Below are 250,058 nucleotides of genomic sequence, written 5' to 3'. Positions count from 1 at the left end.
TTTTCCTTCCAAAAACCATGATGCTCCACAGCTAAAGAGCAAAAGGCAGCCAGACCCTCTGTCCCAGCCTTCAGGGCCCTCTGAAATCCTGAGGGTGTCCCCCTAACCTTATTTTAGGCCTCTGAGCATCCTGTCTCCGGACTGTGATGCCCTCCCGGGGGCCAGCCTTTGGCCCCAGTGTGTTAGTTCAGCCTGTGACAGAAATGTCTTTCTCAGACTCCTGGAGTTTGAAGTCAAAGCGAGACTTGGCTTTATTCTTCTCCTGGCTTGTGGGTGGTGCCTCTCACTGCCCCCCACCCCAGGGCCTCACCTCTAATGTCAGCACAAAAGGTTCAGGGCTATGCATGTTCTGTAGTGCGCCCCCCACCTCCACCTCTGTCCCCTGTCTCCCAGCTGGGCTCACTGAATCTTTGGTGGTCCACGGTGGGCTCTGTGCTTGGTGTCAGTCTCCAGAAACCATTCTGGGGCCACATGTGGGCCTGCTGGGGGCAGGTCAGAGCTCGCAGCCTCATCAGGAGTGTAGCAGGCCTGTTGACAGCCCCAGATCTTCCAGGAAAAGGATGAAGGGACGCCAGGAATGCCCCACCTCACCGCTTCTACTGTCTGCAGAGAACAGAAAGACTCACCTCTCGCTCTTCAACAAAGGACAGAAGCGTCCTCGCAGCAGCAAGTAATGGTCTGATTTGTGCAGAAATTATCAGTAATTTGGGCCATTGAGACTGAGCGGCGACTGGTTTTAGGAACACAGGATAAAGGCGCCCTGGCTGCTGTCACATCAGGGTTTTTGCTTTGGTTCTTCCTATACATCGTTGCTGAGATGTGAACCCCTTTCCCTGCCACAGCCCAAGCTCTTCTTTTTGACTCTGGGAATTCAGAGGCAGGGCTGGTGGTCTTGATGAAGAGCAAGACCCTGACATTGACCTGGACAGGACCCCAGAGCCTGGGCAAAGGGACAGGACCCCAGAGCCTGGGCAAAGGGACAGGACCCCAGAGCGGGCAAAGGGACAGGACCCCAGAGCCTGGGCAAAGGGACAGGACCCCAGAGTGGGCAAAGGGACAGGACCCCAGAGCCTGGGCAAAGGGACAGGACCCCAGAGCCTGGGCAAAGGGACAGGACCCCAGAGCCTGGGCAGAGGGACAGGACCCCAGAGCGGGCAAAGGGACAGGACCCCAGAGCCTGGGCAGAGGGACAGGACCCCAGAGCCTGGGCAAAGGGACAGGACCCCAGAGCCTGGGCAAAGGGACAGGACCCCAGAGCCTGGGCAAAGGGACAGGACCCCAGAGCCTGGGCAAAGGGACAGGACCCCAGAGCCTGGGCAAAGGGACAGGACCCCAGAGCCTGGGCAAAGGGACAGGACCCCAGAGCGGGCAAAGGGACAGGACCCCAGAGCCTGGGCAAAGGGACAGGACCCCAGAGCCTGGGCAAAGGGACAGGACCCCAGAGTGGGCAAAGGGACAGGACCCCAGAGCCTGGGCAAAGGGACAGGACCCCAGAGCCTGGGCAAAGGGACAGGACCCCAGAGCCTGGGCAAGGCTGTGCTCCTTCATTTGCATCTTTATGTCTTTATTTGCCTCTCCATGGATAATTTCAATAACTGAAAGTGTTCCAGGCAAGTGGATATTTATATTTAAATTATCATTGGCGTCACCTAACAAGATTTGAGCCTCACTTGAAACTATTAGAAACACATTTCAAGACCATTTGGCAGAATTATAAACTGGAGCTGAGAAAATTCCAGAGAATTAGGCCATCTGAGAGACATCCAGATGCCGTGGGAAGTGGCAAAGCCCATGGCTCAGCCCTGATTCCAAAGTCACACATCCCAGACAGCTGGCCCTCTCCTGGATCCAGCCTTCCCCTAGGGAGGGTTCTCACAGCAGCACGCCTTGTTCCCGGGCTAGAGGGCTTGGGGCGGGTCTTCTGATGAGTCCTAGAGGATGCAGAAGACGTTCAGCCTGTTGGAGCGGCCTTTTCAGGAGTCCTAACAAATAGTGTCTGGGTCCAGCTGTGGCCTCACCCCTGCAGCCTAACCCAGTCCTTCAACTTGTTGCCTCTAGATTCCTTTTTTCCTCCCAAGACAAGGTTTCTCTGTGTAGCCTTGACTGTCCTGGACTTGCTTTGTAGACCAGGCTGGCCTCAAACTCACAGCGATCCACCTGCCTCTGCCTCCTGAGTGCTGGGATTAAAGGCGTGCGCCACCATGCCAAGCCGTTGGCTCTAGACTTGGCAGCCCTTGTGCTAGGCCACTATGAAGCCTGAAGAAGACAGTAGGGGTCCTGGGTGCGTGAGGCTGAGCCCACAAACTGGGCAGTCTAAGGGGGACCTGGAGGTGTGGTCACACCATGTGTGACGAGAGCATGGTGTGGCTGTTTTTCAGTGTAGCCAGGTGCAGATTGCCCCTCACTTCAGCAAGGCCGCCCCACAAGCCATGCTGGGGACTGCAGCCTTTTGTTGGGTCTGGTTAGGGAGCCGAGAAACCTGGGTTTGTAGGTTTGTCTCCTGTGGCTGCTGTGGCAACACAGTGGACAGTGTGATGTAAGGCAGCAGACATTGGCTCTCTCAGACGTCCCAAATGCTAGGGTGGTAGGTGTGGCCTCACTCGAAGCTGGGCTGGAGGGCTTGTCCTGCCTCTCCCAGCCTCTGTGGTGACACCTGGCTCATGGCTACTTTCTAATCCCTGACTGTCCTTCCTGAGTCTTTACCTCTGTCCTCCCACTGGTACTTTCTTCCAGGGTAGGGTTCCAGCCGTTATAATAGGACACCCTAACCACTCCAGCCAGTCTTGACTCACCACAGCTGCAAAGACCCCGTTTCCATAGCAGGACACTGAGGTGGTTAATTTTGGCTTTCAGTTTGATTTGATTTAGGGTCAGTTAGGCGACAGCTCTGGGCAAGGCTGTGAGTGCATTTCCAGAAAGACTTAACCAATGAGGGAGACCCACCACCCTAGATGTGGGTAGCACCATCCCACAGGTTGGGGTCCTGGATTGAATAAAAATCAGAAAAGGAGCTGATCTGCAGTGTTCATCTCTGCCTCTGACTATGGCTGCACTATGGCCAGCTGCACCAAACTCCTGTTGCAGTGCCTCCCCTTCCAGGACAGACTGTGCCCTCAAACTGTGAGCCAAGTTAATCAAAGGCGGGTTTTGTCGTGAGAAAAGCAGCGAACACCATCCTGGTTATTGGAATTGAAGTTGGTATCTGACAGATAGCTCCCATCTTAAACTGTCACCTTGCTGTATTGTGGATTGGCATGGTGGATGCAGGGGTCAGCACCATGGATGCAGGGGTCAGCACTGTGGATGCAGAGATCTGCACTGTGGACTCAGAAATCGGCACCATAGATGCAGTGGTTGGCACCATGGACTCAGAGGTTGGCACTGTGAACTCAGAGGTGGGCACTGTACACAGGGGTTGGCATGGTAGCTACAGGGGTCAGCACTGTGGACTCAGAGATCGGCACTGTGGACTCAGAGGTTGGCACTGTGGACTCAGAGGTGAGCACTCTGGACTGAGGTCAGCGCTGTGGAGATGCAGTAACTGCTAAATCAGGGATGTGAGTGGCTATGCTCCTCCAGGAGGCCTGGGCCAATCGGCTCCATGCATGTTCAGGAGCCTGCTGAATTCAGTTCCACCATATGGTAGTACTTGAATCTGTCTTTGGGGGGAACTGCCATTGAGCCCCCAACCATGAGGTTTGGTGTAAGTTTAAGGTTACTTTTGGGTGTGGTTTCCAGTTGGCTGTCCCCAAACAGAAAGAAACCTGCCCAGAACATGACACCGATGCCCTGGCTTGCCACACGGTGGGAGCTGCAGGTGGCATGGTGTCCTGTAGCCTCCAACAGAAGAGAAGTGAGCTATGGAGCTGCACGCTAGCGATGGCTGTCTCCCAAGATCAGCTGGTGAGAGGCTGTGTGCCTCAGTACAGAAGCGGAAACTCACTTCTCTTTTCCTTCTGCTGCTGCTGCTGCTGGTGGTGGTGGCTGCAGTGGATTATAACATGTTTTATTTTGATCCAAAGAGTGGGATGGGGAACACACTTGTGAGAGATCAGGTGATGTTTATCCACTAGAAGACGAACCACCTGGCGTGGGGGCTGGGTTTTTGCCAGCTGAAACACATCTTAGTCCAGGCTCTGAGAGGAGGCATATATATGAGCCCAAAACGGGAGGCGGGGCCTTCTTGGGTCTTGGTATTGTTTGGCTGTTCATCGATCCACTTTGAGGCACTCCTAGAGAGAACTGCACCAGGGAACACTTTGGGGCTCCGGGTTCCGGCTGCAGTTCCAGTTCCAGTGGCAACTTTGGTTGAATTGCTGGTCTGCTGAAATCCTGCCGACCGCGCCAGTGGAATCACTCCCAGGAACTGAGTCCAAAAAGGTCTATTTCTCCTGTTCCTATTAACCTCTTTTCTCTCCTGTCTAGGGCAGTTGGGTTGGAAGGGAGGTATAAGCATTAAAGAACCTCAAATAAAGTAGGTGGTGGTGGTGGTGGTGGTGGTGTGTGTGTGTGTGTTAGTTACCTGTTCCTGTAGGTGTGCACAAACGTGCATGTGAATGTGCCTTAGGTTGACACTGTGCATTGGGTGTGTTTTCCTTGAGAGTTCCATCTTTATTTTTTATTTTTATTTTTATTATTTGGGGGGGGGTGTTTCGAGACAGGGTTTCTCTGTGTAGCCTTGGATATCCTGGACCTGCTTTGTAGACCAGGCTGGCCTTGAACTCACAGGGATCACCTGCCTCTGCCTCCTGAGCACTGGGATTAAAGGTGTGCGCCACCACACCTGGCCCATCTTTATTTTTTCATCTCACAGGACCTGAGCGCATCGAAAGCTTAGCAACTCCCTAGAATGTCGGGCAGTGAGCTCTAGGGATGCTCCCGTCTCCTCGCCCTGCTCATGCTAGGATTACATCCCCAGCTTCCCCCCACAAGCTCTGGGGATCCAAACTAAGGCCTCTGTGCTTGTGCTACCTGCACCTGACCAGGCAAGCCTCCAACCCCTTTTGTGGGTCTAGGGGTTGAACCAGGGATTTCACACCAGCTAAGCAAATACTTTATTACTACTGAGCTATGTCACCAGCCCCTTAGAATAAGAAATTCTGCTGGGTGCTGTGGCACTTGCCTTTAATCCCAGCATTTGGGAGGCAGAGGCAGGTGGATTCCTGTGAGTTCGAGGCCAGCCTGGTCTACAAAGTGAGTCCAGGACAGTCAATGCTGCTACACAGAGAAATGCTGTCTCGAAAAACAAACAAAAACAAAACAAAACAAACAAACAAAAGAATAAGAAATTCTTTCCTTCTAGGGACCTGCTCACCAACACGGTACCCACCCTGCCAAACTCACCTCTCTTCTTCCGATGGGGGCTGAACACTGTGTGCAGGGCCATCCCTACAGCTGCGGCACCCTTCCGTGAGTGCTTATGGGAGAACAGGGCAGATTTCCCTAAAACTGCCCACAGTGTCACCAGCCCCCAGAGTCTCTGGGTCATCCAGCTTTATATCAGTTGTGTGAGATGGAGGCTGTCGTGTCCCCCTTCTGTCCTATTTAAAGAATGAGTCAGGAGCTGGCTGTCACAGGAGAGGCGAACAGGTGGGCACTGTGGGAAGCAGGGTAAAGCCTGTGCAGAGGACGGTGACTGCTGCCTTGGGGCTGCCTACACTTTGTGCACAGGGGTCTCTGGCCCTTGCTTTGCCTTTGCCGTGGCTCCTTCCATCAGAAGTTTCACTTCTGGTCACTGCATGTGTTTCCCCCAGCTTATAGGACCTTCCTAGCCTCCATGACCTGCCCCAGTGGCATGTCCTGCCCCCAACATTAGACAACCCCCCCCCAAAATCCCAAAAAACCAAAAGGCTGGGTGTGGTGGTGCACACCTTTAATCCCAGCAGAGGCAGGTGGATTTCTGAGAGTTCCAGGCTAGCCTGGTCTACAAAGAGAGTTCCAAGTTAGCCTGGTCTACAAAGAGAGTTCCAGGACAGCCAGAGCTACACAGAGAAACCGTGTCTCAAAAAACAAAAAACCAGGGGCTGGAGAGATGGCTCAGTGGTTAAAAGCACAGACTGCTCTTCGAGAGGTCATGAATTCAATTCCCAGCAACCACACGGTGGCTCACAACCATCTATAATGTGATCTGATGCACTGTATACATAATAATAAATAAAATTTTAAAAAAGGAAATACTTAAAAAAACAAAAAACAAAACAAAAAAGTCGTCAGGCAAATTGCTGCATGTTCTGGTCCCAGGACTTGGCTGTGGACATGTGACATGAAGCTAAAGGGTGTGCCACACAGCCCTGCCTCAGCCTCTCACATCACCCAAGGCTAAGATGTCTCAGGGGGTATCGGTGGCTCCCCATCCCGTGCCTGCCTCATAGCCACCACTGTCTCTCTAGGCAACACTTGCTGCTTGGAGGGAGCGGAGGCTGCCAGGCCAGCTGCTGTGCTCTGCTCTGGGGAAAATGCATTTTAGGTCAGGACAGAGGGCACAACTGAGAGGGACCCAGGCTCCTGAGAGAGTCCGTGGCTGTGCTTCCCAGCTTTTGGGATGCTGGCCCAACAGCGCATGCCCTCATCTTGGCACAGCGTGGTCACCAGCACCAGCCAGCCCCTCCCCTTGGGTTTGGAACAGTCTGGTTTTTTTTTTTTTTTTTGGTTTTTGTTTTTTGTTTTTTAAACAGCTTCTTTGAGACCCGTCTACCAGACAAGAATGCTGCAAGAACAAAGCAAGTTGTCTGGGGACTCCTTGTCCCCAGAAAGAACAATGACAGGGGACTGTGAGACACTAGTCTGATAAAATGTGTCTGGGCCTTAATGCCATTACAAGGTGACTACAGTGAAGAGGCCGTTTGTCCCCAGAACTTCCTTCTCTGCCAGCGGCCTATTCAGGCCCTGAAGCGACTTTGTGCCTTGGTCTAGCCAGGCAGGGGACCCAGGCTGTCAGGAATGGCATGCAGCTGGTACAGTATGGGCAGCACTTCTTCAAAGATGCAAGGTCCTTAATTCCCCAAACTGATGTCAGACTGCCATTTGTCCCTGTGGGCTCTGTAACTGTCTTCAGACTTTGCTGGAGCAGGCTTTGGCCAGGCCAGGGCTCTAGATTGCCCAGCACGTGGGGCAGGAGGAGCTGGGGTCTCATCATGAGGCGAGGCTTCTGACACTTCGGTATACCCTCCTAGGCAGCATGGTAGCTACAGGGTAGCCATACTACATGCAGAGATGGCCAATGCCCTCTGCTGTCCTGGCGTTCTGGAGAGGCCTGGGCCAGGAGGGAGCAGGCGGGAGAGGATGGCCGGGGGAGGGCACCAGCCCCTAGGGTTAGGCTGTTGCTCTTAGAAGTTACTTAAAAGTCCATCTGATGAAAACATGCTTTTCATCTCAACTCAGATGTCTGTCTCCACCACAATGACAAGATTACCTGTGGCTTTCTGTCTAATGGCATATGACAGAGAGAGAGAGAGAGAGAGAGAGAGAGAGGAAAGCAACACTGTCCCCTGTAACCCCAGGGGCATCTCTCAAACTCTCTCTGTAGCCAATGATGACCGGTCCTCCTGCCTCCTTCTCCTGAGTGCTAGGTCACTATACCTGGCTTCTAAGGTACTGAGGAGTAAATCCAGGGCTTTGCATGTGTGAGGCAGGAGCTCCATCAGCCTGTTTGGTTGTGACAGGGATTCTGTAGTACACTGGTCCTGAACCTGCTAAGTAGCTGAGGCTGGCGTTGTACTCCCAATCCACCTGCTTCTACCTCCCAAACACTGAGGTTGCAGGTGTGTGCCACCACGCTCCAATGGCTACTGCCTTTGAGCGAGGTTGTCAGCATGTTTGAACCCTGCATCAGGAAAGCAGACAGAGCACGGGAGACTCTTCGTCTTTCTGCTTGTGTGTTGAGGATGTCACCTCCACCCACTGAGCATCCACCTTTGTAGCATAGTCACTGAGGTCCTCAGACCCAGGGAGAGGATGCAACTGCAGTTTGAAGGGTGGTGTGTTTAAGGTGTATGAAGTGAGGCCACCCCTCAGAAGAGATTTGCCAGCAAAAAATGAATCCAGGTGACAAGGCCAGCATCCAGATCTTCCAGGACCCTAGTAGGCTATAGTGGGTTGCAGGTGTCACTGGACTGAACTGAGCATTAAGATGTAGAACTTCGTGACAGGAGCCAGGATGTCACAGGGGGCCCAGAGTGCAACATGCAGCTGTCCCACAGGGCCCCCAGGCTGCAGCACGGGTGGTAGGGGGCTCAGGTGGAGCCTCAGTTGGAGCCTGGAGGGAGGCAGGGCTGTCACTGGAGGCCACCCCCTCCCTGGAGCAATCTGAAGAAAAGCGCAAATGCATCTGTGAGGTTCTCTTAATGGGCTTAATGCTGCTGGAGCGCTAAGGCCAGTCATTTTGCCTCCCACGCATAGCTTTGAGGAAGAAGAGAAAAAAGGATGAACAATGGCTCTCGTCCTCTTCAGCAGAGGAAATAAAATAGTAGAAAAATAACAGAAATTATTATCGTGCAACTTTGCTCACCTTTATTTTTTAGCTGTCTGCTTTCACGAGTCCCAACAATGCGCCAGGGTCCTGATTAATTTCCGGATGGCGGAACCTTTCTGTGGCCGCTCTAACAAGCTGCTGAGTAATTAGCGTAATGCTGTCCTCTGCTCAAATTGCTCCGCTAATGAGCCTGACTGACAGCAGCAGCATTAGCGTTAGTCACGGTAGGCCTCTGAAGGCCCCAGGCTCCTCTAGGTTCCTGGGGGAAGGGTGTCACGTCTGTTTGCAGCTCTGGTTACTCTCGGGACAGGGACCCCTGGGCTTAGTAGTCAGGGTCTCTTCACAGACAGTGGAGACCATGCCCTGTGTGTCTAATTTGCTTTCTGTGGCAGTGGTAAAACTCGGGCAAAAGCTATTTGGGGAGGAAAGGGTTTGTTTGACTAGGCAGCTCCGTCATCCAGGACTCAGGGAAGCCAAGGCAGAGACCTGAAGGCAGGACTGAATCAGACACAGTGGAGAAATGCTGCTTACTGACTTGCTCCCTACTTTTTGTTTTTTTTTTTTTTTTTAGTTGCAGGGTCTCACTATGTAGTCCTGGCCTAGAACTCAGAGATCACTCTGCCTCCCCTGCTGGGATTAAAGATGTGTGCAACCTGCTCTACTCAGCTACCTTTCTTTTATGTTTGTTTGTTTTTTCGAGACAGGGTCTCTCTGTGTAGCCTTGGTTGTCCTGGACTCCTTTTGTAGACCAGGCTGGCCTCAAACTCACAGCGATCCGCCTGCCTCTGCCTCCCGAGTGCTGGGATTAAAGGCATGTGCCACCACGCCTGGCTCACTATGCATTTTGAGCAGGAACAAGATGAAACATCTGTGTGTTTCACATTCGTGAAGATAGGAAACTGCAGCTGTGGCCCAGCATGAACGAAGTCCTGCTCCAATCCCCAGCTCTGCATAAACTGGATGTGGCAACCCTCAAAAGATAGAGACAAAAGAATCAGAATTCAGACTCATCCTAGGCTACAAGGTGAGTGTGAGGCCAGCCTGGGCTATTCTCTCTCAGTAGAGTACATGAATTACATCTCAAAAACAATAATGCAAATCTGTGAGAATACGGCCATGAGCGCCTGCATAGGGGAGGGGCGGGTTCTCCATAGCTCGCCTCATCTGAGTACAGAACACTGTCAAATCGAAGCTGCCTGATCTGTCCTTTGCAATCTGCAAGAGCTTCTTCAGGTGGGAAGTCAGGTCCTGCCTTCTTCCAGGGTGGGCCCTGCTGTCCAGTCTTCAAGCAGGAAGTCAGATCCTGCCTGTCTTCCAGGGTGGGCGCTGCAGTCCAGTCTTCAGGCAGGAAGTCAGGTCCTGCCTGTCTTCTAGGGTGGGCGCTGCAGTCCAGGAACTTGCAGACAGCTGGGAGGTCCTAGGGCAAGGACTGCCTACCCTCTGAAGTTTGTTTGTTTTATACAGTATTCTGCCTGTGTGTGTGCCTACATGCCGGATGAGAGTACCAAATCTCACTGCAAGCCACCGTGTAGTTGCTGGGAATTGAACTCAGGACCTTTGGAAGAGCTGTCAGTGCTCTTAACCTCTGAGCCCCCTGTTTTGTTCTGTTTTAATAGTTTTGTTTGCTTTTTTTGTTTGTTTGTTTTTTGTTTTATAAAGAGAGCATCATTTAGCCCAGGCTGATCTCAAACTCACTATGTAGCCAAGGCTAGCCTTTGTCTTTCAAGCACTGAGGTCACTGGCTTTCACCACCACCCAGGACTGCTTTCCTCTGAATGAAAACAGCAAGGAGAGGGCAGGACAGGCATATTGGAGAGCGGGGGTACTTCCTTGCTTAGATGGCCCTGTCTGTCCTGGACAGAGTTGACCTGTGCTTTCCAGCCACCATGGTGCCCGTTGCCTCCTGCTCAGTCTACTTTACCAGCCCGGGCACTGTGGACAGTGGCTGCTGATCCCCTCCCACTGCCCCTCTGTGAATGCTGAAGGAAGGTGTGTGGGACAGCAGGGTTTATGTGTACAGATGACCCCATGCAAATCTGCAGTGGTGCATGAGGATTCTAGAGTTGGCAGTAGATGCCTAGATCTGTGCGCTCAGACTCTTGCTTTTTTGAGATGGGCTCTCATGCCCAAGCTGGTCTTGATCTCTGTATGAAGCTGAGGGTGACTGATTCTTAGATGTTACGGTGGCTTATGCAGTGCTGAGAATCAAACCTGGAGCTTTGTGCAAGCTGTTTTACAAGCTGAGCTACAGCCTCAGACCGTGCTCCTCTCTCCTCTGCCTCCTCAGCATTCGCCTGCCAGCGTGTGCCCCCATGTTTTTAATTAATTTTTTTTTCAAGACAGGATTTTTCTGTGTAGCCTTGGCTGTCCTAGATTCACATTGTAGACCAGGCTGACCTCAAACTCACAGCCATCCGCCTGCCTCTGCCTCCTCAGTGCTGGGATTAAAGGCGTGTGCTACCACGCCCTGCTAATTAATTAATTTATTAATTTAATATGTACACACTGTTGTGTTCATGTGGACACCTGCATGCCAGAAAAGGGCACCAGTTCTCATTATAGGGTTTGAGGCACCATGTAGTTGCTGGGAATTGAACCCAGGACCTTGGGAAGAGCAGACAGTGCTTTTAACCTCTGAATCATCTCCCCAGCCCTGCTTGTTTTTTGTTTGTTTGGTTTTTTTGAGACAGGAGTTCTTTGTGTCCCCGTGGCTGTTCTGGACTTTGTAGACCAGCCTGGCCTTGAACTCACAGAGATCTGCCTCTGCCTCCCAAGTGCTGGCATTAAAGGTGTGCACCACCACACGTGGTTTTGTGTTTTTTTGTTTTTTTTTTTTGTTTTTTTGACAAGATTTGGAAATGGATCCAGACTGGGCTGGAATTCTGGATTCTCCTGCCTTATCTCCCAAGTGCTGGGACTTAAGGCGTGTGCCACCATGCCAAGCAATAGGGGGTTATGTCTTCCACATTGGCACTTTGTGTCTGCCCTGAGGAGTCTGAGAATGTTCTAGATGCAATCAGCAAGCTTGGGACATGGTGCCTGGGTTAGGACCTGCCCCAGCATCTCTGCAGATGACAGCAGAGGTCAGTGCCCCTTTATCTCATAAGCTAGTAAGCATACCCGCCCATCCCAGATCTGCCCCGCTCCCCCTCCTGCAGCTTTGTCTGTCCAGCCCCCAGCCCCCACCCCCAGGCGCTGCCCTTGCCTCTGCTGAGACCCTGGCCCTCCTGCTGTCTCTCAAGGGTTCAGGGTGTTCTTCCTACAGAGTTGGAGTGACTGTCCCCTCATCTGTCTGTACTGCAGCCCGATCCCCCAGACAGTGTCTAATGGGCTGAGTTTATCTTGTCTGTTGAGGTGGTGGCCACGTGTGACTGTCCCACAAGACAGACACTCAAATTATTCTCTTTAAAAGCTGCATAAAACTCAGTGGCATCCAAGGCTCCCTTGATGATGTCGTTTTATTTCATGCTTGGTTCCATAGGGAGCTGAGCTCTGTGCTGTCAGCTCTCAAGTTGCAGACCGACAGAGCTCTGTTGCTTTTAAAGTCAACCTGTCACTGAGGAAAAACAGCTCCCTTTGAGAGTCCTTAGTCCCATAAAGATGCAAAATGAGCTTAGAGGAGAACTCAGGGGCCTGTGAGAGCATCTGGGAGGGAGATGGCTGCGAGGGCAAGCTGAAGCTCCACAGCCATGCGCTGGACAGAGCTGGAGAGGAAGAGACAATGCCATGCCACGCTTTATGAATTAGAAGACAGTTGGCAGGTCCAGCTCTGGAAAGCAAAACTGTGCTTGGCACAGGGCCAGGGTAGCGGATGGGAAGAGAGGGAGGAGAGAGGGGCGGACTGGCTAAGCCCCCAGGATCTTTAAGCAGTGCGGTGAGGGAAGGGTGCCTGGGTATGTGAGTACATGTCTCAATGAAGGGATGACTCTGCCCCCAAGCAAATGAGCATGAGCATGCGCGGAACAAGCTTCAGGTTGCCCCAGATATCATATTCCAACATGGCCATAGTGGTGACAGCAACAAGGTCATAGATCAATACTTTTTGTTTGTTTATTTGTTTTTTGAGACAGGGTTACTCTGTGTAGCCTTGGCTGTCCTAGACTCCCTTTGTAGACCAGGCTGGCCTCAAACTCATAACAATCCACCTGCCTCTGCCTCCCGAGTGCTGGGATTAAAGGCGTGTGCCACCACCGCCTGGCAGATCAATACTTTTTAAATACACGGATATCAACTAGTTCTACCAAAACGGGTGAATCACAGCTGTGGGCCAAAACACTGCCACCGCTCTTAGCCTTCGCCTTGGCACAAGTGAGGGGATTCCAAAGGGGCTTCCTGCTTGTCCCAGGTGTTAGGTCACATATAGACGTGGGCACTAGATGGCTACTGAGGAGGGTATGGTGGCTAGGTTTCATTGTCAACTTGCCACACTCTAGAGTCACCTAGGGAGACAGTCTCAATGAAGGACTGTCTAGATCAGGTTGGCCTGAGGGAGATGGTCTTGATTGTGTTGATTGATGTAGGCAACTGTGGGTGACTCCAGCCCCTACATAGGGGATCTCCCTTGTTCCCGGGGTTGTTGGCCACAGGTCCTCAGAGACAAGGGGACAGAAGCGACAAACTGGAGATTCAGTGGCTGGTGAGCATGAGCAGAAATGATGACTTCTGGGACCAGTTTCGGGGAGGCAGATCGATTTTATTTGGGGTGAACAAGGGTTATATAGAACTTTGGGAGCCAGGCGTGGTGGTGCATACCTTTAATCCCAGCACTCGGTAGGCAGAGACAGTTAGATTGATGTGAGTTCGAGGCCAGCCTGTTCTACAAAGCGAGTCCAGGACAGCCAGGACTGTTACACAGAGAAACCCTGTCTCAAAAAACAAAACAAAACAAAACAAACTTTAGGGAGAAGGTAGGGATTTTCAGTGTGGGTAAAGATCACTGGCTGAAGGGCTAAGGCACTGAGATGCCTCCAGGAACCCCAGGTACTTGCTGGGTGGCTTCTATGGGGAGAGGGGAATTGGACCTGTGACTTCCCTAGGAGTTACACCCTAAGGTAGAGGGTGTGGGGATTCAGGTGCCCTGGGCAGAAAAGAGAAAGCTTCCATTTTCCACTGAGCTCAGGGCTTCCTGGTCGTGGTGGACTGCGACCTTAGGGGCAGGGCTTCCCCGCGGGAGAGGGGCTGAGTGCTGGCTCGCAAGCATCTCTGTTCTTGAAGGTGGATGTGACTGGCTGCTTCAAGTTTCTGCCTCTGCCTTTCTCACGTGGTGGACTATGTGACCTGGAATTGCAGAGCTGAGCAAACAGACACAGGGTGATGCAAAGTCTTGCTGCAGGGAGAAAAGGTGGAGCAGGAAAAAAAAAAAAAACCCAAACCACTTACCTCATCAAAAAGTCAGGGAGGGAAAGAAGCCTGCATTATTTCTCCACAAGCCGACTGAGACTTCCAAAACAACCACCAACCTGGATCCTTTACTCTCTTCCACCACAGTGCAAGAAACAATCTGAGATGCTTGTAACACGGCCTGGCTTCTGGGCCAGTGCTTTCTACCCAGCCCCTGACATCTGTAAAAAGCTTCAGACCCCACGTTCTCAGCCACTGGACACAAAGGGTAACAAAAGGACAGGAGGGGAAGCTCAGGCCAGCGGTATGTACAAGGTCCTAGACTCAATTTCCAGTAACAAGTCTGATTTAGAAAGTTCTGCATGTATGTATGTATGTATGCGTGCCTGGCATTTGTGTAGGTTAGAAAAATGGTGCTGAATTCCCTGGAACTGGACTTAGGGCTGTGAGCTGGATACTAGGAATTGGACCTGGGTCTTCTGCAAGAGCAGCAAGTACCCTTGACTGCTGAGCCAACTCTTATCATTTGTTTGCGTGTTGTCATTGGTGCCCTGATACTCTGCTGAATTCATCTATTACTTGTAGTAGCTTTGTGTGGACTCTTATGGTTTCTGTACAGAAACAATAATACCTGTAAATAGATAATTTGTGTGTGGAGTGGGGGTGGTGTTTCAAGACAGGGTTTCTCTATGTAACTTTGGCTGTCCTGGGACTCACTTTGTAGATCAGGCTGGCTTGGAACTGCCTGTCTCTGCCTCTGGAGTGCTAGGATTAAAGGCATGCACTACCGCACTCAGCTGTAAATAGCTGGTTTAATAGGCTGACTGTCCTAATAGGACATCCCAGCTGTTTTCTCCCAGATGTATTGAGTGCTTAAATAGATTGTTTTTATTTTCTTTCTATTCTTTTACTTTGGCTTGTTATATACTTACTAAAGACTTACTCAAAGCCAAAAGCATGGCTCTTTTAGGTTATTCTCCAGGCAGTATAGAACAAGTGTATGTGGTATGCATGTGTTTGCCTGTGTAGAGACAGATGTGTGTGGAGATACGTGGGCACATGTGTACATAGGAGGTCTGAGGTTCAACCACTCTTCCACCTTACCCATTAGGCAGGGTCTCAATTAAATGCAGAATTTACTGATCAGCCCTTTTGGCTAGCCAGCTTGTTCTGACTTCCAAGGCTGGGATTTCAAGCAAGCTGTCACACTTGTGGCATTTATGTGGCTTATGAGGATCTGAACTCTGGTCCTCTTGCTTGTGTGACAAATGCTTTATCCACTAAGGTCTCCTGAGACCCATTTCTTCCTTTGAAGCTTGATGCTTTTTGCTTATTTTGTCTAACTGCTCTGACTAGACTGTTCAGGAATGTGTATAATATATACAAGTCCTTGCCATGTTTCAGACATGGAGGACAAGCTTTGAGGTTTTCACCATTGAGAATGATGTGGGTTAAAGTCTCACTGTGTACCCAGGCTAGACTTGGACTTGAGAGCCTCCTGGCTAGGGCTCCTTTTGTTCCACCACAGGTGTTAGGCAGATGCTCTGAAGTGCTTCAGGCAGCTTTTGTATGGTTAGCATTTGACAGCAAAGAACAGCAGGCTGCAGGACAGCAGCGGTGTGTGGCGCCTCCTAGTGTTACAGCCTTTCCGCAGGTCCAGGGAAACCGATTCTTTGCTCATTGGCACTGCAGCTTTGGAGCAAAACTAGACATCATAATTGCTCAGCCCTCGACAGCTCTAACGGCTTCAATAGTCCTCCAGCAACGAGAGCCTGCAGTTTTCCTTCTGTGGGCTTTCCGGCTTCCTATCCTTTGGCCCCGACTCTCCGGCTTTTCTCTACTCCGCCTCTCCTCTTGTTCTTGTCCCGACGTCTCTTCAGCTCTTTCACCACTTCTTCAGCGGCCATCCAGCTGGCCTCCTTGCTGCTTTTGAAGTTGGCCTTGTCAACCGCTGTGGCTGCCACTGCTCCATTGTGCCAGCAGCCAAGCCCTTCCTTATTACTAAAAGGAGACAAGAGCACTTGAGAGAGAAGCCTGTGTTTGGGGTGGGGGTGGGGGGAGGAGGAGGAGGAGGGTCTTCCTGGGGTGGGTCCTCCCAGCTCACTAAGGGAGTGAGGCACCTGCTACACAGCACAGAAGGGACATCTGTACTAACCATAGCTCTGTCTCTTTAGCAACAGACATGGCAGTCCTCTTGCTAGGCCCCCAGAGGAAGTGTAGACTCTGCCTCAGGCAGAAATGGTCACAGGGCCACCTAGAGATCACCAATGCTTTTGGTGACAAAGTCTAACATAGTTCCGACATGCAAAACGGCCTCACTTGGTCCCCATGCCCCTTTATCGCCAACTCTCCTTCTGTGGCTTGAGCAGGGCAAGGCCCCTCCAAAATTCACTTTTAAGTTGAATCCCCACTGAGGGTGACATGGAGGGGCTTGGTTGGACTCCTGGTGTCTAGAGATGAGGCCTTGGTGAGAGAGATTAGGATCTGATAAGGTGACCAGGGCGCAAATTAGACGAGGAGCCCAGAAAGCACACACACGCTCTTGCCTCGCCCCACGAGACATCTAGGGCTGCCAGGGTTCGGCTAGCAGTTCACAACCTGGAAACCACAGCCAAGGCAAACCTCGGTGTACCTTACGGTCTGCAGCACTGCTACTGACAGCAGAAAATCAAACAAGTATCTCCTTCTTGAGGGGTAAGTTTTTTATAGTGCCATCACATTGTCTGCTGCACTGCACGCCCACCTGTCTAGGTGAACCTGTACATGTGAGGTCTCCACTCACATGACTACAGCACTCGTACTGGTGCCGGGGGGCAGAAATCCAGCATGTGGCTGCACTGTCACGTGCCTGGTTTTTTTTGGGGGGGGGAGGGAGCCTGGTTTTTTTTTGGGGGGGGGGAGCACTGGACAGTTATCAGTAAAGCGACAAATTTCTCTTGGTGTTTTTATGTGAACATCTAAATTGTGGAATTATAAGGCAGTTTGCATAAGAAACCATCCTCCACAAAAGCCAAAACAAAACAAACGCTCAGCAACTTCCCAAATGGGCATAGTACATCATTTGCAGTTAACAGCAGCAGCACTGGATGTTTTTAAAGGTTTTTTCATTATGTGTATTATATATCCTGGCCTGACATACACCTGCATCCAGAAGAGGGCATCAGATCACATTATAGATGGTTGTGAGCCACCACGTAGCTGAGAATTGAACGCATGACCTTTATAAGAGCAGTGAGTGCTCTTAACCTCTGAGCAGTCTCTCTAGCCCTTGGTTGTTTTTTTTGTTTGTTTGTTTTTGTTTTTTAAAGACAAGGGATTTCTGTGTAGCTTTGGCTGTCTTGGAACTTACTCTGTAGACCAGGCTAGACTCAAACTCAGAGATCTGCCTGCCTCTGCTGGGATCACAGGCATGCACCACCACACCTGACTGCCTGTATCTGTTGCCGTGTGCGCCTGAGCTGCTTCTTGCCAGGTAGTTACAGCAAGTATGACTAACGCAGGACGGCACGCTGGACCTCTTGTGTTGACTGGCCATCCTAAGTCTTTGTGAATGTTAGATTTGCTCACTGCTGAGCTGAGTTTCCCACCTTACTCTCGGAACACTAGTTTCTTTATTCCAAATGAGTCCTTTATTGGGGCATGGATCAAGCCTAACCTGCTTCACTGTTTTGAGAGCTTCGATTCTGGCTGTACTTTGACGGTTTGTGTTGTCTGAAGAACTCTGTGCTTGGAAGACTCCTACTTTTGAAGCTTCACTGTTTTTAGACCTGGTATCTCTCAGAGTAATTTCTGTGTTAGGTGGCAAGCAGTGCTCTCTCCACACAAATATTGTCATGTGCACCAGTGTCTTACCTGCATTTGTGTACCGTGTGTGTGTGTGTATGTGTGTGTGTGTGTGTGTGCAGAAGTCAAAAGAGGGTATTGACGTCTCTGGAACTAGAGTTACACACAGGTGGCTGGGAGCAGCCTGAGGTGGAAATTGGACCTGGGTCGTCTTTAAGATCAAGCATTGCTCAGCCTCATCCAGTTTTACTTGAGAGTTCAAGTGGTGTACCAAGCTTGGCACACGGGCTGCAGCAGACCCCAACACAGGAATATTAAACCGCAGTTATGGGTGAATGTACCTAAAGGCCACTAGGAGGTGCTGTTGCACTAGCATAGCCCCATTATCAGGCACCACCTTGCCAGAATTTGAGCCTACTTTTCACTCCAACCAAAGAGCCAAGCTGTCCTTGCTACACTTATCAGCTGGGATCCACCTGCCTCTACCTCCCAAGTTTCCCTCTTAGCAAAACTGAATTGAGCATCTATGTGAGGCACTGGTAGCTGCTGGTGTGTGCAAGTCACAGCAGCGGCTAAGAGTGTTTCTCCAGTATGAGCTGGCATGCCCAGGAGCCAAGGACAGATGAAAGCTGAAGAGGAATCTAAGCCCCGCCCCTTCCCCCCAAAAATAGGCTCAAGAGGAGCTCTCTAGAAACAAAGCATCAGGCTTTATTTTTGTTATTACTTTTAATACAGGTATTGTACTGTAGACATCTGTTAGTCTTGTAGCTCATTCGGCCAATACACAAATATGAAAGGAGCAGGAACTCATCGCAGGACCTGGCTGGCACCCTCCAGCCCCACACACACCTTGTCCCGTTTACCCTCACAGCCTCTCCCCCCAAGACAAGCAAACCAAAGTCCTTCCCCAAACAACACCCCAGTGCTCCTTTCCCAATGGACGGTGGGATGGAAAAGCCAGCCCAGTCCACAGCAAGGAGACAGCGTGGGTTGACAAGGGGCCAAACCCTGGCCATGGGCAGCAAGGCTCGTCACCAGGTGAGACAGGAGCATGCCATCTGCCAGCAATGTGAGGTCCTGGGCCTCGCAGGTCAACCATCCCTGAGACGAGCAGAAGGAGCCCTGTCCTCTGGTGGCACCAGGTTCCAGAGGAGAATGCAGTTTCTTCTGAAGGAGCTATGACTAAAGGGTCCTGAGCGGGCACGCACAGGCCACCGAGCCCCTCACCACCAGTCCCAGGACCTCCTCCTGCCCACTGAGCCTGGTAACCAGGCCTGCCTCGGACACCTGAGGCGGTCCCTGCACTGTGTACAGTGAGAAGCGAGTAAGGAGTAAGGCATTGGACATGTGACTCTATCTCCGTATGTGATGTCATGTAGGCACACTGCTTGGGATGCTGGTTCTAAAAAACTTGTTGGCCATTTTTCAGAATATCCTTTTGGTTTTAAATACTGGTCAGGAAAAAAATGATGTAAAAATACGTGAATATTTTCTATTACAGAAATGAAAAACTGATCTGCATCTAAAAGTGCAAGAGGTGAGGTGACAGAGCCCTTTCCCCAGATGCCACGGCAGTGCACAAGCCATTGCTTCAGCTGTTGGAGGAGGCTGGGATGTGTTTATGCTGACATAGAAAATTATAAATTACACTGAATTAGTATCCATAATCACTATATACACACAAACCAGTTCTAAAACCCACTGGTTTACAAGTGAAAACCTCACAAGGTACAGTAAAACAAGAAACATGCTTGGATGCCAGGTTGTGATTCGGTTACAGCCAGCCCGCTTGATGGACGCACTCTACCCGGCAGCACGAGCATTTCCAGACTCCACTTAGAGCAGTGTGGGTGCAGGCTGCTCAGAAATGGCCATCAGTGATGCTTACCGACGAGGGACATTTTGGTGAATGGGTTCAAAGGTGGATGAACTACCAAACAAAACAAACACCCCCCCACCCCCAAAACCCACCACAGCCATGTACACTCCAACACTCTAGTGTTTCATCTGCAGAAAGAAACGCTCTGAGCAAACAAGACCTTAACAGAACATATGGCTTTACAAGAACAGCAATTTATCAACTAAGTTGTAGCAATAAATACTTAATCTCCACCAAGACTCACGCATTTGATCCGCCTGAAACAATACAGAAAACAGTTACCAATCGAAAGCGGGTTATAAAAACAAGTATTTCTTATTCAAAATCACTTTGTAAGTCAGAACAACCAAAATAACACGCAGAGGGCTTTTCCAGCAACAGCTCTGTGCCAACCTGGAAGAAAAATGAATTCAGAATTTTGTACAAGGTGGAAAATGTATGAAAACTGCCTAATACTTTGGTCACACTAATAATTGTCAAATAGTTATGTTTTGAATACAATAGATCTGTGTAGTCACTTTATAAAACTATTCTTACAACCATCTGAACTATGTATCACTACTATTATTACACGGGTGGCGAGATCTGATGTCACAGGCTACCCATTATTTAGATCAATACAATATAAACATACGCAAAAATTCTTGGTATTTGTCAATGTGCAATATTTTTACACTTCTGAATTTCTCTGTACAACGTCTTAGAATCTAAAATATAAAGGTTGCTGGTCCTGATCCCTTGCAGAGTGCAGCAGTGGTGGCTTGGCAGCTCTGGGTAAGCCCTCCAGAGCCCCTGGGTGGTGGTGGCCTGCAGTCCTCAGTCAGCAGCAGATGTCACTCATCATACAGGGCCATTAACTGATGTGTCACTTGGCATGCTTGGTTGGTCAGTCCTACAGAGGAGACAGACACCTGAGGCACTTCAAGTTGAGCAGGATGGAAATCAGCTCTGCCCTCCCCTCCACACAGGGCATATGGCTGCCAATGGTGGTGGAACAGCAGGTGTGTGGAAGCTCCTGACCCAGCTTCTCAAAACTACTCGAAGGTGTGTTCAGATCACACAACAGTTCAGCTTTCACACTGCTGCTCCCCGCATGTGCTTCGGAAGTTCTGCTCTGTCCTACGGGGGTACAAACCCACTCCCACCTGGAAAGCAGAGCTCTGCTACTAGAAAATGGGAAGGAAAAAGGTGTGTGAAGATGACTGTTGAGAACAAAGGGGCAGATGATGCTGGCTCCCACAGAGTAGAGACAGCATAGACAAGGTGGTTGAAGAGAGCAGCAACGGGTCTTTTGCCAAAACACAACCTGCGGCATTTGAACAGGGTTATCCAGACACACACAGATGCTTTTTAACTGAGCTGCTTTCCCTGGAGGTCTGCCAACTACACAGCAACTGTGAGGTGCCCCTCAATATTGTGCTCTAACTACACATGATGGTGCCTCATGCATGAGGCACAGGGACTGAGGATGCTAGAGCCAGACAGAGCTGTGTGTGACTGCATCTGCAGTTCACAAGCTGTGTGCCGTTAAACACATTTCTTAACTGCTCAGTCCTGCTTTCTCCTCAGCAGAAAGGGGACAATAACGCCCATTCCAAGGCTTTTAAGTTATGATGTGTGCAAACAATAGCTGTACAGACAGAACATGTGGGCTATGGTAGCAGTGCAAATCCCTCAGGCTGAAGTAGAGAATGGTCCAGCAAGCCTGGGACTCAGAGCAGTCCAAGAAGCACTGGGGAAGGCTGCCATCTGCACTCTTCCCCAGACTGCTTCCAGGAGTGCTGGCAGCACACAGAGCTCCCCGGGCACCAGCTCAGTGCCTCTGCTTAGAGGCTAGCCCTGTACCCCCACCTTCCCACATGCAAACGTACCGTCTCCCCTTGAGCATGTTCTTCAGGCTGAGATACCCGCCTACTGTGGCTTCACTAGTAACTCCTGTTTTAACCAGGGCTGACCGAAAAAGCACGGATGGTCAGTGTAGCCTAAAGTACCTGATTTTCTACTAGCTTACCCTAACTTTTGCAGCTCCTCCTGCAGACTGAAGGGCAGCGCCTTTCATGCTATATAAACAGCTAGAGAGGACCTAAGTCAGTCAAGAGCCAAGAAGCAATCCACAGCCTCTTCAATGACTTCTGTCAGACCTATCAAGAAAACACTCCCCAATCCATGCTCCAAAGACAGCTTAGCTGTCCTGCCTGTTCAACAGGCAGAAATTAGGAGCTGACATAACCATGTCAAGGTACCCTGCAGACCCCAGGGAAAGGGGAACTTCCCGAATAGCTAGAAGCCTAGTCAGTGCCTTCACTCCCCAAGTCTTTCTGTAGGCAGAAAGATTAAAAAAAAACAAAACAAAACAAAAAAACCCCCACAAATCTACACCTCATGAGGTTTAGAATTTCTATGAGAACACAAACAGAGCAGAGGGTTGCCACGAATAGGGGCTTCCTGACCAGGAGTAGTGAGTGGCCTTGCTGGTTCCTGTCCACTGGTTCTGCAGGGTGCGGCCCACTGGGCAGTCTGGCCAGGGGAAAGTACACTTTTGCAACTGCTGTAAAGGTAACTGTAGTCCTTTTTCTATCTTTTATCAGGAGTAAGCTCTGAAAGCTGCTAAACAAAGCTTCTTGCTGTCCAGGGCACATCCTCATTCATCTTCTGACGTAGGCTCCTGTGAATCCAGGGCCACCTGGCTTTACCTGCGAGGCTGGGTGTATGGGCGTGGGCCCTCTGCAGCTGAGGCTCTAGCTTGGCCTATCCCTTCAGACCACTGGCTCAGTCTAAGCAAAAGGTGACTAGAAAGAAAACACCACAATCAAATGGCTCTGGTAGTGGGGCTGTCCACTAAGGCATGCACACCACAGGCATCAATCCTTCAGAGACTGATCCCATGAGGGCTCCCCTTCTAGGGCTGAATTACTCAGCAGTAAATGGCAAAGGGCCCCAGACAAGCCCCCTGGGATCACAGGTGTGGCTGGGAAATGAGGCCGTCAGGTCTGTTCCCTCACAAGACCACTGAGGACTCCACTCCTGGAGGGCTCACCACCATTCACAGTACAGCCTCAGGAGAAGAACTCAGTTTGGCCTGAGCAATCACTTGTCGCCATGACCTTCCTGCAGAGCTAGTGCATCGATCATCCAGGCTTGAGGCAAGGATTCTGGCTGCCGGCTGCAGAGGTAAGTTTTGTTTCTCACAGCCTGGCTGGGGCACGCACCTTGAGACTCGAGAAATGCCACTGTGCCTAGCACACTGCTAAAGGAGTATGTGCAGCTACAAAGCCCTTTCAAGCCCCGACCTTGTGTCAACTCCCCTCCACCTTCCAGGAGATGGCAAGCAGAGGCAGGGTGGAGCCCGTACAGGCAGGAAGAGTGGTTTACCTTTGCTCGGGACTACAGCTGGGAGTCCGGGGAGCTGTGCACTTGGCCTCTGCTGGCTCGGGGGTCTCTTCCGCATCTTTGCAACTAGCATCTTGAGAGGTAGACAATTTCTCTTCCTCACTACAAGAGAGAGGAAGACAGAGGTATCACATACAAGGCATGATGTCCAGGGCCAGAGGATGAGGTCACATGCAAATGGCTCTGAAGTCATGACTGCCATGGAGGCAAGCCCTGGGGCTAGCATGCTCAGGGTGGAAGGACCACAGAAATGCAGACAGTGACTGGGGAACCACGAGAGGAAAGGGCCGATACAGGTGGGAACGGAGAGGGACAATGTAATGTGGCTGTTGTCTGAGGAAGAGCGGTCCGTGTCACCGTACATACCGGTAGGACTTCAACACTCTGAGGCCAAGTGTGCAAAACAGAAAAAGAAACGTACAAGAGTTTCAGAACACTCCTAGAAATGAGGAATTGGGGAAACATGTCCACGACTGCACATGGCACCCCGAAGAGTCGGTGGAGGTGTGAAGAGAACCTGTTTGAAGGAACAGGAGCCTTTAGTCCCGCCGTGCACTCAAGGCCAGGCCCACCACTTGTATGTGCTCCTGGCTTGCAGCCTTGCCTCCGGCCAGAGGTGAGCCACCGCTAGGCCAGGTGGAAAGCCGCCTGCTGTCCTCCAGCAGCGCGTGCCAAGAGCAGACACCAGGAAGGAACAAGAAACCAAGAGCAGGAGCAGCAGTGAATGGGAGCCGGAAGTGCCTGTGGGCAGCTCTTGGTGGAGAGACAGCAGGCACATTGCTGACTCTTGAACTGGAAGCTCAGCTGTGTTCTGTTCCACCTGAACTCACACTTTCGCCAATTCAAAGAGATTCCGAAAGCTTTCATGTCCTCAGATCCAAGCTTGGCCAGGGAACTACTCACAACCTACATATCCGCTGCAGGACTGACCCCAGGCTTTCCACAGTGCTGGACCACCAAGCTCTACCCCACACCCCTTCTTTGTCAGCTCACTTTTGTCACCCCTCTTTCTACTCCTTTCCCTCCAAAGCAACTACTCTAACACACTTACCCATCACTACTTGTTTACTCCAAGCCATGAGCCTGGACCCAGATCCAAAGCCTATTTCTCTGTACTGCCTGTAGTGTCACATGCTCCTGAACAATGGCACTATGGCCACAGTGAACATCCACCTCTCTGTGGCTCACTACAGCCACAAGCAAACCAACCTTCAGGCCTCAGGCTGCCAGGAACATTAATCACCAGCACCAGCACTTCTTAGGGGGTACGCGCAGGAGAGGAAAATCGAGAGCTACCTTTTTTTTAAAAGTCAGCATCGAATCCTCTCTTACAAACTTGCCTTCTCCACTATCAAGGCCCGGCTCCCAATCTAAGTCCTTTCTAGTCTCCTCAAACCTAGTAAGTAGTGGGTGGTGGCGCCTGCTCTCATCTCCAGAGGCTTTTCAGTCTTCTTGGTGTATGTGCCTGTAACCTGCTATCTTCTGCTCATACTCTGACTGGGTTCCCTTGCCCACACCATCCATCTCCTTCTCTTTGAGACAAGGCTCACTATGTAGCCCAGTCTAGTCTCAAACTCACTAGTCAGGCTACAGGCGTGGTTCAGTTCAAAGTGTGCACAAAGCCTTGGGTTGCCTCCTCAGGACTTGAGAGGTGGAGTCAGGAAGACCATGAATTCAAGATTATCCTCATAGTGAGTTCAGTCCAGCCTAGGCTGTAGGAAACTCTGCCTTAAACAAAGCATTCTTTCTGTGAAGCCCAGGCAGGTCAGACTGTCAGCAGTCCTTGACTGACTCCTGTGGTTACTGACATCATCTCCCCCAGGGGACTTTCTTGTTCTTATCAGCATATAGGGATTCCTTGAATCCCAGATTCCAATCTCTTGTTTAAGCACTACAATTTCTTTCCCAATCGTCTTTCTTTTTTCTTTTGAGACAGGGTTTCTCTGTGTAGCCTTGGCTGTCCTGGACTCACTTGGTAGACCAGGCTGGCCTCGAACTCACAGCAATCTGCCTGCCTCTGCCTCCCGAGTGCTGGGATTATAGGAGTGTACCACTACGCTTGGTTCAAGAGCATGGTTTTATTTATTTGTTTTTTGTTTTTCGAGACAGGGTTTTTCTGTGTGGCCTTGGCTGTCCTGAAACTCACTATGCAGACCAGGCTAGCCTCAAACTCAGAGATCCACCTGTCTCTGCCAAGGGCTGAAATTAAAGGTGTGTACTACCACCACCCAGCTTGCTCTCTGTTTCTTAATCACTAAGTAGAAACTTTTAATATCAATGTCATGATTTCAATTCTTTTTGCATTATAGTTTCTGGGTTTTTACTTATTATTTTTACTTTATGTGTATGGGTATTTGCCTACAATGTAAATCTGTGTACCATGTGTGTGCCTGGTGCCTACAGAGGCCAGAAGGTGTTAAATTTCCTGAAAGTGCAGTTACAGATGGTTGCGAGCCTCTATGTGGGGACTAGTAATCCAACCCTAAGTACTCTGCAAGAGCAGCCAGTACTCTGAGCCATTTCTTCAATGCCCCCGCCCCTCAATTTGTTTTCTTTCTTTTTTTTAAAGACAGATTTTCTCTGTGTAGTTCTGGCTGTCCTGGAGCTCACAAGATCTACCTGTCTCTACCTCCAGAGTGCTGGGATTAAAGGTGTGCACCACCACCACCCAGCTTGTTTTCATTATTTTTTAAGGTTATTTTAAATTATGAATAGGTTTGTCTGTCTGCATTTGAGTGTGTATATGTGAGTGAAGGTACCCAAGGGAGCCAGAAGCATCAGATCCCTGGAGCTGGAATCACAGATGGCAATGAGCTGCCTGACATGGATGCTGGGAAGTGAACATGGATCATCTGGAAGAGCAGAATATTCTTAATCACCAAGCCTTCTTTCCAGCCACCCTTACTTGTTTTTAAAAGAAGTACTTTTCTGCCTATAGGTAAGGACAGTTTATCTTTTCCTCTGTTAACTCCCATGAGCACACCATTCGGCTCTAGTGCCTGTCTCTTCACCTGGAGAGCATGGACAAGACTCATAGCTGCACCTCACAGGGTTCCTAAGAGAGCTGCTTGAAGCATAAGACATGCATAGGGCACTGAAGTGTACACACATTCTCTTACAAATGTATTTTAGACAATATTCAGCAAGACAGTAAGAGCGATTTTCTCAAGTGCTGAGATGACAGGCACACATCACTATGAACAGCTGGTCTCTTGTTTTCGCATGTATGTGCATATGACTGTGTATACTTGCCCATGTATGCACAGGTGGAGATCAAAGTTGATGTTGAATGTCTTCTTCAACTGTTTCTCACATTATCTGGGCCACTGTCTTTCCATGAACCTGCAGCTCACTACTTAAGCTAAGCTGGAGGACTAGCAACCTTCCAGGATCTGCCTGTCCTCACCATGTTGGGATTATAGTTGCACATAACTGGGCTAACCTTTTATGTGGATGCTGGGGATCCAAACTAAAGTCCTCATCCTTATGGAGCAACACTTTACACATTGAGTTGGCACCCAGTCCCAACAGCTTGTATTCTCTTCATAATCCCCCTGTAGTTGTTTGCAAGGTACTTAGTGCTGGGATGAACATGGCCTTGTGCACAGGCTCTACCACTGAAAGGCCTGCCCTCTCCATCATCTCCTGCTATCTCCATCATCACCGCCCATCCCTTAAGTACCGTAAGGAAGCACAGTTTCAATGCCCAGATCTTTGAGGATGACTGCACTGGTGCCCCTTTGTCACCTAGGTAAGCTAGGAACCTTGAATTTCCACCTACATTGTGAGTGTTCAGAACAAACTCCTTCTAAGAACTCTTACTGAACTTGAAGGCAAATCTGACTTGGCTGATGTCTCTGCGGCACTGAGTTGTCTGGGGATGGTGTGTAATGTCTGTACTTGCTTAAATCATCTTCAAAACTTCTCTACAGAAATCTTCATTATAATAATAATTCCTAAATAAAAATGGGCTTCATTGTTGTGTTTTGTTTAGTTTTAGTATTTTTTGTCTTACTCTTTTTGTTTGTTTGATTTACATTTTTTGGTTTGGTTTTTTTGAGAGAGAACATGAAGTCTGCATGGGAAAGGAGGTGGGAAAGAGCTGAAGAAGGGGGGCACGATCATAATATAACATTTTTTAATTACGAAAAAAATCCTAAGTGGACAGACTGATGTGTTTTGTGAAAGGTATGCACTAACATGCACAGCTTAAGACTACTCATTAATAAAACAAAAAACAAAAAAAAACAAAAAACAAAAAACACTGGTCTTCTAACTATTTTCTGACCAGTTCTGTTGACAGCTTGCACTGCTTCCCTCACTACCTTTGTCTGCATCTCCAGCCTTTCTCTCTAGCAAAGTCTGTAAGGCAGTGATCACAAACAGCCCCCCTCTATCCCTCCAGACCCCAAAATAGATGCAACTGATACATAAGATGTAACTCCCGCTGTAGCTTTCAGTGTTTTTGTTTGTTTGTTTGTTTTTATTATTCAAGACAGGGTTTCTCTGTATAGCACTGGCTGTCCTGGAACTCATTTGGTAGCCTGGTCTGGCCTCAAACTCAGTGATCCACCTGCCTCTGCCTTTCAAGTGCTGGGATTAAAGGCGTGAGCCACTACACCCGATCCCTTTCAGTGCTTTTGTTTATTTTTGGTTTTTCAAGACACAGGGTTTCTCTGTGTAGCTTTGGCCATCCTGGACTCCTGTAGATGAGGATGGCCTTCAATTCACAGTGATCCTCCTGCCTCTGCCTCCCGAGTGCTGGGATTAAAGGTGTGCGCCACCAGGCCCATCCACCTTTCAGTGTTTTTAAATTCTTAGCAAGTTAATGGAGTTCACAGCTCTGTTAAGTGGCTCAGTGGGTTGACCTTATGGTGTAGAACCTTATGAACAATCAAATTTCCTTTAGTTCAATATAAGGATTCAGGAAACAACATGCATACAACTTTCACGTCTAGTTTGCTTAGAAGTAAAGCTTTCTAGTTTGTGACTAGTTCTGTGGTTTTGGAGTGGCTTTACTGCCACCATGAAAAGATCTGGATAAATATGGTATTTTTTACTATCACATGCCTGAGTGGCACCACAGCTGATGCTGGCCAGCAGGCAGGCATTTCCTTCACAGACCACTGTGACTATCCTGCTGAACTACAGTGATTGCATTAGAGCTACAGGCACGATCTCCAGATCTCCATGCCACTGAATCTTGGATGGACAGGAAGACTGCAGCCTCTGTCTACTGCCAATCTGCTAGACTGTGAAGACACACACACATGAGGAAAAATGCACTGTAGGGGCCTAAATTCTCCATCTCTTGGTTAACATTAATGGAAATGTTCAAAGATAACAAGGTAGCCTTTTGGATACTCATTTGGATCTAAAAATGTCCAGTTTCTTCCCCCTTTCCTCCCAACAAGCTGTCACTGTAGCAGCCCCAGACTCGGGTTACCTTTTGAAGACAGCAGTCTCTGTCTTGGCGTCTACAGTGAGGCTGAGTGTTTCCTTCATGCCGCCATTCATCACGGTCTCAGTTACCTTGTCTGTACTCTCGGCATCCTCTTCCCCATCTGAACTGGCTTCCATGGCCACGCTGGCTGGTGCTGAAAGTGCATACAGTGGATGGTCACATCCACCAAACCTGCCCTGGAGCTATGCCCCTTTCTACTCAAACTCCTGTGCCTCAGCCCTACCCACTACTTCAAGATGTTAAGAGTGGCAACTCTGCTTGACTACATTCTTGTTGGGATCCTGCTTTTACGAATGCCCACCAGGGTGGCTCTCTCACAAGTTTTCATCAACGGAGAGCTGCTAAGTCCCAAGAGTCTTACTAGCTCTGTGTCCACATAGTCCCAGCTTTCTCGAACTACTCCTAGGCCCATTCTAGAACCCAGGGGAACAAGCCTGGGGAATCTTTCGTTTGGTCTGCAACAGGAGCCATATTGTATGCTCACTAGTTATGAGCCTGGACTTGCCAGATTTCTGAACAGAATGCCCCCACCCCTACTTCTGATCTGTACAACCCCAAGGAGGAGAGACCATTCTGTGCCTCTAGCTCTTTAGCCATCAAACCAGCTACAATGGATTTTTAAATATTTATTTATTTATTTATTGGTTTTTTGAGACTGGGTCTCTCTGTGTAGCCTTGACTGTCCTGGACTCGCTTTGTAGACCAGGCTGACCTTGAACTCACAGTGATGCACCTGCCTCTGCTTCCCGAGTGCTGGGATTAAAGGCGTGCGCCACTACCACCCAGCTACAATGGAGTTTTAAATGTTAAGCTGCTATAGTTTAGAGAGTCTCAACTGAATAACTCTATCAGGTGAGTCTTTTGGAGGGATTATATGGATATTAAATGATGCAGGAGGATCTAGTCAGATGTGGGCCAGGCTCTACCTGGGCACTATGCTTCCTCCTCTAGCTTTTGATACCTATCCTTAACAGTGACAGGGCTGACAGTTGGAACCAACTCCTTCTCGAATCAATGTTTTGTCGTCTGTCAACATACAGTTTCTTCTCCTGTGATAGCCTACTATCTTATTTTCCTACCTCCTTTTTAGTCTGAGCCCAAGCCTGGTCCCGTTTGGCCTACTACCTGCGAGCATACTGGCACACTGTACTCACCCTCCACTTGAGTGGCCAAGGCAGCTGCACCAGGTGTCAAGGGGTCCAGAGGCTCAGTGCTGGTTTCCATTTCCACAGGAGAATTACTCCTCAAAGAATCCTTTGTGCTTTCAGAAAAGAGAAAATTCAAATGTCAGCAGTGGGAACAGATCTCCATACGTAGTATTCAAATGTTGACAAAGCCATTCAGGAAAATTATGAAATAAGATCTCTGTCATCAAGTAAAACAAACCCCAGCACTGCCAGTGACACCCGTTGGCACCTAAAGCACTAGACTGGTGGCAAGGGAGACACAAGCTCCCATATACGGGGAAGTCAGTTCTGCCTTATAGCTGTGTCATTCCACGGGTGTTGGTCAGGGACCCACTCTTACTCCCATCAGTCCACTTGTGGAGCCTGTGAAGCCGCACAGCTCTGGAAGCACCATCTTCCCAGGGTATCTTTTATTTTGCTGTGGCGCCCAGCTGGGTCAGTATGCTCCTATCCCATGCTGACTCTTGATTCTGTTTTGAGGTGCCACATTCAGCAAGGTACAGAGTATATGCTCACAGTACATGCTCACCACCTGCTTCCCTCTCCAAAGGCTTTCAGACAGCATGCCCTTGCTCACCTCAAGGAGGATGTGAACTCTGAAAAAGAAGCCCAGCCCGTCTCTTTAGTTGGCATCGGCTCCTCTGTGCTCCAGACATCAGATCCCACTGAGTCTAAGGGAGTGCCATGGGTGGTTTCCATTGGGACATCAAAGTTGGCAGACCAGGTGGGTGCTGAAATGAGGGGCAGATTATCATTTGGAGACTTTAACCCTTGAGTTTAACAAAAGACAGCCTTTCTGGAGCTCAGTGTAGTGTGCCATGCCCCTCATTCCAGATACTTGGAAAGCTGAGCTAGGAGACCTATTTGAGTCCAGGCAGATGCTGGAGACCCTCAAAATGGAAATTATCTTTCAAAATCAGAGAATGAACTTAAGGACATCCTCAACTTAAAGACACCGCCACCCCCAAATGGCAGGCCTGGAATGACTCCCATTGCACAAGACTTGTAGACTAGTTAGACCCAAACATCTCAAAGAACAGCAGCACTGAGACCAAGGGGACATCTCACAACAGTGTGAATGTGCCTAGTGCCTAGTGCCCGAGAGAAAGCAGGCCAGCTGATGTCAGAGCTCCCCTCCTCCTGCCTACCTGCCTGCAGCCTCCCAGCTATCTATCTAGTCCAGCTCTTTCACTGCTGCTTTGAGTTCTGTCTGCCAAGTACTCCCTTCAAAAGGCGAGTCTTAGGGGCTGGAGAATGGCTCAGTGGTTAAGAGTACAAAATGCTAGAGAATCTAAGTTCAGTTCCTAGCACCTACACTCAGTGGTTCATAACTGCCTGCAATTCTAGCCAAGTTATAGCGTCTCCAGAAGACCCCATACCTAGGACTCCTGACTCATGAACACAGACGCACAAATGATACAGACAGACACCTAACAATCTGGCCCCTCACCTCCACACTAACTAGCCTGTGGGACCCTGCCTTCTTGCTGGCTCTTTTCCTTTTCAAATGGCACAGAGGCAACACAGCCTCGGGAAGACCTGCTGGCTGCAGCTTTCTCTGCACCTGCTCAGGAGTACATAATACTTTGAGGAGGCACTAAGCAGGGGCAGAGGCTGTGGCAATTCACCGTTGCAGGCTGTCTGTTATGCGCTGTCTGGCACATAAGCATGTGGACCTGAACCCAAGGGCAGGGAAGCCCTGTGCCTGAGGACACACACAGACCTTTCAGCCTGGAGAATGGGGAAGCTGCTTTGAGACTGAAGCTTTATGGGAATTTGCCAGATGACTGTTAAAGCTATGTCTGGCTATCAGGCTTGACAAAGAACCAAGGACATAAAGGCTATCATGGTGACAGGGAACTGGTAAGGCTTGGCAAAGTCTTCATCACACCATGTGGCTCTCCCCACCTAAGTTTTATAATGTTAGTATAATTTTAAAAGGCAGAAAATTCAAATCTTCTAATTAGTAAGCAGGAGGGCAAAAAATGTGGACCAGCTTAAAAAGCCCAAGGTTTGGCGTTTCACAAATAAACTGTGAAGAAATGTTTAAATTTGCCTGAGCTTAATTTGGCTCCTCTGGTGCATTTCATTCCTGACTCCATAATACACAATTACTTCCTCATTTCTATAGTCTGTGCTTTTTTTCTTTTTAAATATATACTTTTAATTATGTATGTGCATGTGTCTTTTGTGTGCTGAACTCTGGTCCTTGGCAATGACAGTGTTATAACCACCGAGCAACCTTTCCAGGCCCAGTCTGTGGCTTTTCCACCACTGTTACAACGTCAGCCCCTGAGACTGGAGGAGCTGTGGGGACCTGCTCTTTAGCTAGACTTGGGAAGACAATGTTCATACCAATCATAGTTAACTCGTCCCTCCCTAGGTGAGATTCTGGAAATGCAAACCTGCAAGGAAGCTACAGAGCAGTAGCAACAGTGTTTCGAGCTCAACTGTGCCTCAGAGGCCATCTCAGATGCCACAGGTTACTCTTTTAGCAATTTTCTCTTTTCTTTTTTGAATTTTTATGTACATCTTGTGTTTGGCCTACATGTATGTCTGTGTGAGGGAGTCGGATCCACTGGAATTTGAGTTATAGACAGTTGTGAACTGCAATGTGGGCGCTGGGAATTGAACCCGGGTCCTCTGGAAGAGCAGCCAAGGCTCTTAAGTGCGGTGCCATCTCCCCAGCCCCTCTTTTGGCAATTTTCAATAACAGGCAATTTCAAGCACTAACTCATAAGGACAGGGAGACTCACGCTCATTCAGGTCCACCTCCATCTTGTCCTCTGTGTTTGCACTGCTCGACTCAAACAGGTCTTGTTTGGCCCCATCTTCTTCTTCTGAGTCTGTACTTTCTTCACTGTCCGTACTGCCGGAACTACAAGAACAACACTGCAATATTTAAGACTGTTTCATTAGCCAAAGATCATCTATAGAAGAAAAGCATAAGGCTCTTCAACTTGACCATGGCCATCTATGCCATTTCACAAAGAGGAAGGCTTGGTATGTGCCAAAGATGCTAAGCAGGATTTCTCTATGTCACCCTGGCTGTCCTTGAACTCAAGAGCTGTGCCTGAGTGGAATTAAAGGTGTGCACCACCACTACCAGGCCCAGAACCCCTCTTCTTACCAATCTGTATACACCATATCTTAGGATGTTGAAAAAATATTTTTTAATTGGTCAAAGAGATTTCTAAGTTCCTGGTGTGACTTCTGATTTACAGTAGAGTCTCCCTGACAGGTTTGGTGATCTATGTGAGGCTGAGGCAAAAAGGACCTGAGTTTTGGGCCATCTTGGGCTACATAAGAAAACTCTATTCAAACAGATGATATCCACATAAATGGTTTGCCTTCTTACAATGTGTCTGGTTGGTTTGTTTTTTATAAACCTGACAAAAGCTTGAGTTATCTGAGAAGAAGAAACCAAAACCAAGAAAAATGCCTCTGCTGGCCCATGTGAGTACTAGGAACCAAATCTTGGTTTTCTGGAAGAGCAGCACATGCTCCTAGCCACTTGGTCATCTCTCTAGTCCTCCACTCACTTTTTTTAAAAAAAGATTTTATTTCTTTATTATATATATTGTGTTCTGCCTGCCTGTACGCCAGAAGAGGGCATCAGATCACGCTATAGATGGTTGGGAGCCACCATGTGGTTGCTGGGAACTGAATTTAGGACCTCTGCAAGAGCAGTCGGTGCTCTTAACCTCTGAGCTAACTCTCCAGTCCCCTCCATTCACTTTTTTTTTTTTTTTTTTTTTTTTTTGAGACAGGGTCTCTCTGTGAAGCCTTGACTGTCCTGGTCTTGCTTTGTAGACCAGGCTGGCCTCGAACTCACAGCGATCCACCTGCCTCTGCCTCCCAAGTGCTGAGGATAAAGGTGTGCGCTACCACACCCAGCTCCTCCATTCACTCTTTTTTTCTTTCTTTCTTTCTTTTTTTTTTTGGTCTTTTGAGACAGGGTTTCTCTGTGTAGCCTTGGCTGTCCTGGACTCGCTCTGTAGACCAGGCTGGCCTCGAACTCACAGTGATCCGCCTGCCTCTGCCTCCCGAGTGCTGGGATTAAAGGCGTGCGCCACCACGCCCGGCTCCTCCATTCACTCTTAAGAGCATTCCTCCTGTCAGAATAAAGCACTGGCCTTTTGGGTTCAGCCTATATTGTTGGTGCCATGTGCAAGTCTCAAAAAAAATCACCTGCTATGACCAGCTTTGGCTCACCTGGACCTCCTCTGGGATTCTGGAGTAAATGCAATGTGCTTCTCTTCCCAGATATCCTCCTCATCAGAGCCACCATCGTCAAACTGCTGTATCCGTTCTTTACAACACGCTTCAAACAGGGCGATATTTCCCTGAGGAAAAAAAGAAAAACACAACTAAGTCAGAACTGCTTTCTCTCCCAAATTACCAATGAAAATTTTGCTTTTACATTTGCTTTCCCAAAAAAAAAAAAAAAAAAAAGGTACCTATCACGTATGTCCAAATTAAGCATAAACATATAATGTAAGCTTCTATGAAATAGTAACAAAACATTCCCAAGAAAGACTGGGCTTTAAATTAGCATATAAAAGGCCTGAATAGGGGCTGGAAAGATGGCTCAGAGGTAAAGAGCACCGCCTGCTGTTCTAAAGGTCCTGAGTTCAATTCCCAGCAACCACATGGTGGCTTACAACCATCTATAATGTAACCTGGTGCCCTCTTCTGGCCTGCAGGTAAGCAAGCAGACAACACTGTATACATAATAATAAAATACATCTTAAAAAAAAAAAAAAGGCCTGAATACATTCTCCTCATGAGCTAACTTGTACTTCACAGACTGCCCTGTTTCATTCTTTGCCCCAGAGATAAGTCTTCAATATGACCAACAAGGAAATGACTTGGGTCCTGTCTGCCATGCCAGGTAGCCATGAGGAGCTGCTATAACCTGAGGAGTTGTGTCTACCTCATCAACAACAAATTAAAGTAGGATGTCATAATACTCAACCTAAAATCAAGATAGCCCCATTAAGATGGCACAAATGAGCCAGGTGTGGTGGTGCATGCTTGTTGGGGCACTCTGGAGGCAGAAGCAGGTGGATCACTGTGAGTTTGAGGCCAGCTTGGTCTAACAAAGTGAGTCCAGGCAGCCAAGGCTACACAGAGAAACCCTGTCTCAAAAAACAAACAAACAAACAAACAAACAAACAAACAAACAAATGGTACAAATGTCTTGCTTATAAGAGAAGGAGCCGGGAAGAGAGACTGATGCTGACCCAGCCTATGTTCTTTTCATGCCGCAGAGATAAGAAGCCAAGGCCAAATGACCAAGGTCCTGTTAGCTTAGTCACGGCTTAAGCTAAGGTTGCCAACTCCTGATTGCAAGTCTGGGCAGACATCATGAACAGGTGACACTCATTAACACAGCTGGCATGTGGGATCCCAGAGTGCATAGGGGTCTCTGGTACAGGGCAACCACATACAGCCTCAGCAAAACCCAAGTCAATTCTCCACCCATCCTGTGACACATCACTTACAAGCAGAAATGTTTATACTTACACTTTCATTTGTATTGAGAGTAAAGTTGATATCTGACACCCGATCAAAAGAAACACTGTAAAGAAAAGCATAAGAATTGTTAATCATCCATAGGTAGCTATAAATAGGGCTCTGAAATTCTCAAAATTCAAAGTACTTGTATTACCACTGCACTCGCCATCAATAATACACAAACCCACCTTGCTGTGCTTGCTGTATTCAATGGTGCCCTCCCTGGCACTAATGAATAAATACAGGGGATAGCTGGGAGGAGAGATGTTGAGATGAGGCTTTGAAGCCCCTGACAGCTTTTCTACAATGCATTTCTAACTTCTGTGCCAAGTATGGTTCCAAGGATCACATCAAAAAAGCCAAGAAAAGGCTTCCAAACAATCAAGCTCAAACATAAAAAAAGCACAAAAGGACTGTTAGGTACTAGGACCAATTCATACATGAAACACACAGGCAATCCTGCTCTCCTGCTGCCTTGACAGCATGACAGTGGAGTGGTAAAAGCAGTCTAATGAGCCACATAATAAGTGGTGGGACAGTGCCATTGTCCTTCAAAGTTGGGTTCTAACCCAGTCATCAGGCCAAGCACCATGTTCTAAAAGAGAACACCAATTCCAAACTAGTAATACTTATAGAGTCTGGTCAGAGAAAATACAAGGTGTCAAATGGTGATGGGGTAGGGATGGTGTGTGTGTGTGTTTTGATTCTGTGTAGATTGTTCACACAGCAAATGCATAAATGCCTTGGTTGTTCTTGTTCTTTCTCAATAGAAATGAGCCAACGAAAAGGGTAGCTGGAGGTCTTAGGGGCTTCAACTTTCCCTTCACCTCTATTCTTGGTTACTTATGAGCATCATATTGGGATGTGTTGTTCTTCCTGAGCGGGATGCTAAATGCTGGTTATCAGTTCTTCCAATCACCTGTACATCACTTTTCACTGCTCTGCCAGTTTTTAATTCCCACTTTGCCTTTGACCCTGACTGACGAGCAATGGTTTTAATGCTTGGTTCTTGCAAAACAACCCAAAGCTTCTTACAGGGACTTCCCCAGAACAGAGAGCACATTCAACCAGGGCTGGTGATCTGCAGGAATACAATATTAAACAACATGCTGGGCAGTCGCTGACACCTTGCCCAGGGAGCAAACATGGGAAGGAATTACATAATCACTTGCAGTAATGCTATTAAATACCCCGAGAAGAGTAGAATGGTGACTGGGGTCTTCAAAAAAGGATTAAGTTGAGGACAATGGCAGGCACCTATGGTACCATAGACTCAGGAAGCTGAGGCAAGAAGATACTTGAGGTCACAAATCCATAATCAGCAGAGGGCAACATAATGAGACTCATCTCAAAACCAAAGATGGCTTAATAAACACAAGTCCCTGAGAAGGGTTCCAGTGCCCTGTCCCACCCCTCAGGGTCCCTTGGAGTGAGGCTCTTAGTTGTTGCCTTAATCACTCAAGCTCAAGGTTGGATGCTGCAAGTAAATGGCAGATGGGACCTCCAATTCAGGGATGCTACAGAATCCAAAAAGCCAGGAGAATCATGAAAACAGTTCACAAAATCAGGTGTGAGAGGTCATTAAGGAAATAGAAAACTATACTCACTTGCCAATGTCGTCTTGGTCTGCAAACTTCTCATCGTTGAAGCCAAACTGGTCAATAAAATTGGACGTCATTTGTTGCATCTGATAATCAGAAAAGGCCTGGCAATCCCAGGACCAGTGACAGTGACATCATGATTCTAATGACATTCTATATACTATTTGCCCATTTGTGTTCCAGAAACTACTTTAATTCACACAGCCATGTAGATTTAAAAGTTGGTGTGTTTTTCTTAAAAAAAAGAAAAATCAAATAATTTCAGACACATATTACCCCAAAGGGGGGGGGGGATTTTTAAAAATGTGATACACAAATTGCTCCACTATATTTAATATTTAAGTGATCACACACTATAAAAAATGAATACTATAAATAGTCTTTGGACAGAGAACTGGGTTAACCTTTGTATGAAGAGTTGAGAGACATGTAAGTCTGAAATTATCAGAAGCATCATCATCTCCAGACACAACCAACAGCATCCTAAAACACAACATGTGCTGACCACCCCCAACTTCCCACCCTCTGCCAGCCCCAACCATCTCCCAACTCCCATCCGCCATAATAAAAATACCATCAGAGCAAGAAGAGACCTGATGGACATAATCATGATCCTACAAATAAAATGCTGAACTAATTCTTGGTGGCTGGGAATAGTCTGAAATAAGGAGTACCTCTATACAACCTACCTGAGACAGGGCAGAAAGCATTAATCTCATCAGAAATTGATCAGAAAAGCCCGGCACACTTAACAGAGCAGCCAATTCTATTTCCATCAGTCTTGGGTGAATCTTCCCAGGTGGAATACAGGGAATGTTATACTGGACCCCACCCAAGTGCTGACAGTCTATTTATGCCATGAGGAAACATGCCCTGACTACACAAAGATATCAAGTGCCATTTTATCTCCTCACTGTCACCCAGACAAGGAATACCAGATCACAGGACCATCCTGTGAGTATTATATGTGGCCAAAGACAAAGCCACCAGTGGGACCCATGCAATAGCACTTGCCAATTGGGGGCTTTTGAGGCCACTGGCTGCAAAGGAGGAAGCTACAATGGAGTCGATAGACTTCTTGGGTCCCCACCTCAGCAGGGCCTACAGCCCCTACCCCTGCACTCTAGAAATACCCCTGTCATTCATCTTGACCACACTAACTCTCATAGCAGGGAATTATGGCATGGATAATCCAAATTGTATGTAATTTAAAAAACAGACTTCATGTTTGGCTTTGGATATTATATTTTACTTAGGTGTGAAAAGACAAAACAAAAACAAGGAAAACCCAACCAACTCTGACTAGAGTGGCTGTGCAGAACCCCAAGTCTCACTTTCCTCTCAAGCAGACACCACTTCCCGATCAGGCTCACAGAGGAGGCATGACACAAGCTCATGGATGTATGGGGACAGTGACTGGGTAAGGTCTGGAGTGCAACAAAAGCACTTACAGCACAAGAGAAGGAAAAAGTTCTATGTGATAAGCACTCTGGGGGAATAAGCAGAAAATAGGACAGGCAGCCTTCACAGGCAGTTCAGCAAGACTGAAATCAGCTCCTCTGTGACTTGGCATCTTATCACTTATGAGTAACATATGTAAGAAACCCATGAGGCCACTCTGCTGAGCAAGTAACACAAGACAGGCTGTGGATTTATCTAGACTAGAAATCTCACAGAGTAAGGTAAGAGCCCCTCCCAGATGCTTTGGCTTTTTTGTTTTTTGTTTTCAAACCTTCACACTGTTCGTGATATGATTCTTTGGATATGGAAAGAAAGAAATGTTTTTCTCAAATTCAATACTTCACAAGCAGCAAATACAATGCAAATGTATGCATGCATACATGTACACAAACAGATACATTCATGTGTACACACAGACTTTTATTTATTGGCCCTACGCACCTAGATAGAGCTACAGCATTGACAGAAAGTAGGATCAGAACACTTTAATCAGTTCTCGGGCTAGCATAGCTTCAGGGAAGATAAAGTAGCAAAGAATTTCCTGCTTGCATCTGCTTTCTACTACTCATCTACAGAAGCCAGTATACACCCAAATGAAGAGGCACCACACTCTACATGCAAAGGTGTTGCCAACTCCTACATTCTGACCTGGAAGGCAGCATGCACGGCTGTAGCAACATGAAGGAGCACTGGCCACACCTGCCACCCTAACATCCTCTCAGCACAGAAACAGTGCGGGATTCAGTGTGATCCAATGGCATGTCCCAAAGTGCTTGTGGTGTGAGGGGCTAGTGTTGTCAGCTGGCTTCTGACCCATCCTCCCAGGAAAGGGGAAGAGCTCATTCCCTCCACACCTCTGGAAGACGCGAGGAAACCAGATAGTACTAGGGCAAAGGCACTTATGTCACAAGGCATTGGCTCACTGCTCAGGACCACATCTACGACAGGGTTACCATGTAAGTGACTGTCCCACACTCAGCACACTCAGGCGTTGTGAGTAGGAAGTCCAACTTCAAACAGGAATGAGGCATTTAACAAGTTGCTATCTACCAGTTGATATCTTGCTGCAGTGGGGACTAGGACTGGATTGACTGTGAGTGAAAACACCCCCAAATAGACATGGCTCTAGAACCAGGCATCATGATAAGCAAGGCAACCCACTTTCTAGACGTCTAAAAATAACTTCTAGATTAAATCAGTGCCTGTAAGTTTAGGCATCTGTAAAGTCTTTGGTTTGATTTACAGGAGTGAGAGAAGGGCATATGTGACAAAAGATTACCAACATCGTTGGGAAGATGTTAAAGGCATCTGTTTATATGTATAAAATTACATTTATACTGTGTGTGTGTGTTTATGTGTAAGTCAGTTCAGTTCTCTCCCCCCAACATGTGGGTTCTCTGGATCAAGCTCAGGTCTGTGAGCTCAGCAGCATCTCCTTATCAGCCCAGGCATCTTTTTTAATACTAGAAGTTAACAGGTACAAACCACTGTCAGTTCACATTTGATCCACTAAGCTTTGTTCTAGGGTTATAGCAATAAATTTGGGCTCATGTCTGGTCAAGCTGACTGAACACTCTATGGTGTAAATGGAACAGTACAGAGCACTGCCAATAACACAGGGCTGTTTGTAGCAGTTTGCCATGTTGGACTGCCTAGGCAGCTAGTGTTTCTTGAAAGTAATAAGATGTGCGCTGTTCAAGAAGACACTGCTTCCTCACAGTGTTCCCTAACTCTAATCTTAGGAGAATGGCTGCCAACAGCAGCTAGTGTCAAGAAACACTAAGGAGATCAGCAAACACTAAAATTTTATTTCAGATCTATCTGGAAAGGCTAACCTTCTTCTTCGGCATCAAAAGTAAACAACTCCTCAGCTATAATACTGGAATATGATGGGCATGCAACTTGGAAGCAAAAAACACCCACGCAAGAAAATCAGAAGCTTCACACTGACCCCAGTAAAAAGTGTGACTGAGACTAAGAAGCCAAGCACTACCCAGGATAGTTTGGCAGTGTTTCCTTAAGTCCTACTGCCACACCAATGCCTGGGCCAGAACAGCTGAGGACAGCTTTCCCTCATGAACAGCAGAGCATCTGCTTCTATTCTGAACTCTCAAACCCCACTCCCAATAGAAATATAAACTCAACTGTCAGCTTTCCAAGAATGACTGAGAATGACAAGTTAGTACATATTAATATTGCTCTCCTGGTTTTTGCCAGAGAGATTAAATGCAGTTACTATATGGAAACAAGCCCGAGGTGGGAATGGCAAGACTGCTTTCAACTAACACTTCATTCAGACGCGACACAACACAATAAAACAGCACTGGGGAAGAATTACCTAGACAGACCATGTGGTTCAGAGGCACCGCATACAATTTACTCAGACATTTTCATGTTATTTCTTGCACTCTTGGCCAAGGTCTCTGCCATGATTCTAAGTAACACTTCACTGCCATTAAAGTCTGCACAGTAAGCATATGAGGTGACCTGCTGATGACTCAGTTCATGCAGTGCTCTCCAGCATCACCATTCCTTGCTGTTAACCCAGGAACACAACAGTGTAAGCCCACCTGGCAAGTCCCCAGCTCTCTCTGTTTCAATTATTTTGCCTAAGTGGTAGCAATCCCAAATCACATCCTAACACAGTGACAAATGCTGACTCCCAACGGCAGCTAAACTATGCATTTAAGATAAAAACAAATAGCAAAGCTTTAGGTGTGACTCACTTGCTGCAAAGAAGAATCCTGTGAGAAACCCGTGTCTTTAAAGTCAATTTCATCATCACTGGATGAATGAATATGGCAGGTTGTAACCTATATGCATAAAAATGTAAAAAACTATTTAACATAGAAAAGTGGTGGACATTTGTATCAGCATTTTTTAATAGAAAAAAAATCACATTCAGTTTTTGTTTAAATGTATTAAAAAAACAGAAATAACAGTTAAGTCATCAAGCACACCCAGTCAATCTAGAGTCCAATCTCTGGCTGCTGACCAAGCTGGCTGGCTAGCGGTTCTATTCTTCAGGACTAGTATACCAAGGAATTGCACAGGAAGGAAGAATGACTCCATTCATGGGGGGGGAGGGGGGGAAGCGCGGCAGAAGTGCAGTGCAGATGAGACAAAGACAGCAGGTATGTGTCAGGCTTGTGGGGCAAAATCTGCCCTAGGGATCACTCATGAGCTACAAGAAAGGTCAGCGTTGTAGATAAGCATTTCATTTCATTCTTGACTTTCCTGCCTATACCAAGAAAGGCACTGGCCACAAATGCTCATACAATTTAGTCACCAGTCCCCCCTGATCAATAAAAGGCCCTCTGCAAATGTGGCCTCCCTGCTCCACAGAGAATAAGTAATCAACTTTCAGTAACTTAAAACAAAACAAAGCCACAAACTGCTTACCGTTCATGACCAGGTGATGTTACTTCAGAAATGTGCTGTCAGAGATCAAGATAGTATGACAAGGACTGGTCAGTGTAGTTCTAGAAGGAAATGTTCTATTTCTCTAGAGTTCTCTATACTGGCTTACTATGTATGTAGCCTAGGCTTGTCTCAGGATCAGATCTACATGCCTCACTCAGCCTTCCAAGTGCTGGGATTACAGACAAAATCCCTATGTCTGCTCTTCTGTGCTTTTAGTAGAAGTGTTTTGGATAGAGGTATGACATAAGAGTGTTCCTCTGTCAACTCTAAGGTTGTACTTCATAGCCTGGCATTACCAAACTACACATCATGCTAAGGGAGTGTGTACTTGGGGTACAAGCAGAAACAGGACAATTTAAAGAGCAAGGTAGCTGTTCTGAATGAGACAGCAGAGACTTGGCTGCTCTCAGAAGCTCTCCTGTCTAAGTGCAACTAGGTTACAAAGAAACCACAGGCTAGTGGTTGTCAACCTGTGATTCTCCACCCCTTTGGGGATGGGTATCAGATATCCTGCATATCAGACATTTACATTATAATTCAAAGCGGTGAAATAATTTTATGGTTGGAGGTCACTATAACCTGAGGAAATATATTAAAGGGTCGTAGCATTAGGAAGGTTGAAACCCACTGCCATAGGGTTTTCCTCCCTATAAAAACAGTAGTTAATCATGCCATTAAATAAAGAGGAAACTTGTGGTGTAGCTAGGCAGGGTCAGACATGCCTCCTTTACACAGGGTTGCTAAACTGTTGCTGTGAAGCACCTCCCTCAAGCAAAGTGTTGGAATTCGGGCTTTGGAATTGGGGCTCTCATTACATAGGCTAGGCAGGCCTTGAACTCAAGATCCTTCTGCCCCAACTAACATTATTGGGATGTGTTACCACACTCAGTTTACAATGTTTTCTCTAAAGTAGTTTTAGCCCATTATGATTACTAACAGCACAATGCAAGCAGACCTCAGCTGTTTTAATGGAGGGTGTGACCCTGAGGATGCCCAAATCATAAAAATCTGAAAGAATAGACCGAGCTAAAGAGGATTTCATTGCCTCATGGGGGACCAGAATCCCAACCTACTCATCACCAACTATGTGCAGCCTGCGTTCCTGATCTACATCACACAGCCTTTCTGAAGCACCAGAAGCTCAAAATACCACCTTCATGCTTCTCCAGCTAAAAACCCTGGCTGACTTTTATCCTGTTCACAGCTGCTCAGGCACCCTCACAAGGTATTTAAACCCTACCACTTCTCACCAAATTTGCCTCCAGCTAGTGAGTGGGTTAATGAGTTAATGTCAGTGAGGCAGCTTACCTTTCAGAGTCTGTGTTTGACCCAGAGCAACAGAAATCTTCCCCCAAACACACATGGAATTACGTCACTTTTCATTTAAGCCCAGTGATTTCTCATCTCATCAAGATACAGACTCACGTCTCATTGTCTGCCTCTGTCTTCACTTCCACCCTCATTTTTTCTAACATACAGCCACAGCAGACTCTGTGCCCACCCCCTGCACACACTTGCAGCCCCTCCTCTGTGGTCTTTGTACTTTGCTCCCTCTCTTTGGCTATACTACCACACCTGCTATAAAGTTTTCCTTGAGCAGTGTTTAAAAGTTTATTATGAGTCTCCCTCCCCCTCTTGGTGTGGTGTAAGTGCCATTACACATGTATAGAGGTTCAAGGACAACTGTTTAGTCAATTGTCTTCTTCCATATTTACATGGGTTGTAGAGATGGAACTCAGGTCTCCAAGTCTGCTTACCTGCTCAGCCCATTGACAACCCACATCCAGAACTTCCTGATGTGCTCCCTGATACTAGCTCCTCAGCACTGTGACCCAGAAGAGGCTATTCAACTAAGCCTTGCTTCCAGAGCTTGTTTCTCCCCTGCTTGATAAGCACTGACAAGTACCTGCCATGCCTGGCATTGCAAGCACTTGAATGCCTGCTCACTAGCATGGACATGTAAGTGAGCACACTCTTCCAGGACAGCTTTTCAGCACTGCTACTGTGTTAGAGAATGAGCAACTGAGTGACTGCTGTGTGGAGCTCATTAGCAAGAGGTGCTACCTTAAGCTCCTTACTGGGGACTCTAAGCACCTGCCACCTCAAGGGCTAGGGACAGACAACCTTAGCTGGCTACATCGACATGAAAATCACATACACATGTCCCTATAGTGACACTACCTCCAGTCCCTGTCTGTCAAGGATGGTAAGAAAACATCTGTGCTTATAAAATACCCTCTTCACTAGAGGGACAAGCAAAGCCTAAGACAAAATTTTTATATTTTCTATTTCTATCTAAGTCCTTGCCAAGTTTTGTTTGAAAGTTTAGTCAAAATTCAGATGAAACTAAAACACTAAATGTTAGAGTTGGGAGTAGTGGTGGATGCTTACAGTCCAAACATTTCAGAAGCTGAGGCAGAAGGATCGGAGTTTGAGGACAGCCTGGGCTACAAACTGAGAAACTGTAAAAAACAAACAAACAAACAAAACAAAACCAACCCAACAACCCAGTCCAAAGCACTTCATTTTAACATTCCCGCTCCCTCATATACATAGTGGCAGCACAGGAACCTACTGCATATGTATTTTGGCTTCATTCCAAATGAAGGGGCTGAAAGGCAGAAGATTCCTCCATCTCACAGCTGAGTTACAATGCTACAGTGGAAGCCACAGGAACTACGGCCCACACAGCTTATAAGGACATTGGAGGAGAGTTGTAAAAGTGATCTTTGTGTGAACATTACAATAAAAATGGCCAAAGGAACATACCAACATAGTAACTCAGGTTATGAACACCCCTCAACACTACAGAGAGGCATCTGAGCCGTCTTAAAAAGAGACTGAGTAAGGCAGAAGACCCAGTCATCTATTTGTCATACTCAATCTATTACTCAACTGATAATTCCACTGGCTTTTACTAAGACCATGAACTACATTCATAGGCACCTTTTCAAGGATAAATAAAGCTCACAGTATTTACCAAATTATATTTACAAAAGTATCTACAGTAGCCTACTGACCCCGTAGAACATGTGCCTAACCCTACTAAAATAAACTGAATCTATTCTGGGGAGGAAAATAACCTGAAGGAAATAGCTAAACACTCTTTGGTAGCTAGACTAATCCTTAAATCTTTAAAAAAGATCTGTAATTTTTTAATCAACACTCAATTAATCATGGTTGTTTGGGAGGGGTACACACATGGTACACAAACTTACAGTTTGTTCCTTGTTCCCATTGTGTGAGTTCTAGGGATCAATCTCAGGCCAAGGTTGGCAGCCGCTTTTACCCCATGGCACCACCTCACTAGCCTGTTGGCAGGCTTCTCTATGCCCAGCATCTTGCTATGCAGGCTGTCGTGTCTCAAGGTCATCCCATTACAGACTATCTGTGTGGTCTGTGTGGTCTAAGTATAGTACTATCTCAGGGAGAATGGAGCTCTACTTTGGTGGAAGATGGGGTTCCTCCCAGCTTCCCTTCAGTGCTGGACAGATGTCAATGCCTACCAAGATGGGGCTGGGTATGTGTTCTGTGGTGCTCTTACCATTGATAACATCTCTGTGGGCCTACTGATAGCATGCAAACAGCTGAGAAATATGTAGGCAGCAATGGAACCCTCTTTTACTACGGATCTCAAAGAAATCTGCTGTCTTATGTAAGATTAAAGCTTTTTGCAGGGAGAGGGGCCATGAGGTAGTAGAAGAGTTTTTTTTTGCCGGGCGTGGTGGCACACGCCTTTAATCTCAGCACTCAGGAGGCAGAGGCAGGCGGATCGCTGTGAGTTCGAGGCCAGCCTGGTCTACAAAGCGAGTCCAGGACAGCCAAGGCTACATAGAGAAACCCTGTCTCAAAAAACTAAAAGAGGTTTTTTTGATTTTTTGTTTTGTTTTTTGACACAGGATCTCTCTGTGTTAGCCTCGGCTATCCTGGACTCACTTTGTAGACCAGGCTGGCCTCAAACTCACAGCAATCTGCCTGCCTCTGCTTCCTGAGTGCTGGGATTAAAGGCGTGCACCACCATGTTTCTTTTTATCTGTGTGTTACTGTATGTGTAGTGCACAAGTGGGTCCCTGTGGAGGTCAAAGCTTATGACCTGGAACTCACCATTTCCACTAGGCTGGGATCCTCCTGACTCTCCCCTGATGCTGGGTTACAGGGATGCACTGGCTTGCCCAATTCTCACACAGGTCCTGGGGGTTGAATGCAGGTCCTCATGTTCCCACACCAAGTGCTTTAATAACAAGTCATCTGCTGGCCCTAACCTCCAACTTCTGAACCTCCTGTGGATTATAGGCATGCACCACTATGCCCTCCAAGAAAAGTTTGTTTTTTAAAAGCTTGGTAACAAGTTTTAAGTGGACATTTTTTTACTACTACTACTTCCTTCTTGTTCTTTTTTAAAAATCAATCACAGGCCAGGCAGAGCTCTATCATGTCTCAAAAAGGAAGCAAAGTCAATCACAGGAGGACAATTTTAAAGTGTCCCAAATAAAATGTTCATATATATATATATATATAAAAACAAAAAACAAAGGACACCATACTGACTGCATTCCTAAGATAGAATTAATGTGGGAGCTTAACCAGCAACAAAATGTCACAAAACAGAGGACTGTGCTACTCTTCAGGGTAGCCAACCACTTATAGAGCTAGCTGAGGTAGTTTCAAACCCAGCCTCAATTATTTTAACCAACTGACAAGTGCAGAAAAGCTCAAATCACCCAGCTACGTAACATTCTTATAAAAAGACTGTGCCCTTCCTGCCGACCAGCACTGTTGACAGGAGTACGGGTTTGTATGACAAGCAGTGACACACACAGAAACCCTCAGACCACATGGCCCCACAAGCTCCCTTCTATAGTAATTTCTTCTGTTTTCATACTTCCTAATTCTGTATCAAAGCCACCTTAAAAAGCCATTATTCCACTACTCAAATCAATTGAGGGGCAAATGCCTGTGCAGTGTGACACAGGATGACCGCCGACTCTGTAGCTCTTATCTGCTATATAACTAATTATTAATGACTGAGGGGTTATTACAAGAAACTCAAGACCATAAGTAGCTAGTGCTGAAGAGCACTTCTGAGTCTGGCCACCACTCTAATCATCAGCTACCAATGCGAACAAAAATGGATTCTCATCTGCAAAACCTCAAGCAAAGCAATCTTCATCTTAAAACTTAATGTGTTTAAAAACAAAAACACATTCCAAAGTCCAATATAATTTTAAAAATTATCAATGCCATTATTCCCTGACTAAAAGTACCAATTCAGTTCAACATTCTAAAGCTGGAGTTTCAGAATCATCTATTGCTAACCCTCTTTTCCAAATAATGTTCTGAAATGAGAATAAACTCAACTCCATACTACTAGAAACATGCAAGGTAAGTGTTTGGGATTCTAAGTACTCAGAGTGACTTGAGCCCAAAGCCCAAAGTAGAACAAGAGGAAGGCAGAGGGTGGTGCTGAGATGCTTAGGGAGCAGAGCCCAGGTGAGACAAGCCGCAGTGGACATAGGCGGCTTTTAAGTACTGTTGCCATGCAAGGCAGGTCACTAGGAGGTGACTGAAGGAATCAAGAATGCTGTGAATACTGCCTTTTTAACTGCAGAGTCATAAGCTTATCTCTGACCCATACTCACTGGGCCTAAGAGATGATCTTTAACATTTTTCCAAGTCAGCAGGCAATGGCTGAGAGCACCAAAACCCCCAAAATTTAACCTGTGAAACCTACTAGATCTACCGTGTTCCTCTTGTTCGTCTCTCCTAAGGAGCTCGTGCAGAAGGTCTCCCACCGCTCCCTGACTTCGTCGGGAAGATCTTCAGAGTGAAAAAGGAAAAAAGCATTATCACACAGTGACCCACAGGGACAAGGGTGCACAGTATCAAAGAGCGACTGTATGTATAGCACATAGGGGAGGCCAATGAGCTGAAGTCCTGGCTATGGCCAGCCCAATGGTCCAAGAAGAATGAGTCCCAAAAGCTCCAACAGGCACAGTCAACAGACTTTTGAGCCCCAACAAATAGCCCCACTCCACCAACAATGTATGTCTCATCTGGCCAAAAGCCATAATGTAGCAGTTACTACCCAATGTCCTGCTGGAAGGACACATGGAATTATATCTCCAAATAACTCTTCTGAAAGGAGACAGGTCTTTTGGAGGCTGGGGGTGGGGCAAGAATTGTTTGCGTGGCCAAGTTTAAAGAAACCGAACAAATATCCGCATCTGTACTTTGCTGAAATCCTATGATGGACACTTGACTGATGAATGGTCCATGGAACCCTGTTAGCTGCTGAGACTTGTATGTCCCCTATATGTTTGTCTCATAAACAAAACATGAAGAAATGTTCTACAGCAAAATTATACTTTCTAGAGAAATTTTCAAGAGAATGACTTACAAAGGTTTTTCTGAGAAATGAAACCACAGCTATAAACCTTGGAGGCCTACCTACACAGAGGCACACACTTACACAGGAACTTTCAGGAAGGAACGAGCCTTATCACACATGGCCCTCTCTCCTTGAAAAGGTAAGAGGAGTGGCCTGAGGAAAAGGCTTGTGCTTCTCAAGAAGCAAAATTACAGGTGGACAGGCCTCAGTTTTCCTACCAGTGGGTGAGAACTAGGCTTTCAGTGCACATTCAACAGAGCACCACTCCTTGAACAAAGATGCTTAGTTCTTCACATTCAATGACTGGCAATCCCGCTCAGACAGAGGCCTGCAGGGCAGTGCTTTTGGCGCTCTCATTCTGGCAAAAACAAGACTTGTGGTTTGTAGCTAAGTCACCTTGGGCTGATGAAACTTAAATGCTAGTAAAAAAAGAATCCTTTAGGATCCCATCTCTCATTTTAGTAACAGAGACATTCAAGAAATGCTGACAGTGCTTTAGCACCTCAGGTAAGGAATTTAATCCACAGGTAACAACAGGAGGGAGGAGAGGCTAGACTCTAACCACTAGAGATGTCGCAGTGCTTAAGAGCATTTGTTACTTTTCAAGGGGACCTGGGTTCTGTTACCAGCACCCACATGGTGGCTCACAACCACCATAAAGGAAGTTGAAGGAGAGCCAACGTTCTCTTCTGGCCAGGTACAAATGGTGTGCATGCATGTGTACAGGCAAAACACTAATATACATTTTAAAAAGGGAGGGGACTTCAAAAGAAAAAGCCAAGAGCCACCATAGCTTGAGCGGCTGTACTCAAACAGAGAACACGCTCAGGGGCTAGAGAGATGGCTTAGAGGTTAAGAAGACTGGCTACTCTCCTGGAGGACCTCGGTTTGATGCCCAGCATCTACATGGCAACTCATAAGCATCTATTAATTCTGGTTCCAGAGTGATCTGACATCTCTTCTGACCTCCATGGAAACTGCATGCACATGGTATACAGACCAGACACACACAGACAAAATACCTTTATATATAAAATAAACAAAGCTCCCCAAGAGAGGGTTTTACTATTTACTTCTGAATGTCCGGGAACCCACTACGTAAGACCAGACTGGCCTCAAACTCACAGAGATCTACTGCCTCTGCCTCCCAAGTGCTGGGATTAAAGACGTGTGCTGCTATGTTTGCTGAATAAACAAATCTTTAAAAACAAAAACAGAAGAAGACAAAAAAAAGCAAGCCATCAACAGTGCTCAGTAACAGAGTGACTGACTCCAGCATGCCACTTGGTTTCTAACTGAACAGCAGAAATCTGAGCAGAGGTATAGCTGAGAGCCACACGTCCAAACATATTCAAGAGCCACAGTGTGATCTCCAAACATTATCTATAATGGAAAGAAACTCCATTTACAGTCTTCAGTCCTGCACTTAAGCCCTCACTGCTCTCTGGTCCCACGCAAATGTAATTAGAACTGTTAAATAACTTACCTTTAATGAGCTGCTGTACTAATGCACTGTTCGGACCCTTGTCAGTGCTGTGCACAATACAGTTCGCTATCCTTGTGAGGTGTCCCATGTAACCATGTCGTCGTCCTCCTTCAGCCCTGACAAGGGGGAAAGACAAATATTCAGAATGGGAGGACAAACACTTTGCAGGTTCTCAAATGGAGGATACATAAAGTTAACAGGAAGTATGACCACATAGTAACAGGACAGTTCTCCAATGTCAGCAACAATGACGGTTTATAATAGTATTTGAAACAGACATTCATCAATGTCCCATGCCACTGGAATTTTCCTTTACTTTTTTGTAAAATCTGTTTCAGATTTGTTGTCAGATGGTAAGAAACTGAGGTCAGAGTTTTGTTGGCCTTCCTCCACAAAAAACACCAAGTATTACTTGTGCAAACTGACAGACATAACCACTAATGACATTTCTCAACTTAAGACAATGGCTTATCTGAACACCTGACTGAGGTAAGAAAGGTAAGAACTTTCTGGAGACCACTCAAAACAGAGGCCAGGAAACTCAGCCCTCACTCAATGCTTTCTTCTGCTGAGGCCTACTTTTTCCAACCACATTCATCTTTATATTAAGACTATCTTTTCCTGTGGGGCATGGTGGCACACGCCTTTACCCCAGCACGTGGGAGGCAGAGGCAGGCGGGCCACTGTGAGTTCAAGGCCAGGCTAGTCTACAAAGTGAGTCCAGGACAGCCAAGGCTACACAGAGAAACCCTGATCAAAAAACCAAATCAAACCAAACCACCCCCCCAAAAGCAAAACAAACAAACAAATAAACAAAAAACCCCAAAGACTACCTTCCCAATGTTTTGGGTTTTTTGATTTTTTTGAGACAGAGTTTCTCTGTGTAGCCTATCTGTCCTGGACTCACTTTGTAGACGAGGCTGGCCTCGAACTCACAGAGATCTGCCTGCCTCTGCCTCCCAAGTGCTGGGATTAAAGGCGTGCGCCACAATGCCCAGTGTCCATAATTTATTAAAAGATTTTTTGATGGAGACAACAGGGCAGATATTCAAGAGTTGTTTGTTTGTTTGTTTGTTTGTTTTTTAATTTAAAGAAAACCCTTACAGGAGCCACTAAAAGATAATAATGAAACTCCTCGTTTGGAGACACGCCTGGAAAATGCAATACCTGCTGCATAATCTCCAGAACCTCCAGAGAATTTGAGGCTCACAATGAGCTACAAAGGCTGTCTTTGGTTTCATAGTAAGAGCCAGAGACTCTAGTGTTCCCAAAGACACCTTCTTAGCCCTCCCAGACTCACGTAAGGCCATGGATAAGGACAAAAGCCTATCCAAGGCTTCTGGCCTACCAAAGTGCTAAAGAAAGCTTTCAGGATCCCAAGCTCATGGGACTGTTTATTCACCTGGCTTTAGAAGACAGGCCCATAGGAAGAGAAAGAGAATGGTAGGTGGGAAGTCATGGAGGACACAAAACAGCTGAGCGGTCAGACACAGAACCAGAGTTGTTCTAATGGAGATCCATTTGGAATAATGTGTGTGCTAATTAAAACCCCTTGCCACAACCACACAGACTCAGCACCAGCTTCCCATATGGCCTCATCAATACCCATCTGTGCTCAATGTTTACTCAGTTCATCGCTGCCAAACTTAAAACAGCAAAAGCAAGCTGATTCCTATCCTGGGTCACTTAGCTTCTTCATGGCAATACAGATTTGAATTTCACCAGTATAAATGACTGAGGAGCTCAGTTGGTAGAAGCAACCTAGGTTGCATTAAAGCCCTGGATTTGATCACTTGCACCTCACAAAGACAGACAAGGGCATGTGGCTGTAGTCCCAGAACTGGAGAGGAGGCAAGACCAGAAGCTCAAGGCCACCCTCAGCTATATAGTGAGCATGTTGCCAACCCAAGACGACAGGAGGAAGGGGAGGAGGGGGGACAACGCATCTCTGCACGACAATGGAAGCACTCTATGTTCTGACTACAGTGGTGGCTATGTAAGGGCTCCACACAGCAGTCACACTTCCTGAAATTGGTCATCTAGGAAAAGTGTATCATGTCAACTGAGAAACAGACTTAACCCTGACTCAGAAGGAAGCACAGTCATGTTGATGACCAAGCTAGACATTCCCATGCAGAACACTGTGGCTGGATGGCCATCTCTCCCCACATAGTAAACTAATGCAAAATGAAGACTCAACTGAAAACTGGACACTATAAAACTACTAGAACAAAAAGGACACTGGTCTGTGTAGACACATTTGGGGAAATACCCACTAATAATAAAAGCACAAAAAGCAAATGGGATTACCTCAAACGCTGAAGAGCCTGGCAGATGGGACACATTACGAAGTGCACACCCCACACAGGATTAGCACTCCATCAGTGGAGCATAGCCAGGAGCTAGAGGAAAGCCACCAGCAACATCTTTCCAATTGCTTATGATCTAAGTAGTCAATTTCTTAAGAGAAGACACACAAATGGCCCAGAGATACACAAAAGCATGCAGTGTTACTAATTAACAGGTTCATGCAAATCAAAACTGCAAGGCCCAGATGAGAAGATTTTTTTTTTTAAGAAAGTGGTATTTAGGGGGGAAAATGGGGAAGTCTGGGTGGTGGTTGTGGTGCACACTTTTAATCTCAGTACTTGGGAAGCCAGCCTGATCTACAGAGAAAGTTCCAGGATGGCCAGAGCTATAGAGAAACCCTGTCTCAAAGGGGGGGGGGGGGGGGGGAGAGAGAAGAGGAGTGTGTTATCAAACAAAAGAGGAGTGTCCGTCATTTGTGGCACCATCTACAGAACTAAGAGAGGTAAGAAGATCTGAGAAGACTCTATGTTCTTGCTCACATAAACACTAAGAGGGCTAACTTCACAGGAACAATGAGAATAATATCCAACCTCTCCTAATGAATAAGCCCCAGCATCCTACAACATGGCAAAATAACCAGAGTTTACCTACCTATCTCAAAGTATCAAGAAGAGAGGGGTAAGAGGGTTTCAACACAAACCAAAGCTAATAATGATCAGGGCTCCCTCTTCCTACCTGGTACCACCCAGTAACGCAACCCATAAGCTAGGTGTCACTTATACAAACACACTCAGCCTCACACAGCAACACACCCTGAAAGAACCTTCCAAACCCACCCTACACTGCCTGCTTCAGAATCTAGGCTGATGTAAAAGCTGCCAGAGTATTAAGAGTGCCTGCTGGCTACTTTCACTGCCAGAACTACCACCATCTACCCCTTATGTAAGAAAGTTGTGGGCAGGGCCAACTAATGCTTCACAAAATCTTGTCTATGAAGAAATTATGCATTGTTCCCTTTTAGGTGCATGGTGTGGTGGCACCTTACTCTGAGAGCATGTGCATGGCACGTCCGGCTCTGAGAGGATAATCACTGCACACCAGAGAGGGTCAACCTTTGACTGTTTTATTCAACTCAAACTATGCTCAGAAAGCCCTTCAATGGCAACAGAGTTCTGCTCAAAGGAGGAAAACCTGACCAAAGGTTAGTAGAAAATTATCTATTATAGGGTAACTTTATTCTCACTTTTTTTAAAGTAGCAAAGGGGAAATGGTAATATTTTTTGCAAATTATAAATCAAATTGTACTGCTTTTAGAAACAAGTTACTTGTGTTCACTTCAGCAGCACATATATTAAAATTGGTATAATACAAAAGAGATTAGCATGGTCCCTTCATAAGGAAGACACACAAATTCATTAAGCATTCCATATTTTCACAACCCCTCCTCCCCAAAAAGGGGAACAGTCTAGACAGGAAGCCACTGAAGAAAATACTTTAAAAACCTGTAATAGGTATACTGAAGTGTAGCTCTTCACAGCTTCTGGCAGGAGTAGTGTAGGGGCAGGAATCAGTTTTCTTTAAGGAGCTGGATACTGGGAGTTTTACCATGTTTCAGTGAGTATATGAGCAACACAAAAAGCGTCTTTTTTTTGGGGGGGCCCTTCTTTTTGGGGGTAGAGGTCACTGTTATAACCTGCTTACCTTGCTCAAACTCTATACCCCTCCTACTTCAGTTCTTAGCATAACTGCAGCTCCTCTGTTAACATCTTTAGCCTATCAAAAGCCACTGTGCCGCCAAGTCTCCATTTCAACTCTAAGGTGAAACTAGTTCAAGCTCTCAGGCCCTATGTGCCTGAGTCCAGGCTACGTCAATACTTGCTGCTTAGAATAAAATAGATGATAAATGCATGTTCTGCCTGAGTTAAAGATAAATGTTCGTTCTATTAGAATTAAGACCACAACATCCTGCTATGTTCCCTTCTCCTGGAAAAGTGGGGAACTAGAACGTCCCCAAGTCTATATCCTAGACAACCAGGCTAAAATGCTTTGTCTAGTCATCTGGATACATTGTGCTCAGAAGATTCTTTTTGTGTTTAACTGGTCAAAATGATGCAACACTGTCCTCCCCCCTTGCTGCCCACCTGGTTATCTGGCTGTTACCTGGTTATAGTTTTTCTTATAAAAAAGCTTGCCTTTGAAATGGACCTGCATCACAGTCTGGCTCCCAAGCCCAGATTATGTCCCTGACCGGTCAGTTTTTGTTCAGCATTCATACACTTTCATCAATCTGAATCTGGTGTTCAAGTGGTCACAGTGGACTTGGGAGGACTGGGAAGTGAGTGGAATTGGGGTACATTATGTGAAATTCTTAAATAATCAATAAAAAGATTGTATTGGGGGAGGCAAGGTACTTACTGTTTCTTTTCATTAGTGTCCCAGGCTTCAAGTATTCGCTCAATTAACTGACATTTTTGAAAAAGCTAAATAAAAAAGAACACTGCAATTACTCCCAATTATTCACACACCAAAGCAAACCCAGCATGGTGGATTTAACCCTACCATTGACTTTAACCCCAGCATTTTGGAGGTAGAGGTAGGTAGGCAGATCTCTGTGAGTTCAAGGTCAGACTGGTCTACATAGTGAGACCCTGTCTTTTTTTTTTTTTTAAAAAAAACTTTACATAAAACAAAACTGTATGTGTTCACTGGCCCACCCAAATTCGACATGGTGCTGTTTATTCCAGATCTCCAGTGGCCAATTCCATCAGGACCCCAGGCCACACAGAGCACTTACTAGGCACCTTGTTGCTGAGGGTATTGCTACAGTGAGTAGTGAACCCACCAAGGCAAAGCTAGGATTTGTTGACTAGAAAAAGTTGGTCAGATGCACAAGGCCCAACCAGAATTCAAAAGATGAAAGCATGCTCTGGCAAATTTAGCACAGACCTAACACAATGCTCTACTTTTCTGCTATTTGCTTTATTTTGGCTTAGTTAACTTTTAAATGTGGGCAACAAAACGTGAACGACCGTAACAAAACTAACAGTCAAAGAGAAGCCACATGGCTGCAAACTCCAATGAGCAACGGCACTTGTCTTCTCCAGTTACTAGCTGCTCCAGGGCAGCCTTTTTTGGCTTCCAGGTCTGGGAATAAACTACCTGGAAACTAGAGGATTAGTTAAGACCATAGAAATGTACAACTCTGAAAACTGACCTAGAAAAATCACTTCGTATTTTATAGAAAAAGAGACTGGCTCCCAGGCCACATATCATGCACATGCTTATAACCCTAGCTCTGAGAGCCTGAGCCAGAAAGTTTATGAGTCCAAGACAAGTCTGATCTACAAAGGAAGAGCCCCCTGTTCTTGCCCATAAAACACCAGAGAGAGACTCTAAAGTGAAGACCATTCAACATTGACTACAACTCATTTCTCCACACTTTCAGGCACCTAATCAGCACTGCAAGTTAAACACTGGTGTGCCGAAGAACAGTAAACAGTAAAAGTATTCTCAGTAGGACTTAATTATCTATGGTTCTTTTAACCCGCGTGAAGTGTGTTCAAATGTCTTATATTTACAAGAAGGTGGGTCTACAGTTCATTGAGAGGTTCGGTCCATGTGATTAACAGAAGAATCACTTGTCAGAAGTGTAATGAGCAGCATGTGACAGCTAAACCTTATGACTTGGAAGCTACTCAACCTGCCCTTCAACTGTGATTCATTTCACACTCTGGAAAACACAGACGTCAGGAATAACACTTACATGCTTCAATAACAAATTGTCAGCAGTGGAGTCTTGATCAGTAATGGTACCATTTTCTGCATTCTCAAAAGGACTGGCAAGGATGAGAGCAATACAAATTTCCACTTGTGTATGTAGAAAGTTATTCCATGTATACTTGAAGAACATGTCCTACAAGGAAAGTAGAGGCTCTTCAGTGAGCTCAGTGCTGAAGCCACCACTTTAAACATTCATCAAGTAGTAACTGAAGAACATGTTTTCAAGGTGGGGATACACTCAGTCAGTAAAGTGCGTGCCGAATAAGTGGAGATCTGACTCTGGATCTCTAGCACCTACTTAAAAGCTGGGCATAGTGGCATCTATGTCTGTGATCCAGGGCTGGGGAAGTGAAGACGGGTAGATCTCACTGACCAACCAGTCTAGCCTAACTGAAGAGCTTCAGTGATCTAGAAACACAAGGCAGAAGTTAGCAAATTGGCTCAGTAGTAAAAGGTGCCTGCCACCAAGACTGATTACCTTGAGTTTGCTTCTGAAAATCCCCATGGCGAGAGGAAAGAACTGACTTCTAAACGGTGTGGTCTGACCTCAGCACGGGAGCTATGATGGCTGCATATGCATGTGTGCACACAGATAAGCACATACCCGTATTAAAAGAAACAAAAATGTATTTAAAGGGTGGTTTGAAACACTGCTTCATAGTCCATATAACTATATGTTCATTCAAAATACTTGAATTTGCCTAGAATATATGAGAAAACAGAAGAAAGCTCCCGTAACAAAAAGGAAAGATGAACATAACCTTCTTAAGGAGAAATGTTTAAAAGGTGATGCAAATATCCAGCTCAGTCCATTTCCATGCTTTTCCCTTTGTGACTCCAGGGAATTACACGGCTTCTTCAGACCACCAAGCATGCAGCAGGCTTTGCTTTGCACTATCCATGAAAGGCACAATTAAGGCTTATTTTGATATGAGGAAACTTGATAGAGAATTATTTTTATTGGAGAAAGAGGGTCTAGGTTAACATAATAGTTTTGTCCTAGTCTCCACTGCAGCAGAATGTCAACTTGTAGATAGCAACTTGTTAAATGCCTCATTCCTGTTTGAAGTTGGACTTCCTACTCACAACGCCTGAGTGTGCTGAGTGTGGGACAGTCACTTACATGGTAACCCTGTCGCAGATGTGGTCCTGAGCAGTGAGCCAATGCCTTGTGACATAAGTGCCTTTGCCCTAGTACTATCTGGTTTCCTCGCGTCTTCCAGAGGTGTGGAGGGAATGAGCTCTTCCCCTTTCCTGGGAGGATGGGTCAGAAGCCAGCTGACAACACTAGCACCTCACACCACATGCAGCTTGGTACAAGTCGGACTGAGTTCAAAGAAGTTGTAGTGCTCAGGGTGAGAGTATTGTTATAGATCTGTCCCCACTCTTGGACAGGATGCCTGTACTGGACAGTGAGTTCAAACCACACCCCTGTCAATTTATATGACTGAGCTATATATAATCTTAGGAACCACCAAGGCTGACTTCAAATGTCTGTGAGGCAGAATCTCACCAATATGACACCAATGCTGTTCAGCTCCATCAGGTCTCCATTTATACTGCTGGTATTGGTTTGAAGCAGGCTGGATATCAACCTAATCACATTCAACCGAGTATTCCCCACAGGAGGGTCCAGTATACCCCATGTAGTCTTCATCACACTTTTCTGAGGAAGAAAAAGCTTTCAAATTAAATTCAGTGTAAATCAATAAACAAGAAGTCCATGTGCTGACACAGTAGAAGGCCAGCTAATATCATACAATTCATGCTGGAGAAATCTAAACTTGCAGCTGGAATCTTTACAAGAAGTCAGAAACAACAACATACGGTAAAAAGGTATGTGTTTGCCCTGAGAAATATTGTGGATGAGGCCCGTTCTTGTCTACAAAGAGTTTTGATAATCTGAAATCACAAGACAGAAGCAGATACTATAGCATTTTAGATATTTCAGACATTCTGACTTACCTCAAGAACCCACATAGTGGAATGGAAGGGGAGAACAAAGTTCCCACAATAAACAAACTTTAAACAATCAAAACCCCAAAGACATAGTGTGTAATGCTGGTTAGTCATCACTCTCTTACTTCCAAAGTTCTCAGACTCCAGTGACAGCCTAAACCAAAACTCTCATACTTGTGCACTCTCCTCTTCTGGCCCAAGCCTTACAGTTTCATTCCATGAAACTCCTGAAACTTTCTAAAAAGTGTCATGTTGCCTAAGGGTGATTACTTGCTTAATATGTGTAAGACTACATTCAATCCTTAGCACAGCAAGTAAGTTCACTCACCAATTAATACGGCTACTTTAAATACTCCCTGAATCTACTTATACATCTCATCATGGAGTGAAGCCAGGGGTGTCACTCATTGCTAGAGTAAAAGAGAAGTTTCAACAAGAGACTTAGTTATGAATTGAGGTAATGAGTTGGGTGTTTCTTTGTGTACCTAGAAAGAAGCCGAATGAACCACCCAAGACTCAGTCTGGGCTCTCATCACACATTCCCTCTCCTATCCTCCTCTTGCCGCCATTTTTCATCGGTGATGGTCTCTCTTCTCCTAAATCCTTTTTCTCATTCTTGTTTCTAAGACTGGCAAGAAGGATGGGCACTGGCTAGTTAGCTGCTAAACACTTAAGAAATAAAAAATCTTAGGGTCAATGAGCTGACTGAAGATGCAGGGCCCTGGACTGAATGGGCCCCGCAGGACCCTGAGCACAGAGGGAACTGTTAGGCACTCAAGAGAGCCCTGGGTATCTGAACAACAACTTGGACACTCACCAGACCCTTGGAGTATTGACCTAAGGTATTCTGGCCCTCCTCCAGAAGGTTAAAGAGAAATGACTCTGGTGGTATGAATAAGAATGGTTCCAATAGGCTCATATATTTGAGTGCTTGGTCACCAGGGAGTGGTCACCAGGAATAGGATATGGCCTTGCTAGGGTAGGGTGGCCTTGTTGGAAGAAGTGTCTCAAGAGGGGATGTGTTTGGAGGTTTCAAAAGACAATGCTAGGGCCAGTCTCTTCCTCTCTGCCTGCAGATCAGGATTTAGCTCTCAGCCTTCCCCTCATGAAGATAATGGATTAAGCCTCTAAAAGTAAGCAAGACTCAAATTAAATACTTTCTTTTATAAAAGAGCTGCCTTGGTCATGGTGTCATTTCACCACAACAGAACAATGACTAAGTAACAAGAGCTCATACAGATGTGATAAACTCACATACTAAATTCTTAACAAGTCATACCAATGTAGAGAGTAAAAGAAAACAGTACGGAAGACTAGAGCAGCTGTGATTCCCAGCGTGCCTCCCAGGCAGGTCTCCTGAGGTTCCACTGTGTTCAGTTTTGCATGCAAATCAACACTCTGTGCCAGTTCCTTTCCAACCTGTACACTAAGATCTCAGTAGACTGTATCTCAGTGAGGTATTTTTTATTCTAATTTCCCCTCATTTACTAATTTAAACACGAGATATGGATAAAAAGCCTCACATGGGAGGCACACTGGTGAATGTTTGTAATCTCACTACTTGTAAGGCTCAGGCAGGAAGATAGCAAGTTCAAGGCCAGCCTAGAATAAACAGTAAGACCCTGCCCCACAAAATAAAACCAACCAATAACAAGACATCTCAGAGGCAGAGAAAATGGTAGTGTACCTTAAACATACATGCAGGTTGAGGAGATGGCTCAGTGGGCAAAGCACTTCCCTCCAAGCCTCTGAGTTCTATCTCCAGAACCCATATAGTTTAATGGAAGGATATAAGCAGCACAGGTGTGCATACTTGCCCACACTTTTTAAAAACATATTATGTAATGCTAATTATGATCATTCTCTTATGTCCAGGTTCTCAGACTCTCCGGTAACTGCCAAAACCAAAGCCCTGCCTGCCAGTAACACTTAAAGACAGAAACCCTACCTTGGGTGGCTCCAGCAGGAGTTCATGGAAAGATCCAAGTCTTCCTCGGATGGCTTCTAAAACACTCTTGTTAACTGAACAAGCTGAGTGACTCATGCCTGGTGGGCAGATCTCTATATGGCCTTCAAATCTGAGGGGGGAAAAAAAATCAAGGGAACTACTGTAATCTCAAAATAATTCACTCAAGTTCTCCATGTCAACCCTGCAAGCACATACTTCATGAATCTGACTACATTATGGTGATGTGAAAGAGCCAGCCAAGAAACAACAATGAGACTCAAGGGATTGGCCACCATGCCCTGAGAACATAAAGGGGTTATGGTATCAGGTGAGGTACTGTGTCACATCTCCAACTCCTGTCACTATCATACTGAGAGCACATCTCTAATGATTAGAAAATATGGATCAAATGGAGAACTGACCCAATCACAAGACATCGAATTACCTGCCACCTGGGAATGCTAACAATAATGGGACTCCTACTTATCCTCCGAAGTATTTTTGGGTAAATAACACTGATTTTCTATTTATAATTTATTCTACATAAAATCCAGTCTTCAATCATTACAACTCATTCCTTAACTAACAAAAAACAAAAAGAAAGGATTACAGATAATGTGAGACTCCCATTTTCAGCTAGTATCGTGACTGCAAGGAACAGTAGTGCTCAAGGATAAGCCCAGGGAGGGAGGACACAGATCAGTGTGAAAATGAAGCTATTAAGCTCAAACTGAAAGTGCTATGTATACTGTTACAGTGAGACTGCCTGGATCCAAACCCAACCTTATCAGCTCATTAATGATCACTAACAAAAGAACCTTCTGGGACAGCAGTGAGGAGCCCATCAGCAGACTAAGGGCTGCACATCACCTGGCACACCTGGAAACCACAGAGTGCACTATGGTAATGACTGCTGAAAACACACCACTTGTGAGTGACATCTAGCTCTAAAGGCTGAGCTCAGAAACACAATTCCTAAAAAAAGGGAAAGAGCAATCAATAATTCTGGCCCAGTGCTAGCTCCTCCAAACAAATGTCACTTTAACCCTCACAGCCTGTGGATGCCGCTTGTTTTGGGGAAAAGACATCTAAAGACATAACTAAGAACTCTGAGATGGATGATTAACCTGGATTGTGAGATGGGCCCACATTGCTATCACAAGGGTCCTTAGAGAACAGACACACACACACAGAGGGTAAGATGAGGACAAATCAAACAGTGGACACAGGCCATGGAGTTGCCTGAAAAAATCAATAGAAACGGAAGAGTCAGGGAACCATACTCTGTGTCTCTTTGGGAATGTAACACTGACAACACAATAATCTTGAAAGTCTGGCATTGCAAACTATTGCTTGTAGCTGGAGAGACGGCTCAGTGGTTAAGAGAACCGTTGCTCTAGAACCCAGCTCCTGAAGCTGTGGGTTGCAAGCAGGTATGGAATAATGTAATTGACTATGGGGGTGAGGGGATCAAAAAGTATTTAGAAACAATGAAAGACTTCTGAAGGAACACGAAAGGAAAAACTAGTTCAAAATCAAATGTGAAATGAATTCAAGGTGTTTGTGTCGTATCATGTGACTTCTATGCTGCCTAGATTCTTGACACCCACCCTATGCACCACACACACCATCACAATGCCAATAAAGACCACTGAAATATCTTGGGCCAGATTTGAGGCTATGGCTGTTGCACATATGTTTTACTGCACAGACTTTTGAGCTCTTAAACAAATATGACAGTTTAATTATAATCTCAGCATGAAAGCATCAAATTAGTAAGTCATCAGCCCACAGTGTGTTAGAATGTTTGATCTTAAAACTGCTGCTGGAGTTACTGACAAGGTTCATTTAACAAAACAAAACAAAACACCCCATTATACACTTACTTGAGATTAGAACCAAATTTCCTGATACAGTCCTAACTATATTTCTGCCATTTTGCACTGCACAGTTAAAGTGGCCTTCTTGGCACTGATGATTATAAAATAAAGTTGAACATGCTGTACAGCCTGCAGTGTTAAATACTCAGCCATGACTTATTTACATAAATAAGCATATCCATCTCACTATGAAAATTTGCTTTCACCTTTAACAGTAAATTTATATGTACATTAAAGACTTTTAATTTAGCATGAGGAAAGCCTGGTTTAATCTCCAGCACCAATGAAACCAGGTATATTGGTACAACCTGTAATCCACTCTGGATTAGTGATCATTTGGGGAGATCCAGCCCACCGTGGCAGTACTGGTTACTATAAGGAAGCACAAACAATGAGGAGCAGGCCAGTAAGCAGCACTCTTCCATGGCCTCTGCATCAACTCTTGCCTCCAGGTTCCAGCTCAATCTGAGCTCCTACCTTGGCTTCCCTTAAATGGACCACGATTCAGGATACATAAGCCAAATAAATGTTTTCTTCCCTAAACTGCTTTTGGTCATGGTGTTTCATCACAGCAAAAATCACCCTAAGACACTCTCCTGTATGGTATTGGTTTTGAAGAAATGAATGAATCATAGAGAACAGCTGAGGTTTGTTACACTGTAAAAGGTCAGAGACCCTGAAGGGAGGCAAGAAGAGGTACAGCCTATCTGCAGCGGCGACCCGAGGATGCTGGAAACACCAGGACTATGGGCCATCTGCCGAGGACAATGGGCTGTTATTAAGTCTCTAGAGCTGGCTTAAGCCTATCAGCCAAGCTGTGTGTGCTCAGATAGCAGAGCAAGAGAAGAGGGGATAAAAAGTATGAGTGAAACCTAGAAGTTGAACACTGAGCTGTTTGCACTGCTGAATTTGAATTTTGCTGTGATCTACTCATGACTATACACTGGCTCCTTCCTTCCGGAATAATTTTTTAAAATATAACTTATTTTGGGTTTTCCAGTAGTTTCTAAAAGTTGGACTGTGTTTTTATATTGTGACACCTATATTAACATGAGCTCTTGAAGGACAAAGAAAAAGTCAAGTTGACTTTTAATACATCAACAGAATTCAAAGTAGAACATAGGACTATAATTTGGTGACATGTCAAAGAAAACCACCAGAATCAAAGGTTTTCCTCTGGAACTTCTACAGTTTTAGCTTTAGTGTCTGGTTCTGTGATACATCTTTGAATAAAATTTTCTATAATCTAGGAGTCAAAACTTTTTGGCACAATGAGGTCAAATACACTGCCCAACGGCACTTATTGAAATTTTCATCCTTTCCACACTGCACAGCATTCACCTCCCGATGAGAATGTGCGTGTGTGCGTGCCTGTCTGTGTGCTTTTGTTACAGGGATCTGGGGGACCTTCTCTTTTCTCTTGTCAGGTTGGCTGTGGCTTTGTAGCAAGTCCTGTAGCATGCACGTATGGGGACACAGGACCAATGGAAACTCAAACCACAACTCCTCTGTTCTGGGTAGCCTTAGGCCAACTTGACACACAAGCTAGAGTTATCTGAAAGGAGGGGACCTCAATTAAGAAAACACCTCCGTAAGATCCAGCTGTAAGGCATTTCTCAATTAGTGATGAGAGAGAGTTCCCCCATTGTAGATGGTTCCATCCTTTAGCTGGTGGTCCTGAGTTCTATTATAAGAAAGCAGACTAGGCTGGATGTGGTGGCGCACGCCTTTAATCTCAGCACGTGGGAAGAAGGAGCTGCCTTGAAAGAAGACAGAAAGACAGAAAAAAAGAAAGAAAGAAAGAAAGAAGATTGAGCAAGCTATGGGAAGCAGAATAAACCCTTTCCTCCTCAGCTTGCTTTAGTTGCAGCAATAGAAACCCTAAAGTACTTCTCTCCCTTCAGTTGCTGTACGTTAACTGTGCCAGCCACTTCTTCAAGAGAGCTTTGGTTCTTTTTATTGGCCAACAGGGTCAGAAACTAAGACTTAGGCACTCAAATTTGTTCCTGGTGTCCTGTCAACTATTGCTGGGTCCTCAGCGAACAGGCAATGTTTATGTTTAACTTCATCATGAGTTATGTCTGGTTTCCTGTGCCGATTCTCTCAGATGTTGGCGTAAGTGCTGAGGGCTCTTCATTTCTGTTCTCATCTCTTGCATCTTCACACAATCTCTCATCCCTTTACTGAGGCTCTGTGTTTACATACTGCCCACTTTTCTAGAGCTCTCACATGATCCTGGTATTTATACGAAATCCCTCTTTTTCTGACAGTGGTAACGTTTTGGAGTTGCTTCCTCTTACTGTCCTTTCTCTTCTGAGTTTGTTGAGGTTCTTTTCCTCATAGTCCTTAGTGGATAGGTCCATCCAGTTTAGGACTAGAAACTGGTCTATGTGGTATTTATGGAGGAGTAGATGTGAGTCTCTTTTCCTAGCCCTAAGTGTTGAGTGTGATCAATAGGTCAACAGTTGAGTGAGGCAAGGCTTAGGTTGTTATAGTAGCCTTCAGTGCTCCAGTCTCTAGTTACTTTGGCTTACCTGCCAAATTTTTCTCTACATATTCAGCATCCATGGCTTAGATTTTCCTAGTAAACCTGCTCCTCTTGGGCCTGGGAAGAGTCTCCTTCCACACACTGGCCTTCTCTTCCTTCCAGCAGCATTCTATTGCTACTTGTTATCTGGCACTTGGAAAGCAGGGAGAGGAAATGGGAGGAGAGAAATGCCTTAGCCTTAGCACCCCTAGCTCCTAGGTCTTCAGAGGAGGGCTTCCTTAGTGATCCTTCCCTTGACTGGGGGGGGGGGGGGGGGGCAGGTGGAGCACAGCAACAACAAAACCAGTGATCTCAAGTATTCCTGCCTTTCCCACTGGACAGAAGAACTTTTTTCCTGGTCATCTCCTCTCACTAGTGTTCTTCATCGTATCCTTAGAGTTGAAGGCGTAGTTTCTTTTACATGGGAGGCTTAAGATTTTGTTTAGGGGAGAAGGATCCTGGTGAATATACAGTCATTTCCCCCTCAAGGTGCTCCACATCTGAGGCCTGCAACCACAGTGGGGACTGTCTCTCTTGCCTTGCTTGCCTACTGAAAGGCTTACAGGCATGTACAAACTACCAGCATCTGGTCTAGGTCTCAGTTAGTGTCTGTCTCTATCTCTGTCTCTGTCTCTCTCTCAAAAACAAAACAAAAACGTAACTGAAACTACTGTGTCAACAACATGAGGAAACATAGGGAGGATGCAGCTAAGATACACAGGTCAGGTGTTGTATTTTTTTGTAAAACCACCTGGAACCTATTCCAGCTTGTGAACTCTTGTAGCACTGCCTTTCTTGGCTGTAACACAGCAGCAAATTTCCCTTTGTGGGTCTTCACTTGGACTTTTTTGGCCTTGGTGAGAGGACAGCATAAGGCAGGGCACAGCTCGCCCTCTTCCCAGATGCTTCTGAGACTCAACCCTTTCCTGGATAAGGTGAAGATCCAAGATCTAAGTGCACTTTAAAAGTACGATCTTGCTCAATGTTTGAAACCAAAAGCTTCTTCACAGAAAGCTTTGCGTGCATCCCCTTTTACTGCCACCATAGATTCCTCTTTTAAAATGGTACTTTTTTTTACTCTCTTAAAATGGTGCTTTTCCCCTTACTTCTGCTAAAATGTGTACTACTCCTCAAGTTTTTCTTGCTTTCTCAGCTCAGTCACTGTGCACACCTCACAGCAACACTCAGTATGACAGTAAGCCATAGACAGGGAAGGTAGGAAGGCCCTGATACATGAGCTGTGAGACATACCTTGCCTTGCTGCTTATGTGATTTAAAATATGAATTTCTGGGAAGAAGGAGAAAGGTAAATTATACATTCTCCAAATTACAATAGACTTGAAAGCACTGCTGCCTACTGCCCTCCATTATCACTAAGACTAAGCAGGCCAGTGACAGGGACTAGGCATTTGGGAAGTGGGGCTAGTGAGGCTGCCTTCACTGCCATCCCAGAAACGTATATTTCATCACTGAGAGAAAAACAGAAGCCTCGGCTGGCTGAAGACTTTGCCTGCCGGCCAAGGACGTCAGCCGTCTGCCCGTGTCACTTGCTTCACTGGATGGGTCCAGTAACAACACGCAAAACAATACAATCTCTTCATAGTCCTAACACACTTACAATGGACACAAACAGTAAAAGACAACATACAAAATCCAGTCGCTTATTGAAAAACATACCATGTTCATGATTTCTTAAGGTCCCAGGCCACCTGCTCATCCAGCCTCTGGAGTGCAATACCCTCACAGTGAGCCCCCATAAAACAACAGAAGTTAGTCTGAAGAAGGCAATCTGGAGGCCTTCTATCAGCACCTGACACCTGGAACATCCCTCCCCCATCTTCATAAGCACACACCCAGACAGCTGTCTGGGCCACTGTCCATGTTTGGGGTTTGCTCACCTCACATCTACTTCAGTGGCACACTAACACCAGCAAACACAATGTGCTGTCAATAACCTATTGGTCAAACTATACTGTTCAACTAAGTCTCTAAATAGGTAGCACACACATACAAGAAATCAGTGTCTCTACAGCAGTAACTTCAGCAGCACCTGCTCTCCAGTGACATGCTACTGCAACTCATCTGGCAAGAATTTAACTCTTAGCTTTTAAGACATCTGTAAATAGAATAAAATGGATGATTTAGCGAGATAAAATGAAAGCTTACGTTGGCCTTCGAGTCTCAAGTAAAGTCAGTAAAATCTGGATTGCACTGACTATGGCCGATTCATTCTTCTCCTTATGAAAAATATTTGACAGAAGCTGCTCTATAATTTCTTGCCTGGGGAAAGAAATCAACAGTCAAGCGCCGAGTGAAATGTCATTTAACAGTAACAACTAAAAGGATCCAACACGATCCCTACGAACACTCACCCACACATGAGCATGTTTGCTTTCTACCGTGATGTCACTACTAAAGCGAATCTTCTTATGCGTTAAGTTTACCTCCTTTAACAAGATAAGGGGGCCCTTTCGCTTCTGCCAACCTTCCTAAGAAGCAACAAATACTTCAAGGCAAGGTGTGATCTCCTACTCAAAGCAGAGTGGTGGCAGTAGTGACAGCTGATGGTGATGTACAGTTCAGACTCAGAACTTGCTGTGTGATTACCAAAGATCCAAGACAGGTCAAAGAGACCACTCACCATTGGCTTTTACTCTACACTTCTCAAGTAATAAATCAGCAGAAACATTACTAGAAGTGTGTGAAATCCCTGTTAGAGGAGGTACACAGTACAGCAGCCTAAGGATAGATTAGAGCACGGGTTCTCAACCTTCGTAATGCTATGGCCTCACGTTGTGGTGACCCCCAACCATTAAATTTTCACTGCTATTTCAATATTATAATTTTACAAGGTTATGAATCATAATGTAAGTATCTGATATGTGACCCCTGAGAAAGGCTCATTTGACATCCCAAAAGGGGTTTTGACACACAGATTGAGGTTTGGAGTTACACTTCTGGCAACTGTGTTCTTCATAGGTGGCCCCCAGCAAAACAGCACTGATGCTTGTCCTTGTGATATCACAGTAAAGCGACACTTTCAGAACCACTGACATCTCCTCCACAGCAACGGCAAACTGGTCCCAACCATCTCATGGCTACATCAACTTGGAATTCTGTCACATCAGAAGCATTCTAATGGACAAAACAATGTAAAAGCTAACAAAAGCTTATGATTTGACAATGCAGTATTGGTGCTGCATCCAGAGCTTTATCCAAACAGTACTACCCATTGCCCAGAAGAGACCAGCACCAAGAACCTCGAGATGGAACTTGCCACACATGATAGGAGGGTGCCTTTTAGCCTCTAGACTAGGAGGTGCTTTCTGACATAGTTATGCTCCCATTTTCAAATACAGGAGTGATATTAGCAAAACTCACAGTGTATGAAGCCATCTAGATTACTCACCTGCATCTCTGGGACAACTGTTTTTCAACTGGGTGAGTGACAGAAAGGCTCACATCTATAAAATTAACTGTCTCAAATAACAAAAATTCTAAGTTCATTAATCTACTGTTAAGATACCTAGTCCAGCTCAAAGGGAACTATTTTAAGGAATTTTTCTATTTCAAATTTTGAGAGATACTAGCTAGAACGCATTTAATTTAGGCCCAACTCAGAATTTCTTTCTTTTCTTTTTTTTAGACAGGGTTTCTCTGTGTAGCCTTGATTGTCCTGGACTCGCTTTGTAGACCACGATGGCCTCGAACTCATAGCGAACCAGTGCTGGGATTAATGGTATGTGCCACCACATCTGGCTCAGAATGTCTTTCTTGATAGCACTTCTCTCACTCTTCAGCTTCAGCCCATTTAAACCCATACCTTCCACTTACAACATAAATGCACAGTGGTACTAAGCCTATGGGTCACTCAACATTCTAATACAGAGAATTTTTTGTATGTCTCATCAAAAGACTGGCTCACTCTGATATCACTAACATAAGGTACTTTTGACTATTAAATACAGACAATGTGGTGGTTTGAATAAAATGACCCCATAGGCTCACAGGGACACTATTTGAAAGGAGTAGAAGGTGTGGCCTTGATGGAGGAAGGCTCTGGGGGTAGGTGTGAGGTTTCAGAAGCCTAAGCCAGGCACAGAGGCTCACTCTCTCTTACTGTTGATGTGGATGTAGACCACTCGGCTACCATGTCTGCCTGCATGTCACCATTTTGCCTACCATGGGGAGAATGGACTAGACCTCTTAAACTATAAGCAAGCCCCAATTAAATGCTTTCTTTTATAAGAATTGCCAAGGTCATGCCAGGTGTGGTGGCACAAGCCTTTAATCCCAGCACTTTGGAGGCAGAGGCAGGCAGATCGCTACGAGTTCAAGGCCAAGCCTGGTCTATGGAACAAGCCCAGGACAGGCAAGGCTACAGAGAAATCCTGTCTCGAAAAACCAAAACCCCAAAAGGGTGGGGTGCTTCCTGACTGTATCCAACATAACCAACTGCCTCATACTGCATACACCATGCTGTCATGATGACTGAGAGCCAAATTAAACCAATCATTCCTTAAAGCAAGAGAAAGAGGGGAGGTAGGGAGAAAAGAAGGAGAGAGAAAGAGAAAGAACCCACCACAATGTATGTTAGCTTGCAGAAAGACACAGTTGACTTACTTGGTCCATGTACCTGAAGACATTCACTCTAACATTTATTGACGTAGAAGCAAGCATATGCATGGCCTCTGGTGGACCTGAAGAGTTCAGAGCTCACTGTTGACCACTTAATACATGTGGCCACCACCAACCAGTTAAATATAGCTCACAGACTTTTGACACATTCTAAATATAAATGTTGGATTTCAAGGCTCCATAGTTTAAAAACATTAAAATTACAAGCTGCTTTTGCTGTGTTTCTACTTTTCAGCAGCTCTATAAATCATATGAAGTTGCTGATACTCAAAACAGAAGTTTTTTGGTTGTTTGTTTCTTTAAGACAGGGTCTCACTATGTAGCTCTGGCTGTCCTGGAGCTCAAAGATTGGCCTGCCTATACCTCCAGAGTGATGGGTTTATGGGCACATATACCACCACACACACCCAAACACTCAGAATTTTTAACCTACTCAGATAACAGTTTTACACAGGTCAGCCTAATGAGTAATAAAATTGTAAATATCTAGATGGAGGATCTTGTGTTTGAAAAGAATACATATATAAAATGAGACATAACATGAAAAACTATGCAATTGGGAACTGTGCATGAGCCTTTCCATTGGCAACAGTTCTAGGAGTACAAATCAGCTTTCTCACAAGACAGTTAACAGCAAGCTGCTTGGTGTTTGGTTTGGCAAAAGATGTAGAAAGTCTCTTTGCATTGGAGGACTATGAAGGGACACCTACTGCCACGAGAGACAAGCCAAGAGTGAAGAAGAAAACCATTGCATCCACTGCTGCCTGTGCACTTTTTCCAGTTACTCCTCCTATGGGAGAACCTGCTTTTCCACAATACCACTGTAACAGTGTGGGCACAAGTCAATGACATACCCATGTTAACCACCAATGTTCTTTCTGAAAATGTGAGACTCCTGGAAATTAAAAACAACAGCCCATCTTCAAGGGACCTTCCCCTCAACATGAACAGGGTAACTGCTCAAGCACCCCGAGTCAGCTGAAAAGACACAGTAGCCTTAGAAGATCTTCAGAAGAAACTGATGGATTAAATGGGTCAAATGCATACATACAGAAGACTCTATTTTTAAAAATGGGCTGGAGAGATGGCTCACAGGTTAACAGCACTGGCTGCTCTTCCAGAAGTCCTGAGTTTAATTCCCAGCAACCACACAGTGGCTCATAACCATCTATAATGAGGTCTGGTGCCCTCTTCTGACATGTAGGCAGAATACTATATTAAAAAATAAATAAATAAATCTTTTTAAAAAAACAAAACAACAAAAAACCTAAAAACCCTCCAAGTCATGCTGTGACTGTTTCATAGCAGGGTGCTCTGTAAAACTCAGCTTTGCAGGCTTTGAGAACTTGAAAGTCCACTTGTCCAAGCCACTGGTTCCCCTTCTTGCTCATTCGGTCTCTACTGGGTCACAAACTGTGGATGAAGGATAGCAGGCTTTCCTGCTTTGCACAGGGTTTAACGACACAATGCCAACAAAGGAGCAGTTACTTCACTTACCAGTCACTCACAAGGTAACACATCAAACAGCATCAATGAGGAAATAAGAACCAAGTGGTAAACATACTTTTCTAGAGTGGCAAGCAGGGGATCTGGTTCTGTACTGTTTTGAACTTGTAACATCTGGTCTCTGCTCAGGCGAACAATTTCACAAAGTGATTGTGAGGCATTTGAATGTCGCTAAAGGAAAAAGGTACAATTTTAGCTATAGAACTTGTTAGAAGATAACTTTATAGTAAAAAGTGAAGGGAGAAATTGCTCGAGAGGTAACACAAATTAAAACTGTTTACTAGCTTCAATGAGCAAGTGAAGCCCCAAAGGACGGAAGCATTTGCCTGCCAGGCTGATGAGCTGCTCTTTCACAGCTGCATAGTGTAGATCACCATATGTAGAGACATGTGAGCAAAGGCCTGGCATGGACAAATGTCTTTGACTAAATACTTGAGGAGAAAAAAAGATATCCCCCTAACAACCTCTTTCCTAGCACAGATAGATACACATGTTAGCTCAAAAATTAAAACAAAAACTAATACAGCTCTGTGGACGTTAGAAGGTGCAGTAGGAAACTCTAGCCTCAGCGGCCCTGGTTCCTGTCCTGTGGGAAACGGTAACATTTCATACCACCACATTCTAGAGACATGATACATACTGGGAATTCACACTCATAGTAACCTAACACTTTTTAAAAACTATTATTAACCCCTCTCTCTCTTTCTTTCTCTCTCTCTCTCTCTCTCTCTCTCTCTCTCTGTGTGTGTCAGGGGTGTCTCAAGATGTACTACAGGCTAGCCTCTAACTTGTGCATCTCCCCTGCTGTAACCTTCCACTTGCTGGGATTACTGACAGGAGTCACAGTGCTAGTCATGCTTTGCCTTTCCCAAAAACCATGATGTAGGCTGGAGAGATCGCTCAGCCGTTCAGAGCACTGGCCGCTGTCCCAGAAGACCCTGGTCTAACTCCCAGCACCCACACGGTGGCTCACAACCATCAGTAACTCCAATTCCAAGCGACTGGACACCCTCTTCAGGCCTCTGTGGGAACTAGGCATGCATGTAGTGTACAAACATACATGCAAGTAAATTATCCACACATATACATAACATAAAAAGAAATAAATCTAAAAACATTGTTTAAAAAATAAAACAAAACATGCCAGGTTAAGCTTATTAAAACAGAAAACCAGAGGGCACAGCACCCAAGGATGGCTTCTTACAAAACTAAACCTGGGCTTAAAATGAGCATCCCTGGGGCTATCTTCCCAGAGAAACATCAATACACAGAAAATTAAACTGAAAATGTATAAATCTGAGCTTCTCCTTTATAGTTTCAGAAGGACTGTACAGACAAGGGAAAGCCCTGAAGAATCCAAGTTCTGCTCAAGAACACAGTGAGGAGCAAGCCTATTTATGGAAAGCAATCCCTACAAATGGACCAACTCTGCCTATGTCATCGCTCTCCACAACCTGCACTGGCCATGCCCCGACAATATGGAAACTGAGCTCCTGGAACTACGGAGCTCCTACTCTGAGGGGAAAAAATTAGTATCCAAGAAGTCAACCAGAGTTCTCCCTTAGCACCCAGCGCACACAAGCCCTGGAATCCATGGAGAATATCAACTCTGGTAACAACAGCAGCTACCACAAGGGACCATGTACCCTAGAATCCAAGATGATAGTGGAGGAGTGAAGAATACATCTTAGATTATTAGCCTTAAGCATGAAAAAATGTTTTAAGATTCACCTTTACTTTATGTGTATGCATGTATGAATGCACCATGTATGTGCATGGTGCTTATAGAAATCGGAAGAGGGAGTCAGATCCCTTGGAGCTCCGTTAGGGGCAGTTACAAGCTTCCAAGTAGGTGCTGGAAATTGAAGTCAGGTCTTCTACAAGAGCAACAAGTGCTCTTAGCCACTGTGCCATTGCTAAAGACTGATAAAAAGAATTTTTGAGCAGATTATTTAAAAGAAGAGAGTAAATCCATCTCCACAGACAATCCATACCTGAATAACAAATATCCTCTGGCTAAAAATTTGTCTTCCTCTGGCCTGCTCATCTGTACTGCTCACTTTAGAAGCATGAGAGGAGGACTTAAAGCCAAAAGCCTTGATCACCTGGATCCCCCTAAAGCCAGCACTCATAACCCTAACCCCTAATCCTAACCCTAATGTGCATGAGGTTGAACCATGCAGAGCTGCCATGCCTGTAGATAATGGTTGACTGTGGATAATCTCACACAGCTTGGCATGATTCCTGAGAAGCGATGCTACAGACCTCAGAGACACATACACTCACCCTTCAGGGCAGGGTTAATGTGTAACAGTCAACTCAAAGCCTCAGAACCACTGCCAAAAGGTCTGTCTCTAGTCTCCACACTGAGGCTGAACCAATGAGGCTCAAGGTCAGTAATAAGACCACAAAGTCACTGTCAGGTTCAGTGGTGTCCCAGACCTTGCTGTGTTGCCTACTAAGCATTAGTCAGACTTCTCAAAATGTACCTGTGGCTCCATCATCTAAGCTAAAACCAGGTATGAAAGAAAAATAAGCGTGGATAGAGATTTATCACAAAGCAGGTTTAGCATGACCCTAGTTCTGGGAAGAAGATGATGCTCTCCTGTTCCTCACAACTTAAGAACAACGGGTTATCACTGCTCCATACATCCCCTCTGATCCCCTTCACATATACACAGATAAGTTCCGTGGCCAGTGAACCGTTTTTATATGAAAGAAAAAAGTTGCTTAAGAGAACTTACATCTTCTTCTTGCGATGGGTGAACTATTTCCACAAGCCTCTGGATAATTCTCTCCTCATTTAGCCACTGCAAAACACATTGTAGAAGTGATCATAGCAACGAGTGGCTCCTGCTCAAGCCCCAGTGAAGATTAACATACTGGAAATAGCCATCACCTTTAAGTAGAATTTACAGGTTTCTCTGGACTTTGAACACTACAGAAAATTAAAAAGTCCCCCAAGGAAAATGCAGTGAATATATCATTTTAAGAGTGACCACAATCACCAACAATTCCCCCCAACTCCCAATAGCCACACACTCAGACTACACTCAGTGATGGTGCCTACGGGATATTCACTCAGACTATGCTCAATGGTGGTGCCTACTGGGTATTCAGCATTTACAGGGCTATACTTTTGCTACTGGAGTCTTGAGCAAGTACACACTATCACCAAGATGAATGAAGAACAGCACTCAGTACCAAGCCTCTGGATTAAGAGAGCCCAGGAGGAAAGGGGGCTTTTAAGCCGGGAGATGGTGGCACACGCTTTTAATCTCAACACTTTGGAGGCAAAGATGGATCTCTGACTTCCAGGCCAACTTGGTCTATAGATTGAGTTCCGCGACAGGCAGGGATACACAGAGAAATTCTGTCTTGAAAAACCCAAAACAAATGAAAGGGGGGGGGGGGGGAGTTACCCAAACCAAATCCTCTGCAGGAAATACTAGGGTCAGACACCCTAGAAGCAGAGTGATGGCCATCTGCCTGTCTCAAAAGTAGAGCTGCTGAGACTATAATAATCTCTTTGTAATCGCTACATGAGATGCAATGAGTGGAAACACAGAAGGAATCAGAATAGAAAATGAAGAAGAAGAAGAAGAAGAAGAAGAGGAGGAGGAGGAGGAGGAGGAGGAGGAGGAAGAAGAAGAAACAACCAGCAAGCTTAGTATTAGCTACCTAAGGGACCAAAATACCACAAAATATAAGGCAGTTCAACACTGAGAAAGGCCACTTGACCTTGAAAGGTTGAAGAGAATGGGGTTGAGGGGAAGAAACCAAATACAACTTGATAAAGGCACAGAGACAAAACCCTGATGCTATCTCTGGCTCCTTACAGGGGACCTATCAAAGAGCAATGCAAACAAATACTAATGGGCAGGCTTATGGTAAAAGAAACCCAACTGCTGTTTAGTTACATTTAATTATTTCTTGTGTGTATCCGTGTCCCACAGCATATGTGTGGAGAACAGAGGACATCCTGTGTGAGTGGGTTCTCTCCCATCATGTGGATTCTGGGACTAGAACTCAAAATATTAGGTTTGGCAGCCAAGTGCCTTTTCCCATTGAGCTATTTTAAAGTCTACTTTATAAATAAAATTTAATACAATTAAGATTTTTACAAACCTAAGATCTAATTTTACAAATCTCCCCAGAAATTTGTGGGCATAGGATGAAACTTCCCACAGTATTACCTGGGGCCACACTCTGACAGGAATGCTTTAAAGTATCTGTTCCTGGCCATGAGAAAGGCCAGAACATTTGGTATATGATGAGCTAGCCTGTTTGAGCTTCTGTCCTCTACACAGCTATTCACAAGTACCTATGACCTTAAAGACTTTAAGGAATTTCCCTCTATCCTGCTCTCCCATTACCACCCACACAACTCTTCCCAAAAGCAAACCTCTTTGGAAATGGGCCCTAAAAATTCAACTCAGAAGTAACCAGAAGAATAGACCCATTACAGCAAGCCACAGCAGTTGATAAACTTCCCTCTGTGCTAGCCCATACAAAAAATGACCATCAGCCCCCTTGCTCTAACGGTCTTTCCCAGAATTTTGAACCCCCTTTGAGGAAAGAGCAAGATCTATAGAGACACACAAAAGAAGCAAGGTGCCTCTATCTGAAGCCTTGCCCTTTAAGTCCCAGGGCACCAGCTTGCAGCACTTAGCTGTATACCTCAGTTACTTTGCCTTGGTGACTTTGATAGGTCACTCTATTTGACCAATCAAATAAAGAAATGCATACCTGGTCGTCTTAGCGGTGTGTGTCTTGCAGTGGATAACCCCAGGCAAACTTTCTTTACAAAAACCCTCTAGTCTTTCTTGATCCCTTAGGTCTTTTAGAATTTTTCAACAAAACCCATTTTCAATGAGATACAGGTTTTGTTTCTTTTGAGACAAAATGTCATTATATGGCCCAAGCTGGCTAGAACTTAAAATCCTCCTGCCAAAAAAAAAATTCTCCTGCCACAACCTGTGGAGTGCTGGCATTATAAGCATGTGCAACCACAAAGAAGGAAAGGGTAAGTGGAGAGAGGAACATTGCCAAGGACCAGGGAAAGCCTTATTTTCAGGTTATTCGAGCCTCTCTCTTGAGTCCAGTTTCACCTAAAACATCTATTTACTCAAAATGTATATATCCTAAAATTACCACCTGTCTGAACCTAAAAGTAGGCCCCTTTCTTGTTGTCTGACCTTCCCATAGGAGGCAGGTCTGCCACATTTTTAGAAAGCCTTGTGTTGTTTACATCTAGACCCCGCTTCAGGTAAATCCTCAGCACTCTTGTTGTCCACAGAATAACACAACCAGCAAAGGGCAAATAACAGAGCATCTGGTATACCTAGGGATCTATATATCCTGAGCCCCCATCCTCTAAAATCTGAAGCTGGTCAGATCCAGCACTTGGGAGGCAGAGAGGCTGATCTCTGTAAGTTTGAGACCAGCCCTGAATATAAGTGGGTTCCAGGAAAGCCAGGGTTACATAGAGAGACCAGTCTCTAAAATTAAAATAAAATAAATGTGATTCTTTTCTGTGTCGGGACTACCCTGTCCTGCCTCATCCTCAGGCATCCTCATCCTGTAGATTCCCCCACACACAGAAGCCCAGCTACCCACAACAGCATCCCCAGCAGCACATCTCTACTCACATTCAGAACATCTTGCCTGGGCTGTGGAGGCTCAATGCACGTCAAGAGCCTGAGCAGCAAATCCATGATGGCAGAAGTTCCTATGTGCTTTATAATAAGATCCACAAAATCACGCTTCTTTTTCAAGAAATCCACAATCTAGAAGAAAACAAATCAAAATGAAAGATGCGTAACTTAAGGTATACAACTAGAGAGAGTGACTACCATTCCTCAAATCCTGCCAGCTGGCTTAAGAACAGGACAGGCACTGAATTAGCAAGTAGATGTCAAGTGAGGAATTTGGCTAACAATTACAACATTTAAAACCCTTCAATAAAAGTCATCTTCCAAATCAGCATGCACCCCCCCCCAAAAATAAAGCCAACAGAACCTTTGTCTTTTGTTTATTTTCATTGTTCATTCTCCAAGAACAGATATTAAAACAGCTAAAGAATATACTATTTGGGGATGGAGATGGCTCAGCAGTTAAGAGCATGGCTATTCTTCCAGAAAACCCAAGTTCAATTCCCAGTGCCCACATGGTGGCTCACAAGGACCTGTGACTCCAGTTCCAGGGGATTCAACATCCTTTTCTGGCCTGTGTGGGAACCAGGCATACATATGGTGCGTGTGTGTCTGTGTGTGTGTACACACATACATACACACACACATATATATGCAAAAAACCCACAGACAAAAAAATTTTTAAAAAGCAGTAATAATATACTTCATGAAGTGAGCCTATAAGACTTAAAATTAAAATGCAAAATATTCAAAATATTCTAACAAGGGAGACTCAAGCAAAGATTTCTGTTTCTAAGTAGCTAACTTGCCTGGCCCACAAGGTGACCTAGGTTGCACTTCTGTGTGTGTAATAATAAGGAGCAAGCTCTGATGATGGGGGATGAACTAGGAATGGAAATGATGCTCTGTCATGCAGTTTCCTGTGTCTTATCTGTATCTGTGGGCTCACAGCATCTATTAAAATCCTACCACATGACCGAGGAGAGCTTCACAGGGTGGTGGGTTTTGTCACAAGATTGCACGAAGTGTGGGAGGTGGAGAGTCGTTGTTCTAGATGAGAACACCTAGGCTTGGACATGCTAGAGCCTCTTCAAGCTGCTGTCCTGGACTTTAAACTCAGAAGCGCATACTCCGAGAACCACAGGCCTTCCACTAACCTGCACAGAGAAGCCTAACAGCCAAACAGCTAGAACTGCAACTACAAGCAACTTCAAAATGAGCCGCTGCACTGTTGTCTAGACAACAATGCAGACAGATTCACATCTTCAAGGCCTGGCAACCATGCCGCTCACAGCGCAGTCCTATAGAACTCTTTGAAGGAAGGATAAGAAGAGGAAAAAATCACATACGGCCAAACTACACCACAATTCCATGGCAGAAAACACTTATCCTGGATCCTATTGGCACAAATCTTAGTTGGTGCTATGAACAGTGTTACAGTATTTTGTATCCGTTTGGCCTACAAAGCAAATAACTGACACAGGGAGACTGAAACGTTCTTTAAAGCTGCCAGCACTTCACCGGGCAGAGTCTGAACTGATTCTAATCTATTCGTAAACTAAACAAACTACTCTAAACCTTATAACATACATATATTCTAAGCACTTGCCACTATGACCCCTGCGCCGGTCCTCGTCAAGTTCCCACCGTCCTCCTCCAACTGCCCAAAACCCCTCCCCTCTGCAATAGTCCAACTTTTCCTCTCCCATCCATGAAGTCCTGCCTTCCACTTCTTATCCTTCTGCCCAGCTGACTGGCTAAGCAGCGCTTTATTGACAGTTGACACATTCACTCGGCATTCCTCCACAGAACAGTACAGCAAAGACCACAAGGCTTGCACTTTGGATTTCATTGTTGAAAGCTAAGCCACTCAACACGATCAACAGCTGGACACTGTTCTAGAAGCTAAATAATATCTTTCTAGTTAAGCCATGTTAATCTAGACTTTTGTCATCACCTGAAGTGCCTAAATCCTAACCAACACTTATTAAGCAACAGAAAACACAATTCTCAAAAGACAAAAGCAGCTACAAAAGCCAGTGCTATGCCCTCATTATCATCCAAGGAATTCTAGCTAGAGAAACAAGGAGCAACCGGTGGCAGGACTCTTCACTCAGGATTCAACTGACACAGATCACCACTGCCAGACACGTAACAGAACTGACTCTGAGTCTGAGTGTTGGTACGCAGAGCCTCAGAAAGTCTTTCACAATTTTAACGCTTTATCTTATACACTTCAAGTTGTTAGCCTGGGTCCCAATACTAGATAATGAAGCATGCCTTAATAATGGAAGTAGCCATATCTGAACTAACTGTGCCAGCACATATGATGGTTTGCATTCTCCTATAATTGCCAGTGATACTTTGATTTCTATGTGGAGGGCACAATCTATTACTGAGACCATGACTTGTGGGTTACGACTCAAGGCAAAGGATCTTTCTCTCCAACACACTTGGGAATGTTGCCTTATTCGAATAAGAACCTCATCTGAACAAAAAGAACACTATCTTTCTAAAATAAAACATGAACCCCAACATGGACCCAGCCTTAAGTGCGTACAGAACATAATGGGCCCATAATGATTTAGCTGTTTCTTGGAGGTGAGCCCTTGTACCCTTCGTAACAACATTCACTAGAGCAATAGTTCTCCAATTCAGAAAACATCAGTGTGAACTGAGAGATGTACTAAGAGCCCTCACTGTCAAGATTCCATCTACTTCTGCACAGCATAGGTAGGAATCAAGAACATGCAATGCTTTAAAAACAAAACAAAACAAAAAGTTCTAAAGTGATCCTGTTGTTACTGGTCCAAAGGTCACACCCAGTAGTAAACCATTCCTTGGGAAATGGCATTTCCACATACCATATTTTCTGGCATATAAGACAAACCCAACTTTTCCAGTTAAAATATAGAGTTTGGGGGCTAGAGAGGTGGCTCAGAGGTTAAGACCACAACTGTTCCTCTAGAGGACCCAGGTTCAATTCCCAGCACCCACATGGCAGCTAACAACTGTCTGTAACTCCAAGATCTGGAATCTATAACTCCAAGACCTTCACACAGACATACATGCAGGCAAAACACTAATGCACATTAAAAAAACAAATAAAATACACAGTTTGGAATATACTCACCATATAAGGCTACCCCTCTTCCAACGCACACTCTGTGCAGCAGACTTGGGCATGTGTCTATTTGATGGCAGGGCACAGACAGCCAAATATTTTATTAAATGCTGGCTGACAGCCAGTGCCAGCCTACACTGCCCCTTTAAGGCACACTCCACACTCAACCCAAAGACAGCAGGCTTTGAGTAGAATGAGTGGGTTCTGGTGGAGAGTAGAGGAAGATGTGTGTAGCTTGCTCCTCCCTGCTTCATTCTCCCCGCACAGAGTGGGGGAATAGGCTGCAGCACCCCCCACTATATGTGCCAGACATTGAAGGAAAGCAAGCTACAGCTAAGTACTCGGCGTGTAAGAGAACCCCCTACTTTGGCATGGATTTTTCAGGGTTAAAAAGTTGTCTTAAGCCGAGCATGGTGGCGCACGCCTTTAATCCTAGCACTCGGGAGGCAGAGGCAGGCGGATCACTGTGAGTTCAAGGCCAGCCTGGTCTACAAAGTGAGTCCAGGACAGCCAGGGATACACAGAGAAACCCTGTCTCAAAAAACCAAAAAAAAAAAAAAAAGTTGTCTTATATGCCAGAAAATATGGTACATCTGAATCAGGAGGGGAAAACAGAAACTCAAAGAGAGGTTATCTGTAAAAACACTGAAGTTGTACCTCTACCCAGTGCTATGGGCTAGGAACTGCAGAGACACAAGGGCATTCAGGTTTCCAAGCTAAAATAAATTATTACTGTGTGCAAAGCACCAATGAGCTTCATTTTCAGGAAGACTTAATTCTAGCTTTTCTGGAGATCATTGTTAGAGAACAACAAAGCAAAGCCAACTGTTAAACCCAGAGGGTCATTAGCTATATACTCAGATTCAATCGCAAAGATATTTCTGATTACTTGTTTAGAGAAGAAATCAAGAATACGCTAACAAACAAAGCTGAGACCCTTCTAAGGGTATGTCCAAGGAGGAAAACTCCTTAAAGTATAAAGCAAGGCTGCTTAGACTGCTGCAGACTTAAAATACATTTTCTTGTAGAAACTGGACCTCAGGCAAACTCAGAACACCGCAGCCAAGTTCCTGTCATCACCCTGGGGATGCACAGCCCAGGTACTTACTTACCTTTGGAAACAGTATTTACCTGTTCTGGTTTTCTGCTGATAAGAATACTTAGCACCTTGCTGAAGAAACTGGCGAGTAGTGGGTTCAGGGGGGACTCGTTTAGGAGGAAGCTATACAATTTCATTAGCAAGGATTCATCCTCCCCCAGTCTATCATTCATCTGGGAGACATCAGAAGTGAGCAGCTCACAAGATATATTTGGATACCTAGAAGAACAGGACATTGCATTATCATCTAATGGCAACAGTTTACTACACCAAGCACATTACACATCAGGAAGGTCTCCTAAGATTTTGTGAAATCATCAAAACCATCTACAAGGAACTAAAAGCACCTTCAATCTATACCATCCAACCTCTAAGTTAAAATACATTTTCTACTTTGTCTAAAAAATTGCCTTTAAACCAAGTTTTGGTAAAAAACACACTTCTGAGCCAGGTGTAGTAGTGCACACCCGTAATCCCAGCACTCAGGAGACAGGTCCAGAAAAGTCTGGTCTTGAAAATCCCTGTCTCAAAAACAAAACAAAACAAACAAACAAAAAACCCAAACAAACAAACAAAAAGAATATGTTTCTGTTTCAACACAACTTCAGTGCATAAATAGGACTCAGGAAATATGTATGTCACATTGTAACAGTAGAATTTCTCAGTAAGAGTGCAGTGTCCTGACAGCCTTCATAGCTCATGTGGACAGAGGAGTGGCAAATTCTGAAAGACAAGTTAGGGGAGGCTAATTTCAAGGATACCGTACTATCCACAGCTGTGGTGATGACTTGAGCCTGTTGCAGGTACATGCGCAGGCCACTGCTCCGTTTAGGTGGGTTACAAGTGGTATGATAAAGTTCTGATAAACTACCAAACATTTAGTCTCCATCCCATCTTGGGGGGAAAAACCCATCACTATATACTGAAGGGGCTGAGGTACTGGGAAATGAGAGAAGAGTGCTACACAAATCTATATGCTTTCCACAACAGCCTTCCAGGGTCTTGTAAGGCTAGGGACAGGCAAGAAACTAGGCCACTGTCATTCTTCACCATTTAGTAGGCCATAGACCCACAGAGAGCAGCCAGCATCTGCTCTGCATATAACTCCTCACAGCTTTAGAAAAACTTGTAGCCTCAGCCATGTTTGTTCCTGACAGTCAGACCACTCAGTCTGCCAATCAGGCAGTAGACATATGGTCTCCACGCCCTCTAAACTGCCAGCTACCTCTCATCCTGTTCCAATGGTCACAGGAGACTTAAGATTTTAGACTCATCAGACAACACTATCTGACCACAGTTCCCTTCTCTGCTCTAATATACTCTACGCCAACCAGTCAGGAACAATAGGCCCAGCTAGTCACAGGAATGCAAGCTCAAACGTTGCTGAGGTCAAGGAGGCAACAAGGCAACCAAAGTGGCTGTATGATAGGTGACAGAGTATGGGCTGGAGTGTGTGACACGTGTGAAGGTAAGGCAAGCAGGTGACCACTGCACCTGGAAGGGTCTGGGGTGAAACTAAATGAACAGCATGAGACTGTCTCCAAAAGAACCACTGCAGGAAGGGCACAGAGAAGAAAGCAGAACTGCAGGCATGCAGGCAGGTAGACTGCACTACCCAACAGCTGTCTTCTGGAAGGCTCTTCTCCACTAGTCTCTACCATACTGTGAACAGGCATTCATCAATGCCACAGCAGACTTCTCTACTGTAACCATCTACTAGGGACAAGAGTACACAGTGCTTACATCTGCAGCTATGGAATTCATACTAGGATTACTTCCTACCTTGTCCACTTTCCAGGGTGCACTGAACACAACAAGGAGGGGCTGGCATCAAAAAGGTGTTTAATGAGTAATAACAACTTGTATTGCTCTCTATATTCTAGGATAGTGGTTCTCAAACTTCCTAATAATGTGACCCTTTAATAGTTCCTCAAGTTGTGGTGACCCCAACCATAAAATTATTTTTGCTGCTACCTTATAAAGGTAGTGCTGCTACTGAAATGAATCCGTGTTTTTCCGACAGTCTTAGGAGACTGTGAAAGGGTCATTTGCACCCCAAAAGGATCATGACCCACAGGGTGAGAACCACTGTTCTAGGATAAACTGTAGAAATGTTCTTAATAACCTCCCACAGGGCATTACTAGACAGCCTATACCTTTGGCTAACATGGCTTCCTCTTTACTGCATCATTTCTGATAGTGCACACACAGATCACCATTTCCACTATTTAGGAAAACAAATAAAGCACCTACACCTCTCCTGACCCCGTATCTGCCTTTGGCTACTATGTGTTCTCTCACCTCTCATTGCTGAAAAATAACTTGAAGCAGATGTCTTGGCTTGTCTTTCACTCTTCTTCAGAGCCATTTCAGCTAGGCTCTCAGGACCCAAATCAACAGGGCTGATATTGCCATATTACGAACCTGGGGACTGTCATAGCAGCAGTCTATGCTCATGATCTCTTTCCTCCTTGAAGCCTGTCTTCAGTGGCTTTCTGGGTGGCCGCTCATACCTGTCTCCTCTTGCCCTGGCTACTTCTGAGTCCCTGTCTGGAACCCTGATTCAGCCTTCAATCAGCTCTACAGGTGACCTCAGCTAAGTCCCTGCCATCATATGGCACCTACTCACCTGCTGTGATTCCCTGTCTCTACTCCATGCCAAGCAGGCATCTAAAGCTTGACAGGGCTGAAGCCAAATGCCTGCCTTTCCCTTGACATGTAGCCTCAATGTTACAGCTATTCCATCTTCATCTACCCAGGGTAAAACTCCAACAGCCCTGCCTTCCCAATCCTTCCTTCTTGACCTCACACCAAGGAGGTGCCTTCACTTCCAACTTCATTTTGGATTCTAACCCATTCCTCCAAAAAGACTACCGAGACAGTCGAGGTTGACTGTTACTAGCTCCTTAACTAATCTTCCCTTTCTTCTCCAGTCTCCCAGTGCCTACAACCCAGAGTAGACAAGAACAAGGGTCAGGCCAACATCCATCACTCAATGTTCAAAATCTTACATGGGTTGTTTTAGAGGGTGCTTTGCCCTCACCCCTGGCCCTCTCTTCCTGCCCACTTCCAGTCATAGTGCTGCCCTGTTGTTGTTTTTTGAGACAGTTTCTCCATGTAGTCTTGGCTGTCCTGGCACTCAAGAGACCTGCCTGCCTCTGCCTCCAGAATGTTGGAATTAAAGGAATGTGCCACCCACCACCTTGGCTGCCCTGTTGTTCTTACAGTACACCAAACACTCCTGCACGTTAGGGCTTCCATGTTTTTGGTTGGCTGTTCCTTGTCTAACACAATGACAATGTCCTCGGTTGATGCACAGCTCCAAGTGAAGGCTTCCTCCAGAATTCCTCCACCCACCACCTTCAGCTGTTCTGCCCTAGCCTGCTTTCTTCTCTAGAGGGCTTCTTTGACAAACTATGGTTTTACTTCTTACGTGGGCTTCCCCTGTCCACAAAAATAAATTTTTGTTTGTTTTTGTTTTGGGTTTTGGTGTTGTTGTTGTTGTTAGTTTTTGTTGTTGTTGTTGTTTTTTCCAAGACAGGGTTTCTCTGTGTGGCTTTGGCTGGCCTGAAACTCACTCGGCAGACCAGGCTGGCCTCAAACTCAGAGCTTTATATGCCTCTGCCTCCAAAGTGCTGGGGTTAAAGGCATGTGACAATCGATCTTAACCCTCAAAAATTTCAAATTCCTTCCCCAAAGCCCTCCATGCTATTCCAGGTGTTCAGGTCACCCAAGGTATATTGCACACCAATGATGTCTTTGTTTGGGCCAGAGTATGGAGTACTGCTCCACCCAACTCAATTGCTCCTCCAAATGGCATCATCCAGTACATCGAGGGGACTGTGTAAGAGGTTGCCTGCTTCTACAGCTTCAAACACAGCACAGCAACACAAAGCAGTATCACTGGCAAGCTTTCAGGTCCACCAAGCAGCATAGTCAGCACAGGGCTTTCCTTTCACTGAGTTAGCACTTCACAAAGGGTATAGCATTAGAGCAAGTAACTTCATCCAGAATGTGAAGACAAACCCCACAAGAGAGGGCCAGAGCACTTGCAGGTGGTCTGATCGCAGGCCCACTATCCTGGACCTGTTATTACACCACCTCCACTTATGACCTGTACAAGCCCTATCTAACTTACGTGTAACTCACTGTGGCAGGAATTCCAAAGCAGCAAGGTGTTTAGGGGAACAGAGATAACACTACTCTTTTTATGCTGCAGATGATTTTCTTCCTTTATAAGACACCAGTATCCTCTGAATGCTGTGGTCACCATTTAATGCTGAGTGTCAACTTAAAGGATAGCAGAGGAAAGGGCCTCCTTGAGAACCTAAGCCAAAAGAACTTTAAAGGAATTAAGTAGTACTTTGCTGGGGCTGGAGAGATGGCTCAGAGCTTAAGAGTACCATCTGCTATTCCAGAGGTCCTGAGTTCAATTCCCAGCAACCACATGGTGGCTCACAACCATCTATACCCGCTAATGCTTCTCTTCTGATATGCAGGTGTGTCTGCATGCAGATAGAGCACTCGTATACATAAAATAAAATCTTTAAAAAAACAACAAAACAAAAAAGGTACTTTGCCGACACCATATATCTCTCCCAGAAGAAAAAGAAAAAGATGTCTGGATAAGGGTAGCCTGAGGCAGGAAAGGCAGCTTCTAAGATCATGATTCTTGCCACTCTGCTGTCTATCCGATAGATCACAACTGGTATGTGTTCCTGAAGGCACTCTTAGTGTGAGGGATGCTGACTACTTCAACCAGGTTAGAAATAACTGCAAGCCAATAGTAACTGCCCACGAATTGCTCAGGGTTCCCAGAGGTATATAAAGAAGTGTTACAAGTTGCTGTTTTGTAAGCAGAGTCAATTAAACTAGCCGTGAATAGGCAAACCCACTCCACCTACTTCATTCATTGGGTCATTCACTGCTTGAAATAGCTTCACTGCTGTCCCCTAAGAGCCAGGTGGCCCATGCCTCAAGCTCAGGCAACAGAGGGCTGATCTTAACCAAGCTCTGACTAGACCTCTAGGCAATCTTAGCCAATCACAGATTTCTGGTTCCCTATCTGGGAAGTGGAGAAGATGCTTGAAGTTTGCTTGTCACTTATAAAGCATGTACATCTGGTTAAGATTCAGAACACTTTAGATGCCCATGATTCACTAGAGTCTGCTCTGGAATGGACTATGTGCCCCATAAAGCCTATAGCTCTTGGCCTCTACCTGTCAATGGCTATAGTGACTCTAGGGAACTCTTAGACAAGAATTTTTTACCCCTCCTAAAGCAAAGATGACATTTTCTTACTTGTATCGGATCTTCTCATCCATGTCTTGAGGTGGCTCTTCTATAATGAATGAGACTAAGTCTTCGAGACATTCTGCTTTTAACAGAAACTCTATGAGCTTGCGGTTCTGTGCTTTACACTCCTGTAAGACGTCCTCTTCATCCATTAGCTCCTTCAGGGTTACATCTTCTCTCTCTAGAAGCGTGTCTATGTGGGATGATGAGTGAAGATCAAATTTCCAAAACATGCTGTTCTAAACAAAATGCAGAGAGTATGTCATAAAATTTCAGCTTTACTTACTATTTTTCCATAAACGAAAGTTCAGCTCAGTTTTGGTCTACAATGCTTACTTGGCATTAACACAAAATTAAAGCAGTTTCATACTGAATTACAAGATGATTTGTCTGCATGCATACCTGCATGCCAGAAGAAGGCATCAGATGACTATGAGCCACCATGTGGTTCTTGGGAATTGAACTGAGGACCTCTGGAAAAGCAACCAGTGCTTTAACTGCTGAGCAGTCTTCCACAAAATTATTTCTTTTTTCAGTTTTTCGAGACCATGTTTTTCTGTGTGTAGCCCTGAGTACCCTGGAAATCACTTTGTAGAAGATGCTGGCCCTAAACTCAGATATCTGCCTGCCTCTGCCTCTGCCTCCTAGGTGCTATGATTAAGGGTGTGTGCCGCCGCACCCAGCTACAAAATGATTTCTTAAGGAGTAACATTGGCAGGATTTTCCCCCTTCTCAGAAAAAAACAAAATAAAGAATTTATTTATTGGCTTTCTTTTTAGAATTTCTAGTTTTTTAAATTGACTTATTTTTATTTTGTATGTACATGACCTCTGTGAAATGGTCATGGGAGCCAGAAGAGGCTGGTGGGTGCTCTAGTATGGGAGTTATTGATGTTTTGTGAGTTACCAAAATAGGTGCTGGAAATTGAAAATAGGTGCAAGTGCTCTTAACCTTTGAGCTATCTTTCTATCCCAGAAAATATTTTTAATTGGCTAAAATGTTGAAATATGGAACACAAAAGCAATATACTCATAGTTCTAGAGTGTAAGTTTTCTGCCAGCCTGAGCCGCATAGCAAGAACCTGTCACCAAAAACCAAAACCAACATAACAGAAAAAGGAGTAATTCATTCATATTTAAGAATTTAAGGGGTTGGAGAGATGGCTCAGAGGTTAAGAGCACTGACTGCTCTTCCAGAGGTCCTGAGTTCAATTCCCAGCAACCACATGGTGGCTCACACCCATGTATAATGTGATCTGATGCCCTCAGATGTACACACAGGTGGAGCACTGTATACATAATAATAAATAAATAAATATAAAAAAAAGAATTTAATAATGCTGGCTGGGCTTGCATCTTTGATCCCATCACTCTGGAGGGAGAGGCAAGAGGATATCTGTGTGTTCAAGGCCAGACTGGTCTACAGAATGATCACCAGGGTAACATAAGAGAGGGCCTGTCACAAAAAAAACAAAACAAGCAAAAAGAATGGTGAGAAAGCGCAAGGTAGCTGAGCAGATGCAGGTGCTTGGTGACAAGGCTGATTCCCAAAACTCCAGGGTGGAAAGAACCACCCTTTCCAAGTTGTCTTCTGACCTCAACAAGCTTGCTGCCCAGTAATTTAAAAACGTTTTATTGTAGCACACATCTTTAATCCCAGTACTCCAGGAGGCAGACATAGATGGTGTCCGGGAGTTCAGCCTGGTTTAGAAAGTGAGTCCAGGACAGCCAAGGCTACACAGGAAAGCCCTGTCTAAAAAAAAAAAAAAAAAACCCCAAAATTAAAATAAAACCTATATTTTAAGTAAAAAAAAAAATTCATACCCTACATTTTTAACACTTGGTAGGCTGATGGAGAAAATTTACTGCAGGCTTAAGTCTAGTCTGGGCTAAGACAGCAAAACTGTTTCCAAAAAGAAAAAAAGAAAAGGACAACTCTTAATTTTTTTTTTTTTTTTTTTTGAAGGATGAAGAATTGACATCTTTAACAAAAAATGACAAACAATGAGGCCTAACCAGAACTTTCCTTATTTCCCCCCCAGCTTTCAGGAGCTTTGTTTTTCTTCCATTCTTCCTTTTGCTCAGTTGTCTGCAGAGGTGCTTAGGACCACTCAGTGGTGGCTCCAACTCACTTGGTGGCCTGCACTGTGGGAGCTGCTGACCAGTCCTCAGTGCCTGGCTGGGGGCTCCAATCTTCAATGGGGTGGGTACAGGGGGCACCCGCACACCCTCAGATCAGTCTGACACAAACTTTCCTTATTACAGAGGGAGTGAAGACCCACTGCAAAGCAGCAGGTGAGTTCATTGATAGCTAAAAATCTGAGGTCATAAAATCCAAGAAAAGAACTAAACTTTAGGACTTAATTATTTAAGAATTAGACAAACAGGCATGGTGGCACATGCCTGTAATTCCAGTATTCGTGGGAGGAAAAGGCAGGCAGATCTTTGTGAGTTCAAGGCTAGCCTGGTCTACAAAGCAAGTCCAGTACAGTCAGGGCCACATGGAGAAATCTTGTCTGGAAAAACCAAAAAGAATTAGACAAGCTTACTATCCTAAGTCACTATAAGAAACAGCTGACAGTCAACCTTCAATAACACTTCATGTACAGTCTTTCCTTAACTTGGTTTCCATAACCACACCATGAAATACTTGGGCTCCCAGAGCCCAAAAGGCACTTAGTTACACATGGAATGTGACAGAGGTCTCAAAGGCTGCTTGTAATAAAATTGCAGTCAAATAGAACAAGCCTCCACAGAAACAGAACCACTTAAGGTCTGCTAGCCTCATAAGGAGTCAAGGAGCCTTCCTTGAGAGTATGGTGAGGCACAAAGTTACCATGTGCCCAAATGAAAGCTCTCTATCAGCTACAGCTTAGCCATCTACCCAGTCAAGTGCTTCCTGTTAAGACCACTACCAGAAAAGCTCACCAATATCTACAAACAAAAGGAAAGGAAGGTCCATCTTTGTAAAGCAGATCTGCTTTTTATAACTATGGTGTTTTGCTAAATTCACCCACACCCAATGTTCTCAAAAACATTTGCTTCAAAATTGTTGTTGTTTTGTTTGTTTTTCGAGACAGGGTTTCTCTGTGTAGCCTTGGCTGTACTAGACTCACTTTGTGGACCAGGCTGGTCTCAAACTCAGATATCCACCCAGCTCAAAATTATTTCCTTAAAAGTAGAAAACTTGGCAAGGGTGGTGGTGCACTCCTTTAATCCCAGCACTCAGGAGGCAGAGCCAGGTGGTCTACAGAGTAAGTTCTAGGACTGCCAGGGCTACACAAAGAAACGTTGTCTCAAAAAACCAAAAACAAATAATAAAATAAAAAGAGAAATTATAGAGGCAAACTTTACTTACTCTAAAGTTAAAGTGACTGCCCCAAAGAGAGCTAAAAAGCAAGGTGTGAATGGTAGGTTGTTAAGGAGTGTCCACTACACATGACAGGTACTCGGCCTGACTGTCCAGCAGGCAACCTCGATAAGAAAGTTGAAGAAACGTTAGGAGACAAGTTTCAGGAAGCAATACTGCCTTGTATCAAGCTGATCAGTTGACAACACCTTTACTTGCTCTCAAGGACACATGGCGCTTCTGCTCACCAACTTGAGCAGCAAGAAGCCTGAGCGCAAGGAAAGACAAACAGCAGCTATTCCATTCGCATGGCCCATACTCACCCATCTGACTGAGAGGAACACCTGGGGGTGGGGGGAAACAAGGCAGAAACGGCCTCCAGCGAGGCACAGCCTTTTCCTACCTATACAGCATGACAAGCTGGAGAAATGCAGCTCCCAACACAGAAGCAACAGGTACACAAGCAAGTGGCCTTCCTCAGCTCTGACAGGAGACAGGAATAGACCTATAGAAGATCCATGGGAGGCAGCAGAAGGTATTTAAGCAGCTGTGGAATTTAATTTAAATACAATGCTGAGCTAGCTCTGACTAGGAAGTCATCAAGGGAAAGATGGCATCAAGCCAAGAGAAACCGTAAGACATACACACTGCTTTGGTTTTTCAGATTTGGGGGAAATGACAAGACAACCAAAATCAAGACAAACGTTTTATCCTAATCATCTGACAAGCACAAACAGTATCAGAAGGTAATGTCAAAAGGAGAAGGAAAGGGGGACAGCTCAGTGGTTCAGAGCACTTGGCTGCTCTTCCAGAGGACCTGAGTTTAATTCCCAGCACCCACATGGCAGCTCACAGCTGTCTGTAACTCCAGTTCCAGGGATCCAGCACCCTCACACAGACATAGCGCCTCTCACAGGCAAAACACCAATGCACAGAAAAAAGGAGGGGAAAAGGAACAAGGGAAGTTTTTCTTTTTATATTCACAAAAAGAAAGGGGAGAGGCTGTCCTTTGTTTAGGGACACAAAGTCCCACCATCCACATTGTCTATCATCTTCTACTAGAGTAGCTGCTGCTCATTTATTTGTAAATCCTTTAAAAATCACAACTTTTAAAAGTGTATTTTTATAGCCTCACTACTCCAAAGTTATGGGACAGAAGATCTTTCTGGGCTGCCCAAGACCTGAACAGAAGAAAATTCAGGGCAAACACTGTTTGCTATAGATACCTGCAAACTGCAGTCACAGCTCTAAATTATTAATCAAGTGGATTTACCCACTCCAACTAAAACTGCCCAAGTCATATTGTATTGTAGGAAACCCATCAAATACAAGATTCACAAAAAGACCAAATAGTCACAATGAAACAAGAACACGGTAGGATGACAAACACACCCATCCCAACCGAAAACCTGCCAATTAAGAATGGTTTTGACATTTTTTAATAGGGTTAGGTTTGAGTGAAGGTTCTTCCTGAGAGTTGTATTCTGTTATCTCCTGAATCCATCCAGGTAGCTATCTACCCCAAGGCTGCAAGATGACTTGCTGCAGCTGTGCCAGCTAGCTACCCTCCAGGGTACCCCCCAGGCATGGGGTAGCAGCCAGCTACATATACAGGTAAATATTGGGTAGATAAGAAACTCTGCTATGCTGTGCCATTAATCAGAAAACCTACATATACTCCCCCCCCCCTTTACATTTAGCGGGATGCTAATGACCAGAATGGTCCTAAAGGTTGGTGGAAGTAAAAACAAAAGAGATTCTGATTCTCAAACCGACATCAGGAAGGAACCTATGTAGAGACTTAATCCTTGTCCAGACTGTTAAAATCCACTCCAAACAAATCCTCTCGTGATAGAGAGGTCAGTGTCCATCGGGTCTATGTATACAGCAGAATGGCCTTCCTACTGGCCCAGGCCTTCTAATTTCTTAATCCAAAGCTGTATTTTGAAGTAGTTGTCTAAAATATAACCTATTTTAAACATAAAATTTAACATTGAGATATAAGGAAATTTTTAGCATTTATTGCAAAATGATTGATTCCCTTCACTACCACACCAGATAGTAAAGAACTCAGAACTACCTCCTTCCACAGTGAATGTCTTCATATTGCACAAGACACTAAATACCAAAATGTAGCCACAGTGAGCAGCAGCATCTGTTTTGCCTTACCTTACAGCAGCAAGATAACTGGACACAAGCAGGGTTGGTAAATTAGCTGTCCCTGGGTTGGTGCCCTTGGAAGTAAAATGAAGCTAGATACTAAACAAAAGTTCAAATGCCCTCCCTCAGTTAAAATACCGTTTTGTTTTGGTTTTTTTTTTTTTTTTTAATGTAACTATTCTAGCTTGCTGTGGTGGTAAATACCTTTAGTTCCAGCATTTGGGAAACAAAGATGGGCAGAGCTCTGTGAGTTTGCGGCCAGCCTGATCTATAGAACAAATTCCCAACGGGTCAGAGACCCTGTCTATTTAAAAAAAAAATCAAAGAAAGAAAAAGAAAGAACTTGGAAAAAATTAAGATATAACTATTCCATCGAGGCATGGATGGAATCTATAATCTCAAGCTGAGGCCAAATGACTCTAAGCTTGAGGCTATCCTGGGCTACATAGCAGGGGATCTTGTCTTAAAGACTGACAACAAGCTAAGATTTGCAATGAAACTAGAGTCAGAATTAACAACAATAAAAACAAACCAAAAAGCAGTGTGGGTGGGGAAGAGAACAGAGTTGATGCATTATGAGAATAGAGTCTCCTATAGCTCAGAGGGCCCTGAAACTCACTATGTAGCTGAAGCTGGCATTCAACTGATCTTCATGTCTCTGCCTTCTTCAAAGTGCTAGGGTTACAGGTATGCTCCATTACGCCTGGAGCTAACAAAGTGTTTGCAGTACACATAAACATATTTAAAACCCACACTTTAGCTGTGTGACACTTATGGATCAGCAGGAACTCTATCTTCCCCCTAGGAAGCTGGTCATCAAGGTTTGGTGAGAGACCAAGGTACCTCCTTTTACCAACATATTAGGTTTTTTTGTTTTTGTTTTCTTTAAACAAATTGAACTAAGAAGTTTGAAATTTTTTTCCCACGGAAGGACTAGATATTTTAAGCAAGGAGATCTCTGCTGGTCTTCATGATCCCATAGTGAAGGACCCCTCTCTTATATAAATCTATTCACCTCAGATGGAGGCTTTAATTACAAAGCCATTATGGTTGTTACACTAGAGGTTAAGAGCACTGCCTGCTCTTCCAAAAGTCCTGCCCTCAACTCCCAGCAACCACAAGATGGCTCACAATCATCTATAAAGAGATCTGGTGCCCTCTTCTGGCGTACATGCATACATACAGGCAAAATACTGTATCTGTAATAAATAAATCTTTAAAAAGAATAAAGAAAAAAAAAAGATTGTTACACTAGTTTCATACTACTACGGTTGGCCTTGGAAAACAATCTAGGACAGAACCCCTTCATTTCAAAGTGTGTAAGCACTGACAGTATCTGGGAGATGTGGGAAATCATATGCCAGAAGAGTTATGAGAATAACAGACTGTCTGTAGACCCTGCCAAGGCCCTGCTCACCAGCATAGCCGAAGCACTTAGGCACGGCTGACTGATAATCGCTTGCTTCCATCAAGTAACAAGGTTACCCCATATTCCGGCTACTTTTATGTCGACTTGATTCATAGAGTTATCTGAAGGGGAGAGCCTCCATAAGATTCTTTTTCTTTATTTTTTTTTTTCAATTCTATGCAACACACGTGGCTCACAACCATCTAAACTGGCATCTGATGCCCTCTTCTGGTGTGCATGAAAACAAAGCAGCACTCATATACATAAAACAAATAAATATTTTTAAAAATACACTAAGAATATTTTCATGATCTCCTATGTGGTGGACATTTCATGTGAGTAGCTGTACAGTAATCTTTTGTGACTGGCTTCTTTAATTTAGCACATTTCAAAGTTCTCCCATGTTTTACCATGTATTAGAATTGGCACTTTGTGTGTGTGTGTGTGTGTGTGTGTGAGAGAGAGAGAGAGAGAGAGAGAGAGAGAGAGAGAGAGAGAGAGAGAGAGAGAGAGAGAGAGAGAGAGACAGAGAGAGAGAGAGAGAGAGAGAGAGAGAGAGAGAGAGAGAGAGAGAGAAGGTCAAAGGTTGGCTTTAGATGTCTTCCTCAATTGCTTCCCCGCCTTATATTGTGAGACAGTCTTTTTTCCCCCTTATAGCTCACTAACTGAGGCAGACTGGCTGGCCCACCAACCCCAAGGATATTTATGTGTCTACCTCTCCAGTTGTAGCATAATAGGCACTTACTGCAGATTTGAACTTGGATCCCGATACTTGTGTGGCAAAGGGCTTACCTTTTAAGCCATCTCCCAATCCTGTACTTCTTTTGAGTCTATTGTGTGGACAGTTAATCATTTTTGGTTTGGGGCTGTTTTTCCAGACAAGGTTTCTCTGTGTAGTCCTGGCTGACCTGGACTTTGTAGACCAGGCTGGCCTCTAACTCACAGAGATCCACCTGCCTCTCCCTCCCCACATGCTAGGATTACAGACATGGACCACCACCATGCCCGGCTGAAAGGCATTTTCTTAATTAGAGGTTGATGAGGGAGGGCCCAACCCATCATGAGTGGTTCCATCCCTCGGCTGGGTTCTATAAGAAAGCAGGCCAGTAAGCAGCACCCCTCCCTGGCCTCTGCATCAACTCCCATCTCCAAGTTCCTGCTCTGAGTTCCTGTCCTGACAAACAGCAATATGTAATTGTAAGCCAAGTAAATCCTTTCGTCCCCAACTTGCTTTTTGGTCAGGGTGTTTCATCACTGCAATGGTAATCCTAAGACACCCTTGGAACCTCTTCAATGACAGTAAATATCCACAGACACCTGGATTCTATTGCCGGCTGCAGGGTTGCTGGAGCTTGCATTCCTGAGACCTGGTCTCGGGAGTTTAAACCTCTGCAGTTCACCACATTAACTGACTGTAGGGATTGAGCTGCTAGAGCACACTGCAGAAGAAGCTGCTGTCCAGTCATTATGCCTACAAGTCACCTGGGAGCTTAAAGCCATGCTCTCCAAGCTTTCATGGCAAGGAGTCAGCTAGGGGTCTTGTGAGATGCAGCCTGATTTCTGATTCAGGAAAAAACAGCTCTGGCTGAGACTTTGCATTATCTACCTGAATGCCATGAGTGTAGGATATTACTGATCAACTGTCACTCAAAGGGATAATTAAAAATCAAGTTAGTTTTTCAAAAAATTTTTCAAAAAATGCAGTAAACATATTTGAATACATAACCATGAAAAGCATACTACTGCAAACATGGGACTGTGTTCTCACTCCTAACAGGTCACAGGAGCAACACACTACATGACTTTCCAAAGAGCCCAAAGGAACAATGACACCAAATGCTAAAAGATATACCACCAGAAGCTAGAAGTTTCTCTGAAAAGAGAGCTGCTGATGGTTGCCCTAGCTGACCTGTGAGCTGCAGGAATAACTAGAACCATAACAGCATCAACTTGAGAACCACATTGTCATCATCTGGAGAGCTCTGCTTCAACAGAAGAGCACCCCTCTCTGCAGGAAGAAGTGGGGTTCTGCCAAGCTTCCAGTGCATCCCCCTGCCCTGTGTGACAGCTACACCCAAGACTGGTTGGACGAAAGGCAAAAAATGTTTAGTCTCCAAAAATAACTCAAGATAGTGATGATTTCAAGAAGCCAATAGTGAAGCAGTGAAGGAAGTACTGAGCACAGGGCTCTGGGAAGTAACAAGCGGCCGACCAATCTGTCTACAGCAGTTCAGAACTAGCTCCACTGTGGTTCTTATGATGCCAAGTCCAAGGGGAGCATCAGAGCAAATGCACCAGGCTTGAGGTAAATAGTTAGGACAGCTCCCACATCAGTGGCTGCAGTGACCTAAACATGTGGAGCACAACAAACAAAGACAGGAGCAGCTGCTTCTGCCCAAGTGACACATGGGAAAAGCCTCAGCAAACAAAATGTGTCCAAAACTTTTAACATTGTTTTAAAGAGTGCTGTGAAGAAACTATTTTTTAAAAAAACAAACAAACAAACAACTAATTCTACACACTCTCACACGTGTATTCAACAGCATAGAGGCACACACTGCCCCAGTTCAGACTCATCCCTACATATTCCAAGTCTCCTTTCACTCATAGCCTCCAAGTGACAACTAACTAATACGCATACCATGTGAGCCACATCTAAGTGTAAAGTCTTTAGTAGCCACATCAGAAAGTTAAAAGAGGACTAAGGGGACAGTTCAATCAATAAAGTTTGCTTGCTATACAAGCATGAAGATCTGAGTTAGTCCACACAATGCAAGTAAAAGAGCCCAGTGGTACATGTTTAAAACCCAGCACTGAGAAGCCAGGAGAGGTGAGTCCATGAGACTTGCCAGCCAGCCAACCTAGCCTAGTCAGGGAGCATCAGAGCACCAAAAAAGCCTGTCACTAAACAAGGCGGTTCTGGGGGAATGACACCCAAGATCGTCCTCAGACAACCACAAATGTGCACACACAAAAGTAAAAGAGAAAAGCCTGTAGAATCCAATGTGCATTTTACATCTATAGCACATGCAGTTTGACTTCTCACTCTGAAGTTCTCAAGAGCAACACTTCACCTACTCTACAGTGCTGTGAAACAATGAGACCCCACCTCATTTAAGATTGTTGCAGTCACTAACTAAAGATCCTCCTGTTGTACTAAAATAGTTCCGAGTCCTCCACAGGCAAAGTTAGTCATTAACTTTTTCCATATAAAAAAGCCAACGAACAAGAAGACCATCAAGGCTGGCGGATCTGCTGTACCAACCAAGGACAATGCATGCAGTAAACCTAGACCCCCTATTCAGACAACACATTCTCCACAGCTGTGTGAAGAGCGGGGACTGACTCTAACATGAACTCTGGTGCCCCCTATTTGACCACTTCCTCTTGGTTGGGGGGAGACCTGGTGGCACTCAAAGGAAGGGGGAGCAGGCTATCTGGGTGAGACCTGATAGGCTGTGATCATATGGTAGTGGTGGTTGGGGGGAAGGGGGGAGTCCCCTTCTGTCACAGGTCTAGAGGAGGGGAATAGGGTGAAAGAGGGAGGGAGAAATAGAAAGATACAAGTGAGGGGATAACAATCGGGATATAATCTGAATAATAAAATTTAATTTAAAAAAAGGCCAATGAAGGCAAGGCACTGTAAGACACACCTATAATCCTGGCACTCGGGAGGTTGAAGCAGGAGGATAAGCACTGTCAGCTACATGGCACTAGCTGAGCCATCTCTCACTCCAATACACCTCAGACCGAGGGTGGGTAATTATAAAAGGTATTCATGATTTCATAATCATAATTTAACCAATGTGGGGGTTTGTTTAAGAATATTTTTTTATTACATACACAATGTTCTGCCCACATGTACACCTGCAGGCCAGAAAAGGGTGCCAGATCTCATTATAGATGGTTGTGAGCCACCATGTGATGGCTGAGAACTGAACTCGGGTCCTCTGGAAGAGGAGACAGTGCTCTTAACCGTCTCTCCAGCCCCTTAACTGGTGTTTTAAAAAATACTTTATTTAGGGCCAGTACAGCCAAGGCTAAGCAGAGAAGCCCTGTCTTGAAAAATGAACAAACAAACAAGCAAGCCATGTATGTATATATGTATGTACGTACGTGTATATGTATGTTTGTTTTTCCAGAAAGGGTTTCCTCTGTGTAACATCCTGGCTGTCCTAGACTTCTTTGTAGACCAGGCTGGCCTTGAACTCAAGAGACCCATCTGCCTTTGCCTCCCAGTTGCCAGGATTAAAGGCATGCACCACATCTGCAGAACTCTTAGCTGCCTAGGAAGCACAATGTTCAAAGAGCAGATACCTCCATAACATGGTCCACTGCAGCATTCAGAACAATGCAGCAGGAAGTCTCGTCATACAGCTTGCTTTTTACTTAAAAAGTCAAGGCCCAGGGGCTGGAGAGATGACTTAGCAGTTAAGAGAACTGGCTGCTCTTCCAAAGAACTGGGTTCAATTCCCACCTACATAGTGCCTCACAGCTACATGTAACTCCAGTTCCAAATGATCGGATGCCCTCTTCTGGCCTATGCAGTTGCATGCATAAACATGCATGTATATAAAACATCCATACATATAAAACATAATGATTTGGGGAGTAGGTGGCTTCAGCAGCTAAGAGCACTTGCTCTTTTAGGGAACTTGGGTTCAATTCCCAGCTCCCACGCGGTGGTTCACAACATGGTAGTTTGAATAAGGATAGCCCCCAAAAGATTCATGTTTTTAAAGGCTTGGCCATAAGGAGTGGCACTATTAGGGAGAGTGCTTTATATTGGAGGAGGTGTGGCCTTATTAGAGGAAGTGTGTCACTTGTGGAGGGGGAAGCTTTGAGGTCTTAAATGCTCAAGCTACACCCAGTGTGGGACACATCTAGTCTCCTTCTTGCTGCCTGTAGATCAAGACCTAAAAGTCTCAGGTCCTTATGCAACCACTGAGCTTTATTCCAAGCCCTACTTCTTTAAAAAAAAAACAAAACTTATCTTCATTTACTTTCATGTATGTGTGCCTGCCTCTCTATATGTGTATCGTGTACCTGAAGTCTTATGGAGGCCCCCAAGAAAGGGGGGTGCTGAATCATCCTGGAATCAGAGTTAAAGGTGGCAGGGAGCAGCCCAATGTGGGGCCTGGGAAAGTGAGCCTGAGTCATCTGCAAGCACAGCAAGGGTTTTGTTGTTGTTTTGTTTTTTGAGACAGAGTTTCTCTGTGTAGCGCGTCCGGGTCTCCAATTAACAGAGACTGGCCTACTTCTGCATCCCACTTGCTGGGATTACAGGTGTGCACCACCACTGCCCAGCTACAGCAAGGGTTATCTCTCCAGCCCACAGTGCTACCTACACGTTTTAAATTCACCAGTAGGCAAGGTTGGACTCAAACTTCAAATACACCGTGCTTAGCTGAGAAGTGTACATTGTTACACTGATGGTGAACACAAAAAAGTAAAATGATATTTCCCAAAATTAATCAGAGAGCTGCCTTTAGGATCTGCACAGGCCAACCCAAGTACTGATGAAACAAATCTCTTCAATACTCATGAAATTCATGGCTGCAAAGACAAGTCTTAAAATTAATCCAGTGGTGAGAAACATACACCACAAAAAGAAAATCACACAAGAACAGAAAGTAAATGACACTAGCCTCCTCTCATAGTTGTAGAAGACACTTCAGAAAGAAAACCTCTGCAGGCTCCCAAACTTCCTCAAGTGGCCCCTCATAGTGTGCTTCACAAAACAAGGCAAACACACCGGAAACCAGAAGCTAAGAGAGGAGATGCAGCAGCCACAGAAGAAGGTCAAGAGCAACACATCCAGAAGAGGGCAAGAGGCATGGGATTCTACACAGGATATATTTCATTGAAAACAGCAAGACAGGCTGCTGGATGTATCTGACTATACTGGAAACTTCTGCAAACACATCAGAGCTTTAAGGAATAATTAACTGAAGTATACCTATACTTAATACTGATTTCAGTTAAAAGTGTTTGAACTGTTAGAAGATAAAGGGGAGAAAGAGGTATCATGTGACAGATCCAACCTCCTCTTCATAGCCAAAGTGGAATAGATAGATATATCACAGAGGCACTTAGGATACTACAGGTGATGCCGGGTGTGATGGCGCACGCCTTTAATCCCAGCACTCAGCAGGCAGAGGGACGCAGATCACTGTGATTTTGAGGCTGATCTACAAAGTGATGCAGGATAGCCATGGCGACCGAGAGAAAACCCTACCTCAAACAAGACAAAACTAGACAGGCCAAAGTCTGTGGGAAATAAGATGAGTGGGAAAAAAAGGACTTTTACTGTTTTTATCACAAATCCAGCACTCTTCGAGGTTTTAGCCAAGAACAGTCTTTATGAAACAGCCATAGGCAGAGTATTTTTCCAAATCACCTGAGAAAAGACAACCTAAAACAGAATCTGTTATGACATGCTGCAACTCAACATGCTACAGTTACATCTATGGCTTTTTTTAAAATGACAAAACAATGCCTGAAATCTAGGAGAGGTTAAGTTGAACACATTTATCAACCGCTTAAAAATATCAGTTAATAAAAACTATGGCTATTCTCCTCTGTTCAGCAGCCGGCACTGGGCAATGCTGGCGCTGTCACACCATTATACAAGGTGTGCCCACAGTGAGGAGCATGCTCATGTCATTAGTTCCTGACTGGCTCTGTGACACAGAAACTTCATGATTCTCCAGTGGTAAGTTTCTGCTTTTGGTTTTTGTTTGTTTGTTTGTTTTTGTTTTTAAAGCAGGATTTCTCTGTGTATCTCTGGCTGCCCTGGAACTTGCTCCATGCCAAGCTGGTCTTGAACTCAGAGATCCACCTGCCTCTGCCTCCTGAGTATTAGGATCAAAGGTATGTGCCACCATGCCCAGCTCAGTGGTAAGGTTTTATTTTGATTTTTTTCTTTTCAAGAAAGAGTTTCTTTGTGTAACTGTCCTGGACTTGCTTTGTAGTCCAGACTGGTCTCAAACTCACAGAGATCCACTGGCCTCTGCCACCCTAGGTGTTGGGATTACAGGTATGTGCCACAGTGTCTGGCTTGTTTTGACTTTTCAAGATCAGGGCCAAGACTGAATTTTTTTTTTTTTTGGTTTTTCGAGACAGGGTTTCTCTGTGTAGCCTTGACTGTCCTGGACTCACATTGTAGACCAGGCTGGCCTTGAACTCACAGCGATCCACCTGCCTCTGCCTCCCGAGTGCTGGGATTAAAGGCATGCGCCACCACGCCCGGCCCCCAAGACTGAATTTTTTCTGAACAAAAACAGCCCTTGTGCAGTTACTGAACAATATCATCAGGTGTGGCGACAGTGCCACACAGAAGTCATAGGACAGTGACATAAATGGAGAAATGGCAGAGGAGGAATCCACTGTGGAAGTATAGGGGCCACCTCTTTCTTGGGGGGCTTGGCAGGTCACAAACAAGGCAACATTCTGGATGTCTGGGATCAATTAGTTAATGATCAGAATCAAAGTCATTACAACCGTAGAGTCAGAAGATACAAAAGGAAGCCATCAAGAAAGGACTATACCTGGGGCCAGCAGGAATTCTGAAATGCAAGGCCAGTCTCACTGAGACACAATGGTCCACTGAGCCAAAGTTAAATATGCAAAGTCAATCTTCAATCAAAAGTTCCAGTAAAGAGTTATAGCAATTACAACTCAAAAACTTCGAGGTGGCTGGCTAGAAGCCACTGGTACAAAATGAACACCTCACACAGTCAGACAGCCTGAATCTAAGATCTTTACTTCTGATCTTCCCTGAACACCACTCCAGTTGCTCCTTGGTGGCAAGCTCAATACCCACCAGAAACAGGAATCTACTAAGTTCAGCTGATTCCTAGATAAACCAAAGCCAGCTACAGAGGCTGCTGTTTCACTTCCTAAAACCACCACAGTACTGACTGCACAGGCGGACTGTCCAGCCCTGCTTCCCTGGTTCTAGGGTCAAGAGAACATGTAACTAACTGTTTTCCCACCTAAGAATTCCAGGAAGGTCTTAATAGTCTTACCTTTCAAACCAAGGTTTAAAACTAAAAGAAATATTTTCTTCTCTGTGGCTCCTTGCCCATTACAGGTTATCCTGGTGACAGCTATCTTCCAAATTACTGAATTAGCAGATCAGCAGGAATAAGACAGGATATTGTAGGAAACAGAAGTATTCCTGTAAAAACAAAAACAAAACAGATAATCACATGTGTTATGCTTTGGTTTGATGACAGCTGCCATTAGGAAAAAAAATAATGGCTCAGGGTTGTGATTCCCACAGAATCATACCGCAGAGATAAAAGCTCAGCTTGAGGGTTCCAGCCCCCCTTGAAAAAACAGGTATCTAAAGGTATAAACTCCAGTGTTCATTCCATCCCAAGAATAACCTAGAGATAAACAATGCACCGTAACAGGGATGTGAGTGAAGAACTACATCCTTACTATGAAATGACTTTCATCAATATAAGGCTGACTGCAAAAATCACTGTACTCTAGAATATTAAGCAAAGGGCTAGAAAGATGGTTCAGCAATTAAGAGCTGAGCTGTTCTCACAGAGGACCCAGATTTGGCTCCCAATCCCCATTTGGTGACACACAACTGTTTATAACTCCATTTCTATGGGATTTGACAACCTCATCCGGCCTATGCAGATACCACACACCCACATGCACAGACATACTGGTAAAATATCCATACACATAGAATTGTGTATATGTGTATGTGTGTGCAAGCATGCATGTGTACAACTGTGTATAGACATAGAACCTGTCATTACTAAAGGTTAAATCCAAACTGTCACTCTCTGTTAAGGTTCCAGAGAGCCCTTTGCCAGGCATGGTGGCATGCCCCTTTTTAATCCCAGTACCCTGGAGGCGCAGGCAGGTGAATTTCTGTGAGTTCATGGCCAGTCTGGTCTACATGGTGTGTTCCAGGACAGCAAAGATAGAGACAGAGAGAGCTTCTATCTTTAAAAAAAAAAAAAAAAAGCAAGCAAACAAACAAAAAACCCTCACAAATAACAACTAAGACATTCTCCGTGTGTGTGTGTGTGTATACATATTGTATACTCCAGTTTTTATTCCACAGTAAAGAATAACCTGAAGATAAACACAGGTGCCACAGCAGCACTGTGAGTAAAAGAACTATATCCTATCTATTTATCCATCCATCCGGCCATCCAGGTGTACGATTGCGCGTGCGTACACTGGCATTAAATTTGTGTAGTTCTACATCCCTCAAGCTAATCTGCAATCATTTCTAATACCAACCAATAACCACCTATTCTGCCCACTTGCAGGCAAAATACCAGGTTCACTCTCCCAGGCTCCCAGCAGTATCACCAACTCAATGCCTGTAGTTTTACTCAAACGTAGAAAGCAAAGTGAAAATGATTTTTCACTTGGATTGTGTCTTTGTTTTATTTCCTGTTGCTGTGACTTTAAAACAAAAAACAAAAAACCCTGAACAAGAGGCTTACTTCAGCACACAGTTCAAGGGTACAATCCAACATGGAAAGGAACTCAAGAAACAGGAGCTTGATGCAGCTGGGATCCACAATCAGGAAGGAAAGAGTTATGAATGCTGCTACTGCTGAGCCCTCTCTGTCCACTTATATAGTCCAGGTCTATAGCCAGGGAGTGGTGTTGCCCATAGTGGGCAGATCTTTCTTCCACACCAAAATAATCCCCACAGGTATGGCCAGAGGCCTGTTTCCCAAGTGACTCCAGATTCTTTCAAGATGACAGCTGACAAAGACCATGACAAAGTGATTAAGGCAAACTCTGGTTGTGTTTTTTTTTTTTTTTAATTGTGTATTTGAAAATGTTAGGATAGTAAGAAATAAGATTCAGAAGAGGAAAGCAGTGTACCAGCACAGTGCTAAGACTGCTGGGTAAAGAGAGGTCAACCAATATGCAGTAAAAACAGGTATACAAACAGCAGTCAAAGAACGCTTTTTGGTTTTGTCATGTCTACTCCCCAAAACACAATCTACAAGTAACATAACAGCAAAATTAGAGTGCTAGAATGAAACAGAATATTGATCAAAAGATACTATAATTAGATTCTAAATCTCATTCCCCTCCTTCCATATTAGCAGATGCCCATAAGCTTTAAAAAATTTTTTTAAATAAATAAAATAAAACAAACAAGCCAAAAAATAGTTCTTTAAACTGGGACAACTGCCCCAGCCACACTGAAAAATCAAAGGAGCTACAAAATCAATGCCAGGACAAGGAAGGTCACACCCTACCCCAGCCAGGCTCCCTTCTGTTCTTCCTTTCCTGACTGACAAGCAAGACTTTTACTCTTCAGATTGAAAAGTGAAACTGTCTAATAAGTGAGGTGAATAATATTGACATGGGGGTGAGGGCTTGAAACTTTACTGGAGCTCACTAAGTGAGCTAGACTAGTGATTTGCTCTGCCCAGGCCAATAAGCCCTACCTAATAATGAAATGCCCATCGGCCACTCTCACTTATTAGCCTTAAAAGTTTCCAGGTTTGGTGCCAGGGGTCAGGGGTGGGGGTGGTGTTGAGTGGTTAAGAACCCAAGCTTGGTTCTCAATATCTATGTCAAATAGTCCCCAACTACCTCTAATGCAGGTTCTAGGGGTTCTGACAACTTTGTTTAGCCTCTGAGGACACTTACACTCATGTACACAATGCAAATAAAAGCAAAATAAAATATTTATAATAGGAAGTTCCATCTAAGCAGTTCATGAAACTTCCAAACAACTGAATTAGCTCCCCATGCATGTGTGTTCAGGTATGCTGCAGAAGATGAAACCCAGGCCTCAAGTACTTAATGCACCTCCAGCCTCTCCTTAACTCCTTCAGCAACAGTTTGCTGAATTATTCTCTTGCACAATGCTGAACACACTCAGGTAAGGAACTGCTGAACCCTAACTGTTGTACAGTACCTCGGCGGCAACGCTTATGCTTCATTCAAAATCAGAGCCACACACAACTGAAATCAAGTCTTCTTTATTTCTTATCACCTAAATACATTTAAATTTTTTGTTTTTAGCATTTCCATCTTCATTTCACTTTTAAATGCTGGGTGTACATTTATGGCAGCAATGCTAACTAGATGAGGTCAACTTTGTAGAATACTGTTGGTGATTTTGCTTAGTTAAAATTACAGTAATAGATTTCTTCACTGTAAAGTGACCATTTCTTTGGTGACTCATCAGTAAATAATCTGCAATACATCTATACTTTTAGAACATTCACTTGACAGTTTCAGTACTCACTGGAAGCTAACACTATGATACTTAGATGGTTTTATTTTGTTTTTGTTTTGTTTTGTTGGTTTTTCGAGACAAAGTTTCTCTGTGTAGTCTTGGCTGTCTTAGAACTTTCTTTGTAAATCAGGCTGGCCTCAAACTCACTATGCAGCAGAGGATGATGTTGAACTCCAGATCTTCCTTCCTCGGCCTCCCAACTACAACACTCAGCTTCCTTTTGTATTTATTAGCTGCCTTTCTAACTTTAGTAAGGCATATTCCTGTCTCCCTACTCATTCTTTCCTGACCCATTATTAGTATGAACTCAAAGACTCTTATTATCATTATTATTTATTATAATCTTTACAATGCCTCAGATTTGGCCATGCAAGCTGTCCTAGGAGCTTTTGTGGTTTCTAAGCACTTTAATTCCTCTCACAGCATGTTCCTAGTTCATGTAATTCCTTCTCTGCCATACCTTTGAAATATGCCAGGGCTAGAGAGATAGCTTGGTGCTTACGAGCACTGTCTGCTCTTCCAAAGGACCCAGGTTCAATTCCCAGTGCCCACATGGCAGCTCATAACTGTCTGAATTCCAGTTCCAAGAGATAAATTATTTTTAAAAAAGAAAAAGAATGTCATTTCGCCAAGAAGTTCTAATTCTGCTAAGTGGGAAACATTCAGAAATGAAAAGCTAAGAAGTGGGGCCGGGCGTGGTGGCGCACGCCTTTAATCCCAGCACTCGGGAGGCAGAGGCAGGCGGATCGCTGTGAGTTCAAGGCCAGCCTGGTCTACAAAGTGAGTCCAGGACAGTCAAGGCTACACAGAGAAACCCTGTCTCAAAAAACCAAAAAAACAAAACAAAAAAAAAAAACAAAAAACAAAAAACAAAAAAAAAGAAAAGCTAAGAAGTTCACAAATAATAGGTGGTGCCACTCCCTCTGCTCTTGTAGTGTAGAAGCTTAGACAGAACGACAGTTCCTAGGATTAACTCTCCATTTGTGCATCCCTGAATCTGCACATGAGTAAAGCCAGAGATTACCAGACCACTCCAGAAGCCTAACATCAAGAATATCACAGCAGGGCTAGAGAGATGGCTCAGCAGTTAAGAGCACTGACTGCTCTTCTGGAGGTCCTGAGTTCAATTCTCAGCAACCACGTGGGGGCTCACAACCATCTAGAATGTGATCTGATGCCCTTTTCTGGCCTGCAGGTGTACACGCAAGCAGAGCCGCAAGCAGAGCACTGCATACATAGTAATAAATAAATCGTGTTTTTTTTTTAATGTCCGTTAAAGCTGGGCATGGTGGCACACACCTTTAATGCCAGCACTTGGGAGACAGAGACAGGTAGATTGCTGTGAGTTTGAGGCTACCCTGGTCCACAAAGCAAGTCCAGGACAGCCAAGGCTACACAGTTCTAGAAACCCTGTCTCAAAAAAACCACCAAAAAAGACAAAACTGTCTGTTCAGGTCTTATCTAGCTCAAAGGTAGAGTACTGCAAGCTTAAATCAAAAATCTTGGGTTCAATCTCAGGCGCATCTGCACACCCTATAGAAAATTGGTTTAGCCTAAAACAGAACAGAATCTCTCAACTGAATCTAAATGTATTTGCTTAATCACAAAGGCTGAAGAAATAGCAGAACGATCACTCACTCACTACTCACAATCCCTTGTCTTAAAGAGAACAGGAAAGAGATCAGCCTTTTTATGGACATCGAATTTACTGAAATCAAAATTACTTACCTGGGGTAGGGGGCAACCAGCACTCTGTATTCACTTAAATTTAAAAAAAGCAGATCACACATGGAGCTACTCTATAACCTCCAAATAAGCCCTGTCTTTCTGTACAGTATTGGGCACAACAAAACTGTGCCCACACCACAGACCACTGACAGCCTGGAGTACAGTCCAGATACACAAAAGCAAGGCTCTACCCCCTGCTATATCACAAAATCCTCATGCCACCAGCTTAATAATTTTAATGATCCCACTCATTTTGCATGCTTCAAAAATATTCTCAAATCAGAAGAGACTGAAGACAATGAGATAATCAATCTACACAAAGGCTTGTCTACCATCATTGTTTTGCATGCTGTGAATAAAAACTCATCTATAAAATTTTGAATACAGGCCAGGTGTGGTGGCGTATGCCTTTAACCCCAGCACTCAGGAAGGTAGAGGCAGGCAGATCTCTGGGTTCGAGGACAGCCTGGTCTATAAAATGAGGATAGGACAGGCATGGATACACAGAGAAACCCACAGAGGAAAAAAAATTTTTTTTAATTTTCTAATACAAACATCATCAACACCATGCAATTCCAGACTCAGGAGGCTGAGACAGGAGAGGCTCAGAGCCAGCCTTGGCTATACAATAAGTTAATGGTCAACTTAGGCTAGCTAACAAGATCTTATGATTGTAAAACAGAAACCTAACCCTTAAAAAATAAAACAAGCCAGGCATGGTGATGCAAGCCTTTAATCTCAGCACTCAGGAGACAGAGGCAGGCGGATCGCTGTGAGTTCGAGGCCAGCCTGGTCTACAAAGAAAGTCTAGGAGAGTCACGGCTACACAGAGAAGCCCTGTCTGGAAAAACAAAACAAAACAAAACCTAAAACTTCTTCAGAAATACCCAACAATGGGGGCTGGAGAGAAGGCTCAGGGGTAAAGAGCACTGACTGCTCTTCCAGAGGTCCCAAGTTCAATTCCTAGCACCCACTTGGTGGCTCCTAACCATCTATGATGAGATCTGGTGCCCTCTTCTGGCATGCAGGCACACATGCAGACAGAACATTGTATACATAATAAATAAAAGTTAAAATTAAAAAAAAAAAAAAAAGAAAATACTCAATAAAAATTATGCACACAACCTGTAACTGTGTCAGGTATCTTCACAAACACCAACTACGAATATAAGCCCAGGAAAGGATACCAACACTTCTAAGCCATTAACAAAAATCATCACACCAAGAACGTTAAGTACAAGCCAGGCAAGCCCTCCCTACCTCCTTAAGAAGGCCTTATCAGTCAGAAGGTGATACACATAAGCGAAGACCTTGGCACCTGACTGGATTACATCACTGTCTGGCTATGCTCACTAGCAGCACTCACATCACTTCAGACACAAGCAGCCAGCTCAGTCCAACCTACTATAAAAATACCTACCAAGTCACAAATTAGTAAAGTAATCCAAAATAAAGACCAGAGGACCACCCACACCTGTTACAGCCACAGTGGGTGAAGAATGACTACAGACTGGTCATCAGCTCAACTGAAGTACTTATTCTCAAGCTAACACTTCCTCAATGTCTCCAAAACTTCTTACATGGCATATGAGCAACCAAGTGACAAAAACTGTTGAAAAGTACCTTCTTTTTAAGGTAGTCACACATTGAACTCACTATTTACATCAGGCTGGCCTCCAATTTGCTGCCATCCTCCTGACTCTGTTGGGATTACACATGTATAAATTGATTCTCTTCATTAGAGCAGTAGCAATGTAATCAAAGCCACGCATGCCCTTTAAAGTCTAACCAGTAGATCTTGACCTAAGGTGATACAGATTCAGTTCGGGGCAAATAATTTCTTCTCTTTGTATTTGCCTTACCTACAAAATGAGAGACTTGAGACTAAATCATCCAATCTTACAAATCATTTCTATAATCTAAGAGAACATGAGAACATACAGCTCACAAAGGTTTGAGCTATCCTCATACACACTAGGCACCATTCACAGTTCTTAACAGCATCAGACACTTGCTTACTCTGTCAAGGACTCAAACCAAGTAAAATCTTGATGGAATATACACTCATTTATAGGCAAAATCAAGTAAAATGGAATGTGGATTTATTCACAACCTTGTAAGACATCACACATCCTTTCCCTGTGGTGTGTCCCCCAGTATGTATATAGAACAGGATGAAGTTCCCCTAAAGAGAATTCTAGCCAGCCTCTGAAGGAATATACATGGACCGACACAAGTTCTAAAGATGGACGTCCCGCAGGGTGACCAGCCTTTTCACAAGGCTCATTTCTGATCTGGCTTATACCAAACTCACTGGTATGTTTTTCAATCTTTAAATAAGAAAAGGATTCCCAAAGAATCTGACTTTTGGCTTGATTAACACACACAGCAACAGCAACAGCACCTTCTAAATCTCTCCCTGGTGAACTTTGTCTGCTATAGGCTTCCCTACGTAAGCAGGCCACCACTAATGACTTGCTTTGTTTTTCAAGACAGGATTCTCTGTATAGCCTTGGGTGTCCTGGACTTGATTTGTAGACCAGGCTGGCCTCAAACTATTTAAAAACAAAAAACAAAAAAAAAACAAAAACCTAGCCTCCCAAAAGTGGAACTGCTGAAAAATAGATGTGCATTTCTGCTAAGGTCACACCTACCTTCTTCTCACCACCTGCAAATGATTGTCTGTTTCCTGACATCCATCAACATGTTTTCTTTTCTTTGAGTAAGGCTATAATGTAGGTGCTGGGAACTAACCTTGGATCTTCTGCAGAAACAGTACAGATATATACATATTTTTTTTTTAAGTTTTTTGAGACATGGTTTCTCTGTTATCTTGGCAGTCCTGGACTCTCTTTGTAGACCAGACTGGCCTCGAACTCACAGGGATCTACCTTTATTAGCCTCTCCTCTCAATTTTTGACCACTGCCTAGAAGACGGGTGCACCCCCTAATTCACTTCTACTTATTTTTTTGTTTATTTTTTGTTTTGTTTTTTTCAAGACAGAGTTTTCTCTGTGTAGCCTTGGCTGTTCTGGGGCTTGTTTTGTAGACCAGGCTGGTCTCAAACTCGCATAGATTTGTCTGTCTCTGCCTCTGAGTGCTGTGATTAAAAGCATGTGCCACCACGCCCAGCTTCACTTACCTCTTACTCAGGTTCTTTCTTGACCAAAGCTCTCTGCTGCTCACATATGCAGTTTATGATTTGCACTTTCTTTGTGGCACCCACCTAGGCTTCTGAGTATCTGAATCAGTGCATTTGAACTGAGATGTGGTGTGAATGAATAAAAAACATGAAGTGGAGGCTGGAGAGATGGCTCAGAAGTTAAGAGTACTTACTGTCTGTTCTCCCAAAGGTCCTGGGTTCAATTCCCAGCAACCACTTGGTGGCTCACAACCATCTATAATGACATCTGGTGCCCTCATCTTGCCTGCAGGTGTACATGCAGGAAGAACATTGTATACATAATAATAAATGAATAAATCTTTAAAAAAAAGAGAAAGAGCCGGGAGTGGTGGCACACGCCTTTAATCCCAGCACTCGGGAGGCAGAGGCAGGCGGATTGCTGTGAGTTCGAGGCCAGCCTGGTCTACAAAGTGAGTCCAGGATGGCCAAGGCTACACAGAGAAACCCTGTCTCGAAAAACCAAAAAAAAAAAAAAAAAAAAAGAGAGAGAGAAAGAAAGAAAGAAAGAAAGAAAGAAAGAAAAAGTACCGTCTGCTCTTCCAAAGGTCCTGGGTTCAATTCCCAGCAACTACATGGTGGCTCACAACCATCTATAATGAGATCTGGTGCCCTCTTCTGTAGTTCAGGTGTACAAATAATAAATAAACCTTTTTTTTTTAAATAAATAAATAAATCTTTTGAAAAAAGTAGTCCCTGAGCCAAGCATGGTGGCGCACACCTTTAATTTCAGTATACATAATAAATAAATAAATCTGAAGCAGCAGCATGCAGTAGACTTCAAAGACCAATTAAGGGGCTGAGGGTATGGTTCTGAGGCCTGGCATGTTTGAAGCCCTGGGCTCAATCCCTAATACAGCTCCAAGATTAAATTAAAAAAGGAATTTTTTTAAAACCTCATCAATTTATTTATATTGATTAGATGTTTAAAATGATAGCAGGGCAGTGGTGGCATACCCTTTAACCCAGGCCTCAGGCAGGTGACTCTCTGAGCCAACCTGGTCCACAGAGCAAATTCCAGAACAGCCAGGTCTACAAAGAGAAATTTTGTCTCAAATAAACAAAACAACAAAAAAAACCAAAACAAAACAAAACCACCCTCCAACCACAAAAATGGACATATTGAGTTAAACACACAAAATTAAAATGGCTGAAGGTACAGTGCAGTGGCACAGCAAGACCTACTTCCCATACACACACACCCATATATGTGCATGTATGTTTATTGTCCTATTTTTACTTTTCACATAAAGGCACTAGGAAATGTCAATGCATAGCTTGCACTGCCATTCTGAGGCACTGTCTTGAAGGTTATGCTGAGGATATCAGCCAGCCCCACAGCTGCTTTCTTTAACCAGACATGATGATCAAAGCATAAAAAACATTGGACCTGGTAAAGCACAGGTATCCAGATGTTTGCCAAATGAATTATAGCCAAAATATAACATTCAATTAAAGGAAGCACTCTGGGAAGTGATGGTGTTGACTCTTAATTAGGAAGCAGAGGCGGGTGTGTCAGAGTTTAAGGCCAGCCAGGGCTCCAAAGTCAGACCCTGTCTTCAATAAAATTCCAGACAAACAAACTTTTGATTAAAGACTAAACAATAAATTTTTAATTATTTCTTAGTTGAATGATACTTTGTCTTAGTTTTTCTGAGACAGGGTATCTCTGTGTAGCCCTGGCTGTCCTCGAACTCAAAAATTCACCTGCCTTTCTGTTTGTATATGAGACACTATGAAGAACTGTCTATTTCTTTAATAGTAAATCACCTGGTCACTGGCATTTCTAATTTTCACATAAAAGTTCCCATTAGGATTCAGAGAATAAAGATTAGATATTCAAAGTATCACAGCTTTAAAGAAATTTTAGAATTTTGAAAAATCAACCCTATCATCACCACTCAAAAAGATCTATTCCCAATACCCACAATGTGTGATGCACAACTGCCAATAAATTCAATTCTAGGGAATTCAACATTGCCTTCTCGTCTCTGACAGTATCCACACACATGAAAGATGCATGGACAAATGGGCAGACAGATGGGCAGACATGCATGTGTGTGCACACACATACATAAATAAAAATAAATTAAAAACAAGCCACCATATGACACAGCTACCAATGATGGCCTCAAGATGAGACAATAGGGGGTGTGGGGGCAGGATCCAGAACATAAGGTTTCTCTCTGTAATAATGAAAATAGTATAAGGTATAGACAAGCATAAGACCATAACCACTCAGCTCCATGAACACACTGAAAACAGGAAAGGTCATGCTTGTATGTGCCAGCATTGCTTCTGAAGTGCTTCAGCATCTGTATCATGCTTTTTGTTTGTTAAGACAAGGTCTCACGGTATAGCCCTGAGTGGCCTGGAACTCACAGAGATCTGCCTACATCTACCTCTAGAGTGCTAGAATTAAGAACATGTGTCTCAACCCCTGGCGTGCACCATGCTTTATTTATCAAACACATCCAAACATTTTCATTTGAACTTCACAACAATCTTGTTATATTTTACAGTTTTCACACAATACTAATGGTTGGTTTTATATGTCAACTTGACACAACCTCAGCTGAAGAAATGCCTCCAGGAGATCCAGCTGTAAGGCATCTTTTTCAACTGGTGATCCCTGGGAGAGGGCCTAGCCCATTGAGGGTGGGGCCAACCCTGGCCTGGTGGTCCTGATTCCATAAGGCAGGCTGAGCAAGTCTTGTGGAGCAAGCCAGTAAGCGGCATCTTCCATGGCCTCTGTATCAGCTCCTGCCTCCAGGTCCCTGCCTGCTTTGAGTTCCCTGTCCAACTTGGGTGATGAGCATCGATGTGGAAGTATAAGCAGAATAAACCCTCTCCTCCCAACTTGCTTTTTAGACATGTTTCATCACAGCACTAGAACCCCTGCCGAAGACGACTAGCCCGTGTTACAGTCAGGGAGTCACAGGCCAGCGTTCAGAATGCCACTGCCTTCCAGCTCGTCAGAACCAAAGCTTGCACTCCATGTACAGCTACCATGGCAGCTTCTGTTTTATGAGGACCTTGCATGAATAGGCAGCTCTTAAACTTTTTCTCATGCTTGACACTTGCACTTACTAATATTTTCTATGAATTCATTTATTGTTGAAATTTTCACGATAAGAATAAACCAACTCAACCTCAACAGTGTAATTAACAAGTACAGCAGAATTTGTTTTGGGGCTCTGGCTGTAGTGTGTTCTTAGTGAAAAGGTGGAAGGATAAAATACAAAAAAGCACAACAATAAAACACAGACAAAAACAAAGGCCAGCAAACTCGGAGCATCTCTGTAAACATTCATTTATTTTACATTTGTGGTGTTTCTGCCTGCTCCACACAGTTCAGAGGAGAGCCTGCAGGTGTTTGCTCTCTATGTCAGGCATGCTGCATGGGGTTATCTGCTGAGCCATCTCACTTGCCTCAGAGGATCATTCCTCAGCTTGCACAGCCACTCAATGCAAACCAGCAACATAGAAACCTACTAATGTTCTGAATATCAGAACAGGGCGCTCGTTCATGTAATGGTGTTCATTAGGGATGAATAGATGAACAAATGTGATATAGAAACATACAATGGGATATGACTGGAAAAGGAAATAAATATTGGAACATGCTACATTGTAGATAAACCGTGATGACATGAGGCTTCAAGCTAGTCATAAAGCACAACTGTATTCCACTTCCATGTGGCGCTCAGAACTGTTGCCTGTAGCACTGGAGGAGAGAATGAGGAGCCCAATGAGCACTGAGCTGGAGCTTGGAAAGGTGAAGCTTCTGGAGCTGTACAGTGGTTATGGTTGCATAATATGTGAAAGCATTTAATCTCCTCTTAGCAGTAAGTGAAGAATTGAAGAAAACTGAAAACAATTTCTCCAAGATCTGTAATTAAAATGAGGTCAAAGAGCAAACTGCTGCTATCCAGAAAAGTGGAAAGGCTGTAAACCAGCTACAGAGGACCACAATTAACCAGCAGAGAAAGGTAAGCAGACATGAACACCCTATGAGCTATGGAGGCCTGGCATGGTGGCACACACCTTTAATCCCAGCACTCTGGAGGCAGAGGCAGGTGGATTGCTGTGAGTTCAAGGCCAGCCTGGTCTACAAAGTGAGTCTAGGACAGCCAGGACTACACACAGAAACCCTGTACTGAAAAACCAAAAAGAAAAAAAGGAAGGAAGGAAGAAAGGGAGAAAGGGACAGATGGAGGGAGGGAGGGACCTAGAAGGGTACCTTTTATGGGGGCCTGACCAGGACCTGAGAGTGAAAGCCCCTGTTTCTGCCAAGGGATAGGGAAAGGAGCCATCTGAAATATGTTTCTAGGGACACAGACTCACCAATAAACTAAGATCTAGTCCCAAGAACAAAAGAAAGACTACCTTCTCCTGCAACATACACTGATAAAGGCCTAAGACTGTAGAGGAATGTTAATTCAGAACATGGCTGTTCTGGCAAAATATCACATCCAAAAAGACCTTCTAGGCCTATGTGATCAGTATGAAGTACGCCTTTCATCCAGGAGACAGAGGCAAATAGGTCTTGAGCTCAAGGCCAGCCTGGTATAGAGCAACTATCAGGTAAAGAAAATCTTAGGAGCCGGGCGTGGTGGCGCACGCCTTTAATCCCAGCACTCAGGAGGCAGAGGCAGGCGGATCGCTGTGAGTTTGAGGCCAGCCTGGTCTACAAAGCGAGTCCAGGACAGCCAAGGCTACACAGAGAAACCCTGTCTCGAAAAACCAAAAAAAAAAAAAAAAAAAAGAAAAAGAAAAAGAAAAAAGAAAGAAAGAAAGAAAGAAAGAAAAAGAAAGAAAGAAAGAAAGAAAATCTTAGGTCCAGGTGTGGTGGTACATGCCTTTAATCCTAAAAGAAGGTAAAGTTAGTTTGTTTGAGGAAGGAACCAACCATGTTTGAAAGGTATGTCTAAACGAGTGGCAGAAAAGGTGACCAGAGAAGATTTGACAGAATAGGATATGCCCAACTCTTACAAGGAGAGGGACAGGAAGCTACTTAAGAGGCAGTTTTACAGAGAGGAAGTTTTTACCAGGACAGTAATAGCTGGTTGGGAAAGAGAACTCAGGTGAAGATGAAATGGACCAGAAAATAAGCCAGAAGATTAAAACAGATTGCTGAGTTAGTTTGAAGCCAAACAGCAATTTCGGAACAAGAGAAAAGCAAGATTAAATAAGTCAGCTGGGAGAAGAGTTTGAGCCAAAACAGCTGCGTTGAACCAGCCACAACAAGTAAGGGTGAGCTTATCAAAGCAGTAAGTCTCAAAGACTGAAAACATTCTAGGCCTAGGTTAGATTGTACAGAGGCGAGAATCTTCCAGGACTAGGTCTAGGTTAGCAGAAGGAGGCAGTAAGCCTCCCAGACAACAAGTGAGCCAGGAGAATATAAGTTACTTTTACATAAGATTCATTGAGGAGCACTCAGGAGGCAGAGGCAGGCGGACTGCTGTGAGTTCAAGGGCAGCCTGGTCTACAAAGTGAGTCTAGGACAGCCAAGGCTACAGAGAGACCCTGTCTTGAAAAACCAAAAAACGAAGAAGGAGGAGGAGGAGGAGGCTGCTGCTGCTGCGAAACCCCTCACTGCTACAAAAAATAGTACTAGGGGGAAGATTATATTTGCTGTTTCTAAAAAAAAAAAAAAATGAAAAGCTTGAAATGGCTCAGCACATAAAGGTGCTTGCCACCAAACCTAGCAACCTGAGTTCCATTCCCAGAACTACAGGGTAGAAAAAAATGACAAGTTGTCCACTGACTTCCGGATTCATGCCCACTATATATCATACATACACACATACATACACACATACATACATACATTCCAAGAAAGTACTCCCAATTAGCAGAGAACAAACCTAAAATAAAAACAAGAAACTTAAAACATTTTTTGTTTGGTCTAGCCAATACAAGAAACACTGTTGGGACACAGTTACTAAAACTCTGCACAAGGCAGAATCAGCTATCTTGAAATGCAATGCAGGTTGACAAAATGAGAAAATTCTCACAGGACCCCAAAATTTCACTAGGCTCAGCTCCACAAAGGCATTGGACATGCTATATTCTTTGGTTAGTATGACTAGCGAGAACGTCAGCAGGAGTTAATTCCCTGAATACTTGCTGTCTTAGTGTTTCTAATGCTAAAATGAAGCACCGTGACCAACCAACTTGAGGAAAATGTTTTGGGTTTTTTGTTGTTGTTTTGTTTGTTTGTTTTTGCTTACTTATCACTATCATCAAAGGAAGTCAGGGCAGTGCAGAAGCCATAGAGGGGTGCTACTGACTGGCTTGCTCGGCCTGCTGTTTTTTTGGAGGGGAGGAGTCAAGACAGGGTTTCTCTGTGTAACCCTCATGGCCTCTGTGTACAGCACCAACATCTCATTTCAGGCTTCTTTCTTATAGAACCCAGGACCACCATCCCAAGGATCACATTACCCAAAATGGGCTGGGCACTCCTCCATGAGTCACTAATTAAGAAAATGCAGGAGCCGGGCGTGGTGGTGCATGCCTTTAATGCTAGCACTTGGGAGGCAGAGACAGGCGGATGGCTGTGAATTTGAGGCCAGCCTGGTCTACAAAGTGAGTCTAGGACAGCCAAGGCTAACACAGAGAAACCCTGTCTCAAAAAACAAAAAAACAAAACAAAACAACAACAAAAAAAACACTAACCAAAAAAAAAAAAAAAAAAAAAAAAAAGAGAGAGAGAGAGAGAGAAAGAAAGAAAAAGAAAAAGAAAATGAGCCGGGCGTGGTGGCGCATGCCTTTAATCCCAGCACTCAGGAGGCAGAGGCAGGCGGATCGCTGTGAGTTTGAGGCCAGCCTGGTCTACAAAGCGAGTCCAGGACAGCCAAGGCTACACAGAGAGACCCTGTCTCGAAAAAAACCAAAAGAAAAAAAAAAAAGAAAGAAAGAAAGAAAAAGAAAATGCAGGCTGGAGAGATGGCTCAGCAGTTAAGAGCACTGACTGCTCTTCCAGAGGTCTTGAGTTCAATTCCCAGCAACCCCATGGTGCTCACAACCATCTACAATATGATCTGATGTGAAATGTAGACATAATAAATAAACAAATAAAAATTAAAAAATGTTGGGGCTGGAGAGACGGCTCAGCAGTTAAGAGGACTGACTTCTCTTCCAGAGGTCATGAGTTCAATTCCCAGCAACCACATGGTGGCTCACACTCATCTATAATAATGTGATCTGATGCCCTCTTCTGGCCTGCAGGTGTAAACGCAGATAACACTGTACACATAATAATAAATAAATCTTAAAAGAAAGAAAGAAAGAAAGAAAGAAAGAAAGAAAGAAAGAAAGAAAGAAAAAGCCCTAGCCAGACACAGCAGCAATTGCCTGTAATCCCAGCTCTCAGGGAAGCAGAGGCAGGCAGATTTCTGTGAGTTCAAGGCCAGCCTGGTCTACAAATGGAGTCCAGGACAGCCAAGGCTACACAGAGAAAACTCTGTCTCAAACAAGCAAACAAAAACAAAGAAAAGCAAAGACCTACAGACTTGCCTACAGACCAATCTTATAGAAGCTTTTTTTTTTTCTTTTCTTTTTTTAAATTTTATTTTGGGGCAGGTTTCTCTGTGTGGCCCTAGCTGTCCTGGAACTAGCTTGCCACCACTGCCACCACCCAGCTCTGAAAGCACTTTCTTAATTGATGTTTCATCCTCTCAGATGGCTTTAGGTTGTGTGAAATTGACATAAAACTATCCAGTACCCACCCCCCCCAAAAAACCTATCCAGTACACTTTCTAAACATTCTACACAAATGTGCAGATAACATCTGGCCATTCTTGCCAAACTGGAGCGTAACAAAAACAAAGAAAACAAGAGGAAGCAAGAGACAAGACAAGACAAGAGCTCAACAGTAAAGTGCTGAGGGCCCAGGGCAACTACAAAGCCAGCTGGCACTCTTTCTTACCTACAGCATACATGGTGTATGGCAACATGGCTGAAACTGCATGTTACAGATCTACACTAGGGAAGAGACTCCCAATAAAGAACCAGCAGACTTGCTGAAGAACTAAACAGAATTTATTATAATAAAAACCATGATGAAGGTTAGGAATACTGCTCAGCCTTAAAGTGCACACTTAAGTGTGAAAGGACCCAAGCTCATTCTCCAGTACAGGGGGCACAGGGGTTAACAGGGGTGAAAGAAACTCAGATCACTTTAAAAAAAAAAAATAAAAGTTTTGCAGGACATAAACCTTTTAATCTCAGGAGGCATAGCCAGACAGTTCAAGGTCAGCCTGGTCTACAAAATGAGTTCCAGGACAACCACAGCTACACAGGGAAACCCTGTCAAGAAAGAGAAAGGTAAGGAGAAAAGAAAAGAAAGGAAGGAGAGAGGAATCGTCAATCAAGTCAGTCAATGGATGAAATTCAAGGTGGAAAAAATGGATAATTAAGAACAAGGAGGGCTGGAGAGATGGCTCAGAAGTTTAAGAACACTGGCTGCTCACCCAGTGGTCCTGAGTTCAATTCCCAGCAACCACATGGTGCCTCCCAACCATCTGTAATGAGATCTGGTGCCTTCTTCTGGAGTGCAAGCAATTGTTCAGGCAGAATTGTATACATAATAAATAAATCTTTAAAAAAACAACAACAACAAACAAGAACAAGGATAGGGCGGGCATTGCTTTAATCCCAGCACTTAGAAGGAGCAGGTGGATCTCTGTGAGTTCAAGGACAGCCTGGTCTACAGAGTGAGTTCCAGGACAGCCAGGGCTGTTACACAGAGAACCCTGTCTCAAAAAAACAAAAACCAAACCAAAAAAATTAAAAACAAAACACAAAAAGAAAAATGAAAAGAGGGGCTGGAGAGATGGCTCAGTGGTTAAGAGCACTGTCTGCTCTTCCAGAGGTCTTGAGTTCAATTCCCAGCAACCACTTGGTGGCTCACAACCATCTATAATGTGAATCTAATGGCCTCTTCTGCCATGAAGGTGTGCGTGCAGATACACAAAATAAATAAAATAAAATAAAATAAAGAAAAGAAAAGAAGACAGAAGGGCCAGGCAGTGGTGGCACCCACCTTTAATCCCAGTTTGAGAGGCAGAGGCAGGCAAATCTGAGTTCCAGGCCAGGCTGATCAATAAACTTGAGTTCCAGGATAGCCAGGAGTACACAGAGAAGCCCTGTCTCAAAAACACAAACAAAACCGGGCGTGGTGGCGCACGCCTTTAATCCCAGCACTCGGGAGGCAGAGGCGGGCGGATTGCTTTGAGTTCGAGGCCAGCCTGGTCTACAAAGTGAGTCCAGGATAGCCAAGGCTACACAGAGAAACCCTGTCTCGAAAAAACAAAACAAAACAAAAAAAAAAAAAAAAAAAACCACAAACAAGCCAGGTGTGGTGGTGCATGCCTTTAATCCCAGCACTTGGGAAGCAGAGGCAGGCGGACTGCTGTGAGTTTGAGGCCAGCCTGGTCTACCAAGCGAGTTCAGGACAGTCAAGACTACAAAGAGAAACCCTGTCTCGAAAAACCAAAAACAAACAAAAACAAGAAAAACCAAAGCTAGAACTGAAAAAACCAACCACAGGGTAACACAGAGATAAAAGCACAGAAAACATTAACGAGTATGAAACGCTGGGCATGTAGGCACAACAGTGCAATCTGCACCAACAAAATCCAGTTTGGGGGCTGGGCAGTGGTGGCGCATGCCTTTAATCCTAGCACTCAGGAGGCAGAGGCAGGCGGATGGCTGAGAGTTTGAAAGGCAAACACATCCAGGCCACAGACGCCATGGCTCACGTGGCTGGCTTCACTGTGGCTCATGATGTGAGTGCTCGAGACTGGCAAATGAGACGCAATGGAAAGCAGTGGTTACTGGGAAAAACTTTTGATACTTTCTGCCCCTTGGGCCCTGCCTTGGTTACCAGAGACAGCATAGCAGATCCACATAATTTAAAGATCTGCTGTCGAGTGAATGGGGAGGTGGTCCAGAGCAGCAACACCAACCAGATGGTGTTCAAGACTCAAGATTTGATAGCCTGGGTCTCCCGGTTTGTCACTCTTTACCCAGGGGACATCATCCTGACTGGGACTCCTCCAGGTGTTGGTGTGTTTAGGAAGCCTCCTGTTTTTCTCAAGAAGGGGGATGAAGTCCAGTGTGAGATTGAAGAACTTGGTGTCATCATCAACAAGGTGGTTTGATGCTGTCCCCTGTAAGCGCTGAACTTGAGACAAGGTGGGCCACCTAGCTCACTGCTGACTCTGCCTACTTGAGGCTGCTCTTAGGTAGGCCTCGGAAATAAATGCCTCAAAACTGCAAAAAATCACTGGGATTAGTTCAGATCTGCAGACACAAAGACGAATATAAGGTGGGGAAGCAACCTTTGACCTTCTCTCTCTCTCTCTCTCTCTCTCTCTCTCTCTCTCTCTCTCACACACACACACACACACACACACACACACACACACACACACACACGCATATATGCAAGCAAAGTGCCAACTCTGATACATGGTAAAACATGGGAGAACTTTGAAATGTGCTAAATTAGAGAAGCCGGTCACAAAAGATTACTGTACAGCTATTCACATGAAATGCCCACCACATAGGACACTGTGAAAATATTCTTAGTGTATTTTTTAAAATATTTATTTGTTTTATGTATATGAGTGCTTTCTTTTCATGCACACCAGAAGAGGGAATCAGATGCCAGTACAGATGGTTGTGAGTCACCATGTGGTTGCTTGGAATTGAACTCGTCCTCTGGAACAACAACCAGCCTTCTTAAGCACTGAGCCATCTCTCCAGGCCAAATAGTCTTAGTTTAGATTGTGGTGATTACACAATTCTGGTAAGTGACATAGTTTAGATAACATTCTATTTTATATCATTTGTGAGATCAGGTTTCATGTACCCCAGGCTGGACGTGAACTCCGTGAGGAGCGAATGATGACCCTGAACACTTCTAATCCTCCTGCCAGCATACTAAACTTATGGTTTTTTATTTGGAGCTGTTATTTAAGACCTCCAAGATGCAGCTCACCAAATTGGTAAAAATAAAATGGTCTGACAATCCAAAGAGCCATCAAGGACCATTTGAAAACAGTTTGCACTACCTCCTAAAATTGAAGCTGGAAATGTCCAACAGCCTCAACTCTCCAGTCTGTGCCCTGGAGACATCTTTCGCAATTTGTGTCAAAACTGTTGACAGCAGCTTTCTCTTACTGGAAACAATCCCATTTTCTGACAACAGGACAAAGAATAAAATGCAACACATTCAATTGGAAACATAATACAGAGGCAAAGTGGAATGAATTTCAGCTGTATGCATGACTGTGGGCACACCTTACTAGCTGCCTTCCTCAGCTCTAATGGCAGTAATCAACAACCCCTCTCCCTCTCAGACACAGACACACACACACAGACACACACAGACACAGACACACACACACACACACACACACACACACACACACCACCTCTGTAGCCCACAAGCCCTGTTAAAGGAAGCGTGTGTAATCAACTCTCAATGCAGACAAACCCCCACAGAAATCCTTCACACTCCAACTTCATCCTTTCTCCTCTCTTCACACCCTACTTACCAACTCATTCTCACCTCCCTTTCCGTGGAGAATGGGAACAGTAAAGAAAATATCTCCATGTTCCCACTGCCCACCCATCCCCATTCCACTCTACCCTCTCCCACCAAGGAGGAACAAAGAGGGCCAGCTCTCCATGTCAACCCTTCCTTCGGCCCGGCGCTAGCATCTGCCTAGGCTAGGGGAATGGGAAGGGCCTGGCCAGAGCGTTAGCCTCTCCTGATTCTCCAAATTGTTCCTCCTGCACAGCAGCACTCCTTCAGGCCCACTGTGGCTGTCTGATTGAGGAATGGGCCCCCATAGGCTCCTGTATGGATACTTGGTCTCCAGTTTGTGGAACAGTTTGGGGAGGAGTAGGAGGTGTGGCTTTGGAGGACATATGTCCATGGCAGTAAGCTTTGATGGTTCAAAATGACTCCAGACATTCAGTGTGCTTCCTGTGTGGTGATCTGGACATGAGCTCTCAGCTCTTGCTCTAGGGCCATTGCCTGTCTGCCAACTGCCATGCTCCTCACCACAATGGCAATGACACTGAAGCTCCAAATAAACACTCCCTGCTGTAAGTTGCCTTGGTCATGTGTTCAATCAGAGCAAAAGAAACGTAATCACAGCAAAATGTAACTAATACACACACTAAAGCATTTAAGGCACACCAATGTCTAATTTCCTATTTCAGTCAACCCTTCGACATTCATGCCTTCTACCCCAGCCCAAGTCCCCAAAACAGAGGACTGTCTATTCTCTGTCCATCCAGGGTTCTCACACTTCCTTGTGGGGACTGCTCAAGATTACTCATGGCTCCTATGCCACCAAAGCCAGGAGATATCTCAAGCTCTCATCAGGCCTGACCTTAAAAGTCACAGTATTCAGGGCAGGTTCCCACCAACCTTCACAGCTGCGGGACTCTGCTGGATAAGATTGAAGTCTGACTTCTCCAGTTACATTTCTTTTGCTCTGATAAAACATGACCCCAGATTTTATAGAGGGTGTCACATAGTCCTAGAAGTCATCCCCTCACACAAAGGATAATTAAGTACTGTTTTCTCCTTCTGGTGATAGGACCCCGTGTTACTGACTGTAAGTGAGGTGCTGTACGTAGATTAAAGTACCCTGGCACCTTTTAGCCCTAGCAAATCAGACACATTTGCTCTCAAAACCCCTCCCCAATGCCCAGGGTTCATAAATTCCTGGTTCACAAATAAAGTTTGGCTTGCTTTCTCATTCCACCACAACGGTCTCAGACTCGTCATTCTGGGAAAAGAAAGGCTCCTGAGAGATGCAGAGATCTTCCAGGACTTTCTGCTGTTCACTGGCGTTCGGATTTATCTACCCCATCATGGCAAGATCAGTGCTGACTGCTGGGGAAGCACCCACAGGTCCTCTCTCAGGACCAGAGAGCTGTAACACCACAATATCATCACAGCCTTTGGAAGGCCTGAGTTTTCATTGCCTTCTGATACCAACAATTTCATTGCCTTTTGGCTGGTTTTAGGCATTTGTCCACTTCTGATGCCATGACCTCGGCACAAAGAGTTATAGCACTTTTTGGCCTTGTGGGGCTCCCGAGTCTCCGCTGCCTAATGAGACCTAAGTCTCATTCTAAAAGTAGCTAACTGTAACACCGGTGGAAATTCATTTTCCACCTTCCCCAGAGAGGCTGGGAACCTATCCTAGTGACCAGGCCATGAGCCTCACCCTAAAGGCTCTAGCAGCCCGAGCAAGAAATGGGACCTCGGACCTCAAGATCCATTCGTTTTCATCTGGAAGCAAGCAGTGCCTGGACTGACCTACGGGACCTGGGGCCCAGGACACCCGCTGGACTCTGAACAACACACTGCCACCACCCTTACCTAGTTCTATCTTCCAACAGTACATTTGTTCAATTTAGCCTGCAATGCCATCAAACATGAAGGACTCATACTGATATGCAGCCCAGACCTCTCTCCTCTAAACTCTAAATGCTGTGTGCTCTCTGAAGGGTCCCAAACCAAACAAGCCCAAACCCAAGCCCTGGTGTGGCCTTTACAGCCGGTTCCTCCAGTCTTCCTCTTCCTGCAGCAAGCAAAAGTCCTATTGTCATCCTTTATTTCTCTACACCCACATCCAGTCTGCCAGCAATTCTCGTCTGCTCTTGCTCCAAGAAGGATCCAGACTCCAATCACCTCTCAGTATCACCCGTGGTCCCCTTCAGTCCAAGCTGCCTTGACTTCTCTGCTGGATCACTGCCACGGCCTTCTAAAGCCTCTCCTGACAGCTGCACAGGCACAACTATTCTTAACTCAACTGCAACAGACCGTTCAGAAACCAGACTATGCAACACCTCTGGCTCAAAACAGACCTATTTACCACTCTCCTTAGAGCTCTTCCCTCCAACACAATAGGGCCATTCCCCCCTTCATAGTATCTCAAGCATACAGGACTCTACCTATAATGATGCCCCCACATATCCATGGCCTCTTGCCTTGAGCTTTTACCTTCTAAACAAAGGGTCCTTCTCGGGTAGGCCTAATCTGAGCAATGCCTTTTAGTCTGAAAATAACCCACCCCTTTCCTCTTTTGCTAGCTCCTATCAGTATCCAGATGGCTACTAAACCAATTACTATCTCTGTTAACTGTCTTCCTGACACTAAAGCCATACACTACATGAGGACAGGAACATGGGTCTATTTTGCTCATTATTAAGACAGTAAGTACTCAAGCATCTGGAAAACAAAATGGATCTTGAGAACAATGTTAAAAGAGAGATGTCACAGAATAGAAGATTCAATTTACATAGCTTAATGGCATGTAAATATTAACTCACATTATATAAGGAAACATTCGTAGATGATAACAAAGAAGTAAAAGACATGCACTTTAATCATGTCACCCTGGCCGGGTGTCTTACCATGCCACAGAGGAAGAGGATGCAGGTGGTCCTGATGAGACTTGATAGGCTGGGGTCAGTTGGTAGGAGAGAAGGGCTCCCCCTCTCAGAGGACTAGGGGAGGGGAATGGGGGGAGGCAGGAGGGAGGATAGGACAAGAGGAAACAGGGAGGAGGCTATGATTGGGGTGTAAAGTGAATAAATTAAAAAAAAAAAAAGAGGGGCAACACTTGGGAGGCAGAGGCAGGAGGATGGCTGTGAGTTTGAGGCCAGCCTGGTCTATAAAGTGAGTCCAGGACAGCCAAGGCTACACAGAGAAGCTCTCTCTTGAAAAACCAAAAAGGGAAAAAGAAAAAAGGAAAAGGAAAAAAAAAATAAAATAAAATAAAAAAGAACTAAAGGGATAAAATGCCCTGAGCAGATTGGAGAGAAGAAGATGGTCAGGGAGGACACACAGGACCAAAGGAAGTGACAATACTTTCTGAAACTGGCTAGTGCCAGTATAACTTTCAGTTCTAGTTTTTCTATCTGTACCCATCATGATACTCTTCGAATGCATGAACTCATTAGACTTAAAAATTAGAGGCTGCTGGGCATGGTGGTGCACTTGGGAGGCAGAGGCAAGTGGATCGCTCTGGGGTCAAGTCCAACCTGGTCTACAAAGCAAGTCCAGGATAGTCAAGGCTACACAGAGAGACCCTGTCTCGAGAAACAAAAAAAAAAAATTTTTTTTTAATTAGAGGCTGGGTGTGGTGGCACACATTTTTAATCCTAACCCTCAAGGAGGCAGAAGCAGGCATACAGCTGTGAGTTCAAGGACAGCCTGGTCTAGGCTACCCAGAGAAGCCCTGTCTCAAAAAGCAAAAAAATTTTGCACTCACGGATTTCTGAGTTTGAGAACAGCCTGGTCTACAGAGAGAATTCTATGACAGCCAGGGCTACACAACCCTATCTCAAAAAAATAAAAGGACAGACAGACTGCATCATCTGCAGACATACACAGATCCTTCAAGGCTCATGAGTTTATCCCATCATGTTGAAAGATATAGTTCAGCCAGGCAGTGGTGGCGCATACCTTTAAATCTAGCACGTAGAAGGCAGAGAAAGGTGGATCTGAGTTTGAGGCCAGCCTGGTCTACAGAAGAAGTCCCAGGACAGCCAGCCCTACACACTCAGGGATTGGGGAGGGAGGGGGGGGGGGTGTTGGAGAAAAAAAGAAATACACACAGCTCTACAAAATACAGGAGACACCACAGCAAAGACAGCTGTTTATATTGTTCTGAGAGCCAGTAAGAGAGACTGTAAATTTTTTTATTTGTGTGCGGGTGCCTGTGTCTGGTTTGTTCATAGACATGAGCACAGTGCCTGCAGAGGAAGTGGGTATCACATCACCTGTAAGGGTGCAGATGAGCTGCAAGTGCTGGAAACAAAACTCCAGTCCTCTGGAAGAGTAAGAGCAGTACAAGCTATTAATCAGGAGCCATTCCTCCAGCCCCAAAGCAGATTTTAAAGATAAATGTTTTAGAAATCATATTTCAAAAGATGTTACATTTATGAGTATCTATATATAAAATAAACATATAATCATAGTTTAAAGGAGAAAAAGAACTTACATATAGATTATCCAAAATTTCCCTCAAAAATCCCCACCAGCCAAAACTTCTCCAGAGCCTCTGGTTGGCCAGAGCACACATCTCCCCTTACGGCTCTCGCTGGGCTAGCAGAGCTATTTCCGTACACAGCTCTACTATCAGCTAGAACAGTGATGAGAATGCCACAAGCACAACTGTACTCAGGAACTGTAATGAAGCCAACACAATTCATTCACAGATAGGACTGAAGAGCAGAAAGGAAGACTGGTAATAATTTACATGGCCGGAAAACTATGTGCAGTTTGAAGGCCACTCAAGACCACTATCTTAGGTTTGTGCATACTTGACCACAATACATTCTGAACTGAGGACAGATGGCAAGCCCTGCATGAACGGCAAAGTGCTATAACCATGGCAGGTGCCAAATGTATAGGTGCTGAACCCACCTCAAAATTAACATCAATCAGAAAGGCCTACTCAAGAGGCCAAGGCAAGGGTGTTACAGGTTTGGGCTTTATAGTGAGATCCTACCTAAATGAATAAAAAGTAATTTGGTCCATAATATGCTATCTTCAAGAAAACGCCTAATTGCTGCTTGGCCTTCTAGTCAGGACCAAGTAAGAACACTAAGCACTCTTAAAAAAAAAAAAAAAAAAGTCAGCACCAACTAGCTGTAAAGTTTAAATAATCCAAATCCTCTACTGGGGCAAATCCAGTTCTGGCAAACTCATGATGTACAGCTGTCCCACTTAGGCAGAGAAGTAGAATCTTCTACATGCTTCTCCAAACGCCCTCTTAATCGCCCCTCCAACTAGAATCTAGACAAGTCTCTAAGCTCTTGAAACCTGAAATTAACTGATCACTCTAATTGCTAACTATTTCCCTTTCCAGTAAAGGGGAAAGGGCTTTCTTAAAAACTAACAGCAGGTGCTCAGTTTGGCAGCACAAATACTAAAACTGGAACAATACAGTAACCACTCTGGCCCCTGCCCAAGGATGACACACAAATTCATAAAGCATCCCATATTTTTTACACTATGGCTACAAATCCTGAGGCCCTCAGAGAGGCACAGGAAATTCAGCAGGGCCTCACCCAAGTCTTGTAAGAAAATGATTTGGGGGTTGCCTTTACAAAACTGATGCGCCAGGTAGATGAAGCTGAGACTCAGGTCATGAGGGATTTGACTAATATCTCAGTCAAAGAGAAGCTGAAGGGGCTGGAGAGATGGCTCAGTGGTTAAGAGCACTGTCTGTTCTTCCAGAGGACCTGGGTTCAATTCCCAGCACCCACACGGCAGCTAATAACAACTGCCCATAACTTCAAGAGCTGACACCATCACGCAGACAGACATGCAGGCTAAACATCAAATGCATATAAAATAAAAAATAAATAAATTATTTAAAAAAAAAAAAAAGCCGGGCGTGGTGGCGCACGCCTTTAATCCCAGCACTTGGGAGGCAGAGGCAGGTGGATCGCTGTGAGTTCGAGGCCAGCCTGGTCTACAAAGTGAGTCCGGGACAGTCAAGGCTACACAGAGAAACCCTGTCTTGAGAGGGAAAAAAAAAAAAAAATCAGAGCTCTTGGAGCTAACAAAAGGCCTGAAAGTCAAGTTGACAGAAGTGAAGGGTGAGTGAGAGCCATTGTGACAGCTGTGGAGAAAGGGATCGTTCCATCAGGAAAAGGAAGCAGATACCTGATGACTAAGAATAACCTCTATGTGAACTACTGCTCCAACATCAGTTTTTTATTTGACCTTGAAAGCCAAGAGAGTCCCTCCTGCGCAGACATCTTGCATAGAAAGGCTTAGAAACTGATCAGCAACCTGTTGTGGAAACAGTCCTCTGAAATCCACCACTTACACACAGCCAAGGATGTTGTTGTAAGCAAAGAACTGAATCCAAAGCAAATTAGCCGAAACCAAGGCAAAGGCTGCTTCATAGACTGCTGCTCCTGCAGTTAATCTGTCTGGTGACCCTGCCTGAGGCCATGAAGCTGCACTAGTACTGTAAGAAAATGCAAGACAGGCAAAAGTTGAAGAGAAGAAAATAGTGCTGAACAATGGGCTCTCAGTCTTCAAAAGGCAAGGAGAGCCATTACCTACCAGATTAATAAATTCATTACACCAGGAGAAAGGAAAACTGATAGAAACCCCAGGAAAAAGTTCAGATGACCCAAAATTTGCCAAGTAGGGCAGGTTCATGTGTGTGCCACACCTTTAATCCCCACACTTGGAAGGCAGAGGCAGGAGGATCTCTGCGTTTGAAGCCAGCCTGGTCTACAAAGCCGGTCCAGGACAGCCAAGGCTACACAGAGAAACACTGTTTCAAAAAACAAACAAACAAACAAACAAAAAAGCAAAGTGAGAGTTCCAGGACAGCCAGGGATACACCAAAAAACCCTGTCTCAAAAAAAAAAAAAAAAAAAAAAAAAAGCAGGGTGGTGGTGGCGCATGCCTTTAATCCCAGCACTCGGGAGGCAGAGGCAGGAGGATCGCTGTGAGTTCGAGGCCAGCCTGGTCTACAAAGTGAGTCCAGGACAGCCAAGGCTACACAGAGAGACCCTGTCTCGAAAAACCAAACAAACAAACAAACAAAAAAGAGTATTTTAAACAACAAAAACCTAAAAAAGTTTACATTTTGTTGTTGTTGTTGTGGTGGTGGTGGTGGTAGTGCAAGGGGGAGAGATGATGAAGGTGCCAAAGCATGTGTTTGGAGATAAGAGGACAACTTGCTAGAGTTGGTTTTCTCCTCCTACTATGTAGGTCCTGAAGAGGAAACTCAGGTGCTCACTGGAGCAGTCTAGATCCCTACATTTGCAGAACTACCCATTATAAGGATGATGCTCAAGGTGTTTGGCAAGAACCTACAGGAATTTGGCAAGCTGAGGCAGGAGCCTTAAACTTTATCTCAACTTAAAGGCCTATCTGAGTCACAGTCCAAGAATCTGAGTCAAAATGGGAGTTGGAGAGAAGGCAGATATCTGAGACAGAAAAGAAAAGGAGGAAAACAACACACAGAATCTAGGGGAAGATCGGATGGGTCTGGAAGCAGCGAGTCAAGCATCTTGTTATCATAGGGCTGCTTCACCAGCATGGAGGACCGGCAGTCCTTTTTAAACCACCCAGATCAAAGGGATTCCGCCAAGTAACTATTCTTAGAAACAAAGATGTAACCATTCTTATTTTCCTTGGTAGCACTGGGAACTCAAACCTAGAGACAAGAGCATTCTAGGCAAAACTCCTTTTAAAATATTTATTTATTTACCTTATATGGATGTGCCTGAGTATATGCATGCTTATGTACCACATGTGTGCAGGAGACTACAGAAGTCAGAGGATGTCCAATCCCCAACTGGAGTTAAAGGTAGCTGTCCTGAACCCAGGTCCTCTGCAAGAGCAGGCAGGGCTCTAAACTACTGAGCCATCTCTCCCCAGAATTTGAGACAAGTCTTGCTAAACTACCCAGGCAGACTCTGAACTTGCTATCATCTTACCTCAACCTCCCAAGTAATTGGGTTACAGGCCTATACACCAAGCACATTTGTTTGCTTGCTTGTTTACAAGGCTTCTGGCAACCTCACCTACCCAAAGTTCAAACAAATAAGCCAGTCAACTAATAGCAGCCCTTTTCCCTGAGGCTTCTACTTACATCTTATCTGGCCATACCTCACTAATGGTAGGATATTGCTTCTAGAAAACTGTTGGATTACCTTCTGTCTCTTGTTTTTTGTTTTTTTTTTTTAAGATTTATTTATTTATTTATTTATTTATTATTTTTTTATTATGTATACAGTGTTCTGTCTGCATGTATAGAGGGCACCAGATCTCATTACAGATGGTTGTGAGACACCATGTGGTTGCTGGGAATTGAACTCAGGACCTTTGGAAGAGCAGCCAGTGCTCTTAACCTCTGAGCCATCTCTCCAGCCCTACCTTCTGTGTCTTTAAAACCTCTCTAGATTACTTAAAATCATTACAATGTGATACTGTATAGCAGATGTTATACTGTATTATTCAGAGAATAAAGGGGAAAATGAACTTGTCTGTATGTTCAATACAGATGCAGACCCAACCAGCAACCATCCAAAAAAGTTGGGACACAAGACACAAAAGAACACGCAAAGCTAGCTGGGCACAGTGGCTCATGCCTATAATCCCAGCACTCAAGAGGCAGAGACAGATGGATTTCTATGAGTTGGAAGCCAGCCTGATCTACAAAGCGAGTCCAGGCCAACCAAGGCTACACAGAGAAACTCTGTAGCAAAAACAAACAAACAAACAAAACAGAAAAAAAAAAAAAAGACCACTCAAAGCACTGAAGGGGATGGGAGACACTCATGGCCTGTGCGTGGCCAGCGGCCCAGCAGACAATACATACAGTCTCATTTTACAGTCACTCAGGGCTCTTATCTGTGGCAAATTCAAATTTGGCTTTTTAGAACTTTTGGGAATTTAATAAATTTAATCCACGCTGCGTAAATTGACAGATATGGAGCCCAAGGATACAGAGGGCTGAATATATAATACTAACAAGCTTTGTCAACTGTTTTGTAATTGCCAGTCTCTCCCTCTAGACTGCAGATCCTTAACGGCTGTTCTTCAATGAACCCCTAACACATTTCTGACAAAGAATAGATTCAATTAGTACAACTACTGATCAAGAATCATGAAGACAAGGTGCAGAAGAGACGGCTCAACGGGTAAGAGCACTTACTACTTTTGTGGAGGACCTAGGTGCAGTTCCCAGAACCCACACAGTTGCTCACAAATGCCTGTCACCTCAGTTCTAAAAGATCCAATGGCCTCTGCATGCACAGCAGCGTACATGAATGCAGGCAAACACTCATGCACAAAATAAAATGAACCTAAAAAATATTGAGAAAAATTAGAAGTAGATGAAGGTGGACAAGATGGCTAACAGCTAAGATTATATTTAGCACCTGGAAGGCAAAAATAGGAGGCTAAGAACCTGCCTCTAAACAAGGGGTCTGGGGGTACTAGGTGGTAGATACAGTACAATGGTAGGTACCTGTTACAGGTGAGCCGGCTCCACTCCTCAGCACAACCACAGGCTGAGGCTCAGGACAAAAATCACAAAGCATCTTTGTGATCCTGTCTTAGAAGGTACACAAATAGTACCATTTAATGCTGTGTATAGTTTTCCTAGCACTCCTCAATGTAACAACTCATACTGTACCAACAGACAAGGACCTCTGCTCCTCCCTCTACTCTCACACCACATCTCTCCAGAAAGACAGAAGACATTCCTCCACCTGCGTCAGAGTTCAGGACACTGGGCATGGGCACCAAAAAATAAGCATACCATAAGCTCCCTCCACTCCACCCTCAAGACAGAACTGGGTAAACCAAGCCTAACTCTCTGAGGAAAGTTTTTCATTTAATGGGCTGGAGAGAGGGCTCAGAGGGTAAGAGCACTGGCTGCTCTTCCAGAGGTCCTGAGTTCAATTCCCAGCAACCACATGGTAGCTCACAGCCATCTAGAATGAGATCCGTGCCCTCTTCCAGCAGATAGGCACACAAGCAGGCAGAACATTGTATACTAAATAAATAAATAAATAAATAAATTGTTTAAAAGGGGGAGGGGGGAGTGGAGATCTAAAAACAAAACTGACTGGCAGTTAATCAACAAGATAATAGCAAAAGATTTTTTGGTTTGGTTTGGTTTGGTTTTTTTGCTTGCTTGCTTTTCCAAACAAGATTTCTCTGTGTAGCCTTGCCTGTTCTGGACTCTTTGTAGGCTAGGCTTTGTAGGCTAGGCTCTGCCTGAGTGTTGGGATTAAAGGCATGCACCACCACGCCCGGCTGGCAAAAGATCTTTTTTTTTTTTTTTTAAGTAATAATAAAACTCAAGAGTAGTATGTTATTTGGCACTGGGGAACATCCTAACTTGCTAAGTTTCAAGCTCAATATGGCAATGTATTTTCATGAGGCAAAGGGGGAACGTTTCAAAGTTGCACTACTATTATTTTAAAGCTAATCTTCAGGCATTTGACTAATGATGAACTGACACCCTGTCTTTCTGCCACTAAACAACCTCCAAGGTAAGATCCAGGTAGTGCAGACACAGCTCCCAGCCCACCCAAAGATCCTGGAATTCAGCCCTTGAATCTGCACTCTACCACAGTGGTTCTAAAAGGCAGTGGCACTTCAGTACTGTCTAGGAAGGTTTATCAGGCCTGCAAGAGGGCTCAGTGGTTAAGGGTGCTTACCACAGCATGATGACCTGAGCATGAACCCTGCGATCCATACGGTAGAAGGAAAGAAGTGGCTTGCCAAGCTGTCCTGACGCTTAGCCACACGAGAGCCCACCCGTATAATAAACTGTTTTTAAAAATGAGTCTCAGCTCCACTACGAATTTCCAGGTGAAGTCCACATGCACAGTCTTCAAGTATCCCAAATGATTCTCATATATGTTAGTCTATCATGATGTCAGCACCATTAATATTTAGGGCTGGATGGTGGCAGGGGGTGGAGAGGGTAGGTGGGTGGGGTTACAATATTCTGTGCACTGCAGGAAATTTAATAGCAGCCTTGACCCTACCTTCTACAGCACACCAGAGGTGTGATAAGCCAAAAAGAACATTTCCTGTGAGGACAAATAGCTTAAAGACCCTCACCTAGTATGAAGTATTTGCCTAGGATGAGTAAGGCTATAGGTTTAATTTCCAGTACCACAAGCAACAAGAAAAAAATTCATTTTACTGAATTTTTTTTTTGGAAGGAGGAAAGCTTGTTTCATTGTTTGAGACAGGGTCTCATTACACAGCCCAGGACCACCTTGAACTCAAGCTCTTCCTGCCTCTGCCTCCCAAGTGCTGAGATTACAGGTACGTGCTACCATGCACAGCTTCACTAATTTTTTCAGCCCTTTGGATACTACCGATAGATGTCAGGGCCTCATGCAACCTAAGCAAGTGCCTTACAGAGCTAAATTCCCAGATCCAAGGCAGTCTTTGTTGCAAAGAAATGCTTCAAAAGTCAGGCATGGTAGCACACACCTTTAATCCCAGCACTCTGGAGGCAGAGGCAGGTGGATCTCTGTGTGTTCAAGGCCATCCTGGTCTACAAAGCAAGTTCAGAATAGTCAGGACTACAAGAGAAACCCTGTCTCGAGAAAGAAAGAATGAAAGAATGAAAGGAAGGAAGGAAGGAAGGAAGGAAGGAAGGGAGGGAGGGAGGGAGGGAGGGAGGGAGGGAGGGAGGGAGGGAGGGGCTGGAGAGATGGCTCAGAGGTTAAAAGCATTGACTCTTCTTCCAAAGGTCTTGAGTTCAATTCCCAGCAACCACATGGTGGCTCACAAACATCTATAATGAGACCTGGTGCCCTCTTCAGGCCTGCAGGTGTACATGCAGTTAGAACATTGTATACATAATAAATAAATAAATCTTTTTTTATTTTTAATTTCATCAATCCAGTATCTATAACATTATACTCAAGCATACTGTTTGACATTAATGTAGTTATCTAAAAAGAAAGAAGTCAATTGACATCTTGAGATGGGACATAGAAGGCTGCTGAAAGTCAAGAGATCTCGTCAGTATTTTCAGTACATTCTAAGAAAAAGCGGCTTCTCAGCCTCTCCTGCAATTCACATCTTGACACACAAGAGCCAGACCAGACTGCCCCCCTGTCCATAAAGTAAACTTGGTGCTGTTTTAGTTGAACAGATAGTTGAAAGGATTTCTTTATCATTTACTCTTCTGAAGTGTAGTAAAATGCAAAAATATAAATCAACATATACTGGGAACATCTGAGATTTCATCTAAACAACTAATTACAAGGTTCAACTTGATCATAGACACAAACTGAGTATCAACCCTGACAAATACTGTTTTAAGGAAGGAAATGCTTACTTGTATTTTTGTTGTTGTTTTGTTTTTTCAAAACAGTTTCTCTGTGTTAGCCTTGGCTGCCCTGGACTCACTTTGTAGACCAGGCTGGCCTCAAACTCATGGAGATCAGCCTGCCTCTACCTCCTGGATGCTAGGATAAGAAGCACGCACCACCACCACCCAGCTGAAATGCTTACTTGTAACAGCACATTTTTCTAGAGAAAATTGTCAAAATTACTCTTAAGGCAGCTAAGGAAACCCACTTTAAGTCCTAACTTTAGGACTATCATTTTCTGACAACTGTAGACTACTCCTTAAGCACTCAGAGCAGCTTTTGTTTGTGTAGCTGGATGGTTTTTGTACAGTTGGGGAGGGGGGTGCTATACTTTATACAAACGCTGTTAAAGCAATCAGTATACTCAAGTCTACTTAAGATGGAATCCATCAAATACGCTTCCCCAGTACATAAAGCAATCCAAGTCATAAGCATTTACTGCCAAGAGGACAAGCCTATTTCCAAGTACCATGGAAAAGGGACAGGGCAAACAGAAAACAGTAAAAAGCTGAAGCACCCACACACAGAACTACTCCCCAAGCTGTAAGCTGAGCACACCTTATCCAAAGTGGTTGGGACTATAACAATTTCAGTTTCAGATTTTTGAGTTTACCAATTTTTGCATTCCTAAGACAATCTGAAAGTTTGACACTCAAAAACCATCATGTTTCAGAGCATTTAGAGATTATGCATGTTTAACCTGAACCTTAGCTGAAGCTCTTGAGACTACAGTCTTTCAATTGCAGTAACAGCCAAGAAAAATCTAAGAAATCCTCATGTTACAACTGGGGCAACCACACAGAAGCAGTACCTAGAAGCAGCAGAGGAGAGGTGCTCTTTAAGTTCCCGAGGGTGTCTTCTATGCATACGTATTGCTTTATACAAAACACTCTCAAGTGACTTAATAGATTTTCAACATCCCTTCTCATAGGAAAATTAAAATAACTTCCAGTTCATTTTTAAAGCCCATCTGATCTTTAACACATGGCTTTCCTAACTATACCTAAACATCTGTTAGTTTTAAACTAGGCGTGGTGTGGCACACACCTTTACTCATAGTGCCTGTGAAGTAGAGGCAGGAAGACCAAGAACTTAAAGACATCCTTAGCTCAATAGAAAGGTCAAGAACAGCCCAAGCTACAAGAGACCCTATTGCTACAAAAAATAAACAAACAAAAAATTAAATAATGAGCCAAGTGTAGTGGCACATTACTTTATTAATCCCATTATTCCAGAGGCAAAAGCGGCAAAGACCTCCGGATACACAGTGAGACCCTGACTCAGAAATACATAAACAAGATCAAGTTGAATAAGTTGGTAAAATAGTACTGCAGGGCTGATTCTATGTGGCAAGCATAACCCTAGCAGCTTTCTGTTAATTTATTTACATATATACTCAGTTACAGTTAGACCTCACTGGGATCTAACATGAGATAAACTTATGGAACAGACTTGTTTTCCCGCCTTACAGGGGCAGAAAAAAAAAAAAAGAGTAATTTGCCCAAGGTCACACATCTAGAAAGTGGCAAAACAAGATTTAATTTTCAGGTGGCCCAAAAGAAAGTTCAACCACCGCTGATAACAGGGGTCTTGCACCTTGCTACTTCCAAGTACACTTTAGCGGTAGGGACTCTTAAGTCCCTCTCTCACTGGCAGTCTCATCCGCAACATGACCTTGAGGACAAAAACCAAAGTAAACTTCACTTAAGAAAGTGAAACAGTATCCATATTAACAAGTGCTCTGATGGATGGAAACCTCGTCTTAGCGCCCCCCCCCTCCCCCGCAAGCAAAACATAAACAAAGCTCTGACCTATCCGAAAGACAGGACATCAGGTAGGGGGCAAATGACAGCAGGTCATGAGGGTGGAGAACTCCAGGTCCGGAGTTAATCAGACCACTCATTCTGTCCCATCTACGACTTCAAGTCCAAGTTCCAAAGAAAGGCAACAGGACTGGGAGGGGAAAAAAATCCTCTAAGTTAACAGTAAACCGAGCGTTAAAAAAGATACTTGGAGCCACAAGGATAACCCCTCGCTCCAGCTCCAGACACCAAGGAATCTCCCACGCCAGCCTCTGCACGCAAGAGACCCGACGGCGAAGACAGAGGATTCACCGCGATGGCCCCGGGAGACTCGGAACTGGTTTTTGCGTATTTCGATGACTCTGCGGCTAATGCTCAGAAACCCACAAAACTTGTTCCTCGGAGGACAAGAGTCCAACAAAGGCCTTCGCGAAGCTCTCCAGCGAGCTGACAAGCTCCGGGAGACCCCGAGAAGTCGCTGGGAAGGCCTGGCGCGGGAGCCGCGGAGCTCTCCCAGGACCCCCGATTTGACTCGGGGCGCGCCTCGCCTCGCCCGGGCTCCCGGCTAGCCAACCTGAGAGTCACATCGGCGTCCAAAGTTCGCCGCCGGCTCGGCTGGCTGCCAACGCGCGGCCAAGCTGACAGGAGCGGGCCGCCCGGTCCCGGCCAGGACTGGACGCCGCCTCCCGGGCCGCCGAAGCAGCCGATTCCGGGGGGGAGGGGAGAGGGGCCGGGACGTTCCCTCCCCACGCCGCCCGGACCCGAGCACCGCCCGAGTCGGTCCGGCCGCTCCCCCGCGAGGCCCGCGCACCCCGCGCCGCCGCCCCTTCCCCGAGTTACCTGGAGGCGCCTACGACCCGCAGCTAGTCGCGCTCAGGCGGGAAAAGAGCTCACCGACACCATCAGCGAAGCGCCCAAAATGGCGGACGTATCAAGCAGGCCTTGAGTTACCCCCGCCCTCCCTCGGGCCGCCCTGCAGCCAATCACAAACAAGACCCCGCCCCCTTCCCGAAGATGATTGGCCTGTCTCTCCCGCCCCCCACAACCTATTGGATCACCCAGCGGCTCCCCCGCCTCCACTCCGATTGGCTTGGAAGCCTTGTCAGTCAAATGCGTGAGGCGCATTCTTTTTCCCAAGGTCTTGACGGATCCGGAACCTCTAGGACCCCGGGGTCTGAGAAACAAGTCAGAAATTGGGGAAAGCTTAAGCTGGGTCCCTCTACGCGATAGCAACAGCAGGGCCTCGCGTGACGGACGCTTCGGACCACCAATCCGCGTAGTCAATGCATTTTAAAACAAATGAACCAAACCAATCCCGGCTATGTAGCTCCGGATGCAAAGGAACCAATAGGGTAGCACATTGACAGCAGGCTGTGGGGCAACCGACTCGGGAGGAGGGAGGGTGAGGGAAAAGACCAGTGATGACGTGAATCACAATACCATCTGCAATGGATACTGATCGTGTTTGGGGAATTAGCTCAAATGGTAGAGCGCTCGCTTAGCATGTGAGAGGTAGCGGGATCGATGCCCGCATTCTCCATCGCTCAATTTTATGAGAGACCACCTGTTCAGTCATCTTCAGACAAGACTAAAGTGTTCTCCCCTAAAATGAGGTCAACGTCGAGGATTCCCTGATACAAAACCAGACAGACCCTAGACAGGATACCAGTATGTACCTTTTGTCACAGAGAAGAATTTACGCATGAATTTCTTCCAAATGCTTGTGTCCCACCACCTATCATAGTTTGCCCCGCCCAGAGCTGAGGGTCTGGGCCTCAGGATCCTCGCTCTCAAGCCTCCTCTGATACCCTGCACTTCCCACTAAGATGGTTAATTCTCCTGGGGCTGTATAAAAAGGAGAAATGGAGCTGAACACAAGCATACATTCATCTTTGTCTCCTGGCTGGATGCGGATGTGACCGCCTGGTTCCTGCACCTGCTGCCCTGACGTAGCTACCACAATGGCCTATACCCTGGAACTATGAGACGAAATGAGCCCTTTCTCCCCTAAAGTTTTACCACAGCAACAGGAAAAGCTACCAAGATGTTTCCCCTTACGCCCCCATAAATAACCTGCCCAATTCAGAGTGGACAGGACAGCAGTTCAGGTGCACTGCAGCTGGCCACCAAGGTCAACAAAGTCTCTGACTCTTTTTGTTTGTTTGTTTGTTTGTTTGTTTTTTGAAACAGGGTTTCTCTGTGTAGCCTTGATTGTCCTGGACTCACTCTGTAGACCAGGCTGGCCTCAAACTCCCAGCAACCCACCTCTGCCTCTGCCTCCCGAGTGCTGGGAGTAAAGGCATGCACCACCACTGTCCAGCAAGTCTCTGACTCTTGGAAGTCTTTCTTGAAGCAGGCTTTCCCATGCCATCCGAAAAACCAGTGACCTAGATGATCAGACTCTCCTGAGGGAAATAGTATATCATAAGACAGGACAGAGCTCCAAATCCCTAGGGCGTTGCTGGCTGGGGGAGGAAAGATGTCACAGAGACCCCAGGGCTGGGCTTTGGAGCTTCAAAGGCAGGAATGGCCCAGGTATGATGGGAGACTGGATAGCAGCAGCGGTGGCTGAGTCACACAGGCATGGAGTGACAGTGCTCACCTCAGACAGGGCCTGCCTGCTTATCTCTCCCAACAGCAACGCCAGTCAGTCCTGCTGGCTTGCCCAGAGATTCGCTGAAACGCGAAGCATAGGTCCTGAGCACTTTCTCTAGGCTGCTTCTAAGCAGTCACGCCCTGGGGCAAGTGACAAAGCCTAGCCATTGGAATGCAGGAGACAGGATCTGCCGCCTTCTTAGGCACTCAGCACTTTCCCCGGGGTCCCCATCTCTGAGCCCAACCCCTGTCTTTACACAGGGCCCAGCATGCGCGAGTCCTCCACCTCATTCCGTCTGGCTCTGAATTCCACTACCAGGGTAGCAAGAGAGAGCTGTACACTTATGCAAACTCACCCTGGCCTCCAATCTACCTTTCAGCAGAGCTGGAGCTGAAAGCAGACTCCAGAAAGAGTTCATTGCTAGTAGGTCCACAGCAGCACTATAGTCCCCATTTTACACACTAGCTAGCTATGGTCCAGAGATCATTCAGATACCACATCATGTAAGGGTTGGACGACCTTGACCAGTAAACCTAACCTCTCTGACACGCCAGTTCTTAGAAGTGTAAGAGATAATATCTACCAGCCTGGATCACGCCCACCACTCCAGGCAGTTAGGAAGAAAGCAAAGGTTAACTCTGGATCAGAGAGCCTAGTAGTCTTGCCTGAGGCTACACAGCTAGTGATAAACTTTGTAAAAACTGAGACCTTCAGCCTGGAAAGCATAGCAGCACAGCACTATGTCTTTAATCCCAGCACTTGGGAGGCAGAGGCAGGCAGATCGCTGTGAGTTCAAGGCTAGCCTGGTCTACAAAATGAGTCCTGGACAGCCAAACTACACAGAGAAACCCTGTCCTGAAAAAATTAAAAAATAAAAAAGAGAGAGAGAGAGAGAGAGAGAGAGAGAGAGAGAGAGAGAGAAAAGAAAAACAGACCTATTGATGAAAAGTTAAGGAGACAGAAAGCTCAGGGCAGGGCAGCAGTTAAAGGATAGCCCATGAGTCGGGCATGGTAGCGCACGCCTTTAATTCCAGAACCCGGGAGGCAGAGGCAGGTGGATCGCTGTGAGTTCAAGGCCAGCATGGTATACAAAGCGACTCCAGGACAGCCAAGGCTGCACAGAGAGACCCTGTCTCAAAAAACAAACAAAAACAAAAACAAAAAAAAAGGTTAGGCCATGGCTGGAAGGGACAACCATCTATGCTGTCTTTGAAGGCAAAGCCCAGCTGCTTCACTGACCAAACCAGGCCCCTCCTGAGTCAACCCATAGCCCAACCCCTTCCTTTGTAGTGAAAGCACCTGTTAGCATCTGCGCTGCATTCCTTTCTCCCAGACTTAGGTAGGTTCCAGGGACATACGGAAGAGATAACCCATCACCTCCTCAGGCCAGGGTAGTTAGCCCACAGATTGTCACTCATTCCTGTCCCAGGCAGGACACACTGAGGTCAGGGAGGGCTTCCTAGGGAAGGTGGTGCCTGAGCCTGAAGCCCACCTGCCAGCCCCGTAGAGCCATGGAGCCTCAATCAGAGGAGTGACTGACTTGCAAGCTTTGCTTGCAGCAGTGATTGAGGCCTGCATCTGAAAACTTGCAGGTTTAATGGATCTCCTCGCCCTCTCTACTTCTCATTCTCTCTCTGTCTCTCTGTCTCTCTGTCTCTCTGTCTCTCTCTCTGTCTCTCTGTGTGTGTGTGTGTGTGTGTGTGTGTGTGTGTGTGTGTGTGTGTGTGTGTTGTACCATTCTCCTCACCCCCCTTCCTTCTGGAGTTCAATGGTTCACTTTTCAATCCACTTTGAAGAAAACACACGTTAGATTTTTTTTTTAAAAAGTATGATCAGTAGAAAGTGGCGCAGGAGCAACTGACTGTCACTCAAACATTTTTGTTTGTTTATTTCAAGACAGGGTTTCTCTTGTAGTCCTGGCTGTCCTGGGCTCACTTTGTAGACCAGGCTGGCCTTTAGAAGCAGATACACAGCTGTCTAAACTTATTTCATTGAGGTAATAATTTAAAAGAAAACAAAGAAGAAAAACCCCTCTAATTTCCAAAAGGACATTTTAACATACTTGTCATACACTACAATAGAAAGAGGAGCTCTGGGGCAGGGCGCGGTGGCGCACACCTTCAATCCTAGCACTCAGGAGGCAGAGGCAGGCGGGTCACTGAGAGTTCGAGGCCAACCTGGTCTACAAAGTCCAGGACAGCCAAAGCTACACAGAGAAGCCCTGTCTCGGAAAGAAAAAAAAAAAAGTTTAAAAAATATCCTGAGCCGGGCGTGGTGGCGCACGCCTTTAATCCCAGCACTCGGGAGGCAGAGGCAGGTGGATCACTGTGAGTTTGAGGCCAGCCTGGTCTACAAAGTGAGTCCAGGACAGTCAAGGCTACACAGAGAAACCCTGTCTCGAAAAACAAAACAAAACAAAACAAAACAAAAAAATCCTGAAATTCAAGAGGAGGAACCAAAGTCTCTAGGAGACCTGAGCGGTCACCCACTTAGCCTGGAAGTCCAACTCTTTCCTTCTTGGTTCTACAGTGTGGGGCCTGGGGAGGAGCCGGGCTTCCCTGACAGGATGGCTGATAGCTGCCAAGTCTGTGAGGAGGAGCCCCTCCAGACATGTTGACCACTCTGTGGCTGTCAAGGAAGGAAGGAAGTGAAGAAGACATTTGGGCGGAGAGAGAGACTGTGGCAAGAAGAAGCCAATAAGGGGCTTAGCGGGGTGGGGGGTGGGGGGTGGGGTGGGGGGAGTGGGGGGGAAGTGGGGGGGGGAGGGCAGGGGGACTCCAATCCCCATCTTTTGAGAATAAGCTAAGCGGAACGTGAGTGCCACCAAACTTCGAAAACCTGGGCGGGTGAAAAGGCCCAAGATCTGGTCACATGTACTGTTTAGGTGCTCAAGATGGACACTGCCTCAGTGGCTCAGGGTGGCTATGGGTGGAGGGCTGTGGGCACAGGACAGACAGTAGGCGAACTCTCATGGAAGGCGGATGCATTCAACAGAAGGTCTGCTGAAGGAGAGGACTGTTACCAGTAGGAAATTCCTAAGGGCTCAGGGAGGTGTGAGGAAAATGGGAAAAGGTAGCTGTTACTAAAAAGGAGAGCAGTTGGACGGGGGAGGGTAGGAAGTGACAGATGAATAAAAACAATTCCGTTTCTTTCGGATGCAAACAACAATTTGCCCCCAAACCATGGTTTCCTTGCCAACAAGTGGGAAACACCTAAGTAGGCTACTGCAAAGTGAACTAGCCAGGTAAAGGTCACCCCCTTGTTTATACCACCACAGCTCAGACACCAGCTCCTTCAGAAAGCCTTCTTGTCTCAGTATCAAGATGGCCTCCATGGAGGGTGGGCGTGGCGCAGTGTCAGAACAGGGCCTTCCTCAGAGTGTTTTAAATGTCTCTGTATCTCTGGATGTTGAGCACTGGAAGGAAGTGCCCCGTAGCTGGTTTTCTCCAAATTAAAACATCCCTTCTTGCAGGGAGCTCCTACTAGAAATCCCAGGAAGGACAGGAAGCTTAAAAGGCTCTGAAGTAAACAAAATTGACTGGGCTTGGTGGTGCATGTCTTTAATGCCAGCACTTGAGAGGAAAGAAAGAAAATTCATAAGCCTCAGGAGGCTCCTGAAATTTTTTTCCTTTTCCTTTTTTTTTTCTTTTTTGTCTTATCTGGGGCAAAGAGATGATATTCATATTCTCCTATTCAAAGGATAGAGAGGAACTCCACCAGCAGATCAGTGGCTCCCAGTAAGCAGATGGCTTAAGTGCAGGACAGACTCTGCCTTGGTACCTTGCAGGTCGCTCCCCCTAGCCGACCACACAAACAGGAAAAGGACCAGACACGAGGCCTCTGAGCACCAGCCAGCATCCTTAGGCATACAATAACTAACCCTATTTATTGGGAGAATGAGATCCCTAACCACGTAACAGCTGTATATGCACACAGTATTGTCCACAGTACTGGGAGGGGGAGAGGGCTGCAGAATGTGACTTGATCTTTTCCTTGCTCCAGCAGGCTGCCAAGGGCCAGCAGCCAAGTTCTTCCTTTCCTACCCCTTGCCTGACCCTGGGCTGGATGCATGGATGGCAGAGGGAAACCAAAGATGCTCACCGCTCCCTTCCCCCAATGCAGACAGCATCTCTAAGTCAGTCAGAGAGAGACTAGGCTGGAGTTGAATTTCAGTGAGTGCCTTGGGATGCCCGGCCCAACTGAAAGGCCGGCAATTCTGGGTGCTTGGGCCCCACCGGCTGGAGGAAACTCCTCCCCGCATTCTCAATTATCTTATATTTTGTATATTCTCAATTTTTTTTTTTTCAAGACAGGGTTTCTCTATGTAGCCTTGACTGTCCTGGACTCGCTTTGTAGTCCAGGCTGGCCTCGAACTCACAGCGATCCGCCTGCCTCTGCCTCCCAAGTGCTGGGATTAAAGGCGTGCACCACCACACCCGGCTCTAATCTCAAATTTTTAACTGTGGATGATTCAGGCTTATCTGCTACACATAGACATTGGAGACCTCCCAAATCACATAAAGGACTGGTTAAATGGAAAGATCTTTCCACTGGTCAGTGGAAGGGTCCGGACCCCATACTGGTGTGGGCCCGAGGGTCTGCTTGTATCTTTCCACACGACAAAGAAGTACCAATCTGGGTTCCTGGGCGTTACGTGTGTCCTGTTGTTCCACAAAGTCAGCGCAGCCTAAAGGAGAGCGTTTGGGCTCTGATGAAGAGCCCCGCCCCCCATCCTGATGCCAGTAGGTCTGAGCAGACCAGCATGGCCATATTTGACTAATTACAGCCTGGGCAGGGCTGCTATGCCTGAGGATCTGGAAAGGAGTAACATTACGGGGACATTTCATTTAAAATATCATCGTAAGTTCAGCTATCTGTGCTGTCGCACCTTTCCTTTTTGTTGTTACTAATGACTCCCTTGAGGGGGAGACTTTAAATTGTCCCCTGTAGGTTTGCCACTTAAGAAGTTGCTGGAAGCCGGGCGGCGGTGGCGCACGCCTTTAATCCCAGCACTCGGGAGGCAGAGGCAGGAGGATCGCTGTGAGTTCGAGGCCAGCCTGGTCTACAAAGCGAGTCCAGGACAGCCAAGGCTACACAGAGAAACCCTGTCTCGAAAAACCAAAAAAAAAAAAAGTTGCTGGAATGATGGACTGCGGTGCTGGCACGGACCCCTGGAGTGGTTCCCTTTCCTGGGGCGCATGACAGCTGGCAAGGCCTGGTGATCTATCGTGAAAGGAGAGATGTCAGAATTACTGCCACTGACTGTTATTGTCACCATTGCTGTAAGCGGCTACTGCCGCCACCGCTGCGGGCATTGCCACTTCTCAGTCTGTTAACCAGTGTGCACACGATGGATAAACTCTCAGGCGAGGTGGCCAGTGCGGTGGTTACTCAGAATCCCCTAAGTTCTATGACACAATTGGCTATCCAGAATCTTAATCAGTGAACAGCCTTATCACAGGAGACTAGAGCTCCACCTGTTACGGGGCATGCCTTCAGAAAGCGCCTACAGCTGTGGGAAGCTTGCTAAAAAGCTGAAGTGATGCTATCGCGCTAGGCATCCTGCTATGTGGCTTAGGAGGTTTTCTGTTCCGGAGCCTCTGCCACATGAGAAAGCAACAGGCATTTCAACAGTTTCATAGCAAACAGGTCCTCGTGCCTTTGGCAGAAGATAACCCCCACTGCCCTGACTTCGCTGCGCATTGATAAATGAGTATCCAATGACGGGTAAGACCATGGAGGTTCCTATCCACCTAAGACAGGAGGGTTTTGATGCACAAAGCCTTTCCAATGACGGGTAAGATAGGAAACCAATGTCCTGGAGACTTAAGACAGGAGCTCATTTGTATTTTATATAAAGGGGGGACCAGGCCGGACTTGGCTGCCTGCATGTCTTGCTGTTTCATGTCCTGTTTCTAGCAGCTTCCGTGTCTGTGTTTATGTTGGTTAGCTAGTCATGTTTACTGCTCTGAGAACGCACCCCTCCCCTCCTCGGGACTTTCTCTCTGGTGCGCAATCACCTCTTGAGGGATTTCACCTGCGAGTGGCATTCCTGTTTTGCTGCCTGTAAAAAGGCTCTTTGGACACTGAATAAAAGCTGCCGCCGCCGCTGCTCTCTTAGCACAAAGGACCCGCTGTTTTATTGTATGTTAAATTCACAGTCCCTCGCCCTTGACTCGCTACCACAGTGGCAGGGGCACCACAACCGGCAACATGGTGGCAGGAGAGCTCACCTTTGGATATAGGAGTTCAGGTGCCCTTCTGGCTCTGCAAGTCTTTGCAATAAACTTAGGCCTGCCCGTTCGTTACCTCTGAGCTTTATTAGGTCATAGCCTGTTTTACCAGGGACCAGGTCTGCCATGGGCCATCTCCTCTGGCATTGTTGCACAGAACCCTTAAGATGACCACGAATCAACCAGATCCATTCCTGACTACCTCCGTCTACAGAGGACCCTGAGATGGGCCCTTACTTCTAAATTCTTTTAGTTCTTAGGTGTTGCCACACCCAATCCTGAGTGTGGTCCTTTTCTGACTTCTCTGCAACGCCACGGTTGGGGTCAAGCTTAAAGTTGATATGACAAGACATTGCCTGTCCCCTTTGACCTTCAAGAGTCACCAACTTTCTTCATTCCATGCCAGCATTTACTTCACCACCTGTCACAGACAGGAGACCCTCCCCAGGACAGGGACCAGGCCTCTGTGTGGCCTTCAGCACCACACAGGTGAAACGTCGACAAATGTCAGGCTCTGCTGGCTGGATGTCCCTGAGGACAATAGGGACCACAAGACCAGAATAATTACAGTCCGGCAGAGTGAAGCTCACAGCTCCATCCAATAGGATCTACACAGGTGGGACAGTCACAGGGCTGCCTGGTCTCTGGTCCTCACGGCTGGCACCAGAATGAGCCAGTATGCCAACGCAGCTTGAAGCCCAGGAACACAACAGCTTGAAGCCCAGGAACACAACATGGAGGGTCCAGTGCAAAATGAGGCTTTGGGCAGTATGTCATATGAGACTCTGTACAGGTCAGTTCATGATACTATCTCAACCTATGTACTGTGTCTGCCTGGGGGGACTCGACAGAGGGACATCCATGCACAGGAGGACACAAGCACAGAAGCCATCTGGTGGGGTGAAATCCATTCTTTGGGAACAGACAACTCAAATACTCACAGGGCACAAAAGAATGGCAGTTATGTTTTAAAAAATTAAGTTTATAAATATTTTTTCCACTGTACAAAGTTTTCCCAGCCCTGCCCACCCCCATCACTGTTCACATTTCTCATTTTTTTAAAAAAAAATCCCAATTATATTTATTTTTTTTTAAATCATAAAATATATTTTTTCCTTTGTTCATATTTAAAAATATTTACAAAGAGACAGCGAGGCCGGGGTGGACGGCCGAGGTCAGGACGAGTCCGTGCAGGGGGACGGAGGGGGCGGGAAGAGGTGGCAGTAGCTTCTCTCAGTGACGGGCGAGGGCGGGCAGCTGTCCTCTGCAGACAGGTACTGGCTGTGGGGAGTGGGAGGGGGTGGGTAGGGGTCTGAGTCTGAATTCAAGTCCAGGTAGTATTTGCTGGTCTTCCAGCGACTGGTGCTGTAGTCACTGTCACACACGTCTGTGCTGCAAGGTGTCGTTGGGGGTGCCATGCCTCGGATGACGTAGGGCCTAGAGGGAAGAAAAGGGAGGAGGTGCACAGGTGTGGCCGGGCCCTGTGTGTACGAGGCTCTTGAACAGCTGCTCCTTAGCTTTACAGGGGAAAGCCTGCTGGGTGGCCTAACCTGGAGTTCATTCCCTCTCCCTCTCCGCCTCCACAGCCAGGCTTTGGTAAGAACAAGATCCCCGGTCCCTTTCCAGACTACGGGTCAGCAGAACCTGCTGGCTGACTTTGGCAGGAGCTTACTTAACCCCCAAGCTTCTATTTCTCAAAAGGAAACACCCTTTGCTTGGGTATGTGTGTGCATACTCATATATATATGTGTGTGAGGGGGTGTGTGCATACATATTTGTGTGTGTGTGTGTGTGTGTGTGTGTGTGTGTGTGTGTATACTCATATGTATGTGTGAGGGTGCATGATATTCATGTGTACGGAGGTCAGAGGTTAAACTCAGGTGTCTTCCTCTATCTCACTCCACTTTATCCTTTGAGGCAGGGTCTCTCCCTGAACCTGCAGCTCACTAAGCTAGCTAGACTGGCTGGCCAGTGAAGCCCCCAAGATCCTCCTGTTTCTGCCTCCCCGTCTCTGGGATTACAGGAGCTCTCCACGATGTGTGGCATTTTACTCCATCCCTAATGCTCCCGTGACAAGTGACCTACCCAGCCTCATTTCCTAAGAGGCTTGTAAGGATGATGTAAAATTCTACGTGGAACATGCTAGAAGCATATGTGCCTACAGGAGAAAGTATTAAACCACAATGCCCCTTCTGTGACTATTGAGAATATGTGGTTCATGAACAGTCTTAAGTTAGAGCACCCTGACCTCGGTGATGTTTCCCAGCCTCCTAGTGGCTGCCTGCATCCAACAGAAGCCCAGAAACTCTGTGTTAGGCCCTATGCCCTGAACTCACCAAGAGCCCAGACCCACCATGCTGGCGTCACTGTGACCAGGAACGGGAGGTGGAAAAGGCTGAAATAGCGGCGACACACACCTCATGGAACTCAGGCATGAAAGGGACGATGCCTTGGAGTAGGAGCCAGAGCAAAGGTAGGCAGGATGGGAGACTCTGGGAACAGGCTTTGCAGGCACAGTTGCAGACAGGGCTGCAGAGCCAGTGACAACATCAGGCTGCATGTTATACTTTGACACTAGGAAGCCACTGAGGGATGCTGCAATACAGAGAGGGCTGCAAGTCTGGGACAAGTCCAGTGCAAGAGTTCCCAGAAATGGCCACTAGATGGCAGGCAGGGACACTCTGGAAGGCCCAGAGGGCTAGGGAGTCAAGCAGGGAGTGCCTAACCCTAACCTTGAACATGCTGGTCGGGCCCAGGCCCTCTTCACAAGCCTTGGCAGGTAGCTCCCCTGGGGCTGACACCAGGGTACTTAGAGGTTAGCTATAGGATGTGAGTTTCTCTGAGTAAACTGAGCCATTTTCATCAAAGCATCTGTGCCTGTGTTCAGGCTCCCATCACCTGCTGTCCTGATAACTGATGCTAGTTCCTTACAGAAACAACTCGGCTCTAATTGTGTTTGGCCTGGGTTCTCAGGAAGATTTCCTAAAGGAAAGCTCCATCTAATGCCACTGTCATCTGTGCTGGGTAAAGGACTTTCCAGTGTGGCAGCATGTTTTGTTTTCTGGTGGGGGGGGGGGGGAAGAGGAGGGCGTCATCCTATCCCTCCAAAACAGACCAATAAATTCACTAGTTCCCTGGTGTGAATTTGGTGGAATTGTTTAGTTTACCCCTGGGACCTTATGAAGAGGTGTAGTTACATCACTCTAATATTAGGAACACACGTAACACCACTCTCACTCATGGAACTTTTTCTGATAACCCCAATATATGTAACTTGGGAGTCAGGCTGAGCCAACTTTTGGGGTTCGCAGGCTCAGATGATCCACTGTGCTGAGAAAGGAGCAAGAACCATCCCTTGGGCTGGAGGGGTGGCTCAGTGGTTAAGAACATGCATTGTTCTTGTAGTGGACCAGAGTTAAATTCCCAGAACTCACATCAAGTAGCTCACTATCGCTTGTAACTCCAGCTCCAGGGGATGCCTCTGACCTTCTCAAACACACACACACACACACCCCCCCACACACACCACACACACACACACACTCCGACACACATACCACATACACAGACACACACACCCCCCCACACACACACCACACACACTGACATACACACACACACCCCACACACACACAGACACACACCCCCCACACACAGACATACACACCACACACACACAGACGTAGATACACACACCACATATACACACACACACAAATAGGAAAAAAAATCACCCTAACAGAGGTTACACTTGTCAGGCTCTCACCACGCCTGGCACCATACCTCTTTTTAAACTTGCACTTGAGCCCCTGAGGCCCTGCCACCACTGTAGCCAGGGTCCATAGCTGAGCTGGGATACAGCAGGCCCTGGAGCCTGAGGCCTGGGGCCTAAGCACTGGTTTCTTCACAATGGAAGAAGCACTGAGTGTGAAATCTCTTCTGGATTCCTTCAAGGCCGAGCTCCAGGTGTCCCAAGCAACAGAGAAGCCCGTTAAGGAAATGTGCCCACTCGGAGTCTGAGCACCACTTAGCCGGAGCTCACACAGAGAGAAGGAAGCAGTGTACCAGAACCCACAGGACACATACGGTGGAATATGAAGATGGAGCCCTCTTCCCTGCATGGAAGGCGGGATGGGCTCTTACCTGCATGGTCTGGCGGTGGCAGGGATGTTTGAAGAGTAAAACATGTCCATGTTGTAGAGGGAGGGATCTGTGGCCGGGGATGGTGGTGGGTTCAGGATCTAAGGGGAGTGAACGAACAGGGGTTATTGCACGCCTCCCTTGGCTGAACCATTCCTTCAGCAAGCCAGCCTGAGGTCTAGGGCTCTGTTCTCAGACCATGGTCCCCAGAACCCTTCCAGAGCTAGTGAGTCTTAGAAAGCAGAGGAGTACCATCGGCCATCTTCCCCACAGGTGGTGGTGGTCAGAGGCGTGGGGGACAGAAGTGCATACAACTCAGATGTCCTCGTCCCTCTCGGGTGTTACTCTGCTGGCCAGCAGAGACCCCTCAGGCCCATGACCAGATGCTCGGTCACGAACTCCAAGGAGACGGGTAGGGAGTCAGCAAGAGCCTTTGGTTCCTGCATCAGCACGCCTGCTGGCCCCAGCCCCAGCGGCAGGTTTCTCTGCAGTGTGTATCTACCCGCCCATGAGCATCTCTAGGCTTCCTCCTGCTGACTGCACTTGACCTTCATTCCTTCATCGCCCGCCATCAGCCTGTGACCTGGCTCCTACTCAGGATGCTCCTCTTCCGAACAGAGGTTGGACGATGAGGGAGGGGTCGTGGCCCCACCCCTTTCTCAAGGAGCTTTTGCACACTGCCGCTCACCCACCTCTGGCTGTGGTAAGAAGGAAGCAAACTGGGCTGGGAGGGTGTGCTCTGCTGGGAATTGGTGGCAGACACTGCTAAATATGTCTCTGAGTAGATCTTGAGTGCTGTGACCTAACCAACGGATCAATCCTAGATGAAAAATAATATGAAGGCACTTGACGTGGCAAAAGGTAGGGAAAGGAGCCTACCTGGAAGTAGTTCCCCGGAGGAAGACCTTGCCCCAATCCCTTCCTGTGCTTCCTAACTCATGAAGTACTTCTGCCCCTGTCTCCCACCACCATGATGGCCCAAGAAACAGCAGGCATGAACCTTTGAGTCCCTGAAGCCATGAGCAGAAATAACCCACTTCTCCCTTCAAATTGTTTGTGTCAGGTATTTCTTCACAGTGACACTTTGGGGGGGGGGGGATGGGTGGATGTTGAGACAGGGTTTCTCTGTGTTATCTTGGCTGTGCTGGATTCACTATGTAGACCAGGTTGGCTTCAAACTCACAGCAATCCACCTGCCTCTGCCTCCCAAGTGCTGGAGATTAAAGGCATGCGACACATATTTTTAATCCTGCACTAGACCAGTGGAGCAACAGCAACAGTCTTGCAAGGGTGGCCCTCTGCTGGCAGGAAGGGGAACTGTCCTCTGTAGCAAGAGAGGTCAAAATGGTGAACCAAGTCACCCAGATAAGTGGCAAGAATCAAGCACCAAGATTGGGACAGCTCCCAGTGACCCCTCACCTGTGCATAGAAGAAACAGTGCCAGGGCCATCTCTTCTTCACCCGCTGAGGAAAAAGCCAGGCTGTGGTAGGGCTGCGCTAAATGTGGATTGCCCAAGGCACACTGAGCACAAGCCACAGGAGTGCTAGGTAAGCACTGCTACCAACAAACGCCAGGCTCAGAGCGACCCTTCAGCTTTTACCTTACTTACCGATGTAGTTATTTATTTGAGGCAGTGTCTTACCATGTAACCCTGCTTGGCCCAGAACTCACTGTGTAAACTAGGCTAGCCTGGAAATCATTAATAGACCAGGCTGGCTTCAAACTCACCGGTCTCTGCCTCCCAAGTACTGGATTAAAGTTGTATTCAGGTTTGCTGAATTTTATTTTTGAGACAGACTCTAACCATGTAGCCCAGGCTGGCCCCACAAACCTCAGACTAAGCCACTCATGCTGGGATTTTAAGAATGACCCACAATGCCCAGCTAAAACTGTGCTGGCAACTAGCCACAATATACTATTTTCTGTACGTGTGGCACTAGGGATTGCATCTGGGGCTTCAAGCACTCTACCACAGAGCCACAGCCCCAACCTGCCACGGGTACGCTGGTAAAAATCCACGTTCAAAGGGACATGTCTGTGCCTTGATTCTCATACTAGACTGCCTGTGAGAAACGTGAGTATTATCCACTGTAGCTGAACATAAATCTACAGTGACCTAAAACAAGTTTAAAAGACACTTCCTCCTCCTCCTCCTTCTTCTTCTTAAAGATTTATTTATTTACTATGTACAGTGTTCTGGCTGCATGTACGCCTGTACACCAGAAGAGGGCACCAGATCTCATTACAAAAGGTTGTGGGAATTGAACTCAGGATCTCTGAAAGAGCAGCCAGTGCTCTTAAACTCTGAGCCATCTCTCCAGCCCCGGCACTTCCTCCTTGGTAGAGTTCATACCTTCCAAACACATCCTTACAAACCAGAGTGCACATAAAAGGCCTCCTACAAAAGCTAGGAGCAGCGGTGCACACTTGTAATCTCAAGCACTAGGGACATAGTGGCAGGAGAGGAGTTCAAGGCCATGGTGGAACAGGTCTCATCCCAGAATCCAGTAACAACACCTACAAAGAACTCAGAGGGCATGTCCCCTGAGGCCCCTATGTGACCTGGGGCGCCATGGCATCTCACTCTCCTGTGCTCTTTGAATACTGTACTGGGAGCACATTATGGACGTAATCTGAGTTAGCTACTTCCGAAGAGCTCCGCTCAGCCCTCAGAGTGCAGGGTGCTAACTCAAGAGACGTAGCCTGTGCCGTCTGCCAGCCGAGATGGCCATGTGAGGTTTCAGAGGGTGCAAGAACTAGGGTGTATGGGGGGGGGGGGGTTTGCGGAGGGCATTCTGAGCTCCAGATGTCAGCCCTAAAAATAGGCTCGGAGCTTTCGGAAGACTCAGCTCCTGTGCTGTGACCAGAGATAAGGCCGCCCTCGACCCTATCCACCCAGGATGAGGGAAGGCATGATAAGGAGCTGGCAACACACAGACAAGGGACACCCCTGAAGGGGGAAGGGGAAGCCCATGGCAATGTAGGGCTCCTTGGGGAGACCCTGGAAGAAGTTCAAGGGGCTGTCGTTGGCCCTGTGCAGGCTGCAAGACCCGGGTTAGGAAGGAAGTCAAGTGACAAGGTCTCCAAGGACGCCAGTTACTGAAGCCCCCTCACTGGGGCGTTGACCTCCAGGCCTGAAAATACTAATGTCTGTCTTGTCTCTTTCTCTGAAAAAGTTATTACATCTATTTATTCATTGTGGGTAGGCATGTGTGGGGGTCAAAGGACAGCTTGAGAGGATTTTTTTTTCTTTTACCATGTGGGTTCTAGGAACTGAACTCAGCTTGGCAGGTTTGTCAGTAAGCACCTTCCCCTGCTAAACCATCCTGTCAGCCCTATCTTTTTTCTTTTGTTGTTGTTTTTCGAGACAGGGTTTCTCTGTATAGCCTTGGCTGTCCTGGACTTGCTTTGTAGACCAGGCTGGCCTCGAACTCACAACGATCCACCTGCCTTTGCCTCCCGAGTGCTGGGACTAAAGGCGTGTGCCACCACCACCCGGCTGTCAGCCCTATCTTGATTGTTCTATAACTTGCTGTGGGGAGAGGGGGCAGAATACTGTTATCATTATTTAGGCTTATTATTAGTTCCTAGACTTGTTCCTGCATCTAATACATAAATTAAATGACCACAGGTCTGTGAGCAGGGGCAAACCCCAGCACATGTATGTCTGGCACTATCTGCAGTCTGGAGCATCTGCAGGAGATGTGTGTCGGCACTGGGATGTGTCTCCCCCCCCTCCCCCACAGGAGTAGAATTAATACCGATTCATTCACACAGGACGACAAGCCACTCTGGGCTGCTCTCTTGGGCTTGCCTCACAGGAGAGGGCTAGGTCACTCTCTCTGCAACCCTCTCCCTGCAGAGTGTGGCTGGAGAGCGCCAGCTCTTCACCCTACTGATCATCTGTTTCCAAGAACTCAAGGCCACGGTAGGGATCATAGACATCCTGGTAGAGACAGGGCTAGCTGGGCCAGCAAGGCAGTGACGGCCACAATGCCAGGCAAGACACCACCTGGGTGCCAGAAAGTCCCAGGAATAACCATGGAGTTAGAGGTGAGAGTTCTGCTTCTATATTTTTTTTATTCTTTGAGGTTTGTCTTTGATTTTGTTTGTTTGTTTTAGGCAATGTCTTGCTATGTAGGCTTAGCTGTCCTGGAACTTGGTATGTAGACCAGGCTAGCTTTAAACTCAGAAATCCTCCTGCCTCTGCCTCTGCCTCTGCCTCTGCCTCTGCCTCTGCCTCTTGAGTTCTATGATTAACTGTGCACCACCACACCAGGCTGTTATTTTGTTTTTTGAGACAGAAAGACATGTATCTCAGGCTGTCCTCAACCCTCTCATGTAAACAAGAATGACCTTGGATTCCTCAACCTCCTCCCTCCACCTCTACACCCACTATCTGAGGTCTGTGCTGAACTAGGAATGGAACACAGAGCTCTGTACATGCTAGGCAAGCACCCTAAGAACAAAACCGGGGGTGGGGGGATCGCATGCCATCCTCCTCTGGGATGCTGGAAGGACTACTAGCTCTAGAAAGCCTTCCACCCAGGAAGTCCCTGGAGCCATCACTGATGGGAGTGTCTCCCACTGCCACCCATTTACGGCCTTGCCTCACTCACCGGTGGATACAGCGTGGCCTTTGTGCTGGATGAGCTGCTGGAGGAGGCCCCGGTGACGTGATTCCGGTCATAGAGGGGCACACTGCCCCGCCCCCCCACCAGGCTCATGGAATTCATCATGGACTTGCTGCACGGGATGCCTGTGGGAAAGGGCAAGGCAGGTTAGAATGAGCAAACTCCCACCTCGGGTCCTGATGCCCATGAGGTTCCAGCTCAGGTGACTGTGTCCCAACTGGCACTGTCTCTACCTCCTGCAGGGAGCCCAGGTGTCTGACCAGAGCAGGCTACAGAAGTTTCTATAAAGCATGCAGACACAGAGTAACTCTTGGGAAGAACCGCAGAAGGGAGCCCTGTAGGGGCTGAGTACAGAGCATAGCACCTAGACAGAGCCCAGGCATCCTGAGAATGCTGGGATACGGATGCTACTGCAACCCCCACAAAGAAGCGTGTCACATCATCCTCTGGACATCGCAGTTCCAATGCGGCTTAGTGACAGAATAGGCCAGGGGAGAGGAGGCCAAGGCTGCAGAGGTTCGGGCGGTCTCCACGGTGGCCCCAGAGTGAACAGGCACTTTCAGCCCTCACAAGGCATGAACATGGGCACACAGTGCTACTGATAGGATCTGAAGCAGAAAATGTCGCCCCTGGTACCTGCATACCTGTATTTCTATAGGTGGCCCCCAGGCTCTTCCCAAACAACTCAATCAAACCACTTCCACCACTGAGTGAATGTTCCAGGCTCCTCACCTGGGAAGGGACCGTGCTGTGTGCCACCCGGGGCTATGAAGCTGAGAGGCACATGAGGAGTGCCACTGACATACTCATGGGGAAAGGGCCCGTTGGCTCCCGTGTAGCGCTGGCACATCACACGCTGGCAGACAAAGTAGACCCCGCCCATGACGAAGAGGGAGAGGATGATGCCGATGACAGGCCCGATGGCGCTGCTGTGGGCTGGCGTGTCATCAGAGGGCGGCTTGTTGATTTCTGTTGGACAGGGAAAGATAGCTCACATGAATCCCAAAGTGTGGCCTCCCACGGGAAACACGCTATGGGCCCTAGAGGGGCTGCCTTTGCCCAAACTCCAGCATCTGCAGGAAGGAGCAGATGAGCTGGGGACGTGGGATATAGCTCCCTTTGGGAATATCGCCTGCTGCTCCTGGCCTCGCACCACTTCTCCGCCTGGCCAGCCCGGCCTCCTTTCCAATGGCCCTGGACTGTGTTCACACAGCTTTGCCCAGCGGCCCGCTTGGAGGAGTCAGCAGCAAGCATTCCTAAGTTAGCCCGTGTCAAAGTGAAGAGAGCCGGGACGGGAGGTCTGGAGTCGGGTGTGAGCAGCTAGGTGCCAGTACAGGGGTCTACTGGGGTCAGAGTAGCTCTTATAGCAGCCCAGGAGCAAGGCCACCAGACAAAGACATGTCCCTGATTTAGCTGGCAAGAGTGTGTTCACCTTGGGACCCATGAGTCTCACCAACATATCAACTCCCTTCCTTCCTAACTGCCCACAACATAAAGGAGCTCGGGAAAAACCTTCTGCCTCAGAGGTCAGAGCCTGAGTGTGGGGAGCGTTAGCAAACACGCCAGGCCTACAGAAGCCCATGCACAGACCTCACCAGATGCGACACCTGCCCAACAGAAGAAAGAGAACACCAACAACCCCAACTCTGAAGCCGGGCGTGGTGGCGCATGCCTGCAGTCCCAGCACTTGGGAGGCACAGACAGGGGGCCAGCCTGGTCTACAAAGAGAGTCCAGAACGGCTAAGGCTACACAGAGAAAGACACCTTGTCTCAAAATACCAAAACCAAAACTGAAAAACATAAAACAAAAAACCTCAAATAACCCCGACTCTGCTCCCCTAAGCCAGACCACTTAAGAGTCAGTGTGCGGGGCTGGAGAGATGGCTCAGGGGTTAAGAGCACCTTCTGCTCTTTCAAAGGTCCTGAGTTCAATTCCCAGCAACCGCATAGTGGCTTACAACCACCTGTAATGAGATCTGGTGCCCTCTTGTGGTGGGCAGGCACACGTGTGGGCAGAATACTGTATAAATAATAAAATAAATCCACCTGTGACGGCATCTGAATCCGCGGGGAAACTGCCCTCTCCCCATCTGCCCTCCTCTTCAGGAGCAGAGGTCTAAGCTCTGGTCCCCATGCGGTAGACTGGGCAGCCCCAGGTGGCGAAGCATTACATCTCTGGAATCCCAGTTCCTTCCTGTCTCCACTGCCAGCCTCTAGGAAGCCCTGACCACCACTACCTAGCATAACACTCATCCTTGGGTATCAGCCCGTGTTACTTAGGGGACATGTATGGCCTATGCATACATGAACACGTGTGGAACACATGAGCACTGCAATGTTCTTTGGCCTCACACAAACTTAGGGCTCCTGGCTGTGGAGCAGATGGTACCAAGGTCCCAGAAACAAAGGATGGCTGCCAGTCAGATCTGAGACCCAGCAGCTCACAGTGAGGCCGACTCACAAGCGGGCCGGCAGCCTCTGCTTCTGGCCTTGCCAGCACTCCATGGCCAGTTAGGAAACTCCGAGGCTCAGCCTCTGCTTTCTAGCTGTTGCTTTTCTCTGGTGGTTAGTGTCGTCAAGAGACACACTCTAGAGTCACCTGAGAAGAGACTTAGGGAGAGGCAGTCTAGATCAGGCTGGCCTACGGGTATGTGGGAAACTGTCCTGATGACATTGATGTGGAAAGACCCAAACTACTAGGTTTTGGCCTGAAATTGTCTAAGAGAGGAGAAAGAGAGCTGATCAGTAGGCAGGCAGGAATGTGTTCATTCTCTTCTTTCCCCCCTCCTGACTGCGGATGTGATCAGCTGCTTCAAGTTCCTGCCTTCAGCTCCCCACAGTGATGGACCTAGAACGTAGCCTAGAACCAAAAGCAGAATAAACCCATCCTCCCTAAGTTGCTTTCTCATCACAGGATCAGAAACACAATTAGGATGCTCACTAAGTGAAACCCCCCCCAGGCTCCTCAGGTCCTCTGGCCCCACCCGACCTCCATGGCAGACCCCACCCCACTGGGGGACCTGCCTGAACCCACTCACCACACATGAGCTCGTCAGATCCGTCGGCGCAGTCGGGGAAGGAGTCACACTGCTGCTTGATGTGGACGCACTGGCCGCTGGCACACCGGAACTGATTGGGCAGACAGACAGCTGTGAGGAGAAAGGGGCGGTGCTCAGAAGAGCCGGAGGCAACAGCTGCGCCGAGTCAACAGCAAGAACACTTTCTAGGATCCAGCTAGGAAAGATCATGGAAAAGCCAGCACGACCCCAAACCTAGGCCTGTCCAATGCCGGAGGGCACAGGAATGTTAATGTGACAGTAAGCAAGAGATGCTGATGCCCAGCCTGCGCCCAGAAGGCATGTAGCCTGAGTCAGAGACAGCACAGAAGAAGATGCCACAGCCTCAGCTGCAGGATCAAGCAGGATTTCAGGGGACATAGGGCTGGAAGCACAAGTCGGCAAGGACACTATTTCCTCAGTGCTATTTCCAGGTGGGCGGGGACACTGTAGCCTAGAACTCTATGAAAGCAGATGTTGCTCTTGTAGGGACCAAGGCTGTCTCCTCTAACATCTGAGAGGAGAGTGGGCAAGCAAAGCTTGCAGGCTATAGCACCTTGAGGAAGCATGTGGGGGGCTTAGCATCATCTTCCGACCTTCTACCTGGACCTCTGCTGACGGCCCAGAGAAGAGGAGACAAGGGCGCTCTGCCCTTCCCTGGAGGTGGGAGGCCAGCACCTGCTGTTGGTGGTGAGGTGAGTGGGGTGAGGGAGGGATGGCTTCTAAACCGATCACTGTTGGGGTGAGGTCTCTGTGCACCGTGTGTTCTAATGCTGGTTTCAGAGACAGAGATCTGAAGACAGACTCTGGTACTGTCATTATTATGAAGCATCTCCTGGTTCAGTGTTTTGTAAACACTGTTCTCCAGCACCTTCTGATTGGTTAAATAAAGAGCCAAGCGGCCAATAGATCAGGTAGGGATCAGAGAGGAGAGTCAGGACATGGATGAATAAGTAGGAGCCAGGACGAAACTAAGATGACAGGTAACGGCCGTGTCAAGGGTCACAGGCATGGCCAGTGTTGTCGGGTTAGGATAGCTGAGCATCTGTCCAGCGATCGTGCCTAAAGCTTATGCTAAACATAAAGGTCTCCATGGCATTATTTAGAGCAAGGGCGGGTACAGAAAAACCATACAGTAACTGGTCACATGCAACACTCTAAATCCAGAAGCAGGCATTGTTACTGGCTCTGCAAGCAACTGCCTCACTCTCCTGTCTAGCCTGAGAGTGGCCTACGCATAAAGGGTTAACTGGGCCTGGCAGAGCCACTGGACCCTTATTTACAGAAATTGGCAGCTAGCTGGGCCTGGCACATGTGCTATCATCATGGCCTCCAGCAGATCCCTCAGGACACTGGTGAACTGTAAAGCAATCACCCTGACTGCACAGAGAACCCTGCCAAGGTCGAGCCAGGCCTCCGCCCTTGCACAACATCTGGTCATGCTGAGGATGGAGAAGAGTTGGCAGACTGCATCTGAGTCATCCGGAACGTAACCTAGCAGCTGTGGGCAGAGACAGCAGGAGTGCTGCAGGGACAGCTCTGGGTCTAAGGTGCTGAAAACATGTGGCAGGCGACCGAGTACAGTGCAGATCATGCACCAGAGGGACAGGCGCAGCAAGTGCAAAGAGGTTTATTTGGTGGAAAGATCCAAAGGATCAGTGTGGGCTAGAGAGGGGCCGGCAGTTAGGAGCACTGGCTGCTTTTCCAGAGGACCTGGGTTCAGTTCCCAGCACCTACCCAGCAGCTCACAAGCATCTGTGTGTTAAGTCCAGTTCTAGGCAACCCAACACCCTTTTCTGACCTCTGCAAACACCAGGCATGCACGCGGTATACATACATACATGTAGGCAAAGCCCTCATGCACATAAAATTGAATTAAAACAAAAATTTTAAATTAAAGGCTGGCCAGTAAGATGGCTTAGTGCAGTGGTTACCACCTCTTTGGGGTGGGAGGTTGGGGGTGGGGGATCGGGGGATGTCAAAAAACTCTTCGAGAGAGTCACATATAAGATATCTTGCATCTCATATATGTATATTACTATTTATAACAGTAGCAAAAGTACAGTTATGAAGTAGCAACAAAATAATTTTCTGGTTGGGGTCACCACAACATGAGGAACTGTATTAAAGGGTCGCAGCATGAGGAAGGTTGAAGACCACTGGGTTAGTGGATAAAGATGCTTTGCAGCCAAGCCTGGTGACATGAGTTTGACCTTTGGAAAGCACATGATAGAAGAAAAAACTGACTTCTGCAATCTGCTGTCTTCTGACCTCCGCAAGCACAACATGGCACACATATGTGCGCACGCGCGAACACACACACGCGCACACACACGCAAATGCAGGCACACACTTACAATCTAAAGAAAGGGCTGAGAATGTATCACAGTTGACTGAGTGCTTGCATAGCATGAAGAAGGAAGCCTTGAGTTTGATCCTCAACATAGTACGGACTACTGTGGTAGTCCATACCTGTAATCCTTGTGCTCAGGCCAGCCTTAGCTACAGAGCAAACTCAAGGTTAGCCTGAGCTACATACGGCCCTGTCTTAAAAGAATAAAAAAATAATAATAAAATAAAAAAGAAAGAAAGAAAGAAAGAAAAAAAAAAAAAAAAACCAACTCCAGTATATAGCCATGTATAAATGCAGATCTTGCCCAGGTGGCCAGCACTATCCCCACATGGCACAGTGCAAGACAACACTGCCTTTAATGATAAGACTGTGCCAGGGCCACAGAAACACCTAGTTGACTACTAGATCTACCTTGAGTTTCAGCAGAAGTCACTACCAAATGTAGAAATGTGAGAAAGAGTCTCAACCTGTCTTTACGTCAACTGCCGGTTGGATATAGGAGTCACGCAGAAGCATTTCTTCAGGTTGTGCCTAAAACTCACTTTATCTGTTCCCATCAAGAGGACCTGCCAATTTAGCTGTTTCCTAGCACACCTACTGTGGAGGGCAAGTGGGCCTGGCCTCACCGTCGCAGTTAGCTTCATCGGAGCGGTCCTGGCAGTCGGCTTCGCCGTCGCAGCGCAGCCGCAGGTCCACGCACTGGCCCCGAGCGCAGGGGAACTGGGAGGCAGAGCACACTGGGCAGCCCTCCTCATCGCTCTGGTCTGCACACTCAGGGAAGCCGTCACAGCGCCAGGCTCCAGGGATGCAGTCAATCTCACCGGTGGCACAAGCAAACTGATCAGGGGAGCAGGTAGGAGGCTCTAGGGGAGGGAAGGAGACTACGGTCAAGCAGGCTCCACCCAGGGAACCACGCCACGCCGTGGCTGGCCTTCAGAGCACAGACTCCGTGTCAACCTGCTCAGGTGACACCTTCAGCCCCGGCACAGATGACGGCAGGAAGGAAAAGCTGGCTTCAAACTCGTGTAGTCAACGATGACCTTGAACTTCTGATCCTCTGCCTCTACCCTCCTCCTAAGTACTGGGATTACAGATGTGCACCACCATACCTGGTTTACACACTGCTAAGGGATGAACACAGGGCCTTGTGTACATGCTCTGCCAAGTAAGCTACACACATCTTCAACACAGCTCTCTTATTCTCTCCCTGGCCCCTATGTTACATGCACATGTATGTATGGTGCACGCACCTATGCAGACATGGACAGCACCTTTCTCCACCACTTTCCACGTTATTCCTTTGGGAAAAAAAAAAAAAAAGGTCCTCTTGCCGAACCTGGAGCTAGGCTGGCAACCAGCGAGCGTCAGTGATGCTCTGCCCTTACCTCTCCCCTCAGTGCTGGAGTTACAGCTACCCACAGAGCCACACCTGTTTGTGATGTGGCCGCAGGAGGCTTGAACTCAGGTCCTCGTACTTGCAGAGTTAAGTGTTCTTACCCACGGAGCCCCCACATCTCTTGTCTGTGGTAAGGAGCATGGCTGACTGGGAACTTTTGGCTAAGCAGCAGTCATGCCATCCAACATAGTAGGACAGGGTGGAAAACCCGGCAAGTTCCTTGGCTTCTCGAAGCCTCCATCTCCCCTCTACACCCAGGTGTCACTGCATGAGTCACAGTCTGTGGGGAAGAGGCAGGTGTGTGTGGCTAGGGCAGGCCACACAGAGGGAGCAGTGGGGCTGTGCTGCTGAAACACTGAAGCATCTTAGGCCCTGCTCTGCCCTGCATGCCTGCTTGGCACTTGTCATGTCACAGGGCTCATATTTTTAAAAAATAATTTTATGTGCATTGGTGTTTAGCCTACAGGTATGTTTGCGTGAGTGTGTCAGATCGTGAAGTTACAGACAGTTGTGAGCTGCCATGTGGGTGCTGAGAATTGAACCTGGGTCCTCTGGAAGAGCAGTCAGTGGTCTTAACCGCTAAGCCACCTCTCTAGCCTCAGGGCTCACATTTAAAAGCCTCAGCAAGCCCTCCATCCTGTGACCAATAAGTGGCCACAGAAGTCTGAACAGTGTTTGCATAGAAGACGCTCATCTTTCAGGCTGTGAGGCGAGGCCTCAAGCTGAGTGTAAGGGTACATGCCTGTAATCATAGCACTTGGGGGACGGAAAGAGGTCAGGAGTTCAAGGTGAACTTTGACTACATTGAAAGCCCAAGGCCAGTCAAAGAACAAACCAGAACAAAAATAAAATAAAATAAAATAAACCAAAACAATGGAGTCTCAGAGTGAGGTAGGCACATGCTCTCAAGCAGAGAGCCAGGCCTGGGTCAGTGGGGGGGTAGGGGGGGCACTCCAGAGCCCCTGGTCTGGGCAGGAGCTCAGGCATCCCTGGGAGCCACACAGACAACATCTTCAGGCCAGAAGTGCATGTAAGCCACTAGAAGAGAAAAGGAGTGGACAGACTCAACATGACCTCTCTGCTCTTGGCCAAACTCTAAGGTTTGAAGTGCCAGGCAGTGTAAGAGATGCCAGGCCACTCTCCGAGCTCCTGGGGCCACAGCCCGTCTCCCAGGAGCAAGAACAGCCATTAAAAGAACAAGTGTCCAGGTGCTCAGCCAACGCCAAAGTGTCCAGGGTGAGGTCATGGCAGGGATGAAGCCTGGCCCGCCCAGGAGCTCACAGAGGATAAGCAAGGTACATGCTCACACAAGTGAGGACCTAAGTTCAAACCTCCGCATGCAGTGTAAAAAGCCAGGTGTGATGGCACATAATCGGAACTCTAATTCTGGGGGAGCAGAGACAAGAGGATCTTTGCGGAGGTCACTGGACAGGGAGCCTAGCCTAATTGGCAGGTGCAAGTTCCCAGTGAAAAACCTTCTCCAAAAAGCAAGGTGGATGGCTGGGGAATAACAGCCAAGATTAACCCCTGGCCTCCACAGCACATGTGCACACAGACACACACACACACACACACACACACACACACACACACACACACACACACACGCACACACACATACACACATCTCAACTATCTGAAAACTTAAAATCTGTAAGACGCAGGAAAAGCAGAGCTTAGGGAGAAAACTCATAGTACTAGATGTATGTGCAAGCACGCATGAGTATTAAAGAAGAAAGGGCAGAAAGAAAGGAAGGAAGGAAAGAGGGAGGGAGGAAGGAAGGAAGGAAGGAAGAAACGGCAGCAAGTAAAGAAATGACATGCTTTGGAGATCGGATGCCACAGGGACTACAATTTTCAAGGGAAGTCACATGGCAACCTACTCGAAGTCCCCAGGCCTCACTCACCGCCACAAGTCAGCAGGTTCTGCAAGAGCACCAGGTGGACTGGGCAGGAGCAACGCGGCGTTCCATCCCCCTTGGCGATGCAGATGTGGGAGCAGCCTCCATTGTCTCGGGCACACGGATGGGCTGCTGTAGGGACAGAGCAAATGGAGTCGGGTCAAGGCTCTACCTTCCTCCTCAGAGCTCGTTGTGTGCAGAAGGTGAGGGCCAGACTCCTACACAAGACCATCTCACGTAATCCCCTCAGCAGCCCAGTTGATTGATAATGACATGGGAACTGATATAAATACAAAGCTGGGTCTGGCACCATGCCGTACTATAAACACAGCAGTCATGTGTCATGCGCCGGCACAGGATCAACCCGGTCAACATTCCAGCATGAAGCAGAAGGCGCTCAGAAGCCACTATTCTCTAGCTCTGGACAGTTTGTGTTTGTTTGTTTGTTTGTTTGTTTGTTTTTGGTTTTTCGAGACAGGGTTTCCCTGTGTAGCCTTGGCTGTCCTAGCCTCGTTTTGTAGACCAGGCTGGCCTCGAACTCACAGCGAACCGCCTGCCTCTGACTCCTGAGTGCTGGGATTAAGAGTGTGCGCCACCACGCCCGGCCAAGCTCTGGACAGTTGATGGCCCCTGTGGGGCGAGGGAGGAGCCAGACTGTTGTAAGGGTGTGGCTCCAGGTAGGCAGGTCAGCCACACTCCAGTACAGTGTGTGACCACATCTAGACATATATGTACAGCACAAATTGGAATCGATGGGTTACTCAAAAACATTAAAATTTAAAAATGGTGGGCAGGTAGGTGGGGGTGGATCATGGAAGAGTTAGGGGTAAGAGTAGGTATGGGCGGGATCAAAATACATTGTATGAAATTCTCAAAGAACAAACATTTAAAAAGGAAGAGAACGCGGACTCTGGAAGCAGTCACAGGGTTTGAATCCCAGTACACCCAGCCTGCCTCCCTAGGCCACACTCTTACCCTTCCCACCACCGATGGACCCTGGCCTGCCGCTGCTGTCTCTGCTGTTACAGTGGACGGGCCACGTCCTGACCCTATGACCCATAAGCACAGACGTCACTGGAGCAGAGTCTTTGCAGATGTACCAGGTAAGGAATCACAAGATGAGGTCATTGTGGACGACCTGAGTGTCTACACCCAGTGACAAGGACACTTACAAGGCGACAGAAAAAGGGCAGAGACAGAGGGTGGAGGGATTGAATCCAAACTTTTGTGTTTTTTTGTTTGGGGGCTTTTCTTTTCTTCTTTCGGTTTTGGTTTTTCAAGACAGGATTTCTCTGTGTAGTCCTAGGGGCTGTCCTGGACTCACTTTGTAGACCAGGCTGGCCCTGAACTCAGAGAGAACCACCTGCCTCTGCCTCCCTGAGCGCTGGGATTAAAGGTGTACCACCCACCTGAATCCAGGCAAGCCTTTCACCAACTGAGCTACATTCCCGGCCTCAGCTCAGGGTTCTGTTTGGTTTCGAGTGCATGCACATGTGGGCATGCACGCATTTGTGTGTGTGTGTGTGTGTGTGTGTGTGTGTGTGTGTGTGTGTGTGTGTGTGCGCGCGCGCGCGCGCGCAGGCAGGAACACACATGCATGCTACATGTACATGTGTGGAGGGGATTATACACTCCTGCCACTGTGGCATTTCTGAGAGGCAGCTAGGTGGGGCCTAGCTGGAGACGCAGCTCAAGGGTAGAGTACTTGTGCAGCACACATGAGAGACCTGAATTCAATCGCAAGGACTGCAAAAACAAACCAGCTGGAGCCGAGTAGGGAGTCTTTGGGTTGTTGGGGGTGTGTCTTCTATGGAAATAAAGGGATCCCCCCTCTTCCAGTGTGTTTGGGTTCCCAGGCATGAAACATGTAGCCTTGATTTATTATATAATCATTGCAATAATGGGCACTGCCTCATTACAGGCCCAAGATATGCACACACACAGACAGACAGACAGACAGATACACACACACACACACCTCAAAGAATTCCAGCACTCAGGAAGACTATCAAGGATTACAGGCTAGTGCTGGGCTTGGTGGCACACGCCTTTAATTCCAGCACTCGGGAGGCAGAGGCAGGCTATGTAGAAAAACTGTCTCAAAAGGAAACAGATGGATAGATGATTGATATAGACGGATGACAGAGATAGATTATGGATAGCTTGAAATTGGCAGGTAGGTAGTAGATAGATAGATAGATAGATAGATAGATAGATAGACAGACAGACAGACAGACAGACAGACGTTTTAAAAGCAGGGTTGGGGTCTTCTATACATTAGCAAACAAATATGCGAACAGAGGACGCCTGGGCACATCCCGGTCTTCCGTACTGAGCCCATGACCTCCTCAGGCACACGGCTCTTGCACCAGCCACTTTGACTTTAGTAGAGCTGATTCAGGAATCTCTAAGCAGTGTCACCCTCCCCTAGGGGACCCAACCACAAATGCTGCCCCCTCTCACATACAGAACTCCTCCAGGCTGACTTCCTCCACAGCATGGATGCCGGTCAGATGGGTGACACGGCCCTGAACCCTAGTCCGCTTGTCCCCGGTGGTCTTCTCCACCCGCTCGATCATCTGCTGCTGCCGGTCGATCCAGTAGAGGTGCCTGCCCAGCACCGTCAGGCCCACTGGCTGCACGATGTTGGCATCTTCCAGGGTCAGACGGTTGGCCCCTGTGGGTAGCACAGAAGCTCCGTGAGTGGCAGTCGAGTCAAGAGCCCAGCACGCTGGACTTAGGGGAATGGAGATTTAAAGAGGGGACCATTAGAGAGTCTGGGGCGTTTCTACCCTCTCCAGGGCTGGGAGCTGGAGCAGATACTGTAGACGCAGGCTGCTCCCACTAGGGCTGGCTTAGGTAGGCTTCACGACCATACCACCTATGTGTGCACCATGGTCACTGGCCTCTGTAAGCATGGTGCTTCCTCTCTCCACTCAGATTAGTGTGTATGTGTACGCAATATTTGTGTGGAGGTATGTATAAACATGTGTGGGCATACATAAATGTCAGAAGTCTCAATATTACATTTTTAAGGTACACATATATGTACGTACTTAATACAGGGCCTCTCTATGTATCTCTAGCTATCCTGGAACTCTCAGAGATTCACCTGCCTCTGCCTCCTAAGTACTGGGATTAAAGGTGTGCATCACTATACTTGGTTTTTAAAAAGTATTTTAAAGCTGGGTGGTGGTGGCGCATTCATTTAATCCCAGCACTTGGGAGGAAGAGGCAGGCAGATTGCTGTGCGTTCGAGGCCTGCCTGGTCTACAAAGGGAGTCCAGGCCAGCCAAGGCTACACAAAGAAACCCTGTCTCAAAAAAACAGAAAAAATAAAGATAAAAAGTATTTACTTGTGTGTGTGTGTGTGTGTGTGTGTGTGTGTATGTGTGTGTGTGTGTGTGTCTGGGATTCCAGGCGTGGATCACTGTGCCTGGTAAAATATTTATTTATTTAATGTGACTTGGTATTTTGCCAGCACATATGTTTGTGCACCATAGACCTACAGTACCCAAAGAAACCAGAAGAGGGCACTGGATCCCCTGGAACTGGAGTTGCAGATGGTTGTGAGCTGCCATAGGCATGCTGAGAACTAAACTCAGGTCCTCTGCTAGAAGAGCCAGTGCTCTTAACCACTGAGCCATATCTCCAGCTTATTTTCTATTCTTACTACTTTTATTAGTATCTGGGGTTGGGGGGGGGGGCACGGGGATTTCTGCCACAGCACACCTGCAGAGGTCAGAGGACAACTTGTGGGAGGAGTCAGTTCTCATTTCCCACCATGTGGCTCCTAGGAATCAAACTCCTGGGGTCAGGCTCGGTGGCAACGGCCTTTGACCCCCCGAGTCATCTGGCTGGCCACTCACCTTACCGAGACAGATCTCTTATTGAAACTGGAACTCACTAATTCGGTTAGACCAGCTGGCCAGGGAACCTGAGGATCTTCCCGACTCTGCCTTCCCAACACTGGGGTTCCAGGCACGTGCCACAGTCCCTGGTTTGTTACCTGGGTCCTGGCCACACCCTTATGTTGTGTAGTGAGCTCTCTACCTACTGAGCCACCCCCCTAATTACAAGAAGAAGAGCTGCAAGGATCCCGCACCCCTGTCTAAGTTCTAAATCCTGCTTCCCTGTAGTCAGGGGCTCACATCGAGGCTCCCACGGTGTTAGACCTGTGTATGAACACAGAGCCACAGCACAATGCCAGGCTCACAGCAGGCCCAGGACAAGGTGGCAGCAAGAAAGGCCGAGGGCTCGTGGGAGGGTCGTACACACAGCTGGCTGGCAAAGGACTCAGTGACTGGAGATATTCCAGGGTGCATACATACCTGACAGGTCGCAGCTTTCGATGCGCTTTAGGTCTGCGTCCACCCAGAACAGCTTGCCCAGAGCATTGTCCACCACAAGGGCCACGGGACGGATGAGGCCCGTGGTGAAGAGAACCTCACGCTCCGTGCCATCCAGGGAGGCCCGCTCGATCTTGGCCGCGTGGTCCTGCATATTGGTGAAGTACATGTACCTGTGGAAACAGTGTGTGGAAGCCGCAGGTGAAGGGCAGGTGCTGGGAGCTCCTACAGGGCATCATCCACGGCCCCACCCCCAGCCCCTGACCATCCAATCAGCAGCAACGCCCCCCCCTCACAGCTGGTCCTAGAGGGGGTGGGGGAATAGTGTCCCTCAAATTTGTGCCACCCTAGAATTCAGAATGCGAGCTTCTTTGAAAACGTGAGGATTGAGATGAAATCCTTGTGTGTGAGGGTGGGGCCCCAAATCCAGAGGCTGCTGAAGTTAAAGAGAGAAGGCCACGGAGCAAAGAAAAGCAACACGGTCAGAGGGGGGGCCTGGAGTGACAGCTGGGAGACTGTGTCCCACTGCGTCAGAGGACAGGGGCAGTGCCATACGGGGGACTGTGGACCTCTAGGCTCTGAGACTGTAAGTGGATGAACACTGTAGCCACAGGACACTTGTCTACACCCCTGCCCAACTGCCAAGGAGCTCTTCCATGAGGAAGATGCTCACTCCTGAACAGGTGTCCACCAGCAACTAGGGCTCCACTTAGCCATCTGGGGGCTGAATGACCCACACCACCATCCTTCTCAAGGTCACAGAAAAGGACACCAAGACTGAGGGCTGTATCACCTACCCACCATCACTAGGGCAGTTAGTGTAAGAGTCAGGAACCCCATAAACAACACCTTGCCAATCTGATGCCTGCTCCATGGCCCCACAGGACTCCCCAAGCCCAGCTTTGTTCTTGAGCTTTGTGGGTACCTGCCCCAGTGCTCTCTCTCACTCTGAGGACCGACAGGTAAAGAGTGCTGAGAGACTCCAGGAAGGACAAGCTTTGAGTTGTGTGTGGGGTAGAATTGTGCAGCTCCAGATATCAAGTTGGACAGATTAGTACAAGGCCCATGCAGCAGGCTCACCAACCCCCATCCAGCTGGGGATGCTGGGTATGATGCTGGAAACACTGCCTGGCGCCCAAAAGGCCAGCACCAAAGGTCCACAAGGGCCGGTGAGTGACTTCATGCCCTGACCAGAATGCAGCCCTCATCTGTCCACCTTGGGGTCACCTACCCTCGCTCAGCATTGACAGCAATGGCCCTTGGCTTGTCACGGTCCCCTCGAAGAACCACTCCCATGGCATCCCCATCCAGCCGGTGGACATTGATGGTATTGGTGGCCTCACAGGTCCAGAACAGTGTCCGGCTGTAGATGTCAATGCTGAGATCGTGTGGCTGTCTGTCTGGGCTTAGGCCTTGGCTGGGAGAGGTCAGCACGGAGGGCTGTGAGAGAGAAGCAGACTGAGCTTGCACCACACTGTCATGCACTGTGAACCCCAAGGGAGAGAAAAGTTCCAAGTTCAGCCTCAAAGTCAAGACTCTCACAGACGTGGGGCATGACTTCCAGAATCGGCTCTTCTAAAGCAAACATTTATTTATCTAGCTGGCTCTGTGCATGTGTGTACATGCACGCACGTCTCACAGCACACATGTGTGGAGCTCAGAGGACAATTAGTGACAGTTAGTTCTTTCCTTCCACCATGTGGTGCCAGGATTTGAACTGAAGTCATTCATCGGGCATGATTTCTAGCACCTGCACCCACCGAGCCATCCTCGTGGCCCTCGACTTAGATCTTAGTGGGATGCCCACTTAAGAATATGCAGAATGGGGACAGCCAAGGCTACATAGAGAAACCCTGTCTCGAAAAACCAAACCAAACCAAAACAAAACAAGAATATGCAGAATGGGCTGGAGAGATGGCTCAGAGGTTAACAGCGCTGGCTGCTCTTCCAGGGGTCCTGAGTTCAATTCCCAGCAGCCACATGGTGGCTCCCAGCCATCTGTAATGAGAGCTGACGCAAGTGTACATGCAGACAGAGCACTCATCTACTTAAAATAAAAAAAATAAATCTCTTTTGGATTTTGGTTTTGGTTTTTGGAGACAGGGTTTCTCTGTGGAGCTCTGGCCATCCAGGACTCACTATGTAGACCAGGCTGGCCTCTAACTCCCAGAGACACGTCTGCCTCTGCCTCCCGAGTGCTGGGATTAAAGGTGTGCACCACCACGCCCCACTGATAAATAAATCTTAAAAGACAATGATAACAGTAACAACAACAAAAAAAACCCAAACAACCAAAAAGAGCGCGCCAGCGGGACACCAGAGGCCAGGCCCCTCGAGGGAATCCACCAGAGGCCACTGGCGGCTGTCAACTAGACTGCCAAGACTCGAAGCCCAGCCTCTCTCCCTTCGTTCCCACTGTTCAGGCGCCAAGCTCTCGGCTTTCAATGATCAGATTTTGTTCTTTTAATTCAGTGGCCAGGATAGTAGGGAGTGACCAGAGCACTCTCCCTCTCTTCTCGTAGACTCTTTATGGAGAAGGGATGCAGGCTGCCGAGGCAGGCAAGGGGCTTAGGGCAGGTGCTGGGGCTGGAGGGAGGGAGGGTGGAGGGAGGGTTGGGGTGTGCAGTGAAGGGTAGGCAGAGGTGCAGGGAGAGGGGCAGTCAAGGAAACAGGGTAGGGGGGAAAGGGGGAAGGATGCACATATCTGCAGTAAGGTGTCTGAGAAAGGCAAGAGGAGTGAGGCAGGCGGGGTTCTGAAAGTCACGGGGGCTTTCAGACGATTTGTACCATGGGGCTTTCTTGCAGGGAAGCCACAGTCATCAGTTAGCACTCAAGGTGACTGCCTGAGAGATGATATCCCAGAGCCACTAGCCCAGCCTGGCGCTGAAGTGCTAGCCACCCATCTTTACCAACAGTGGAGGAGGAGGAGGAGGTGGAGGAGGTGGAGGAGGAGGAGGAAGAGGAGGAGGAAGAGGAGGAGGGGGAAGAACTGACCTGTAATTGTGACTTGATAACCTGACAGGCCAGTGGGTAAGTTTTTACCATATGGGCCTCATGATAGTTCCCCCCCAGTCATCAATCTGATGACCTAACCTCTGGTGGGCGACTATCCTGATGGGGTTAATCTAGGTGGGGAAGCCCACTGTGGGCGGCACCCTTTCCTGCCCCGGGATCCTGGCTGTATAAAAACAAGCACCAAGTCGACACACTACCGTGGGAAAGGGGCCACGTAGCTTTTTGCGTAGCTTTTGTAAAAGGCATCTTGGGAAAGGCCTCCTGAGGCAGGTTTGGTCACAACAGTCTATGTACCCTTCCTGGACAGGTCACGCATAGTGGGAAGGCTCAGCTCTGCTAGGCTTGAAAACTAGGCTGACTGGGCATGGTGGCGCACGCCTGTAATCCCAGCACTTGAGAGGCACAGGCAGGGAGATATCTGCAAGTTCCGGGCCAGCCTGGTGTACTTAGCGAGTTTCAGGATATCCAGGGCTACGGGGAGGGGTTGGGGGAGAGAGGGGGATACAGAGACAGGGGGGTAGGTGTGGGGGAGGGGGGAGGAATAGAGAGAGAGAACACTAGACTGGCAAAATGGCTCAGTGGGTAAAGAAGATTGCTGCTAAGCCTGACACTGGAGTTGGATCCTCAGGGTCCATATGTTGAAGGAAAGAGCTGGGCACCCCCACAAATTCCTCTGACCTCCACACTTGAACCACATGACTTGCTCACACACATACACTTGTAACGAAAATTCAGGTATAACATTTGATAAGCTGGGTGGTAGTGGTGCACGCCTTCAATTCCAGCACTCGGGAGGCAGAGGCAGACAGATCTTTGTGAGTTTAAGGCCAGGCTGGTCTAAAAGTGAATCCATGACAGCCAAGGCTACACAGAGAAACCCTGTCTCAAAAAAAAAAAAAAAAGCATTTGATAATACACAATTTCACTTATGTGAAACAAAAAAAATGAAGAGGCCAGGTGTGGTCACACACAACTGTAGTTGTCGCAGTGCCTGGGAAATAGGGTGCAGGAGGATGAGGAGCTAGCCTATGCTACATACTGAGTTTGAGGCCACCCTGGGATACAGAAAAACCTGTCTCAAAAAACTAACATGGAGGAGGTAACTCAAGGGTCAAAGAGCCTGTGGCGCACGCATGAAGACTACAGTTGAGAGCCTCTGAAATTCATATAAATGAAAGGTGAGCATGCCAGCCCTAAAAGGCAGAGCCAGGGAGTCCCCAGAACAAGCAGACCAGCAAGACCATTGGTTTGATAGACAGACCTTGCCTTGGTGTGTAAGACAGAAGATGATTCCCAACATCAACGTCAAGAATACACACACACAGCCAGGAGTGGTGGTGCATGCCTGTAATCTCAGCACTTCGGAGGCAGAGGCAGGTGGATATCTGTGAGTTCAAGGTCAGCCTGTTGTGCAAAGTGAGTCCAGGACAGCCAAGGCTGCACAGAGAAACCTTGTCTCAAAAAACCAAAATAATGATGATAATACACACACACACACACACACACACACACACACACACACACACACACGGAAAGTGTATGCAGACATTTGTTCTGGCATGTGGCTTCAGGAAGACTGCATGACACACACTTCCATTCACAGGCTATGAGCCACATCCAGCCACACCTGCAGCCAGAACTTTCTGCCCTACTTCCCATGATGGTCCTGCCACCATTTCATAAAGCTCACATAATGTAATCCCTGATACTCCACACCCACAGATGTACGGGCAACTGGCCAGACAAAGAGGCTCCAACACTTCCCACAATCCCACCCTGCTTTCTATGTGGTGCTGGGGGATTGTTGTTATTATTAATTTTTATGTTATAGGTGTTTTGCATATATACACGTCTGTGTACTATGTGCATGCCCAAAGAGAAAGAGGAGGGCATTCGATCCCCTAGGACTGGAGTTACAGGCAGTTGCGAACCACCACGTGGGTACTGGGTATCAAATTCCGTCTTCTGAAAGAGCAGCCGGTGCTCCTAACCACTGAGCCCTCTTTCCACCACCACTAATAGAGTTTTCTGAGCACCAGGCCCCACTCTCTTTGCCCCACAAGCCCAGCTGTTTCTGTTGGGTAATTCTGCACAGGTTCCACTTTCAGGATTTATTACGTTACAGAATTAACTGCATAAGAGATAGCTGGGGAAAGCACTTGTCTTGCAAGCAGGAGGACCAGGTCCCACACTGGGAAGCTGGGCACAGTGGCATACATATGTAATTGCAGCCCTTGAGAGGTGGAGTCAGGCAGATTTCTGGGGCTTGCTAGCCTACTCAGCAAGTCCTAGGTCCCAGTGAGAAACGCTGTGGATGGTCCACAGTGGATGGTCCAGAGGAACAACATCTGACGTTGCTGTCTCGCTCCCACACACGCACACACGTATGCACAAACACAAAGACTGACCGCGTGAGTCCTATGAAATAAATGAAGTGTATATCATGACCCCTGAGCAACAGAAAACCACCTTGGACAAAAGAACCGTGAGCATGACCTACCAGCACGCGGACCCCGAGCCCCAGCAACAACTGGGAAATCCAGTTTCTCTTGCTCACAGCCCAGGGCTTCACGTGCCCAGGATCACACCTATAATTATTACACAACCAGAGTCCAGATCCTTGTTTGTCACAAGCCCTGCCCAAATAAGGGGAGCAGCCTGGAAGCCAGCAGGGCAGGCTCTGGGCAGAGCGTCCCCCACACCCTGCCCGCAGGAGCACCTGCCTGGGTCCCGTCGTCCTTGGCCCTCTTGATGTTCTGGCGCCCGTCCACCCAGTAGATGAACTTGTCCAGCGGGTCATAGTTGATGGCTTTGACGTTCCTCAGCCCGTGCAGGGGCAGGACAAGGTCCGGGCTGAGCTGGTCATCGGGGATCATCCGGCTGATGGCAAATTTCTGGCTGAACAGCAAGAAGGTGGAGGGCGCTGGAGTGGGACAAACAGACCGAGCGCCGAGCATCAGCAAGCTGAGGGCGCTGGAGCGGGACAGACAGACTGAGCAGAGAGCATCCGCAAGTGTAAACTAAGGGGCTGGACAAACAGACGTGAGTGACAAGAAATAGCAAGCTAAGGCCTCTGGACAGACAGGGTCAGCAAGCACAAGCTGAAAAGCTGGACAAACAGACCTAACAGGGACTATCAGCAAGATGAGCGTGCTTAGACAGACACACTGAGCAGAGAGCATCAGTGGGTGGAAGACGAGAGGCTGGGGCCAGGGGTACAGCAGCCAGCGTGGTTACAGACCAGCATTTGGTCCTACTGGACCCCTTAGAGAAGAGTGGACACAGAGCCGTCAGAAGGCACGGGTGATGGGCCATCTTACAGCCTGTTGTGGCTGTTTCTGCTATCATCCCAAAGTCTGTACGGTTGTTCTAAATAAACAGATACCTTTTTTTTTTTTTGGAGATAGGGTCTCATGTAGCCTTGAACTCAGATAAGCAGTCAAGAATGGTCTTGAACTCCTCATCCTCCTGCCTCTACTTCTCAAGTACTGGGACTACCTGCACGACCACACCCAGTTATGCCATGCTAGGAGAGGTCCCCAGTGCTCTGCACATGCTAGCGAGGTCAGAACTCTACCAGCTGAGCTGCAGAGAGACAGACAGACAGACAGACAGACAGACAGAGACAGACAGAGAGAGAGAGACAGAGAGACAGACAGACACAGACACACACACACAGAGAGAGAGAGAGAGAGAGACAGACAGACAGACAGACAGACAGACACAGACACACACACACACAGAGAGAGAGAGAGAGAGAGAGAGACAGACAGACAGACAGACAGACAGACAGACAGACAGAGAAAGAAAGACAGACAGAGACAGACAGACAGAGAGACAGAAAGAGAGAGAGAGAGAGAGAGAGAGAGAGAGAGAGAGAGAGTGTGTGTGTGTGTGTGTGTGTGTGTGTGTGTGTGTGTGTACACGTACGTACAGGTGCCCTTGGTGACCAGAAGTGGAGGGGAGGAACTATTGCTTTTGGAGAGATCAGAACACTGGCTTCCTCCTTCCCAGCAGGGAGCGCAGGTCCTAAGGCCCAAAGCCAGTTGCCCAGATTCAGGAACTATGGCACTGAGATGTGTAGAAGCCTCCAGAACAGGGCGTTACACCAGGTGGTTTGAAATCCAAACCACTGTCCCAAGACCCTAGCAAGTAAGCATTCCTGCTTCTGTACCTCCACCAAGAACACAGCACCAGGTTGGACATGGCAAACATTCAGGAAAGCAGAGGTAGGTGGATGCCCATGAGTTCGAGGGCAGTCTTGTCCACTTAGCGAATTCTAGGCCAGCTACACAGTGAGACTCCGTCTCAAAAATTAATAGAGAGATGGCTCAACAGTTAAGAGCACTGTCTGCTCTTCCAGAGGACCTGGGTTATATTCCTAGCATTTACGTGGTGTCTGTGTCTGTGATTCCAATTCCAGAGCATTCAAGGCCCTTTTCTGGCCTCCATGGGTGCCACACACCCACACATACATGTGGTGCCCAGACATACAGGTAGGCAAAACACCCCTATTACTTAAGATAATAACATAAACCAAAATAAATAAATAAGAATTTAAAAACCCCACAACCCAGAGAGGCGACTCTGACCCTGGCCCCCTGTAGACCAGCTCAGTGTCAGGTGCATTTCCCACCCTTCCAAACCTCAATCCCCACCAGTTCAAGAGGGAAGGGCAAAACAGCCACGCTGTGGGGGGCACACAAGCCCCCAGGTGACAGAGGACCCAGTTCTGTGTGGAGGCCGAACTATATCTGGCTCTCTCACAATGTCACATCACAAAAGATATGGCTGACAGGACACACCTGTACTCACAGAGGGCTCTGGGGAAGTCAACCTCTGGCCTTCTGACTTTCACTTGCCTATCACAGATACGGGACAGTCAACACGGGGTTGTACAGGTCAAGAACAGACCCGGGAGCCATTCCAGTGGCTCCAACCGTCTCAGCTGTGCAGCCTTGAGCAGTTTACTACATAGCTCAGGGCCTAGGGCCTATGGCTGCAGGCGTACACTGAGAGGCCCCCTCCCCCATCTCCTAAATGATTTCTACATTCAAAGGTCCTCTTACAGGAAAGGTTCGCCCTCACCCAGTCTGGTCACCAGGCATAAAGCCTGAGCAGTGCGCGGCCTGCCCAACCATCCATGTATACAAGGCACCCCCGACTCAAGAAGCTCTCTTTTGCCACACCCCACAACGGTGGCTAAAGGGCTAAGCCTGGGGCATGCGGTGAGGGGGATCAGGGCACTTACGGCTACAGTTGCGGCTGCTGGGGTCCAGCGTGTAGTGAGAAGCACAGCCACAGCGGTGGCCCCCGGGGATGGCGAGGCACAGCTGCCCGCACTGGCCATTATTGTGCACGCAGTCGTTGAGGCCATCCTGACGGGAGGAGTGGAACACCAGAAGGTCCATGACGAAGTCCAGGTGGCCCTGGATGAGGGTGCGGTTCCGCCCGCTGGTCTTGTCGGCCCGCTCGATACTGTGCAGGTTCCAGTCAGTCCAGTAGATGTAATCGCTGTACTGAGTCAGGCCAAAGGGGTAGGGCAGATCGTCGGCTATCACCATGCGCTCCTGACCTGTGCGGGGGACACAGCACAAGGGCGGGCAAGAGAGCTGTCAGGCCAACGAGCTGAGGAAGCGCCGGGCCAACCTTCATTTCCAGGAATCTTAGCCGAGCATGGACGCCTGAGCAGTTTCATGAAGCTGGCTGGCTGCCTAGCTAAGTGGCAAGCACACCCAGTGTCCTTCGGGAGAAACCTATATAACATCAGCCGCGGGGCCACTTATACCTCATTCCCCATGGTCACGTGGCTACAAAGTCCCATGGAGACTCAGAGCAATGGAAAAGGGGAGAACATGACAGCATAGAGTGGTCTGAGGAGACCTGTCTTCCCGTGTTACCTGCTGGCCAGGGCTCAGGACACTGATGCGCCTAACACACAACAGGCATGAGGCCGTGTCTCATGGAGAGACAGGGAATAGGGCAGGCAAAGCAGAGTGGGCATAAGGTTCTAGGCGAGGAAGGAGCCTAGGGGACCTCAGAGCCCCTGGACCAGGCACACGTCCAGCCCCGCACATCGACACTTCATAGCCTGGTGCTGCAAGCTCGTGTCTCCTCATGCGTTCTAAGCATGGAACCTGGAGCCCACAGGAAGCCTTTCCCAACACCACAGCAACACTGCCAGGGCTAGATGGCAATATACCCCAGGAGAGGGGACAGTGCTGTGGTTGTGTCCATGCCTTCGTGATGCTAAGTGGCTCAGTGGCCAGAGCAGGCTAGTGTGCATAAGGAGAGGGAAGCTTATAGAGCCCTGCCACTTAGTCCCCACACCTCACCCCTGAGGTCACCAGTCCTCACCCAGCATGTTAGAGGACTCAATCATGTTGGTGTCCAGGTCAGTCCAGTACAGTCGCTGGTCGGCGTAGTCGATGGTGAGGTCATTGGCCCGGCCCACCTTGTCTACCAGCGTCATGCAATTGGTCCCGTCCATGAAGGCCCGCACGATCCTTGGCTTGCCACCCCACTCGGTCCAGTAGATGTAGCTGGAAGGTGCCAGAAAAAGGGAGATAGGCAGCACTGAGTCGAGTCCTGGCTTAACACAGAGTATAGGGCAAAGAGTGACTGCTGCCATCTCCTAAACAGCCCCCTTGCCCTGGGGGAAGCTGGTCAGTGACATCTTTTAAGGAAGGAAGGAGCCAGACCCCAGCTGAGCTTCACAGTTCTGGCTCTCCCCAGGGGCTGGGAAGAACCCATGGGTATCCAAACAGGGCATACAGAGGAAGCCATCAGACAAGGACTGCCCAAGCAGGCAACAAGTCTTCACTAAGCCAGCTGAGTGTTGGTATGTCTTGTGAATTAAGAGATGTGGGTAAATACAGATGAGGGAAAAACCCGATCAGGGCTAAAGTAGCACAGAAGCGGCCCCTCCTCCTCTTCCCCTGCACATCTGAAAAGGATGCCCAAACCCTCATTCTAAGGTTTGGAAGATTCTCTTGCTCTATGCTAGCACCTTGACCTTCCTCTTCCTCCTTCCAGCCTGAGCTCACAGATATGGTCCAGGCAGGGTTCACTTGCTCCACGTGGTCGCATGGATGCTCTACCGAGTGAGTATGTGCCATGCACCAAAAAGGACACTTGGAACCAGAAAGAGGCCATACCTGACCCACGAGGCCTCAGTGCCCAGGATGCGGGGGTCCTTCTTACGTTGATCTGAAGCCAAGGCTTAGCAGTTTGTAAACCATTTCTGAACAGCGCTAAATCCAAGTGCCTCCAGGCCAGCTCTGAGGGGTACTTTGGTCACAATTGCAGAAAGGAGGCCTGGTATGAGATCAGTTGGCCCAAGTTGATCTAATTGGCTGCATGTGTGCATGCGTGTGTGTGTGTGTGTGTGTGTGTGTGTGTGTGTGTGTGTGCGCGCGCGCGCGCACTTGTGCTAAAGGTTAACACTGAGTATCTTCCTCAGGGTCTCTCACTGGGCCTGGAGCTTGTGGATTTGACTAGACAGGCAGCAAATCTGCCTGTCCCTGGCTCACCAACACCTGTGTAATAAGCAATGCTGTATCTGCTGTTTATATTAGTTCTGGTGCTCCAATTCAGACCCTCACGCAAGTATGGCAAGTGCTTTACCAGTGGAGCCATCTCCCTCAGTCCCTCTTAGCCTGTGTGTGTAACATCAGAGGCCAAGATACTGGCCCAAGTGACAATTAAGACAGCTTATACAGGGGCTGAAGAGATGGCTCAGAGGTTAAGAGCACCAACTGCTCTTCCAGAGGTCCTGAGTTCAATTCCCAGCAACCACATGGCGGCTCACAGCTATACCATCTATAATGGGATCTGATGCCCTCTTCTGGCCTGCAGGTGTATGTGCAGGCAGAGCACTGTATACATAATAATAAATAAATAAATCTTTAAAGAATAAAAAGACAGCTTATACAATAGCTGGGCGGTGGTGGTACATGTCTTTAATCCCAGCACTTGGGAGGCAGAGGCAGGTGGAGCTCCGTTAGTTTGAGGCCAGCCTGGACTACAGGGCAAGTCCGAGGACAGCCAGAGCTGTTACACAGAGAAACCCTGTCTCAAAAAGAAAAAAGAAAAGAAAAAAAAACCTATACAAAAGTAGCTAGAGTCCAGTGGCTGACAGTAGCATCAGTGCTAGCCTCAGTTTCTCCTCTAAGAATGAGAAAGACAACCTTCTAGGGTCCTGGCCAGCCCTGGCACCTTCAAGTGCAAGGTGGGGACAGTCACAGTCAATACAGAGGCCCCTGTGAACAGATGGGAGGGGCCAGGGTCACGTGACAGGCAGAAGCACTTCTTACCCTTTAGTAGGATCCAGAGCCAGAGACCTGGGGTTGTCGAGGTCTCTCCACACGAGCACCTGGCGGAACTGCCCATCCAGCCGGGCCACCTCAATCCTGTTGGTCCCTGTGTCAGCCCAATAGAGGTTCTTGCCCATCCAGTCCACGGCCATTCCCTCAGGGTAGTCGAGACCAAACTCGATCACGTGCTCCACTGAGCTCCCATTCATGAAGGCTCGGCTGATAGTCTGGGAAGGTGAGGAAGGAAAGGGTCATGTGGGGTCATGTGGGGTCATGTGGGGTCATGTGGCGTCCGGCTTCTATGGTTGACATCAACCCAGGAGACAGAGTCTCCAAACAGACGACTGCAACGCAGGAACAAACTTCGCGTCTTAAAAACCGTTGCTAAGCTTCTACCCAGAATGAAGGAAAATATAAAGGACTGAGACAGGCGCGGCGGTTCAGCAGGCAAGAGCACCTGCTGCTTACTCGGGAGGACTGGAGTGCAGGTGCTCGCACCCACACCAGTCAGCTCACGAACACCCAACACCCCAACACCGTCACTCTACCTCGGAGGGATCTGACACTCTCTTCTGGCCTCTGCGGGACACTGGACACTCATGTGCTCATATAGTCACACAGACAGACACATACATAAGCAAGACAACATTGTGTGTGTGTGTGTGTGTGTGTGTGTGTGTGTGTGTGTGAACTTTTCAACAAGAAACCGCTCTTGAACTGTTAACAATTAGAGGAGGGGATGGGGCTGGAGAGTGGGCGCGGTGGTTGAGTGCACTTGTTGCTCTTGTGGAAGACCAAGGCTCAGTCCCCAGCACCCACATGGTGACCTTCAACCATCTGTGAGTCTAGTTCAGGGACTCCAACATCCTCTTTTGACCTCCGAGGGCACTGCACACATGTGGTGCACATACATACAAATAGGCAAAACACTCATACGTGCCAAATAAATACATCTAAAAAAACAAAACAAAACCTACTAGATGCGGTGCTGTGCACCTTTAATCCCAGTATTAGAAAGGCAGAGGCGGGCAGATCTCTGAGTTCAAGGTCAAACTGGTCTTCAGAGCAAGTTTACGACAACTGGGACTACAGAGGTAAATCCTGTTTCCAAAATCAAAATAGCCGGGCATGGTGGCACATGCTTTGAATCCCAGCACTAGGGAGGCGGAGGCAGAGGTAGGTGGATCTCTGTGAGTTAGAGGCCATCCTGGTCTAAAATAAGAATTAGGAAAGGACTGGACAGATGGCTTCATGGTCAAAAGTGCTCTTGCAGAGGACCCAAACTGGGTTTCCAGGATCCACACCAGGCATCTGATAACTGTCCAGGGGATCTGACATCCTTTTCTGGTCTCTACCAATACCAATGAACATAATAACATGGACACACATAAATAAAACTAAGCATTAAAAATAAATTAAGCGAGCCGGGCGTGGTGGCGCACGCCTTTAATCCCAGCACTCGGGAGGCAGAGGCAGGTGGATCGCTGTGAGTTCGAGGCCAGCCTGGTCTACAAAGTGAGTCCAGGACAGCCAAGGCTACACAGAGAAACTCTGTCTCGAAAAACAAAACAAAACAAAACAAAACAAAACAACAACAACAACAAAAAAACCAAAAAGCAAATAACCACAAGAAATAAATAGTAGCGTAAGACATAGGTCGTCTTCTTTCTTGGCCTCCTCTTGGCCCCATCCGCCTTTGTTGGAATGGAATAGTCCAGGCTGTTCTCAAACTCAGCAGTTCTCTTGTCTCAGCCCCCTCCCCCCAGCACGAGAATGACAGGCGTGCACCACTGTGCGCAGCCAAGATAAATGGTTTCCTTTTTTTTAACAAAAGGTGATCAGAGTGTGTTAGGCATCCAGTATGTTAGAGCAGGGATCGGCTAATTTTTTACCAAAAAGGGACAGAGAGCATCTCAGGTTTCTCACAGCTCACAGATGTAGCCCCGTTCTGCAGCCTGGCAGCACAGAAGCAGTCACCGGTAAGTTCCTGAACACACAGGCATCACCATAACCCCAAGAGAACCATTTACAAACCGGCATGTTCTGGAGACCCCACCTAGGAGACAACACCTGCACTGTCAAAGGGGAAGAGTCACAGGTAAATGGGCTGTGAGAGGGTATATGTCAATGTCAAGTCTCACCAGGCAGTTCCCACAAGAGCCCTGGGCATGTCTCCTAGACCTACCGAGATAGTCATCTACATGTGCTTGTTAAATTATGTGCACTGCCCCTTTAGTGTCAGCGCCCTGGAGGCAGAGGCAGGTGGATATCTGTGAGTTCAAGGCCAGCTAGAGCGTCACAAAGAGATCCTGTCCCAAAACCACAAAAACATAGAAACAAGCAGTAGGTACACTAGTGTTTTATTGGCCTGCACTGAGTTACATTCAATACTATAATTCCCTTCTCTATGTGTACGTGTGTGTGTGTGTGTGTGTGTGTGTGTGTGTGTGTACACATGTGTGTGTGTGCATGTAACAGGAGGGCCAAGGTTAACGTTGGCAGTCTTCTATCATTCTCACTAAACCCACAGCTGGCCCATACAACTAGTCCAGCTAGCCAGCTTGCAACAGTGATGCCCAGCCTCTGCCTTCACAGGCTGGGATTACAAGCAGGTTGCCATGCCCAACAGAAGATCCCAGGCCTGGTTGTTACATTTGCTCTTTGACCGTTAAAATATCTCTTTAGTCTCAACACCCTAATTTTTTAAAGGTTAATAAATGGAGCTGGGCAGTCGTGATGCACGCCTTTAAATCGTAGCACTCAGGAGGCAGAGGCAGGCAACTCTCTGAGTTCCAGGCCAGCCTGGTCTACAAAGCAAGCCCAGGACAGCTAGGGTTACACAGAGAAACCTTGTGTCAGAAAAAATTAAAAAATGTCTTTAGGGGCTGGAGAGATGGCTCAGAGGTTAAGAGCACTGGTTGTTCTTCCAGAGGTCCTGAGTTCAATTCTCAGCAGCCACATGATGGCTCACAACCATCTATAAGGAGATCGTGTGTCCTCTTCAGGTATACAGACATACATGCAGGCAGAATACAGTGCACATAAATATATAAATCTTTTAAAATGTCATTAGATTTATTTTTATTTTATGTTTGGGTGTTTTGTCTGAATGAATGTGTATGTCTATGCATGCAGTACCTGCTAAGGCCAGAGGGAGGCACTGATCCCTTGGAACTGGAGTTACAGATGGTTGGGAACCACCATATGGGTGCAGGGAATCGAACCCAGTGTTCTTAGCCACTGAACCATCCTTCAGCCTCTTAACAATTTATATGTAGCTGTGTGTGCCTGAGTACATTTAAGTGCACCGCGTGTACACAGTACCCACAAAGGCCAGAAGAGGACAGCAGATCCCTTGGAGCAGCTACAGGATATAGTGAACCACCTGATGAGAATGCTGGGAACTGAACTCAGATCCTCTTGAAGAGGAGAAAGCATTCTCAACTGCTGAACCATCTCTCTAGCCCTCATATCATTCTTGAAACAGGAAAAGAAAATCAGCTGTGAAGCATTCCACAGCAGCTCCACAGGCATTTGCAGCTTTGTACTAGGTACCTTGAGGCTGACATCGGTCCAGTAGATGTGGTTGTTGGACACATCAAAGTCCAGGGCAGAGGCCTCCTTGACACCTGTGAGTGGGATGGCCACATCGTTGTTGTTAGTCTCCAGGGAGATCCTGTGGATGGTGGCTCTGCTGGTGAACACCAGGAAGGCCTCGGGGACAATGCAGGTCTTCATGTCACTCAACAGCTCCAGGCCGATGGGGCAGCCGCACTTGGTGGCATGAGGGGTGAAGAAACACAGATGGCTGCACCCTCCGTTCCCGTCTGCGCATGGGTTGGTTCCTGTGAGGCAGATACACAGCCCTGGACATCAGCGGTCTGGCAAGGGGAGGTGCATATAGTTCACAGTTGTGTGTGGCTAAACTCTTGCCATTCACCAAAAGGGGACCACGGAAGGAGGAGTGGCAGAAAGCCTGGATGGTCAAAGCCTTCTCTACTGGGGTCAATTGGCAGTGACAATACCACAGGGCCCTGCTGTGGCCAGGCACGGGTCCTAGGGTGTCACAAGTCTGTTGACAGTGGAAACTGAGTGCGGAAAGCTGGAAAATATCATCGCCAGCAAACAAGGGGTGGCCTTGCCTGAGCTACATCCAGCCCAGCTCAATGGCTGGTCAACTGTTCCTCCTCAATTCCTACCCTGATAATGGGACTGGCTCTTGTTGTTCTTCTAGAATGTTCCCTGGCTCACTGACTCCTTTGACAACCTATCAAGCTCAGGCTTGCCATGGATAGCCACCGGCGTCCTTTTTTATTAAAGCACTCAGAAGGTATCACACTCAATTTATTTTGGGCCAGCCTGTTATCTCGCTCTGCTCCTGAATTGCTGCTAGCAGCAAGTTAGTGTTAAATACTTAAGCTTAAAAAAAGGAATGTCTTTCCCCTTATCACAGATGAGGCAGGCCCAACTTCTTCACAGCCAGGGAGGCTGGCTTTATTCCCATCTCCCTCCTAGCGGACATGGGTGGGACTGGCCAAGCCTGTCAATTCTGCAAGTTGCCATGTGGCCTGACACAGTGACAGAAGGCACAGGCCAGCCCTCGGTCACCCACGCTGCCTCCATGCTGTGTCTTCGTTTAGCTGTCTCTTCTGCCAGGCACACCCAGCCTGATCCTGCAGAGCCAGGCTCAGTCAACCTCCCTCCTATTGGTAAAGCTAGGCACCTCAGTCACACTTACTCTGCATGCGTGTATGTTGTGAGTGTATATGTGAGTGTAGTATGTGCACGAGAGGGTGTGTGTGCATGTGTGCATGTGTGAGTATGAGGGAATGTGTGTGTATGCATCTGCATGTGCAAGAATGTGAGAGTGTGTGCATATGCAACATGCACACACACACAAATGTATATGCCGGAGCACAAATGTGAAGGTAAGGGGACAACTTTTAGGCTTTGGTCTCCCCTTCCACCATGTGGGACCTGAGCCTTGAACTCGGAGTATCAGGCTTGGCTGCAAGCACCTTTACTCACTCAGTCATCTCACCAGCCCAAAGCTCTGGTTATGGGTTTGTTTGTTTGTTTCCATCTTTTTCAGACAGGGCTTCTTTGTGTAGCTTTGGCTTTCCTGGACTTGCTTTGTAGAACAGCCTGGCTTCGAACTCACAGCGATCCGCCTGCATGGCACCAGGCACGGGAGTGGCAGGTGGGAACAGAGCCCATGCCCTGTGGAGCAGTCCCCGGGCCCCACCTGGAACTTAAGGTCTGAGTATAACCTGCATTTGGAGTCTTCAGAAAGACAACCCGTCGAACCAAATAAAATTCTCCTACGCGCACTCTTTGACTATCCTGTCAGGTCAAAAGTATGTTTTGAGAGTCACAAAGGCAAGGTAGATTCGGGGAGTGCCAGGCTCAACACCTGTTTCCCTCACCTGGCCTCTCTCTGTCCCCAGTGTTTCATGGGGGAGCTAAGACTAACATACGCTTGGCTTAGACACCGAAGTTCCTACCAGGGCCTGGCACACATTTCAGCCACGGTTATGTCCAACATGCCTATTTCTTGACGACTACCTCCTCCGTATCCCCGGGCAACATGCCACCCCTGCCCTAGTCACCATTTCCTGTCTTGCCCATCCTCGGAGTGGATACCTTCTTCTGCCCCCCAAGCCCAGGTCTGGACTTGGACCTGTATCACCTTCCCGGGACTCACCAACAACCTTGACCACATTCACTGCTTTGAGTCCCATCAGGTCGGGCAGCTGATCGATGATGACATCCCGGCTGGCCTTGACCTTGTGCACCCTCTCAATACTGCGCCGCTGCCAGTCGGTCCAGTAGATGAAGTCCCCCAGCAGTGTGAACCCGAAAATGTGTGGGAGCTTGTCTTCTAGCAGGGTCCGCCGCTTTGTCCCGTCTATGTTGATCACCTGTGTGTTGGCAGAAACACCGGTCTGGATGGGCGGGGGCGGCTCCAAGCCTCTGGCACAGAAGAGCCAAGTCTTCTTCTGGAAAGGGCTACGTCGATTAAAGCAAGCACTAAGCCTGGGGGGGTGGGGTTGGCTCAGCTGGTGGAACGCATACATGAAGCCCCAGGCTTGGTAGGACTTGCTGACAATCCTAGCACTCAAGGAGGTGAAAGAAAGGTAAGGAGTTCAAGATCACCCTCAGCTACGCAGTCATTTCAAGACCAGCCTGGGCCCCAGTATTTTTGTTTTGTTGGGGTGGTCGTGCTGTTTTTAAGAGCCACAGGACGAGTGGGAGTCTGGCGATCCACACAGCGGCAATGGCAGCATCCCATGCGCAGGGCTCTTAGAATAAGATGAGGAAAGGCATGAGGGACTCTCAGGCAAGCCTTGGCTAGCCTCTTGAGCAAGGCTGTCCTTCTCACTCATCAGGAGAGCAGACAGGAAAAAAAATACAGGGCAGCCTAGCACTACAGCTCACAGCAAGAAGTGAAAGAGCTACATCAGCAGGGGGTGCAGTTCCAGTGCCCACAGCCAGGGTCCTCCCTGCCACCCCTCTACCCCTCTACCACCCCAGGATCCTTCGATGAGTATCCTTGAATGAGTCCTTGCACCCCATGGGCCCCGTCTCCCCCTGCAGCAGAGGAGCAAGTCAGTACCTAACCCACCCTGGAAATGCCGTCCAGACAGAGCTGCAGCCATCAGAGATGCTGTAAGAACCAGGAAGGGACAGGGGCAGGGGCAGGGGCTTGGAGGTGGGGGAGGGGAGGTGTCTCGGCTGGAGGCCACAGCGAGGGCTGGGCTCTCTGGCTCAATGATGTCAAGTAAGCAGCAGAGGGCAGTAACGGCCAGTTCAGGTCACACAGCCCACAGTTCACTCTCTTTTGTTTGTTTGTTTTGGTTTATTGTGACAGAGTTTCTCTGTGTAGCCCTGCCTGTCCTAGAACTTTCTCTGTAGACCAGGCTGGCCTCGAACCCTCCCTGTCACCTCCCAGCCAGAGTTCATTCTATATTCCCATTACAAGACACACGGAGGTGGTACATGGGCCAGCAGCTGTGAGTTAAACGGCATGGAGCCCTCCCCACTCCTAGGGAGAACAGTTCGGTAGGAGCAGGTGAGAGAAGAGGGCAGTGACAGGCAGGGCTCCAGGTGACTTAGGGACTCTGTAATTCCCCTTCACAAGCCAAACAGGGGTGGGGAAGGGACTGATGGTGCTAGGAAGAAAATAATCCTCATCTGAGGAGGACAAGCCTCTCGTTTTAACCTCCCGGAGGTCAGCATTATATCTCGCTTCTTCTCTGTGTCTGTCTCTGTGGCTGTTACATGTGCAGGGATGTGCCTGTGCCGAAATCAGAGGACAATTTGCAGGAATCAGTTCTCTCCTGCCATCCTGTGGGCTACTGCGGGCTGGGTGACAAGCACTTTCACCTGCTGAGTCATCTTGCTCGCCCACTGATCTGCTCATTCTTCCTTCTTTACCATCTTTCTTGATGTAGAATCTCGTACAGCCCAGGCTGGCCTCAAGCTCACCATTTCTGACCCTCCTGCTCTGCCTCCCTAACTCGGGAACTACAGGCGCACACCACCATGTTTAGCTTATGCCGTGCTTTGGGACAGACCCCTGAACCTCATGTGTGCTACACAAGCATTCTACCAACTGAACCCCCTCCCTAGCCCAGTTTATAAAATTACATTTCCAGTACGTTAAAATGAAGTGCTGTAGGAGCACACTTCCCCTGGATCCATTCTAGAACAGTGAGAGAAGCCAGGAAAAGGGGATGGTGGGGGTGGGGGGGGCGGCGGACGCCAGGTGGCTCCGCCCTGGCGCCTGCTCCCTAGTTGCCCTGAAGCAAAGTGAGAGGAGGCCAGAGCTTTCCTGGCCAGGTCCAGCCACACCCAGGTAAGGGTCTGGGCTAGCAGAGTAGCAGTGTCTCCCAGGGGGAACGCCTCCCTGTGACAGAGGAGCCACACCCCATGTCATGCCTTAGTGAAGACCACAGGCCCTCTTGGACGGGGAAGAAAATGAGATTGGCAATAAACAGCTCTTACCTGCTGTAATGTATGGGAATAGAAACTAGAGAAATGTCCTATGGTGCGTGCGCGTGCGTGTTTGTGTGTGTATGCACATGCTAAGGCCATACTCTGAGCCCAACCTTTGCAGCATCCTGACCAGCTGCCACCCATCTGCACAATTAGCTCAGCTGGCCTCTGACTTTCCCCAGACCCTTGAGCCTAAGGAGGGGCTGTCGTTCAAGTTTCCTGTGGGATCAGTTCTGCAGCTGCCACCTTCCCTGGGGTCACATACCTCCAAGAATCCCCAAACCAAGCAGGAAAGAATGGGCTGGGAGAGGTGGGATTCAGAGGATGTGCCCATTCTGACCCTTGGGAGGGCCTGGACCCAAAGCAGGGCTCAGGGAAACCCAGACCCAATCTCACACACCCATGCTGGGTTTTCTGGGTGTATACCCCACGTGGGGTAGAAAGTATGGCCAGCTTTGAGGCCCTCACAGGAGGAATAGGGGCTGGTGAGCAACTCCTGCAATTCAAGATTGCATTTGGAGTGGTGCAGAAAGAAGACACCTGATGTGAACCTATGGCTTTTACACACACACACACACAGACACACACACACAGACACAGACACACACACACAGACACACACACACACACACACACACAGACACACACACACACACACACACACACACACATACACACGGGGGTGTGGGGCAGCAGCAGGGGGAAGGACACCAGCAAGCAGAGAAAATTGGACCCCTGCAGGCTGCTGACAGGTCAGGAGCTACCGCACCCGCTGTGAAGACTTTAATGGTCCTCAGTAAATCACACTTTAAACGCCGCTGTCTGACTTGCAATTGTACTCCCAGACATACACGCAAGGGAAGGAAGAAATTACTTTCAGACAAAAAACGTGTATCGCCAGCAATCTTATTCCTGACAGCTGGGCGAGAGGGAAGGACTGAGGAGAGGGCCCACAAAGCGTGACACCACACAGGCATGCAACCTGCTTACAGAAGCAGAGGAAGTGTTTGTGCACGGAACAGCACGGATCCTGAAAACGTTACATTCCCAACAAAAGAAATGAAAGGCTGTATCTATCTAGAGGAGTCTAGTTATAAGAAATACACCCAAGAAACCAAGTCACAGAGACAGAAAGGCAAGGAGTGTCCTCAGAGAGACAAGGAGCACAGGGTGGGGGTTGGGAGGGTCAGGGCACTATGATCTGGCATGGAGTTTGCTCTCCAGATGATGAGAGGTATCCTTATTCTAGAAGGAGACAGCGATGATTGTCACACAATACTGAATGTCCTAAAGGTCATTCTGCTGGGCACACACAGAGCAACGGCTATGTGGTCCAGCATCTCTGGGTGCCATGAATCCCTGTCAGACTCCTGTTGGCAACTAGGGTATCAAAGACGAAGGCTCCTCAGCTGCCCAGGCACTTCAAACTCTTGAGCAACAAAATTTTCTTTAAAAAAAAAAAAAAGAAGCAGATTATCAATCTCTGAGAAGCGACTACAAGGCAGCTGCCCCCAAAAGAAGGGCATCTCCCCATTCTGACCCTGACCTCATGTCCCCTGACACTGAAGACCCCTGAAACAAAGTTTCAGACACAGCCTCTTTTCCAACCCCTACCCGCTCTTGGAAGCCACCCAGCTCAGGCCTCTCCAAGAGGCATCAGGAGAGTGTCCCCAACGGTGGCATGAACAAATCATGACACCTACACACTAGGATCAACAAGAAATTACTGGAAAAAGCCGGAGAGTGTCCATCCTGAAGAGGAATACCAAGCAGGGTAAAATAACTGCTTCTGAAGCTGACAGGGCACCTGGCACTGAGAACCCATCAAAAGTTCCCAAGGGGCTCTGCTGAAGACATATAGGCACTAACGAACAAGGTGGGCTCGGGGAGACTACACTGCTAACTCCGCCAGCCCCAACTGCTGTGGTACAGCCTGCCGTGCTCACAACAGTACGGCCACTGGCTACGACATGGAGGATACCTGAGGACCCAGTAATTTGGGTTGTTCTGTTTGGGGATAGGGTCCTACTATGTAGCCCAAGCAGACCTAGGATTCACCATGTAACTCAGCTAACCACAACCTCATACCAATCCTCCTGCCTCATGCTTCAAAGCCGGCACAGACCTCCTCACAGCCTCTCGACTATCAGAATGAGCCACCAGAAACCATTTTTTAATGTTGTTTTTAAGATTTACTTGTTTGTTTATATGAGTACTCTATCTGCATTTGTTTATTTATTTATATGAGTGCTCTATCTGCATGTACACCTGCATGCCAGAAGAGGGCATCAGATCCCAGTAGATATGGTTGTGAGCCACCATGTAGGTGCTGGGGATTGAACTCAGGACCTCTTGGAAGAGCAGGCTGTGTTCTTAACTGCAGATCCAGCTCTCCAGAAGCCATTTTCTAATAAGAGATTGCATGTTTAATTTAAGTTTTAAAGCTTGGGTTTTTTTCTAGCCAGGCATGGTGGCGCACGCCTTTAATCCCAGCGCTCGGGAGGCAGAGGCAGGTGAATCTCTGAGAGTTCAAGGCCAGCTTGATGGTCTACAGAGAATTCCAGGACAGCCAGGGTTACACAGAGAAACCATGTCTCAAGAAGCACCCCCCCCCAAAAAAAAACAAAAAACAAAACAAAACAAAACAAAAACCCAAAACAAAAAATACCAAACAAACCCTTGTTGTGTGTGTGGTGTGTGTGTGTGTGTGTGTGTGTGTGTGTGTGTGTGTGTGTGTGTGTGTAAGAGAGAGAAGGGGTGGCGTACATACATGTACGTGTGACACCGCTCATACGTGGAAGTTAAAAACAACTTGCAGGAGTTGGTTCTCTTCCAGCACGTGAGTTCCAAGAACTGAACTCGCAGCAGCCACTCTCCCCCACTGAACCATCAACCGTTTCCCATATACCTTTTCTTTTTTGAGATGCGGCTCAGTACACAGCCCTAGCTAACCTAGAACTTACTATTTGAACAAGGCTGGCCTCAGTCTCACAGAGATCCATCTATCTGCCTCCTTTTTCCATGTGCTAGAATTAAGAACAAGTGCAACCACACCCCGTTTGCTTGTTTGTTTGGTTTTTTCTTTGTTTGTTTGTTTGGTTTTTGAGACAGGGTCTTAAATATCCCAGGTGCTCAAACTCACTATACAGTGAAGGATGACTCTGAACCCCTGATCCTCCTGCTTCCATCCCCTGAATGTCCAGATTATAGGTGTGTGCTAGCTACCACGCCCTATGCGTATGGCACTGGGGACTGAACCCATGGCTCCACACATGCTGGGTAAGCAGTAAGCATCCTACCAACTGAGCCATATCTCCCAAACCCATCACAAGCTATTTCCTTAAGTGTTCCTTCTGGCCATATAGCAGAGCATTGGCATCTACTGATGCCTATGACAAACACACAGACAGGCTACAAGGTGTCCAGGCCTGGCCTCTGCAGGAAACTCTGGGCTTGGGGACAATAATGAAAAGTCTGGTCACATGGCCCCACTATATGGCCTGGCTTCTTATATCCCTATGCTCACTCAGGCACCATAGGCCTCACTCACCTCGATTTTATCAGTCTTGGCATCCCCCCAGTAGAGCTTGCCTTCCTGCAGATCCAGGGCCAGCCCATTGGGCCACCCAAGGGAGGTGTTCACAAGGACATGCCGATCTCGTCCATCTAGGTTGGCACATTCGATTTTGGGGTTCTCCCCCCAATCTGTCCAGTACATGAGGCTAGAGAAAAAGCAAATGGACATGATAGTGCATGTTCAGCCCCTGCTGTACCCCAATCCTGAGGGACATCCCCCAGTTTGTTCCCCAGTTTGTTAGCTAACACAGCCTATAGCTCAACGGGAATATCAGAGCCCCGCCACAGCATAGGGCAGCACTGGGTTCCCAGGGGCTGCAAGCTCAACTCCCACCCCACAGGAAAGTTCTGGAAGTGACCCTACAGAGCTCCTGAGGCAGCCTTGTCCCTGACCTGTTTGCTAGAGGCAAGAGCATCAGGGAGGAAGGCATCAAGGAGCCTTCTAAAAACAGAAGCAAAGTATACTCAGGATGTATGATCTGTGCTTAACCCAAGAGAAAACCTGGAGGACGGCCAAATGGTGGGGAGGTTTTTTTTTTTTAATCTGAGACAGGGTTTCTCTGTGTAACTTTGGTTGTCCTGGAATCCACTCTGTAGACCAGGCTGGCCTTGAACTCAGAAATCTTCCTGCCTCTGCCTCCCAAGTACTGGGACTAGAGGTATGCACCACCACAGACTGGTGAAGGTAAAAGTTTTAATGCAAGAAAATGGCCTCAGAACATAGCCTTGCCTCCTACCACCTCTGCCCCACTCCCTGGTCCCCTCTGTATGAAACACACTTCCCTGGACCTGGGGTCATACACATGTCACTGGCCGTCCAGTTGCCCTGGATCCTCAGGCTCACAAGTCACAGGGTGGGAAAGGCCCTGGCATCTGCTCTCACCTCATTTCACACATGAGGACACTGTGGCTCATGGGGCTATGACCTCATTAGTTCACAGTGGTGTCGCTGGGTGTGGATTCTAAGCTTCCTGACCATCACCTGACCTGACTACCAGACTCCCCCTGCTCCTCACCCCCAGTGCTTCAGATGACCCGGCACTCCTTGTAGCCATCATCTCTGAGGACAACCCTGCACTTTGGCCACTACCACAGAGCAAATTCTTCTGCTCACTATTGGGCCCAGGGTCACTGAAGGGCTACTACAGCCCTGGACCTTCCCCTACACTCCATACCAGCCGCTGGCCCCAAGGTGACCCACTTCTGGACCTCCATACATAACCCTCCCAAACTCTCTGGCTTACCAGGCCCCACAATGGGCTATGCCAAAAGCTTGGGCCAGGAGCTCAGTCAGACCCCACAGGTAGGGAGGACGCAGGCCTGTGCTCCAGCTCCTCATCGCGGAAGGAGCAACACACTCCGTGCTTCCAGAGTTCAGAAGACTGTTGTCATGACTCCGGACCAGCCCTCCCTCAGACACAGGGTCACACCCTGCATCACCTGCACCCTCCCCATCGGGGTCTGCTCAGTTAATGTGCTAGCTCAGGAGCCCCTGTTACCACCAGGCACAGATGCTGAGGTTCCTTCCCAGCCATGTCCACTTGGCATTTATGGGGGTTTCTGGGGATCCATGTTTCTCTTGTCCCCATATCTGTGCAGCAAACACTTAAAACTCCTGAGTGACCCTCCTAACTCACCCTGTCCCAGTTCTTTGGCAGTTGTTTGATTTTTTTTATTTGTATTTATTTTTTAATGTGGATTCTGAGGATCCACTATGGCCCTCAAGCTTGCATGATAGGAACCTTTCGAACCCAGCTGTCGCCCAGCCCTCCAAGCTTTCTCACCCACTGCCTAACGGCCTGTCTCTGAGCTCCTCAAAGTCTAGTCCAAGGATCAGCCGCAGCAGCCGCAGCAGCAGCCACACTCGGAGAGCATCTGAGAAACATTTTTTCCAGACTAGCCCTAGTCACTGACTCAGAACTCGGAATATTAACAAGCTTATCTCAGGGGTTGGGGTGCAAGGGAATGTCCCAGAGCCCACCCGTATCCCAGCCTTACCCCATCACAGGGTGCAACACAATGGCCCGAGGTTCGTCCAGGTCCTCAGATACCAGGATCTTTCGGGAGGTACCGTTGAGGCGAGTCACCTCAATTCGGTCAGTGCCTGTATCTGTCCAGTAGAGGTTCCGGGCGACCCAGTCCACAGCAATACCATCGGGGTCATTGATCTCAGTGTTCACAAGTGTCTGTGCGCCTGACCCATCCAGGTACGCCCTGCGGATAGCCCGCACCTCATCGTCCGTCCAGTACACGTAGCCCTCCAGCGGGTCGTAGTCAATGGCAATGGCATGCCGGATGTCTCCCACCTGCAGCACTATGTCTGTGAAGTCAGGTGTGTCCAGAGAGATCCTCCTCAGGTCTGTCCTCCGGGCCAGCAGCAGCACTTCCTCAGCCCCTGCGGAGACACAGCAGTCAGGTCAGGTCAGTCGCCGTGGCTGTGGGCCTGCAGCGGGGGCTACCCGGGCATGTCTCAGGCAGGCCGCTAGGCCACAGCAGTGGCTACAGGGGCTCTGTGAGCTAAGGCGCTGGGTTGTCCTGCTTTACGGATGGTAACACACAGAGAGCTTGAGTAACCAGCTAGACGTCCTCTAGGCAGGCCATCTGGCTTCCAGCAGAGAGCCTCTGCCCGCCCTCTTGTCCTCTCCTGACCACAAGCTTGCCTCTGCGGAAACTCCCACTGGAAGCCCAGGGCTCCGGACCCCAACTGCCAGTCCTTTTCCCCTCCTCCATCCACCTACGAAGCAGCATCAAACAAATGACCTTCTTGTTCCCTGCCAGGGACAGAGATCTGTGTCAAGTAAGTGACCTCCATACAGTTCTGAGATGCGTAGTGCTGGGATGGAGGGAGCCTAGCTCCAAAGTTCAGAGGCAACGACGCCCCAACCCATACCTGCTGCACACGACACACTAGGCAACTGAGGCAGAGACAAAAAGGAACTCCCGTGTCCAGGTGTCTTCTGACCTGAGCCTGGACCAGACCCACAAGTGCATCCTACTGTGGCCAGGAGCCAGTGGGTCGCCGTGGCCTCTACAGAGCTTCCTAAATGGGGTCTGTAGATATAAACAGGAGCCCACAGGAGACAAGCAAGGAAGACACTTCCAACATCAGAGCCACTGTGAGTCGTCACAAGTCAGTTTGGCACTAGACACTCAGAACCTGTGGGCAGCAGAGAAGCTGTGAAAGCCAGGTCTCCCTGGCTGCTGTTAAACTCTGGGGCCTTGGGCTCAGAGCAGAGAAAGCCTCAGGCACATCAGCAGCAGTGTCTTCCCTTGCTCCTTTTTCATATGAGCTAAAGCCAGGACCACCATAGCTAACCACTCTGGCTGCTAGACAAGGCCCAGCCCTTTACAGCTAGGATTGGGGTCAAGTGGCCGCTAGAATCTCTTCCGACCAACAACATGTCAGCTCACATGTTCCTAGGGCATAAGAGTTGATACTAAAAGGTCTGGCATGGTGGTGCACACCTTTAATAGGGAAGCAGAGGCGGTGGGGGGGGGGGGTGCCTCTACAAATTCCAGGTCAGCTTGGTCTACACAGTGAATCCTAGGACAGCCACAACTACATAGTGAGACCCTGTCTGGAGAAAATATAAAGGAGTCAACACTAGGACATGGGGCTGAGAAAAGGGATGACCTGGCCATCCCAGGATCCTGATACACAGCGGGGTGAGCATCTGCCTCTGTCCCAACCCTCCACGCTGGGCTGTCAAGGCATCTCAAAAAGCCTCATGTAGACTTGGAGACCCAAGTATGCCCCTCACCCTGAAACAAATGCCCTCCCAAGGCTACTAGAGTCAGGACGCAGCTTCCTCCCAGAGCCGTGCCACAGTCAGCCATCTTCCTGTTGTCTAGGATCTACAGAACCAGGAATGTTAAGGCTGGAGATGTCTTCCGGCATGCCAGGGTCATCAACCATCAATCAAGAAGCCTTTTGCAGCAGAGACAGCAGCAGGGGCCTCTCTGACATGCCAGCCTCCAAGCCAACACCCTGGTGTCCAGTCATGCCTGACCATGCAGGCCTGGAACAGCAGACAGCTGCCTTCACCCATAGTAGCTTGTTCAAGGTCCCCAAGGGTCAGGACATCTGCTTTGATTCTTCCACTAAAGGGAGCAAATGCAACAGCTTCCTACTCAAGGCTGGGGAAACTGAGGCACCAGGTTGTGAAAGTCCTAAGTGCCCAATAGCAACCGAGACCCAGATCCAAATCCAGGCTGCTAGGAGGGTAAAAAGGGGCAGAATTCTCAATTCCAATAGATTTTCCTCCTCTGGGCTCCATTCCCAACATGTTTTGTTAACCTCTGACCTGTGGACGGGCTGACAGTGTCCTTGCCCCACAGTCTCACGGGGACTGGTATGTGCCTTTCTGTACAATGCTGTGCCCAGAACAAAGGTCAAACCTGCCTGTGGAGACACACAGCCCTGGGGCAGAGCCCGCCTGCTGTGAGCATCTGCAGGGCTTGTTTCTTCATCAGCCAGGCTGATGGCACTTGGGTCACAGCAAGCCAGATGTCATGAGGCTTGGTCATCGTGATGGACAAGAGATGCCTGCTTGGAGATGAAGCCCAGGAAGGGCCCTAGCTCTCAGGGTCTCTGTGGGGGACAGGCAGTGTGTGGCAACTGTCCCCTGGCTTCACATGGTGCTCCCATGGAACACCTTCAAGGGCGCTGATCCCCAGTGGAAACTGACTCTTGCTCCCAAACCCACATTTGAACCTGGACTACGTCATGAAGTGTGGGTGAAGAGGCTGTTACAGCCACAAGACCTAGCTGTGTGGATGCCTGGCTTTCTCTACTTCCTCCAGGAACATACAGGACTCAGGAGGGGAGCAATCTCGCTAAAGGGCCATGTGCCAGGCACAACAGGGCACAGCCATCACACCCTAAACCTTTAACAAGATAAGTTTACTCTTTCCCTGACCTAGGCCTCAGAAGTCAAGAGTCGTGGCGCAGCAGGGCTGGCTCTCCCCCTGGGCCGTAAGGGAGGGTCCTTCCTGCCTCTTCAGTTCCTCTGTTGCCGGAAATACTTGGCGTTCCTTGGTTCATTGCCAACCACTGTGATCCCTGCCTCCAGCTCCATACAGCTGACTGCACTGTATGTCTCTACCGCCCTCCTCACAGGAGGACACTGCTCTGTGGACACGGACACACACACACACACACACACACACACACACACACACACACCCGACTCCACTATGCCTCCGCTTCATTGAATTACCTCAAAAATCAAACAGGCATAGTGTTCAAATTAGGTCTCTCACACACAGAGGTTGGAGCAAGAGGTCTCAGGAGGAGGATCAGGCCAATGCTGGAAGGAGAGACTCCACGCAGAAGAGACAGATGGACAATGACACAGTGGTCAGTCTGATGACACAGGGTGTGCAGTCCAGGCTATTAGGTAAAAGCTGAGCTCAGGACCCAGCATGTTCTCCCAGAGTGGGGAGTGGGGGTTTTGGGGGGGGGGGGGAGTCATCCCATGGGCCACACTCTGCTGAGGACCCGCCACACACAGGGCACCAGGCAGCTCCAAACCCAGCCTGTCCTTAAGGAAGCCACAAGCAAATAGCACGCTGTGTGTACAGCAGGGTTCCAACCACAGACAAGACAGCCGGACAGACTGCAGCCCTCAGACAAAAGCCTAAAAGGAAACAAGCTCGAAGGGCCACAGGGCTGATGAATCTGTTCTCTAATAAAGTTGGCAAATGTTTTCCAGGAGGGACCAGGGGGAGCCAAACATTTTGGGTAAAGAATCTAGTCACAGACAGTGCTGACACAAAATTTCATTTATGAACATTGACACCTGAGGGTTGCATCATTCCACCTGCCACTGAGCATAATTCTTTTGATTTTCTTATTATCTGTGTAAAAAGCGCTCTCTCTCTCTCTCTCTCTCTCTCTCTCTCTCTCTCTCTCTGTGTGTGTGTGTGTGTGTGTGTGTGTGTGTGTGTGTGTGTCCCTGAGCTCTCAGGCTGTAGGGAAAGCCACAGTGAGCCCTGTGGCCCATGGCTGGGGAGGGTTAACCCTTGCAAAAGAATTATGAGTGGGGCCAGCGAGATGGCACAGTGGATAAAAGCCTAAAGACCTGAGTTCAATTCCTGGAACCCATGTAAATGTGGAAGGAGAAAACAAAGCTGCCCCATGACCTCCACATGGGTGCCATGCCATAGAATACATGGGCTCACTTACACACATACAGTAATAAAATCGAGAGTAGAAGCTGGAGAGATGGCTCAGTGGTTAGGAGCACTTGTGGTACTGCAGAGGACTTGTGCTCCATTCCCAGAATCCAGATCACAGTGATCAATTACTCTGATTTTTTCCTGAGGAGCTGTGACGCCCCCTTCTGGCCTCCATCATCACTGCACACACATGGTGCACATACATGCAGGCAAACACTAACACACATAAAATAAACTCTTTTGTTTAACAAGAAAAGGAAATAAAGGAAAGGAAACCAAACACAATTATAACCATGAAAACAAATCGCTTCTAGTGGCTGAGTTGGGAGAGTCTATTTGAGTTCTAGTATATCTCAGCTTCCACAGTGTCACAGCCAGCTCGGGCTTTCTGGACAGCAGGCTTGGACCTCTGCCCCACTGAGCACAACACAGAGCCTGAGGATGGCGCTCCAGTGCGCACAGACACACACACACACACACACAGAGAGAGAGAGAGAGAGAGAGAGAGAGAGAGAGAGAGAGAGAGAGAGAGAGAGAAGAGAAGAGAAGAGAAGAGGAGAGGAGAGGAGAGGAAGAGAGAGAGAGAGAGGAGAGAGAGGAGAGAGAGAGAGAGAGAGAGAGAGAGAGAGAGAGAGAGAGAGAGAGAGAGGAGAGATTCAGGAGAACAACAAAAACCCAAAGGTAAAGATGAGAACCTTCAAACAGTCTAGACATCCCATAATATACAAAGAGGAAGAGGGAGAAGGGGTTCATTTTAAACCTCAGAGGTCACCTGGAGAAGAGATAATGATGCAGGAAACACTTTAACTGTAAGAAATTATGTGAGTGGGGCTGGAGAGATGGCTCAGTGGTTAAGAGCACTTGTCCGCTCTTCCAGAGGTCCTGAGTTCAGTTCCCAGCAACCACTTGGTGGCTCACAACCATCTGCAATGGGATCTGATGCCCTCTTCTGGTGTGCATGAAGACAGAACACTCACACATAAAATACAAGAATAAATAAATCCTAAAAAAAAAAAAAAGAAAGAAAGAAATGATGTGAGTCTGTACATACACTGTGAACAAATACGTATCTGGACTAGAATATATACACACAGGAAAGTGAAAACCATGCCGGCCGGATGGCTCAGTGGGCAAAGGCCTAACCACCAAGCCTGATGGCCTAGTACAACCTCCAGGACCCACATGCTGGAAAGAACCAACTCCTTTGACCTGTCCTCTAACCTCCACATGGGCACATGTCCACACACAAAATAATAAATGAATAAATGCATAAATAAGTAAATACCCAATTAAAACGTTTTAGAGAAAAAATAGCAAACAAGTGGACCTGTTACAAGCAGCTTCATCCAGGTGACCAGTTTCTGGGTCATTTAAATGCTGCTTATCAGACTGAAGAAACGGCTCAGCAGTTAAGAGCACTTGGCTACTCTTGCAGAGGATCTGGTCCAGTTCCGAGCACCCACATGGTGGCTCACAAACACTCATAGCTCCAGCCCCAGGGGATCTGACACCTTCCTCTGCTCTCTGCAAGCACCAGGCGTGCACATGGCACACACATATGCAGAAAGAAACACATAAATAATAAATTTAAAGTTTTTTCCTGTTTTATGTTGATGACTTCCTTACTGTGGTAAACATAAATTTGTCCTTAAATGAGGAAAAAGCTTCTGACCTGGGGGTCGGGAATAGACTGTGGAAGGTTTCAGACAAGGATACGACCAGGGCATCAAGGCTTTTTCCCCTGTAGGCAGAGCTAAGCACAGGGTGGTCTGAGCTGCTGGGGTCTTAGTACGGAGAAGGAAAGAACATGGTGAAAGGCAGGATGGGGTCAAAAGTCACGTCCACCTGGAAACCTGGCCCCATGGTCTTCAGTTACCTTTGTTGGTGCCTGAGAGGTAGAGGTGGATCCACTGGCAACGCACTGTGGGAACCGAAAAGCTAATCTTCCATGGGAAAAGCTTTTTTTTCCTTCCCCACAACAAGCAAAATTATAATCCGTTTTAAGGATGTGGCAAGACCCAATTAATACAGGAGAGAAAGGCAGGTCCTCACAGCCACCTCACAGCCATAGAGGGCAACCCAACCCTTCCACACAGTCCACCGAAACCCCAAGGTCACAGCCTGTCCCTAAGGGGCCTGACCCTTCAGTGCGGCTCCACACAGCCTGGGAGACATCCATGAACTCTGTGACTCTGCCCTGCCAATTTCTTCTTCATTAAGACAGAAAGCTGAGATCTGAGGACAGCTGAGGTCCAGCCCTGCTCTGTCCCCATGACTCCCTCCCTGGTCTCCTCCTCAGCACCCCTCACAGCAGGCATGGCCAACATCTTCCTTAGCTTCTGTGCCTGAGGCTGCGCCTTGAGCAGGTCTCCATTCACCCTGTAGTCTGAAAGGCCGTAAACAGCCTGGCCCTGCAGCTTCCCATCTGGCAGGTGGCCAGGTTCTTTTTGTTTTTTTTTAGCAATTGATTAAGTTTCTCCACTGCCCCCTTGGGGGGCAAGTGGTTAGACAAATGCCAAGACCGCAGCCCGGTACCTTGGCCTGGGAAACCCCGCCTAATGACCACAGGGGTCACAGTCCCAAAGGAAGTGGCCAGGCCTGTCTTGGGCTCTGCTCATAACTCGAGACCCAAGTAGCTGTCTGTTTTCATAGCTCACCCCAAACAGCCCAACGTGCATGCACAGGAAGGCTGAGCTCCTTGGGAATGGTCAGGCAGACACCAGGCTAAGTGCTTAGCGCTCAACCAAGTCACGTGCTGCCCAGGAGCACAGAGTGCAGGCAGAGGCAATCTTAGGCCTGTTGGAGGCACGCCCCCGCCTCTTCCATCTCCTGGTTACAGCTATGTCTCTGCTTTCCCTCTCTGGCCAGGGAACAGGTACTCACACTAGCTGCATTGTCCAGTGGGCAGCATAAGCCCCCAAGGAAAACAGGCCTGATGTCAGCGTCCAACCACTTTCTCCACCAAAGAGCCTTGAGACTCAAGTGTAAACACCCTCCCCCACTCCCAAGAGCCAGTGACAAAGCCCCGAGATCAGCACCAGCACAGACTCCGCCCCCGGCAATACACTCCCCCAGGGGACCCTTAAGGAGGTCAGAGGCGGCACATAAATGCTGGGGGCGAAGGCTAGGAGGGCGCGCAGAAGCCTAGCCCTCACTGTGCAATGGGCTTCATGGTCAGCCCCACAGGACTTGGAATCCCCTGGGAGACACACCTCTGGGCGTGCTGCTCCCTGAGAAGTTTAGCTGAGGAGAGAAGACACCCCTGATTATGGTAGCACCATCCCATGGCACGGGGTCTCAGATAGTAATGGAAGCTCCAGCGCTCACCTGACTGCAATGTGGCAGAGGTCTCACAGCCAGAGGGAATCCTCTCCTGCTAGGAAGAACTGTGCCCTCCAGCTGTGAGCCACAGCAATCCTTTCTTTTTTTTTTTTCTTTTTTTTTTTTTTTTTTTCTTTTTCGAGACAGGGTTTCTCTGTGTAGCCTTGGCCATTCTGGACTCACTTTGTAGACTAGGCTGGCCTCGAACTCACAGCGATCCGCCTGCCTCTGCCTCCCGAGTGCTGGGATTAAAGGCGTGCGCCACCACGCCCGGCCACAGCAATCCTTTCTTTATGCTGCTTTTTGTCAGATGTTTTGTCAGAGTGACAAGGGAAGTGTCTCCAGGCAGAAAGCCAGTCTTTCCGGATCGTGTGTGTGTGTGTGTGTGTGTGTGTGTGTGTGTGTGTGTGTGTGTGTGTGTGTGTGTGTGTGTGTGTGTGTGTGTGTGTGTGTGTGTAGTTGCCCACACCAGAGGATACCTTAGAGCTAGCTGTTCAGAGCTGCCAGACATGGGTGCTGGGAACTGAACTGAAGGTCTCCAAAAGCAGGACATGTGCTTAACCTCTGAGCCATCCGTCCCTTTAGCCCCAGCAGTAGTTATTTTTACTATGGGTCACATGCTGTCCTGCAGGCCCTGGAGCTGGCCCTGGCTTAGTGGACAGCTGTGCACTGCGCATCAGGAAGCTCTGCAGAAGGGAGCCCAGGCAGGGCGGATAGAGATAACGGGCTGTGAGCTGAGAGCCCAAGCCTTGGCCCCATGGGCTGCCATGAGCATGCTCTCTCTGTTGTGCACAGTCCCCCATTTGGGAAGCAGGATCAGCCCAAAGCAGCTCCAGGAAGACAAGGCTGAGAGCTGCACCATGGCTGCAGTCTCCTCTCTGGGATGACACTATTTCTGCCATCACTTGGTGGCTGGCCGGAGTCCAAATAACTGACTACACTGAGCTATGTGAAGATGCCATTTCCTGGGTCAAAGTTGACTATCAGCCGCCCACGTGGTTCAAAAAAACCACAGTTGTCCTAGCACTCTCGAGGCAGAGGCAGGAAGGTCATCACAAACTTAAGGATGGCCCAATCTCATAAAATCAAAACAAACAAACGAAAACACAGCTTACAAGTTCCGAGGCAGGATGTCAGGTGACACACCCAAGTGGATGAAGCCCAAACAGCCCAGATATCACAGCCACACGAAGAAAAACTGAGACCAGAACCTATGCTCCAATGCCCACCATGTCCCTGAGAGTGGACAGGCCCCACCCGGTGCATCCCAGGGACACCCAGAGAACCTCAGCTCTTCCCACCACACATAACCATTACCCGGCTTCCTGGGTCCTGACCCTGGTCCAGTAGGAAGCTGGAAGTGAGGGAGCCGAATCCACGCGTCCCTCACAGCAGGCCTGGAAGCAGAAGCCAAGGCACATACCATCCCTCACAGGGCCTCCGGTGGAGCCAAGGAGCCTTGGCCTTACAGCAGGCCTCTGAAGGGAAGCCTGGAGCAATGGCCAACCAGGCAAGCACAGGAAGGGGGTCCAGGCAGCATGGCCAGGAAGGAACTGACTAACTATTTCCAGGGAACAGGCCGTACAAGGTGAACAGACTGGAAGCCAAATGGAGCTGGGGCCCACACACTTCTCTGAAGACAAGCAGGAGCCCGCGTGTTAGCTGAGAACTTTAGGCCTGGCACGGCCCCTTCCAGCCGATGAAGGCCACAAGCAGGGGGAATCTCCAGGAGCTTGGAGGGCTCTCCAGAGCCCTACACACTCCTAACTCTCCTCTAAAGACAGACAGAGCACCAGAGGGGCCTAGGTAAGTGCAGGCCAGGCCAGAGTTGAGCTCAAGCTCTAGGAGCGAGGTGATTACAGCACAATGTCAGTCTGTGGAATAGATGCCACGCTGTTCACCACAGCCAGAAAGAACCAACTGGTAGCTGGCCTGTGCCCTGACCCCCAGGCAAAGTTTCCTTTCTAAGAATATGGCCTGTGTCCCTTAGGGCAGGGAGGAGCTGCTTGCCTCGTAGTGCGGCCTCAGGGCCTTCTCCGACTGATGAAACCCTCTCTAGCTTTTTTTTTTTTTAAGCGGCAGTTACACAAACATATCAACTGTCAGGGCCGATCTGACCAGACGCTCACAAAGTATGTGTTTCTGATGTAGTTACACCCCAGCTACACAGAAACACAACACGATGGCTAACATACAGCCTTACCACGCCGTCTCCTGGATCGTGCAATCCAATTTTCTTGCTATTAAAAATTCACGGTCCATGGTTGAGAACAGCAGCTGCCTTCTGTCTGCAAAGTCAATGCCAATCAAGGCTGCAGTGCAGACTCCCCCCACAGGACCTCCTTTCTTTTCCCTTTGACCTACTTCCCTGATAAGTGACTAGCCAGCCAGACTCTGGGAACAAACCCGCCCATTATTCTTGGCCCTGGCTGAGGGCTGCCTGCCCATCTGGCTAATCTGCCTGGGTGGGTGGAAAGATGGATGGATGGACGGACAGACATGAGGGTTAGTCAAAGTAGCTCCAGTTGTCCCACCTACCCATCAGACCCAACAGTGAGACCCTCTGTTCTTTCAGCAGCCCCCACCGGACTGCCCCCAACAGTCAAGCATCTGTTAAAACTATGTCTTGGAGAAATGGGGGGGTGGGGGTGGGGGGTACCCATCCTGTTGCTTGCCAGGCCTTGTCCAGAGGACCCTCGGCAGCAGGCAGGTCCTGTGGCCAGCTTTGCCTGGTCACAAAGTCCTTTGGTCTGCTAATTCCTGGCCCTAAGTGGTAGGACACGTGTTGTTAAGTCACTGCCCCAAAGTCTAGGTGACAAAAGTCAGAACAACAGGGTGAGGGGTCCCCAAAGACCGGGACGCTGAGATGCTGACAGTGGGGGAGCTGCAGGCTGAGAAGGACAGACAGCAGTGGAGACTCCCAAATAAGGCCCCTGCTACTGCTGTTTTTAGCTCATTCCACATAATTGGAAAAACATGGGGGAAACCAAAGCCAGCTGCCTGTGGAGGCCGATCCAGAGGGGGCAGGGAGGAAGGCCGGCCCAAGCCAAGCACACAGGGCTCTTAGCTTCCAGCTTCCTAGGTTTGAGAGTCACCGTGGCCTATGGAAACCCACAACAGCCACTCCAGGCCTCACAGAGCCCCGTGAGCTGAGTGGAGCAGGCTATTTGCTGGAACATACTCTGCTGGTCTCACCTCAGAAGAGATGGGGGACAGGAAGCAAAGACCCCAAAGACAAATGTCACCTGCCCAGAGAGCCTCAGGACCCGAATGCTCCTGAGCTCAAAGGACAGGTCCGCAGTCTGTGTTTACACAATCAATCTGAGAAGTTCTTTTTGGCATGATAGCATATGCCTGTAACCCCAGTGCTTGAGAAGCAGAACCAGGAAAAATGAACTGGAAGCCAGCCTGGGCTACATATTGGGTTCCAGGCTAGCCTACGCTACATAGGAAGATCAGAGCTGGGGAGATGGCCCAGTGGGTGCCTTGTTCTGTGTGAGGACAGGAGTTTAGATGCTCAGAACCCATGTAAAAATGCCAGGCAGATGTGGTGACCCCAAAACTTAGGAGGCAGAGACAGGGTCCCCAGACCACGCCAGCTATCTAGACGGAGTGAATCATAGCACTCTGGACTCAGATGAGAACCTCTGCCTCCGTAGAGAGAGTGACCAGGAGAATACTTGTTGTCAAATGCTGCTCCCTCCCCTCCCCGATCCACATACACAAAGCCTTTCATTCAACATCCAGCCACGCTAAGGGGGGGGGGGGACGACGGACTCTGCTCTCTTCACCTCAGAGAGGAGAAAGCAGCTCAGGATCTTGAGGGATGCCACTCCCACGCCACTAGGCATTGGCCACACAAGCATCTGATGCTTCTGCCCCCGGTTTATGGGGCACCCACTACTCTCCCACTAACTGGGGGTCCTGACAGGTCTACCACCTCAGGCCCCTGCCTCAAGAGAGATTCTAAGTCTGGCTTGCATTTGCTCACACTCAGGACAAAGCACGGCTCTCTCATCTCCAACTCCATCAAGTGAAGTCCAGGAATCCAGCAGTCACGCCCGGGGCTCCGGCACCAAACTGGAGGGGGTGGGGTGGGGTGGCTATGGCAGTGGCTCCTACCTGTGATGTGTCCACCTAGAGGGGCAGACTTAGCCACATTCCATCCCCTCTCCATCAGGCCTGTGGCTGGCTAAGAAACCTGTTGTGTCACTGGGGTCCAGTGACAGCCAGGGCCCTGCCCCTACCGGAGGTTAACACTGGCCTTGAGTCCGTAGAAACGGGAGCCACCTAAATTCTGAATCCCCAGGGTCACCACTCCCCGCTCCGAGTCTACTCACCGGGGCTCTCCAGCCCTGTCACCGCAACCCGACACCACCTAGCTTGATTCCAAACATCCTGGGAAGAATTGCTCTCTGGGTCTCAAATCTGAGCGCCTGCCTGGGTTCTAGTTCAAGTTCAATCTCAAGTCCAGCTTGTACCTGCCAAGCAGTCAGTCCTTCCTTCCACCACCCCATAAAATGCTGCTCCTGCCCTTCCTGGAGCACAGGGCGGCTGGGTCTGCCTCAAAGCAAACAGCCGGGACAAGCACTAAAGCCTACTAGGGTGGCTAGGAGATGCTGACAGGTGGGTGCCCTAGGGTAGCCAGAGAGCTTCCTTCCCATCAGCGGCATTTGTATTACGCTCCTAGTCAGAGAACAAGACATGCCATCCACCGCTCGTCCCCGGGTTCCACATGCCCATCACCGCTTTCCTTGAAGAGGGAAAAGCCACGACACCTTCCCAGCACAGCCTTTCTCCAGATCTTCATTCCGATGGATCTGCCCTCTGGGCTGGGCAAGCTACTCATGTGGCTTTCCCATGTGGGACAGTTTCCCCATCTGGCCTCAAATGGACAACATATTGAGATCTCACAGATGCCCTAGGCATGAGGAGACCCTGAGGGAGCCCCTGGTCACTCCCAACTCTGAGATCTCTCCACCTGACACCCACAGGCCCTTCTAGCCACCTTTGACTCCCACTGATGAGACACCTGCAGGAAGCCTCTTACCACCGGGACCCACCAACCGAGCGAAGATGACAGGATTTACTGGTCTCATGACTCCCATAACCAGTCACGTCGCCTAGCGGTTTTTACGATCAGTACACAGGGCATCTTAGCAGACAAACTCTGTACTCTACCTAGCACTGACCCTGCAGCATGCAAAGTGATGCACACCAAGGGATGCTCACTGCCTGCAAAGAAAACAGACACAGTTCATGGGTGGCCAGACATGGCTTGTCCCCTTAGACCGTTGGTGGCCCACCCCTACTAAGGCCTGATCGCAGACTGAGAGCCGTGGGGCTGTGTAGGTCCTCCAAGGAGACCCCATTCCCCCTCATCTGCAGATCCCCTATGAAACATGACACCTAAAAAATATTTTAGAAGCACCTCAAATCTGCATGCTGCATTTTGGGACCAAGCTCTTAATTCTGTTGTCCTCCTCGTTTTTTGAGATCAGATCTCATACAGTCCAGGCTGACCTTGAGCGTTTAACCCCCCTGTCTCCACCCACTGGGTGCTAGTACTAATTACGTGTTCCAACACCAACACACCTGATTTGTGTGGTGCTGGGATTGAAGCCAAGCCTTCACACGTGCTGGGCGAGAGCACTCTGTGAACTGAGGTACATCCCAGCCTAATTCTGGATTCTTAAATCTTGATTTCCCCATCCTAGCAGCCCAGGAACTGTCCGAGGGATCCGGGACAGAGAGGAAGTGCTGCAGGAGACACGGCTGGGAATTCCTTAGAGAAAACGGCTGCCCCACAGTCCCATATTCTCACACAAGACAAAACTCTGGGGCGTACCCCGTTACTTCCTAGATTTTTGTCAACTTGACACAAAAACTAGGGTCACCCTGGGAGAAGGGAACCTCAATTGAGAAAAATGTCCCCAAAACTGGAGGAATCAGGCCTAAACTGCATGTCCTTTTTTTTTTCCCTTTCTTTTTTTGTTTTGTTTTGGTTTTTTTGAGACAGGGTTTCTCTGTGTAGCCTTGGCTGTCCTGGACTCCCTTTGTAGACCAGGCTGGCCTCGAACTCACAGCGATCTGCCTGCCTCTGCCTCCCGAGTGTTGGGATTAGAGGCGTGCGCCACCACACCCGGCTAAGCTGCACGTCTGTTTCACACCCCCTCCTCCCTAAGCGCAGGGGAATGATGCAGAAGAGAAGGCAGAGAGACTGCGCGGGGCAGGGGCGGTGCAAACGTCATGTTCCAGACACGGAAGGTGAGAGGCACACATAAGCTGACAGCACAGGAAGGGGGCGTAGGCATCAAGAGGCCAAAGTCAAGAGGCTCTTTGTGACTGACAGGTTCTAGGAAAGAGAAACTCCACACTCCAGGGCAAGCCTCATGCTCAGGAGTAGCTGGCCAGCACCAATCAGACTCAATGGTTTGTGGGGGAGGGGAGGTTTTTAACAGAGAGAACTAGTGTGCAGTTGGGTGGGGAGGACTTGGGAGGAGCTGCAAGAAGAGAAAGAATATTACCGAGAAATAGTATACAAAATTCTCAAAACATAAGTAAGATTTTAAAAAGAAAAATAAACTGCCTTTACCATAGAGGCAAGTCTATGGGGCATTTTCTTGATTAATAATTGGTGTGGGAGGACCCAGCCCACTATGGCTGGTTCCATCCCTGGATGGGTGGTCCGTGGTTATATAAGAAAGCAGAGGGGCTGGAGAGATGGCTCATCCGTTAAGAGCACTGGCTGCTCTTCCAGAGGTCCTGAGTTCAATTCCCACCAACCACATGGTGGCTCACAACCATCTGTAGCGAGATCTGGTGCCCTCTTCTGGTGTGCAGGTGTACATGCAGGCAGAATACTGTATACATAATAAATAAATCTTACAAAAAGGAAGGAAGGACGGAGGGAAGGAGGGAGGGAGAGAGGAAGCGAGCATGAGAAGCAGGCTAGAAGCAGGGTTCCTTCACAGACGCTGCTGTAGTTCCTGCCCTAACTTCCTTCCCTTCATAATGGACGATGACCTAAAAGACAAATAAACCTTTGCTCCCCAAGTTGCTTGTGATAGTGGTTTTTATCAGAGCCGCAGAAACCTAACTAGGACACACGCCTTTTACCTCATCTGGAAACATCTCCCTCCTTTAACAGAACACCCTAGTCAGGGCATCTGAAACCAAAGTGGAAAAATCTGATTTAGCATACAGAAGTCCACAGCAACTACAGGGATGCCCTTAGCCTGTCACACACTCCCACCAGAGTAGGCCTCTGAGTGGCACAAGATGCTGTTTTTCCTGTGTGCTTGGCATCCCCGCCCCGCCCCCCCCCCCCAATTTAGGCGTGCCTCTCACATCTAGTGGAGACAGGGCTCTTAGGAAAGTGGAAATGTGATCTCTGGACACGGGAGTCACAGAGGATCCTGACTCCCACAGAAAGGGCAGGGCCAGCTGCTTGTCCTGGTCCCCAATGCCACAGGTATCTACAGTCTAAGTTCCACGCTGCAGAGCACACAGCAGCGACCAGGAAACCCTCAGAGTCTCACCCCGTGCCTGAAGAGCAGCCAGGGAAGAGCAAGTACATCCCTACACCCGAAAACACCGACACCAGGGGACGGCGTGCTGGAAGGCGGCTGCGTCACCTGCCTTTTCCTGTGGAGTGGGGACAACGGTGCAGGAAGCAGACTCTGTCCCCAAAAGAAAAAAGGGAGGACCAGCCTCAGGATGGCCTTGCTCCTCACCCCAGCCAGAGTCAACCCAGAGAGCTGTCCTGTGCTCCCCTGCTCCTGCCCTCATGCGTGCTGGGTAGGCAGTCTATGCACTCAGGCACATCCCAGCCTAACTCTGGAGTCTTTCCCCTCCTAGCAGTCTAGAAGCCAGGCAGCACACTCTACGTACATGGGCACCAGAAGGGGCTACGAGGGTAACCACGGCAGGAAGTACATTCCCCTGTGGTGAGAATGCTGCCTACTGCAGGGTAATGACACCAGGATCCCAGAAGCAGCAAATGCTGAAAAGTGACGCCTAGGCCAAAAGATACCAGGAGTGTGAATCAAAGAGGGAAATCAGTGGACATGTGGCATATGCCTTTAATCCCAGCGCTCAGGAGGCCCAGGCAGGCAGATTTCCACACATCTGAAGTCAGCCGCGTTTATGTAACAAGTTCCAGGGCTATGTGGTGAGACCCTGTCTTTAAACACAACAACAGCAACAGACAGGCTAAAGTGGGCAGGGAAGCCCAGGAAGCCTCATCCTTACACAAAGAATTACAGTAAGGAGCACCAAGAGCAAGAGAAAAGTGCTCCCCAGGGATGAGCTCACGTTGGCTATCCCATACAAAATGACCAGCCTTCGTTTATACTTCATACTTTACTGTATAAAGTAACATTATAGAGGCTGAGCAGGTTATATTTAAGAATATAAGTATATGTATGTATGCATGTCTGTATATGCATGTATGTATATATGCATAGGGAAGGGATTGAAGGAAGGAAAAGGAAAGGAAAATTGTGTAATTATAATCTCCAAAAAAGAAAAGAAAATTAAAAGAAAAACTATATATTAAAAAAGGGGGAACTTCGGGCGGTGGTGGTGCACACCTTTAATCCCAGCTCAAGAGGCAGAGACAGGCGGATTGCTGTGAGTTCAAGGCCAGCCTGGTCTACAAAGTGAGTCCAGGACAGCCAAGGCTAACACAGAGGGACCCTGTCTCAGAAAAAAAAAAAAAGGAACCATCTCTCTGATGAGAAAGAAAACATTCAATACGGCTGATCTGGAACGCACATTCGCACAGGGTGTTAATGAGAGGCAAGACTTCAGGTGAATGAGCCACAAGGGGAAAAAAACAACAAAGATGCAGCAAAAGCAAACCCAATCCATATCTGCACTCACAACGCTCGTGGACACTGTGTTCCAGAGGACTAAAACAGTACAGAAGAGGCATGCGCAGTGGGGCACCACACTGCAGGCTCGCGCCCTGGGCAGCAGCCGCCAATGCTGGCATCCTCTCAAGTTTACAGTTCACAGCTTTGGGTTAAAACTCAGGACAGCGAACTTTTAGGGTGTGATCATATGTTGACATGCTCAGCACTTTATCATTTTCTTGATGAGGGACCCGTGACTCCCAAAAAGCTGGTCTACGAGCCGAACACAGCGCAGAGCTGACTATGAACCCCAGCCCCAGAGGCTGCAACGCTTGGAGTCTCTGCTAAGTGACTGGTGAAGAGGCTGCCATGTTTACTTTGGGGACAGCCATCCCCAGCAGGCCGGGCCCCACCTGTCCCTGAAGCGTTCTGCCTCACCTTCCTTGCACGTCTTGCCATTGTCCCGCAACTGGACACCAGTAGGGCAGGCGCAGGAGTAGAACGGCTCCCGTGGGGACAGCAGGCATAGGTGGGAGCAGCCGCCGTTGTCCTCCTCGCATCGCGTGTGGACTGGAAGAAGAGACAAGCAGAAAGCCGCATCGCAAGATAAGGAACAGCTCCACTGCGCTGCCGCTCATTCCCAGAGAAGCCGTACCCACCGCTTCCTCGTGCGTCCTGCAGGACAGCCCTCAGGTGTCCCTCTGGCCCAAGACCACGCCACCCTCTCGTGACATAAGGCTCTTTCCCCCACGCCCTCCTAGTCCTACCTTACCGCTGACCACACACGTGTAGGGCCTTCAGCCTCGCCAGCGGTTCTGCAGTTTCTCAGAAACCATCCCAAACCTGCCCTGCCCCTGAGGGAACATCTTCCCCACCCTGAGCTCAGCCAACAAGAAGACAAACTTTGAAAGGAAACCACTCTCCCCAGGAAAGTTGCCGCCATGCTTCTACGGAAATTGTCTGGATGGGAGCCCCGGTTTGGTGGACTCCTGATCGCCCAGCAGGCTCCATCCACACGCTCGGGGTGACCACTCTTAGGCCCCTCCCCAGGCTCCCTTCCTTCTAGGCCAGCTTGCACTTCTCTGGAGGGGTGGCCTCTGTGCATACGTGCTTCTGCAGGACAGAGGCCTGGTCTGGTCTGGTCTGGTCTCTGCTTAGCCCTATCTACCTGCTCCCTTCTGCATTGCCTGAGCCGGCTCAGCCTCACTCTGCCCTCCTGCTCAACCCTATCCTGCCCCAGTGACCTGGCTGAGGCTCCCATCCGGGCTAGGTGCCTCCTATCTACCTGCTACCCTGCCTGCATCCGCTGATGTGCCCGCGCCCCCTGCCTACCCCCTGCCGCTCCCCAGTGCACGCACGCACGCGCACACACACTTACAGGGAGGCTGCCGCTCCTGGCTCAGCACCTGAATGTCCATGGGTGAGTAGAGGGCACTGAGGATCTCCTTCCTCTTCTCCCCTGTCCACTTGTTGCAGGCGTGGATAGAGCGGGTCTGCCAGTCCGTCCAGTAGAGTGTGTCGCCAGAGAGCGTCAGGGCAAAGGGGTGAGTGAGGCTGCCCTCCACCACCTTCTGCCTGCAGCAGAAAGGAAACAGGCAGGGGAGTCGAGAGAAGCCCTCTCTCTGGCCAACCCTACCCCATTCTGGAGGCCCCACGGGGGAGGCCAGCACAGACCCCGCCGAAGGAGAGCAGCTGTGAGCACACCTACCCAGGCCACTCCAGCCAACCCTTCCAGGTGTGCATGGGCACTGCCCACACCCAGGCAGCCCCCACGCCTGTGACGGAAACATAAATGTCCCCGGACAAAGGGACGAACTGGCCCCCTAGAGAAGAGGGAAACATGCAGCCACACCTGGAGACAGTTTCCGAGAAGCCTGGGTCCCCAGCCCTGGTGTGCAAATAACTTCCTGCTAATGCAGCCAGATGTGCTCTGTCCTGCAGCTCACAACAGCAGGGAAACGCTTTGAGTCCTTTGCGCTCAGAGTGTCCCACAGAGTGGACATCATGTTTAATGAGATTACGAACACTGGCAATAGACTGCAACAGACGCAGCCAGCAACTGGCGATCGCTTAACGGCCCTGGCCATCTGTGTGGCCTTGGGAACTCCCTGTCGATGATCACCCAGGAGGTGATATGGGGTTGCTCAGAACACTGAGGGACCTAGTATCTGTCCTGGTCGCTGGTGCTATGGAAGAGTTACCTCTCATCGTTATATGAGCTGCTGCCCTCTTGTCATGACCCCGGGTCCAGGGCTCCCAGGCTAGTTGTTTCCCAGACTCTGGGCCAGTCTCGGTCATTCTGGGATCATTTGCTCCCACAGTTCAGTGTCCCCGGGCTGGCCTCATTTCCAAATGCCAGACCAGACCCTGACCAGGCTACCCTGTGAGTGTCCCCACCCAATCCCCACAGAAGACAGGACACAAGGCTGGACATCATCCCAACATGGATGGCAAGTAGGCCTTCCCAGTCTCACCCAAGCCCCCAGGGGAACCCCTAGCAGCAGTCCTAAGCCCCTAAGCCAAGAGCTCCTCCAGTGCAAGAATCACATCAACCTTCCCATGAGGGGCCCAGGACCTGATGTCAACGCCGCGTGTAATATTCGGTCATGGTGTAAGCTACCCCTCACCCAGCACAAAGGTCGCAGCTGTGTCACAAGTGTAGGCACGGTCCAGGGATACGCAGAGCAGACCCGAGAGCTCTACAGCCACCACCAGGCAGGAGAACAGGGCTCCTTATTCATCCACTTGTTTCCTTCATTGACCAAGCACCTACTGTACGCACAGCTCTCTAGCAAGACTGGAGATACAGCTTCTGCTGTGCTGGAGATACTATGGCAGGGGCAGAGCACAGGCAGCAGGGACTGTCCCAGCCCAGCCAGGCCCAAGCCCTGTCCAGCAACTCTGAAATCCAAAACAGCCTGAACACTGAACTTCTTTTCCTTTTTTGGTTTTTCTCAGACAGGGTTTCTATGTGTAGCCTTGGCTGTCTTGGACTTGCTTTATAGACCAGGCTGGCTTTGAACTCATAGAGATCCGCCTGCCTCTGCTTCCCTGAGTGCTAAGATTACTGTTTGTGTGCCACTGCTTCTTATTTGTTTTTCAGATTTATTTTATTTTCATTTATGTGTATGTGTACCTGTGTGCAGGTAGCTGCATCCAAGTGCAGTTGCCTAGGGAGGCCAGAAGAGGGCGCCAAATAAGCCTCCCAGCATGACTGGGAAGTGAACTCATGTCCCCTGCAAGAGACCAAAGTGCTGGCAACCACTGAGCCACCTTTCCATCCCCTGAACAGTGAGATTTTTCTCACTCATTTCAAGGCAAAAACTGGGCACAGATATGGATCAGGTGTATTCTTTTCTTTTTCTTTTAAATACTGTGTGTGTGGTATGTGCATGGGTGGCTACGTGAGTGCCACAGCACCTGTGTGGAAGTCAGGGGACAACTTTCAAGAACTGGTTCTCTGCCTCCCCCATGTGGGTTCCAGGGATTGAACTCAGCAGTCAGGCTTGCACAGCCAGCCTTCTCAGAGCGCTACGTATGTTCCTTCCTACGCAGTTTGGAAGGAATCTTCAATATATTGCTATGGAGACAGTCACATCAGCTGTGACGTCAGGCGTGGTACCCATGTTCTTTCCCAAAGTCACCAAGCAATCCTTTGGGGCTTCAGGGAAGAACCCGAGGCCTGAGTTAAGGAACCTCAACTCCCTGGGGGCAACAGGGTATAGTGGGGAGGGCACCTTGGCCACCGGGCACTCACCGGAAGGAGCCGTCCAGGTTGGCACGGTGGATGAAGCTGAGCTTGGCATCAGCCCAGTACAGCTTCTGCTCCTCCAGATCGATGGTCAGTCCGTTGGGCCAGTAAATGTCAGAGTCCACGATGATCTTCCGGGTACTGCCATCCATCCCCGCCCGCTCGATCCGGGGTGCCTCCCCCCAGTCAGTCCAGTACATGTACCTATTAAGGAGGCAGGGACAAGAGGAGAGACACAAACACAGCTGAGGACTGGTCCCAGCACAGGCCTGAGAGCTCACCCATCAGTCCTGGGAGAAATAACTAGTGGACACGGTCTAGGTTCTTATGTTAAGGAAATAAAATAGAGACAAGTATTGCTTGAAAGGCTTGAAACAAGAACACACATCCACCACCACCACCTCCATCTCCTGCAGCTAAGGCTGGCCTGGGCCCACTGCTCCCCCCACCTACCAAGTGCTAGGGTTACAACCATGTGCCACCACCACGCCTAGGCTCTTTGTTTTGTTTTGTTGTTGTTGTTGTTTTGTACTTATTTTATTTGGGGGAAGCAGGGAGGGCAACGTGTGTATGTGCGCGTAGGTACCTGGTGGGTCTAGAAAGAGTGTCGGATTTCCTGGAGCTGGGGTTATAGCTGGTTGTAAACTGCTCAAAGTGAGTCCTAAGAACCAAACTGAGGCCCCCAAGAAGAGAAGTCTCCAGCCCTGAGGAACATGTTCTGAAGAATATAAACAGACTGGAGAGATGGCTCAGTGGTTAAGAGCACTGGCTACTCTTCTAGACGTCCTGAGTTCAATTCCCAGCAACTACAATTGGCTCACAACAACCATCTATATAGGGATCTGATGCCCTCTTCTGGTGTGCAGGTGTACATGCAGTTAAAGCACTCATATACATAATATAAACTGTATAAAGAATAAAGAATATAATACAAACTGTAAGGGCTGGAGGGATGGTTCAACAGCAGCAAGAGCACTGGCTGCTCCTGCAGGATCGGTGCCCAGCACCCACATGGAGGCTCACGGCCCTCTGGCACTCCACTCCCAGGCGATCTGACACCTTCTTATAAACTCAATGGGCACTACACACACACACACACACACACACACACACACACACACACACACACGGTGCACGTACATAAACACACACAAAACACCATACACATAAAACTAAAACCTTTAAGTATATACTTCTATATACATACATACATTTACACACATATTTGAGCTGATGAGATAGCGCACCAGGGAAAGGCACTTCCTGCACAAGCATACAAGTCTTAAGTACAAAGTGAAATCCCCAGAGGCAGAGGCAGGCAGGTCTCTGTGAGTTCTAAGCCAGCCTGGTCTACAAAGCGAGTCCAGGACAAGCAAGGCTACACAGAGAAACCATAACTCAAAAAAACAACAACCAGAAAAAAAAAAAACAACAACAACAAAGCAGGATGGGGTGTAGCACAGCAAAAGAGCAAAGAAAAACGATGCCTCTACAAGTGGAAAGAGAAACCGATTCATGAAAGCTGCCCTCTGACCTCCACAGGTGTGCCATGACACACCCACATCATCATCATCTAAGGACAGAGGGCTGGCGCCAGCTCAGTGACAGAGCTCCTGCCTAGCAGACCTACAGAAAAGAACAAAGACCAGGGTGACTCCAGTGCCACAGAAGACATAAGCTGCACTGGACATCACTGACCAGAGTGATGTGTTGCCTATGGCTCTCTACGCTTCCAACTCGCTCTCAGTTAAGAACGGGCTGTGAGGACCTTCCCCTCTCCCTACTGGAATACTTCTCATTAAGGCCAGTGTAGCCATGCACTCCTGTCATCCCTAGCACCAAAGAGACTGAAGAGCAGGCGGTCACTGGTTCAAAGCCAGCCTGGATTACACAGTGAGTTTGAGGCCCGCCTAGGATAGACGATGATGATGCACGTGAAGCCACAGTGCATATGCACGAGAGAAACAGCAATGGCCCCCAGGAGGGTCTGTGAGGAGGTGGCTTGCAGAGACTCGTGTTAGGAAGTTCCCACCAAGGGGCCCATGGCAGATAGCTGCAAGATACTCCATTGCACTCCTTACTGTGCCTTTACATGTGCTGAGCCCAGACACCAGCAACCAAGATGACAAGAAGACCCAACCCGGCCAGTGCCCAGAGAAATGTGACCAGAGGGCGTATACACGGACTACACAGCAAGGCCCATGGAGAACCACATCAACTTTGAGGACACAAAAGTGGCAGACACAGGGCTGGAGAGATGGCTCAGCGGTTACGAGCACTACCTGTTCCTCCTAAACGTCCCCAGCAACCACATGGTGGCTCACAACCATCTATAATGAGATCTGGTGCCCTCTTCTGGCCTGCAGGGGTACATGCAGGCAGAACAATGTATACAGAATAAATATTTTTTTAAAAAGTGGCAGACACAAGTTTGCTCCGCCCATCCTTCTGCACACTGGCTCCAATCTAAGCCCGCTTCCTGCCTATAGCCCTGGTGAGATGGAGCCCAGTGACACTCCTTGGCACGTCCTGGGCTCAAGGCTTACAAGCCTTCCCTTGTCTTCTATGCATGTTCTCTCTGGAATCAGGCTGGTCTCCACATACCTTGCCCCGCCCCCCTTTCTTCTGAAGTAAATCATCGTTCATGGAGCTGATCCAGGGGCCTGTGTGGTCTATAACATGAGCAATAAGCTCAGCTGGGAAAGGGAAAACGAGGGCACGAGCTGGGCATGGTAGCCCTTGCCTGAAATCCCAGCACCTGTAAGCCTGAGACGGGATCACATGGGTTCCAGGCCAGCCTGCGCCATAAAGCCCTGGGGTGGGGAAGGCTGCTCCTGTAACAATGGGCACAGCGTGAGCCACAGGGGCTTCAGCTGTCTCTGGGGATAAGGGGCCTCCTCACCGCTGTGCCACCGCCCCTCCTTCCCAGCAGGGGTCTTAAGTGAGCCAGAGCCATCACCTCCTCCTAGAAGAACTACGGGGACATCATCCAAAAGGGGACGCAGGGGAGCGAGCGGTGGACTGAACAGGCGCGGCTCCTCCAGACGTACACGTGTTTGAATGCTTGGCCACGGGGAGGGGCACTATTAGGGGCCTTGTTGGAGTAGGCATGGCCTCATTGGAGGAAGTGTGTCATTGTGGAGGCGGGCTTTGGGGGTCATATATGCTCAAGCCCCGCCCAGTGTGGAACACAGACTCCTTTTGCTGTCTGTGGATCAAGATGTACACCTCTAAGCTCTTCTCCAGCAATATGTGCACCTGCAAGCCACAATGCTTCTCGCCATGAGGATATGGGACTAAACCTCTGAAAGTGCATGCCAGCCCCAATTAAACGGTCTCTTTCTTTTTTTTGTTTTTCAAGATGGGGTTTCTTCTCTGTGTATCCTTGGCTGCCCTGGACTCACTTTGTAGACCAGGCCGGCCTCGAACTCACAGTGATCCGCCTGCCTCTGCCACCACGCCCGGCTCTAAATGGTTTCTTGTATAAGAACTGTTGTGGACATGGCATCCCTTCACACTAATGAAATGCTAAGACAGAGGAGCATCATGAAAATGTCCCCTTCTCTGCCCTGCTCAGTGGCCAAGCACCTAGCATAGGAGAACCCGTGTGTCAGCCACTGCAGGGAAAGCCAGCCCGATGCCCCTATTAGACAGATAGGGCTAAGGCAGGTGGACTTCCCCCCCCCACACACACACACACACAAGCAGCAGCTCCAGACAGCAACCTGGATGTTAAAGGAAGACCCAAGCTCGGAGGATGTTTCAGCCTGTGGCAGCAGGGCCAGAACTGAGATGGATTCACTGGGCATGCTGGGTACACGTTCCTTCCTCCCTTCTCTCACTCCTACAGGCCTGGAACTAGCCCAGGGCCTTGCCATGCACTGAGAAGGTGAGCTGTTCCTGTGATTCCCATCTGATGCGCTGTGCCCAGAGCTAAGGCCAAGCAGGGAAATGAGGTTAATGCTCCATATTTTTCCCCAGCTCCTGACGCCTGCAGGCTTCCTTAAATGGGGAGCTAGAGAGCTGCTGGCTCAGTGGGGACAGGCCCACGCCAGTTCCAGGACTCTGCAGGGCAAGCTGGCAGGACTAGAGGCCATACCCTTTTCCCAGAGAAACAAGGCAGGAGCTGATTTGGAGTCAGGGTGCAGGGCTGCAATGTTGGGCTAGTGCTACAAGGCAGTACCCGCTGCACTCCTCCCTAGAGGCCCAGGAGCCCTTGTGGACCCATCTGGATACGCAACAGGGCTTTCCCAGGCGGAGCCAGGGTCTTCCCAGCCTCAGAGCCCTATCTCCCTCTGCCACTGCTGGCCACCCAGTCCTGTGGCTGTGCACAGTGGGGTGAGCATTTGAACAGCCATCCTTCTCCACGGTGGCTGCGGTAGGATTCCCTCATCTAAGGAAGGAGGCAGTGGTACAGGAAGGCACAAAGGCATAGCAGAGGCTCCCACTGAGTGGAAGGGAGAGCCAAGCTTCTCTTTTCCCGCGCCCTTTCACTCTCCCCACAGTGTAGGCCACAGCTTTCACGCCCTTATTTATCCAGGGCAGAGGAAGGAAGCCTGAGACGTCCCTTCCAGGGCAGCAATGCCAAGGTCAACACTGGCCCTGGGGCAGCACTTAAAAGGAACAGCCACAGAAGTAACCCTGGGAAGAGCTTCTAGGGAAGAAGTCAGAATTAAGTACACAAATGCACTGATCAAACATTTAATAAGGACAGTCCGGGCCAAAGTAGCTGACTGGATCCCAGGACAGCATAGGCCAAGGCAGCCTAAGTGAGACCAGAGAGTGCCGAGGAGTCACAGCATCTCTACACGAATGGAAAGAACCCATCCAGGCCAGCATCTCCCAGCAGAGTCAAGCATCTCTCAGCCATCATGGCTAAAAGTAAAAGGATAAGGGACTGGAGCGCTGCCTCAGTGGATAAGACACTGGCTTCTTCTATACAGGGCCCGGGTTCGATTCCCAGCACCCACGCTGCAGCACACAAGCTTCTGAAATTCTAGTTCCAGGGATCCAATGGCCTCTGCAGGCACCCGGCATGTACGTGGTACATGAACACACACACACACACACACACACACACACACACACACACACACACACACTTTTTTTTTAAAGAGAAAAGTAAAAGAGATAACAAAACTGTGCACACACGAAGTCTTTTGGGAGCTGGAGGGAGGGCATGCGTGTTACAGCAGCAGCATTCACCCAGCTCGGGGCTGTTAGTGTTTTCATGTGGCCTGACAAGGTCACAACAAGGTCACACCACCTCTGCTCAGATGGGGACACAGACAAAGCATCATGTCACCCTTGCCAGCTGCTCCTGCCTTCAGAATAGAACTCAACCCTAGACACGTTCTATCCCCAACCCACTAAGTACACCTAGGCCAAGCCGCTGTCCACCACTGCCATCTGTAACTGCTGTCACGGGGCCAGGGCCCAACCCAGAGGCAAGGAAGCCGGTGAACTGGAGCCCTCCCCTCCCCCAAGTCTAGTCTTCTCTCTCCCACGGCCTTTGCACTGGTCGTTCCCTTTCTACAGCCAAAAGCCTGGAGCACTGCCCTATTCCCAGACCCTGCCTTACTCTCCTGGTGGCACTTACTCCTCTCAGACATACTGTGCCTGTATCCTTTTGTCCCCCACCCCCACCAGTACCCCCATAAGGGCATGGGGGCCATGGAGAAACCCACAGCCCGAGAACGGGCCTTCCTGGCCAGTTCATGAACATTGCACCTGGGCATGTGGAAAGGTAAAGATGCGGGGGGAGGGGTGTGCACAGAGGGGCCCTGTTGAGAAGTGGGGTACTAGCCCTCAGTCTGTTTTTTATCATCCTCTCCCACAGACCAAGTTCTGGGAAGACTGCCGGAGTGCTGAAGGCTGAGATTGCTCACCAGGTAACACAGTGCTAGTCCTAGGAAGATGGCCTAAGTCCTGTACAGCTGTGGGTGAGGGACCCACAAGGGCTGGTAGCCACTAGTATGCCACTCCAGAAAAAGAAATCCCACTTACCTCTGGTGTGTATGAAATGCATGCACACTTCTTCACAAACACATGTGATCACCCACAGATGTTCCATCACACACTCAATCACATGTACATGATCACTGGTGCACGCACGCACACACAATGACTCATGTATATCTGTGCACATGCAACAGTCACATAGACTCATGTACACAAACTTAATAACCCTTATGTATAGTTATACACACATAAATGCATATACATTTTCACATAAAAAGCACATTCATACATGTGCACAGACTCTCCTGCAGACATGCACATACGTGCACATATTCCCATAAACACACACTCACAAACAAGCACAATCAGGTACAGCTAACACTTGCACACAATCACCCCTGCACACACTCGTGCGTGTGAATAGACATCCTCACATAAAACAGTCACACACATCCATGTACTGCTTTCACCCAAATTTCTCTTATATACTCTCATATATACCCAGACACATGTACGCACACACACACACATACACACACACACATCTGGGCTTCTGCACAAAATATGTGGCTCCAGAAGCCACACACTTTAGCTCCCATGTACTCAAAGGCCAGCTCTGTGACAAACAGGTGACTTCGGCCACACAGTTTGGCCTCACCTGGTCTGCTCCACAAACTGCCTAGACCAAGCAGTGGCAATCCTCCCAGTGCACTGTGCAAACACTGCAGCCAAGCCCAGGAGCACGTGCACAGCCCACGCCAGCTCTCCCTGCCTAGCCTCTGCACAGCCCACAGCCAGCCTGAGGAGCTCACTGAGAAGGGCCACAAGAAGGCGGTACCACCAGGTTCAGACAGCACCCCGTTGCCAGCGACAGCCGGAAGATGGGCTTAGGATCCCTGGCAGGGGCAGAAGGCGGAACGTGGGGCAGTGGGAGCCTAGCCCACACCAGGCCTGGCTGCACAGAGCACCTACAAGGTTTACAGCACAACAAACAGGCAAGGTCCGCAACCCACATCATGCTTCCTCATCTGGGAAATGCTGGCAGGCATCTCTCAGAAGCTCTGGGGACACTAGAAAAACTGAAACGTTGGGGGGAGGACTGGGAAGAGAAGAAGGAAGGGAAACTTCGGTCAGGATATAAAGTAAATTAATATAATGATAATAATAACAATGATGATGATAATAATAATAATTAATAATAAAGCAGCCAGGTAATAATAATAATAATAATAATAATAATAATAATAATAATAATAATAATAATAATAATAATAATAATAATAAAAAAGCAGCCAGGCATGGTGGCACAGCCTGGAAGCACTCAGCTTCCAGCACTCAGGAAGCAGAGGTAGTCAGATGGATGTGAGTTCAAGGCCTGCCTGCTCTACAAAGCAGGTTCCAGGACAACCAGAGCAATACAGAGAAACCCTACCTTGGAAGAAAAAGAAAAGAAAAGAAAAAAGAAAAGAAAAGTTAAAATGTCAAATGAGTACAACACAACCTATGGCAAAAAACAAAACCAGTACGTATGTCTTGCCTAAGAAATGTGTCTGTGAGTCTGTCTGACTGTTCTCACAACTGAGCCAGCTTAGAACTTCAAGGTCATGGCCACACAGGGCAACCTAGATAAGCATCCCTGTGCCCCACCCCAGGGCCAACTCTGAGAAAAGAGGGATGGAGGAAACTGTGTCTGTCTGGAGAAGCCCCCTTCCAGCCTGCGACTGAAGGGCATTCACTATCTGACTGTTGGTTCCTCCTAAAGTGGCCTTCGTTGCTGCCCTGAGCTTTGCAGGGTAGAATGAATTTGACCAACAGACAGGCAACTTCCAGATTCACATCCAGACAGGTACCCATCTCAGCCAACAGTCACAAAAGGCGCACGAGGTACCTGAACTTCGCTGGGTCATCTGTCCTAGGTGCAAAAAAGATATAGCTTTAAATCCACAAGCATTACTGCTCAGGTGCTGTCCACCTTTTTCTTTTTGAGACACGGTGTAGTGGTTAAATTTTATCTGAACCTGACACCAGCTACAGTCATTTTTGAATTGGGCTGTAGGTGAGCCCATGAAGCTTTTCCTTGATTGGTAATTGATGTGGGAGGGCCCAGCTCATTGTGGGCAGTGCCACTCCTGGGCTACAAGAGAGCAAGGTGACCAACCAATGGAGAGCGAGCCAGTAGCTGTTCAGTTCTCGACTCTGGGTTCCTGCCTTGAATCCCTGCCCTAACTTCGCTGGGTGATGGGGTGTGACGGGAGTCCTGTAAAACCAAATAAACTGGTTCATCCCCAAGTTCCCTTTGGTCACAGTGTTTTACCACAGCAATAGAAATCCTAACTAAGATACATTGTCTCTCACAGGGACGTGGGGCTTGACAATTAGACTATGCAGGCGACCAACAAGCCTCAAGGGGTGCAATGCCTCTGACTCCACAGTGCTGGGATGACAGACATGCACCAACACCCCAACTTTTTTCTTTCTTTTCTTTTTTCTTGTTTGTTTGTTTTTGTTTGGGTTTTTTTTGTTTTTTTTGTTTTTTTGTTTTTTCGTTTTGTTTTCTGAAACAGGGTTTCTCTGTGTAACAGAGCCCTAGCTGTCCTGGACTCATCTGTTTGTTTGTTTGGTTTGGTTTTTTGAGACAGGGTTTCTCTGTGTAGCCTTGGCTGTCCTAGACTCACTTCGTAGACCAAGCTGGCCTTGAACTCACAATGATCCACCTGCCTCCCAAGTGCTGGGATTAAAGGCTTGAGCCACCCTGCCCGGTATCCTGGACTCATCTGTAGACCACGCTGACCTCGAGCTCACTGAGATCTGCCTGTGTCTGTGGCATGTGCCACCATGCCTGACTTCTAACTTTTTTCTAGGAATGGTTACAAGGCAATTACTTTGCCATCAGAGGCATCTCCCCAGTTCCTTTGCATTTTAAAGACAGTCTTTATAGCTTTATAGCTTTGTAGCAACCCTCCTGCCTCAGCCTCCAGAATGCTGGGTTAAAGGTATGAGCCACCGTACTTAGCTAAACCTGGCATGGTTTGTAGTCCAGGATCTGGAAGGGAGGTGATTCCTAGCTCCCCAGGACATCTCAGCAGCCTGCCACAGAAGAAACCCTCTACAGAAGAAACCCTGGTCCCCATGCCCACCATTAGCCCAGGAGGAAAACAGGTTTACCCGTGTGCAGGATCCAGGGCAATGGCCCTTGGCTGGTCCAGGTCTTGCCAGAAGAGAACCTTACGGGACGTCCCATTGAGGTTGGCCACCTCGATGCGGTTGGTCTCTGAGTCTGTCCAGTACAGCTTCTTGCCAACCCAGTCACAGGCCAGGCCATCGGGTGACACGAGGCCGGAGATGACAATGCTCTGCGTGGCAGTTCCATTCTGGCTTAGGAAGGTCTGTTTGATGGCCTCCTCGCTCACGTCCGTCCAGTACACAGCGCCCTTGGAGAACTGGAAGTCCACGGCAGCTGCATCCTCCAGGCCACTGGCCACAATGGTGGCCTCCAGCTTCACCCCACCGGCATCCACTAGCCGCACATCCCGGCGGTTGGCAAACAACAGGAGCGGTGAGGCTGTGGGCAGAGCAAAGCGTCAGGATGGTTAGCTGAGCAAGAGAGGAACCAAGTCCCAGGAACACGTGGCTCCTTCGGACACCCACCCTGCCCATGACCAGCACCCTTCCTCTGGTCCGCTGTGCCCAGGACCCCTTCCTTCCCATGGTCCAGAGGCTTTCTTGTGAACAGGCCAATACAGGGAGAGAGGCAGGAAGGACCCCCCCAAACTCTGGCCCTGTTGTTCCCCAAACTGCAAAGACCACTTCCCCACTTCATCTTGCTCTCAGAAGTTCAGGTGGCTCTTCAAAGGCACGAGGGGAGGAGGGCAGGGGCGAACGGGGTGGAGGTGGGGGGGGTGGGGGGGGAAGTGAATCATGGAGAAGATTTGTAACCTAGGATTTTTTTTTCTCCAACCCTCACTGGGAGCCAGGGCGGTAGGGGCAAGGCTCCAACTCTGAGTCATGGGGGAACCCACAACACATGCTACTGGGGTCTCCTGTTCCAGTGGGGGCGCAGACACTGAGCAAGGAGGTAACCAAGACCTTGGTGTCAGGTTAATGCTGTGAATGGGGCAAACAGAGTGGGGGAGGGGGACACACGATAGGCGTGGGCAACAGTACAGGAGAAGGATGAATGCAATCAAAGGTGCTCAGGGGAGGCCTCCCGTGAAAGAGATTAAAAGCCATGCAAAGTTCCTGGGGCAGAAACACACAGTAGCAGCATTCGTGAAGACAGAATGCAGCAGAAGCTGGTCCCATGGGTTCCTTCCCTACCAGGTGACTTTCCTGTGTGCCCAGCACCTCTCAAGGCACAGCTTCCGGCAGATTAGCGGCCCTAGCTGTATATCCTCCAGGCACATAGCCACACCCTTCATAAAGAAGCATCGAAGTGACCCTGTGGTTTCCGGCTTGAGCACTGAAAGGTGACAAGATGGGCTCCCAAGAAAGTATGAAAAGTAAGGGGACAGTGGGCCTCAAAGCTAGGAAGGGGCAGCCAGGAAGACACAAACATGCACCCCAGGGCTGCAGCAGGCACCTTAAGCTAGCTGCACTTTGGAATCTCTGTCCTGGGAAAGGTTGCATGCTAGGAGCCAAGCCCTGTGGCCCAGCTTGCACCACACCTAGGACCCTTGAGATCACCAGGAAAAGCTCATGGGCCATCCTCTAGGGGACAAAGATGATGCTGGGACAAACCATCTGGACAATACCATAGCACCTGTTGCATTAAAGAACTGTTGCATAAATGGCTTAGCAGTTAAGAGCACCTGCAGAGGACCCAGGTGCGACTCCTAGCATCCACAAAGTGGCTCCCAATGGGCTATAGCTCCAGCTCCAGAGGACCCAACACCTCTGGTCCCTGTAGTCACATGCACATACCCACACATAGCCACACAACTTAATAAATCTTAAAAACCAGAGGGATGGCTCCTGAGGAATGATTTCCAATGTTGAGCTCTGGTCTCCACAAGAACATACTGCACATGTGTGTGTGTGTGTGTGTGTGTGTGTGTGCGCATACATGTGTATACACACACACACACTCACCACATCACTATGAATCCATGTGCCCTGGTACTGAAGGCACGAGAACACTCACTGGTGACAAGCTAATAAAGGCTTGGTCTACTAGAAGAGTCTCTGCCTCAAGACTGGTAAATATGTATTTTCAGACGCTAACTCTGAATTCCACTTCTGTTGCTAGGAGGCTATCTGTGCAAGCATTGTTTTGGAAGCTGTGTATGATAAGGCAGGAGGCCAAACAGCTAGGGAGGGTACCAGTAGGCTCGGGGTAGTTCCTCACTGGGACCCAGGGTCAGCAGCACCCGCTCTGTGAAATGAGTCGGGTTCAGGCCACCAACACAAGAAAGCTCACCTGGAAGTTGCTGATGGTGAGGGCTCCCCAAGCCAGGATCAGCACCACTAGACTTGGAGTTCTGGGCTTCACTCTGGCCTGGCTCCTAGTTGGGAGATCCAGAGCAAGAAATTTTAATGTTTGAGTTGCCATGGTGGCACATGCCCAGGACATGGAGAAGACACAGAAGCAGAAGAATCAGAAGTTCAAGGTCATCCGTGTGTGTGTGTGTGTGTGTGTGTGTGTGTGTGTGTGTGTGTGTGTGTGTGTGTGTGTCAAGGCCAGCCTGGACCTTGTCTCAAAACAATGACAGCAAAGAGTTAATGTTTTGAAAAGACACGGCTGACAGCTGAACAGGTCAAATTCCCTATGACATACGACAGACTCCCTTGGTCCACTCTGATGTCTATGGACATCCCACGCCACCAGAGATGTTCAGCACCTACAAACAGAGAGGGGAGCTAACAGCTCCCAGGACCCCATCAAATCACTGTCAAGAGGAAAAACACCAGCTCAGGCCCCCTCCTGCCTTGGGCACCAGGCCCTGCGGTCAGTTTATCGTCCCTGCCACAGCAGAGTTGGGACTCTGAAAACCCTGGTGCCAACAATCCCATTTTAACCCATGTAAGTATATCCAATATTTATATATAGAATTCGTAACAGATGGTTTGCCTTCCACTCCAATAGCCCATGTTTTACACTGTTTACGTGGTTACCCCCAAACAAGGCCCAATTCCAGGTAATTCAACCCTTTGCTGCGACCCCGAAATAAAGAGCAATCTTGGTCCATGCCTTATTTATAATCACAAAGCGTTACATTGCGCCTCTGAGTGCTCGAGAGTGGGCAGGAACCTGTGCACACATGGTGGGCGGGGGTGGAGCTTTTGTCTGCTGTTCACGTACAAGAAGCTACCAGCTTAGTTGGAGAGCATGCACACACATGCACAGTCACAGCGTCTCACACTGCCTAAGCCACGAGCCCCAAGGAGGCGGCGCCAGCCGTGGGTGGACTGTGTAAGCTTTCTGAAAGTGAGCTGAGATCTCAAAGAAGGAAGACGACACATAAATGGGGACCACACCCCAGAAAGACATCAAGCTGCAGCTGTGCACCTCAAATCCATGAATTATACTAATGGGACACACCTTGGCCTCCTTGGCACCTAAGCTTTGGCTGCCTACCAGTGTGGAATACTCATAGGATCATTTGCACACATCCTTGTATCCTATCCACAGGGCCAGAAGCCCAGTGGACCAAGGACTCCTCCTCACACAGGCTCCACTCACCTTCTGTCTGATGCCCAATACTGCCCATGCCGTGCTTCCTACCCCCCACCAAGCCTATACAATTCAACCGAGACTCTTTTTTAAAAAATGCGTACTGATGCATTGCGTGAGTGCACGTGTGTGTGTGTGTGTGTGTGTGTGTGTGTGTGTGTGTGTCTGTATACGTGTGCCCATGCCTGGTACCTGTATAGGCCAGAAGAAAGTGTCAGATCTCTAAAACTGGGTTGCAGAGAATTGTGAGCCACCATGTAAGTGCTAGAACTCAAACCCTGGTCCTCTTCAGGAATAGCCAATGCTCTTTACTAATAAGCCATCTCTCCAGCACCAAATCTGGGACTTTGTTTTGTTTTCTGAGACAGGGTTTCTTTATGTAATAGCCCTGGCTGTCCTGGACTCACTATGTAGATCATACTGGCCTCTAACTCACAGAGATCCACCTGCCTCTGCCTCCCAAGTACCAGGATTAAAGTCATACACTACCACGCCTGGCTTAAATCTGGGCTTTGTACAGCATTTTATTTAAAGGTTTTTACACAACATGAAAAAATAAAAGCAAGGGGGCTGGAGAGATGGCTCAGAGGTTAAGAGCACTGGTTGTTCTTCCAAAGGTCCTGAGTTCAAATCCCAGCAACCACATGGTAGTTCACACCCATCTACAATGAGATTTGATGCCCACTTCCGGCGTGCAGGCACACATGCAGGCAGAATATAAATAAATAATAAATCTTTAAAAAAAAACACTCAGGTGGAGTTGGAACTAAAAACTGTTATAGCGATATTAAATAAATAAATAATAAAAGGGAGGCTGGAGAGATGGCTCAGTAGTTAAGAGCACTGGCTGCTTGCCCAGATGACCTGGGTTCAATTCCCAGCAATCACATGGCAGCTCACAAATGTCTGTACCTCAAATTCTAGAGGATCTGGCACCTTCAGGCATACATGCAGGCAAAACACCAATGCACATAAAATAAAAATAAGTCTTTTTTTAAAAAATTAAGAAAAAGTAAAATCCATCAGTCAAGCCTGGTGCATGTGCCTTTAGCTCCACACTCGGGAGGCAAAGGCAGATCTAAGTTTGAGGCCAGCCTTTGTCAACATAGTGAGCTCCAGGCCAAGGAGGATTACATAATGAGACCCTGCCTCAAAAAAAAAAGACAATTGTCACAGCCAGCACAGCAGAAAGACCATGATGGTACCCACACATGGCTATCCATAATAATAAAGATCCACTTTGACTTTTCTTTCTTCCATTTTATTTTTGCATACTAAGAACCAAACCCATGCCTACCTTCGTGCATGCTAGCAAGCTCTCTACCACTAAGCTACACCCCAGTTCTGAGACAAGGTCCCCCTGTATAGCCCAGACATATCAATCCTACCTCAGCCTCCCTAGTTCAGGATCCACAGAAGTGCGCCACCACACCCAGTGAAAATCTGGGATTTGATTAAAGACGCAAGCCTCCAGCATTGACACTGAGCTGCAGCCACAGCCCTCCGTGTGTGTGTGTGTGTGTGTGTGTGTGTGTGTGTGTGTGTGTGTGTGTGGTATGTGTGTGGTGTGTGTGTGTGGTGTGTGTGTGTGTGTGGTGTGTGTGTGTGTGGTGTGTGTGTGTGTGTGTGTACACGCATGCATGCGCACGCATGTGTATGGACATATATGATGAGCACTGGAGGCCAGAGACTGATGTTTAGTGTCTTCTCCAATCACTGTTTTTTGTTTTTTGCTTTTAAGATTTATTTATTTATTTATTTATTTATTTAATGAATGAGTGTTCTGTTTTCATGCACACCAGAAGGGGGATTCAGATTCCATTACAGATGGCTGTGAGCCACCAGGTGGTTGTAGGGAATTGAACTCAGGGCCTCTGGAAGAGCAGCCAGTACTCTTACCTGCTAAGCCATCTCTCCAGCGCCCAGTCACAGTTTTTTGAGACAAGGTCTCCTGAATCCTGGAACTTACTGACTTGGCTAGTCTAAGTGGCCGGTGAGCGCCACGGAGCCTCCTGTCTCTACCTCCCTGGGATTACAGGAGCATGTGTGAGTTTATGGGCAATACATGTGTGCAGCACCATATGGGGGCTAAAAGAGCGCATCAGGTCCCCTGGAGCTGCCGTTGCAGGTGGTTGTGCGGGGTAATGTGAGTGCTAGAAACCAAACCTGCGAGAGTGGTCAAGTGCTTTCAACTGCTGAACCATCATCCCTCCAGCCCCCAAAATAGGCTAGCCTCAAACTCAGGATCCTCCTGCCTCAGCCTTCTTAGGGCTGAGATTGTGAGCTGTCTGCCATGTATGCTAAGAACCAAATCCCGGCCCTCTGAGACAGCAGCCTGCACTGGACTGCTGAACAATTTCTCCAGCCCAGATTTTTTTTTTTTTATTAAATATATAGAACTGGTAGGACAATGGTAATCTGCAAAATCCCCGGAAATGTCACCATGAACCATGATCTGAAGTCAGGCAGGAGTGGTCGGCTGTGCTCCAGAAGCCAGGAAGCTCCACGCCTCTCTGCGAGGCCATGCTCAGCTAAACGAGGAAGACTGGACGAAAGCTGAACGGAAGCAGCGAGGCCCCGCCCCTCCTCTCCACTCACCAAGAATAAAGGTAAGCCACCCCGAAGGCAGAAAATGCTCCTTGCTGTGACGCTCACCAACAACATTCTTAACCAAGGGAAAAGGAAGTGCCAGCGCGCCTTTAATCCCAGCATCAGGGGAAGAGAGGCAGGCAGATCTTCTTGAGTTTAAAGCCAGCTTAGTCTACATAGTGAGTTCCAGGCCAGCCAGGGCTATGTAGAGAGGCCCTGTCTCAAAGTGGCGCACGCCTTTAATCCCAGCACTCGGGAGGAAGAGGCAGGCGGATCACTGTGAGTTCGAGGCCAGCCTGGTCTACAAAGTGAGTCCAGGATAGCCAAGGCTAACAGAGAGACCCTGTCTTGAAAAAAAAAAAAAAAAGCACAACGAAGTAATTAAGTAATTAAAATAAAAGTAAGGGCTCGGAGGTTAAGAGCACTGTCTGCTCTTCCAGAGGTCCCGAGTTCAATTCCCAGCAACCACATGATGGTTCATAACCATCTAGAATAAGATCTGGTGCCCTCTTCTGGCATGCAGGGGAATAGGCAGGTAAAAACACTGTATACATAATAAACAATTTTTTTTTGGTTTTTTCGAGACAGGGTTTCTCTGTGGAGCCTTGGCCATCCTGGAGTCACTTTGTAGACCAGGCTGGCCTCGAACTCACAGCAATCCGCCTGCCTCTGCCTCCCGAGTGCTGGGATTAAAGTCCTGGGCCACCACGCCCGGCAATAAACAAATTTTTAAAAATAAATAAATAAAAGGGAGAACTAACACTCACTAAGCCGCAGTTTTCTAAAGCCCTGCCTCCCCCCTCCATGGCCTGTCCCCCCCGGGACCCAGCACTGTCTCCTGACCCATAGCAGGGCCACTCACACTCAAGCAGCTATGACAGCCATGACCTCAGCCACAGAATCGCACAACCTGGCAGGGACTCTGTCCCAGCTAAGGTTGTTCTCAGTGACACGATCTAAGGTTGTGTTGATAGAAATGAGCAGTGTGGTGCTTACAAAGACTAAAACCCTAGGCCTCTTGAAATAGCCCCTTTCTGCCCTACCACAGACTACACGGCAGCAAACACGGGCAAAACGGCTCTCCTCCCTCCCTCCTCCTGAGCTGAGTTACCTACAGCCCTCCCTATCCATCTACCCATCCATCTCTCTGCCCATTAGTCTATCTCTCCATCCATGCATCCATCCACAGGCCTCTGGACTCACTGTGCCAGAAAACCTCATCTGGCCCACAGCCCACAGTCCATTCCCCCCTTTCCCCAAACAGCCTCAGTCCCCGACCCAGTCCCTCAGGCCACCTCCAGGCCATTAGCCATTCTCTTCTATGTAGTCTTTGACGCTTCGATGATGGACAGCTGGCTCAGTACTACCTGGTCTCCAAGGCCTGAGGAAAACCCTATCTTCCTAGACCCTGTCATCCACACCTTCTCCAGTGCAGCCTCACTCACCTCTTTAAGGGCACAGAACAGAGCTGGCCAAGACCATTGTTTGTGTCAAGACCGAAACAGCCACGGCCAGGCTGCACATCCAGAAATGTGACCACAACACACTCAGAAAGATTCTGTGTCTCCCCCACAGCAGAGGCTGGTGGGACTCTGAGAGCTTTTATTTTAACAGAGTTGCAGAGCCCTCAGGAGCCCACGGAAGGCAAGAGCAGTGTCTGCTGTACCAGTGAGGCAGTGGGAAGAAACGTCCAGAATATCACAAAGCTGGCCACACTTACAGAATTACATGGTCTGTGCATGCTTCTGTCTACAGAACAAGGCCACCTCTTCACAGCAGATCCTCACGGCCCCAATCCCAACCCTCTCTGTTCCAGCAATGAACACTGGCTCCCGACTACACGTCAGAGCTTGCCCTCTGCCTCTCTGCACAGGCACACCCATTTCTGCTGCCTCCTCAGTACCTCACCCAGTCTCTACAACCCCAACCCAGTCTTACCCTCATACATGGGACCCATGTTTATTTTCAAATGCATACATCCAAAAGCATGCCAGTGCACACACAGACAAGAGCACACAGGGGCACGCACACTCACGGCATCCGGGGGAAGCCTTCATTAACTCTGAGGTTTAGGCAAGCTTCCCGGGCAGGAACCACATTTTAAAGGTCAGGGAAGCAGGCAAGCAGGAAATGTATAGGGGGCAGGTTTGGGGGTAGAACAGGAAAGAAGAAATCACTTGCACAAGATAAAGAAGAATAAGACGGGCCAACGAGATGGCTCAACGGGCAAAGGTGCTTGCTGCACAAGCCTGGTAACCTGAGTTCAGTGCCCCAGACCCACATAAAGGTAGGAGGAGAAACCTGACTCCATAAACCTGCCTCCACACATGTACTGTGTCATGCACATGCCTGCACATATGCACAACAGTTATAAATATATTTTTTGAAGGGAGATGACCAAATAGTTAAAAGCTGGCTATTCTTCTAGAGGACTGGGTTCGATTCCTAGCACCCACATAGCGGCTTACAACCATCTGTGACTCTAGCCTCCTTCTGGCCTCAGTGGGCACCAGGCATGCATGTGGCACACGGACATATGTGCAAAGGAGACACTCAAACACATAAAATACATAAAGAAAAATCTAAAGAGAGAGAACAAGGCTGCTGGTCAGACATTCTGGGAGTGCATGGGGCCCCTCAAATTCCTCATGACATGGGCTAGAGGGTCCCCACTGTGACACAGCAAAGTGAGGGGCTGTGTCTGACACGAGGCCACCAAGGCTCTGGGGCAGGCAGGAGGGTGTGTGGCCTTGGCTGAGGACGGGAGGCAAATGTCCTTGCATCCCCTGCTTGTGGCAAAGCCCACACACCAGAGGGTCATTCCTACTGAGGACATCTCTAGGGGTCACTGTCAGATTGCCATGAGTGGAGTCCCAGCTATCTGCTCTCAACAGAAGCTCAACACCAGGTCCTCAGACCACCACCCACAGCAGAAGCAGCAGCGGCTGTGAGCTGGTCACTGCCTTAGCCCAGCTCAGCCACATGAGAGAAGAGCCAAGCTCCCTCCCGCAGGTGAGCAGCCACGGTCCGCTGTCAAGCAGCTCACCACGGTCACACTGTTCACAGAGGAGGCGGGCCTAGTTCCCAATCCTAGATACATTTTCTACCGTGTCTGGCCTATGCAATGCTGGGGTCCAGTGCCAGGCCTTCATGTACTTGAGGCAAGCACTCAGCTGGCATTCTTTGTCCTGTTTTTTTGGTTTTAAACCAGGAAACACATTTTGAAAAGTTCTGGCCTAGTGTCAGAAGGAAAATAGAGTGAGAAGAGCCAGGAGAGGCTGGGCAGAGGCACATGGACGCCAGAGCGGGGGGGATGCCCAGCTTGGCTTATTCCCCACCAGTGGCCAGCCCACCCTCTGCCCCTTTTACAAACCAAAAGCCTGGTACATACCAACCGGGGCTCACCTACACCCCACCTCAGCACCCTCCTCACACCCTATGGTCTACTAGGCCACCATAGGACCACACTGGCAAGTAACTCCCCTAGTATAGATGACAAATGACCACAGGTGCTCTGGGACATTACTTCACACTCCACAGCCCAGTGTTGAACCAGCCAAGTGGACCCTGCGCCTAACTCCAAGAACCCATGGAGCCCACCAGAGCTGGCTCATATGCACGCTCTGTGTCTTCACATGACCAAGGCCTCAACCAGCATAACAGGCAGCACCAGGCCAATGGTCTCTGCAGAATCCTGCTGCTGACACTCTGAGGTAGAGCTTTCCAGAAAGGAGGTCCTCTACCATGAAAAGTCTTTTCCTCTGTTAATCAGTTTAACTGGGTGGCATCAATACCCAAGAACTGTGACAGTGTTCGTATCAGGGTGCTGGGTGGCCCAAAGGATGGATACCAGAACTTCTCCGGGAAACTCTGTTTCTCCTGAACTCTCACCCTCTGCCACACACGTGCACATGTGCATGCACACACAAGCATGGGCACAACTCCCAAAGCCCCAATTTAGCAACCACATAATGTTACCAGCTCAGGGATACCCAGGACAAATCGTGACATTGATTTATGTCTGCAAATGTGCGTTTTCACTAATTAGAAGGTTTAAGAGAGAGTAGAGAAAAATATGTATTTCAGAGTCCCAGTTTGACTTGCCAGAAACCAGCCCATTACTAACATTCTTATTTTCGACAAAATATAGCATTCTGATTACACACCATCTTGGTCCCATGGCTCCCAGCCTGCCAGGCTCCCGGAAGTGGCCCAAGACCACGGCAAAGAGCAAGACAGCAATCCCAGGATGGAGACACACTCGGGGCCCCTGGGGACCAAGTGCTTGGACACTCTGACGGAGGCAAGTCCTTCCATGGGACAATGGCAGCTTTCACTCAAAGTCTCATGGCCTGTTCTACCAGGGATAGGATAGCCACTCAGGCTCATGCATATAGGAAGACCAGCCCATCAGAGAACTCCTCTAAGAGGGCAACTGTGACACGGCAGCCTACCTCCAGGTCTGTTTCCCATATGTATATGCTAAACAGGTCTCAGCCGGCGAGGAGCAGATCCCAGGCAATAAGGGGCCCCTTTGGCAATTTTGTCTGTGTTAGAATTGGGGTTGGGGGGAGAAAGTGTGTATGTGTATGTATACATACAGGTATTTAGACGGTGCACATGTCAATGAATAATGTGCGTTCCTGGTGCCTGTGGAAGTCAGAAGAGGGTGCCGGATCCCCAGGACCTGGAGTTAGAAAGGGTTGAGAGCTACTATGTGGGTGCTGGGAATCAAAGCAAATCTTAACCACTGAGCCATCTTTGCAGCCTCTCTGCGGTTTTTTTGTTTTGTTTTGTTTTGTTTCAGGCTGGCATCATGTATGAAGCCTCAGGATGGCCTTGAACTCTGCCTCTCAAGTACTGAGATTACAGGCTTTAAGCCACCATACCCAGATCCTTAAGGCAGTTTCAAAGAAACAATTTATAATCCAAACACACTTCTACTCTCTCTACTGTAGGCCTCAGTTTCCCGCCTCTAATCCAGGGATGGTGGTAGACCCATCCACAAGGCAGTGGCAACAACACACCCCAGTTGTTTTTAATCTGTTGGTTTCTGGGTGTTCCAGAGGAGGCTGCGTTTATTTGCAAAGGGAATCTTCCCCAGCCACACCCAGCACACGAAGCGCACACACCCAGGAATCCTTCTGATCACACCAGCATCTAAGCACCAAGAGCAGCCCAAGCGAGGACTTTTGGAACTGGCTGAGGACTCCTACAGCGCCACGTTCACGCCATGTATGGCTCATGACCCTCACTCATCTCCGGTAGAGAAGTGACAAGTTTAGTAGCCAAGGCTGCAACTCCGATACCTGGACTTTAGTGACGCCAGAGTTTTCTTGGCTGCCACCTGCCCTGCATCTGTAGTGACTTGAGCCTGCAACTCCCCTGCAGCTGAGGACCAGCACTAGATGCAACAGCTCAGAATTAGAATGCTTGTTCAGTATGTATGAAGACCTGGGTTCTGACCCAAGAAAGACAGACATACAGACAGGCAAGAAAAAGAGCCACGGACACTCAAGGTAGTGTCCCCAGGAGCAACACAGATCAAGAACTGGCATGGATAAACTCAGGGACCCAGGACTGACTGGAGCTGCAGTCCGGCTGTGGGGCCTCTGAACCACACCCTGAGAACTACTGCCAACCCCGCAACAGTTGGTCAGACCTGCCAGCTAGCTAGCTGGCTTGGCACTGACGCACTTCCACGGAGGTGGGAGAAAGTGGGATGGTCCAGGCCCTCCCCTGCAAGCCAGAGGGGGAAGTGGTTCCCGTGTGGCCACAAAGATCCCATTGTTCTGTCCCCGGAGAGGAAACTGGAGAAACCTATGTCAGAGACAAGCCTACCTTTGTACAGGCTCCCGTTTCCTTCAAGTGCTGCAGAAACGAGTCAGAAAAACCGCCAAATTTATCATCGCTCTCCAAAATCTGTTTATTGAGCCAAATCTGCAGGCTTCTGCTTTCAAACAAGCCACAGCTCCCGGAAAAAAAAGTAAGAACCCAGGTGCCAAGGCCCAGGGGCCGCCGCCCAAAACGGTGACTGGTGCCAACTGAGGATTTGATGACAGTGCTATCCACCATGCGGCCAAACGGACGGGTGAAAACAACAGAGGGGAAGGTACAAGCCACCGCTGGGGATGTAGAGATGGCATTTTAACCCCTGGCCTTCGGGCCTCAGACAAGCTCATCAGGGCACCAACATGCTTGGAGGACTGTTTTGCGAGTTTGGACTCTGGCTATCCTGGAGCCTCGCTGGGTGGCAGGTCTAGAGGTTGCTGGAGATGCAGGCGAGCCCAGGAGCTCTCCCCACAGTGCCTGCTGTGGACACTAGGCCACGTGGACTCTGCAAGAGGAACCCAAGTATAACCCAAACCCCTACTGAAGAGATCCAGAGAGAAGCTCAAGTCTGGCTCCATTCTGGGGCAGGTCCTGCCTTGGTGAGCCCAGAGATCACGCCTGCCCTGCAGAGTACCATCTGGGGCAAGTCAACAAGGGGCCTCAGATCCTGGTGGGGGAGGGGAGTGTCTGTCCACAATACATAAGGTGATTCATTAGAGAGCTGGGTATGGGGGTGCAAACCTCTGACCCCAGCACTCCAGAGGCTGAGGCTAGAGGATCACAAGTCAAGGCAGTCTAGGTGGAATACACAGGAAGACCCTGTCTCAAAAAGAAGGGAGTGGAGGTGTTTGCTGGAGAGACAGCTCAGGGGTTAAGAGCACTAGCTGCTCTTCAAGAGAACCTAGGTTATGCCCAAGCATCCACACAACTGCTCACAATTATCTGTGACTCCATGTGCAAGGCACTTGGCCATACCTTCTGATCTCCGAGGACACCAGGCACACATGCGCAGCCATACATGCCAGCAAAACACTCACACGAATAAAATAAAATAAAATTGAAAAAAAAAATTAGTGCACTTTGCTCAACGCCCAGACTCTTTTGCGAAAGTATCAGATACGGGAGACAGCATCCAGCTGTTAGGCGCACATGTTCCTCATCCTCCCCACCACACCGGAGGACAGGCAGGCACCTGTTCTCCCCACCTGTTCACGTGGAGCCCACCTGCCAAACAGAACAGGGCCGGGCAGCAGAGCAGGGCCAGCCAGTGAAGGTAAGAGGCCCTGGGCGTATGGATCAGGGCTCCAGCCTAGCCAGCCCTCAAGTAAGACTAGGTAGGAGCCACGTTCCCCACAGCACCCACCTGTATAGGACAGGGCTATAAATGCAGCAACCACGCAGACCACAAACATGCAGACCACACGGCAACACAGGGTTTTATATCAACTTAACACAACCTAGGAAACATCAATTCAGAAAAATGCCTTCATATTATCCAGCTTTAGGGCATTTTCTTTTTGTTTATTTGTTTGCTTTTGGTTTCAGGTTTGTTTTTATGTGTTGTGTGTGTGGTTTTGTTTTTTTGTTTGTTTGGTTTTTGTTTTGTTTTGTTTTGTTTTTTGAGACATGGTTTCTTTGTGTGGGCCTGGCTGTCTTAGAACTCACTTTGTAGACCAAGGTGGCCTCAAAGTCAAGATAGATCTGCCTGCCTCTGCCCTCCAAGTGCTGGGATTAAAGTCGTGAGCCACCACTGCCCAGCTAGGGTATTTTCTTAATTAGTGATTGATGGAGGAGGGCCCAGTCCATTGTACATGGGGCCCCCTAAACTGGTCATCCTGAGCGAGCAGCACCCCTCCATGGCCTCTGCATCAGCTCCTGCCTCCAGGTTCCTGCCCTGTTTGAGTTCCTGCCCTGACTTCCTTCAATGATGGACTACAATGTGTAAATGTAAGGCAAACAAACCCTTTCCTCCCCAACTTTTTGGTAATAGTGTTTCATCCCAGCAATAGAAACCCTGACTAGGACAGGTCCCATGTGCCACCCCCTCACAGTGGCCACCCTAAGCTTTGCGTGGGTACCTGAGGGTCTGCAGAAGGAGACAGACATCTCCCACGAGACCAACCTAAAGCTCCTGTAATACGGAGCTCAGGAGAAAAAGGAAGAAACAGCCAGAGGTCTCCAGTCCCGCACACTCTGCTCTGCTCAGCCACCAGGTTTTACTCAGTGAACACAGATCCTCAGGAAGATTTTCCCTAACAGACAACGTACTCAAGACTGAAGTGAGCAGCCACAGTCTGGGTGCCTCCTCCGTCGGTTCTCACTGAGCAAACTTGATGTGTGTCTCCACCTCCTGCTGCTCTCAAGCCTTCTGACAGCACAGGGACAACTAAAAAGACTCAAATCCTCCCCAGCTGTTCTGCCGTGTCAGCTGTACGGACAAAGGCAGCACAGTCCTAGGACCATGGCAGAGACCACCCCAGTCAGCTGAGCCGTGGCTCCAGCTCCAGTGCCAGTTTTGTGACTGCGTTTTGTTTTCTTTTTAGGAAGGCTCCCTGTGTAGCCCAAGCTGGCCTCAAACGCATTCTGTACCTAAGGATGAGCGTAAACTGATGACCACGCTGTGTGCTCCTGAGTGCTGGGATTGCACGTGTATGCCACCATGCTCCATTGTACCATACCCAGCTTTAATGCCACCCCAGGTCCTATGGGCTGACCAGCAGGACACGAGATCTGTGTTTCCTCCGAGCCGCAGCAAAAAGAGCAAGGCAAGACCAGAATCAGGCACATGGACCCTGTAGATACCAGAAAGGCAGCAGGGCAACAGGTTTCTCATTAAAGCTCCAACATCATAAATACCATGGGAAGGGGGCTGGAGCGATGGCTCAGCGGTTGAGAGCACTGGCTGTCCCTGAAGAAGACCAGATTCAGTTCCCGGCACCCACATAGCAGCTCACGACAGAGTTCCTCAGTGTAGCCTTGACTATGCTGTACTCTCTTTGTAGACCAGGCTGAGCTCGAACTCAGAGATCTGTCTGCCTCTGCCTCCCTGAATGCTGGGATTACAGGCGTGTGCCACCACACCCAGCACGCACATACATTCAAACACATAAAGAAAACTAAAAACTTGTTCTGTTATTTCGTTTTCCTGAGACTGAAAGAGTCACAGAAAGCTTTTTGAACATGATAAAAATGAGCTGGGGTTGGTGGCACACACCTGTGATCCCAGGATACAAAAGTCGAGGCAGGGGCTGGAGAGATGGCTCAGTGGTTAAGAGCACTGTCTACTCTTCCAGAGGTCATGAGTTAAATTTCCAGCAACCACATCATGGCTCATAACCATCTATAATGTGATCTAATGTCCTCCGCTGCCTGCAGATGTACATGCAGGCAGAACATTATATACATAATAATAAATAAATATTTTTTTAAAAAAGATAAAAGTATCATGTAAAGCCTGCAGATGCCAAGACCACCATGACATCACAGAGTCTATGCTACGCCCATCATGACATTGCTAAGTCCAGGTTATGTCCATCATGACATCACAGAGTCCAGACTACACCTATCATGACATTGCTGAGTCTAAGCTACGCCCATCATGACATGACAAAGTCCATGCTACGCCCATCATGACATGACAGAGTCGAGGCTATTCCCATCATGACATGACAGAGTCCAGGCTATTCCCATCATGACATCACAGAGTCCAGGCTATTCCCATCATGACATCACACAGTCCAGGCTATGCCCACCATGATATCACACAGCCCAGGCTACGCCCATCATGACATCACAGAATCCAAGGTCAGCCAGTATCACACAGACTGAGGCTTCATGGTCAGGAGTGCTTGGGGGCCAATGGGCTACTCAGTGCCAACAGCTTTGCCAATAGCAGTCCTCAAGTCCATGCCCTGGAAACAACAATTACCACAAGGAGGTGGGTCTCCACACGCAGCTCAGAAGCCATAGGCAAACAGAGAGAGCACAGGACCTTCCTTCCTGGAAGTGGTGGAAAGCCACAGAAGGTTCTGGACTCTGTAAAGGTGAATAGGGCTGGAGAAGTGTTCTAAAACCAGAGGTTAGGAAAGGCCTGCCAGACCAAAGCGTCCCCACTTTAGACGCTATACAACTGGAAGTCACTGAAAAGTCTGGCTTAAAGAAAATGGGGAAGCCAGGAGCGGTCGCACACACCTGTACTCCCAGCACTCGGCATCAAAGGCAGACAGTGCTCTGAATTCAAGGCTAGCCTGGTCTACAGAGTAAATTCCAGAGCAGCCAGGGATACACAGAGAAACCCTGTCTTGGAAAACCACAGGAAAGTGAGGAAGTATAGGAATGGCTCAGCTGCTCTTCCAAGGGACCCAAACTTGGTTCCCAGCGACCTCATTAACTCCAGCTCCAAGGGATCTGGTGGCCTCTCCTGGACTCCTCAGCCAGTCACATGTGCAGACACAAACACACATAATCATAACTAGAAGTCAAATCAAATCTTTAAAAGAAAAAAAAGGAAAACAGGCTGGGGGCAGGCTCAGTCAGTAGAGTGCTTGCCTAACACACATGAAGCCCTGGGCTCAACCCCCAGCGCTGAATAAAACTGGGAGAGTGGTAGTGCATCCCTGCAACTCAAACAGGAAGATCAAAAGTTCAGTCCTCCTCAGCTACATAGGAGACGGAGCCTGGGACATATGAGACCCTGTCTTTTACACACACACACACACACACACACACACACACACACACACACACGCTCTATTCTGTCTACCACAGAACACAGGCAAAAAGAAGGTTGCAGAAAGCATGACGGCCAACATCATCCATAGTTGATGTCACTCATCCTGACCTTTCACCAGATGAGCAATGTGGGGTCAAAGGGTGAAGCCTTAGAGCCTGGATAGTTAGTGAGGGACAGGGACAGACTTCCACCCTGAGCTTCCAACTTGAACGCAGAGAAGGCTGGGGCAGTGTGGCCACACCCTGGCTCGCACCACCCAGTCTCCTTGACAAACCAAGTCGGGTTGGGGACAGCAGGGAGAAGTTGCCTGGCCTCCAGAAGCAAATGAGGGAGAAGCACATCTTGCCCAAAGCCACATGGTATGCATTACGTTCAGCTTCAGAGCCAGGCCCCGCCTGCACCCTGTGGATGCGAGGAGGATCCGAGCTGACGGGGACAAAGGCTGGAGGGCACCCAGGCTCAGCTCTGGCTAGGCCACACTGGGCAGCTATTAATGGACCCATTGAGCAATTTCCTGAGAGCTCTGCCAGGCAGGAGCAGCTTTCCCATCCAAGCTAGCAGAGGGGCACAGCCCAGGGAAGTGCTGGGAGGCACTCACCTTTTACTCTGTGAAGATTTAGAGAAAGAGCGTAACCATCTGCAGGTGGTATTAGTTAGAGCCTCGCCTTCAGACTGAAGCTGAAAGTAGTTTGCACTGGCATGGGCTCCCCAGGTGAGCACAGTGGCAGTGTCCCCAGACAGTCCCACTATCGACCTCTTGAAAGCAAAACACAGATGATAAGATCGGGCTCTACCACAGGTGGCGGATGAATCGCACTCCACAGCCAGTGTCTGCAGAACACACCACGTCGTCAACCCTAACACCTGTTGGATGTCACGGTTTACTGTTCCCAGGCCAAGACATCAAAGGAAGAGGTCAAGAGGCTGACTCTGCATGAGTAAAAGCCCAAAGACAGCCAACAAGCTTCCCAAAAGAACAGAGGGGAGAGGTTATCTCAGAACACCTCTGATGGTACAAAGATCAGGGCGGAGAGACGGCAGGCCACCTGGTGGGAGTGTCCAGGAGCAGAAGCCAGGTGTCTGTGCACAAGACACCACACAGGGAAGAGCGGCAATCTGGTTGAAGGAGATGAGCCAGCCATTTTGTCACGGTTTTGAGGGCAGCTCCCCATTCAAAGGCCAGATCCCCAAACCTCAGACCATATACTTAAAAAAAAAAAATAGCAGTCAAGAACTGGAGAGATGGCTCAGTGGCTAGCAGCCCTTACTGCTCTTACAGAAGACTCAAGTCCAGTCCCAGAAGCCACGCCAAGTGGCACACAACCACCTGTAACTCCAGCCCCACAAGGTATGACACCACTTTCTGGTTTCTGTGGACACTAAGGTGAACATAACTACACATACAAATATACATAATTAAAGCAAAAATTATGGGGGCTGGAGCAATGGATTACCAGTTAAGAACACTGGTTGCTCTTCCAGAGGACCAAGGTTCAATTCCCAGCACCCACACAGAAGCTCATAACCTTTTGTAGCTCCAGTCTCAGGGGCTCTGACACCCTCTTGGGCACTGTATGTACATAGTGCGCAGACATACAAGCAGACAAAATATTAAGCACATAAAATATAAAAGTTTAAATTTTTTTTCATAAGTCTTGTTTTAAAATTAGGGAGGTCGGCCGGGCATGGTGGTGCACGCCTTTAATCTCAGCAGTCGGTAGGCAGAGGCAGGCGGATCACTGTGAGTTTGGGGCCAGCCTGGTCTACTAAGCGAGTCCAGGACAGCCAAGGCTAATACAGAAGACCCTGTCTTGAAAAAATAAAATAAAAACCTAGGGAGGTCAGTTGTGGTAGCTCACACCTTTAATGCTCAGAAGACTCAGAAGGCAGAGGCGGATGAGCTCTGGGAGCTGAAGACTGCGTGGTCCTACAGGTAGCTTCAGGCCAGGAAGGGACACATAGAGGGACCTTGTCTCAAGACAAACAGGGAGATAATCTGAATGTAAAACACAGGGCAATAAAACAGACACTGACCTGGAAAAAAAAAAACGAATATATTTATAATCTGGATGTAGGATAAAAAGACATGCAACCGTAAGACATAAAACTGACAGTTCCAATTATACAAAACATTTTTTCGTTTTGGTTTGGTTTTTCTGAGACAGAATTTCACTATCTTGCCCAGGTTGGCCTCAAAATCATAGCAATCCCCTTGCCTCAGTCTCATGAGTGCTGGAGTTACAGGCATGTGCCACCACACTCAGTTGTTTTGTTTGGGACAGGATCTCACTCTGTAGCTGAGGCTAGCCTCAAACTCACGTCAATACTCCTGCCTTAACCTCCTGAGTACTGAGTAATAAGCAAACATACCTAGCAGAAACTCTTTAATGTCTTTATGATATTGCCAAATATACATTAATATATCACAGTCATATTACATATATTAATATATATATTAAAGACTAGCCATAGATCTGAAGGAAAATGTGAGACAAATACAGCAAACAAGTTCACCACATTCGATACCATCTGGCTTTTCAAAAGAACAAAGAGCCAAAGCGATGATACAGAAAGTGCATCTGACAGGTCAGCAGATGGAGACAGGCCACACGTCACGACAGAGTGGTCAGATTCACATTAAAGATAAACGCATGTTAAAAATACAACAAAAATACATGTCAAAAAGCTATGCCCAAGGAGAGAAATAAGACAGGCTATAAAGATAAGCATCAGCCGCACCGTGGTGGCAGCACTCGGGAGGCAGAGGCAGACGGCAGATCTCTGTAAGTTTGAGGCCAGCCTGGTCTACAAAGTGAGTCCAGAACAGCCAGAACACAGAGAAATACTATCTTGAAAAACCAGAGGGGGGGGGAGGGGGAAGGGGGACTTTATAGGAAGATAGATCAGGGAGATTTACTGCAGGCCAGGTTGAGTGAGGTTGGAAAGTAACCACTTTATAAGTAAAATTCTTGTTTGGGTGATAAAAATGTGTGAAAATGCATGGTAACACACAACATTGACAATGTATTGGTGTCACAGATCTCAGCACACTTAAAAACAGTCAAGGGGCCGGGCGGTGGTGGCGCACGCCTTTAATCCCAGCACTCAGGAGGCAGAGGTAGGCAGATCGCTGTGAGTTTGAGGCCAGCCTGATCTACAAAGTGAGTCCAGGACAGTCAAGGCTACACAGAGAAACCCTGTCTCAAGAAAAAATAAAAAATAAAAACAGTCAGCCGGGCGTAGTGGCGCACGCCTTTAGTCCCAGCACTCGGGAGGCAGAGGCAGGTGGATCACTGTGAGTTCGAGGCCAGCCTGGTCTACAAAGTGAGTCCAGGACAGCCAAGGCTACACAGAGAGACCCTGTCTCAAAAAAACCAAAAAAAATAAAAAAATAAAAAAAAAATAAAAACAGTCAAGGGGGGCTGGGCGTGGTGGCACACGCCTTTAATCCCAGTACTCCGTAGGTAGAGCCAGGTGGACCACCCAGTCTAGAAGTGACAGCCAAGGGCTACACAGAGAAACCCTGTCTTGAAAAACAAAGCAAAACAAACAAAAACAGGCAAAGGTCAGAGTGATGGGGGTCGGGGTACTCGCTACCATACCTGACAACCTGAGTTGGATCCCCAGGGACCCACATGGAAGCAGGGCACTGATTCTCACAAGCTGTTCTCTGACCTCCACATGTGTGCCATAGTATGTACATGGCCCCCCACAAAGACAATAAACAAAGTATAATAAAAACTAAAAAGAACAGCGGCTAGAGAGAGATGATAGATCTGTGGTTTAGAGCACTGGCTGCTCTTCTGAAGGGCCTGGGTTTAATTCCCAACACCCACATGGCAGCTCACAACTCTAACTCCAGTTCCAGGGGATCTGATGCACTGTTCTGGCCTCTGCGGGCACAGAGCACACATATGGTGCACAGACATATATGCAGGCAAAATAACTATATACATACAAATAAATAACTTTTTCAGTTAAAAGGAACAGTCAAACTGGCAAGTTTTATGCTATACACAGTTTACAGCAACTTAAAAAGAAGGAGGAGGAGGAAGAGGAGAAGAAGAAGGCTTATCCAGAGGGCTGGAGAGATGGGTTATCAATTAAGAGCATTGGTTGCTCTGGCCGAAGACTGGTTTAGCTCCCAGCACCCACACAATGGTTCACAGGCTTCCGTAACTCCCATTTCGGGGGTTCCAACACCCTCTTCTGGCCTCTGTTGACTGCATGCACATGGTATACAACCATACATGAAAGCAAAAACTCATACACATATACTAAAGTAAATAAATCTTTCTTTCTTTTTTTTTTTTAAAGTGTTTTTTTCCCTAAATTAAAAACATAGGAGTTGGGATACACTCAACAATAGAATGTGTGCTGAGCACAGGCCTTGGGTTCCAAACCCAACACACCACATACACACACACACACACCCCAGGTTGGCATAACACAGATGGATCCCAGGGACCATTTTTCTAGCGGTGACCCCCATGCTTGGACACCTATAGGAAAGGCCACCTACTCCTCAGGGCTGTTCTGTAGGCAGGGCTCTACCAAGCGGCTGCAGAAGACTCACAAGGCCATGGATGAGCGACCCCGGGTATCCTCTACTTGTCCAGATGCCCACAGATGACGCAATGGCTTTGGCCACGATGGATCAGCCTGCCACCAGCCCCAGGGTCACTTCCAACTGACCATTCTGTTTCCTGGTTGTGTAAGTGGTGGCCAAAGAGAGAGCCAACTTGGAAACACTCAGTCACCAGCTTGCAGCGCACCCCGATGCCCATGCAGGCTCACCGGCAGGCTCTTCTGCCACTAGGCTTTTACCAAGAGCAGGAGATAGTGTGACCTGTAGTCAAAGGGCAGTGGATGGCAAAACCCACACCAGGCAGCAGAGTCACACAGCCTCCCAGCCCTAGCTGGGCCATCTTTAAAGAGATATTCTCTTGACTGACAGCAAAGGCCTAAGACAGACATTGGTGCAGGCCTCGAGCTGGTCCTGTACTGTCAACCCACCCAAGGTGGGGTAACTGCTGGAGGCTGAAGCACAGATACACATGCAAGCCAACGCTGCTCTATAATGAAGCTCTTCTGTCGGAGTGAAAAGCAAAAACAAAAAAGAAACAAATAAAAAAAACCTCTGACAAGCTGGGCTTGGTGGCACACACCTTTAATCCCAGCACTCAGGAGACAGAGGCAGGTGGATTGCTATAAATTCGAGGCCAGCCTGGTCTACAAAGCGAGTCCAGGGCAGCCAAGGCTACACAGAGAAACCCTGTCTCAAAAAACCAAACCAAACCAACAAACAAAAACAAAAACAAAAAAACTCTGACAAATGCAACTTAAAGGGAGTAAAGGTTTGTGTGTTAACCTGTCACTGAGGGAAATCAAGGCAGGAACCTCAAGCAGCTGGTCACAGCAGAGAGAAATGAGCGCACGCATGCGCGCTGCTCGGCTGACTTTCTCCGCTCCTACACGGCACAGGGAATGGTGCTGCCTACAGCGTCTCCCCACCTCAATTAAGGAAATCATGACAACTGCCCTCAAGCTTGTTCAAGCTGATCTAGACAACCTCTCGCTGAGGCTTTCTTCTCAGGCAATTTTAGATTGGGTCACGTTGACAACTGAAATTAACCACACAAGACAGGCTTTGCCAGAGATTGGGCTGGGCCCATAGGCTGGTGAGACAGCAGCACAGCCCTTAAAGGGATCCTAGAAAGGCTGGGTAGAAGCTCCAAGTGTCCCAACGGGTCAGCTTCCTGTACACTTGAACCCTTTTGAGGCCAGTGTGGTGCCAACTACACCCACAAGTTGACAGGGACAAATCAGAAGCAACTGTGCCCAGCAGGAGGAACAGGTAAAGACTCAAGTCAAGCTTGGAAGGGCCAAAGAGAACGGGCAGGCTGATTTTGTTTTACCATTAAAGAAACTGAGGTACACAGAAGGGAACATTCCAAGGCTCCACACAGAAGCAGAAGGCTGTGGCAGGCCCCTTGGCAGCCCTTGACACACCTGCACCAACGCCCATGGCCATGTAATGCCTCATGGGCTCCTTCCTAGAAGAGCTGTTGTCAGTTTCTGGAGGAGCCTGGGGACACCACCCCCTAAGACTCCCAGAGAGGCCGAGAGCCCTCCCTTGGGAAAACCATGCCTCAGTTTGGCTCCAAACACTTGTCACCTCACAAAACAACTAAGAAAACACCCAGAAAGGATTGTCTCCCAACCCTGAAAGGGCGTGTTACCACAGCAACCTTCCCGAAGGGTCCACTGCAAAGGGATCCCAAGCCTAGGGGGCAAAAAACCAGGAGACACTGACGCCTCCTCAGGGTACATTAGGTTCCACGGGAACTCAAGGTTCCCACAATGGGCCACGGCCCAGCAGATCAAGCAGGACTCACTGGAGGCCAACCACTCCCACAAGGCAACAGGCACGGGAAAACCCAGAAGCCCAAGGCTGGAGCTACATAATGATTCCTTGGGGTTCAGAGTGTAGGGACCAAGGTACACGCACCACATGGGCAAAAGTGCCATATCCTGGCCACACATACCTCTCCATTGCTTAGGGACACCAGGACACTTGCTCATGGCCCAGAAAGCAACGCCCTGTCAGCCAGGTGGGGCCTCCAGCTGATCTCTATCATCTTAACCCAACTCCCAGCCCGACAAAGGACAAGAAACTCAGCTCGGCAGCCTACACTCAGCCTCCTTTCAAAGGGAACCTGGACACCCAAGATGGGCTCAAAGTGTCTCCCTCACCATGGTGGTGATGGAAGGAACACTGTGTCCTCCCAGCTTCGCAGATCCCGCAGGTGCTGGCAAGGCTGGACCATCAGCTCAATTTTGTAGATGTGGAAACTGAGGCTAAGAGCCAGCAAGCCACTTTCCAGAGGCTGGAGGGAAACCAGGGTAGACCCGCCAGCTAGGCCTGGGGCCACCTCCCTGTGGGCCCCACAGCTGCCTCCACCCGTCACACTTGGACGGCTCTGCCCCAGGCGGCTGGCTCAGAGCCCACGTGAGGCTTTCCAAGCAAATGTGAGCAGAGTCACGAAGCCCAGAAGCTGGGTGCAGCCCGCAGCTCCCACCACGCCTGCCCCACAGACTCCTGTGTCCAGAGGTCATCAAGGGATCCAAGCCCAGGGCCTCCAGACCCGTGTCCAGCCCCCTCTTCGTCTGGAAGACGAAACGGAACACTCCTTCCACACTCTCAGTCCCAGGCTCCATGCGGATGGGTGTGAAGGGAAGCACAGACCGGCTGGAGGCCAGCACAGAGTGTCCAGCTTGTCCCCATTGCCTGTCACACTTCTCAACCTCCTGATGGTAGCCCCCACATTCATTTCCTGAAAGCCCCAGGCAACCAGGACCAAATAACTCAACCAGTGAGTAAACTTGGTCTATCCACACGGTAGAATAGCACTCAGCGGTAAAATGGGCTGATGTCCCACCCAAGCGTGCTACAAAGAAGTCAGACAGCACACACATGAAATGTAACCAGGTACTACAAACTGGCTAATACTAGCTATTCGGGGGGGGGCCGAGGCAGGGGGAATCACTTGAGGCCAGGAGTTCGAGGCCAGCCCCTAAGAAGTGCCCTGAACAGGCCTTCTCCAGAGACAGAAGGAATACTGCAGTAGGAAGATGGGAAACCACAGTTCAGTAAGAATGGAATTTGCTTTGGAACACTAAGATGTTTTCTAATTGGTTGCAATCCACATGAATATGTCCAACGCCTGAGTCCTGCACCTTTGAAGAGATATGACTAGGCAGGGTGTAAACTTCAACTCCATTTTTTTTTTTTTTTTTTTTTTTTGGTGTTTTGAGACAGGGTTTCTCTGTTATCTTGGCCGTCCTGGACTCACTTTGTAGACCAGGCTGGCCTCGAACTCACAGTGATCCACCTGCCTCTGCCTCCCGAGTGCTGAGATTAAAGACGTGCGCCATCATACCTGGCACAACTCCAATATTTTGTAAGGTTTATTTTGACTTTATGTGTGGGAGCCGTTTGCCTACTGATGTGCCTAGAGAGGCTGGAAGAGGTGGTGGACCCTCTGGAACTGAAGCTACAGATGGTTGTGAGCTGCCATGTGGATGCTGGGGATCGAACCCTGGTCCTCTGTATTTATCCACTGAGCCATCTCTTTAGCCCCATCATTACCAATTTTTATTTTTTATTTTTTGGGGTTGATTGGGGGGAGGGGCTGGCCTTGAGCTGGGGATCCTCCCGCCTCCGCCTCCTGAGTACTGGATGACCGCATGTGCCAGCATTGCCCAACGGCTGCACAGGTAGATGCTGCTGCCCCTGCAGGGGACTCGAGGGTGGTCCCAGCTCGAGGGTGGCCCCGGCACTCACACAGCTCACAATGGCCTGTACCTTCTAGTTTCAGGGGATCTGATGCCCTCCTCCGAACTCCAATGGTGAACTGCACTCACACATGTGCACACAGACACACACACACAATTTTAAATAAAAATAAATCTTTTGGGCTGGAGAGATGGCTCGGCGGCTAGGAGTACCATCTGCAGGCTGGACAGATGGCTCAGAGGTTAAGAACACTGGCTGTTCTTCCAGAGGTCCTGAGTTCAATTCCCAGCAACCACATGGTGGCTCACAACCATCTGTAATGTGATCTGATGCCCTCTTCTGGTATGCAGGTGTGCATGCAGGAAGAGCATTGTATACATAATAATAAATGAATAAATCTTTAAAAAAAAAAAAAAGTACCATCTGCTCTTCCAAAGGTCCTGGGTTCAATTCCCAGCAACCACATGGTAGCTCACAACCATCTATAATGAGATCTGGCGCCCTCTGCTGTCGTTCAGGTGTACATGCAGGCAGAACATTGCATAAATAATAAATAAATCTTTAAAAAAAAAAATAAGTAAGTAAATAAATCTTTTGAAAAAAGCAGTCCCTGAGCCAACCATGGTGGCACACACCTTTAATCTCAGTGCTTGGTAGGCAGAGGCAGGAGGATCTCTGTGAGTTCAAGATCAACCTGGTCTATACATCCAGTTCCAGGCCAACTACAACAACAGTGAACTCTGCTCTCGAATAACAAATATAATAATAATAACAACAACAACAACAATAATAACCAAAAAATAATATTAACAACCTCAGTTCCAAACCATTCCCCTAAGATTCCTTGATTGAGGGGCTGGAGCAATGGCTCAGTGGTTAAGAGTGCCACCTGCTCTTTCAGAGGTCCTGAGTTCAATTCCCAGCAACCACATGGTGGCTCACAATCATCCATAATGTGATTTGATGCCCTCTTTGGCAGGTAAAGCACTCATATGCAAATAAAAAAAACGGGTTGGAGAGATGGCTCAGCGGTTAAGAGTACTGACTGCTTTTCCAGAGGCCCTGAGTTCAATTCCCAGCAACCACATGGAGGCTCACAACCATCTATAACGTGATCTAATTAATGTGCACTGTATACATAATAAAAAAATAAATCTTTTAAAAAAAAATTTAAAAATTTTTAAAAAGATCCTTGATTGACTCCGGCCTACATGCCCTTTAGCCTTGTGTCCATCCCAAAGGCTTCCTGACCTCAGGGTCACATGGCACGAGCTGATCTTTCTCAGCAGTCTGGGGTCTGGAATCTCTGGTCCATGTGCCCAGAGGATTCACTTCTTCCATGGCTTTGTAGCAGCCCACATGCCTCTCCATGGACACCAGGCACCAATACTGCCTATGTATGTCACCCTGTCCTATTCTATCCAGAAAGCTTAACCTGGTACCAGTCACCAGAAAAAACGGGTACAGTAAAGACAGCCATGGGTGTTCCCCACTAAGAAGTCACTAAGTTAGAGGCAGGAAGTATTTCGATGGCCATGTTACTGGGAAGAAAAGAGCAAGGTGGGGTCATCCTCCTACCTCCCCCTAGCAAGTGGCAAGGTGGAGACTAGACTGTGGGCCCTGGGGCCCTGTCCATGTCCTTTCACTTCCTAACCCTCATCTGTGGCTGTGAGTTAAATTCATCAGTTACTGGATATCCAAGATCCAAGAAAAGCCCAGAGCAGGGCCTGGGAAGATGGCTCAGCTGGTAAAGTGGGTCCTGTGCAAGCATGATCCACGCCCAGCACTCATGTAAAGAAACAGGCATGGTGACATGCTTACAGTCAGCGAGGCCCAGTTCCCAGGGAGAGGCCTTGTCTCAGAGAACCAGGTGGATGCGCCTGAGAAACACTACCCAGGGCTGACCTCCATCCTCCTCAGGAGCACATGATGGCTCCTGAGGAAAGCCACTGAAGGCCTGACCTCTGACCTTTACATGTGTAGGCATGCCCATACATGAACATACAAAATCCACACCATGTAGAAACAGCCTCTAGAATTCCCAGGCCAGAAAGATTAAACAACTGTCCCCAAAGCTCTGCCACCACTACCCAAGACCTGGGCTGGAACTGGTGCTGCATCTACCTAACACTCCCCAAAAAAGGGGGGGGAGGCCTAGATCCTTATACCAAGCACGGAGAGGCTATGTAAGCCTCCCAAAGACAAACAGCAATCGGGCATAAAAACCCAAGTTGGTTACCACCACCCCACTTCTCCAGGCCTGTGCAAATCAGGTGACAGAGTCCTCACCTGGCTGCACCAGACCCCCCCACACACACACACACCTGCTAGCTGTCTGAGTAGTTGACACTCTGTAGTCAAAATAAAATGGGTTCCAACTATGCTGGGAACCACGAGATGGCTCTTCCTGGGAGAAGCTCAGGACAAATGTGGGATCAAACAGGTTGCCTGGGTCATTTGTTGCACAGAGAGATCAAGAACAGGGCCTTGGTCTGGAGGGGACGTCACTCAACATTTAACCCAACACATGCCGGCTGGGCCCTCCCAGGGGCAGGCAGCCCATATCTGCAGGAACCCCATCCAGGGGGCCAGACAGGCAAGGTGGGTCCAGGGACAAGTGCTTCAGGCATGGAGGAAGGAGCCTAGGGCTTCCAGGCTGGGGAATGCCGTTTTCTCGGAGACCACTAGAACAAAGGCTTTTCTGTGAGCTCACAGCTTCAATTTGCAACAGGAAGCAATCAGGAAAAATAATTAGCTGCCCACTTACTGCCTTCCCTCCAGACTCCCAAAGCGTGAATCTCAGACAGACATTCGGGGGTCGCACAGCCACCCAGAAGAGTCAAAAATAAGAGCTTCAGGAAGATTCCTCCCTTTGCATCCGTTTTAGGCCTGGATTACCCCACCAGCTGGTACTCCTGGGGCCTGGCTTCCTAATGTTAAAATAATCGTCTCTATTTTTTGCCTCATACACCACCAAACTACGAAGATGTTAAGTCTGGACTACCAGACAACAGGCCGGGGATCCCAGTGATGTCAACCCCACCTCGGACAGGAAAGTTGGCTTACAAACCCCACCTTTAAAACAAACAGCACGGTCGTCCGCCCGCCCCCCCCCCAACCCCTTCTGCAGCCACGACCCAGGCATTTCCGGAAAGAGCAGCGCTGGCCTGGACTTCCCACGGCCTGTCACGGTTTTGTCTTCGCCTTGTTTTGCTAGCACCAGACAGGGCCGGAAAATGTAAACATGATCCCGAGGAGACAAGTTTAGGGAGAGACTCCCCACCAGCCCTCAGGCTGAGGCTGAAAAACTCTAGGGCTGAAAGAAGCCAGCCCCCCTCAATCCTCCACTCCCCCAAAACCTGGATGGAAGGGACCGCAGCCCAGAGAATCTGAGCACAGAGCCAGGCCTAGCCACCACCCCCCCAAGTGTCTACCCTAGAAATACACAGGGGGACAGCTGTTCGACTTAATAAGGCCCAAACAAAGGGACCTGAAGTTGTCCCCCTAGCACACCCCAAAATGCCACCAACACCATCCAGGAGTTCAAGAGTATCTGCCGGACCCTTGGACAGCCACACTCCAGAAAAACAAAACACAACACACTCGAAAACAATGATTTAGGTGGCAAGAGGCTTGCTTTAAAAACCACATGGCAATCTCCGAATTAAAAGAACATGTGTAGTGTTTCCAACTGCTTCGTTTCTAGAGAGTCCGCCTGACCTCAACTCCACCCCTCAAGACACACCAAAAGCTAGAAAGTTCTCCGGCTGGCCACTTTTCCAAAGGTGAATCCAACTGAGGCAGGACCATACCTCTCCCCACACCAAGGCACCCACGCAACCGATGCCAGGGCTGGACACTGGTCAGCGGCGGCCAACGCCACTGTGTGGGGGCCTGAGCGGTCAGATGGGTCACTGAGGTCAAAGGGGCACCTGGCAAGTGTCAGCCGGTTTGGAAGTCTGACAGCCACGCAAGTCAGAGTCTGCAGCCAGGGCCAGGCCGCCCCGCGCGTGGCTTTCCGAACTCCCTAGCTCGCAACTTCAGGCACTTCCCAGGGCTCGGTAGGCCGGCCGCCACAAGCCGACTCGCGAAAAGTTTTCCCAATAGTTCGTGATAGGCCAGGCCTGCCCGGGGCCACCGCGATGCCTGTGGGCACACTGCTGAGCGCGCCCCGCGCCCCGAGCCCTGGGCAGGTGAGGGCCCGCCCGCGCCGCACCTGGCGGGCTCAGTCCCTGGGGAGGGGCCCCGGCGGGAGAGACAAAGGGCCCGCGCGCGGTCCCCCGGCGCGCGCTCCAACTCGCCCGCAACTTGCAAAGTGGCTGCTACGGCCCTGGCCATTGTCCCCCGCGCCCACCTTACCCGCGGCGGGGGCCAGGCTGCAGCACAGCAACAGCAGCAACAGCAGCGGCGGCGGCAGCGGCGGCGGAGGGGCTCGGGTCGGCACCGTTTCCATGTCGTCCGGCGGCCGGGAGCGCCGCGGGCTCACTCGGGCTCCATGGCGCGCGCGGCGGCGGCAGCGGCGACGGCGGTGGATCCTCGCGGCTCCCGGCGCCTCCTGCTCCCGCCTCGGGCGCCGCGGCCCAAGACGACGCGGGAGGAGGGAGCGGAAGCCGAGCCGGTCTCCGCCCCCCGCGCCGCCCGCGCCCCCCGCCAAGCCGCGCCCTCCTGCGGGCGCCCAGGAGCCGGGCAGGCGCGTCCCTTCAGGCCGGCGACGGGAGCGGCCCGGCAGGCAAGTGGATCACCTGCCAAGCTCTTACACAGACAGGTGGGGGAAACTGAGGCACGTGGCGGAAGCCATGGGTCTCCTGAGCCAGGTCTGGGCTCTTTCCCCACTCCTGCTGCCAACTGGCCCAGACACACCTGGCTTCACTTGGGAAGCACAGGAGAACAGGCACAGAAGAGGATGGTGCTTATGGAACTGGGGGCTTTTACTTTTAGATTTATTTTTATTTTATGTGTATGAGTGTTTGCCTGCATATTTGCACAAGCGGGAAGGAGTCCCAGGAAACCTTAGGACTGCAGGTTTCCTGGGACTGGAGTTACAGGTGATCGCGAGCCACCATGTGGATGCAGAGAACCGAACCCAGGTCCCTGCAAGAGCAGTAAGTGCTTCCAAGTGCTGAGCCGTCTCTCCAGCGGGGCTTTCTAGAACCTCACACCTTGGGCAAGTCTAGATGTAATCGTGCCATTATAAAGTAAGAATGACAGTGTCCACCTTGCAAGGTAGAGAGGAGGGACAGTCGCAGTGAGACCCTGTTTTAAAAGGGTTGATAGCATCCTTGATTCCCAAGTGTGCACACAAGCACCTGGGTTCACCACCCGGCCCCCCACCCACCCCCACCACCAACACTGTATAAACCAGACATAGCAGAATAATTAAAAAGAAATTCAACTTCAGTCGGCAAAATGGCTCCTGTTGACCTAAATTCAATCCTAGGGTCCCAGAGTGGAAGAAGAGAACTGATTCCCAAAACGTGTGTTGTGCTAGGAAAACATGGAGCCCTTGCAAGAAGCAGCGAGTAGGGGGAGGGGACCGCTGGGGCCAGGGTCCCAAGTGTCAAGGCAGAGATTTTCATGCGGAAACAGGCCGATGGCGCAGGAAGAGCAGTCTCCTGGGCTGGCTGTATCCTATCTCAGACCGGAAAAAGGAGTCAGGAGGTCTCCGGTAGTAAAGAGAAAGCCTTTGGTAGGGTCTGGAGCAGCCAGTGTCCTTGCCGGGTTCCTAGTCACCCGAGCCCAACCCCCACTCCGCCTCCACCTTCCACTCAAAGCCAGAAGCACATGCCCACTTCTCCATCCCCACTCTCACCCCCATCCCTGCTTCAGCCTTCATTTTCCTTGGCCTCATCTCACTGCAGCCGGATCTCACAGTTTTTCCGCTCCACAGATTGCTGAGGCTCCCATCACACAGCCTGACCTATCCACACCGCCTTACCGCTCAACTTTATCGCTCAGGGGCTGCAGCTGTGATGGCCCCTTGCAGAGATAGACACACTCCTGCCTGGGGGAGGGCCTCTCTGCTGGGACTCTTTTATTCTGCGCCCCCTACACCCCAACCATAGCCCACCCCTACCCTACCCCCACTGTAGCCCATACCCCACCCACCAACACCCATCCTCACCACCCCCATCCCTGTCATTGCACACCCTTGCCGACACTTGCTTCTCCTTTGTACCAGTTGCTGCCCCCAACAAGGTATGTGTTTACTTCTTTGTCTTCCTTCCATTATAACAGGGCTGTCTGTTTAGTTTCCTGTGCATAGACCAGGGCACATAGTAGGTATTCAGTAAATGATAATGTTTGTAAAATGAGCAATGGAAGTAAAAGATCTGATTTTCTTTCACTAAAGAAGCACCCTGAGCCGGGTGTGGTGGCGCA

General features: G+C 48.0%; 2 protein-coding genes across 15 annotated transcripts; both read right to left on the bottom strand.

Moving 5' to 3' along the window:
* Positions 1-18,279: 18,279 nt before the first annotated feature.
* Positions 18,280-134,898, bottom strand: PPP6R3 (protein phosphatase 6 regulatory subunit 3). 13 transcript variants are annotated; one of them, XM_084750643.1, is made up of 26 exons: positions 134,765-134,898; positions 100,059-100,210; positions 85,119-85,351; positions 79,850-80,036; positions 75,592-75,729; positions 72,840-72,878; positions 72,685-72,750; positions 69,999-70,111; positions 65,963-66,076; positions 59,390-59,519; positions 56,996-57,148; positions 55,466-55,615; positions 54,118-54,182; positions 49,393-49,508; positions 47,250-47,335; positions 40,822-40,908; positions 36,641-36,738; positions 35,043-35,097; positions 33,729-33,859; positions 32,270-32,391; positions 30,091-30,244; positions 29,481-29,587; positions 28,309-28,459; positions 23,229-23,246; positions 22,845-22,964; positions 18,280-20,364 (listed from the first exon to the last, which is right to left on the bottom strand). In XM_084750643.1, exons 3-26 carry the CDS (start codon positions 85,343-85,345, stop codon positions 20,313-20,315), a joined length of 2,679 nt encoding a protein of 892 aa, XP_084606769.1. In that variant the 5' UTR covers positions 85,346-85,351; positions 100,059-100,210; positions 134,765-134,898; the 3' UTR covers positions 18,280-20,312. The 13 variants fall into 13 exon arrangements, with proteins under 13 accessions (XP_084606769.1, XP_084606770.1, XP_084606771.1 ...); XM_084750644.1 differs by having other exon boundaries at positions 85,119-85,346; XM_084750645.1 differs by lacking the exon at positions 100,059-100,210 and having other exon boundaries at positions 134,765-134,876.
* An 8,816-nt stretch (positions 134,899-143,714) lies between these two features.
* LRP5 (LDL receptor related protein 5) lies at positions 143,715-248,286 on the bottom strand. 2 transcript variants are annotated; one of them, XM_084750590.1, is made up of 23 exons: positions 248,040-248,286; positions 218,724-219,120; positions 209,604-209,801; positions 207,225-207,421; positions 206,285-206,416; positions 189,486-189,882; positions 187,462-187,633; positions 181,618-181,834; positions 179,469-179,758; positions 175,914-176,140; positions 173,956-174,140; positions 172,850-173,173; positions 170,322-170,521; positions 165,815-166,023; positions 164,566-164,756; positions 162,702-162,911; positions 160,241-160,366; positions 157,564-157,800; positions 154,567-154,677; positions 152,261-152,497; positions 151,514-151,653; positions 146,897-146,994; positions 143,715-144,190 (listed from the first exon to the last, which is right to left on the bottom strand). In XM_084750590.1, exons 1-23 carry the CDS (start codon positions 248,131-248,133, stop codon positions 143,929-143,931), a joined length of 4,851 nt encoding a protein of 1,616 aa, XP_084606716.1. In that variant the 5' UTR covers positions 248,134-248,286; the 3' UTR covers positions 143,715-143,928. The 2 variants fall into 2 exon arrangements, with proteins under 2 accessions (XP_084606716.1, XP_084606717.1); XM_084750591.1 differs by lacking the exon at positions 157,564-157,800.
* Between the last annotated feature and the right edge of the window lie 1,772 nt (positions 248,287-250,058).

Source organism: Acomys minous, assembly GCF_964271855.1.
Source record: "Acomys minous genome assembly, chromosome: 2".
Lineage (NCBI taxonomy): Eukaryota > Metazoa > Chordata > Mammalia > Rodentia > Muridae > Acomys > Acomys minous.
Note: the sequence above shows the minus strand (reverse complement) of the source record. Positions and strands in the feature narration are given on the sequence as shown.

Bases quoted from the DNA above. Each gene is read 5' to 3' on its own strand.
- PPP6R3 (XM_084750643.1), bottom strand. From the start codon at position 85,345: ATGTTTTGGAAATTTGATCTTCACTCATCATCCCACATAGACACGCTT. The intron at 70,112-72,684 runs GTAAGTTCTCTT...TTTTTCCTTTAG, and splicing joins ACCCATCGCAAGAAGAAGAT to CGACATTCAAATGCCTCACA. The intron at 66,077-69,998 runs GTATGTTTACCA...TTCTTTCCCCAG, and splicing joins CTGCTTGCCACTCTAGAAAA to GCAAGAAATTATAGAGCAGC.
- LRP5 (XM_084750590.1), bottom strand. From the start codon at position 248,133: ATGGAAACGGTGCCGACCCGAGCCCCTCCGCCGCCGCTGCCGCCGCCG. The intron at 189,883-206,284 runs GTGAGGCAGAAC...GTGTCTCCGCAG, and splicing joins TGGCAAGACGTGCAAGGAAG to GGGCTGAGGAAGTGCTGCTG. The intron at 166,024-170,321 runs GCAGGTGCTCCT...TCTCTCTCACAG, and splicing joins CCAAGGACGACGGGACCCAG to CCCTCCGTGCTGACCTCTCC.